At 37.3% G+C, this 272,112-nt stretch overlaps 3 protein-coding genes across 14 annotated transcripts in view; all 3 read left to right on the forward strand.

Annotated features, from left to right (window-relative positions):
- The window catches only part of DMXL1 (Dmx like 1), a 74,259-nt gene extending 1,412 nt beyond the window's left edge, over positions 1 to 72,847 (forward strand). The window contains exons 2-46 of one of the 6 annotated variants that reach the window (XM_041398414.1): positions 8,082 to 8,207; positions 11,738 to 11,815; positions 13,852 to 13,930; positions 14,440 to 14,572; positions 16,843 to 16,909; positions 19,537 to 19,712; positions 20,656 to 20,845; positions 22,337 to 22,505; positions 26,312 to 26,524; positions 27,265 to 27,518; positions 27,609 to 28,293; positions 28,817 to 28,938; positions 29,472 to 29,561; positions 29,870 to 29,972; positions 31,712 to 31,828; positions 33,067 to 33,291; positions 33,889 to 35,580; positions 36,119 to 36,229; positions 37,551 to 37,720; positions 38,877 to 38,974; positions 39,650 to 39,815; positions 40,600 to 40,852; positions 42,466 to 43,556; positions 43,823 to 44,014; positions 45,233 to 45,309; positions 45,485 to 45,612; positions 47,023 to 47,271; positions 47,643 to 47,756; positions 53,732 to 53,895; positions 54,922 to 55,061; positions 55,392 to 55,477; positions 57,311 to 57,512; positions 58,854 to 58,971; positions 60,231 to 60,293; positions 62,119 to 62,205; positions 62,804 to 62,925; positions 63,042 to 63,183; positions 66,843 to 66,893; positions 67,170 to 67,230; positions 67,726 to 67,853; positions 68,028 to 68,120; positions 68,584 to 68,675; positions 69,595 to 69,647; positions 70,747 to 70,964; positions 71,340 to 72,847. In XM_041398414.1, coding sequence (XP_041254348.1) covers positions 8,082 to 8,207; positions 11,738 to 11,815; positions 13,852 to 13,930; positions 14,440 to 14,572; positions 16,843 to 16,909; positions 19,537 to 19,712; positions 20,656 to 20,845; positions 22,337 to 22,505; positions 26,312 to 26,524; positions 27,265 to 27,518; positions 27,609 to 28,293; positions 28,817 to 28,938; positions 29,472 to 29,561; positions 29,870 to 29,972; positions 31,712 to 31,828; positions 33,067 to 33,291; positions 33,889 to 35,580; positions 36,119 to 36,229; positions 37,551 to 37,720; positions 38,877 to 38,974; positions 39,650 to 39,815; positions 40,600 to 40,852; positions 42,466 to 43,556; positions 43,823 to 44,014; positions 45,233 to 45,309; positions 45,485 to 45,612; positions 47,023 to 47,271; positions 47,643 to 47,756; positions 53,732 to 53,895; positions 54,922 to 55,061; positions 55,392 to 55,477; positions 57,311 to 57,512; positions 58,854 to 58,971; positions 60,231 to 60,293; positions 62,119 to 62,205; positions 62,804 to 62,925; positions 63,042 to 63,183; positions 66,843 to 66,893; positions 67,170 to 67,230; positions 67,726 to 67,853; positions 68,028 to 68,120; positions 68,584 to 68,675; positions 69,595 to 69,647; positions 70,747 to 70,964; positions 71,340 to 71,564 — 9,213 coding nt within the window. In that variant the 3' untranslated portion in view covers positions 71,565 to 72,847. Of the gene's footprint in view, positions 1 to 8,081; positions 8,208 to 11,737; positions 11,816 to 13,851; positions 13,931 to 14,439; positions 14,573 to 16,842; positions 16,910 to 19,536; positions 19,713 to 20,655; positions 20,846 to 22,336; positions 22,506 to 26,311; positions 26,525 to 27,264; positions 27,519 to 27,608; positions 28,294 to 28,816; positions 28,939 to 29,471; positions 29,562 to 29,869; positions 29,973 to 31,711; positions 31,829 to 33,066; positions 33,292 to 33,888; positions 35,581 to 36,118; positions 36,230 to 37,550; positions 37,721 to 38,876; positions 38,975 to 39,649; positions 39,816 to 40,599; positions 40,853 to 42,465; positions 43,557 to 43,822; positions 44,015 to 45,232; positions 45,310 to 45,484; positions 45,613 to 47,022; positions 47,272 to 47,642; positions 47,757 to 53,731; positions 53,896 to 54,921; positions 55,062 to 55,391; positions 55,478 to 56,282; positions 57,258 to 57,310; positions 57,513 to 58,853; positions 58,972 to 60,230; positions 60,294 to 62,118; positions 62,206 to 62,803; positions 62,926 to 63,041; positions 63,184 to 66,842; positions 66,894 to 67,169; positions 67,231 to 67,725; positions 67,854 to 68,027; positions 68,121 to 68,583; positions 68,676 to 69,594; positions 69,648 to 70,746; positions 70,965 to 71,339 lie in introns of those variants that run through there. The other 5 variants (XM_041398415.1, XM_041398416.1, XM_041398417.1 and 2 more) reach the window with 5 other exon arrangements.
- Positions 72,848 to 112,765: 39,918 nt separating this feature from the next.
- TNFAIP8 (TNF alpha induced protein 8) lies at positions 112,766 to 132,898 on the forward strand. Of its 5 annotated transcripts, none has more exons than XM_041398412.1 (2): positions 112,766 to 112,834; positions 131,006 to 132,898. In XM_041398412.1, exon 2 carries the CDS (start codon positions 131,071 to 131,073, stop codon positions 131,569 to 131,571), a length of 501 nt encoding a protein of 166 aa, XP_041254346.1. In that variant the 5' UTR covers positions 112,766 to 112,834; positions 131,006 to 131,070; the 3' UTR covers positions 131,572 to 132,898. The 5 variants fall into 5 exon arrangements, with proteins under 5 accessions (XP_041254346.1, XP_041254341.1, XP_041254344.1 ...); XM_041398407.1 differs by lacking the exon at positions 112,766 to 112,834 and adding an exon at positions 112,850 to 113,067; XM_041398410.1 differs by lacking the exon at positions 112,766 to 112,834 and adding an exon at positions 113,114 to 113,162.
- Positions 132,899 to 144,604: 11,706 nt separating this feature from the next.
- HSD17B4 (hydroxysteroid 17-beta dehydrogenase 4) lies at positions 144,605 to 239,451 on the forward strand. 3 transcript variants are annotated; one of them, XM_041398404.1, is made up of 24 exons: positions 144,606 to 144,769; positions 147,590 to 147,643; positions 151,748 to 151,855; positions 152,389 to 152,448; positions 153,507 to 153,528; positions 153,625 to 153,671; positions 154,566 to 154,650; positions 157,654 to 157,841; positions 160,256 to 160,347; positions 160,935 to 160,959; positions 162,575 to 162,703; positions 168,205 to 168,311; positions 169,004 to 169,237; positions 169,663 to 169,714; positions 171,046 to 171,117; positions 172,613 to 172,716; positions 175,337 to 175,402; positions 185,701 to 185,770; positions 189,671 to 189,777; positions 190,087 to 190,173; positions 192,532 to 192,621; positions 195,155 to 195,293; positions 205,061 to 205,188; positions 239,174 to 239,449. In XM_041398404.1, exons 1-24 carry the CDS (start codon positions 144,709 to 144,711, stop codon positions 239,330 to 239,332), a joined length of 2,286 nt encoding a protein of 761 aa, XP_041254338.1. In that variant the 5' UTR covers positions 144,606 to 144,708; the 3' UTR covers positions 239,333 to 239,449. The 3 variants fall into 3 exon arrangements, with proteins under 3 accessions (XP_041254340.1, XP_041254338.1, XP_041254339.1); XM_041398405.1 differs by lacking the exon at positions 239,174 to 239,449 and adding an exon at positions 207,158 to 207,575 and having other exon boundaries at positions 144,609 to 144,769; XM_041398406.1 differs by lacking the exon at positions 151,748 to 151,855 and having other exon boundaries at positions 144,605 to 144,769; positions 239,174 to 239,451.
- The last annotated feature ends 32,661 nt before the right edge of the window (positions 239,452 to 272,112 follow it).

Raw genomic sequence — 272,112 nt, forward strand, 5'->3', positions numbered from 1 at the left:
TCTCTTTTGTTTTCATAGATGTATATTGTAACAATGTTTCCTGGACATAAATGTAAAAACAATATTTCCTATAGCTGCATTCATCTTCCTTTCATTATCCTTTTCCCTGAAAGGTTATTAATGGATTTTTCCCCTCATATTTAAAATGGCTAACAGAAATATCCTTGACTGCTTCAGGGCTGTTTTTGTTGTTGTTACTGATTCTGTAATGCTGTGTTAAGTTAACGAGATTGCTTAGAAGGATTAAGAAGTTAAAGGTGCTGAAGCTAATTTCTGCTTTTTTTGAAAGGGATGATGGACTTAAGCTTTAGAAAATCCAATGGGAAAAAATTGAACATAGTTTTCACCTGTCTGAAATTATGATATAAGCATTAATTAGTATAAATACTATTGAATTGTATTTTAGAAAGGGAAAAAAAAAAAAACCCAAACATGTCAGACTTCTATGTTTCCAGTTATTGTGCCTGAGAATATAGGAGTTGATATTTCAAGGTTATGTACTGTACAGGAGGGACAAGTTGTCCTTGTCCAACAGGAGAACTTGGTCTGTAATTTTTTTTTCAGATACAGTATGCTTCAGGATATTTTCTCATAGACAGCACTGAATATTCAAAGTGAAGTATTTTAAAATATTAAAGTTCTAAGCTAAAATTATCAAGATTCTTCTCTTAAAAGCTGAAAATTTTGAAGGAAAATTAGTATAAAACTTCCTATATCCACCAAATCATATGCATCTTTTTGAGTGTGTGCTGTTATGTTTTAAGGAGGTATTTCAGATATCTAATGGGAGGCAGGTTTGTTGTTCTGACCTTTTTTTTTTAATTTTAGGATGTGAAGTGTAGAGTGGAGCATGAGCTTCCTTGGGGAGAACACTGATAAAGTTTTTAGCTCATCTTTTATTTATGTGTTGAAAAAGGGTCATAAGTATCAAGATACCATAAGAAGCATGCCTGTTGTTTCTCTGCTGAGGGCAGGTGATAGTAATGTGTGGCACACACACTAAATCAGTGAGAACCTGGCCCTCAGCTGTCAGAAGTTACTTGTTTATTCTTTATGTCCTTCTCCGGATACTGAATTATTTTATTTTCCATGTACATGTCCACTGTACTTTCTTTTGTTCATGTCAGGTCTGAAATATTTGAGTAAAAGTTTAAAGAGCTCCTGGAGTTTATCACATAGGATTCCTCTGAACTGGTTATTACTGAAGCTCTATTTAAGTTATATAAGTTAAGTGGGTAATCAGCAGTGATACAATGTTTTTGCTTATTCTGATTCTGTTTTTTTTTTTTTAGTCATTAAAAAGCAGGAAAAGTAGCAAAAATATTTTGGAGGGGGGAAGTCTCTGTGAGCAATAGCAACTTTACAAGTGTAAGTTCCAAGACTGACAATGAAAATCACAAAAGAGCGATTGTTTGTAGGGGTAAAAATATGTGAAAGAAAGATTAATTACACAGATTATTTCAATGGAACCAAAATATTTCCTTGACAGATTTCATCTGTGTGTGATTAAACTAATTTTGGACTTGAGACTTGCTATGTACAGTTGATAGATCCAGGAGCTAAATATCTGAAGTTGAAAGGCACTTGGAAAATTGGGGTGGGGGTGAGGTTCCATAGCTTGGTCAAGACCACACTGAGTTTTCTAAAGGTACTGGGTTGCAATAGAAAAAGGCTTCCCATTCTGCAAAGATTTTGGTAAATAAAAGGAATTTCTATGACTCAGTGGTATTGTTACTTACCTGTCTAGAAAATACTTAATATGTGCACTTAGAACTCCCTGGATATATGTATTTCAGAAATCTGAGATATTGTAAGAATCAGTCAAGAAATTACACTGTTTACACCTCACCTGCTTCCTGGTTGGTATTTACTAAAGGGAAGGGATTTAGTAGGGAACCTTTTAAAGAGTTCCCTTTTTTTAAAATAATACTTGAGTTAAGCTGTTCTAGACTTCAGAAATGAATTGTGTCTTAACTGAATTAATTAAAAAAAAATTTCTTTACACATCAATGAAAAGTGCAGTTTCATGATTTGAAGTGCAGTGAAACATGATTCAAAGGGCATGGCCAATCAATTCTATAACTATAGTACAGTTGGAGTATAGTAGTTCAAGTACTTTTGATAAATAAAAGCGTTGCATTTTTTTTTCTGAAACGTGATGAAATATAATAGCTTAAAATTTAATTTAGCATCCTAATAAAATAATTTAATTATTTTAAATAAATGTTTAAGTTAATTACTTAGACTAGTGTAAGTTTTGATGCAAAAGTGGGGATAGAGGGAGACCATAGTAAAATAAAATAAAATAATTCAGCAAGATACTATGTGGCTCCTGGTGACTCTTTTGATTTTGACCATTCTATGCAGAGGACAGAAAAATACAGCAATTATTGCAGTATCATCTGCTTCATAGATTTGTCTTTAGTTTTTATCTTGACTTCTACTGAGTTTTGTGTTGTCTTTCTAGTGTATGTTCATCCCGTGTATGCTTGAATGTGTTTATGTATATGTATCTTTATAAATATGCATGTGTCTGCTGCATGGTCTGCTGCGTTTAGCCACGGATAATAGCTGCCCTTCATGTAAGAGGGGTAGGTTATATAAAGTTTCTACAAGTTGTCCAAGGTTATGTGTCAGCCCTTACATAGCTGTAGCAGAAACTACAGCAAAAACTTTGTATGTCAGTATATAGAATAAATATGTCAAGAAGGTTGATTGTAAGGGAAATAAATGTTTTGAAGCTGCTGTACTACATGAGAGGTTGAGCCCCCAATTATTTACTTTCCTTCTGTTGAGAGAAATTTCCCAATAGCAATCTCAGATTGTGAGTTCTGTATGTCAGACTTTCGCTTTAAAAAGTAATCAGAATAGTTCATCTAATTGTCTATACCATTTCCCGTGCTTTTAAAGTACTGTTCTAGTCAAAATTTGTTAGTCTTCTTCAAAGAAGTATTAATTTAGAACTAAGAGCCAACATTGGATTAAAAGAATGGGCAGAATTTTTGTGAAAACCCACTTCTGCAATACAAAATCACATTTATTTTCACAGGTCTGGAACATCTTTCACTTCCTAATTTCAGGCTTGCTTGCTATGTCAGCAGCGAGATCCACGGTCCTGCAGCTTGAACTAGTTCTATCTTGTTTATTTCTGTAACAGAGGAACAAAGCATTGTTTAATAAACATTCCAAGTACGTGATAATATCACGTTATCTGCTTGTCTTATTGTGCAAAGACAGCTTTCTTGTAAATGTTCTAGGGCGTTCTTAAGGTGAAAGGCTTTTATGGCCTGCCAGCGTCAGACACAGAGGCTCTGCTTGCTTCAAAAACTTGTCTTAGGGTTTTAATATTATTATTTTTAAAAAAATTAATATATATTTAGGAATTCTTTCTCCATTCAACAGTATGACAGCATTTTGTTTCTTTCCCCTCCCTTCCCCTCCCCTTCCCACAAGAGAATATAGATAAGTGAATAGATATATGTATATGAAAATATGCATGTGTGTATATGTATACATACAATAAATTCTTATTTTAGAACCACTTGCACTTTGCTTAAGAGAAGACTGGAATTACCTTTTTTCTTGTTTACCATTGCTTACAAAGATGCACTCTTACTAGCTCCCGTTAAAATGAAGATGAGTGGCATGTGAACTATCATGGACAAGTCTCACAATAAAAGTTAGATAAAGTGACTGGTAGGCAGAATTCATTCTTGTTGAATCTGAGACCCTCTTAGGGTATGGAAGATCTTTCTTACTTCTGAGTACCGTCTTCTATTGTACTATACTAAAATACCTCTGCAGTGTATAAAAAAATCTTTAAGTGTAAAATTAGTCTGGCAGTTAATTTTATGCGCTTTGTTTAGAGAAACATCTTGGTAAGACACTGCTGCTTAGGAAACTCATTTTCAGCTGAAGTCTGAAAATGAGTGTGTAAGAGGATCTGACATGTCTGCACAGAATCATGGATGAGTTGCAGGGGGGACAACGAAGAACCAAAGGAAGGACACCTTAGGAGGAGTACACAAGCTTCCCTCCTAAGGTGTCTGTTCAGTGTGAGGAATAGTGAGAGCAGTAGAAAAGGGAGACAGTTGCCAGAAAACTTAGTCACCTTCTTCTTCAGACACTTTTTCCATTGCAATATAAAACTTCCCTACCCTCTGCATCCCTTGCCTTTTGTCTTTGAAACTGTGGTTCTCCTGCAGGCAAACTAAACATCAAAAATAACCTACAAGTCATCATCCTTCTGCTTGGCTCTATATTTGGAAGCTCTTTGAAAAGGCCTTTTTTCCCCTTTTTATCTCTTTGGGAACAGATCAGTTCTACAGGCTTAGGAGATAGTCAGTGGCTTTGCAGCTTATTGGGCATTGGGAAGCCAGTGTGATAAGGTATGATCTAATCTGTCTGAACAGACTGATGTCTGAAGTGGTTCCTTTTTTTCCCCCAAGTGTCAGTCTTTTCAAGTAGTGTGGAGAAATACCAGAACATAAGGAAACACCAAGTCTAGGGTGCTTTAATACTTTAAGCTACTGTTGTCCATCATATCCTGGGTTAGCAGGAGCTAGCCTGGGTTCTGACTTTTGAGCAGCACAACATTAGAAGGATATAAAGCTGTGAGAGAGCATCCAAAGGGGACAGTGAAGGGTCTGGAAGCGAAGGCATATCAGCAGTGACAGCCTGGCTAAGAGGAGACGGAGGGGAGACCTCGTGACAACCTACGTCTTCCTCATGAGGGAAGGTGTACAGGCAGGACTGATACCTTCTCTCTGGTGACCAGTGACAGGACTCTAGGGAATGGCCTGAAGTTGTGTCAGGGCTAGTATAGGCTGGGTATTAGGAAAAGGTTGCTCTTTCAGAGGCAACTGGAACAGGCTCCTCAGGGAAGTGGTCACACAGCATTGGCCTGAGAAAATTTAAGGAGTGTTTTGACATTGCACTTGGGCATGTGGTTTGATTCTTGTGTAGGGCCAGGAATTGGATGCTGATGATCTTTGTGGGTCCATTCCAGCTCAGGAGATTCTATAATAACTGTTTTAAATCTTATTTCCTGATGCGTTGGTGAATAATGTGTTTCCTCAGGTCTCCAATGTTTGATAGTTACTAACAGGGTTCTTTCAGTGCAAAATGTCAACTCTACTGAGGTCTTAAAACTGATGGAGTTATGATCTCATTGAAATAGTTATTTTATGGATAATGGTATGTGTTACTCACTATAATGGAAGTATGGCATTTTATATGAGGTTTAACAAGGCCAAGTGCAAAGTGCTGCACCTAGCTTGGGACAACCCCTGTTATCAGTCCAGGCTGGGAATGAAGGGCTCGAGAGCAGCCCTGTGAGAGGGACGTGGGGATGCTGGTGGGTGAGAGGCTGGACATGACCTGGTCATGGGCACTCAACAGCCCAGAAAGCCAAACGTGTCCTGGGCTGCATGCAAATCAAGGCAAAGGATGGGATTCTGTCCCTCTGCTCTGCTCTGGTGAGACCCCACCTAGAGGCCTGCATCCAGCTCTGGGATGCCAGCACAGGAAAGGCATTGAGCAAGTCTGCAGGAGGGCCATTAATATAATTAGAAGGATGGAGCACCTCTCCATGAGGAAGGGCTGAGAGAAATTCACTCTGGAAAAGAGGAGTAAGGATTACCACCTTATTGTGGTCTTCCTGTTCCTGAAGGGATCCTACAAGAAAGATTGAGAGAGAGTATTTACAAGAACATGCAGTGACAGCTCAACGGGGAATGGCTCCAGACTGAGAGCAGGTTTAGATTAGATGTCAGAAAGAAATTCCTTACTGTGAGATTAATGAGGCACTAGAATAGTTGTCCAGAGAAGCTGTGGGTGCCTCATCCCTGTAAGTGTTCAAGGCTGGGTTGAATGGGGTTCTGAGCGACCTGGTCTAGTGAAATATGCCCATTGCAATGGAGTTTGAACCAGATGATCTTTAAGGTCCCTTCCAATCCAAGCCATTCTTTGTGTTCTATCCTGTGATTGTGGTGATGGCACAAGGTGGTTTCAGGCTTGTCTCTGAAGCTAGAAACAGAGAGAACCAGATGGGAGAAGTCTTTGAAGTGCTGATGAAGCCTGGCGGGGGGCACATGCACACAGCAGGTGGACTTCATACAGCCTTTGACACTTCAATCTTAAATACATTTATAATAAAGATGTGTCTAGATTTCTATGTTATGTCTTTACATGGAAACACTTCTTTTAGTTTGTTTTTGTTTTCCTTAAAACTGCCTCTACAGAATGCTAAATTCTAAGAAATGGCTTTAGGAAAAATCATATATATGATATTTCTGAATAAGCTTTTTCTGGTGAACTGTGGACTTAACCAGGGAGGTACTATGTGAGATAATTTTTAACTGAAGAAAAAAGCATTCTGTGAACAGGTCTGAAGTTCATGCCATCACAACATCAAAAAAATTACTTTAGCATTTGAACAAAAATTACTACTCAGTCTCCTCTTTTGAATGACTTTTTGCTTAGATTGCTTTGGAACCTGTAGTTCAGTATGCTAATTAGTAATAAATGCTGCTCTTTTGACAAGAGGAATTACTCTGCCTGAATGTCTTGAAGCTGAAGGGGGAACTGGACAGGAAGGGGCTCAAAAACCTGTTAGAAATAAGTGATCATAAATAAGTATATGGTTATATTTAGTCTGCAGAATTACGGAGAGCATTTTCAATTATGAGGTGGTGCCTGGTGTTCTGCTGGTTGCAGTGTGATAACTGAATATTGGCTAGGAGTGGTGAGCACAGTCTTCTTGCTATGACTCTTCTTTGAAGTGTCACTTAATCCTTTGTGGGGAAAAAAAATCTTTGGATCAAAATCTAAATATTTTTCATTATTTTAAGGCATGTAATGGTATGACAGTCTCTAGGCCAGTCTTGGTAAAAGTACTCTTGCATGTAAAACACTTGAAAACATGATCATCAGATTTCAAATTTATATATATATCTTTCAGTTATTCTGCTTTTGTTTTCAAGTCCACAGTTTTTATTTACTATATTAGAAATTAGTAGAGGAGTTGGTTGTAAGGCATGGTAATTTCTGTCAGTGTAGAGAAGTCTTCCATCTTCAGTTTCTGTGATGCTATTCTGCTCTTGAAACTTTTAGTCAATTAAAATGGTATATTTTTGATCCTTTTATCATTCTCTTGCTAACAGAACACTTGTTTATGCTCTTAATTTTGTTGCTATAATTCTGACTAACTTTTTAATGAGTGTGCATTCCTTATTCTAAGAATTTCATCCTTGAATGAAAGGATACTTTGTTATGCTAATTGGATGATTTTCCTGACTGTTGTTTCCACAATTTTTTCCAGTGTTTAATCTTTTCCTATATCTGTACTCAGTATCTAATAAAACTTCCAAGAAGATAAGAAGAAATTTTGACTCAAGCATTGCAAGACTCAGTGAACTGGCTCTGTGAATGTGTTAGCTATATCAGCAAACTCAGTGGAAGTATAAACTTGAGAGAATAGAATTGCAAATAACAGAAGACTCAGCAAGTCTGAGAGGACAGGTTTACTTCTGTATAACTAAGCTTCAAGTTGTTACCCTTCTGATTTTTGCATGTACAAAGTCCTTACTAAGTGTTTTACTAAAATTTTAATTCCTCAATTCTATTCCATCTTTACAGAAATTTCAAAAATTAAAAGAAAAGCTAAAGTCCCTGTCTCCAATTTAAGAAATATATTACCTTTTCTTACTTGGCAAGAACTTTGGTTTTTGTACTTTTACTTTTCTTTTAGAAGTTTTTGTATCTCCACTTTTTTTTTTTTTTTGATTTTTCTATCACAAACCACTGTTTGCTTATTATGCTAGTCTTATGATGCACTTGTAAGCCTGGAGAAAGAGCAGTGTGCCACTTCTGTTGCGCGGTTTTAAGTTGCAGACATCTGTATTTTCTCTGCAAAGACCTCTTCTGACTGTATAGTGTTTTACATGGATAGGATACATGGACTATACTGTTTCATACTTCACTGATATGCTGTAAGTAGATAAAGCTTTACATTATTTTGGAGTGTTTTTTTTGTTTTGTTTGGGTGTTTTTAATTTTATTATTTTTTTTATATACTGTAGGCATATGCATCAGGATGTGATATTGTGGTACTGGGGACTGACTTCGAAAGATTACAGATAATCCCTGGAGCAAAACATGGAAACGTTCAAGTGGGATGTGTGGACTGTTCAATGCAACAGGGGAAGGTATGTAGAGCAGTGTTTCTAATAATGTGCCAGCAATATCATGTTAAGCACCTTCTTAGGAATGTGTATACTTGCAAGTTAAGGCAAATATACTACAATGAATAGTAAAATGACTGATTGCTTTCTGTCTTTACCTGTAAGCAGCACAGTAAATGTAAATAGTAGCCATAGATATGATAGATGGTTGTAGAAGATAGGTAGGACTGTGCGGAAGGCTGTGGATTCTGGGCTACATTCAGGGCAAGAATTTGACTAAGAGATTACTAAATTGGAGGCAAAAGTAATTTATTCACTATGGATTTGCACTAGTGGGCATGTCATTGACATACTTTGACATGTTAGTGGCGGGCAGGAGATGAGTGCTTCCACAAAAATCACTTTCAGATCATCCAGAAAAATTACATATGTTTCAAGCAATTCATAAAGCCTCTCTTGGATGGGGTTTGCTTTCTTGAATTCTTAGCTTTTGTTTTTTTGTAAGTAGGTCTGCATCAGAGTGTTGTGTTTTAGGCAACAGTGGGGTTTAATTCCTTTTAAGAGAGCTTTTTTTTAAATTTTCTTGTCAGAGTGAAAAATAAATAATCACGTAACTGTTCACTGGGATGTCACGTTCCATACCACCCCTTTGGGATGTCACAGGGATTAAACTGTTGACCATTTCAATGGGAACTCTGGATGACTATGTGTTCATGTAAGAGGGGTTTTCTGCCTCTTTGAGGCAGAAAGAAAGAAAGGTTGCTTCTTTAAGCTTGTCCATGTGAGTAGATAATGTCAGCTTTCTGCTCATTACTACAAGCCTTATGAACTGATGAGAGCTTTGTTTATACACCATGTCCATCTTGAGACAAGATGGGTTATATTCCATGTCCATCTTACGTCCATCTTGAGCAAGACCTCTGATGGAAACCAGTTTGTGTGTTTATGTGGGAGCACTGTGCTGATGAAACCCCAGCCACACCCTGTTCCTGCTTTTTAGCATTTGAGTGATAAACTCTTGCAGTGCTAATGAAGGAACAAAAATGAAAATGAGAAATGTTCTCTGTATTTCTGGCACCTCATAGCCATAGTCTATCTCAGTTTCTCCACTGGCTGCTGTTAACTAGAAGGGGTTTTTTTGAGTTCACTGAGCATTATTTCTCTAAATTTGTAAGGTCATATGGATTGCATTATACCAATTTTGTATGCATTTAAGTGAAAAATTGTCCTTGAATTGCAAATGAGCACACCTGAATCTATCACACTGTAAGGCTTACTGAGCTTCAGAGTTTTTTCATTTCTTAAGTAGACCTGTGAGGTCATTTTGAGTCTGCAGGTTGGTATTGTTTGCTGTGAGGAAACTGGATGTGTTTCTAAAATGCTGAAGTACTAAGCAGTGGATGGCTAGGAATTTGCTTATTGACCAGACTGATCAGTGCATTTTCAGGTCATTCTTAAAAGGGTGGAATTTCTCCTTAGGCATTCTTCATCAGTACTGACACACAAATTCCACTTTGGTTTGTCAAAATGTACAGTTCTAATGCTCTCAGTGTGTCTTTATAGAAGTACTCCAGCTCTCTGACCATTTTTCTGTCCCTTCTTTGGACCCAACATGTCCATGTCTGCCTGGTGCTGGGGACACTGGATGTGGTACTCCAGGTGATGTCTCACTAGGGTCGGGAAATCATCCCCCTCACCCTACTGGCCATCCTTTTTTTTTGGAGCAGTCCAGGACATAGTTGGCTTTCTGGGATACAGACACATGCTGCCAGCTCACATACAGTTTTTTTGTCCACCAGTACCCCCCAAAATCTATGTCCGTACGGTTGCTCTCAGTATGTTCGGTTCCGTAGTCTGTTCTGATGGTATTGATTCAGACTGACCCAGGTGCAGGACCTTGCCCTTGGACTTTTTGAAGTAGATGTTCACATGGGTGCACCTCTCTGCCTGCCAAGGTCCCTCTGGCTGGCATCCCTTCCCTCCAGCCTGTTGCCTGCCCCACATGATGTTGTCAGGGAACTTGCTGGAGGTGCTCTCAATCCCACCATTACTCTTTTTGACAGAGTGCAGCTCAGTGAAGATGCGGGGTGAGTGGCTGTAGAAACTAGTAGGAAGTTTTGGGAGTGGCAGTTGCTCTGGACACTACAAATTGAGCATTTTGGAATGCTAATCTTATCTTTTAAACACACTGAACAATAAAATAGGGAAAAATGTCTACATTTGAAGAAAAGGAACAAAGGAAAAATCCAATCAATATGAGTTTATGTAAATTCTTGCTGTTGGGTATGGAATGGAATTATTAGAGAATACAACAGTAAGTGAGGTATTTAAAGAGAATTAGAGAGGACAGATACTAGTCTGCAAAATGCCTGAAGAAACGTTTTCCTTGCAAATGTGACAAAATTATTCTTGGCATTTTTGGGTCAGGCTGATGTTACTAGGATGGAAATTTATTTAACTATCTGTTCTTCTAATGTAGAGGGTTTCTCTTAAAGCTGTGGATCTGTGGATTTTAGGATCTTTATGAATCTCTATGTTGGAATAGATCTCAGGTATGACAGTTTAGTTTCCTTTCAAACTTTAGTGGTTGATACTGGAATCAAAATATATTTTATAAAGTGAATCTAACTTTCTTATTGTTAAAGGAAAACTATGATTACTTTAAGTCAGAATTTTACAGAATTAGAAGATTGATTATTGCAGCCTATCATATCTGTAGATGTTCTCCTTTTAACTACCATCAGTTCAGAATGCAGGATGTCTGTTGTTCATGACCTATGCAGACTCCTTAATTTTTGTAAATCTGTAATTCAAAATACTTTTTGGCCACATTGTCATTTGACAGTTCTCTCACACTCTGTGTCTGAGGTCTTAACATACATTTGACTTGTTTTGATTCTTCTCAGCAAGTCTTCTAGGCTTGCTTTTATAGAGATACCTTGAGATCAAATACGATTAATTTTGTCCTCATGCAAGTTTGAGGTGGGTGATAATCTGTGAAGAATAAGACTTTCAAACACTGACTTAAAACTGACCATATTTCAACTTTTTTTGGACTGTTTTATGTTAGCCTTTGGTAGTAGTTTTATTTCCAGTTTTCTGCATTGGGTATTTTCTTTGCATAGTTTGGATCTTTTGAAATAACTTTTTTAAAAGATAGCCTGTTCTAATGCTCGGGAAGTTCACAAAAGTGCTCTAATTGTGTACTGGTTCCATGTCTGAGAATATGAAATCTGGAGATTGTTTTGAGTGTTTACATAGTTTAATATGGGAAGAATATTGCTAATAATCTCATTTTAAAAAATTGTCCAGCTATACTCTCAGTAGTTTACCATGATTAATGAGTAAATGGAGAATTGTATTTTTATTATTGACAACACTAGCTTAGTGATTTTTGGTAAATGTAATTTTCTCTTTTCAAAAGGAAGTACGAATGTGAGCTTCACATTTATCTACAAGCAGGGTTAAAAGTAAAATCAACCATTTTCGTCTTGTTTTTGTTTGTTTAACTTGTTTCTGTGTGTTTATAGACATATAAATGTGTATTAATTTAGATTGCAGCTTCTTATGGAAAGGTGATTTGTATCTTTGAGCCAGTTAGCATCTTGAAGCAGAACAGCAGTCATCATAATGTAAGTATTTCATCAGTCCTTAATTTGAGTAGTTACACAGCTTGACAGATTTTACTTCAAAGTTTGCTTTAAAGCTGAAGCTTTTTTGATGTCTTCTTTTAAAGCTAGAATAAAATTTAGATATAAAGGTGGTCCTTGGGAAGTGAAAAGAATGGGATAGGGACAGAGGCCTGTAATTTGAAATAGTTTTAAGGCAGATTAGCTTTACTATAATGCTTCACATTACTTGCTTGTGTAACCCTGCAGTTCATAACCAAAATACACCAGAACCCAGAAGGATATGCACAGCCCCATTCTGCTGTGAGTGTAGCTATTAAAACAGGAATTCCTTTTTGAACCATCTTCTGTAGCCTTTATGTTTTGATTTGTTTTACAGTTCTTACTTTAACTTTTGCTTATGAAATTACATGCCCTTGGCCAAATTGTAATAGTTTCAGAAATCTGTGACTTTTTTAGAGTATAATATACTTGAGTGTTATAGTAGTGAATAAGAAAAATTACTCTTTTGGGGCTTACTTTTGGTGACAGTGATTTAGTGATTAACATCCAGAATCTTAATTTCTGAATAATAAATATGATTTAGGGCAGGTTACTTAACCATGCTTCTTACATGGGGAGGCATATGGCTATAATTAGAAGCATTATATTCTAATTAAAGTCAGTTTGTTGATATAAGAACTTTGGCAGCAATTGCTCAAGGAGCTTCTTTCTCCCTCTCAGGGGTTTTGTCACTGTTTGTATTAACAAACTGTTTATATGATCATCAAGTGGTTTCTCCTCTTTGTACTAACCAACTCAGTCATAAGATTCTGGGGTGTGCATGTAAACTTGTGGTACATTTTCTATTAATTAAATAGCTGGAAATGAACACCTGTGTAATAATTTACGTCACTGGAAAGCAGTGGAAAAAATTACAGTAAGGTGTGAGTTCTCTCTTCTCCTGTGAACACTTCGGATATAATGCTCCTGGTTTTGGTCTATCCACCCCATTTTCCAGTCCATCCTGAATGATTTTCTATACTGGTAAAGAGTACACTTAATTTGAAACTTGAGTTGGAGTAGTAACTGTAAGCAATAGAGGGTGCACTCACCACCCACAATTTGGTTTCAAATGTTTTTAGTTGAAGAAATATTCTGATACTTCATTCTTTCAGTTGACTTTTATGGAGTGGTTTCCAGCATATTGTTTGATGTTATTGTAAGATTGTCCCTGTCTTCCATTTACTGAAATGTTCAGGGTCTAAAGAAACCCCAGAAAAACTGCTTTGCAAATACTCTGTGTAGGTCCTTATCTGCAGCTGCTTCTTATTGTCTTTTGACAAACTTCTGAAAGACTAAGTTGTCGTATTTTAACTTCACATCTAGTCATATTTTAACTTCACATCTATTCTGTGTGATATTTTTGGGGTAGAGCATGACTACTTCTAAGAAAGTCTATGAATTAAGAAAGAAACCTAATATTATTTCCAAAAATGGTTTCAGTTTCTTCTATAAATCAAAACATAAAACCTTTTTGGTCTATTACAGAAACAGACAAGATAAATATTTTCTACACTTAATCCTCAACTTGTTTTATAGAGTGAAGTAGTGATGCAAAAGAGAAAAATACTTGACTCTCCTGTTGTATTTAAAAAAAAAGAGTGGAGGGGAGGTACCACGTGTTATCTTGACCTTTCTGAACTCCTAATTCAGCAGTGGTACAGATATCAAACACCAGGTGCCTTTAACTTGTGTAATTTTTGATATCTTTTAAATCTTACTTCCTCCTAAAAAAATCTCAAATTCCAGTAATAATTTTATATACTAAGTTTTTCCAAGCTATACTTTTAAAATAAGAAGTTAAAAACCTCATGAATATGGCCATATTAATGAAAAGCTATTTTGTTTTAACATCAGAATGAATCAATTTTCATTAGATAAGCAGTAACTTACGTTAAACATCTTCATAAAATCTGGACAATGCAGTGAAGATGTACTGTTTACTGAGGAGAATGAAGAGTTTTCATGCTAATATTTGTAAATACTTAAAATTTCAGGTGTTACATTACCAGTGGCAGAAGAATGCTCAAATCTCACTGGAAGCCCTAGTGCATAATCTAACATGGGATCCCACAGGTACGAACAGATTAAGAGAAACACTTCTCTATTTGATACTGCACCTAATTTTTTACTTTATGTTTTGTCATTGCTTGTGGACAAGGAAAAGGTTTTTTTCTCTGTCCTAGCATGATAGAGAATACTGAAGTGGAGTGAAAGGTACCTTGTGTCACTTATTACAGGAGAGTTAACATCCTAAATGCATCTGTATGGTCTGGCTCAATTATTCTTGTCTGAGCAGATAAGAAAACCTGTCTTAAATGGTAAATATTTATTGAGAAAGAGTAATGTCTGCAGTAGACCTGGGCATTTCTTTTAAAGACTAACTAAAATTTGATTGTTTGCTTAGTTTGAACTGTAGATGCTCAAATCTACCAAAAAAAAATCTAAGAAAGGTGAATATGCCAGATTCTTTTCTGCAGTTTCAGCTTTGCAGAACTTCTTTTTCTCTCTCTCTCTCTCTCTCTCTATAAGAGTCTATGTTTGATACTTGTTTGTTGTTAGATTTCCATAAATATTTGTTCCAGGTACTCGCCTTCTGACTGGTTCCAATTGTCTTCAACTTTGGTCCAATGTTCCTTTGGATAACCCTGCTGACAATGACAGTACTGAAAGAGCCCATGTTGGACTTGGAGAGTGGAGATGTATCTGGCAATGCAAGTAAGGAACCCATTTAAAGACAAGTAATTCAGTTTTCTTTACTGATTCATACTTTTGAGATTAAATACTTCGTGTAGTTATGTGAATGCTATTGCATACTTTTACTTGATAAATATTACTGATGTGAGGTAAACTTTAATAGTATTTCCCTTGACTACCTGACATTCTTTCCTCTTATAAGATCAGTTGCAATTGGTTTTAGAGCAATTCTTCAGTTACAGAGAACACTAGTAAAATCTGAAGGGAAGGCTAATATTGAAGCTCTCCAATAGACACTCTTCCTTGTAGAAGAAATAAGGTGAAAGCTGTGTAATTGCTGGCAGGACTGATTAAAAAAAGCTTCTTTCTATGTTGTACTCCATTGTTGATTCCTTCTTACTTCTTTACATATCCACCCCCTGCTTTCACCTGTACTTTTTCTAGGTTTATTCTGGGAATTTGGAACAGTCAAGGTTGATACATTCTCTTTACTGTGTCTCTGAATTCTCTTCTTGTATTCATGTTGATTTTGATATTTGCATTTGTATACTGTGCATTCAGAAGAATTTTAGTTTAGTGCTTAAGTTTATAAGACAATTTAACTCGTTCTGCCATAGGTACACTTTTACTAGTACTGTGAGGTGGGTATGGTTCATGTAGGAGCAATGTACCATATAGCCGTCTCCTAAAGAAGTTTCCCAAAGTGGCTGACTGTGCAGAACCACCTGAGGTTACTCTTGTGAAACATCTAGAATTCTAGTGGGTAGTTCTATAGGTAGTTTTCTGGATGTACCAGGAAAACATCCATTTTATGATCCTTCAGTTATTCCTTTTTCTCTGTACTTGAACATTTATCATTGATGTGTTTAAAAACCCAAGATCATCCAAATGACCACTGAAAAACTTTTCTTCGCATGTGGTGAACTTTCTAGATATGAGGAGTTGAAGACTTGCTCTGTTTTTTGAAACATCTTTGGGTGCTCATCTCTCAGCCTAATAAGAGAAGTCAGACTGTAGACAGACTGCCATTGAGTGAGTGTAGCTTTAGAGTCTGGGGTTCTGGTAACAGTAGTCAAAATCATATAGAGAGTGCTTTTCTTCTGTCCCTTCTATTAACAGGTTTTGCATTTATCATGTATTGTATGTATCATGTATAAAGAATAACAGAAGTCTTCTCATCTCTCCACCTATTTTTCTCTTTTAAACTCTCTGTGTTGGAGATAGAATGGAGTGTTGCCTTCTTTCAATGAGTAGGTCCTGGAACGGGTCAACAGAACTTGCTTTTTTTGTATACCATTTATGCCTGTATGTCTCCTGGCATTTGTACTGCAATTAGATTTATAATAGGTTTTTCTTGTCGAGAAGTCTGTAAGAACGTTATTTTGCCCCTGCAAATATCCTATTTTAATGCATGAAGGAAATATTCCCAAATGTTTTCATGTTTGCCCCAGCAGGAAAATTTTGCTTAAACCTGGGTGGACTTCTTTGATACAGGGCTTTTGTAATTGCCTTGCTCTTGTTACTGGACGTAAACACACCCTGCTGTTAATTGACCTTAACTTAATCCCTTTTGAAAGTTAGGCCTCAACAACTTGTTACATGTGTATTAAATTCAAGATGAAGATGTACACTGTATCTGTGCTGTGCAATTAAATATTTCTGTGTTCTTGTTGCTATTAATGGGCTTTGTTACTTAGTCAATAACTGAGTGCTTCAAACCCTGTAAAAGAAGCTTAATTTTGTTAGGACATCCAGTTCAAGTAAAATGCTCCAAAAGTTAACCACATCATTAGGTTTGGGATATTTTGATATGGCATCTTATAGCAGTGTCACTGTTGGCATAAAAGCTACTTTCAGAAACTTTTTAGCTATGTTATTCCTTTTACACTGTATTGTTTTTTTGAGTTGTAATTGTAGGAAAAATGAGCAGTGAAGCAGTCTTTCAGAGAAGTTGGAAGATAATATGGTAGAACAGAGACCATTTTGAGATCCATATAATCGTGAATTGGAAGTAGAGCAGTTTAATCTGTTAGCAACTCCTTTTCTGCTATGATATTTTTGAATATTGCATATTCAGCTACAAGATTTTGGTTTTCTGGATCACTACAGCCTTGTGTTGTACATGAGTGTACATCTTAGTCTTTTGCACTTTGTTAAAACTTTCACACAATAGAATACACGCTTGTATTTAAGAATGGAAAAAATTTTACGCATTCAAGGAGGAAAAAAGTTTAGAATTCCATAAAAGCTGTTAAAGTTTTTTTCTCTTTTTAATTGTCTTTGTTCTATAGAACTGCTTCTCAAGTTTGTTTAATGAAATTCTCACCAGATGGGGAGTTTTTTGCTACTGCTGGGAAGGTAAGCATTTTTTTTTCCTTACAGCTTTGTACTAATTCAGATAAGCAATAAAGCAAACCAACAAAAACACATTATAAAAAAAAAAAAGGTTACTTAATGAAAAAAAAGCTTTTTCTTAATTTTTTGTAGTCTGTCTGTGTCTTTGGTAGAAGGGTAGTTCAAGGCAGGGAGGTGACACACAAAATATTCAGTGCTTACTGTTCTAAAGTACTCATTTTTACTTTGTGCCAAATTATAAGACATAAGACAAAGAAGAGTTTTGAGGAATGGGGGAAATCTGTGGAAGAGATCATTGCTAGCTTTCCTAGTAGTGAGGAAGTGTAATCAAAATACGAAAAAAATCTAAAAAATCAAAAATAGCTCTTTCATATGTTTTTGTGTAAACATATCTGTATGCCTTTTTGTGTCCATAGAAGAGGTTCACATTCCCCTCCGTAGGTGTGTGCATATGGTTCATGACAGTGTTTGTGGCCAATTTCACTAGTTTGTTCTGTGTGCTCAACATTGAGCAGTTTGTCAACAAAAGCAGAACCCCTTGGCAAAATAAACAAAAAAATTAAAGCAAAATGTCAGTCTTTTGTTTCCTAAGCAAACTAATCTTTTATTTATACTCCAAAACTTGTTGTTCAGGTTTTGTAGGAGAATAATGTCCTTAAAAGTCAAAGCAGAAGAAAAAAAGTCAAGATCATGTAGTGGATCCAGTGAACACATGTGACAAACCCATATGAGAATTTATATTACTTGCTAAGGAATATGAGTAGGAGAAGTAGTTGTTTTCTGCATGAAGTTTCTGGTACCAACTAAAGAACCTAAAGGCTGCAGAGTTACTAGATACAAAACAGCATGCTAGTATGTAAGGTTAATATCAGTTGCTGATATTAGTGAAAACCTGGTTTAAGTGTTTCAGAATCCTGAGCAGTAGTAACCTGACAGAACATGTTTCAGACTGAAGAATAAAAGACAGTTTTGCAACTCACACTAGTCTGTCTTGGATGCATGAGTGAAAAATTAGTGTGTACACATAATAAATGGTTAGAACAGTGTTTGATTTACTAATAATGTGGAACTTGGCTGTTTGGGTCAAAGTATCCCTTAATACATGCTTAAAGAACAAAGAGTTGATGGTGATTCAGCCTGCAAATAAATCTTGCTTTTGAAAGGCAGTTGTCATGCAGATTTTTGTGATTCAGTTATGTGCATTGGGAGCAGATGAGTAATGCACATCTTTATTAGTTGTATGTGGCTTTTTTCCTTTAAAGCTTGCCATTTCAAGTCAGCATGTTTGATCATGCTTAAAAGACTAACTTTTAAGACATTTGCTGTCTTTAAAGAAAAGATAAAGGTGTAACAAATCTGTAAAATTGCCTAGATTTCCTTTTCTAGTGAAACTATACTCCAGTTAACAAGCTTTCAGCATACAAAGTAAAATACTGGCTCTCTTCATGCTAGGTTATTATCTGTATAAAAACAAACCAATAAATTCTAATGCGCAATTCTTTTTGTGCTTATTTGAATGTTGTATTTCTTGCTATATGTTCTGTGATGCCTTAAACTGTCATACAAAGGAGAGCCATTCCAGCCATTTTTCAGAAAAATAAAATTCTTTGGGTGTATGGCAGTGTTTTGTTATTGTCAACAATATATATGTGTATTCCACCTTCTTTTGGTGGGGAGGAGTTAATGTTTATTTTACAAGTCAAATGTAAATGGTTTAATGGTTTCCAATGTTACAATTTGATGGAGTGGTGGAAAAATTAATTAATCTGCAAATAGCTTATATAAGGTTAATATTATTGCAGAGTTTTTGACTCCAATATCTTATGTCCTGATATTTTAGATTATAAATTCCTTCTAAGCTAATTACTGAATAAGTAATTAGTAAGAAAATTAGTAGGTAGGAAAATTGATAACATATTTTTTACCATAAATGCTTAAGTTAGTTACCTGCCTGGAGAACTTTTAAAGAACATCTTTGTTTCTATGTCTTACTCCTTTACTTAACTTTTCGTGAGGGACAATGCTGGTCAGCAGCACCAACCTATCCTCCCCCCCAGCAGGGTCATGTTATGCATACACAGGTTATTTCGGTATTTTAGTGTCATTCACATTTAATAGTTGATCAACAGCTTGTGAATCTGTTATCAGATTAATTTGTCTAGTCCTTGAAGACGTCAGTTCATGTGTGTATTTGAAAAAAAGCAGGCTGACCAGTATTGAGTTTGGTTTTTGACATATCATCTATGACCTTTGTTTGTTTTCCTAACATTTAATTTATGCAGGGGGTTTGGGTGGTTTTCTGACAAGGCAGAATTTGTTGTATTAACATTTGAATACCATCTCAGGCTAGTGCAAGTTGTGATTTTGTGATTAAAAATTGGAAGCTAATCAGAAGGACTTATATGAAATCCAAGTTAGTAATGGCAGGAGTTAGGTGGAAGCTCTGCTCCTGTGTTATCTTTAAGATCACATTTCGAAGTTCCATTTATGGAGCTGTTCCTCTCTGATAAGAAAAGCATTTTACTTTAAAGAAAAATGAAACCTCGAGAGATGTACCCAAAAGTACTTGAAGTGCATCATATTCCTACACAAGGTAATCTTATTTACTGTCCTTTTTTGTCTTCCCACAGGATGACTGTCTTGTGAAAGTATGGTACAACGCAGAGAGCTGGCGGTCAGTTGTATCACCACCTGGTGCCAGTTCAGAAAACCAGGCAAAAGACCTTGATTTTTCATTTGTTTATTTGGCTCATCCTCGATCAGTAAACGCATTTTCATGGAGAAAGACCAGTAAATTCATGCCACGGTCAGTAGTTCTAATAACTAGTTCATAAATTGACAAAAAATCCCCTAAACAGTACAGTCTGCCTCTCTCTACAATCAACAGTCACACAGTTATATGTGTCTGTTTACTTCAATTGTATGTGTGTAAAACCTTTTGTAATGTTTTTGCTCTTGAGAGGATGGCAAGTATCCTCTTACCCGGAAAAGAATTGAAAAGATAGAAGTCTCAGAGACTGACTTAGACATTGAACTAAATACAGAATCAGCTCTTGAAAAGTCGTGTCTCTTTGCATTTTTTTTTTGATTGCACTAAGTGACCATTCATGCATTTAATCACGGCTTGTTCTGTCCTGATGGAATCAGAGCAAAAAGTTCTGTGAATTGAAGTCCTCTTTCACAAGCACTCAAATATTTTCATGTCTTTTTATTTCTTTCACTGCCTCCTAAAAGCTAAATCTCTGTCAGAAATGGTATCTGGAAATTTAATTCAAATAATCATTTGGAACTGATACCTTTAGTTTGAGGTGTTAGGGTTGTGTTCTGCTGATTCCAAAATGACCTGTACCTGGTTTTCTCCAGTACTTTCAATCCTAAACTGAAGTAGTGGTAACAGTTTTGTGGCCTGCAACCATCTTTTTGCCATGTTATTCCAAACAGTAAAGAAATTTGCATTCCTTTGTGTTCAGCAAGTTTATGTTGTTTGTTATACCAAACAACATAAACTTCATACCAGCCTTTTAAGACTCTTCATTAATCCATAGTTCTTACTGTGTGTTTCACTTTTGAAAATCCACCTGATCCATGATTCCTAAGGGAGTTTGCTGCTGGACAGTGTGGTCGTAGCTTTCGAGCCTTATGTAGAGCTAAATAGTGAACTTACATGACCTGAAAACCTGATAATCTGCTTATTTTGATGCTATGTAATATTTAGCAGCTTCTTCACTCCTTAAATTTTCTTTCATTAGTGGTGCTGTCTGCAACGTACTCCTGACTTGCTGTAAGGATAATGTTTGTCGTCTATGGGCAGAGACTTTGTTACCCAATGACAGTCTGTTGTATGGTGGAGGATACAGCAATTGGAGTGAAGCAGCAAACTTCACAAATAACTTCAAGAGAAACACTTCAAGTAAAGAAAAAGTGCAGAGTGCATTGGAGGTAAGAATTGAAATTGAACAGTGAGAATAAACACACATAAAAACTTGTGATTTTAGACAAGTTTGTAATTTGTAACTCAGACATGTATCACAAGCTGAAATCCTTTATACCAGAGATATACATAAAATGCTATGAAAGAGTGAATTTCCTTGAAATCTTCCTTGGGCAGGCTAAGCTGATAGCTCTTTTGCTGAGCTTCTCACATTGAAGACACACTGCTCCAAAGTCACAACTGCCTATTTTTGTCTGGTGACTGAAGAAGAGTGCTTTGCAGTATTTAGTTCAAAGGGCTAGGAGCAGTATGGAGCACACATTATATATAGGTTATGTAAAACGCAGGGGTGATGCTGCCTTACGTATGGTAGGGGCTCAGTTGTAACCTCTGAAGTTGTGGGATATTCTCTCTGACTTCTGCAACTGGAAAACCAGTAATATGGAGGGAATAAGAATAGTCTTTCTGCTGTAGTCCTCAGAGCAGACTTCTCATAAGCATTAAGGCAATGTGATTCTTACCAGCTAGTGTTTTCTAACCAGTGTGAATCAGGAAGAAAGTGTAGCATTAATGGACTGCTTGAAAGGTATGTAGAGCATATGTGAGCATTGTGCTTTTATCTTTCTGGAGTGATGTATTTAGCATGCTCATAGTGCATTCTGTACCTGAAAAATAGTGCAGCATACATGAAAAATATGGCAGGCTGAAACACACACCTGAAAAAATTAAATAGTCAAAGAGAAGAGGAAAAAGGAAGCTGGAGAAATTTCCATGTTCCTGTGGGAAAAAAGAGGCAACATTAAAAATCAGGAACAACAATTATGTGATAATTGAGAGAAGACTGTTTGACATGAGCATGCTGTGTAAAGATGGAAAGCACAGCAAGTGAAAAGGAATGCCAAGAGTGTAACACCATCTTTAATACAAATTGTGAAACTCTGTGTACCTTTGGGTGCTTACATAGATGTCTACAGCACAAAAGGATTGAACTGTGTAAGTCAGTCTTAAAAACTGAATATTATTCTTTCCCTTGGAAACAAGTATTTGTATAAAAGAGGAAATCCTTAAAACTCATTGGGGCCTTTTGTGGGGTGTTGAAGTGCTGATCTAATTAGATCCAAAGTATGGATCCAGTTTTTCATGAAATGAGACTACTCAGTCTTACTGCTTTTTTCAGAATCTTGAATAAGCATGATGTGTGTTTATGAAACACGAGTATTTTCCGTGTAAGTATAAAAAGTGTGTGAACATCATCTGTGCACTGAAGTCTGAAGTAGTTACTACATGAAGGTATTTTATAGGCCTTCATAAATAAATCCAAAGGCACTGGTTTTTCTCTACTGCAGACTCAACACAAGTTTGCAAGAAACTCCACTGATTCTTTAAATTTGCTTTTAAGCTGAAAAATATCATTCATTAGTGCCTAGGAAACCTCTTACAGATTAAATCTGCTTTTTCTTTTTGAAAGGATTTTAAATGATGCCTTATTCTTCGTGCAGTTAAACCTGAGGCACTTCCGACGAGGAAAGAGGAGATCGGGTGCTGTTGTAGCACATACTGGATATGCTCTGCATCAACAAGATCCTCACGAAGCTCACAGGAACATTCCTCCTCATGCAAATGCCCTTTGCCACTACCATATTGCTGCCAGTATCAATCCAGCCACAGGTAAGAAATGTAATCCTTGCTATGAAGTGAACTCCAGTTGCTGTTAGATTTGTGTTCTGTCTGGAAACTTAGCAGATGTATTTGTTAAGTATTTATATGATCATACAAAATTGCTGGTATGTGGGTTTCATTTTTGCATGAAAGAACTTTCTACAGTAGTGAAATTATTTGATTAAATTTCCACTGCAGTAATCCTGTCTTATGTTGTTCATCTTTTAAGTGAGATTGATAGTGTCTAAAATGGAGAAAGCTAAGTATTTGTAAATGGAGTTAAAATTTACTGTGAATTGTGTATGGTACTGGGAACACAGTGATAAAATAAAAAATGTCTAAGCTTCTTAAACTAAGCACCTGACAGTTAAGTGTTGAAATAACCACACATTCATGTACTTCTGTCTCTGAACCAAACAAAACATGCCTTCACCTTGTATTCCATAAACTTTGATATTGCCTTGCACTGGAACATGTTGATAGAGGTTTAGGAAACTCCCTTATAGCTGCTGGTACTTCTGTCTTTATTGTATTTGTGTATGCTGAAAATGAAGCGTATGTCTGCTCATTGAAAAACTGACTAGAAATGCAATATGGAATGGCCTTTCATTAAGGTTCTGATGTGGTTTTCTGTGTCTAGACTTAATGAACAAACATAATATGTAATTCTTTTCTTAAACTAGTTAAGCTCTGTTTTATTGTATTGTTTTTCTGTTCCTACAGAACAGAAAAACAATACAATTGTTTGTTAACCTTGTTTGAAAGGCCAATTTTCAGCTAAGGACATTTATGATTAGTTCATGTTTCTAGCTATACAGTCTGGTATGATTGGAAGGAACAAGTGATTTCCATTAACACTGCTGTGCTAAGCAAAGCTCTAAACACTTTTTCCTTGATTATTCTTCAGCATTTTGAGTGGTAGTTCATTGGTTCATATTTTAACAGACAGGACTAGAATCACATCCAGCCTATCAGAAGGAAACTTCTTACAGTTTTGTGCTGTACCATCAGTGCTATCATATTTCTACAGGAAAAGTCTCCAGTCATTGCTTGTTATTACCCAATGTCACCCAGAAAAGTTGCTTGAAAGCTTCTTGGAGATTTGTTTATCTCCTCTTATCTTTTTTGCTCTTCAGATTGCACAGTGAGCTGCCTAATCTTTTCATGTAGGAAGCACATTTTTTTAAACTTACTTTTAAAGCATTTCTTATTTTTATAGAGAATAGCTAATGTTATTGTTAACCATGGTTAGCCATCAACCAAGCCCCAGGCAGTCACTTGCTCGCTCCCTGCAGGACTGGGGAGAGAATCAGAAGTGTAGAAACCTCCTGGGTAAAACAAAAGCTGCACACATGACTAAAGAGACACAAGCAATGACTTCAGTGCTTCCTGTGGGCCGCGGGGATCTTCAGCCATCTCCAGGAGAGCAGGGCCCTATCACACCTAATGGTCACTTGGGATAACAAACACCATCCCGTCAAACTTTCCCCCTTCTTCCTTCCTCCTGCCACTTTAAGCACTGACCATGATGTCATGTGGTCTGGAGTATCCCTTTGGTCCATATCAATCACCTTTCCTGGCTGTGTGTTCTCCCAGTGTCCAGTGCAGCCCCAAGTTCTGGCCAGTGCAGCAGTACAAAAACCAGAAAAGGCCTTGGCCCTGTCCTGCCCAGCAACAACAAAAACACAAATCCAAAATACAACCTCGTACCAGATGCTATGAAGAAAGTTAAGTCTACCCCAGCCAAAACCAGCACAACTATGTGCACTTGAACTTTGCTTTTGATAGACTTTGCAGTATAAATATGCCAAGCAGAAAAACTACAGAATGAGCGTAAAAACAATTTTGAAAAAGATGACAAAAATTAGGTACTTAAAACTTGCCTTTGGCTTTTCTAATCTTATATTCTTTTTATGTTATCTGTATCAATCAGTGTCTGTTTTAATATCATTTGGATCACTTGTAACTCAGTAGATTGGAAGTTAACAGTTTGTTCTTTATTGTAGAACCTCTGAAGTAACTTTAACATTTCAAATATTTTTAAATATTTGAAGAAATACGTGTTCTCCCTCACAGTCAAGTCTTTAAGTACCTCAGTCTAACCACATTCTTTAAATAGACCTTTTCGTTTACCCTTTTGAAATTAAATTTAATCCAAAAATCTAATTGTATTTCCTTTCATTTGATTTAAAGCAAATTGGTTTGTGATGTCTTGCTTTAAAATTTGTCGTAACTACAGCATTTTAAAATATCTGATAAAAACTAAAGCCAAAACAGCTTTGTCATTCATTCACTTCACATTTTGAAGAATAATGCTTTCATATATACTTATATATAAGAATATATGTAATAATAAATACAACATGTATGCAACAAAAATCCTTGCAACCTACTTTTGTGCTATAATTTTTCTTTTTCTAGTGTCCAGCCGGGATGGAATTCTGTGAAAGGAATAAGTAGTGGTTGCTAGGACAAAATTGTCTCTAGGCAATTGCAGAAAAAGTTACTGAATTCAAAGACTTAGAAGTTTTCTGGAAAGAGAGATTGTGATTGATGAAGCAGATAGAAATTCACTAAGAATAATGTTCAGAGCTGAACATCATTTAGAAGCTGGTAGTTTTAGATGGATATTGGAAAAAAGTGATTTCTTTAGTGACTTTGTTAAATATTCAAAAAACATGTAGGTTTATAATCTAATCTGAAAAGTAATCTTTCTAGTTCACCTTATTCATGTTTAGTGTAGCTTCATCTTTCAAAGGGTGTCAATAGAATTTTTTCCTTCAGTTTCTGTCACTTTCCAGATGTATAATGATACTTTTGAGGCTGGCATTGACCTGTGTAACAAGGTAGACTGTATTTCTTAAATGAACTGTGCTACTGCTGCGTCCCCTACTCACAACAAAGCTGCTAGTTGTCATGGTGCTGCTTTCTTTTACCTGTGGGCTGTCAATTACAATTTTCTTTGGCTAGATTGGACAATTAGTTATTCAAACCTATTGCTGATTTTTATAAAACAACAAATTTTGCGTGAAAAGTATTTTGTCTCCCAGGATGTGGAATTTAAGTAATTCTGCATAAATAGGGAGCAGAAGGAGATGAGACTATACATGGAGACTTCCAGGTGGGAATTACATGCATTTTGAGATTTTAACATGTTGCTGTATCATGCATTTGAGGACATTGCAGTAAATCACCTATTTGTTTTTTAGCTTTGATTAATTTAGATTATGTTACTATGCAGCAGTCTGATCCTTGCTTCTGTCACATACTTCATGATTACTGCTTTATTTTTCACAGCAACATGGAACACCAAATGCCATCAAACAGCCATATGAATTTACAGAATGTATCAGAACCAGAACTCCTGGGGTGTTGTGATGGTGTTACAGAGGGCATTGTCTGATCTCTGTACTAATTTCGCTAGCCCGTCGTCTATGGGCTAACAAAATTTGTACGCCTGTCATCTTTGGTTACAGTGTACATCTACTGCTGCATCCATTGTGGACTAAATGTTGGAAAATTATGCTTAAATTATTTGGTCCATACTGAGCTGTAGTAGCAAAAAAAAGTAAATTAATTGAGATGCACATTATTACATCAACATTGCAGGACCCTGCTGTTATCCTAATGTAACCATACCAAAGAACCTCTGTGTGGAAGAAGTCTCAAAGCAGATGGTGTTGGTGCAGGGAATGACAAGTGGCAGTATACTTGGATTTATTTTTTTCATTGTGGGATTTCTGCTTAAAAACCTAAAATTATTTTTTGACCTAACTTACTTCTCAAAAACGTCAATCAGTGTCTTTTTCTGGTAGATATTCCTCTCCTGCCTTCTATCACATCTCTGAGTCTTGGTGAAAATGAAGAAAAAAGTGGACCTTTTATTGTACACTGGCTAAACAACAAAGAACTTCATTTTACCTTATCTATGGAAGTGTTTTTGCAACAACTTAAAAGGAGTTTTGAACATCATTCTCCTGAGACTAATACTGAGGATTCTAATCAAATGGATGGCAGATCAGAAGAAGGTAAAAGTCATACAGACATATGTCATATAGAGAAATGGCTTTCAGTTTATAAAGTAATTTGTAATGTTCCCCCGGGGGGAAGTGAGAGATTGGCAACTTGATGTGCAAGGATACAGACAGATTACAGTGGCATTTCAATGCATTTTTTTCTCTTACACTGAAAGTATCTAAGTAACTTTAAAAAATGTATCTGGAAGTTCTGATTTCTCTTTTCGTAGTTCTAGAAATTTTGAGTTATATATGCTGAAAACTGTATTATTTAATTAGGCTTGACTGGAGGCCTTCACATGAAAATGTTACTTCAATATTAAGGAAGCAGGAGCAACTTTAGAATTAATTTTTTAAATTTAGATATTAATGTACAGCTGATTTAAATAGCTTTATTCTATAACATAGTACAGTCAATTAATTTGCATATATTCATCCTGGATATTATTGTCTTTTGTTCTGTCTATGCATGCAAAACGTTGTATAAAATAGGGGAAAAGAAAAATGCTTCAAATTAGGGTGCAGCATAACCTATTTTGATTTGTTAGACAGTGAGCTCTGTTAGAGGATTTATGGTTGTAATCTTCATCCTTTTAAATTAGTTCTCATATGGGTAGCTTATAAAAGGCCTGAAATCAGCTCCAGTGCCTGAATAGCACTGCTTGTTATACTTCTGGTTTTGAATATATATATATACACACATATATATACATATATATACCTATATATATATGTGTGTGTGTGTATTCTAGAAGCTGATGAAAATGGAGATGAACAAAAAGGAAACCAAGAGAAGAAGGAACTGGGTGATGAGAAAGCTGCTCCATATTCAACCCTTGTTCCTTTATCCTCTGCTATTTTTGATCATGAAATTGAAGTTCTGCTTTCTGAATGGAGTAAAAATGCTGACATGCTCTTCAGTATACATCCTATGGATGGCTCCCTGCTGGTGTGGCATGTGGACTGGCTGGATGAATACCAGCCTGGCATGTTTCGCCAGGTGCAGGTACTTTATTCCTCCTGCATTTTGTATTGGTGTTCAGTGAGAAGTATGATGGGAACTCTAATATTTAGTCTTTCTTTCTTAAAATTGCAGGTGTCATTTGTCTCAAGAATTCCTGTTGCATTTCCAACAGGTGACGCAAACTCTCTTTGCAGAAGTATAGTGATGTATGCTTGTACCAAAAATGTTGACTTAGCTATTCAACAAGGCAAACAAAAGCCTCCTGGCCTTACACGATCTTCATCTATGCTTATCTCTTCTGGACACAGTAAATCAACCAACAGCTTAAAACTAAGTATCTTCACACCTAATGTTATGATGATTTCCAAACATGCAGATGGGTCGCTGAACCAGTGGCTAGTGAGTTTTGCTGAAGAATCTGCTTTTTCAACTGTACTCAGTATTTCACACAAATCCCGATATTGTGGTCACCGTTTTCATCTTAACGACTTGGCTTGCCACTCAGTGTTACCACTGCTGCTTACAACCTCACATCACAATGCTCCAATTTCACCAGATGTTGAGAAAGCCATACAGGAAAATGAGTCTTTTAAGTCTCAGGAGTCACCAGTAAGGCCTCAGAGTAGAGGCAATGCAAATGTGACATCCCAGGATCCCAACGCTGTTTACAGTGAACTTATTCTATGGAGAGTAGATCCTGTTGGGCCTTTGTCCTTTTCTGGTGGAGTTTCTGAACTTGCTCGGATCAATTCTCTTCATGTTTCAGCTTTTTCTAATGTTGCGTGGCTGCCCACACTTATACCCAGCTATTGTCTTGGTGAGTTTCATTTTCTGATTTGTGAAGTATTCTAGAATAAAATTAATATAACCTAATAATGCACTTTAATAGATAATGCAGATATACTTGAATGTACTCAAAAAAATTTTAAGCATGGGTCCTTTATTTCGCAAATTTTCAAGCTGTTGATACTTGGGAATTCTTTATTCCTGTGTAAAAAGTTTCTATGTTCTGCTGTTTTATTTTATGTATTTGATATTTTAGGAGCTTATGCAGTAAAGTTCTTAGATACTAGTGCTACTTCAGCATGCTGAAAATTTAAAAGCTGAGGGAGATTTAGCTCTAGTTTGCAAATGGAATTCTTATTTCCTTTCATGTACTTTGATTTGGCTGCTAAGCACAGCTTTAAACTTGGTAATTGTTGCTTGTGAATAGAAGTTAAGAGGACTTTTTTTATGCTGTATAGTTTTTTGTCATAACTTCGAAAATGCCTATTGTCAAAAAACTAATAATGAAGCCATATGGTGTTTGAATATTTGAGCACTTTCTTCCTGCTTTTCAGGTGCATACTGTAATTCTCCAAGTGCCTGCTTTGTGGCTAGTGATGGACAGCATTTAAGATTATACCAAGCTGTAATAGATGCTAAGAAACTTCTCAGTGAGCTCTCCAGCCCAGAAATTTCTGTAAGTGAAAAGCCATCTCAAGTTTTTTGCATGGTACAACTTCATTCAGTTGCACTAGGCTCAGACCTCGTGACTGACTAAGCTGGTTATTGAGGATTTCACAGATTATTCTGTTTGTAAAAACAGATTAGGTAAAGCTTTTTAGCTGTACTGTATTTCATTTAATCTCAAACTCTGCATATTGAGGCAGGCCAAGGTTTGATTGGGAAATATCTGTGAAGTGCTTACACCACAAGGAATAGTAACTGTGTGGGTGCATTGCCATCCTGAGAAAAAGCTGAGACAACAGTACAGCTTTTGGGGAAAGAACAATAAATTGCTAGATGTGGGGCTTTCCAGATATTCTTGTCACCTTTCAGCCATCAAAACTAAATAAAGCAGGGATGTTACCTGTGTTCTTTACTGAATCACAACTAGTATATATTTTGTGCTTTAGTTAACATTTGCATAGTGGTGTTGCACCTGTCTAGCAGGTTTTGCCACAGAAATGCATAGGAGTTAACAAGACCACCCTCCTGGTTCTTTTCAAACAGAAATATGTTGGTGAAGTTTTTAACATCATAAGTCAACAATCTACAGCTCGCCCAGGATGTATCATTGAACTGGATGCCATCACAGAGCTTGTAAGATCTTCTGGTATACTCATTTGGTGTCATAATTAGCTTTCTAAAAAGCCTTAATAATAAAGGCAATACCTGCAGCTCTCCATTAGGTAAATTTGGGGTAAATTAGACTGTTTTTGACATGTTCTTGTACTTTTTTTCAACAGTACCTGTAAATGGAAAGAATGTGAGTAATGAAAGTGCATTTTCATGAGGAGTCTTCTGTTGATCTGTTTAATTTATCTGTTATATATAAAACCTGTGTTGGAGAGAAATCTTGAAAAGTATATACCAGGATGTTCACTTCTTGTGTATTTTTACTACCTTAGCATGGCCGGAAAACACAGTTATTCCATGTTTTTCAAGAAGAATTTATTTTAAATAACCAGGAGAAGGAAATGCCTTCAAAGAAGAACAGTTTGTCAGACTCTGGTAAAGAATTTTTTTTTGTCATAGACCATTGAAGACAGTGTTTTATTTTTCATTCCATAGAAAAAATAAAAAACTTGTTTAATGGCTTGTATCATTTTAATGTCAAATACCTTAATTTGAGATCTTCAGAAGAATGAAACTAATGAAACTGCTGCATGTTTCACTTCCTTTGAGTTGTGTGCAACCAAATTTTAGATCAAGTAAATCACAATTTTAGATGAAGTTTAAATCACAAGATACCCTTTGTGTCCTGTGTTTAGCAGTCCCTTAACATGAAGGGGGAAAGGGTATTAAATATGCCTGTACTTAGAGGGTATGACATAGACAAAACTGTATCCTGTCATGGTGGATGCTGTTCTTTTACGTCAGCAAAATATTGCTCCAGGCCGTGCATGGTACAACAATTGGCAAGCCAAACAGTTCCTCCTCACTATAATACTGTGAGTGGTGTGTGGCTTTCTAGGTCCTTGGACAGATCTGAACTGCTCTGGAAAAAATGATTTTTTCCTTGGTGGAGTGCCTTGGTTATTTGTATATATAGGCATCCCGTTGTTCTGTTCCAATGAAATGTTGTGCAGGGAAAAAGGGGTCAGAGTAAAGTTTGTGATACCAGGTCATCTGCAATACTAGATGGGAGTCCTGAATGAAAGGAAGCAGAATTGTGGAAAAGTGTCAAAGGAACCTAGGGAAATATTAAATGAACTGGATAAACATAGTGTTTATTTGGGCTTGGAACTGGCTGTTTTTACCTGAGGAAGAGATTTGGAGTAGTGGAGATAATCCTAGCCCTCATTGGAGTTAAAAAAATGTAATTGAGATGTTGAAAATAATAAATAAAATAGAGATCATAAAAAGTGGTACTCTACAGCATAATTGTACGTTTCCATCCTAAGTATGATACACAGAAATAATTTTAGAACAAGTAGGGAAATATTTGATCTTAGGCAACTGTATACATCTGTATGTGTTCTGAAAATCTGTAATAGATTGCTGCATGCTGTCCATGTATGGAATTGGGCTAAATGGACCCTTTGAAAAACTGTTAAATTAGAACTGTATCATTTGCATGCATTCTAATTTGAAGTTATTTTCTAGTACTTTCTTATTTCCTGTTTAATAATGCATGAAGGTAGTTACCTCATATTTTAAAAAGAACAAAATCACTTATGTTTTTCTGTGTTAAAAGCATGGGGCAAATACAGCTTATTCTTGGTAATGTTTTATGTATGCACACACACCTAAAGGGTCAGCAGAAAAGAGTCCCTAAATTAACTATTCCTTCTTGGTCCTAATGGGTTGACTTTTATATGAAGGGAAGCAAATACCTGGGTGAACTCTCCAGAAATGGGCACCTATTGATAGTAAAACTTGTATCTTCTTTCTGTGTAAAACTAGGGCAAGTAAATTCTAAGGAAGAAGCATTGTATCTCCTTCTCTCTTCTAGGCTATACTGTACTGATAATGCATTCTGGGATTTAACTTTAAACATAGCAAAGTCAGGCAAATGTGTTGTCATCTCTGAAAGAAAACACTGGCAGTTCTTACATGAGTGTACCTGTAATTGTAGTGTTTGTTGGTTGTGGTACTGAGGAGGCTAATGTAAGAGTTAGATTCAGTCAGACCATTGCATTTCAGTATTAGTTCATGTTTGCTTAATCTGATTATTTGCTAGCCAGCAAAATTTAGTTTTGCTTTCAGGTGAATAGTCCCTAAGATCTTCCTGTTCTCAATTTCACCAGGAAACCAGCAGAATGGATTCTCTGAAAAATTCTACTTAATAGTGATAGAATATACACAAAACCATTCATTACTGCATATGTGGCATTTACATTTGAAGGCAGTTCCTGTCTCAATAGGTAAGCCTTCTTTCCTGCAGTTTTCTTTTTTAAAAAGCCTCTGTCTAGTGAGTATCTGCTGTTTGGTGTAATCTAAAATGTTTCATCTTTTTGAAAAGATTCTGCATTTGATTACACGATTTATCACAACCATTCTTTCTTGATTACCTCATCTTCTGATTGCTGAAACTCTTCAGTTCAGCCTGAGTCTGGAATTTGGTATTTTTTGTGCATTTAAGGCCAGATATGCTTAACTGGCTTTAATACCGTCTAACAGTTAAGATGTTTTGCTTTTTGGAAGTTTTAGTTCACAATTTTGGAGTTGATGCATACATATTAAATAGGACCATAGTCTGAAGCACCTAAGCATCAGTGATGCCATTACAATCCTAAATAATTTTGATGTTCTGAAATCTGCTGGTTCTCTTTCAAACTACCAAACTATCTCTAAAACTCTTAGGTTTTAAAGAAGGGTAAGATACACTTTGGTAGTTTTTTGTTGACATTCAAAGATTTTAAGAAACATAAATCTGATACTATTTCCCAGAGGAATCAGTTATAATCCATGTTTCTGTCATTTAAACTAAATTAGCATTTCTTATTTTTGCTTTCTAATAAGAGAAAAGGTGTTATTGCAATTAGTTTATAAGTTAGTGAGAATAATAAAGATCTAAATTTTCTGATGTACTTATGCGATGAGGAAGTTACTGAGAAAGCTCTGCAGCAAATCTGTTGGAAATTTTCGTGTTCCATTTTCAGCAGTTTTATACTTCAGGTCTTGAGTTTTATTAAGAAAAGAAAGGTAAGCATTCATATCACATTCTCTGAGAGCCTATGTTTTAAGGAATAAAATACAGCTGTTATTAAAACTTTTCTCAAAAATAACTTTCACCAGTTTGTAAGGTAAGACATGAAGGTCTTAATTTAATTTTCCCTAGCTGCAGGTATTCTATGCTTACTGAAACCTTATTTTTACTGGATAGCGACATACATATTTCTTTGCGGTTTTTGGTCTATTTAGTCATGCTTTGATTCTTTTATAATCTCTCAAAAGTTCTAGAATCTCCATAGTATTTAATGTGAGATGTCCTAGTGTTTCTCTTTAAATCTGAATATAAGAACACATTTCATTGGAGTGAATGTAAAATTTTAAGTCAGGTTTTTCTGTCTGTGCTGTAACTATTAAAGTGAATAAAATAACTTCTTACATTAAAATAAATCATTGATCTTTTAAAGTTAACAATGCATACCTTTTTTAGATGAAAAGATAGGTTCAAATCCATCTGAAGAAACAACACAAGCGGAAGAATCATATTCTTCACCGGATCCAGAGAAGATCCAATCGCCTTTCACTCAAAAGTATCAGGCCTGTAGAACAAACCTTCAGAGCACCAGCTGGCTTACTCTGTCTTCCAAAATGGTGTATAGTCAAGAGCTGAGTATGCCAGAAGGAGTAGAAATAATAAGTGTAAAGCCATCAGCAGGTTTGTTGTCTTTTTAAAAAATACTTTAATAGGGAATCACTGCCTTTCTGACTTTGGTTTTAAAATAGAAATGAAGTAATAGTGAGTTTTGGATTTGTTAGAATTGAGTATGTGTAGTGAATCCAAAAGGTTTGCCAAAATATACTTCCTGTCACTTAATATCTCAATCCTGGAACTAACAGTAAAATAAAGCTCTTACTCAGTAGAATAATTGAAACACAAATTCTGTTATGCAGTCATTTATAAAATTTTTTGTATGATCTGTACTTAAATGTTAAGGTTTTCCTCAGCAGTCTTTCTAAAATACAGTTTTAGATTCTTCAGTGAAGAAATATTTGTTTGACAGAATATATATTAGTATTCATGTTTAAATAATATTATTTGACTCCTCTTTAGGGCACAATGCAATCAAAGGGTAAAGCAGTTGCATGGTATTTTTGACGTATTGTCTTTGTGAGGCCCTGTGCATGACCTCTTTGTGAGGAAGCAGTAATACTTTTTTTAACTTGGAGTAATAGAATGGTGGCTGAATAAAAATGTTGCTAATTTTGCTTTTTAGTATTTTCTCCAGTAAGAGTGTATTTTTTTTCATTTTAGGACATCTCAGTTCTTCTTCCATATATCCTGTTTGTCGTGCACCTTATCTGCTGGCTACTTCCTGCTCTGATGGAAAAGTTCGATTCTGGAGATGCAGGGTTGTCACTGAATCATCAGCTTCTTCCATGCCACAATATAGCACAGACAGTGACGTTAAATATGTATGGGAAAAATGGCCATTACTGATTGAGGATGGACTTCCTAGTAGTAGTGATATTAATGTTCCAGGGAGGCCAATTGATGTCAGCTGTGCACACACAAACAGATTAGCAGTAGCGTACAAGCAGGCAGCATCTAGAAATGGCCATCTTTCTCAAGACTTTGTGATGCACGTTAGTATTTTTGAGTGTGAATCTACAGGGGGTTCTTCTTGGATTTTAGAACAGACACTTAATTTAGATGAGCTAGGCACCATGTTGGACTCTGGTGTTAGTGTTGATAGCGATTTAGTGGCAGATAACCAACAAGATACTTCTCTGTCTCATGGTGGGAGTACTACACCCAGCACTAAGCACTTGGTACACTTGGATTGGATGTCTAGGGAAGATGGTTCACATATTCTGACAGTGGGAATTGGATCAAAACTTTATATGTTTGGTCAGATGTCTGGGAAGAGGCAAGAACAAAATGGTAATGAAATTGTAGCAATCTCCCTCAGTAGCAGTCCTAAGGCTGCAACCCTTTCTGGGTTTGTTTTGCTCCGTTGTGTTGACTTGGTTTCCTCTGTGGAGGGGTCACCTCCTTTTCCTGTATCCTTGTCTTGGGTGCGTGATGGCATTCTGGTAGTTGGAATGGATTGTGAAATGCATGTTTATTCCCAGTGGCAATCTCCTTCTAAGCAGGAGCTAGTTAGTACAGATTCCTACAGTGGAAGTATGCCATGCCTAACTAGCTTAATGAAACAAAGTCAGTCAGCTGCCTCAGGTCTGCACCCACCAAAGAGAACTTTGACCAGATCTATGACCAGCCTTGCACAGAAACTTAGTGGGAAAAGATCTGCCTCTGATCTGTCTATGGAAATGGAAGATTCTGGTCTGTTTGAAGCAGCTCATACATTATCTCCAACTTTACCTCAGTACCATCCGTATCAACTGTTGGAACTCATGGATCTTGGTAAAGTGCGCAGAGCAAAAGCTATTCTGTCCCACTTGGTGAAGTGCATTGCTGGAGAAGTTGTTGCTGTAAATGAGTCTGAGCCTAATCATGACAGGAGGCTCAGATCTCTGACAATCAGTGCTAGTGGAAGTACTGCAAGAGATCCCAAAATGTTCAGCAAAACAGAGACTACAGACTATATAGAAATAGACTCTGTTCCACCATTGCCTCTGTATGCTCTGCTTGCTGCGGATGATGATTCATCTTATTCCTGTTCAGAGAAGTCCAATAATCAGAATGGTCAGAATAAAAAGGATATGCCCAGTGACAGTTATGAAAATCTCTTCCAAAATACTGTTATAAGTACTGATGACCTTGTCACATTTGAGGCAGATGAAGACAGTTCAAAAGTCATTGATCTATCTCAATACAGCCCAACTTACTTTGGACCAGAACATGCTCAAGTTCTTTCTCGTCACTTGCTTCATTCAAGCTTGCCAGGTCTGACTAGGATGGAGCAAATGTCATTGATGGCCTTGGCAGATACAATTGCTACTACCAGTACTGACATTGGAGAAAGCAGGGACAGAAGTCAGGGTAAGCTGTCTCTTCCAAGTTGAATGTACTACTGAGCTTCACAGCCTTTTCAGGGATTTTTTTCCTATTTTGGAATATTCCTGTAGCTTGTGAGATGATGATGATGCACCTTCATTTCATAGTATAATCATTTTGAGACCTATTGCTTTGACAAAATTAAAATTTTCTTTTGCCACCTGGTAATGCCACTGTGAATCCAGGAGTGCACATACTATAATTATTTTTAATTCACTTTTGAAGAGAAGGAATGATAAATATTTGTTGTACTGTGTAGAGAAATTGAGAAAGAATTTGGTTTGGTTTTTTTAATATATAACACTTTTTCTGTCTCTTGCATTAAACAGAACAAATAACTTCAGAAGTTCTTATATTTGAAATTATCTTCTTTCTCTTTTCTTGAAGGGAAGAATTATGGACTAAGCTATCATTTACGAATTCAAAGTATTAGTAGTCACAAAATTATATTTCTTCTATTAAGACCCACAATACTTACTTGGATTAATTGCTGTAAAATGTGTGTAAAAATATTTATTTCCAGGTGGAGAAACTCTTGATGAGTGTGGTTTAAAATTTTTATTGGCTGTCCGGCGTCACACCTTTCTGACAACTGCGCTTCCTCCTGTGCATCGAGCCCAGCTGCTTCACCAAGGTAACTGATATGTTTTCTTAGATGAGTTGAGTTTTAGTGATGTAGCTGCACCTGTGAGTGGTGTGCTGTTGATGTGCCTCTGCAGAACAAGTAATTTAATTCATTGGGGTTTTTCAAGAAAATATTGTCCAGTATGAATGAGTGGTAGAGCAGAAAATGTCTTTTTTTGGTTGTGGTAAAGGTCTCGGAACTGATTTTTTTCAAACAAGTTTTTAGTTGGTGGAGGAGAATTTCTGTTTCCCCACATTAAATACCCCAAATTCTCCAAATTAAATTCTACTACCATTTTGTTCCAATAACCTTCTACAGGAATAATGTAGTAGACAATTGTACCTGTTTATGTAGGGGTCTGGTACATATTTGGAAAAAAAAATTGCTACTCAGACTTTAAATATTTCTATATACTTACTGTAATTATACAATCAACTATATAATGTAGAGAAATTTTTTTTGTATAATTGAACTAGCTCCATCCTGATATTGCATATGACAGAATAAGATGGATTTGATTAGTCATAATCAGATGTAAAGGACTGGCTATGATTACTCCTTTAGCCATCGTGACAGTTGTGATAGCATTTTCAATCACATGGCTTGTCACCCCTCAGCTGAATCAGAGGTTGGAATTTCCCAGGACTGCCATAGCAGAGTATTGCAGAGTTAACTTCCTGGTGGAGTAATTTTAGCTGAGATACTTCTGCTTCTCGTGAGCTCAGAAATTGGTGAGAGTGGGAAGTGCCTCCGGGGCACATGCAGAAATGCCTTTCTACAAAGAAGCACCTGACCCTCAATAGAGTTGCAATTATCCCTAGCCAGCTATGTTGTTGTTTAGTAATTGCTTTCTTCCTCGTGAGATTTTTATTTCAAGTTTTCTTTTGTATCTCTGTCTCCAAAGGCGTTTTTGTTCTGATTATCTGAAACTTGTGCATTTTCTAATCCAAGTCAAAATAGTGAACCTATCTTTCAAAATTTTGAAAAATTTAATCAGTGCGCTGCACTTTGTATCATGGCTAATCTTAGTGCCACTTACTATCCATGTGTTTTAGCTTCATAGCGAAACTCTGTTCGTTGCAAAGTTACCTAAGGCATTTGCAGATGAAAAATTGTTTCCAGTTGTATCATTTTTCTGTAATATTTGAAATGCAGTCCTTACAAATATTTTTAAATTTCTGTTGTGTCACCAGCAATGCTCTTAAAAATTCAAAACAAGCAGTTTGACCTTCTTCCCTTCTCCCTTTCCCATCCCTTTATCTTCAGATTCTGGATTATTTTATTAATGAATGTCTTCTGAATTTTCTTTTCTTGAATGTTCATTGTACAGGCTTATCTACTAGTCACTTTGCCTGGGCGTTCCATTCCGTAGCAGAGGAAGAGCTCCTGAGTATGCTCCCTGCAGTGCAGAAGGGAGATCCAACATGGTCTGAGCTCAGAGCTATGGGTGTAGGATGGTGGGTTCGAAACATCCACAGCCTGCGGAAATGCATAGAAAAGGTAAACACAGCATTCTACAAAAACCCAACAGGATCTTTCTAAACAGCTGTTCTCCAGTGTTTACCTTCTATTTATGTAGTTTTAAGTTCTTAGATACTAAAGTTTTTCTGAGTGTTTCATGCTGTGTTTTTTTGTATCTGTACTTCTCTGTATGAATATGAACTTCTGTATTTAACTAATTTTTTTTTAGTACTTTAGACTTCAAATTTTATTGTGGAGTACATTTTTTGTTCTTAGATACTTCATCTTAAAGGTACTGCTGTACAGTGCTTATTGTAGATGCTCAAGGTACGGATGGAATGTATAGCTGTTTTTTATAGCAAAATTGAGAAACAATTTGTGGGAAAAGGTTCTTCTTAGAAACCTGTCGTATGTGGGAACAACTTAGATATTATATGTACATCTGTCTTGCAAATTGATTATATACATGATAAAACAAACCTATTATTTTGTTTCGGCTTGGTGATTTTTTTCTTTGTTTGAGGGTTTTATTGAGTTTTTTATATTACATATTTTAATAATCACAGATGTGGCTATAAGCCTAACCTTATTGTCACTTGTTTTGAGCTCTTCGAGAAGCTAAGTGTGTTGAGCTAGAAAATTATATGCACAAGATACTTAGACTACAAAGCACAAAGCGATAAAATGCATGTCTCTACTTTTACTTTTAAATCTACAGTAATAATCATCACTTTATGGAACTTAACTGCCTTGCATTAAAAAAAAATTCCAGGTATTCTGGGCCTGAGTTTAAAATTATCTTGCATGGAACTTGCTGTCCCTTACAGTTTTTCCTTTCCACCTTCCAGAAGCAATCAGTGGTACCAGCCTGTTTTTCAAGACTCCATCTGTCCTATTATTAACAGAGCAACTAGTAAATTAATTTTACTATGATTTTAGAAACTGATTTCAGATATAGGAATTCCCATTTGATCTGCAAAAAAGCTTCTAGAACTGGAAGTGCAGCATGGGTTAAGTGATATCAAACAGGTTGTTGTATCTTCACGTTCCTACATCGGACTCATAATGACAGGAGGGGTCCTGTATTAAAGAGACTTCAGAGCACTCTGGGGTATGAGATGCCGGAAGCACCAAGAATCTCATTTAAGATTAATTTAAATTGTGGGGTTTTTTTGCTTTCGAATTGTCTTCTCAGGTTGCTAAAGCAGCTTTCCAGAGAAACAATGATCCACTTGATGCTGCCATTTTTTACCTTGCAATGAAGAAGAAGGCTGTTATCTGGGGATTATACAGGTATTCAAGCTCTTACATGGAATTTCACACTGTCTGGTATAATTATGGGGGGAAAAGTTGAATGTGATGGTAATCCAAAGGAAGCACAAATATTATCAGTGAAAGCTGAGGTTTGATTTCTAAACTAGTCATTACATTGAATGAGTAGTTTCTAAACTTCTTGTATTTACTGAAGGAATTCAGTTGCTGTTTCTGAAGGTAGGTGCTGCAAGTTTTAGTCTCAAATCTACTGTAATTTACATTACTACTTAGTTGTGGCTTACTTCTGGGGACTAGCAGTGTAGTGCGTGAAATGTCATGATTATCTTTCACGTAAGTGTTTGTTGTTAAAAATGTTACCTTCAGATCAGGGGACTGACTTATGTCTTCCTAACTGATGTTTCATAATACAGCATTTGGTGTTGCAAACCTTCTGAAAACTAATTTTCATTGTCACTTAAGAGCTCACCTTAAGAAAAAAAAGAGGTTTTCTGTATCAGGTTATTGAAAATACTATTAGGTTTTGTATTTATTGAAGTTTCTGCTATTTTTAAATAAGTAACCCAGTGTGGTGAGAGACTCTGCATTTCCTAATGTGAAGATCTGTGTAAAATTATACTGACATCTGTGGAAATTAAGAACCATAGTGCAACCAATAAAGGTAAAATGTTTTTATCCATTATGTTTGATATGCAGGTCCCAAAAAGATACTAAAATGACACAGTTTTTTGGAAACAACTTTACTGAGGACAGATGGCGTAAAGCAGCCTTAAAGAATGCTTTTTCTTTGCTTGGGAAACAGCGATTTGAACATTCTGCAGCATTTTTCTTGTTGGCAGGACACTTAAAAGATGCAGTGGAGGTAATAAAAATTTTAATGTTTAAGAATGTTACAGTGTTCCAAATGTACAAATACTTTGAATGCAGTTTGTATTTTGCATTAGTATGACCCCTGAAGCTTCTTATGCTTTCAATTTTTGCTCTTCTTTCCCACCCCAAATTAATGATAAATACAAAACCTTCATCTTTACATTCCGATTCCTTTTTAGCTGTCATATTACTGATACTGAAAAGTGATAGGGATAATTTCTCTGCTCTAATACTAAGGACCCTACCTACAATTAGCTTCATTTCAGATTTTCTGCCCAGTCCTATAGGAAGACAGCATAGTTTTTCATTAGGAAGTTCCAGATGTGGTGTTTTGGCAGAGATGTGTATTAGCTTCTAGAATTCCTTTACAAAAAACAAAGCAAATGCGAATTATTTCCTGGGTCTGTTTGAATTGCAAAATTGTGAGGAAGTTAATCTCTGTGGTAATGAAGGATTTTGTTCTGTAAAGCTTTGTAGCTAAAACAACCAGTATCCAGAGGTAAGAGGTGGCATGTGCACATTGGTAGTGATCTGTTGAAGCTAGTTGATTTCAAAGATCTGTTGTCATGCCGTACTTAAACTGAAGAAATGCAAATTCAGTCTTGCATATGATACTTAGCTACGCTTCTGCTTAATTCCTGCTCACTTTTTTATACAGTTGGTAGACCTACTTACTTTAATCTGAGCAAATTTATGTCACTTCCTGCCCTGTAATCATTTTAAACTGAGGAGAAATTACAGAGTTTGATCATTTGAATATACTTATTTTTAATTAGGTCTGCCTTGAAAAACTGCATGACATCCAGTTGGCTCTTGTAATATCAAGACTTTATGAATCTGAGTTTGAAGTGTCTAGTACTTACAAATCTGTGCTACAGAAGAGAGTTTTGGGAAGTGTGTCTACTGGAAAAGAGAGCTCAGGAAACATACACTGTGACCCTTTCCTGCGAAGTATGGCATACTGGATTTTGGAAGATTATAGCAAGGCTCTTGACACTTTGATTAAACATTCTGTTGAAGATGAAGGAGGTAAGACTATAGGTATTTGGCCTGTTGAGTTGATTTTAAATATTTGTTCCTTTAAGCCACAGTTTCTTGAAGTGTCATCTGAACAACACTGGGTACCACACAGTTTCTCACCATTGTTAGTAAATAGCTTGCTGTAGCAATGTATGTGGACTTTAATAACAAACATGATGACTGTATTGTTGTTACCCTGTATTCCGTGAATGCATACTTTGTCCTTTAACCATGTGAATGTCAAGGTAGTGGAATGACTCTACAGTCATGCAGCTGTTTTTCCAGAAGCAGTCTAAAGATGAAGACAAAAATTTACTTCTTAAATTAATTTGGCTCCATCACAGCCTAAGACAAAATTTCTGATTGCCCACTTACATAAGAGAGTCTGGAAGACATGGTCTTTTGTAGCTTTTAGGCCTTGGTAACAGCTGACTACAATAATAGACTACCAATAGAAAGATTTTGATACTTGAAATGGTACGAGGAGGCCTATGTGCTGCCTGATACAGCACATGAGTCTCCTAGGGCAATTCATTTCTATGCTCACTTGCTGGCTTTATAAGCCTTCTAAGAATTAATAGTATTATTTCCTAAAGGTAGTGTTTTCATTGAAGTTAAACGCTTGAAGTCCTAGGTATTTAGCTGTTTTCAGTCTTGGTTACTGAGAGAAATTGGAAGGGAATAAAAAGAGGCTAAAATACCAGAATTAGGTAACTAATTCATGAACCTGATTCTAGTAGAAGTAACATGCTTCAGCATGATTTTGATCAAATGAGGAATATAGTATTTGGTTTTTCTATCTTGACAATGGGATCTTGATCCCATCTTTCTGTGTAAAATAATTTTAAAGTGTTGCTAATTCTTCTGTGATCAGTTAATGGCTTGTTTGTGGTGTCTTGCCTTATTTTCTTACCTAGAATGTGCATTTTCATGTAGCTCTCTCTGTTAACTGTCACCAGTTGTGCTATAACTTCTGATAGAGGAGAGAGAAGAGGTTTATTTCAGCTGTTCTGAGACCTTCGAAAGCTGTCTGAATCATACTATGCTGATTCTCATATCTCTTCAGGATTTTTTTTCTTGTGGACATGAAATGAATAGGTGTTGTGTAATCCATTTATTTGTATGTAATACTGCTACCATTATGTATAAGCATTATAGGTTTCCTAGTTTTATTGTCAGTTCTTTTGAGATGAAGACAAAATATACTGTTCCAATTTTTAAAAAGAGACCTTAAGTAAAAGTAAGATATTGTCTTACTGTAATTTAGACATGGAACGTGGAGACTTCAGAAATCTAAAATTAACAGAAAAGTGGTCTTGTTTGACTTCAGTAAAACTGGCTTGATTACAAGAAAAAGAAATGGTAGCTGTTTAAATTTTAAAATACATGCCTGCTGCCCCACTCTGCTTGGTTTTAGTATGTTTGGCAATGTCCTTCCCACTGAGGTATTCATATGATGAAGGCGCAAAGGAGGGTGCAGTGAAGAAAACAGTAGAATGGATGTATGACGTAGACAATAGGATTGATACTAAGACCTAAAAGCCTTCTGATGAGCTTAGGACTTTGCAGATTGGTTATTTCATAGAGTGGTACATTTTCCTCATGCTGCCATATCTTTTCAGATGAAGGGGATGGCTCATCAAGTTACAACCCTGCAGTGTTTAACTTCTATAACTACCTAAGAACACATCCCCTCTTGCTGAGACGTCATTTTGGCTCTTCTGATACATCTTCAACACACATCTGTCTAACAGTAGAAAATGGATTCGCTGACAAAATCAACCTAGGTGAAAGACGGCTATTTTTCACCACTGCATATGCTCATCTGAAAGCTGGTTGTCCTATGTTGGCCTTAGAAGTGTTATCAAAGATGCCCAAAGTTGTCAGGAGGTCAAAGTTATTCTGTAAATCCTCTAGTTTAGTGGATAGTAGTAAAGATTTCTCACCATTATCTCCAGTTACAGAGTTTGAAACAAAAGATCAAGCTTCCAGTATTGATTGGTCACAGCCAGTATTCAATGGTCTAGGTTCATCTTCAGATTGTTCATCAGGAAAACATTCAAGTTCCACTCTGTCCTTTGACTGGAGCCAGCCAAGTGCTCTATTCCAAGATGAACAATTGCAACAAGAGTCAGACAGTGATGAAAATGAGGAAAGTGAAGATTCTTCCCTCGTAATGAAACAGCTAAAACCTCTGAAGAAAACTGAAAAATTACATGAAATATGTTCTAGCTACACAGAATCTTTTAGTGTAGTTGATGACAAAGATATTCTAAGTCCATCAGAAGATATAATTTCAGCACAGCTGAAGTTTAGGGCATGCCTGAAAATCCTTACTGTGGAGCTTCGTACACTGTCCACTGGCTATGAAGTTGATGGTGGAAAGTTGCGGTATCAGCTTTACCAGTGGCTTGAGAGAGAAGTGGTAGCTCTTCAGAAGACCTGTGATTATGGTGTTGAAGCAGAAGAGATACAGTCAGGAGTTAGAGGGATGCCAGAGGAAGCTACATTACGTGAAAACACTGAAGACTTAGCTGACCAAGAAAAAACTATGCTCCAGAAAGAAGACTTTCAGAAAAGACGCCAATGGCTTCTGAAATACCAGTCTCTCCTCAGAATGTTCCTTAGTTACTGTATACTTCATGGCTCACACGGTGGAGGCTTGGCATCTGTCAGAATGGAATTAATTTTGCTCTTGCAGGAATCTCAGCAGGTATGTGGGGGGACTTAGGTTTTGTTTTCTCTGCTTCAGGTTTGTAGATTTATTTGAAAGTGTTTTGCAATGTTTTTGAAATTTTCCTTGTGTAGCATACACGTGTTTTTAAATAAATCTAAATCTGTTTTTGACAGGGTTTTTTTGTACATTGCTTATTTTTTGTTGTTGTTTTATAGAATCCTTTTCACTCTTTCAAAGGTTATTATGATCCCTTTAAGAATGTGTACTATTGCTTTACATATGTGTTTCTTGCTTGATTTTAGGAGCAGCCAATACAGATACCTTCCAGCCCTCCACCAGAGCAAAACTCCATACCTCTCCTATTTGCTTGCACAGCTAGTGCCAAAACAGTGGTGGCTAATCCATTGCTACATCTTGGCAATTTAACTCATGATATATTACATGCTATAATAAACCTTGATTCACCACCTCATCCAGATACTCACAACAGCAAGGTATGTAATTTTTTACAGTTGTTTTGTTGTTGTTATCATCTAGTTTGCTGAAGTCACAAATTTTTCTTTCAGACAGCATGACAACTTTGTGCTGTGCCTATCTGTGGCAAAGTAAAGCCATGAAACACAATCATTTTCTGTAGTACGTACCTTGAGCTTAAAGAAATGTCCAGAGATCATCAGTCGTTGTTGAGGTGTTGAGCATCTGGTTCAACAAGCTGTTGTAGATTGGCCTCTCTCAGAACTGGATATTTGTCCCAGAGGACATTTTAATGGAAAACATGTTATACTAAAGCATCAGCATAATATTTGTCTTTATGACAGTATGTTCATTACTTCTTTAATGTTAATGGCAGATTCTGCATTTTATTCTTAGATATAAGTAAAATTAAATGTTTAAGTACAAAAACTGAGTGTCAGCACACTTCAATAAACTCATACTGTTTTTTGTAAAACCGTATGTGTTTGTACAGTAGTTTTTAAAAATTATTTCTGTAAGATTTCTCCTGTATTTAACCTGTGACTGGAAATAAAACTTAGTCTTTCCTGAAGTTTTCTATTGTTAGGTCCCAGATCATGTCTGCTTTTACTAAGGATTTCTAGAGAACACTGAAAAGATTGCTTAGTCCTAGTTAGCTTTGTTTTAGAGGGAACAAACAAATACAATAAACTGGTTTTGGTTTAATGGAACCTTTTTGATTAACAGCTTCTCTAGCTTTTTAACCTTAGTGTGTTTTGTGATACATTAAGAAAAAAGTGTCAGCTGTGTTAAAAGTACTGATCAGTACGATACTGTGTAAATTGAGTGTGTGTCCAAGAGCTGCACTAGAATTCGTCAAAAACTAAGCTGCATTAGAGTTTTCCTTGTGAAATCAATTCTTTGTGTTCTGAGCCAGCAAACTGCCACTGTTTTAGTGTGTAGTTACGTAGGACTGTTGAATACAGGCTTAATATGCTGCTGTTTAATAATTGAAAACATTTCAGATGGAGCTGATCTGTGATTATGTGTTGGTGGGGTGAGTGAGTTTTCAGTCATCCTTTTTATAGGATGTGAACTGATTTGTCTGATATGAATTCTGAAGCAAAAGGTGGCATTGTAAATGTATAAGGACTTAGACCTTTCATGACCAATGCTTGTTACACATCTGTATGCAGAGCTGTGATACTAACCACAGCTCACTTTGGGTGTAATGCATTCTGTAAAACTTTGTCTTTCAGATATATGTAATGCATACCTTAGCAGCATCGCTCTCTGCTTGCATCTACCAATGTCTCTGTGATGGCCACAGCTACAGGTAAAGTCTATGAAAAGTGATTTTTAGACAACTGTCTCCTTGCAGTCATGGTAATGGATAGGGCACCAGAAGGCAGTGATCGCACTTGCCTACATCTAGAAAGTGCTATCACTTGAATAGTTGTAAATGTAACTTTTAAAAAATAAGTGTTATTTCCCGCTTCTCTGTTTCACAGCTCATTTCAAGCAAATCAGTTCACTGGGACAGTATACCAGACGGTCCTGTTAACTCAACACCATTCTTTAAGAACAGCAAGCTTAGAAGAAACAGTGACTCCCAACACATCACCTGCTCAGTGGCCAGGTATCTAGACTTGTTTCTTTCCTCTTAAGGAAAACTGAGTTATCTGGATCCACTGTAAGAGTGTGTGGCTGTGACTTTCTAGTAGTGTTTCTAACAGCTGTGTTGAGTTCTTTGATTGAAATGTTGTGATTTTTTTTTCCTAAACATCTAAATTACTACTTCTGATTATTTACTAAGTAAAATTGGTTTATATTGCTTTCTTTAACTAAAAAATGTTAGTGCTGGATCTAGTAAAGAGAGAGCAGCAAAATAGGAGGTAGGAGGAAGTCATGTCCTGTGCTCTATTTATGCACCCTGGAGCACCAGGATTCTACTTCTTGAGTCCTAAGGACTGGGAATGCTGTCTTTGTGCTCCAACTAAGAATTATTTTACCTCATGGACAACTTCTGAACTACCTTGAAAGTATTAAAAATGAGACATTTGTAATAAATCATGGTTTTCTGTAGCTGTAAAATTAATGCCAGATTTCAGGTAGTACTTAGACTGTGCTGACATCTGTGCTGGTTAAACTATGCTAGGGAACTACATTAGAGGGAGTGTTACCAATGTAATACATCTAGGTATAGACTTCAGTTTACAGCACTAACTTTAATGTAAGCATAGCCAGGAAATGTGCTTACTTATTCTGAGAATTGTTTCTTAAATCAGACAATTTCTTTTTAAAAATCTTCATGGAGAACCTGAAGCAGCCTTTGTATTTGACGCCATGCCATTTTTTCTTTCCTGCCGAGCATAGCTGTTTTCTTGTTATTTAGTTAATCGCAGGGTTACATTTCTGATGAGTTGTGCAAGGAATTGTTAGCAATTGCTCTTATGAATAACATCACCTTGAACTGACTTGTTCTATTTTTTAGTAGATTTACATGCTATGTGTACAAATTGGAGAGAATGACAAAAAGCAGAATTAATTTGCCAGGGCTATGTGCATTTTCACTTGTGTGCACAAAGTGTCACTTTGGAGCCATATCTGAAACTACACCCTTTTGTGGGAGCATAAAAACATTACAAGATGTTTAATACTTGGGTGAAAGAACACTTGCCAGACAATGTGTATTGCAAGTTGATGCCCATAATTTTTGCCTGGTTTTACCACTGTAAAGTAAGAAGATAGAATTTCAGCTTTCAGGATTATAATGTAGTTATAATAATTGAAAAGGTGTTATACATTTCCTTAACCATTAGTCCAAAACAGGAAGCTAAAAAACTAACAAATTGTTAAAAATTAAGTGCTTGCCTCTTTCTCCTGAAGTTTTCAACTTAGGTTTCAATGTGTAGAACTTGGAATTTTTCTACACTAAACATTAGTAAGTAACCTGGGTTGCCAGACAAAATACCCATGATAATGTGGAGTATGTTCGCACACACATATGTGTTCTTTCTTAAAGAATATGTTTATTTTACATAAACAGGAATGACGGCTCTAATACGTCTCTTGAATTCTGCTGGCGAGGAAGCCCAGCCAGGTCTCACAGTTCTGCTTTGTGAAATTCTAACTGCGGTCTATCTGAGCCTGTTCATCCATGGCCTTGCAACACATTCTAGCAATGAGTTGTACAGAATTATGGCTCATCCACTTAACAACAAAATGTGGTCTGCTATCTTTGGAGGAGGAGCTCATACGCCCAGCAGAGGACAGCAGCAATTAAAGACAAAAACTGGTCAGTTCTCTTGTTTTATGTACATTTCTGGGAGTTTTAAGAAAATTATGTGACTAATAAAAGCTTAATTTCTTTAAGTAGCTTGTGTTCAATAAGAATTTATTATGGTTTTGGATTTGCCTAGAAAAACAATGATCTGAAATTATTTGTGTAGAGATTGTGTAGACGAGAAGAGTGAAGCAGAAGTGAATGTTACTGAAATAAGGTTTCCAAGTAGCACAGCTGCTCTAGCATGAGGGAGTTAAGTTGATCTTAGAGAGTTTCCAGTACTATTACAGCCTAGTTTGTGTTTATTTTAAAGCTTTCCAGTTCTCTTCTAACTGGAATATATTCCTATTTTACAAATACAGTATGTTTTCTCTTTTTGACAGGTAGGCACTTCCCAATGCCTAGCCCACATCAGGTAGTAGTGTTCTCCATGGAATGCGTGGGGTTTTCCAAATCCCTTACCTCCTTCAGTACTCATAGTCCTACCAAACCTTCAGGCAAGACACTAGATTTAGTACTAGGCCTCTACATGCAGTTTGCTCTGTGTGGTTTGTTTTTTTTTGCATATGCAGAAAGACAGAAAAACTTCTGTTTGCAAGCCATGATATCAAACTTTAAAGTAAAATTTAGTAATTAAAGAAGCACATAAATTGGCCTTTTAAATAAAAGAAAATTGTCAGCATTGTAGTATTATTATGGCTCTTCTTCTGAAATAAATATTAAATACAAAATTACTTTGACCATGGTTTGAAAATATCAGAAGTGTTTTGTATCTTTTTTGGAGAGCTGCTTGTTTCGCTTTTTGAATATAAGCATTATTGTGCATGTGGATTTCTAAGTGTTCATTCCAGACATTACAAGTGAAAGGTGTCTTGTTGATCTTCTAAGAACCCATTAGAAAAGTAAACAATCTTCAAGTTTTAAATTCAGGTAGTGATAAACTATCCTCAGGTCCAGAACAAATTCCAGTAATGCTTTTATTTTTCATATGGTTATGTGATTTTTGATTTCATTTGACTTCTGTAAAACCAACATCAAAAATGCTACAATTAACTAAGTTTTTGAGGGAAGGTTTTATAAAGACAAATTTACTTAAACTCTGATGACTTTCTAAATCACATCTGAATATATATGTAGAGAGACAAAATGTAACTTTTTTTTTTTTTAAATATTATTAATATTAGATGTATGCTACATATTGAAATGTCTTACCTTCCATTTATGGAAACCTGTAAATGTGGTCTGTTTAAATATCTTCATCAGACTTTTAGAAAAATGTTTTCAGAGTAGAGGTCTTTACCCAAAAGTGAGCTCTTATTCCGATTACATTTCTCTGTGGTACTGAGTAAACATACTCTCTATCACTTTAGTAAAGTAAACTTGTTTGCTGTCACAGAATTGTCAGAAGCCTTTACTGGCTTTTGTTGGCAGTTCTGCTAACTAGGTGTTGTTAACTGTATGCTAAGCTGTGTTAATACTACTGCTACCACTGGTTTAAAAAGCAAACTATTTTTACAAAGAAGTGTATTCTCAAATACATACTAAATATAGCCTATCGGCTGCATATTTTTCTGAAGGAGGAATGCTGGCAGCCTGATTGCAGGTTTAATAAAACTGTTGCTGGAAGAATCCCAAAGCTCTACCTAAAAATTGAAGGGAAGAAGGAACATTTTTTAACACTAGTTTTTAGCCATAATCACTGAGACAAGGGCCTAGAGTGTTGTGGGATCTCTATATTTGGAGTTACTCAAAAAGTTGAACAAGCTAGGCTATCAATTAAGTCAGCCCTGTTCTGAGCAACAATTTGGACTGAGTGTCTTTCAAATTATGTAATTCTAGGATTCATTGGTTATTACTTGTTTTTAATGTGTGTTTATGTAAAGCAAATTTGGGAGGAAGGTATTTCTCCAAAGTCCTTTCTCGGTCTTATTGAAAAAAATGGTGGGGGAAGAAAGGGAAAAAAACAGACCTCCAATGAAGCAGAGGGATTAGGATTAAAATAAGCTATATTTTTGTGCCTTTACTCTTTCTGACACCCAGAAGCAAATACTGAGAAGTGACTGGAATGCTTGTTCCAGTCAGCTATGCCATATTCTGTAATATTATTGAGATTTTTTTATATATCTTACCATTTTGTTATGCTTAACTAGACTATTTTCCCTTACATTTACTTTTAGATTTTTGTGAAATGCTTCCACTCTCAAATGGAGGTCAAAAGCTAAAAATTCTGAACACTGATAATTCTAATACAAGACTATGCATGTCTTCTCTTCTTTGCCTCCCCTCCAATCCTTTAGTACATATTTGAATATGGGTGTTGATCTCCAAGTTTGAAACTTCTTTTAAGAGCTCATAACTTCTTGTACAGCATTGGTCAGTAAAGTTATGTTATTTCCCTTTCTGCTCTTTGCCTTAGTTGATTTGAGCATGTAGTAGCTTCGATATAAAATTTCACTTAAGTAAATATGATCTTTCTCTTAGGCTCAAATGGTAAAAACAGGAATCAATACCCCGTATCTGGTAGTCTTATAAATCCCTAACCTCTATTAGGAATTATTTTTTATGAAAAACTTGTTTTAGTACCTCTGTCACATAACAATCAGAACAAAGGAGTTTGAAAGCTTTTCAGTTCACTATACTTTTCAGCCATGTTTCTTGTTTTTGCAGTTGCAGCAAATGATTTTGGCAAACAGAACTAGCACATGATGTTTTGTTTTCCAAGAGGCAGTTATCATCTGAAAAAGAACCTTGTTGTTGATTATTGTAGAATCTTTTCAGATTCACATTTACCATATTTTGCTTTAAAAGTACCTAAGCAAACTGTTTTATAATTTAAGTCTCTATAGAGATGGTAAGTTCTTTATCATCCAAAAGGTTCTTGAGGAAGAATTTGACCTTTGTTTTAACAATTAGAAATCCTTAATTTCATTTCATATATTCAGTTACTCCATGCTGCAAGAGCAAATGACGGGAAGTTGAAAGCAGTCTGCTTTTTAGTTCTTCCTGGGAAGGTGCAAAGTAATAGTTCTTTTCATTATCACTGCATGTCTTAGGACCCAACAGAAATTAAAGGATTTTTCTTGTCTGAAATAGTCCAATATTCTTGGGAAATAACATACATTTTACTTTTGTCTTATAAGTAAAATGGGATCAAAGATGAATGTTTCAAATAAAAAACAAAACACGTGTTTTGTTTTTAATTAGAAATAGATGAGAAATTTGAATGTGTGTGTAATCGGTAATTTGAAATCCCAAATGACAGTCAGAACTTTAATGACATTTTTAATGTAGTTAATTTATTTTACAATGTATAAAAAGAAATCTGCATTAGTAGTGTTTGTCAAACTTAGGTGGTTGTTCTTTCATATACCTTACATACTGAATTTTTTCCAATGGCCAACCTTGCAGTATTCTTAAAAAGACAAAGAGTGATCCAACAGAAAGGAATAACGTACATTTTTAATAAAAAAGTAAAAACTTAATAAAAAAGTTTTTTTAAAATAAAGCTTACCTTTTGAATTCTGCTTAGAAAAACAACCTGCAGGCCTATACTTGCTCATTTCTGTGTCATGCAACCCTTGCTCCTTATTTCATGCCTAGTGAATTTCTTTTAAGTAGTTGCTAAAAATTAGCTAAAAATTCATGGTGATGCATGTGCATGCGCCTTAACTGATAAGTTTTGAATAATGAAATGAAAATGCATTGTACTGCAGTTATTGTGGTTTTGACTTTTAGTACAGGTAAGTGGATTTCAAATACTATCCCTGACAAGAAAAAAAAATTATACAGTATAGAAGTGCAACACATAGTGTTATGATATTCCTGTTTCAAGATGAAAGATGGGATGTCTTTATCTTTTATTAGATTGTTTATATAAATTGTGTTGTGGTTTAATCCCAGCCATCAGCCAAGCTCCAGGCAGCCACTCACCTACTCATTCCCCCACTGGCAGGACCAGGTACGAAATGGGAAGGGTAAAAAAGAAAACTTGTGCATTCAGATCAAGACAATTCAATAGCATAAGCTGTGCACACAGCCAAAGAGAAACAAGGAATGAATTCACTGCTTCCCATAAGCTGGCAGGTGTTCAGCCAGCTCCAGGAGAGCAGTGGTCTATCATGTGCAGTGGTGACTTCGGGAGGAACAAACACCATGCCTCTAAATGTGCTCCCCCTTCTTCCTCCTTTCCTCCACTTTATGTACTGACCTTGGTGTCAGATGGTCTGAAAGATCCTTCTGGTCAGCTGGGTCACCTGTTCTGGCTGTGTGTCCTCCCAGCCTCTTAGGCACCCCCAGCTCCCTCGCCAGGGTGGGAGTGCAAAAGCAGAAAAGGCGTTGGCTCTGTGAAAGCTCTGTTCACCAATAAAAAAAAAACAACTCTGTGTTATCAACCCTGTTTTCAGCACAAATCCAAGACACAACCTCACAATAGCCATTTGTGAAGAAAACTAACTCTATCCCAGCCTCAGCCAGCACAGTAGTTCAGCTGCTTGTGATGATAATGTTTGTCTTCATATGTAGTCAAAAATCTTTCTGAATCCTGGAATAACATTATTCCTGGTCCACAAATGACCAGAAGTAATGAATAAATTCCATTAACTAGAGTGAGTACAGAGAATTTTTCCATTAGAAGAAAACAAATAAAAAATTGTGAGGTATGGAAATCCTGGAAGGCTTTTTTTTTAAAACCATGTATTTAAATCTTAATAGCCCAGAGTTACAATTGTACCCTTGGCTCAGTTTGTGTTATGAGCAAGTAAATCTTACATATGGAAATAAGTGTTTGTAAATTACCACTATTTTTCTTTTGTTCAGAGTGTTAGACCTTCTGTTTTCAAGTGACTGGAATACCCATAAGAGTTTTGAAGGACATAGTCTTTCAGGCACCTATCAAGACTCAGAAAGTCTCCTGTGGATAAAACACTAAAAAAAAATAAGGGTATAGGAAATACTTCGTGGTAGTTGACTCCAGGAACAGATAGGTGTGCTGGCTCTTCTTTTGCCATCCTCAGCATAATTAACAGGAGAAGGTAATTTTGGAAGCTTCAGTGGTTCTTAGTTTGTGATGTTCTTGTTAGTTCATTCTTGCAACTGGTCTGGCCCAACATGTTGGTGCTTGAACTCAGTGATAGAGATATCTGTCCCTCAGGTGAGCTCTTTAAGCCTATAGTATTGCTTTCTTGGCTCATGCTTACTACTGCTGTTAAGGCAGCCCATACTGCCCTCTGCTTAAGAAAATGGACTCAGCTAAATTTCCAAGTTTTGTGGGCTCCAAAATGATGTTCAAAAAATCATCTTGCTTTTTATCTTGATCTTTAAGCTTTCTTTGTTTTACCTAAGTCTTGAACCCACTCCTGGGTTTCACTGTAGAAACCGATCTGCGTACACTCCATGTATCTATTTGAAGACAGAATAAAAAAATCTTTAAAAAACCCCAACCGTACAACAACAACAACAAAACAGACACAAGCTCCATCTTCTACTATCAAGTAGGAAATTTATTCAAGTCCCATTTTCTTTGTTATGAAAGATGGTCAGCAAATCTCCAAATATAATTTCTCCCTTGTTGCTTTCACTTCTGATGTGTTCTGGAGAGTCAGAACACTGACAATTGGTGACAAGTGACAATTGGTATCATTCCTCCTCTACTAATAGAAAGGCTGTATTGAAGTTATGATTCCTAACAAGATCCAGAGGTATTTCAGGGTATAAGGGGATACAAATATGTTAAGATATTCCTGAAATCTTGAATGAGCTATTTCCTTCAGTACTGTAATAATCAAGAATGGAAGTAAAACTTTCCATTGACACTTCTTAGTTTGAAAAAAGTCAGTGTTGGGGCAAGAAAGGGGACCTCTCTGCTCCTAGGATTTAGGGTATTACTGCAATTCCCTGTTGAATAAGTTGTATATGAGATTGTGTTAGTTAAAATGTTATCTTTTATATTTGCTGAGGAAATGTATTGTCAGGGCATGTGGATTTAGCAGAATTGTACTACTTAGGGAAAAAATACAGATCTCCGCTAGAGGGACACATGGAGTTACAAGTTGGAGCAGGAATGGCAAGCTTACGTATTTGCAATATATATTCTGAAAAACAAGTCTCCTGGCATGTCTTAAAAGCTAACATAATCAGTATTCAGTAGTTTTTATTCAAGTAATTTAGTTTTGCAAGAATGTTGGCTTGAGTAATAATATTTGTCAGCTTTGTAAGAAGAGATCTTCTCATGCAGTTATGGGTGTATTATTTGTGCAGGGAGTTATTACATTCTGGAGTTCTAGTTATATATTAGTTTTATGTATTTGAGAATGAACATTCTCTATGTTTAGTTGTTACATAAATGCTAAGGTAAATTTCTGAAAACTTGTCATGATGAAAATTTTTACTTTTCATTACAAGTCTGTTTATTAAAAACAATAGGGAGGTAGAGCAGAAGCTTTAAAGCAACATACTCTATTTTCTTCTCACATAGATGATGGCGAGAAACAGCAAAAACATTACAGGCGTTCATCAAAAACTTCTCCAAAAGAGAGTTCTCAGTTGCCTGCATTGCCATTGGTAGACCAACAATCATCATCTTACAAAGAAAGATTTATCCCTCCTGAGCTTAGCATCTGGGATTATTTCATTGCAAAGGTAATTTTTTTGCTGTTTTGACAGTTAATTGTCTTCTGTCACTTCTGGATTGGTAGTTTTTCTCTTCTTAGTCACTATTCTAGTACTGATGTGATAGAATCTACTTGTTTTTATTGCTCATATTTAGCTTTTTCTAAAATGGAGCCTATACATATTTTTGAAACTGCTTTCTTGAAAACTGTTGTTATTCATTTAATTTATTTTCAGATAATGGTATGAAAAATCATGTTGATTTTTATAATTGCAGCATACAAATATGTAGATAATTACTGGTCAGGTATTTAGGGGAACAAGGAAATGTGAGAAGCATTTATCAGCTATTTCAACTGGGTGAAATGTATGTGGGTACCCACTGGAAATTATATTATGTTGCTTTGTTAAGTCCATTGTGGCTGATCTTTCTTTCTAGAAAGTTACGTACTTCTGTGGAGTTGTACACACGTTTCTATATCAAGGGTTATCTACATAAGCAAAATAAACTAGTAAGTTTATTTTGCTTATGTAGATAAGCATATAGTGAGTGTATAGTGGGCACAGTAAGTGTATTTTATGAGCAAGGACAAAAAAGAATGCAAATACTGAATAGCACAGTGAGGCAATGATAATGGGCTCATCATAAATATGATCAGGAAGAGGATAGGATTTCTCTGGGCTCTTGGAAGAACTGAAGAGAATACACCCTAGTGGTTTTGCCTTCTCTCTGGCAGGCTCCTGTGTCCCACATCTGGTTTGTATATCTGGCATGAAAATAAAATAAGAATTCGAAAACAGTTAGTGTTTTCATTTTTAGCATGAGAATTTTTCAGTAATGTAAAAAATAGTTTAGGTGTTAACTTATGTATGTAGTGCTTATGGACCATTATGCTTTTCATGAGGTACAAATTCCAAATGTTACTAAACTGAGTAAGATGATATGTCTGCTTTTTATAAAAAAGCTTTAAGCATTGTAATTATTCAATTTTAAAAGGTAATTTAGAATGAGATGTTGGCTAGAAGTTATTTACAGAATTTTGTCCAAATTTTTAGCCATTTCTTCCATCACAAAGTAGAGTGGAATATGATTCAGAAGAGAGTCAGGAGAGTGATGAAGATGATGAAGACAATGATGGAGATACGTTTGCATCAAATTCACATAACCAAGAGCATTCTAATTCAAATTCTTACAGGTAAATAACTCTTTAGAATGCAAGGTATGTTGCCATGTCTAGACTTGCATTTCTGCTTTTTTATTTTTGAGCTAATATACCAGCTACTTGATATTTTCATGTATTACCTAGACTTAGTAGTTAATTTTTCACAATAATAATGTATTTCATTTTTTGAGAATGTGGTGTAGGGATTTTTTAATTCAAAGTACCTATAATATTCTAAAGTATGGTTGTAGTTTTCAGTAGTTTATAATGAAGATTTGAAGCTCTAAATTTAAAACCTAGAATTGAATAAGTGAGAAAATTATTTTCCTGTTAGTAAATTACTTACTAGTGCTTTCTTGTTAGTTGGTCACTGATGAGATTGGCAATGGTTCAGCTGGTACTTCACAATTTGAAGATTTTCTACCCTTTGGCTGGACATGATCTTTCAGGTAATAAGCAGCAGAGTTGTCTCTTCATACCTAATCAGCACATTAAAATCAGCAATGTGTTGAATAATATGCATATGTTGTAGCTTTTAGTTCAAAAGTTCTTAGTTTTCTAGTGATATGGGAAAGATATTCTGATACTGTTTATCATACAGCAGGTATATTTATGAAGTGACATGGTGGGTGGCCAAGATGAATGGGTGAGAAAGAATGCTCAGGTCTCCGCATACTTATGTTTTCTTTGCTTCTTAGTCATGTAAGAATGTTTGCAATATTTATTTCCTGGTGGAAACACTATATTTTTTTTTTGTAATTGAAGTAACATCATTCCTGCTTCTTGTTTCATATACTCATAGAGTGGTTTGGTTTTGAAAAGCATCTTTAAAGGTCATCTAGGTCCAACCCTGCCCACCGATTGTAGACAGGGACATCTTTTACTAGATGGTGTTGCTCAAAGCCTCATCTGACATGAGTGCCCACATCTGGGGCATCCACAACCTCTCTGGGAACCAGTTCCAGTGTCTCACTGCCCTCATCATAATAATGTCTTTCTTTTGTCTGATCGAAGTCTACTTGCTTGGTGTGAAAACATTACTCCTTCCCCTGTCACTGCAGGCCTTGGTAAAGAGTCTCTTTGTTTCTTCCTGTAAGTCTACTTTAAATATTGAAAGGGTGCTGTATTATGTCCCTGGAGCTTCTCCAATCCAGGCTGAAGAACTGCAGCGATCTCAGCCTCACTCTCTTCACAGGAGAGGTGTTTCAGCCCTCTGATCTGTTTTAGTCACCCTTCTTTGGATGCCTTCTACAGGTCCCTGTCATTTCTGTAGAGGGGTCCTCGTACATGGATATGGCATCCCAGGTAAAGTATCACAAGAACAAATTAGAGGGGCCAAATTCCTTCCCTCACCCTACTGGCTGTTCTTTTGATGCAGCTCATTATGCAGTGGGCTTTCTGGTCTGAGCCAAGTCATGCCAAATTTCTCATCCACTGGTATCCCTAAGTTCTTCTCCACAGGGCTGCTCCCAGTCTGTTCATCACTCAGTTTTCCTACTGGTGCAGGTGCACTTATCCTTGCTGAAGCTTGTGAGGGTCACATGGCCCCACTCCTCAGGCCTGCCAAGGTCCCTGCAGGTGGCATCCCTTCCCTCCAAGAACTCAGCTGCACTGCTCACCCTGGTGTTCTCTGCCAGCTGCCCGCAGGTGCCTCTCACTACCCCTGCCTGGGTCATTATCGGAGAGATGGAACATTACCAATCTCAGCATTCATCTCTTGTTACTGATCTCCATTTGGATGTTGAACCATAGAATCACCTTTGGGGGATGTCATTCAGCCGGTTCCTTAGATGTCAAACAGTCCATCCTTTTTGCTCCAGTGGAGTGGCAGAGATGCTGTATGGGACATTATCAGAGGCCTTTACAGAAGTTAAAAGTAGATGACATCAGTTGCTCGTTCCCTGCCCTCCAGCACAGTCAGTTCACAATAAAACGCCACTAATAGATTCGTTTGGCACAATTTGCCCTTTAGGAAGGTACATCAGCTTTCTCTTATTACCTGCCTATCATCTGTATACCTTGATATCTTCTAGGAGGATCAGTTTCATAATGGTTCACTCCATGATATAATCTCTCCAATATTGGAGAAATCTGTTCCTTTTTTTAGCAATAATAACCCTAAGCAGTTCATCTTTTTATACTTGCAAATATCGACTTGAGGTTTGAACAAATCTTACTTGTGGAGGTATTCAAAATAAACTTCAGCCTTCACCTGCTGGAATTATCTTTATCAAAGTTAAGGAAGGGGGAGGGGTTTTATTATTATTTACTTGTCTTTCTAGAGCTTCCAGTTAGCTCCCCGATATGCCATGCAGTTTTGAAAACTTTACAGCGCTGGGAACAAGTTCTTCTCCGACGTCTTGAGCTGTATGGGGGGCCTCCTCAACATTATATTTCAGTTCATGCTTCTGAAGATGCTCTCTCTGCTGGTCCTGCGTTGCTTCGCCACAAAAGTTTACTCGAGCCTACAAACACTCCTTTCAAGTGAGTCTAATTTCTGTAAACACTGACTGTAGTATCTTTGATATAAATCAAGTATTAGGTTGTTAGTGCACATGATAGATTGCAACTTCAATAACTATGTGAAATTAAGGGTACATGTCAGATTTCATGCATTTCTGATTTGAAGCAAGAGCAGGAAAAATGTTTCTAATTTTTTAAAATTCTTTTACTTAATCTTAACATGGATTTTGAGTGTCCCTGGAAAAAGTATGCTTGACAAGAAAATAAAGAATAAAACATCCACCTTGAGATATATGGATTAGTGACAGTGAATTAAATAATTGCCTCACCTTTAGAGTAATTTTATTATATTCTTTATACTAGATACTTTATATTATATGATATTATACTTTTAGTGTAATTTTATTATATTATTAATTTTATTCTATTTATTATAGAGTAATAAAATTACTTCATAGTCTTATCAGTATTGTTACCTAAATTCAGAGGATACTTATTATTTATAATATTTGCATAGGTATGACTTAACGTAATTGCATGTTCAGACAAAAAAGTGTGCTCAGTCTCTCAAAGTGTAATTTTTATATAGATTTCTGCCTTTTTAATGTTGCTGTCACTTGTGGATTTCAGAATACACAAAGTCTGGCTTTTTATTGTAAAATATTTAATCATGGTCACACTTTCAGTAACTCAGGTTGATTAAAAGGGAACAGTTTTACATGTATCTGCTCTCTGATATTATTTTTAAATTATGATTTAAAGCAATTCAGAGTTTGATGGATTTTGTCATGTCATAAGCAGCTATATATAGCAGCTAAATTGGTATGTATAATTTTTGCTTGAGCGTGCCATTTCTAGGGATAAGCATAAACACTTGAATTTTGATCTGTTTCTACAATCCTTCCAATTTTGTTACTAAAAAAAATCATGGATGTTTCAGAGAAGTTACACAGCTGATGATGTGTTCCTAGCAGGAAGTGTTAGTCATTCATTGTCCATGTGAAAGATCACTCTTCAGGACTTAACAGAAATTACTCATATTGTAAAGAATGAGCTGGACTAGTAAATAATCTGTACGCTTCTCTTACCATTGTGTAATCTCTTAAAGAGATTTTCTCACTTGTCCCAAGATAGAAGGAGAAGATACTAGATACTCTGTTTCTTCTTCCTTTTGCACCTCCTCTCATGTGTGGGTTTTTCAGGAAGAGGGTATTAAAATGCTTTGAGATTGGTTTTAGTGTACTTCTATAGCTCTTTAGTTTTGCTTCAGCATTTCTTCTGACGATAGTTTGATTAGAACATAAAATACTGCACTGTTTTATAAGTATGAGCATGATGTACTTATTGAACTTTGTTCTGTAGATCTAGCAGTCATGTTGCACTGTCTGTTAAGAGGCTCTGGCAGTACTTGGTCAAACAGGAGGAAGTCCAGGAAACTTTCATCAGAAATATTTTTACCAAGAAGCGATGCCTAAATGAGGTTGGTATGGTATATAAAATGCAGAAAATTTTGCAGGTCAATCTGTCAACTTTTATTTAAGTTACTTGGTTGGCTTGTTTACTTCTGGTGCATGAAGGGTTAATGTACTTGTCAACGACTTCAAATCTACAGTATTTCATACAAAAATATTCTTGTCCATTGTTTCATAAAATACAAAAATAATCAGACTTTGACTGTAAAATGACAAGTAGCACAATGTTGCTACAGTCAGTCTCTTCTTTAACACCAATATAAAAGTTGCCTCAAAAGAAGGACAAAATGGACCGTTTCAAAGATTAAAACCAGTAATCTAATGAGCCAAAGTATTGAAGTTTTAGTTTGTCCCTGCCGTAGTCATCCTGACTTTTATCCACTGCTTATGATCTGCCATGTTATGATTCAATTTTAATAAGTCCTCATGCAGCAATTACTATTTCTGTCCCTGATTATTTGTCACAGTGTCCAGATGCAGTTAAATGTTTTTAAATTTTGGTTCTGTAATGACCTTTTGGATTTTTTCCTATCACTTTACTTCTTTTTCTTACTTACCACTGCTCCTAATTTTGAAAGAATTGCTGGTGTTACAGAAAAACTGTAGCATAGCAGAAATGGAGGAGAAAGAAGCAGATGTGAACAAACTAAATATGCAGGAGAAAGAATATTCATGACTAGTAAAGCCATGACAGCAGAGTTCTGCATGACCTAACCTTTGTCCTGTCACAACTAGAATATTAGCTTGTTTGGATAATGTTGGCCAATTGTGTTCACCACAGAGTGCAGTTAAAAGGAAAATTTTTCCTTTTTGCCATTAAAAGTGCACCACTTCTGATCGTATCTTATGTTAACACAGCAATGTTATGCTGTATGGACAGGTATTTTGGAAAATTTTAGATGTGCTTTATATGTTTCAAAGTAGGCTCACAGCCTTATGCAGCGTATTTGGCTTTATTTTCTATCTTGCTGCTGATAAAATGTCATTGTAGATTGCTTATTTTTCAAGAAGTTTAGCTTTTGGGATGGACAAGATGCTGTTACAGAACACAGTAAGTAAATCAGTGTATTCTGTACTGAAAACAGAGCTTAGAGTTTATTAATAATTCTTACTATATAAAATATGCACCATGTGTGTGCAGACATGCTGTTGTGTTTCAGTTGTCCTGTGTTGGGATAAACAACAAGGAATTGAGGATTTCCTTGATACCATGCATGTTATATCTTATCTTTTGCTTTGTTTTGTGGTGTTTCTTTCCTTGGCGAAGTCATTAGAGGAGCACAATGAAACCATGAAAAACTCTGTGGTGGAAGAGCCTGTCATCAATAAGGTACACAGTAATAATCCTCAAATTTATTAGACCTAACACAATTATGAATTTTTTTTTTTTTGATTGAAATGGTGCTGAGGTCACTTTAAAAAAGTCTTTGCTCACATAGCAAACAAACTTAAAAATTTTAAAAAATGCAAGGGATTATGTTAAACTGTTTCAGAGTTTATCTGAAACTTCATTATCGTAGCTACATCAACCAGGTACAAACAATATCTATTATCAACTCCTATAGCTTGGCCAAGTGAAGAGCTGAAGTTGAGATTTGCCCAAGTGACAAAAATTCAGTAGTAGTATGATAGACAGTACATACAGAACCTTTGATCAGTATGAGCTATAATAGTTGCTTTTAAGTGAAGGTGGTGAGCTGCACTTTGAGCAGTTTGTTGGCATGATACCAGTTTGCTACTGAAAACTTTCACTGCACCTTAAAAGACAGTGACAAATCAACACATATAGCAGTATTTTTGCAACTGTCTTGAAAGATTGGTGTGACATACTAAAAAGCTAGAGTGTCTATGCCTAGATACTCAAATAAATACCGTTTTCGTTTCTTTTACAAAACTAGTGTGAAGACAGAAATGTGAATACTCTGTGGCTTGGGCTACCTTATTAATATTAATTATATGGTAATGCAGTATTTGCAAGTAGGTAATTGCAACTGGCTGGAGAAAAAATAATTTCATGCAGGTTTGTTCATCATGAAACCCAAATCATGGTTTTCTATCTGTTTGCCACTGCAGTTTTGTCCAGTGTTATATACATAAAATCAATGAAGTATCAATTTTGTTTTGACTTCAAGAAGTAGAATATCTTTTTTAGTCTGTAACAACTGTTTTTTTAGACTTTTAAAAGACCTTTTTCAGTTCTTTGACAGAAAAATTGTACAGTTTTCCAAGTAAGATATTATTGTTTAAATCTTATAAAGCACAGAAAATTAAGAATTTGAAGATGTGAGGCTTGAGATAGTTCTGACATAATTCTTTGGGTTTTTTAAATTAAATATTACATTTGTAACTCAGGTTTGAATTCTTAGATCACCATTATTTTGGTGGTATTATTGTTTTTACTGTAAAACTATTTTGTAACAGTCTGTAACCTATCAATTTAATTCTTTCAGTGCTGAGTTCTTTTAATTTTGAAAAGGACTGCTACAGTGCTGGTAAAGTTTAGAGTTTTGTTGTGTGCTGGCATGTACCTGACTTCGTTTTTAAAATACAAAATTATAGACAATATTCAAATCCAGCATTAGATCACATGGGAAAAAAAAAAGTGATAGCAAAAGGTTTGTGGTTCTGACATGTACAGGATTCCAGATTTATATAATTGCAATAATTGTGATTAGTTGCACTGATGAAGTTCAAATTCATTTTCCTGTTCAGGAGCTTGCCTGCACCTTCTTTTGAACTAAATTCATCAATTTCAGTGGCGAAAGGTGTTTGCTAAGAGCAGTCATAGACTTAGCAAACTTTTTTGAGAGCAGAACATCAAAATTCAGAAGTTCAATCAACATGTGTGCTGCATGTAGCCTTGCTGGTTTTCAGCACCCCTGCAAAACATGAAAATGAACGCAGTACTGTGCCTTGTGTGACAAATTACATTTTCTCTGTGCTGTGGTAATCTTAACATGGCAATGGGAAGCTGTATTAGTACACAGAACAGGTTTAGCATAATTGTTACAGGCTACGTTTATTGACTTTTCTTTGAGTTAAAATTAAGGGGAAAAAAAATTTTACATGTAACATTGTTGGGTCTCTGTACTTTCAGTAAAAAGTGGTATTGCACAGAAGTTTGTCTTTAACTGTGCTGTGTTTTTTAAATACAGATAGAAACAGATTTGGGATACCCTGGTAGCAAGGCAAGAATAATCCATAAAGAGTCGGACATCATTACTGCTTTTGCAGTCAATAAGGTGGGTGTAAAGGAGGTAGAGTAACCTAATTGCTGTGTTTTCCATGTGATAGACAGGCACACTGTGACTGAGTGAAATAGGCTTTTCCAGCCATCCTGCTGTTTTTGCAGCTACGACTTTTACCAGCCCCTTCTCTAAAGCACTTCAAAATTACCTTTTCCTGAACAGTTCTACTACAAATTTTCTTTTTTTTTTTTCTGTTGTGCAGAGAATTGATCAAAGGGAGAGGTGGCTTCTAATTTTTTTTTAGGCTTGTGTGTAGGAGTATTTGTCCTCTCCTGTCAAACGGGAAGTTATATTTTCTCTGTACAGCCATGTAATGCTTCAGAACTGGAGGAGGGGAGCCTGGTTGCAAGCCTTATGATATAGTTACCTGTTGCTTATTGTCTGAGAAAAGCAAGGAGATACTTGAGCTGCTTTGGAGGTACAAGATGCAAATAGTGTGTGATACTATCCCAGATGCAAATAAGTTTTGAAAGGGAAATGTCAAGTATAAATGTACATAAATTTGTAGATGTAAATGTTTGGGGTTTGTAAATTAAGTGTATATTTTTGTGAGCAGCTGTGCCATAATCAGAAAAAATGTTATTTTTTTCAGGCAAATCGTAACTGCATTGCAATAGCATCAAGTCATGATATTCAAGAATTGGATGTTTCTGCCATTTTAGCTACGCAGATCTACACCTGGGTTGATGATGATATGGAAATAGAAAATAAAGGGTATATGTTCTTAGTTTTCAGTATCACACTTGACTGTGCTTAAATCAGAGTAACAAAACATAGTATTTACTGTTGCTGTTCAGAATCTTAATTTGAAATGTTTTCTTCATTTCTAGGGCTGATGATTTCCTAGTTATACATGCTCGTGATGATCTGGTAAATGTTCAGGGAAGCACTCCTTATACTCACAGTAATCCCGGCACACCTATCAATATGCCTTGGCTTGGCAGTACACAAACTGGCAGGGGTGCATCTGTGGTAAGTCTCTTGTCAAAGATTAGCTCTATGTATTCTATCTACTTCTGTCCTTTTATCTGTTCAGTCTTGCTTGTTCTATTTTGCAGTAGAACCTAAATATATAACCTAAATATATAGAACCTTTATATAACTAAATATAACCTTCCTGTGCAACCAAGGCAAGCTGGATTTTTTGATAACAATTCACTTAATAGGTTAAAATACTACACAGAATTTAAGGGACAACTAAACAAGCAAAGCTTTCAGTCAAGTCATGTATGCTTTCTGTAAAAGCATCATCTAAAAGCAAATCAGGATTTGGGTAAGAAGTTGGACTATAATTTCTTCTTTAATGAATTGAAGCTGAATGGTGTATTTAAAAAGCATATATTTAGCAGGTTTCAGAATATAAATTCATAAGAATTGGATAGAAATGTTTACAGAATTTTTTTTTGTGGTAGCTTTTATTTTAAGCATAGTCTTCAGCTTCATTCTGAGCTTCTGAAAGAGATCTTGTGTCTGGAATGAAGCTTGGCCGTGAGCAAAAGGCTATGAGGTTAAATTTAATTCAGATCAGATGATAGTTGTAGCCTGCCCATTGACATTCTTATCTTAGTTCCTGTGGAGCATAGATGCAGATCTGTTGATTAGCTGGCTGAGAGATGCTTATTTGGAGACACGTAAGGGAGCTGAAATGGTCATACAAGACACCAGTATCTCAGAGCTTCTGCACATGGAGTGCAGAAAGCGGAGTTTTCATAAATAACCAAATGTGTTATTACCAAATACCAAGTCTTGAGACTTCACTGTGTCATGTAACAATTCAAAGCAAGTTTATAACTGGTGGCAAAATTAAGTAACCATATGTTAATTGCTGTTGTTGTTGACTTGCAAATAGCTGATGAATAGGAGGAGTAAATAAGGAATAAGCATTATAAGATTGATAATGTTTTCCACATATAGGAATGGGTATTGTGCCAGTACCTACACCTCTGCCTTCACTTTAGGAACTACTGATCCTAGGTGGCAGTGTTGCAGCTCTGCTATTACAGTCAGGTCTCTTAAGTAATTGTGTAATATATTAATGCAAATGGTATTTACATGGCCTTTTATTTTGCATGCTGTAAAGCTTTCTTCCTAAATATATTTGTCTATGCTTGTGTTGAATGTTTTTGCTGTTAAACTTTGGACCTAAATTTTGTCTGGCATATTGTTTGACTGTGGCTGACAACCCACCACAGAACAGAGCAGCTCCTTCCCAATAGGGAGGGAAGACAGAGGTACCTAATGAAGGACAAAGTAGATCAAGGAAAAAATAGGGAATCTCGGGAGGAAATAATGTTGCTGTGGAAGAACTGAAACCTGGAAGAAAAGCATCTTCACTAAGACCTTTCTTTTGCTGCTATATCCTACTTTGTTCCTTCAGATACTGCTGATTCTTGATGTCATCCTTGCTTTTCCATGGTGTGCAGCCCATTTAGTAGTTGTAGCCCACTGTTTGGTACCATTACTGGCTTTTCAATCTCATTGTTTTTGCTTCACTTTCATCAACAAGGGACACTCAGGCAGTTAAAGCTGTATTAGCTGTAAGGTTTTTCTGTCACTCTTCACTGTTCCCTGTTACACAGCTCATACAAGGTAAGTAAGGAAGGTCAAATACTTCAGCACAGTTTGTTTACACAGGTCTTACAGGAGATGTTTGTAAGAGGGTACTGAAGGGAATAGTATGTACCTGAAACTCAGGCAGTGTTACCAACAGCTTGTCATACAAGTCAATGTGACTGACACCAATATTTAACAGTTTAACGGTGGGTGGGGTGGAGTTAAAGTTCATTTTTATTTTTCAGTCTTAATTGAAGCATAAAGCACCCAACTGTGTAGCAAAACAAGCAGTGTTCTAGCCATCAGCTGTTCTAAGGGCAAACTGAGGGCTAGCAGTGTCAAATGTCAGTTACATTCATAATGGAAGTATTTGCATTTCATAATTGTACTTCTCTTCTAAATTGGACAAACTGTACCAAAGACTTCCGTTAGTGTAGTCCTTCAAAGGCACATTTCTGTAAATTTACATTTTTCCAAAGCATAATCCAGCATGATGTGTGCTTTTCTGTTCAATGGAGGAAGATGACTTCCATTAACTTCTGGGTAAAAGTTAGTAGCTGTAAAACTCAATACAGCCCTTCATTTTAGTGAAGAAATAGACTGGACATGAATTATTGTTCTTCCATTTTCATTTTCAGAAGATAAGTTGTGAGTTTAGAAAGCAAAGTGTTGCAATTATAAGTGGACATACCATTCTGTAAATGTTTGAAGAATTTTAAAATGTATATATAATTTTACCAAAGCATTTGGCTATTTCGTTGATATTTAAAATACTTAGAGAAGAAGAAAAGGAAATACATATTTCACGATCATATATTTTGTGTTTAGAAAGTGTTTTGGAATGAACTGAGGGACACTTCAACAGTGGTAAAACTTTGAGAATTGAAAGATCTAAATCTGCTTCCAAAATGTAATTAAGAGGATTGTGGTTATTCCACAGACCCAAACCCAGGGAAATTTTTACAAGAAAGTAAATTATTTCCCTTTTTGAGTCTTTTTCCTCATTTTTGTTTGCAAACTGATAATTTAGAGCATATTTCTTTTAAACTATATTTGTCGTATTTAGGAATATAAAGCACAAGAAAATTTGTAATTCCTGCCTCCCTCCAGTTGACACCCTGATATGATTGCAGGCCAGGGGAGAATGGCATAATTGAAATACCTCATCACTGTCTACTACCCCATGACAAAGCAGTGTTAAAATACTATACAAAATTACAGCAGTTGAAAGTCACAGTTGGATTCGGTGATGTTAAAGGTCTTTTCTGACCTAAGTGTTTCTCTGAAAGTGGTTCAGTGCCAGCTTGCTGTTGGTGGATGGTAAGCAATAAGCTGCTGTGTTGAAGATGAGTGCCCTGGCAGCAAAATTTCATATGTGTTCTCATTTGAAATTAACACCTGCCATAAATATGTATTTTTCCCTTCTCAAATGTTGCGGTAAATAATAGGTGTATGATCAAACCAAATCCAACAATTCTCTGAGGAAAGAGGGTCCTCAAAAAAGTCAGATACTTTTGAGAGCTACTGGAGAGTAAAAGACTGAAAACCTGACTTTAACATACATTAATAGAAAGAAAAGAAGGGAAGAGACAAAACAGGCACAGATGTATTTCCTTGATAGAAAAATCCTTTTTTTTTCCTTTTGTGTGTTGAACATGTAATATAAATACATGGGGGTTAAATGTAATTGTCTGATGTCTCCAATCCTCTTTGCACATTGACTTCTTCCCAGTGGGAATTAATAAAATAAGAGAAAACAAAAATCTGGATGATATGTCTATCTCAAAGCAAATTTTGGAATTTAGGAACAAACATGCTACTGAAAATTCATTGGATTTGTATTTGCAAAATTATAAATACATTTGAAGAATTTTTTATTTATTTACTTAGTTTATACCAGTTACACAGTATATTGCTTATTCTGGATGGTCATAAAGAGCCACTTTTCAATCAATGGCAATAAGTTAACTAGACTTGAAAATAGATATATTCCTTCCTACTTTCTATTTATGTTAAAGTTTGTTTACCTCTTTCTTTACATGCTTCTGCCTTTCTCTTGCTTATCTTACAATATTCAGGAATATTCCAATAAATTTAATGGAATCAGAAAGGAATTGGCAAGAAAAGAGGTAAGACTGCAGTCTAAGGAGTGTTTATATTTGGATCCATACATTTCTGAAGCAAAAGTTTAATATTTATCTAGATGTATAAAGCTGCAAAAGTGCTAACATCTACACTAGTCTTGGAAGACACAAACTTCTATCTGAATCTCTAAACCCAGTACTTGTTTTTGTAGGAATTTTGGCAGGAAACAACTCTCTGCAATCACTAATTATTCTCTAGTTTGATAACTTTTGGTTCAGTAATACTGTTTAATTTTTTTCTATTTTTTGTGTGTTGAACAGATGCTCAAGAAAGCTATTAATAATGTCAGAAGAATGGCTTCTCATCCAACACTGCCATATTGTGAGTTCAGATTCTTATAAAAACCAGAAAGGTTATAGAAAGATTATATATTTATTACTCATCTGTTTCTTAGTGTGTTGCTATTTTATACTAGAACAACAATCTGTTATATGTTTTGAAAGTTCTTTATAAGCCATACTTACTGAACCTATTTTTCATTTTAAAAAACAATATTGGGGGATGTAGAATAACCTTTAGAAACAGCAAAAAGTACTGTATTCTCTCTTATTTTTTACTAAAATGAAAAATAGTAGGGAAAAATGTGTTATTATCTCCAAGTAAATAGCTTCATATTTCGTGAGCATCTAAATACAAATCTTCATCAAACACGATGAGTAACACGACTTTGAATTGCAGTAGTACATTCTGCTCCTACACCAAGACAGATACTATGGCTCAATTTTAGCACTGGTTATTTTGAGATAGCATGAGTTTTCCTGAAATTATAAAAGCTGCAACACTTGTGAAAGGTCATGTCAATACTTTCTGTTGCAGATCTGACGGGTGCTCAAGATGGAAGTGTAAGAATGTTTGAATGGGGTCATGCACAGCAGATCACGTGTTTTCGATCTGGTGGCAACTCAAGGGTAACTCGAATGCGATTCAATTACCAAGGAAATAAGGTAACTGAGAAAATGCTTCTGTATGCTTTCTCTTCTCTTCTCCCCTCCCCCAATATAATTGCAAATTAGCAGAAACATCACATGCTTCTAGTTTAATATGTTTTCTCAAAATTGTGGATGTTTTCTCTGCAATACTTACTTATATATTTACTATTACTGCATATTTTCTTTCAGTTTGGAATTGTTGATGCTGATGGATATATAAGTTTATATCAGACAAATTGGAAATGTTGTCCACTTACTGGAACTTCACCTAAGCCATATTTGGTAAGCTGAATAATAAACTAGTTTCCATAAATTTGCATTGTGTTCCCTAACTTCTTTCTCCCTTAAGAATAGCTAGAAGGGGGCAAGGATTGTGATGTTAACTTAATCTTGATTAATACTGGTTATGTATTGCTGCCATCCTGTGGTCTGCATGACAGCTTCTTACACTCTAATAATACTTGTTAAGTGGAGAGTTGAAAATGTAACATGAAATCTGAAATAGCTTTAATGTTCATTAAGACTTGTCAATAATTGTCACTTGTCAATTGATGAACAGTTGCATAGGGCTGCAGAGTATATTTCCATGAAAAATTAAGAGTCTTACAAGGCATACCAATACCTTTGTATCCTATGTTCTTTAAATTTCTTATGAAACACCTTTTCTTCTCAAGGAAGTTAATATTGCCTGCTTGCACAAAACAGATTCCTTTTAAATTAATAATTTCTAACTGCAATTTTTCAGACATGGCAATGTCATAACAAAACAGCCAATGACTTTGTTTTCATCAGTTCATCATCTTTGATAGCTACAGCAGGATTTTCTTCTGACAACAGGTAAGATCTATTGTGATAATTCATAAAAGTGAAGTGGTGCCATATTTTCTCTCCTTTTCTTCATTTTGATTTTTTTTATGATTCTTCTTAAGCAGTGTAAGAGTACTTCTGCTTGATTTCTTTCTTGGTAGGAGAGGGACAGAAGCAATGTTTGCAGATAAATTAATGTGCCTGTTAAGGGAGGTTTCATGGGGAAGCACAAATATCCTGCTCATGTTCCCTGTGAGGAGGAGAAGTAGAAAGGGAGGTCCTGAGTGATTTGGCCAGGAATCCAGTGAGGGCTGTGTGGGAATGATTTAAAGCTGTGCCAGGGGAGGTCTGACATGAGACTGAACATCAAGAAACATTTTATTACCAAGAGGTTCAGACATTGGAACAGCCTTCCTTGAGGTCAGTCCCCGAAGCCTGTCAGAGTCTGAGGCATTTGGACAGTGCCCTTAATGACATGCTTTAACTTCTGGTCAGCCCTGAAGGTGTCAGATGGGTGATTACATGATACTTCTAGGCCCCTTCCAGCTGAACTATTCTATTCTGTTCTACGCACGTGAACCTGTCATAAATTATTTTTATAGCTCTAGGGAATTTGCATAGCTCTTAATTTCTCATTTTTCTTCATAAGTAAGTATTGATCAAAAAACATCAAAACCTGGTAACATTCCTTTGAATTAAGCTACAAAAGATTGTTAACATAAATGCTTTATGGAAATAGCCAGTTGTAGAATAATTATGTAGAAGGCATCTTCTTGCAGTGTATGATAAACTTTGGAAGTAATTTGGGTTCTGCTCAGACATCAATCATTGAGAGTCCATTTACAGTGCTTTATGCCTGAAACAGCCTTTTTAAGGTACAGATGACTTTTCAAGAGTTAAAAATACCTTAGAACATCTGTTGCTGAATTAAACTTTTTTTTTCCTACAGAAATATTTGTCTTTGGGACACTCTGGTTTCTCCTACAAACAGCTTGGTGCATGGTAAGTAAAATACAACAGACAAAATGTTTGACCATAGTATAAAAAGTGTGTTTGTGAGTCTATGGAAGAGTTATTGTGGGAAGTAATTTAAACATGGGCAGTAAAACATCTTTCACTGTTCTGTGTGAGTGCACCAGTGGGAGTATAAAACCAGAGATAATATAATAAAAGCATTTCTTGAGAAATTGCTTGGTGTTCTATGTGCACAATTGGTGCACGGACATGAGCACCTTCCTTTGCATGCCTTCTGTCCTTGTACCACAAATGCAAACCATACATTTCTGTTCTTTTTCAAAAGGCTCTGGGCAGCTTCTGCTTCAGAACAGTTAGTCCTCTGAAGTAGGATTTGGGGGTGCAAAAAGTATTTAGCTCTGTTTCATTAGTTTTATTACTAATGCTTTGTTGCAAGTAATACAAGAAATGTATTTCAATATCTGAAATATGGAATTGAGATCAGAGAGTTGTGAACTCCTTGTACTTAAAGTATGGTGAATGCCTAAGTGTATGTAAGAGACATATGGAATGTCTAAATGCAAATTCATAGGCCCTTTGAACTGTAAGTACAGTATACCAAGCTGCGTTCTGATAATTGTAATTTTCATTCTGTTTTCCCACTCGTATAGGGGAGCAAATATTTCCAAATAAATGTAAGAAGTAGTAAATTAGCAGTAAAATGACCAGTGAAAACTTGCAAGATATTTGTGCACATAGTTTAGGAAGAATTTCTGATGGCCATATATGACTTACAAAACCAAATATTACTTAAAACAACAAATCTGTTACTTTAATAGCAGATTATTAAAATAATCTGTTTCTGGTCAAGGATTAATAGTTTATGATTACACAGGGATGGAAAAGAAGGATATAATTTTCTGTTAATACATATTTTAATTGCTTAATTTGAGAATACTGTAGCTTCAGAATGTCTGATGGAAACCTTGGTTTACATGTATATTGGTACTGCAGGAAGTGGGCTGGTTGTGGTCAACTGGATTACAGCATCAAAGTCGCTGTTGCTACTGTCTTGAACTATTAGAGGTTGATGGAAAATGCAAGTTAGTACAGTGTTTTATTTTAATTACTTTCCTTTGGCTTTCAGCTTTTATCTGTCATGATAGTGGAGCAACTGTGCTAGCATATGCTCCAAAACACCAGCTGTTGATATCTGGAGGCAGAAAAGGCTTTACCTGTGTAATTGATCTTCGCCTAAAGCAGCAGCAACAGTTACTCCAGAGTCATGATTCTCCAGTCAAGGCAATTGCTGTTGATCCTACAGAAGAGTATTTTGTCACAGGATCTGCTGAAGGCAATATAAAGGTATTAATGAGGGGGAGGGAGCACAGGTATTGTGTACATTGAGAAAAAATCTTGTACAGGTGTGGAACAATCTGATATCCTATATACTGCATTTGTTCTCAACTCTGACTTTAACATTTATGAATTTAATTGTGGAATGTCAGCCTTTACCTCTTTTTAATGCAGTCCTCCTTTTAATTACTGATACCTTAATGTCTCTCTATATTGCTTATTATAGTAAATGAGTACTAGTATTCTATAAATGTGTCATTACAGATTGCTACATATTCTACTTTTACAATTAGTATCAGAAAATAAATGCACAATTCACTGTTGATGATTTTAAGACCATGGTAATTTTCGTTATAAGAGACTGATGTTTTGATGCTTTTCCAGGTATGGAGCCTGTCTGCATTTAATCTTCTTCACACTTTCATCAATGAGCATGCTCGACAGTCTCTCTTCAGAAACATTGGGACAGGAGTCATGCAAATTGAAACAGGACCAGCAAATCACATATTCTCCTGTGGTGCTGATGGAACAGTAAAGATGAGAATCTTGCCTGATAGATTTAGCTCTTTAAAGGATGTGTTAAAAAATGATGTGAAGTTTATGATCTAATGTTTTTCTCAGAATAGTGAATAACATTCCCCTTCTGCCATCCTTGAAAATATTTTTCCTGGAACTAACCCACAAAGCAGATGCACAATGATAGCTTATGATACAAAGATGTTTTGGGTTTTTTCCTTTCTCTCCTTCTGCCCCCAACCCCCTAATTACCTGGAGCTTTTAGTCCCTGATGCACTAATGCCTTAAAGATTAAAAGGTCCTTCAGATTTTGATCATGGCCTAAAATAAAAGCTAAATATGACTCCAAATTACATAGTTATAAAGATGTTCCTGAAGTAGTTTACACTTCCTTTTGAGGTAATTACACTCTCACCTGGAGTGTACCATCTGGGCATGACCTCTGCTTATATTCAACACCTTGCCACCTTGTAAAAGCATGTCGGTCCTGATGGAAACCTTAGGTAATGTTTTCTCACTGTGGCAACCATAACTGTCTCTCTTCTCAATTTGTTTAGTCAGCCAACAATAAAAATGTGTACCTATGTGCAGAAGAGAAACAAAGTCTCTAGGAATGAATAGTCCTGGTCATGCAGATGTTCATATAATGAGCCACTTTTTCTCTCCATTCCTGAAATCCAGGCTGTTTACCTCTCTAACTTGCCTGATCTCCTTCCTCTCATCTAGAGTATAAGAAACTGAAGGATGTTCTTGTAACTTGTCTTCTGTTCTATAGCTTGAATCACTGCCATCAGGATGGCAGGCTGACCTTTTAAAAATAAATATATTTTTAACCCTGAACACTCCCTTTAAAAAAACAAAATATAAATATGAATGGATATCTTCCTAGTGATATAGTCAAGATTATGTGTGAAGCCTTAGACTTGATCGAAAAGATACAGGAAGATACTGCTTTGGGGTATGGCACTAGAATTTCTTCAAAGACTATTTATTTAGAAGTCTGTAGAGGAAATAAAAGAAAAACTCAACCTAATTTATTTTTACTTTTTTTTCCAGTAAGACTTTTATTTAGCCCAAAGATAGTCCATTCTTAGCACTTACATGCTTGTTTGTCTGTTTTTCATAAGTATTTTTAAAAAAGAAAAAGTAGTTCAACAGCAAAGTACTTCTACACTGTTGGTCTTTCTTTCTTGATGTTTATGTTTACATCTGGTGTCAGATGAAAGAAAACAAACTGAGAAGGATTGATGTAGAGGGTTTTTTCTTTTGCCAAAATATTAAACTGCATAACTTAGATGTTTGACCAAATTATTAATGCACAAGGCCTTTACTTTTTTTTTTTTTTTTTTTTTTTTTTTTTTTTTTTACCTAAAAATTTTTTTTTTTTTTTTTTGTTATTCAGCTAAACTATTTCTGTATGTATTTTGGTTTACTTTTCCTTACTTGAGAGTTTGACAAAGGTTTAATTTGTAAATTAGATGTGAGGCTGGATTACTTGAATGCCAATGGTGTACTTTTTGCTAAAAGATATTTTGTGAAATATAGCACCAAGACATTAACTGTAACATAAACCTGTCAATTTAGGAACTATGGGGATAAATAAAGCATAGCAGAAATGAAGGGCTTGCATAATGAGCTATGTAACATTCTCAGGATGCTTTTATCTTAAGAATATAAAGTTGTTTAAAAAGATTTTGTAAAATGTATTAAGGTCATTTTAAATGTATGTTTCGCAAGTTGCAGTGCAAACACTATGAAGGTTTTTATGCACATAACCTGAATTTTCAAATTGTGCAATAAAAAGAATGTGAATGTTTTGCCATGAAGAAACATGTGACAGCATTTCAAAGTGGTACAGCTGTTCAGTGAATCAGTTGTAATTGTTCTTCCTTAACACTTAGAGATTGAAATTGAACGTGATTTCAAAACAGTTTAAGTACAGTGATGGACCAGAAAAGTGACTAAAAGTGACACCACCTTACAAACTAGACTTGCCCAATGAGTATGAGTTGTCTGCTCAGTGGCTGAGTTTCTAATATTCTTTATTCTTGTGGAAGAAGGAAAACAGTGGGATAAACAGTAGCACGCTGCTTTAGAATCAGCTGAAACCGTGACTTTGTATCTGCTTTATATACATGCGTCAGTTTTATACACCCACTGAACTAACAAAGTTACATGTGCAAAAATCATGGCAGTATTATATAATTATGTCCTTGATGTTTTGTCCTTAAATATTTATATCTCATTAGCTTTAATACTTCAAGCTCAAATCTGTTGTACTGGCAATCACAAAAAGCTGTCTTACCATCTGCAAACTGAGCAGATTTTAAATGCAATTTGCCAAGACATACAATGTTGTAATTTTTCTGAGTAAAGCTGCACTTTGAAAAATCCTGGCAAACTTACGCTTATAGCAGAAAAGTACTGACCTTGACCAGGCATTTTCAATAATGTTTATAGTTACCATAAGCTATTCTTGAAACTAAATTATGTAAAATCACAATGTATTTGCCACACCTTTATAATCTTTCCAATAAATCCTGCAGAAACTCAACCTTCTAGAGTTCCATGTTGCTGCTATTTCATTTACAAATCAGTTGTTCACTTGCATATTATTAACTGATGTTTAACTATTGTAAGACAAATTATCAGTAGCTTTCTTGTAATGATGGACTAAAATGAATTAAATTCTGTGGTATGTGAGACTTTTAAAGGGACACTCTCAACTTTGAATCTAGTCGTTGGACAAGAACTGAACTCAGAACCCTCTGGCTGTTGCCTTTAACTTCCACTGACTTTTATCTTCCAGCATTTAATGCTTTTTCCCTATTGCTATGCAAGTTACTCAAACTTAAGGGTACTAGTGCCTACAGAAGTCCCAGTGCTTACAGTAGCCATGTGCACAAGTTGAACATAAAATTTCCTTTTGCCAGTGCTTAATAATACTTTTTGGTCCAGACAAAATAATTTAGCTTGTCGTTGATAATGTCCCTTTTAAATATCATAGAGTGGGAGCTGTGACTTGTGTTTGTCTTATGTAGCAGTACATAATACTGTCAGAGTGTGTCATTCTTGTGTTGCTAACTGATTCTGTTACTTTAGACACATGATCCAAGTTCTTCATGATTACTTCAGCAACTTGTGAAAGTTAAAACTCTGGCCATCTAGGTACTTAAACTGGCTTGCTGTGTGACTTTACACCAGAAAATTCTCAGCTGACAGCTGACGTTGCAGGATGTTATGGAGAAAGGTGGAAGAGATGCAGATTTTGTACTGCTCCAAGGTGGTGCATGGTGAGGTCATACATGTTCTGCTGCATTTTAGGAACCTCAGAACCAGTTGCAAGAAATAAACTATGGAGATATCCTACACTAGGTACCCCATTCCTGTTAAGAGCACCCAGTGTTAGATTAGATGCAATAGTTATGAAAAAAGCAACAGTGATTAAGGGGAAATAAGCTTGGAGATTATATATTCTCCAGGGTAATTATTTTCAAATGTTTATTTTTACTAAAAATAGCAAAACCATCGTTAGTGGCAGGTTCAGCACACTGATCAAACTACTTTCTATAAAATAAAGATATTGATTTACCAAGTTTTGTAGTGTTTCTTATTCCTTCCATTTCTAGCTCTAAAATATGCATGATTTAAAGTTTGGGGTTTTTTTTTTAATGTCTTATGGTCTCATGCTTTATCTTTCCGTGTTGTAACTTTTTGGTGTTTGGGAGGGGGACAAGTTGCTGGGGGTTTGTTTTTGTGCATCATTTTGTTTTTTCTGTATAAGTAACAGAACTGGGCAAAACAAAATTATTTTATAGTGTAATGAGACTGATGTAGTAATGGCACTTTTTGTTGTCTGCCACAACTTAACTTTTGAATCCCCTTTTCTGTTTAATTTAAGCCTGAAAACCTGTGAAGGTCATGGGGAGTTTCATCCACCTCTATGTTGCCACCTCTAGCAGAGGTACAAGTATGAATGCACCTGTTATGCTCTGATTAATGAGAGATGCCCAAATTAAGGAACAAATGAGACTAAATGCTAGTTCAACAATACTGAGTTTATTTGTAGCTTTTAGTGTGTAGGAGAAAGAGTGCCAGCAGAAGATAGTCACCACTTAGAGATCCAGCGGTGTCCTGTTGGTCCTTTTTCATCCTGGGCTTCTCAGTGGTGGGGTGGGGGGACCTAATTCATTCTTCTTTTGGTAAGTTCTGTGCCGGAACAGGTGCAGGGTACACAAGATGAAACTGACTATGAACATTTTTCACTATGCATTTTAGCAAAGGAATCCATGCTTATTAGCTGCAAGTTACATAGTTCTCTAGTTAGTGTCTATCTTCTATTGGTTAATGACTCCATTGCTTCCTATGCTAATTAGTTCTTTCTCTTCTTTTGAGACAGTGGATTTCTTGGGTCGGAGGGCTATCAGCTGGTGGTTGCAATCTCCCCACCGGAATTACCTTTTACCCGGTCAAGGTTATTGTAGCACCGTTGCTGAATTGGATTTATTGGTGTCTTCCTTATCTTGGGAGCTTTGCCTGATGTCCTTGTGGTCTGTGAATTTGGCATTTTTTGTATCACTCACTAAAGCTTCTTTCCAAGCTTTAACCTCCCTCTAGGTCATTAAGCAGTATTTACTTTATACAGCCCAGGTTCCTGGTATCCACAGCAGGAACTTTGGAGGCTCTTAGTGGTTGCAAAGGCCGTCTGTCCCGTAATTTGGGATGTTTTTTCTTCGTCGATAGGTGTGTGAGCCGCTGCTTTTTACAGTCTGTCCCAGCGGAGATGTACGGACCGAGTGCTGCTAACCAGATCTTGCCCCTGCCAAGCCTGAAATTAGCACCTTCCTGGCACGAATTCCTCTCCTCTCTGGCTGTAATAGTGTTCAAGACGAGTTCTTTAACTCCTAGCAGCCCCTACGCGAGTCCCACAGTGGGCACTGTAGAGTAGAGCATGCATCTCATCAGGCTCGCGGCAAACTGCTGCCAAATTTTTTACCGCCTCTGCACGCAGCTCGGTAGATGCAAACGATTGTATTCAGGGTTTGGTAGCTGCCGCTGGTGCGAGAGGCGGCGCGGGGCTCCAGCGGCCCCGCCCCGGCCCGGGACAGGGAGCGCGGGCAGGAGGCGGGAGCGGCTCCGCCCCGGTCCCGGCGGGAGCCCCGAGTCGCCGCCNCGGCGGGGCGGGCTGGGGCCCGGCGGCGACCCCGGCAAAACGCTGGGCTCAGCCCGGGGGGCGAAACGCGGCGCTGGCTCTGGGTCCGGGTCGCTGCCGCCTCGTGTCCCGGCGGGTCCCGGCGCCGCGTTCCGGGTGGGAGCTGCCCGGAACCACGCGGGGAGGGTTGCCTCGCCGGCGATGTGCTTGGGTGAAGGCTGCTCTGCTCTGCCCTGCTCTGCTCTGGGATACCGAAACTTCTCCTAGGCTAGCTTTTCGCTGCTCTCTGTTCTTTCGCTGCTTTCACCCGGAGTGAGCCGTGCCCCGCGTGTGCCGGGCGCGCATGACTGACCTGTAGCTTGGGGCAGAGGCAAGCGTGGTGATGGAGCTGAAGTCTTCTCGGTGGTGGTAAAAGAAACTTTTCTGAGACGTGCCAGTTAGGCTTTGAAATACTACTAGCAAAAACCCTGCCTTTCCGGCTGTAGAATTGTATCTTATTTACATACTGCTAATTAAATAAAAGAGATCACAGTTCAGTATGGATTTAACCTTTTTAGAAGCCTGAATGGTCAGACCTTCCACAGCTCTGTTGATCTCTACATTTTCGCAGTCTTACCTGACCACGGGCAAAGCGAAGCACGGTCCAGGTGAAGCTTTCCCCTCTCTGCACGTGTCTTGTATCATTTACCTTCCCCTGCAAGCTTTTTGCGTAACTGCTGAATGAAACCACTCACGTTACAAACAGCCTGGTAAAAACTTCTCCCAGCAGTCGTTTTCACGCTCACTGGCTGGGTTGGCTGCTGCCAACTCTGTTTGTCTTTTATAAGCTTTAAATAGGAAATTTGCATTGAAAGGGCATCGACAGTGGAGCGAAGCCAAAAAAAAAAAAAAAAAAAGTCTGGAGGGGAGGAGTGTTGCGGTGGAAAGAGGTCCGAGCCCTGTATTTGGAAGACAAAACTTTGTGGACTTGGCACATACTAGCAGGAACAAGGAACTGAAATGTTCTAGTACGTTTGCATTTAGTACTTGAACGAAAACGTTCTAGTACATTTAGTTTCTCTGCTTCACCTGAAAGCAAATTTCACCTGGAACACTATTGAAATAGAAGTTACGGTGCAGATCTTTGCAGGAGCACAAAATGCCGCAGCTTGAAATGGAAGTCTCTCGCTGTTTGCCCTGACAACAGGAAGCTGCTCATTTCCGTTAAATAGTAACTTGCCCCGTCTGACTAAACCTAGATTTCAGTGTGCTTCATGGCTTAACTTATCTGAGTTTTCTTTAAATAGTTGCTGCTAGGTAAAGAATAATACTTGCTGCTTGAAAAAGCTGAGTGGATAATCAAATCTCAACTTTGGTCAATTTTGTATTTTGGTACAACAAGGCAAGTCCTCCAAGTGATGGACAGTAAAATGCTCGGTTAGCATTAACGCAGATGATGCATCCTTACAGTTTAGTTTTATACAAAACTAATACTGAAATACTGAAATAGCAATTTATGGTATGTAAACAGTGGCTGGTTTGAGATAAATTACATATTAGGATGAATTTTCTTCCAAGTTGCAGATGTTTGTTCTTGAGTTTACCTCATAACAGAGGTTTTGGGCTAGAATTCACCTTTATGTTCTTTGTTAATCCTTTTACATGAACAGTATAAAAATGAGAAGGAAAAAAGTCACCAAATGGTATTTGTCATAATCTTACCATTGTATATATCCTTTAAACTTACCTACTTAATCTAAAAGGTTGGTAGTACCTTTTCATAGTATTTTTCTGTATTTCCTACATTCTAGCAGCTTTTATAATGTTCTAGATAAATTTTTGTTACAGCTTCTTACATCCTTAAGATAGATCGTAAGGCAAATAGATGGTACTGTGCTTCTTTTCTTTTTGTCTTTATTTTCCTACTGCCTTTGTAGGTTTTCTGGTAATTTTTTATATTTTCCCTGTATTGGACTGATCATTTAAACTACTTTCATCTTCTCTCACTGACAAATTTCTTACACTGCGTTTGTCACATTTTGTGAATCAGATTGAACTGATGAACAAAACAAAATTTTATTGAAAATTAAGCATCTAGGAAGAATTTTCTTGTAGGGAAAGTATTCTTTGTACACAATATACCTTGAAAAAGTGTCAAGACAAATTTCAGTAATGTGTATCTCAACTTGATAGATTCTAGTGCCCTTGTTTTTATTTGGAGTATCTATACACAAACTGGTGCTTCTGGAGATATGATTTAATGTCAAAGTAACTTGGGGAGTTTTTTGGGCTGGTCTGGGGGATTTTTTTGTGTCCATCTACTCACAGCCACAAGCAGCCATGTTGTCAATTCTGTTTGTGATAAAAATGTTTACAACATTTTTTAACTGTAATGTAGTGCAAATTCTAGGCCTCTTTATTTTATACTGGCTTTGCAATCACCAAAAGTGAGTATGGCTTGAAATTACATGGGTTTTTTTTTCCTCTTATGCCTCCAATGTCATCAGATCACAAGACCCAGAGTAAATGTTGGGTGTGTTCAAGTGAAAGTTAAGATGACATTTTTCTGTTAAGCATGTGAACAAGAGGTTTCGCACAGCAGTTTTACATTCTCTTTCTCAAGTAATGTTTTGCTCAAACCAGAATTTCCTTTTTTAACCTAGAGATTGACCTCACCCCCAGTGAGAAGCGAGCTCTGTGCTCTGAGGCTGAGGTGTGTAATTTGCAGAGCAGTAGCAGCACTTGGCTGTTTCCTAGCATCACTGACAAGTCTCAAAGAAGGGGAAGAGTGCAGAATACAGAATTTTTGTTAGAAGCTGTTAATGCTGTGTTTCAGGTGCTGTTGTCTGGACTGGTTGTTGACACAGTCACTTCCAGCCAAAACATCACTTCTTTCTTCATTTCACTGTGGTGGTTCCTGGAATCTGGAACCTGGAATCCTGGTAGTAAGGCAGGTGTGTGAGATGGTTTATTAAACAGAATGCATAGCTTTTAAATTACAAGTGTTAAAGCTGCTCCTTAATTTCAATAAATTTTTATTTGGAAATACAGAAAATGGATAGTAAATTTCTTGGCCCTTGAGCAAATCTTACAGGGATGTAAAAGGTGTTACATGACTTTTTGATGATAATACTCTTAGCTGGCATTGAGGAGTTGTATGCTGAGGATAGTGGGATCAGCAAAACTGGACACATTAAAACCCAGCATTTTCTCCCAGTTTATGGAATAATGCAATGAAGAATGTGGGAGTGCAGTAGAGCTGGCCTATGGAAATCAGGCTGGGTGCAGCTGTGGCTAATGGTAGTTATTTGGATGCACGTCTGATCCCGAGTGATGGTTGTTAAATCATCTGAAGGAGGTGTGTGTGCGTGAACAGTGGGCTGGGCTCTCTGCGTTTGCAGTTCAGTAATTGGTCTCAATTTCTGTTCTGTACCTGTGTCAGGACACCCCAGAATCAATTGGTGGAACTTCCATTTACCAGTTTGATATTTATTACCTGATCAATTGCAAAATTTTTGTTGTGTGGTGTGTTGAAGACTTTCTCAGTTAATGGATTAATTTTTGCTGTAGTACTGGAGCATGTCTGAATAGTCTGCCCATGCTAGGGAGGTCTGGAGAGGAATTCAGGAAATGGCAGAGCAAAGCCAATTGTTTTAAACAGAACTGGCTTCTATAGTTGAAGATCTTATATGCTTGCTTCTTTTAGTGTCTTTGGTACTTATAAACTAAATTTCCAGCTAACCAAGTATTTTTACGGACAGTATGTTTTTTTCTTGTTGGGTGTTTTGTCTGCAGAAGTTACTGGGGCTCAGTTATATTCAGGGTGAACTGTAAATAACTGAACTGAAGAAAAACATGTAACTGTAGTCCATGTTATTCCTCTATATACTAAATACTTGTAAAAGGAAAGAATACATTAAACTTCAAGATAATGAGAAGCAGAAAAACAAGCTGCAAACAGAGAAAGCATACACCTGCATGTCATTATCTGTTGAGGTATTTGTCTCTTGAACTTTGAAGTTGGAACACCTCTCTGGTGGTCAGAATAAAATCCATTAGTTACCTGTGACTGATTGTCCTTTCCAGCATATATAAGCCACACAGATAAGTGTTGTAATTTGGTTGTCTTGAAAGGCATTTTAAGTAATGATAAGTGATCCAGTGAGGCCAAAAAAAAGGTGCCTGTTAGGTAAAAAATTGTTTAGGAAGGGGATAACAATTTTATCTAAATACAGACTAAATTGAAATTTATCAAACAAAATGTTACCACATTTAAATTACTGATTGTGCAGTATTGGGTGTGTAACCACTGTGATTCCATGAGGAGGAATTTCTCTTTAACTGCTAGCTGAAGTAAGTTGTTTTCAACCCAATTCCCATACTCCAGTGCTGCTCACTTCCAATTTGATGCATAGTACTGGGCAATCTAAAGTATGTTGGCTTACTGCAGAGTATTATACTTACCTAAAGAACTTACTTTACCTGCAAGTACAGCTGAAGTTCTGGAAGTTAATTATACAATTCTGCAACAAAGAGTATTAAAAATTTGGTTTCAGGTAATGAGGAGCATTCTCTGTCTGAAGTCTGTTGGGTGTATGTGCTAACTAGCTCTTCCAGCCTGAATATATTGCTGCTCTCACTCAGTTCTGAAAGAAACAAAAGTGTAATTTCCTGCTTTTGCCAGTTCTACAGAAATTTGAGACATAGCTGGGTCATTACCATCACTGGAATATTGTTGATGGGATGGGGATAAAATAATCTCTGCTGGTTTCTTATGGATATGGGCACTGAAAATGTTAAGCTTTATATGGGAAAGTATAAAAGTAAAGGATATGTCTGGGCCCATGAATCTTCTGCTGTGTTCCAATTTTGAAAAGTGATGTTTGCAACAAATCCTTTTTATTCATAAATCGTACACTGTACAGCAGAAGGCTTATCCCCAGCAGCTATAAATAGTGAAATGATCTAAAATATGATGCAGCTTTTTTGTTGCAATGTCCGAAGTAACTGCCTCTTGACTTACTGAAAGCATTCCAGTGTGTGGTGGGCTGACCTTGGCTGGCTGCTAGGCACCTGTCAAAGCTGCTCTATCCCTCAGCCTGGTAACTGGAAAGGGGAGAGAAAATAGAACAAAATGTTCAAGGGTTGAGATGAGGACCAGCAGAGATCATCCACCAAACAGTATCCCAGGATAATGAGAAGTAAAATAAGTGTTAAAAACACCTTCCCCCAACCCATCCCTCCTTCCCAGCTCTACCTTCTCCCCAGCAGCGCAGGAAGATGGGGGATGGAGTTTATGGCCAGTTCATCGTGTGTTTCTGCCACTGTCCATGGAGAGGAGTCCTGCTCCAGCATGGGGTCCCTCCCACAGGAGACAGTTCTCCAGGAACATCTCCAGCTTGAGTCCATTCCACAGGCAACATTCTACATAAAATGCTGCAGTGTGGGTCACTCTTCCATGGGGTCAGTCCTGTTCCAGTGTGGGTCCCCCAGCGGGTCACAAGTCCTACCAGGAAACCGGCTCCAGCATGGGCTCCTCTCTCCATGGCCCTGCAGGTCCCTGCCAGGAGCCTGTTCCAGCACAGGCCTCCCACGGGTTCACAGCCTTCTTGCACACACCCACCTGCTCCAGCAGGGCTTCTCCATGACCTACAGGTGGATCTCTGTATCCCTGTGGACCTCCATGGCTACAGGAGCACAGCTGCCTCTCCATGGGCTGCACCACCAACTGCAGGGGAATCTCTGCTGGAGCACCTGGAGCACCTCCTCTGCACCTGGAGCACCTCCTGCCCTCCTTCACTGACCTTGGAGCCCGCAGAGATGTTTCTCTCACGTGTTCTCACTCCACTCTGAGCACGTTTTCATTGGCCCAATAACCTTTTTCTCCTTCTTAAAGAAGTTATCACAGGGGCGTCACCATCATTCCTGATTAGCCCAGCCTTGGCCAGCGGCGCTTCCATCCTGGAGCTGGCGACCATTGGCTCTGCCAAACATGGGGGAAGCTGCTGGCAGCTTCTCACAGATGCCACCCCTGTAGCCCCCAATACCAAAACCTGGCCATGCAAAGCCAACATGTAGTGCTATTTTAACACTTGTGAAGGGCATTTTGGGGCTCCTTTGCCTTGGGGAAAATAGAGGAATTTGCTGCTATGTTAATTGCTATTAATGGAGCATTACTATTTTGTATGAAATACAAAATGCGTTTTAGAGCCAACTAGAGTTAACTAGTATGAAATCAGTAGCAAAACCATACCTCCCATCTTTTGCAAAATATTTGGTAGATGGGTTTTTTTTTAGTGTTTACATACTGTGGGTTCAGAATGTAGAGAAATATTAGTTTAGTGTTAGAAGGTGCCTGTGCCTTTCTGACTCATCTGCTGCAGATGAGTGGTAAGTAAGTGCATACATAAAAAAGCTGGATAAGGTAAGCCTAGTTAAATGGCCTGTAATTAAGCCCTGATTACTGAGTTGGTTTGGAGTATCCATAATTAGATATGTGTTTGTTTATGATATCCTTCCACTTCTCAGCAGAGGGTTATTTGTTTTGTATATATGCTTAACCTATTTTCCTTACTGTATTAAAGTAATTTTCAGGCTCTGTGGAAGAACCTTTGCCCACCTTCAGCTTATTCCACATCCTTCTTCCTCCATTCAGAACACCAAATCTGTATTTCATCTGCTGCACTTCAAATGAATTTTTTACTTTATGCTTTATATGGTGAAACAAAAATGAGTAACTGCTTAGCAATTTTTTTTAATAGTAGCTCATCCTGATATTTTACTGTCAGTAACTGTTGATATTAAGATTTTGTTTAATCTTGATGTATATAGTACTGTCTTTGTGACTGCAGGACTGTTTTATTAAAAAAAAATCTTCTTTTGAGGAAATATTGTTTACCTTTATGTCTTCAATATGGAGAAAAACATTTTGCTGCTGTTGAGCTTGTCGCTTGTAGTGTTTGGGATTCCAGACATAAAATCTGTGTCTCAAGTAGTCTAGAGTTGATCTCATTTATAGTATTGCTAGAACTTTCAGCTCTGTTATCTTTTTGGCATGACTGGAATGATTTTGTAGGCAGCTAAGTGGGGTTTAGTGGCATGTGAAAATTAATTACGTTTTTTATTAGATTAAAAAGTAGAAACTTTTTGCAAAAGATTCAGGAAGGAGGAGAAGAGGATAGAGCAAGAGAGACAAATATGAGCAGCCTTGAAGTTTGCTTAGCTGTCCAATAGTTTGCAGGTCAAGTTAGAAGAAGATAGTTTATGAACTTTATGTTCAGAGGTATTATTATGGCTAGAATTACAGTGAAACAGGGAATAGGAAAGCTCATCCTGATCCTCAAGGTCCATTGCACCCCTTAACATTCTAAGATTCTATCTTCTGTGATTTCCAGTGGTTTCAGAATAATTTAAACACAGAGGGGAAGTCTTTCTCTGTTTGACTACAGTTTTATTTTCTTGTATACTGAGTTGTATTTGTAGTTACTGTGTATAAATTACAGGATGCTTTAGCCTTCTCTCTGATGAAATAATGAAACAATACAGATCTTTTACTATAAGCAGTGCTGTAGGAATCTTAGTAGTTTTGTATAGCTGCCAGACTGTTTTTTTTTTTTGGCAATATCTTGAGGGATGGAATTTCTTCTTGTTTGAAGATCTCATGCTAGAAATTGTTTGCATGATACTCTTGTATTGCCATTTATTTCATATCAAGGTCTTATCTGCTGCTTTTGTGAATTCAATTTATTATTTCCAGGCATTTTTACTTAATTTGTTTTCTATTAAGTTGTAGTACTTCAGTGTATTAGATCACTCTCATGTTAAAGAAAAAGAAATATTCAAATCTTGTTTTGTTTGGAGCCTTTGAAAATTTATTAGAACTTACAGGTAGACTGAATAATAGTAGAAATGGGATTAACATCTGAATTGTAGAAAAATCTGTGTAATCCAAACAATGAATTTGTGTTGTATTGGTCGGCAAAACACCACACTGGTCAGTGATGCAGAAAGTATGCTGATTGCGACCAAATGCTTTTGTGCAGGTTTGCCAGCAGTATTTGCTGTACAAGTGGTTTTGAATATGCAGGTGGATGGTTAAAGTCACTTGAAATGTCAATTTTGTTGTTAATACCAGGAGGATAACTGGGGAATAGATAAGGGGGAATAGTGAATGTGAGGTCAGTGATAGGTAATAAAATACTGTATGCATTTTTATTTATTCCTGTAAGGTGTTCAAATGTAATCTCAGGTGATTAGTAGTTTATACATTTCTTCTGCTTCAGATCTTACATTGGATAGTGTAGAGGGCCTGGGTTACTACAAAAAGATCCATCTGCTGAAAGCATATTCCAGGCAACATCAAAAGATTAAAAGCACAGGACATGGTCCTTGCTGTTGACCTCAGCTCATGGACACTGCTGTCCATCTCATCTGGGATCCCTAAACATTGGTTGTTTGCTGGTGTTTTCAAACTGGCTTTGTCCTCTCGTTGTTTATTCTTATCTGTAGTTTTTTAGAAATTTCTTGGCATTTCAGCGTACTCATTTTTCTAAATTACTTGATTTAAAATTTAAGGCCTTAAAAAAAAAAAAAAAGAAATCCAAACCCAACACCCAAACTGTATTGGTGTAAAGATCCTGCTTTACATGGGGTACCCAGTTCTACATATCAAGCCAGGTATTTAATTACAGGGTTCACAGAACAGGGTATTGAAAAAAAAAAATCTGAGTGTTTGGGTCCACCTGATGGGGATTCAGCATTTGAGACCTATAAAACCTCTGAGTGCCTAAAACCAGAGCATGTGCTGCTGTTCTGTACACAGGAAGCCATGTAACAAGACCAACCCTACTTTCTGCTCAAGCACAAGAATTTTTATGCATGTGACTGAGGTTGGGGAAGGAGAGTGTGGGGTTACAGTGGACTTTAAACTTTAGATTTAAATTTATAGGAAAGCAGACCTCTCTACTAACCAGGCTTAAATGCAGCATGCAGCATTTAATAATCCCTAAGTTTCACAACTGTATGTAGAGAAATAGTACAGAACTCCACAGCTAAAAAGGCAATTTTGACCTATTTCAACTTTGTCTTAAAACAGTGTTGCTTAAAAAGTGAAGAGCTACAGCACAAATCTGAAAGCTGGTGTTCTGAGTCTTGATGGCAGTAAATGCCTTAATGGAGAATATAAATTCAGAACTTGATCAAATCAAATACTAGAATAAGGATTAGAAGAACCTTGAGAAACTTCAATGAACTCCTTGAGGTGAAGCACAAAAGACTGAAAAGCAAAAAAAGTGTTTAAAGCTTTGTTTTTTTCTTAGTATGGACAACTGAGTAACACCATAATAAAATAAGCTGAAGTTAATAAAACTTTTAACAGTGCCATACAGAAGAGAGGTCTTCATCAAAACCTCTTCATAGAAGAGGAGTAGTTTAGATACCCAGCATGACCGTGTGAAACTGTGTGATCATGCAGCTTTTTTTCTGTGCTCAGTCAGCTAAGGGCTTGCTCTCTGACAGGGTAGAATCAGTGAACTGAAACTTTTTTTTTTTTTTTTAAGTTTTGTTTTGTTTTGTTCTCGTTTGTTTATTGGGGTTTTTTTTTGTTTTGGCTTTTTTTGTGGGTATGAGCTGAGAACACCGCAGTAGAAATGAAATGCATGGAAGGCTTGCTGGCTCTAGCGCACTTCGGAGTGTGCACTTGGGCTGAGAACAGCTGTCAGACCCATCTGTGCCATTACAAGGAGCTCACAGCTGGGGCACAGCTGGCTTGGTCTCTGGCCTGGCGCTGCAGAAGAGCCGCAGAAGAGCCTGAAGCCCCACGCTGGCCGTGGGCATCCTGCCTCGCCTGGGGCGGCCTGCAGGGCGGCAGGCACGCCGCACGGGTGCCTTGCAAAGCGTGTCCCCAGAGTGGTGCTTTCTCCCGAGAAACCCTCTGCCCTGGAAACCATCTGCCTTCAGCAGCGGTGTGGGACCCGACAGGAGCGTTGGTGTCCCCTATGGTGGGTGGGTGACCCTTGTGGGGTAAATCCGTCTGAAGTTCCCTCAAGGGCAACACTACTGGGCCTGACTAATTTGGAGGCAATTTGTTAAGGTGCTTAGTGTTGCTGCAGTGTAACCCTGAAAATAACATGCCTTAAGCTTGTTTGTACCTTAAGCAAGACCACATTGTAATTATGGTGTTCAGGAGTGAGTGCTGCTTGTGGAAAGCTACGCATCCTGCTAGCAGAGGCCCTTCCAAGGTCGGAGCTGGGAAATCCTGGTCTATGGATCCCCCATCCCACTCTCAACCCTCCTCATTGAAATAAAGTCCTATAGAAACATTTTTCCTATAGAAAAGTCCTATAGTAACTTGCTCCAAAATAAAACATGCAAAAAACTCTTGCATCCTGCTAGACTTCTTAGTTGAAAAGCACATTATAACATTATCTGCTCTGTTCTCCATCTATGGCCGCAGAGCAAGCTGTGGAAATCTGGAAGCCTGCAGCAGAGCACATCACTTAGGTGACTGTATCCCAAAGGTTGTGCTCCTGTGTCTGAAAATTTTGGCTGATACAGTAGGGTTTGAAATGGGAAATAGCTGTCTGTGCAAATGCTGTTATTGTGCAGCAGTTGTTCTGTAATACTCAGTGTGTGGCAATTTACAGCAAAACTAATTCCTATTTTGGATCTGAATCTTGAAACTTTCAATGTAAGATTACTTCAAGGGAATAAAAGGCAGTCAAGTGCTTCAAAACCATAACATCTTTTTCCCCCTTGCTTTAAATTATTTCAGCTTGTGTTTTTATGCATAATTTACTTTTTATCTATAAACAGATGTTGACAGTGGTTCTGTTACTTAAAATGGGAATCCTCACGAGATTCACAAATCCATGTAGTTTAGAAAAAATGTTACAGCAACAATATTTTTACAGTCTAGTCTAACTGCTGAGAGAAGATGGGACAATTAACTAATGACGTTACTCTAACATAAGCTAGTGAAATAAGAAGATGTAATTCAAAAACTGTGGAAAGACTGCAGTCAATAACTTGCCTGCTTCCTTAATACCCTCTTTTGAGTGCCCTAAAGGATGTAAATGGATTAGTTTTACACCCATTCTTCTTGTAGTACCTCTGGCACTACACACAGTACATATGAATGTTTAGTCTGACTAGGAAATTTTTCAGTTCCTCTTTTTTATGTGCTCCTTCTTTGCAGAGCTTGTACTTAATTCTTCTTTCCCAGGCTCTTCTCCTCTTGAAAACCCCCTGGAGATACTTGAGTAGTGTCAGGTAAAGGTAGTCCAAGGTGTCCCAGTAAAAAATAATCATCACTAAAGGAAAATAGGTTCCTCTTTGAGTACATGAGCTCTCTTATTGACAGTGGAGATGTGTAAGTCAATTAGTGCTGGTGACTGTAAAGCTGGTTGTGTGGTCCAGGGTAAATATGCTCCAGATATTGTTGCCTGTTTTGACACCAAGCTGAAAAGAATCTGTTGGAGGAAACTTTCCTCTGTGATATTTTAAATTCCTTTTGCTTTACATGATTGGAAGAGTTCATATTTCTGTATTGGAATAAAGCTTCCTTCGAAACTATCAAAGAGAAGAATGTAATTTGTTTTGTGTTTTGCCATTATTCAGGTGAGGAACTTTCAGTAACTGGTGGTATTATACGAGATAGTTTTGTTACATAACATCAGGGTTTTTTACACAGTTTAGGAGGTAATTCATACCAAGCTAAACTTTGTTAGACACTGGAATGTTTCTCAGACATCTACTTGTAATGCTTATTTATTGATGTGATTCATTAAGTGCTTTAAAAGTTGTTTTTCTGCCTACGATTCATATCTCTCTCTCTCTTTTTTTTTTTTTTTTTTTTTTTTTTCCCCAGGGTGACAAATCCAGACAGGTTTCTCTAAATTTTTCTGTAACAGCTGCATGTACTTACATGTGCATCAAGTAAGTGTACTAGGTCTGCACAGTGTTCTCCTCTGTATGAATAACATACAGAAACTACTATGATGAAAACTTTTTTGTGCTTGGGACCACAAGCTAAATTTCTTCTCAAAGCCTAATTTTTTTCCTTGTTCATTCAATGTGTTACTCTTGGACTGCAGAAAGTAGCTCAAAATATTCAGACCTACATTTTTATTCATAGATCTTTAAATATTTTTTAAGCAAACTTTAAGCTTGTATTAACTTGGAAAATGCCTGGTGTAATTTCATTATGCTGGTATTCTCCTTATTTCCTTGACTAGATGGTCCCATTTTCTCAGAATCAGAGAATGGCCTGAATTAGAAGGGACCTTCAAAGCTAGATTAGGCCAAACCCTGGCCCCCATAGTCATCAAGGACATGTTTCAGTAGGCTGTGTTGCTCAAAGCCCCTCCGGGCTGGATTTAAACACTTACAGGAATGAGGCATTCATGACTTCTCTGGGCAGTGTGTTCCAGAGCCTCACCCTCATGGTAAAATATTTCTTCTCTCCGCCTAGTATAAAACTACACCATTTCAGTTGAAAACCCCTTGTGTGGTCACTATGGACTCTCTTTCTTTTAATCCCCCTTTAAGTATTGAAACCTCAGAAAAGTTTTCTCCAGAGCCCTTTCTTCTCTGGGCAGAACACCCCCACCTCTCATCCTGTCTTCATAGGAGAGGTGCTCCAGTCCTTGGATTGTCTTTGTGGCCTCCTCTGGCCTCTTCATTAGGTTCACATCCTTCTTGTGCTGGAGGTCCTTGAGCTGGATGCGGCACTCCAGGTGGGAGTAGAAGGGCAGGGTCACCTCCCCGGACCTTCTAGCCACATTGCTTTTGGTACTTTTTGATGCCTTTCTGGGCTGCAAGGGCACATCTCAGCTTATATCCAATTTTCCTTGTTTTTGGTTTGGGTTCTGTTGCATGCACTTGGTCATATTTACAGCTCACAACTCTGTCAATAATCTGTGCAGCTAGAACATTACAGATAGGCAATGGCTGGTTCTAGAAAGGAAGAAGGGAAGGCCCTATAATGAAAATCACAAATTATTCTGATTTTAGTCTGTATTCTTTCCAGGGATAGTTTACCTAATGTTACGAAAAACAATGCATGGCCTTAATCCTCTAGGAAAGACTAGTAGGGTGAGAACAGTGGATGTAGTTGTGTATCCGTGCCAGGTAACAGCCTCAATGGTTTTGACTCCATCCCAGTGCATCCCAATAAGAAACTGCAAGGATTTTTTATCATATTTGTGATTTTTTTTCTGCTTAGAATGACGTGCAACTGAAAGAGTCTCATTTCCAAAAAGAGATGTTCTTAGCTAACGCGGTGCAAGATAGTGTTTGCATGAAGCTTAATTAATGTAACATTTTGCTATGAAGCTTTCAGATAATTCTGGTATCATTAAAGTGTTCAGTAATTTCTGGGGGGAAAAAATGAAATCTACATCATATTTCTAGATGTTTTACGTAGAAATGTGTCATCTACAGAGATAATTTAAAAAAAATAATTTAGTGCAGGGTACTGCATCTTTAGAGGAACTGGGCTTTTGTCTGCTTACATTCAGAAAATATATCATTGGATTATTTCTGTATTTTTAAGAGTATTACTTATTTTGGTGTTTTGTGGGGTTTTTTCCTTTAAAATTTCCGTTTAATTGTAAAGAACATGCACCTCTTCTGTCTTTGTGTGTCAGCCCTTCCCTGTTTTGTTTGTCAGCCATGGGAAGCGAGAACTTTCAGCCCTTACATGCTTGCTTGGGTAGCATATGTAGATTGGGAACCTGTTTTTCGGAGGTAAAATTATGGAAATTTGTTGCTCTGCTGGCAACTTATTTGTGTAGCTTAGAATGAAATTCTAGCACTATCCCAGAATAGCATTTAAGCACCTCCTTGTGTTAACTACAACCAGTATCTAGTACCAGATAGCTGTAAGGAAGTGTCCCTTGTCTGAAATTTTACAGAGTGTCCTTCGGATAATATCTTTTTTTGGTTTGTTTCAAAAGCATTGAATTTTGCTAGCATTACTTGTCAGTAAAGATGACGAGTTACACCCCATTCCAGGATGTGCAGCTGGGTTAGCCCTCTTGCAAAACAGTGAATGTATTTGTTTTAGAGACTGTGCAAGACTAGTCCCTCAGTGGCTGATAGTTCTTCCCTTATTGGGGAGCTTGAAGCCAAGAATCTGGAGCTGTTGAGAGACTGCTTCAGACGGTGCATGTTAAAACCAGCAGAAGCCTTTTCAGTCACAGACTGAAACCAACTCTCATGCTGCAGTCATCAGCTGCTTTCATTCAGATTCTTCCATTGTTTTTCAAATAAGTACTGTAGAAAACCCCCACACTTTTCGAGCCTCTTTCCTGAAAGAAATTAAATATGTAATATTTTATGCCTGTTAAAATAATTCTTAACATAGCAGAAGTTGAGATGTGTCTATGACTTTACTAAATGATTCTTTATTTTGAGTAGGAAAATGGATTTAAAGAAATTTAACTTAAAAATTATATTCATAATATCAAATTAATCAGAACCACACTCATTATGGGCAATTTTCCTGGTTTTGCTGACTATACAATTTTAATGTTTCTGGACCTAAATTTCACTGCTATTCTTCAATTAATACTGAATGCTATTCACTTTGACTCATAGAAAATATTTTCTGGTGTTTCATCTCTTATAACCTAGGGACAATCACTAAATATTTTTGCTAATGCTTATGCTGCTAGTGTGAAATCACTTGATGGAATTTTTACCTTTTAATTATTAAGACATCTCCTAATTACTTTTGATATGATAAGGTTTGTAAGAAAGAGCTTTATAGCTTTTGTCCTGGTCCTGTGTGCACTCATACCAATTTCATTAGGCGAAAGGTGGCAGATGTGCTTTGGGAATAATAGCTGGAAAAAGCCTGCCTTCTGAATCACATATGTCCATGTAGCAGCATTTGCATCTCATGTTGTGGTCAAACCTAATTTCATCCCTGCACAGGCATTTTTACTCTTTACAGAGATAGCTGGGGGATTTGCTCCGGTGTTGGAGGCTTCCAATACAGTTTTACTTGTCTTGTGGCTGGTCTATTCTCACATGCTTTCATATCATCTTGTGAGTTAAAATAACTCTTTCCATGACCTGCTATTCAGACCCTGGATATTTCTATAGGCTGAGGTCTTGTCTGATGAGCATGCTGGTTGAAAGAGGAAATATATCAAACTCTTCTGCCTGCTGTGCAGTCACTTCCCTTGACTGCTAGATTCCTCCTTTGCAATCCCCCTGGTTGAATCCTGCTCTCCTGAGCAGTGCGGCAAGTACATGATTTTCTTTGCATACACACACGTCTATCATAAATAACATCTCTAGGTGGAGTCTCTGCTGGAATCATTGCTCATGGCATTTCTTTTCTGTTCTTGCTGGAGAGAGACAGGTGGACTCCTCTGCCAAGTGTTTTCATGCTGCCACAGGCATAGATATACACTGGCATTAACTGTGTATTGTGGCAGCATTTCTGGTACAGCTTGGAAAGAAGGTTGGGCTCACTGATCTTTAAAACCTGAATGATTTAAAGGTTCTAAGAATAGTCATCAACAAGCAGGCTCACGTGGCTGCATTACTAGCAGATTCTTATGCACATTATTAGCAGACATGTGGCAAGACATGTTTTTCTTCATGCTTAGCGCTGACAGCTGCTTTGAGCAGTGTTCGTGATGGTGTAGCAGATGCTTTTGGGGCTGTAAGGTCCTGGGAGGACCTGGTGAAGTCCTGGTACACAATTAAAGCTGTTAAGTGGTAATAGAAGCACAAGCGTTTGGTTCCTTCACTTTCTGCATGTGAGAAACTGTACAATTCCTTAGCTAACATTGTCAGGATTCAGCCATTTGAGCTTTTAAGAGCCAGGGTGGAAAATCTCTGGTCACTTGAAGTTATCCCTGTTTCAGGTAAAGGTTAAGCACTGTTCTCAGCACACACTGCTGAGGTAGCTGCTCATCTAGAGTTTGCCTGAGGATGAAGAAAGCCCAGTTTAATAAGATAAATACCCAGAAGGAGAGAAGCTCAGTGATGTTTGTTTGTATTAGACATGCAGCGTTTCAAGCGCCAGTAGGTGTTAAGATTGTGGGTATGCAAGCCTCAAAGGAAGCTGTGGGGTGAATATTGTGCTGGCAGCATTTTGGGAGTGGTTTTAGAGTCATCTTCTCCACCATGAGAATTCTGTGTCATGCAATGAAAGAGGTGGTTGATGAAATGGCATCAGCCACCAATGCTGACAGACAAGTCTGATGAAATGACATCCATGCTGGGGACATGATCATGGTAACCTGAATTTGGGTCTTGAGATGGTCAAAATCTGTCAGGTTGGGTGAAAGGTGGGTAGAGAGAAACAAATGTGGTGCACCTAGGAGAAGGGTTTGAGAGCTAGTCCCTGTTTCCGAATGTGTGTAATGCCTGACTGAAGGCAATGGCAACTTGGGCTGAGAAACAGGGCACACAACAGAAGTATTTTTTTAAAAGTGTGTTGTGTGGATGTTGTTTCAAATGCTGGACCCTCTGTGTAATCAAGCAGCACAGGATTATGCATGGCAGATACACACCAGTGGAAAGGTAGCTGCAGTAAAGGGATGCATAACTGAAGGAAATACAGTGAACTAATACATTTTCAGTCTCAGAAAAGGAACAAGATGACTAGAACAATTTTTTTACCTACGTGGTCTGTAAATGGTTAAAGGATTATGATCCATGACTTTGGGTACAGGATAAAAAGCAAGGCATCCTTAAGCCCACACATTTTATGACTTCAGTGAGTTTCTGTAAAAGAGTTGAAACTGCTTTATTGTTTAGCCACATACCAAGTGTCTGTATCATCCTTTGTATGCAGATGATGTCTTGTGTGTCTCACTATTGTTGTCTTATCTTTTTTGGAGCAGTGACAGATTGGTTGATTTGTCATGATCTTGTGGAACAGGTCTTTTTCCTTTTGTTTCCAGTGGATGATATCCTCTCTGCTGAAGGATTCAAGTCAGTTGGCACTGATTTCACACCCCTTATGCTGCCAAAAATGTCATGCTGTCCTGTTCCCATGCTTGTATTGTTTCCTTCCTTGTGTCAGCAGAAACGTTCATGTTCATCAGAATGAGGAACTCAATCATGAGATCAGTTAACCTTTTTTATTTTCCCCCCAGCAGTCTTTTTTTGTGAATTAATTATTCAATCTGATGTGCAGCTAAACAGATGCTTTTGCTACCACAGGGAGCTCTCAGGCTGGGTGAAAGAAAGGGACAGGGAGGGTATAACATGTCTGAGGGTTGGGAATTGTGCAACCACAATTCCCATTTGGAGGCAATGCTTAAAAATTTGTGTTCATGAAAGTCTCTCAGTCTGAATTCGTGTTTAGGTACACTGGTTTGTATCCCATTTCACTGAAACCCTGCCCTGATTTGTTCCTTTTTTCCCATGTGTTTTGTCTTTCTCTGTTCAGGACACTTCTCAGCTTTGTGGGAGACACCTCACAAATGCTCACATTCTTTTGAGCCAAGTTTTATTTCTGAAGTTTTGTTTAGATACATTGAAAGACTCAGGCTTACCCAAATTGTAGGAAAAGGCTTTTAGTCTGACTTCTTTTAGTCTGACATTTCCCCTTCCACTACTCCATGCTATAATTTTTCCTTTAGCAACTCTGCTGTCTAATTAGGTATTAATAGTCACCTGTTGTTCACTATATATACATATGTTTTTTGTATATGTCTGAATTGGAAAAGATAACAGGGTGTTTTCATGTCACCTCCTTTTGAGGTAGCCATTTGTGAATAATGTGTCCATTTCTTTACCCTCTCTTTAAAATGCATTCCATTACCTGGAGTGCTGCTGTAAACAAACAGGCAGTAGTAGTTGATCAGATTACTTATTCACTTCTCCCATTCCCCTTATTGTTTGCTATTTTGAAGTTTTCCTAAATTACAGATGTGAATTATTCCATATTTCCATATAAATAAATCCATATTATCATCATCTGCGTATGAGAATTTTATGATAATTTTGTAGTGTGTTTGGATTCTGAGATATTTTTAGGAAGGGTGTTTGATCCCTCTATGCAAGTTTTTGAAGTATGGGGTTTTTTGATCATTCAGTACTTGATGGAGCTTAGCTTTGTTTCTCAAGCATTAGGTTGTGTACCTCAATAAACTGCCTTTCACGAAGGCTTATGATCCGTAACGTGTATGTTGGGCCACTGTAGTGTGTGGCATTCATTGTGCCACTTGTCACAGTGAAGGGAGAGATTTACCCTGCAGTGCAGGGGAATGTGACCCAGCAGTGCCTAAGTACAATGGATGTATGGAAAACAAAAGATGCAGTATCCTGAGGGATTTTCCATTAATCTTAGCCGTTTACATAGCTGTGTCTAATGATTAATTTTGTAGTTTACTCTTATGAACATGTGTCTCTCAGGGTCAGCAGTGGCAGGTTTGCATTGCAGGATGTATATGAGAAGGGCCAATGTAGCATCTGCAAGCCACATGTGTGTGCATTGGCTATTGTGTGTTAGGAAACCCTTTGCTCCATAAACATCTCACTGAGCACATGTGTAGCTCACATACATGTGCATGTCAAAGTATTTTTGCGTTTCTACTAGCAAACATACAGAGTTTTAAAAAATATTCTTCCTTAGCAGTTGTTTAATAGTTTCTGTTCAGCTTTTCAGTACAAGTTGGAAAGTCAGTCCATGTGAAGGAGGACTGAGATTGTTCAATATACTTGAAATATTAACTAAGGGAGGAAAGCTGGTAGTCTTAAATCCTGATCTTCAGTCTCCTTTTCAAAATCCTTGAGAAAGCTAAAATGATAGTATTTCTTAAGTTGATTAGACTAAATACTGAGTTTTTGCTCTCGTTCTTTGCTTCTGTAAAATCCACAATACAGAAGGTGATTTAAAATAGTTGTGGCAGAGATACTTCAACAGAACAGGACAATTCACAGAAGGCAAGATGCTGTGGTTTCCTTCCCTATAATGGTTGTATTTAATTGTCTGCTGAACCAGAGTGGTGAAGACGTAGATGTATGATTTTACTGTACAGGATTTTTCCCAACTTCTTCAAGAGATGCTTGAAGAGCAGATTGTTTAGGGATTTATTTTTTCTATTGGCATAAATGAACAAAAATAGATATTTTGATTGACTTGTAAATTAATATAACTTTTTTCTAATTTCACGTTTACTTGTACAATATAAGCAGATAACTCCTATTTTAATGTCCATTAACTACTGTAAATTAAAACAAATTATTAAGTGGTAGTCCATAAGTATTTCAAATAACTTTCGTCTAGTATTATAATATTTAAGATGACTCCAATACTCTTCCAGAAGGTCACCTTGCTTTGAATTTTCCCTACAAGAGGTGCTGGAGTCACAGTAGCAAGGATAGAGCTGTGCCCTTGAGGAGTTCCCCTTCATTTTCTGTACTGTCTGTGAAAGAAGCTAAGCCAGAATTTAGCAAATGCTGCATCCCTTATTTAATGTTATGGCCAGTTGCACTTGTCCATATATTTAGGAAAGGAAGCAGTGCTGTTGCTTATAGAGACTGTCTTCCTGTGTTTGCCTCCAACTGCATCTCAGCACCACATCTTTGGACTCCTGCCAAAAAGGATGTGGTTTTTTCTTCTTCTGCTCTGCATTTGGACACAGATTGAACAATGTCCATTTTGTTGCAGCTGTATCGTGATGAGCATCCCTTCTCATGTTTTTGATGTAGTGGAGTGTGTGATGTCATCAGCTGACATAGTATCTCATGCCATGTTCTACATAAAATGATGCAAGGCATCAGAAGTCCCTAACAAAAGCTGGGATTGATGTTCTGAGAATTCCAAATTCTTTCTGGGTGCTGCAAGGCAGGACAAAATTGACAAATCTGGATTTGGATTATGTGGAAGCTGCTCTCCTCAGCACACTTGTGTGGTTAAGGCACAGCATTTCTGTGTACCTCTGCACAGCAGCGCCATGCAGTATAGAGGGATGTCTAGCATTTTCCAAACTGAAAGAGCAGCTGGCATGCTTCCATGTTGACAGTTAGCCATCATAATGTATCACATAAACAGAACTGTGAGATTTTCATCCTTCGTAGGGAAGTCAATGACTTTTGGGAGGTTGTCTTACAAGATAACTCAGTTTGGTTAAACATCTGGGCTGCTAGTGAGATGCCCAGCACAAAAGCTGAAAAAAACAGAACTTATAATAAGTATTCCTAAGTTTTACCCTTCTTTTTTTTTTTTTTTTTTTTTTTTTAAATAAAAAGTAATGGCTTTTTGTGGATGGATAGATGGAATGTAGGAGAATAGTGATGAAGGTAATCTCACCCCTAAGGAGCTACAGCTGAATTAGGAACAGGCCTGCCCTTAATAGGCCACAGCTATATCCAGTTAGGATGGGTGTTGTAAAAGAGTAGGTTGGCTGGTCGAGAAGGTAAAGTTTCTTGGCTGTGCTGTGAGGAAGAAGGAGTCAAGTCTGTGAGGAGCTGCCCATGAGAAATCACCTAGGAGGTATGGAGCTTTTGCAATAAGATAACAACAGCTTTTTCAGTTTTTTGCTAAAAAGTAATGGCTTTTCAGTTTCTGAGCCTATGGATTCCTAGCACAACTGCGTGCCTTCCCCTCTTTTCAGTCTGAGGTATGAGTTTCTACTGAGCATTTCTGCCTCATCTTCAAAAATACTCAGAAGTCCTCAGAATGCTGGGACAACTTCCCTTCCCCAGTGCTTCCCCTTGTCAGCCAGATGGTTTCAGCCTCGTTAATTGGGGTTTCTCAGCCCCATGAGGTGTGCTTGCCAGTTTTAAACACAGGGGTAGCCAACACATGCCACCCCATGTCTTCCTGTCAGGCCTCAGCTGAGTTCCTTAGTATTTTCTTGTGTTCAGGGATAGTGTTTCATGGGGCACCTTAGACAGGCATTGATGTCTTTTGCTAAGGAGTCTTTCAAGGCTGCAGCCCTGAGCAACCTGTTTCCTCTGGAGCAGAAGAAAGATGTGAGCATGAAGGAGCACTCACCTGAAGGAGATGTGAAGGCTGTTTATTGATAGCTACTGATAATTCCAGATGCATTCCATATCTGTATTCACTGTCCTCTGTCGTTCTGCCTCAAGACCTGTCAACTGATTCTGATATTTAAAGGTTGTAAAGAAACCAAGGGTAGAGCAGCATGATCCAGCTACTTGTGTCCTCCTAGAGGGAGGAGATGCGAGCACGTCTGCCCCTGCAGTTCCAGTCATGCTTAGTCAAAATGTGAGTAGACAGTATCTCTGTCAACCAAGATACTGGTTACTGATAACATAAACATTTAGGAAAATAGCAGAGTGGCATTTGAAAGCACTTTGTTTTGTGGGTGAAGTGTGCATGTCTTGGGACTATTTCTGAACAGCTAACCAGGTAGGCAGTTGTTTAATACAGCTGTCTTATTAAATCAGGGTTTATGCAGACCAGAATGATAGCACAGGTTTGTGATGGGGTGCTTAATATATTCAAGCGTTTGGCCTAAAACTGAATTACTTAATTTTTGTAATGAAACTGGTCCCCAAAAACTTTGTAAACACTAAAGCATATATTAAAATAGAAATATGTATTTCATTTTAAGAGAGTATCAGATATCACAAATACAGTTAAACAGGAATCTTAACAGATGTTAACTGTTAATAGTTTTTGTCACTACCTGGACTTTATCTTTCATGATATTGCTCACCCTTTTTCCTTTCCTGGAGGTGTATCAGAAGCTTTGATCAACAGCTTCTCTCCAGTTTGGTGCAGAAACAGATACTGTTTATTTGTTGGGGTTGGTAGTTCTGCGGAGATGCAAAAGATACAGTTTCATTTGTCTTGTTTAGTCAAAATAACATTTATATCTAGTTTGAGCTTTAGTATAAACCACCTGTGAATAATTAACTCACCTGTGCAGCCAATTTTAGAGCAGACATTTGTAGTTACAGTGCTTTTACTCTATGAAACCAGTAGTAGGTGATATGAAAAATCCATAGCTTTATACGTGAGAGTTTTGCCATAAAAAAATTGGGGAGGAAAAAACTGCTGTCTTACTCACCAAGGGATTTCTGCACACAGCCCTGGATGTTTGCAGCTGTCAGCACCCTCAAAAAGAGCTGACCAGTTTACGTGGGGTTCAGATTACATGTGTTGGCAAGGGCTCCCTGGTGATCAGTAGAAGCTGACATGCATGAAGTCCTAGTTCCTGTCCGGAGAGAGGCATGTCCTTCACATGGAAAGATAGTACCTGTGTCCGCCAAAAAATTTGTATCTGGGACCTCTGAAACAAGACCTTTCTGTGAATGGAGACTGTTAATACATTAATTCGGAGTAAATATTATCTGTGAGATTTGTTTATTTCTTTATATAATAATGTTAGAAATAGCTTCAAGGTGATAAAAAATTTTTCTTGTTTCAAGTCTCCACCAATGTTATGCATTTCTAACCCTGTTCAGTTTTGATTTCATTTAGAAACCAATTGGTGAGAAGGCATAAGTAGACTTGAGTTGAAGATCAGATACGATGAGGATAAATCTCTGTGGTCATCAAATATGTTACTTTCTTTCAGATCTTTGTTGCACAAACATGATTAACTGAGTGGTTTCTGGTTGTTGTTGGTCCTGTGTACAGTTCCTAGTTCTGTGAAGAATTTTACAGCTGCATTTAAGAGAAAGAGTTGGCATTCATGTGCAACACTCTTCAAAGGATAAATGTTCACAGTTACATCCACATTTCAAAGGATTTGGAAGAAATAGATAGACAGTGCGAATTCCAAGGTGCTCCGTGTGTGTGGTCAGCTCTGCAGAATCCGTGTTGCCCAGAGTCTTACAGGGGCTGCTGACTTTTGTTACACCTTATGACTTTAAAATGCAACATTTCATTATGAGTGGGCTTGCATGCTTCTTAAAAACTAGACAAATAAAAAAATGTGTGAAGTTCACAAATCTAAGACAAAGCAACAGTGTTTGTCATCAGTCATCACAAAATACTAGTTTTGAGTAGTAATTTTTTTAATGACATTCTTTTTCTTGACTTTTCTTGACTTTCAATTTAGACAGATTTGTCTTAAATACTTGCATATCTTAGTGTAATAGTTAATTTTTTTCCCAGTATTTTCCCATTCATTCACTATTAGATGTTTGTATTTCACCTATTTCTGATAAATATTGGAATAATATCAGAAACCCACTATGACAAATTGGAATTTTTGTTTCTTTCTTGCAGTCATTAGGGCCAAAACTGCTCTTGTTTTTATTTTGTCATGCCTGTGATTTTTTTGCAGAGAAGTTTTCACTTCTTGATCCCTGATCCCCATTGTTTGATGGACTGATATACTGACTTCTAGATTTCCAGGTATCTACATATGGAGTCTGCTGTGTTTAAATTCCACAGAAATTTTGAGAATAAATTAGATTATTTGTGCAGCGACTGTTGAAGAGCTGTCAAGAGTTGGTCACAAGCTTGAAGGTCAGTCTGCATTTACCGTATAAACTGTGGAGTAAAAACCACAGAAGATTATGAAAGCAAACTGTCAGGAAATGGGGAAACATGATGGCCTTAGTATTATGTTGCCCAAACATACTCACTGTTTACTGTCAGGTAAGTTCCTGCTGGCTTTCTCCTGATGTTAAAAACAAGCTATATTATGTAGATGTTGAAATTATCTGTTTTGGGAAGGCATTGCATTAGCTTTGAGTCAAATATATTTGTAGCCTGGCCTCATAATGCCACATTTCAGCTCTGCTTTTCTATTCTTCATCTGGACTTGCTACTGTTTTCTACACAGAGACAACTGCACTGAGATCAAGTAAGAGTGCTTGGTTATAAAAATCAGTTCATATAAATTGAATGAAACAGCTGTATAGCCAAGTGAGCATATGAGCTTTGTGCTAAATAGATGCTATTTTAGTGCTTTTAGTTGATGTGTTCCTTAGTACTATTCTCTTAGTTTCACAGTTAAGACAAGTGTGTCGTGTCTGGTATTTGGTAATGGGGATTTGCTATTTCACTTACAGAGATGAAGAATTTGATAACTCTACATTGGCTTAAAATACAGGTCAAAATTTTGGGGAAAATCTTACTTGCTTAGATAGCATTGTTTTGAGTAAAGGGAATGTTTTAAGTGGTGGAAGTCCCTGCTTTGGCTTTTTTCATAAGGAATGTAAATGCATTTGCCATACATTTAGGATTAAATGCTCTAAGGCAGCCAGGAAATAGAAAAGATAGATTTAGTAATTTTTGTTTTCATACCCATCTAAAAACATGATAGGAAATTGTCTCTACCCAACACTGTTTAAACTAGAATATCCTAATTTTCTGATGCCATCTCTGTTACTATAAATTAGCTGCATAGGAAAAAATATTGAAGGGGGATGCCCCAGATAACTGCTGTTTTACAGTGGACACAGAAACAACTACTATATTACTTAATTTTAGGTATACCGTCCTTTTGCCACCATTTGAGTTGCTCTTACTTGTCAAAAGAAAAACATCTTTTGAATATATGAATTCTCACAAAATTAATGAGGCACTGTCTTTTCATGGAGGTAAGACAAAGACAAGCTTTATACTTGGGAATGTTTTTCAGACCTAGTTGAGGTTGCATGTGCAATCTTTATACATGGCATTCCTGGTTTATGATGGGCATTTTAATTCAACACTGTGCCCTCCCCCCCCAATAATCCACCACCTCTGCATGCAAAACAATCCTGCACGTCCCATAAGAGGAAATGCTGGCACTGACTTTGCAGCTGGGAAGTTGAGTTACAGGTAACTCAACACATCCCCTCCAAGGGAAAAAAAAAGAAGGTTACACTATCCCATTTCTGGAAAGGCAGGATAGGGAAGGGGAAAACAGAGGACAGAGCAGGTCTGAACTAAGTCATTGCAGGCGGAAGCTGGGAGCAGAGGGTGAGCCTCATGAGTAGCACAATTGTGTCCATACTCTGAAGTGATACTTCAAATTTTAGTGTGGTTGCAAATTCATAGAGCCAAGCTGTTACCACTGCATTACCTGCTATATTGCCATATAATGTAGCTATCTTCTTTTTTCAAATCTGTCTGGGTTTTGGATTGAGAAAAAATGATAGGTATTTTGTACTGCTACCTGGTGTTTTGAAAATGGATTTCAGGTGATGTCCACTGCTTCAGAAGCATTTGGTTCTCCAGATTTGCTGAACCAGCATGTACAAACACAACTGCAGCCTTTCTGTGTGTTACAGTATAAAATGCTATTGCAGGACTGTTTGGGAAGCCTCTTGCTTGACATTGTAGCCAGTGCTTTCCTGCTCGGTTCCCTAGATGAGCAAAACTCATTCAAGAAACCCTGCTCTTTTTTAATCAGGATGCTGTTGCCACCTCGTGGCATTGGCCAAAACCACCAGCAAATGCTCTGTGACCTACATCAGTTGCTGACATTTCCAAGTGAGATGGGTGTGGGATGCACAGAGGGGAGCAGGTGGATGTGTTCTAAGAGACCTGGCCTGACTTCAGCGCAACTCTCAGTTGTTTGTTACGTGGGATTTCTGATCCAAGTGCCACATTCTTTGTGTGCAGTCAGTGGTAGTCTTTGTTCTTTCTCTTGTCCCATTTATTTTTCAGTGGACAAAGATAGTAGCTATTGTCCATACTGAGTCTCAGATTCTGGAAACACTTTAAAGTCCTAAGCTTTTAGGAGGAATTGCAGAAGCACAGCTTGACAGACCATTCGCCTGAACAAGTAAATCATCTTAAGTATGTGCCGTAATTCAGCTTTCTGTAAACAAGATATTGAGCAACAAGAGTAAGACGTCTTGTTCAGATCTTCTTATCCACAATTTTTTTTTTTTTTTTTTTTTTTTTTGGAAACTGAATACTTGAAATAGTTTTTGAAAGTCTTGCAATAACCTTTTGAAGTGGTATTCAGTTTGGCTGAGCCCCAGAGTGAAAATTCTGTTGTTACTGTTGCTAAAGCATTCTAAGGGCCGAAGTATGAGTTTCCTGTAAAGTGGATAAAATTGTTGAAAAGTTAGACATACTTCTATGAAATAAACTCATTTGGAGTCCAGCAAAATTCTGATGTGGTTTGTTTTTTTTTTTTTTTTTTTGGTTGTTGTTTTTTTTTTTTTTTTAATTGGAACTGAGAGCAATCAATGGAAGTCTAATATTGAATTTTTAATACAATGTGGAAATGCTAACCAGAGTTTACACATGAAATTTGAGTGAACATTGCTCACCAATGTAAGCTTGCTTAAGAAAAGTAAAAATAAGCAAGGTATGGATTTTCAGTGGTTCTAACTAGATTAGAGATCACCCAAGACCTTCTTTTTGAGACAAATACTTAATTTTAGATACAATTAATTTATTTTATATTAAAAAAAAAAGGAGACCTACTTGTCGTTTAAATTCTTCCAGAAAAAAAAAAAAAAACAACAACCAAAAAAAAAAAAAAACAACAACCAAAAAAAAAAAAAAATTAAAGGTTAGCTATATATGTCCTGTAAATGCACACCGTATGCTTATGCTGGCATGGTAAATGGAGAGGAAGAAGAGGAAGATTGTGCTGCTCTGGTAGACAGACACTCTCACTTGGACCAGTCTGAAGTGATGTTTTCTCAAGTGTGATTTAGTTATGAAAATGTTACCATAAATCAGAGAAAGCAAGTGCTGAAAGTCTTCCATCAATTATGAGTTCCTGGGTTTCTTTGGATATTGAAATTCCAGCACTTGTTCAACAGAGTCTTAGTTAATACTTTGCAAAAAAAAAGAAAGAAAAAAGAAAAAAGCCAGTTCTTGCAAGTGTTCCTCCAGATTCTTTGTGCCTTCAGTCTAAGCTTTATGTAAATAATAAACTGATTTAAAGCCAATTTGGAACAAGCAGAAATCAATATGGTTATTTGAAGGAATACTATATAATTAGGTGCATCTGGCTTGTGAATGTAAACTGTAGCTAAACTCAGTTTTAAGAGCAAACCCTGCTTAGGTTTAATATCCATTTAAATCTCTCTTTTAATCTCTTAATTGAATTTGTACTAAAATGAGGTTATTCATATAGGTATTTTTTAAGGTTTTTTTTTAATTTGAATTTTTTTCTAGATAAGATCTCCATTTGATATGCAAGTGGTGTTTTGACTGTTTTCATGATTAATGTCTTTGTCTTGGAGAAAAAGAGCATAGTTTGATTGTTACTCATTAGCAAAACACTTGGATGGTGTGCTTGGGACTGGAACACAGCCCTTCCAAACTGAGACATATGTGTTTTTCCACATGTACACCACTTTTATATGAACAGAAACTTTCCTTTTTTAAAGATAATTTTCAGTTTTCTGTTCTTTCAGCATTAAAAAAAAAAAAAAAAAAGCCATTATTTGCCATACCCTCCAGTAGCACTGTTTAAAATGTACTGTATTTAACACCGGTTCAAGCACCTTGTTTTTGAGCTCTTTTTGAGTTTTGGCTATGTGATACTAGATTTTCTGTTTGTAATTAAAATATCCCTTTTCAATTAAAATTGTTCTAGCACTGTGTTCTGATGCACAGGCATCAGGCAATACAGCTTCTGTCTTGCTGAGAGTGGATCTGGTGTAGGATCTCTTCTCATGGCTTGTGGTGGTGCTGTCAGCAGCTTCTGTGTAGGACACTGACTCCCTCTACTTGTCTGGGGAAACTGACATTATGGTGTGATTTCTGTTTTCAGTGCAGGGTTTTTTTCAAATCTATGTTTTTGGTACTCTGCCGTTCAGATTTCATAGGCCTTGCTTTTATTTTTGCAAAGGCTGCAACTGCGTGTAGTAACACAAATATCTCATAAGAATTATATCATAAATTACTGCTGGGAAGCTTATTTTCCTGTGTGACCAAACTATACAACTAGCTCTGATCTGCTGTACTGTTCACCAGACCAGAGAATTGCATTTTCCTACCTCTGTTCATGCAGGTCACAGTCTCATTTTCTCCAATGCTGCTCTTTGCTTGGCATAGCACTGTTGGCAGGAGCAATTTGTGTGTAGTCCTGTTACAGAACCTTAAAAAAGTTCACTGAAAGTGAACTTTTAAGTGAACACTTAAAAAAGTGAAAATAGTCAGTGAAATGTTTGCTATTTGAAGAAACAGTGCTATAAGCCAGTGTTGGTACGTGTTGCATGATTTGGTGCAAGGTCCTCAAAAACAGTCTTTTTAACTTCCACCACAAGCTGTATGAATTCCCAAACCACCAGCAACTGTCACTGATTACCTCCTTGTGGCAGCAGCTCTCTGGCCACAGAGAGAAACACAACTTTCCCAAGCATGATTCTGGGAAAGGCTGTAAGGTGACCAGAGGAAAGAATAAGAAACAATTCTTTACATGCTACACCTGGTATTGTGAACAGGTAAAATGTGTTATAGAAATTTATTTACCAAAGGGCAGTTTCTTAATTAGCCAGTGGTGATAGTATTTTAAGTAAAAAACCAATTAAGTCCACCTGTAGCAAACCAGGATATCAAAAAACCCAGTAAGTTTCTTAATTAATTTAATCAACCTTCTATAAATACATAGAGTCTATACCAGTTATTACCCCAGTGGGGGACCAGTTACCGTGACACCTCCTCTGTGTGGATAGCTCTGCTGGTTTTGGCTGTAGTAAAGTTAATTTTCTTCACAGTACGTAGTATTGAGGCAGTGTTTAGGATTTCTGCTGGAAACAGCGTTAATACAGGGGTGTTTTCCCTACTGCTTGCACAGAGCCAAGGCCTCTTCAGATCATCACGCCACCCCACCAGCAAGTGGTTTGGGGCTGCACAAGAAGTTGGGAGGGGATACAGCCAGGACAACTGGCCCAGACTGACCAGAGGTCAATTCCAGACATATGGTGTCGTGCCCAGCATGTAAAGCTGGGGGAAGAGGAAGGAAGAGGGGGACATTCAGAGCAGTAACATTTGCCTTCCCAAGTCGCTGTTACCTGTGAGGGAGCCAGCTGTCTTGGAGATGGCTGAACCACTTCAGCCATTCCTATGGGCTCCCTGCCCATAGGAAGTGGTGAATTGTTCAGCTTTGCTTGTGTGTGCAGCTTTTGCTTTGCCTATTGAACTGTCTGTATTTCAGCCCATGAGTTTTCTCACTTTTGGCCTTGCAGTTTTCTCTTCTGCCCCTGGGTATGAGTGAGCAAGTAGCTCTGTGGGGATCAGTTGCCAGTTGGGGCTAAGCCATGACAATAAGAACCAAGCCATTAAATGTTATTTCATATGTTTGTTCTTGAGAAACTGTTTTATGCTTTCTTATGCACTGAAAACTTGTCTTCACTAACTCCTGACTTCTGGATAAGTTAACCACTCTCAGTGCATGATATCTATGTGACTACAATAAGACCTCTTATTATTAGTGGGTTTTGGCAACATGATATGTACAGACGAGAAATCAAAATTACATCAGAATTCACATCTCAGAAGACATGGTGTTGCTTTGTGTGTGAATTTTCAGACTGATTTTGAAAAGAAAGAAGATATGCCAGTGAAACTCTTTCTGAGCTGAGCACAGTCTTATACCCTGGCAATGTGCTGTTCTGTAACAAATAACAAACATTGTGATGTTGAATAGTAGGGATCAGTCTGAGCCACCAACCCATCAGGCCTGTGCTGAGACTGTGCTGTGACTAGTAATCCAGCAATTAATGGCTGATACAGCTAAAATTTATGAAGAAAACTTCATTTTGAGGGAAAGTGAAGGAGTTTCCTCACCTCTTAACCACAGGAGCTTTTGAGTGTATCTTCACAATAACTTAAAAACAACTCTTGTCACTGTTTGGAAACTTAAAATATCAGCATGTTTGTGTCAAGGACAGCAGTTTGGAAGATGCACACTGCATGCTGTCTTGACAGTTTGCAAGGTGGTTACTATCGCGTTGTCTTCCTTTCAGCTCTGAATATTTATAAATGGGGTCATGGGTATTACAGAGATGGGACTTCCAAATGTTGTAGCAAAGTTATATTCAATATAAAGCAGGTTCAACTTTATGGAGCCTTTTGTGCATGTATCTTCCTGCCCTCTGTCTGTATGTTTTCTGTCAGGGAGAGGAGCTGGAGTGAGGACTGTCTATTAGAGGAGTTTAATTCCATCCATATGCAATCCAGGATCTGTCCCCCACATGCTGCTTCTCCATGTCCTGCACTTGGTAGGCTGGTTGTGAATTCCTTTGTCATGCCATGCTGCTACTCGTTCGCCTGGTTCATTGTCAAAAGGAGGTCTTCAGACACACTTTTGTACATCTGTGGTGAGGCCTAGATTTTACTCACTCTGAAGGGCCACACCACCAGTGTTGTGTGTGTTCATTCAGCACCAGATTTGCCATATTTTGCTTTTACCATTTGGAAACGAAAGTATGGAGAGACCTCAGTACATCAGTAGAAGGTGGAAAATGGATGTTTTAATGGGAAGGTCTAGAAATAGGAAAGGAGGGCAGCATGGGGAGGGGAGAAGAATACAATCGAGCACTGGATGCCAAGCATGGCGCAAATGCCATTGAGCGATCCCCTAGTAAAATTATCAGGTGACAATGACATGTATTTATAATTCGTTAACTTATAGTTGTTAGCTTCTGTAACTTATTAACCACATGGCAGAAGCACACTCTAGAGTATCATTCCTGGGTTTCCCCAACAGGTGGGGGTATGTGCTTCAGCAAGTGCTGAAACCAGACCATCTGCCTCTGTGTGAAGTCTGCAGGGCAAAGGGGAAATAACGAGTTAAAGGAATAACAAGCAGCAATGATCAGACCAAACGCAGGAGTACACACATTTTTCAGATCTGAATTATAGCTCAACCTGCTAATCTTTTATTTATTTTGTTTCTCTGTCTTTCAGTGGGCTGAATTTTCCCAAGATAAAAACTACCTGATAGTTTTTGTGCATGTAGAAAAATTGGTTTAAAATTCTGCATCATATGTAACTGAGATGTTAGAGTTGTGCTGTTACATGGAAACACCAACTATTGCTGAAAAACGTTATTTTTGACATTATTCATAAGCTAAGCACTGTCTAGATTACCTTGATGTATGTCTTGTTTATGGTAGAAGATAAAATAGTGGTGAAGTATGGCTACAGCAAAAGATAGGCTATTATACCTAATAGTCTTATTTACAGAGCTATATAAACAGTGCTATTAAAATCATACAGCTAATCAAGATAATTTTTTTTTACTCAACTCCAAAATAATTAAATTGTGTAAGAGTTGGAATTTGGTTTTGCTGTGCTCACACCTCATGGACAGTGCATATTGCACCTTCTTTTGCAATAGCAGAAGTAATACAGCTACAGATGGTGTTGCTTTACCTCTGTGTTAGGAAATAACTTTAAAATAACTTCTTGATTTGCTTGGTCTGCTTGCAACTGTTTAAGTGCATAACTGAAAGCAGAACAACTTAGATAAAGTGGGCATAATACAATTCTTTGTTTCAGCAAGAAAGCTGAAACTTCACTTTTTTTTTTCTGTGCCTGTACCACTCTCTCTACACTCTGCCCTTGCCCCATCCTGAACACGCGATGTCTGCGTGCAGCTTTGTGCCTGTGTGTGGCACCAGCAGAAGGCACAGACTGCAGGTCAGCGCTGCACCCTTGGTCACCTGAGAGCTTGGCAGATGGATTTCTGCATCCTGGGAGAGGAGATGGACAGTGCTGGAAGAGGCAGCAGATCCTGCTTTTGTGCTGCAAGATCTCAGTGCTTTGAGAGCTCACCCACCAGTCTGAACTAATAGAGAAGTGCTAGAAAACAGAAATATTTCCTGTTTTATAAATCTGTGCCTCTTGAAACTCAGTGCAATTGTCATCTGCCTGCCTGAGGAAAAGGTTGTAGTGGTATGCAGGAAAGGAGCAAAGGAGCAAGTCAAGTGCACGCCTCTGTGCTGTCTTTGCCTGCTTACTCAATCAGTAACTTCTATAAAAAGGTCTTTCAGGGAAAATATGCAAGTTATTAAGGAATGACTTGCAGAAGCAGTTGTTATAGTTAATTTCCTAATGATATCTCAGCATGGCTTCCAGACTTGAATTTCCTCTTATTTCTATGAGGAAAATACCATTATTTGTATGTTTGGTTTTTTTTTCTTGAGGTATTGTGTTAGGATCTGGTTGCCCTTAAGAGAGGTCAGCGTGTTTGGAGATTCCATACATGTATGCAGGCCAGACCTGATACCCTTTTTTTCACTTGGAAGGTCTTAGACTTGCATATAACAATCTGGCATCTTGTTCCCTCTCAGAACATTTGTTTGAGAAAAAGTCAAAACTCTTGAGAATTGGTGAAATGCATTATAGTGTGGCACATAATATCCCAGTACATTTTGAAAATTGTATACATAAAAAAATTAACATGTGCGAGTGATTCAGGATAGTATCCAATGTTCTCCTTATCCTGTTTGAAAACTTCTGTCATATATCCATGATCCACACACATTGAAGAGCCTCAGAAGCTGAAATTCCATTAACCCAAACTTCTAGTGTCAGAAATAGGTACAACAGCTTATTGCAGCTAAAAGGAGAAATGGTAAAAGGTTTCCTTGTATTTTTCCTCCAGGAATTCTGGCCTGCCCTCTGTGACATTATCTGTCCAAATGTGTGGTGGGTTTTAAGCCCTTCATTGTAGGAAGCTACTTTTGTTTTCTGTAAGAGAATCTGCTGCACAAAATTTTGTTGTGTCTACTCATTCTATTTTTAGAGTTTTTGCCATTCTTTGTTTTGCCTCTCCTATTCCATATCACATGCAGTGCCTACTTGTGCACCTTTTCCTTTTTCTCACAATTGGGAGTGTGGTGGGAAATCCAGATCTCCTCAGGTGCTGTCTGTCATGTGACTTCAAATAATTCAGTTACAGTCAGTAAAAGAGACATAACTGACTTAGGGAAAAGGACTGGTGACTGTCATCTGTGTCAGGGAATTGTAGTTGGGCACAGATCTTATATTTTTATTGTTTAAAGGTTTGCAGACATTCTAGAAGAGCAGAAGATTGCAGAAGAGCAAACCAGACATCTTTAATTGTGTTAACAAAATATGGGGAAGTTTGGGGTTTTTTAAAATCCCATGAACGTGTGAAGTCTGAAGTGTGACATTACCACGTCCTTCTCTTTAGAACTGTTCCAGGGCTGTGCAGGGTTTTTCTTACAGCAGAGGATTTAGTCTTGCTTCCATGGCAGCTGCTTCCTTCTGGAAAGCTTCTTACTGATACTTTTCTGGTAGTGGTGCTGCTTCCTCTTTTTTTATGAAACAAAATATTGTAGTCTTTTTTGACATTTCAGAGTCTTCTTGACTGCAATTTTAGCCCTTTTTTTCCTGCTAAGATGCCTATTATTTCTGTTTTGTACTTACAAAATGAATCATCGTATTTGCAACTTCTGTATCTAATGGGCAAATTCTTGTGTAGAGAGAGCTGTCTCAGGGTGGATTGTGACACAAAACATAAGCAGGGCTTTGTGCTGGACAGGATATGTGCTGACCCATCCCTTCACAATCCCCCATGCACTACTGTAGTAAGCCAGGGCTTGGCTCTAGTCTGCTCTTGCTGTGGTGACTTTCCCTTAGGGTTTGGCAGAAGTCAGGACAATTTACAGATGATGAGTTAAAAGCCAAGCCAAACCAAAACTAGCTTTTTTCCTTTTTTTTTTTTTTTTTTTTTTTTTTTTTGTGTGTGTGTGTGTTGCACACAGATGATTTAATTTTCTTGTGGGAATTCTGGCCTTCCCTCCACAACAGTGTGTCCAAATGTGTGGTGAGTTTTAGGCCTTCATTGTAGGAAGGTACTTTTCTGTAAGGGAATCTGTCCTATGAAATTTAGCTGCACCTAGTAATTATGTTTTTGGAACATAATTCCAACACATTCTTTTTTGTTGTTGTTGTTCCTATTCCAAGTCACATGCACAGTTTACAATTAAAGAGGGGTTTTTTGGGGTTCCAGGCTTTTTACTCACCGTGGGATCCAGATCAATCTGGATGCTTTGATGAATGTCACTTCCCTGTAGATGTAGTGTCCTCTGTTACCCGGGCTCTAGTGTTTTTCACAGACTGCTTAATTTTAACCTGCCTCACCTCATTACTTTTGCTCTCTTTATAAGGACAGTAATTAAAGTTGATTGGGTGCAGACTCTGAAAAAGGTGATAATGTCCCATTATCATATAGCATTACAAGTTCCTGCTTAACCTGAGAGCCGAAAATTACATACCTAACATCTTTTGGCCAGGTTGGAGTCTTTTCAGCTAGTGCATGTATTTTTAAGAAGCCTAACAACCAAAATGAAAGAAAAACCAATTTCTCGAGTCTGAATTGAGACACTGTATGCAGGAGTAACAGGACTGCATGAGATGTGTTGATTTTGTATGGAAGTAACTAAATAAAATCACTGTATTTTTATCTGTCTAGTGAGGTATAAAGTTATTGGGAGATTTGAGAAATCCTAATTTGCAGAAATTGCTGACATTTAATCACAAGTCTTATTATCTCTCTATGTCTGTCTGTCATCTAAAATAACAAAAGGCATCCATCTAATATGTAAATCTGATCATGCAGTGATCTTGATGCTGGATTATATTCCTGTTTCTCTACAACACTTCCTTTGATTAGAGGATCCCAGAGGCTGTTGCAGTTCTTCTGGACTAACCTTTTCTTCCTGTTCTTTGTCTATTCTGTATGGAGTTTTTTGATTGACTTTTATCTCCTAATTACCCTTAACTAGTACTTTAATTTTTTTTCTTCCTTTTTTAATCTTGAAAATGTGGCTTCTTTAGCTACTCCAGTAATGTAGTTAGGGTAATATTCAATTTCATTCTCTGTGCTTTCAGGGATGCAGCGTTGTACCCTACAGGCGATAAGGCCTGCAGAAGACAGCCAGTTTCTTAAGGAATATCTTTAAGTAACCCGTGGAGTTATGTGCATTGCAAAACAAGAAATTGGCAGTGTCACTAAAAGCCTTTAAATAAAAGGAAATCTGCCTTTTTTAGGTTTGGGAGGAGTACATGGCTGAGGACAGTCCTTATAATAAAATAACTGCAAATAGGATAAAAGTGCTAACATTCGGAAGTATTATTTACCCCAGTCCACAGAGCAGCTTTGCTGTAGGTAAAGAATTCATGCTGTATGTGTTATTTACAAGGCCATCCTACCTACATCTGGTCTTCCCAGCTTTTGTGAGTGTTTAAGCCTTAACGAGTCCAAGGGAAAGTTACAATCTGGACAGTTTATTATTTTTTCCTCTGTGCCTCAGTGCAGAGCAGCTAACAGCTTTGGCTCTTTCTAACTTCACCATGAAATACAAATCCACTTACTTCTACTTGACTCCAGTAAGACATTTGCTAGCTGTTAATAGCTGTTAATGATGTTACCTGCGGGAGACCCTGACAGCCCTTCAGGCCCACACATTTAACCCCGTGAGACTGAGAGGTAGGTGGGAATCTGATTGCATGTTGGAGCTGGCAGTGCCATCAGGCCTCCACTTGAGGGACCACACCTCTCCTTTTGTCAGAGCAGTCATGCTTCCAGCGAGGTTTTGTCCTGTTCACTGTGCTAAAAATCCATTGAATGAGTAAGCAGGTTCCCCAGGATAACGATTTTACTGGAGTCTGTCCTAACTGAGAACAGGCTTCCAAGTGATTCCCCCTGATTTTGCACTGAAGGCATGTGTGAGGCATTGCAAACTGGGAGGTGGCTGCTCAAGACCCCGATGTCTTGCTGTAAAACTGTCTCGTGTAGTGGTTAAAAACATCAGCCTTTTCTGGGTTGTGTGTGGGGTAACTGTAGCACAAAGAATAGTTTTCCTAGTTTTCCTAGTTTTCCCTAGAATGTAAGGTGAATCGCTAGTCTCGGGGTAGACGGCACCATGCACTGAGCATGAGTGAAAGAAAAATATTTTGCTTAAACTTCCTGAAAGAACGTTGCTAGCTCTCATCTTTAAGCACCTATTAAGTCATCCAGTGTTAGTCAGTGTAATTACGGAGGCTGCAGAAGTAATTCCAGATAGCAAACAGTGTTGAAATTTACAATTTGTGCTTAAAAACAAAACTATTTAAAATAGATCTTCCTGCAAGTTAAGGGAGCCCCGGTGTGACTGTCAGTCACCGCAATCAGACACTGCTCTGCACTCAGGGCTTTTTTGGCCTCTCCTGCTTGCTTTCTCATACCACGTTGGCAAGCTGCAACAAGTGAAAACTCCACCCTTCCTACAGACTGGGGAGAATAAGATTCATAAACGGCAACAGCTGGCGAGTAAAATCGGGGTTTCTCTGAAGGTGCTGTTTTTTCAGACAATCACTGTGTGCAGCTGAGAAAGGGGCGGGATCCTTTTCAAGTAGGTTAGTTGTGATTTGCTGAATCCGTAGACTTTTCCCCTCAAAACCCCAACCCTCTCTCTCTCTCTCTCTCTCTCTCTCTTTTTTTTTTTTTTTTTCCTCCTTCTGAGAGAGAGAGAAAGGGAGAGGGAGAGAAGTTGGCTTGCGGCTGCATCTCAGCGCGCACGTCAGCGTTGATCTGGTCCCCAGAGCCTTGCCTGACACCATGAGTTCGGAAGCCGATGAACCCAAGGAAGGTACGGTTCCAAAACTATTTATCTTCGCAGGAGAGGAAATGCGCACGCTGCTTCTCCGGGCACGGAGGAGAGTTTCTGCTCCCTTCAGCTTTCGGGTATTCGGGGGGGAGGGGAAAAGGCCTTTGCAAAATTGTTGGAAGTCCTGCGGGATAGGAAGTGACCGAATTGTTGGCACCCAGGGGTATCTGTCTCGGCGATGGTAATTTACTCACACGTGGAGTACAGATAAGTGGGAGAAATAGTGTTTCAAAATGCTGGTAGCCAAATGTCGAAAGAGGAAGATTTCTTTAATTTGGGAGCGCTGTATTTTTCAGCAAAAGAGGAAGTTGCATGGGGAGAAGTGAAAGGTCATTATTTTGGGAATAAGGCTGATTCCCCTTACTTCCCTGCGGATAAGTGTTCGTGTGTGTGTTAAAACAGAGGAGAGTGCCAAAGCTACGGCGTACTGCTGCCTCTGGACTGGAAAGTGTGGAGGGGCTGGAAGTGCTCCAACAAAAATGCAATTATTCCCTGGTGTTGATCGTGGGGGAGGGGGTGTGAGAGGGATTCGGACAGTGGGGAGCAAGCGGGGGAGGAGGAGGGCAATTTCCTGAAAGTGCCTATATACAAAAGAGCATTTATATAGATGAGGGAACAGGGCAGTGGTGGGGTTGTATGCTGGATTTCTTAGAATAGAATTGATGTTTCATGGTTACACAAAGTCCTTAGGGGGATTCAAACATACAGAGATCCAGTATGGCTGAGAAAAACAACTTAAAAAGCCCCAACAGAAAAGCCCCAAGTAGTAGAGCAACTAAGCATTTTGTATTTGGTGAAAACAAGAACTTTTCACAATGTTTCAGGTGGTTTTCCCCTCACAGTCTGTACAACTTCCTTCACTTGAATATAAGATTACCATGGGTATCTGTTTACTTGCTTAAAAGAGGATTTTGTTGATTTGCAAAAAAGTCTCCTTGCACTGAATGAGAATTAATGCTAATAATGCTGATAGAACCTGGTAAGTAATGGAGCCCAATAGCCTCTCTTTTGATAAGAATAATCCTTATATTTTTCTTCTTGTCAAATGAACAGCAGAACCAGAAGGCAGCTTGTCTTTTCTTTTTTTTTTTTTTTTTTTCCAAGAAGATTCTGTAGGACAGATTTATTGAAAAGCAGAACTGTAAAAATTATTTCTCTATAGAAACTTTGAAAAAGAGAATATATATACATACTCCTTCAGTTTTACAGCAGGAGAGATCTGCTTGCATGCTGTAACAGGAAAGATCCTCTGGTTTCATACAGGAAGCTCCAGACAGTTTTAAGAAGCTGGCTATATTTGAAATGTAAATGTTATTGTTTGAAGAAATGTCTTACTTTGTTAGATGACTCTGATTCTTAAAATCAAATAGGTTTGCCTTTCTGTACATTTCTTCATAAACAATTTGAGGTGCCAGGATTTTCATGCTGAAAAAAAAACCCCAAACATTTGAAGCAGGTGTCTGAGACAGGGGAAGAAAAAAAAAGAGGTATCTTTTTGATTACTTATTTTTAACTTGGGGAATATTTGGGTTTTGCTGTTCTTTATTCTTAATGTGTTAGAATGGAAAATGAAACAGCAACCATTGTGGGAAGATGAAGTACAGATGTCACTGAGAAGGTTTTTCAGTCAGTCTGCAAACATATCCCTGGTAATGTATTCACATCTTTAAAAGAACAATTTAGAAAAAGCATGAGAAAAGTGTGTATGTGAATAAAAACTGGGATTAACAGGTAAAAATGTAGAATTGCAGCTGTCACACTGCTTTGGCTAGTCTGATTGTACATTTATTGAAGCATAAAATACTGAAAAGTGCAGTCGAATACCCGTATATTGGTAGTGATTCAGTCTATGTAGCAGAATCTTTCAACAAGCTGTGTTTCATGAAGAGACTTTGGTTTTTTTGCATAAAGAAAATGGATGTTTCACAAATCCAAACTGAATGTGTGTCTCAGTCTTTTGACATTGAGGATATATCATTTTCAAGTGGTTTACCAAAGGGGAGGTTGTTGATTTTTGTTTTAGGTGCAAGACTAAATGTCATTCTAAAAGAGGAATTCTGATTTACCCACAAACTATATGGTCCACCTAGGGAATCAGGAGGTAACTCCTGATTATGGAAGGAGTAGAGGGTACACTTGGACAGTTATAGAACAGGTATTTTACCAGATCCTGTGCATTTCAAGGCCAAAAGTAGTGATGAAGAGTATAGTGGCTCATCTGCTACAAGTTAAAAAGTGAAAGGAAGAGAAGGCTACATGAGAAATGTCGGTTTAATGGTGTTTGTAAGCATAGGCAGATTTTTTTGTTGTCCTTGAGGCAGAGGTTCTCAAATAGCCAGGAGCTAGTAAAGGGGTCTGTGAGGAGTTCTGAAGGTCACTTGCATCTTCCAGGCATGACTCTTGTGTGTTGGAAGATCACCCTCAGTGAAGAGGAGAGTTGAGGGTGCAGTAATAACATTGAACATTGTGTATGCTCTGCCAATGATCTGATGCTGAAGTGAGCAATACATCACTTTCAGCTACGTTATACGAGGGAATTGCAGTAATTGGAGAACACTGGGATGTCCATAAAAGTAGACATAGTGTGGATTATTTTAAAAAATCTACATAACACGATCGAAGATTGTAGGCTTTGCTAGTATAAAATTGAGCTATATCCACTGTTATAATGAAACACAAAATCAAGGTAAATTTTGAATGGCTTACGCCTGAAGATTTTCTTTTTGTAATTAATCAAATAAAGGTAGAGCATTTGACCTCAAGTAAAATCTAACTTTTTTAACAGTAACAGAGACTAAAAAGACATTGCTAGAAGACAGGCATTACCCCAGTACATATTACACTAATTGCTGGATATAGGGTATGCGGCAGTGTATGTGGGGTTTTCAGCTTCTGCCTTTGATGTCTTCATGGTCTGTATTAGAATGGTAACATGAAACAGGTTTTTTTTCCTCCTGCCACGCGGCTCAGTAACTTCAGAACAATCTTTGTATTCATCTGTATCCCACAATGCTGTGGTAAATATGTGCATGTGTCTTTATGGCATCAATCTGTATTGCATTTACAGATTCCAACAACTGTCATGATATAAATAACCCTGTCACATTTTCTTGTTTTCATTGCTTTCACCAGATGAAACAAATTGTGTGTTAAAGTCCATAAGAAGACTATAGCATCTAACTGCATGGCATAATTTCATTCTCGTGTTGATTGGTGGCATGTCACCTGCCATGTACCAAATGATTTCAGGCTTTGATTTGACTGAATTCCTTTTTGAGATCTGAAGGAAATGTTATTAGTCCTGCCGTGTTAAAACTATGTATCATGAGTGCACATTTTAAAATACAAGGCAACACCAATCAAGATTATTGTGATGCAAATGCATTTCTTCAGTAAAGGGAAACAGGAATTTATGTAAAGCTCCAGAGAACTTCAACCTCATGCTACAGGTTTTATGCAATATATTTTAAAAACAACAGGGGAGAAGTCTAAGGAAAAGTAAAATAGTAACAGATAATCAGAGTGAATGTAAGCCTGTAAAACAAACTCAGATACAAGTGAGAGCCTGCATTGCACCTTTTTCATACTTAGTTTTGAATACCACATTTCAGGAGAGAGAGAGATCAGAGCATTCCAACAAGTGCTTGGAGATTTTTTTAGACATGATTAGCATTTTTTTAATCCAAATGAGATTAGTGAGGAATGAGCTCACCTGTTTTGTTCCCTTTAGAGCTCAGAACAACACAGGGGTTATAAAATCACAGAGCAGTCACTGTTTCAAGAAGTTAGTACTCCCTCCTGTAAGTAGTACTGGATTTGCTTTGACATTTTGTAGTCAACCTGTCATGTGTGAATGTTTTCCAAGCTAGAATTTTGTTGTAGACAAGAAGTCAACTGCTCTTGTGCTCCTACAGTCCACTTACTCCATCTACTCCATCAGTGGGACTCAGTAATGTGTCATTCTCCATCCCACTAATTCCAAAACTAGCATTTGTTAGAACCTATTTTTATTGTATGGCCATGAATGGGGAAATCCAAACTGTAGAAGTGGAGCACAGAATTAGTACTTAACCCCACAGATTTGAATCACCTTCTGCTCTCACCCGAAAGACTAGAAAATGTGGACTTCCTTTGTTTTCCTTGCTCTTTGCTTAGCCTCCCTTGTCAAGATAATAATCTTCATAAAACATTAAGGCCAGTCAAACAGGGGCCTTTTGTTGTAGTCGTCTGGACAGTTCAGTTCAGAAGCAGGAAGAATCATCTGGCCCCAGTGCATGTGTTAGAGATCTTGATTACTCAATTTGAGAACTTTTTTTTTTTTTTTTTTTATATCTCACAGATAACTTTCTTACTGTTGATGAGAATGAAAAGATTGCTGGCTGTGCATATCATGTACACGGCTTTGTAAATCATAGCAATGCTTGACAATTCGGCCTTTTGTGCAAACCCTTCTATAGTTAATTGGAATTATTAATAGGACAGGGTGATAGGGAAAAAAGTATCCCTCTAGTACAGGAAAGAAGGAAAAAAGAAAATAAGCTTGTGAGAGTTTAGAAAGAATTACTAGCCAGGTGCTATAAAACCCGATCACATATGCATAAGGAAAGCATTGCCAGAGCTACAAATAGCAGGGCAAAAAGAAAATAAAGAAGATAAAACCTTAATGAAGAAGAAGCAATGGGAAATTTAGGGGGAGTAAGAGTACAGTACACAGGCAAGTTGGAAGTGGTAGATTTTTTTTTTTAGTGTAGTTTGGGTGACAGTACATTTAATGAAGCAAGATGCAGGAAATAAAAGGTCTATGAGGACAAAAACTGCCATGGTTTGTAGCACAGCTGCTGCAGCTTCATTGAGATGTGGGCCCTTGACTCTGTCACTAAGAGCACTGACTTCAGGCTGTTAAGCCATAGGACTCTGTAAGAAGCTCTGCACCTCTCCCCTTCAAAACTGAAAGAATGGTTGTTTTTATTTTCCTGGCCACATCGAGGTCGTCTTTGAGATAACCTGTTTGTGAGTGGATCAGATGGCCACTCTGATTGTTTTTCCTACAGGCTCAGAATTTAATTAGTTGAACTGCTGTTTTTTGATGTATAACACATTTGGAAGTCCATATGCAGTAGTTGTTTTCTGCAGGACACTTTGTACCTCATGTATTTATTAATCTGTGCAGCTGGATCAGATGAGGAAGCTAGGTGGTAATTTGAGCACAGGCCATGGGATAAACATTGGCTGTAGCTGATAGATTACTTCAGAGAATCACTGAAACTTAACAGGTTAATCATTTAGCTGTGATTGTAGGGTTGAATGCTAGATTGCTTTGAGAAAATTCCATTAATATAATTATACTTATGCAATCAAATCTTTTTATCCAAAATGAATTGCAAGGTTCACATGCTTAGTTTCAAATAAGATACAGTCCCTTGAGCTATCTGACTGATGGAGAGAATCATAGATTAACTGAGGCTCTAGGGAGTTTCTAGAGGTCACTGGGCACAACATTTCACTAAAGGCAGAGCCAGCTTTAAAGTTGGATCCAAATTCAAAGTTGGATGAGGTTGCTCAGGCTTTTTCCAGTTGCATTGATATTGTCTTCCAGAGTGGCGATGCCACCGCTTCTCTAGCGACCACTTTTCTAGTGCTTCGGTGTTTGGGCACAGTTGCTATGTCATTCCAAGTGAGACTTTCCCTTGATGCTGCCTGTGTCTCCTGCCCTCTTTTTCTGTGCACCCTCAAAAAGAGCCTGGCTCTGCCTGCTCTGTGACTATTCAGTAACAAATTGCACGTGATGGTAAGGACCACTGTTATTTTCATAAAACCTGGCACTCTCAACATGTCTTTGGTATCAGGTGCCCCACCTCCCTAGTAATGCTGGTGACAGCCTGTAGGATCTGCTTCTATTTGGCAGCTCCTTTTTTTGGAGAGATATTGGGGAGCCCAATATTATTCACAGTATTCCACATAATGGAAGAAAGTACTTCGGTTTCAAGTTATATGAGTATAACTTTTTCATTTTCTGAAATTGTTGTACTGGAGACGTAGTTTCCCAGTCTTCCTTTCATTTATCTGTGATTATAGCATTTGCTGTATTATGGTACTTGCACCTTTGGGTTGTTTCCTTCGGGGACTTGGCAAACAATGGACTGCCACAAATGAGACAGAGGTTAGAAGCCAGGAGCTAAAGTCAGCAAATCTCTGCAGAATCAAAAGAAATATCTGGGTAAGGGAAGGCCTTGCGCGCACATTTGGTAAAGCTGTATTCTTTACCAGTACTACTTCCAAATGTAGTAACAGGCTAAATGAATTGCTTATAAGAATCATGAGTGTTTTGTTATACATTAGCCAGGAATAGCTTAAGGAAAATGAAAGGCTGAAACAGTGATTGTAATTTGCAGTTTTTATCCAAAAACACACAACATTTTTTATCAGTATTGATTTTATTATTTGGTCAAATCTTCCATTAAATATTACAGTTTCAGAAGGGTTCTTAAATGCTGCTTTTTGAGAAGCAAAACGCAGCCCGTCTCCACTCAATTGTTTAGTTGCAGGTGTTATTTCAAACTTCTGAAATTATTTTTTGCTACAATTAGACTACAAAATGCAGTAAAAGGAGATAATTTCATAATCAGAAAGGTTTTTAGGCTATTTCATGAAACAATTTCTGGTTTTTAATTTCTCCATACTCAATAGAAGTAGTCAGCTAAAATAGTTTAATCTATTTCATAATGGCTTTAAAGCAAAAATTACTTTTTTTTCATATTTAAAAATTATTTTTTCATGTTTGCATATTGGCTAGATATTTCTAGATCCAGTAGCATCCAGCAGTATTACTGTTACTAGTAGCAACTGCTGTTTATGATTGTGTAAGAAATTTGAGTACTTAAACTGGCTGTTCTGCATTAATGAGTAGCACTAATCTGAACAATAGCCTTATGCATATTGACACTGAGGTGTTTTTTTTTATGGTGGGAAATCTGAAAGTTACAGATGTTCATGTTTTCTTGGTTTGCATAATTATATTTGATGAGTTGCTTGTGTTTTTTAATGGTAGGTGTACACTTCCTGTTTTGTGGATGCATCTCTGTCATGACTACAGAACAGGATACACAGTGGGATTAGCAATAAAATGCAACTGCCAAAATCTTGGTTGTTTTAACCATCATGTCAGCAAAAGCACGAGCCTTAAACCCGTTGTCATTTGGAGACAGTCTTACTTTGAGGGAGAAGGAGAGAAACTGAGAGGCCTGTTCTTAGAGATATTCATTCTACATTCAAAACGTTGGGATGTTTTCTCTCAAATTTTGTTCCTATTGCTGAGATTCTCTGACCAAATTGGGTGATGATTTGACTCAGTTTCATCAGTTAATTCCCTTTCCCAGTTCTAGTGTGTGCTTCATTTCTAGTGTTTAGCTGGCAGGCAGTGAGAAGTAGAGAGCTCACATCTCTGGGTGGCCTGTTGGATTCAGTCTGGGGAACTTGGCATTCAAAATCTTCCCCACAGAACTGTTTCAGCAGAAGCACTGTAGAGGATTGGATACACACTGTATAAACTAATTTAATTTTCCCTACCTTTCTCAGAATTTAGTATCAGCATTTGTAACTATGCAGATTAGTAGTGAAAGGTCCGATAGTCTGCTGTGCACAGCAATAGGGAAAACCTACGTTTTAGTTTGACAGATAATGTACAAATGTCAGAGTGTCTGCAGAGTCCTGTTCCTGCTGGCAGTTTGCAGTAATGAGAATAAATTGCAGTAAAGTGGGAATAAGCACCTAATTTATTTGAGACCATTTATCCTTGAAAGGTTTGAAACCTGAAATTCCAGGGACATATTCTGAGATGATTTTATGTATCTGTGAAGGCCAGTAATTGTAAGTTTCTCTAAGGCATTGCTAGATGCCCTGTGATTTTACTGGATCTCTAAGAATGTGATACCCTCAAGTCTCTATCCCAAAATATTTACATTCATACAGCAATTAATAAAAAACTGAGTGCATGCACAGACAAGCATCCATTTAATTAACTTCAAAGAGGTGTGGAGAAACCTTTGAAAAATGCAGAAATTCCATTATTTTCAAACCTGACTCTTTCATGAGGAATGGTTTGACTTTTGCTATGTCCACTTTGCAAAACTATTCTACAAAGGCAATTTTATTTCTATAAAGAATAAAATTTGGATTTGATATTAACAGAAACGAGCAGATGACTCCGGAGAATATTTTAGTTACTGATTCCAATGGATGTTTTTCCTATTTGTAAATGAGAAAATGAATGGATGTTTCTGTTCACTTAAAAACATTAGTTTCAAAAACATTCACTGAGGAATAGTGATGTCAACTTCTTTAGGAACTTGAAACAATTAATAATAAATTCAAGCATCTGCGCACAGAAATGGTGGATACTTCAGGAAGGGGTAGGAATAAAGTTTGACTCTCGTGTCTTGTGGCGATATGTCCTCATCAAGCTCACAGCCTTGTCCTCAGTGCTGGAAATTAGAGATTTAAATTCTGTGATGCAAGACGTTGGGTCCTGGATGTATGTTTAAACTCTTCTTTGCAACAAGCAGTTGGTATTAAAATCAGTAACTTGCAGATAAATGTTGATCCCTTTTTCGTAACTTGTTATTTGATGTCATGCAGTTGGGGAGGAGAGGACAACATTATGGTGAGAAAAAGAGAAAGTATTGACATTTTTATTTCAGTGCAAACATTTGAAATTTAGGTTGATGGTGTTTCTGTTCCCCACTTGAAGGCTTTCCTTCTTCTGGTTCAAATTTGCATTCCCTCCTTCTTACTATGGGTAATAATCTTGGAAAACTCAAGGTGCAACAGCCTTTCTTGCTATTTTATGCCCTTTCATAGCTGATCGGTGCTGTCCATTGCTTAGTTGAAAATGTCATTTGATGTCGCTGCAGAGTAAAGAAGCTGAATTGTCAAATTCTGCAGCAGTCAATCAACAGCTGTAAAAAACAGTGCAGCCAAGTCTCATATGCTTTACCCCAAGAAGAGAATTACAAAGAACATGCAGGTTTAACAAATCACAGAAGATTTGATGCTGAACAGGGACCTCTGGAGGCTGTCCAGTTTTCAGTCAGTAAATATACTTGCGACCTTTAAAAATAAATAGGATTATTATTGTTTTGCTAGATAACAGAGTTCTGTATCCAGATAATACTGCTTCCTGATGTAAAAGAGAATGACAAGGTCAGACATAATATTTAACCAAAGATTCAATTTTACAGAAGAAGATTAAATTACTAACAATATTGAAGACCTATTTTTTCTCTTATGTGGGGAAGTGGATTGGTGTTTTGACAGTCTTAAGTTATGTTTGCGAGTTTTGGTGTTGTTAAGTCAAATATTTTAAAGGTGGGTTTGGGTGGCACTAGTGGAAACAAAGATGAGACAAAGCAAAACCTCTGGAAGATAAACTATGTGCTTGGGTCTTGGAGAGCCTGTGAGGGAGAAGAGAAGAAGAAAAAAGACTCAACCTCTTGTTTCATGACTGCATGTTTGGATAAAGGTTGTAGTAGTATGGATGCAGAGGAAACAGGCTGTAGCTACTAAATAATGGGAAAAGAACTTAAAACTGAGGAGTTGGTTTATTTTGTTCCTTGTGGAATAGGAAAGTAAACATGTTAGGTGTGCAGAGAAAATTACCATTTCAGCCACCAGTTGTAGTCTTCCATAATCATGGAAGCTGCCATGAGTGAGTGGTATGGAAGGCAGACAGAGCGCATATTGTCATACAGCCATGCATTGGATGCCATAAAATTTATCCTTTCTAGTAAAAAAAAAGGGTAGTAAAAAATTAAAAACTGAAAAAGAGATGAAGGGTGCCACTGGTGTATTAGGCCTAAAGAACAGCAGATAACTGATAGGTAAAATTCTTAAATGGGATAATTTCGTATATGCTTTATAATCTACATTTCAGTGTTGATATTGCAAATGAATATGCCGAACAGACACCTGAGAACTGAAAGCCCTGACTAGACTACTAGATTTTATGCAGCTGGCCTGTAGCTGTGGCAGTCTTCAGTGCCTCAGAAGTTAGTTATATATATGTGTGTGTATATATATACAAACACACATATATACAGACACGCACATATATACATTTTTGTATGTGTTTACACACACATAAAGTTAATGGTAGCAATCCAGCCTGCTTTAAACATTAAAATGAAAGACAGATACCAAGGAAGTCCCATCTTCTCTGTAAGAAACAGACATTGTAGCTACAGATGGACAGGGAGAAGAACAGAGAGCCAGAACTAGAAATACAGGAAAAACATTATTAACTAGTTTCAAAGACATTGTAAGATCCCTCACAAACTTCTGTGTCATTTGAACTCTCTGAAGCCTCTGCTTTGACTCTTTACATGTGATTCAAATACATGCCCTTTGCATTTTAATGGCCAGGTTGTGACATTTGCCTTAGATTGAGTTCCCTGTTCCTCTCATGCCACATTGGCATCTCGTTTGGACCTTCCAGTTCATTGTATTTTTGAACATATCAAGTTTAATTTTCTCCAGTAGATTCCAAGTTCTCCAGGGCTGCTGGCCTCTGAGGTTTTCCTTCTGTGTTCAAGCCAGGAACTCTTTTTATATATATATATATATATATATATATATGTATGTATGTATGTATGTAGTTCCTGTGCCTACAGCTAAGTGTTTTGGGGTTAATTTTTTGTGAGAAAGCATTATTTTTGCCAAGATGGTTGTACAAGCAATTAGATACCGCTTTTTGAAATTTCAAATTTAGAGTGCCACTTGGCTTAGGGAGCTTGGCACTGTTGCCTTGATGCAGTTTGGTATGTATTTCTAAGGCTGGACAAAATATAGAGTACCTGCATTGCATTTGATTGATTGGAAGGAATGACATAAGATACATTGAATTTCCTGTAAGAAGGTTTGTCAGCATTATTATTCACTGTGCATGGACACTTGGTAGATACAGAGGAACCTGATACAGCCCTGCAAAGACCAACAGCTGAAATATACAGGCTGTGTACTTAACGTAAGCACTGCACCAGTTGTTACATTCCAACAAGGATAACAAATGGTGGCAGAGGACTGAAATACCAAATTAAGTTCATGACATTGTTCTGTGTGACTGTAATTTTCTTGGTTTAATATCCACTGTATTCTGAAATATTCTGAGAGCACTCATCTGAAGTTAATCTCATTTTTTTTTTCCTTGTTTTTAAAGCTATGCTGTTAATTAAAACACATGCAGAGGTTTTGGGGAAAATGGCTTTTAGGAGACTTTTTAAATTTTCTAAATCAGCTACAGTATATGTATCATGTGATGCATAGGCTGGCTGTGGGAAGCACAAGCATGTAAAACCAGAATAACTTGTTGGCACTGACTGCTCCCATGGGACTGCAAAACTCTGCAACATTCTTACTGGAAATAGCATAATTCCTTGCTAGTCTACCCAGACTTAACCTTCAGGTACATTTTTTGGCAATTCTTCTCACCTCTTGACAAAAAAAAGTATTTTATTTTCTGGGGTTTTTTAATGGTTTGGTTTTGTTTTTGCAGCTAGAATATGGATCATCTTTTGTGGTTTGTAAAATTTTGGACATTTTAATACACTAATGTTAGAATTAAATAGCAAAATCCAGAAGCATATAACAGTATCACATGTGTTTTGCAAACATATTGGCAGTGACTTACTGAGCATTTTATTGGAAGAAGCTGTTCTAAATGTTGTTTGCTGTCTTTTATTTTTCCCATGTTTCTGTAGATCAATATGTGCTCACTTTCAGTATGAGTATGCAGATCAGACATACTCTGTACTTTCAAAAATGCTTAATTAGCCATATTTTTTTCTGAAATTGCTTGATTAAATGTTTTTCCAGAGTGACTTGCAGCCTCATAGCTGACTTCCAGATCCAGTAAGACTGCTCATGCAATATTTGCCATGCATAAAGCTTGGCTTCAGATGGGGTTTTTTTCCTTTTGAAGGTCTTCCAGTGTGAATGCTAGAACTAGTGCATGTTGCTTGAATAATTAGCATTCTCGTCGTATGCTCGGTTGGTAACAATTATGGTAAGACAGAATTTAGTACAATTTTCCTGTTAGGAGAACTGTAGGCAAATGTTACTCATGAAAGAATGCTTTGTATGCATTGAAAATTTTAGTTAAAACTGTTTTCTAGTTAAAATCGGTATTCATATATAAATCCCTCTTTTTAAATGCAAGGTGCCAAGTAAAATATTTGATCTTCCAATAAGGACCTCGTGTACATGAATTAAAAAAGTAGTGGTGCATGTGAAAGAAGCAAGTACTGTACAGAGCCCTTGTTTGAGGGTTTTTTTTCATTCCCCCTTCTGCACTTGGCCACTTGCTGCCTGGTTTTTCCACTGCCTGGTGATGCTTGCCCATCCCGTGTGCCCTGCTGACATCCTTCTGTCGATGAACTATGTGGCTCTCCTGGTCTCTTCCCACTCCTGCCCTCAGCCAGCTGTGAAGTTGCAGTCCCAGTGTCTTGAGGCTGAAGAGTGAAAGCTCTCAGAGTGTTTCTGGTCTTGCATGTCTGATACAAGCCTCAGTTTTCACCGGCTTTAAAAAGCCAATAAGTGAACAAATGCTTTTGAATGTGGAGACTGGCTAATATGCTGAAGTGGCCGTTTGGGAGCTGCTGTATTTTTGGAAGGAATTCTAGAAGAATTTTGGGAAGGATTGTAAGGATTTTAGCATACCTTTTACCCAGGAAACTTTGAAGCACTGAGATAAGAATCAGAGCACTGACTCTTCTCTTAAAATAGAAAAAAGACAACAGCATTAAAAAAACTTTTTGAAACTGTGACTCACTCAAATGGTTATTAAGAAGAAGCTATATATATCATTTGGCAGCTAGAAAAATCAACTTACCTTGTTCGTATCTGAAGACTTCATAGTCTGTATCCTACCACTCAAGTTTTTTAATCATATTGACATATAATAACTACATTGTGAAAATTGTTACAGCCTTGGTAACAGGTTTGTAACTATTTCTGCCTATTTTGTACCTCAGGACTTGTTTGTTCAGTGGTGCTAACTCTTGTAGTTTATCACCATTGTAGCTTTACCTTACTGAAGTCATGTATTTATATGTGAATTCATATATTTATATACTTCTGTATTTATTTTTTTTATGTTTCTGGTCTGTGTCATTCCTGAAAACAAGAGTAGACCTGTGAAGACCCAGAAAGCAGAGGGCAAAAAAAAAAAAAAAAAGAAAACAAAAAAAAAAAAATAAAACAATTCAGTAATTCTTTTATTCCTTCATATCTAGGCAATCTCATGATTTTGGAGGTGCATGACTCATGGTCACATACACTCAGAGAGCATAACACTAATTCCACTTGATTTCAAGTTGCCTACCTCCAGGGAAATAGTGCTCTTTCACTACAGGAGTCTGACTGAACATGCAATTTGTATGGCATGTGCAGGCTTTTAGCTGTTCTCACACAGTCTGTAGAGAGGCAAACACACACATCCACACAGGATTCCCAGCAGGAAGTCCATGCCCACCTTTCTCAGTGCTATGTGATAGTCTTTTCTGCCTGAAGCCCTCAGTCAGTGCTGTCCCTTTCCTCTCAAGCCCATGCTGATGTTTTTTTCCCAAAAACCCTCATCATTTTTGGGTCTTGTGCAGCACGTGGTGTTCCAGTCACTAAAATGAGAACTGGGTCTCAGGCAGCAGTGTTTCACAGTCATATTTTCTCTTCTTTTGGGACTGTTCTGTCAACACAGTGAGTCTCAGAAAGCTCAACTCTTGACTATGGAATTTATGATGGTTCACTGTAATGTTTTTGGTGGATGCTTTTTTTCCCCCTGCTTCTTCACAATGTGAAGTTTAAAAATACTCTTTGACTCAAGTATTCATTGTCAGTGTACATGAGATTGCATGCACTCAGCTAGCTGTGAGTGATGTTGAATCTACCGTAGACTATTGTCTTGTGGAAGAAAATAAGCTGGTTTTTTCCCAAATACTACCTTTATTTTTTTTTTTTTTTATTTAAATAAAGCTGAGACATAGGGTATGTGGCAATAGTGTAATAGTCATTTGCCACAGTACAGAGGGAGGTTTGCTGGCTTCCATGTGAGGGAAAAGTCAGCATTGCAGCCATAAGTATGAGCCTTCTTGTACTTTTATAGCAGTCTCCTGAGAGTCTATTAACCACAATTTTAAATTTTCACTGAAAGTTTACACTTCCATCCCAGTTTAAGGAAAACCTCTGTATGGTAAAATATTTTGGGAAAAACACAGAATAAATACCACACATTCTATATGTCCAGAATTTATTAATTTTAATATGCAAAATACCGTGTTAAACACACACACTGTGTGCTTGGCTATGAAAATCAAAAAGTTTCATAATCACTAAGCTCATAGCTTTTGTAGGAGGTCTTTAGCACCTTGTTTGCTCGCTTAAATAATAAATTAGGAGATTTTGCAGATGTCTGTATTATTCCAAAGATTGATTCTGTGAGTTTCAAAGTAATGGAAGCAGGATTTCCTCCAAGAGCCTTTCCTCTTGGACTACTTTCCTCTGTGGAGGCAAGGCTTCACTGCACATAATCATGCTTACTTGAGTAGTTTGTGTAGAAAATGACATCCCATTGATGTCAAAGGGGTATTTTTTGATGATAACCTTTTAAAAAGTAAAGTATAAAACTGCAGAGGAAAGAAATTGGAGCTATAAAGAGCAGTCATGAGGTAAACCAAACTGTGAGATGCTTAAAATTAGTGGGATTACCTGCAGGTCACCAGAGAAATGACATTATTTCAGTATAAAGTGCAAGGATGTAACCTGTCAACACAGAAGGTGTGGTCAGACATCCAGGCCAGCTACTATAAGCACTTTAAAAAGGTGTCTACATAGAGTCATCCCTAAGTAGTTGTATAAAGGTGCATTTTCAGGTGCTGGTGTCTGAAATTGCAGTCAGAAGTTTGCAAGGGGGTGCCTGGCAGCCCTTGCATTGGGAGCACTGCCCTCCCCAGCACAACCTGTGAGACAGGCACCTCTGATACACTGATGAGCATCGCCACTTGCAGATACCAGGTCAATGTTTTAAAATCTCTTCTTGACACGTCACCTGTCCTCTGGAGTCACAGGACCTTTCTTCTCCCTCCCTGTCTGTGAATTGTTCCTGCTGTCAGTTGGCAGGAACAGCCCTCAGTGTTGCACTGCTTGCTCGGCGCTGCAATTTCCTTTCAGCGCTCTCTTCGAGGAAGTGAAACCACTGAGATGTATTTTTGCATTTTGAGGTGCCAAAGGAAAATAAAGCACTGCAGGCAGGAGAGAAAGGTAGCTGAGAAGAGCTGCCCTTACAGCGAGGAGGAAAACTCCACATTCTCTCTGTGATAGCTTCTGACAATGTTTCAAAGCACACGGTAAAGTGTGCGCTGCATTTACCAAAATAAATACGCCACAGGCCAGTCTTCACCTTGGGTGTTTTGCTTCTCTTTCTGCTGTCAGCAGTAAAAACTGCAATTACATGAGATGAACAAGTAAGTAATAGCTTTACTGTTATTTAAGGAAGTATGTGTGTTCATTCTGAAGAAGCTCTATGCTCTTACTGCTTAAACTGAGTTTTATTCAAGCCATGAAATAAATTTTAACTCTTTCTGTCATTGGTAAGGAGGAAAAATTCTGATTATAAACTACAAAGACTTAACAAATTCCTTTTTTGGATTGGCTGCAATATTGAAGTTTGAAATTTACATATTTAATAATTAAATTAGAACCCATGTAACAGCACAGGGAAAATGAAACTAACTTCTGGTGTACTTGTAGCAAAGTAGATAGAAAGTATCTACTTTGCTCTAAGTAGCAAAGTATGTAAGTATGCTGGGTAGCCCCAAAACTTGGACAGATATTAGAAAAATACCTTAAGAGTTCGGCAGCTTTTGAAATGGAGCAGTTCCTGTTTTGGTTAGCAAAGGTAACTATGTGTTGAGTTGTACTTTGTAAAATGTGAAATAATGTAATATAAGAGGGTTTTTTTGTTGAAAAACTGTAAAATACTTAGCATACTGCCAAACAGTAACTGCTCTTAGTAGGAACATCCATATCCATGTGGAGTGACAGAAAGAAGACATCATGACCATTACTAAGAAGACTTTAATTATTAAAAGTTATGAAATAATAATTGATATTCCTGTTTTCTCCTGGAAGAGAAAGAAAGTTATAATTTGTCCGTAGATCTTTGTAAAGAATTGGCTGTTGAGTTGTAGTATTTGACCACCCTTTGGAAAACATGGATTAGTTTTACTTTAATAGTAACTCTTGCAGTTTTAGCTTTAAAAAGACAGAAAGAAAATCAAATATTTTCAGTTCAAAATGACTGCTCAGCATCTTTAATGTGTTCCTGTGTCTTTGTGGTTGAGAAGTGTGTCTGTCTTGTGATCTTGAGAGCTTTGCCCGAGATAGTTAACAAGGGGTTCTTTGGTTTTTGAGTGTCCTCTGGTAGTAAAGATTTTCAAAAATGTGCTCAGACATTTCGTGTTTCAAAACAAAATACTGATATGCACTGAAAGTTGCAACAAACAAACCTGCTTGAAGGTTTATGGGATGATAAAAAAGGAGCTTGTTATTAAGTTTCTCAAAGATACTCTTGAATTAAAAATAGAGATTTGTGTTTCATGTCCTGAAGGACAAGTTTCTTCTATTTGCTGGAACCCCTGAGGCACCCTTAGTCTGAACACACCCAGCTGCCCACATACCAGCAGTTAGGAGGAAACCTTTTCCAAATTCAGGGACTTACTGTCTAACATCTGCAGAGTTGATGTTTTCATTAAAAGAAAAAAAAATAAAATATTTCCAGTCCCAGTGTTTGCTAAGCAAACCTTTCATATGTATAGTAAATGTAAACAGATGTAGTCTTCCTTCCCCCTGTCTGAGACTCCAGGAGAGCTGCAGCACAAAAGCAGCCTTTTCCCAGACAATTCTACCTGCAAATACCAACTCACATGTGTCTTAATGGAGAGGGTATCAAAAAATTGTTGCTGACAACAGAACAAGTGATAACATTTCAAGTCAAGTTTCTGAAAGATTGTTTGGGGTTTTCTAACAAGAACTTTTTGTTCTTTTGAACAAAAGTACAAACCAGTCAATGGGTGTATTAATGCAATCAAATATAATTTTAGAAGTGGAAATGTAGTCTAGGATCTACTTCATTGGTCACAAAAAGATACTTTTAAAAGGTATGCCCACAATTGTTATGACAATCCCTAGAAAGTAAATGTCTTGATTTTACTGCATGAAGTATAGGACATGGAAATGTGTGCTTGCTTTTCTTCTGAAAACCAGTGTCTTCAGTTTCCATCCAGACAATCTCAGTGTTGTTTGCTGATCGTGGTATATTGTATTTCTTTTGTGTTTCTGCATGGATATCTATAGAAATGTATAAAATAGATATCTTTAAAAAATTAATGTGTGGTGTCTGCATTCACTGATCATGTAAAATGCTAAGCAGGAAAAAGCTTTATAATGGTTGCTTCACTGAATTATTATCTGTTTGTGTAGCAGGGGTTATTTGTCACGACATTGAAATAATCCTGATTTCAGATTTCACTATGAATGTGAGAATCAGATCAGATTTGTGACTTATCTGAGCAAATATGGCAGTTTTATTGCCTCAATTTGAAATTCCATCAATCCGTATATATAGAGAGAGCTTCTAAACCATTTCTGAGCAAGTTCAGTTGGTATTTTCACAAAAGTAAAACTGTCTGAAAGAAGTAAACCTAAAGAAAGAGTTTTAGGGATTTAAATATGGGGTTTTTTCTGCAACTATGTTGCATTATTTTTGTGGCACTTAGTAAGACTATTGTGAATGTATAAATATAGAAATATTCCTCAACTTGCTGTCCAGAGACTGTCTCTTTGGAAGTACTGACTGCACTCTTTTTTCTTCTCCTAGTGGCCACAGATGTCTTCAATTCCAAAAGTCTGGCCATTCAGGCCCAGAAGAAGATCCTTGGAAAAATGGTGTCCAAATCAATAGCAACTACTTTGATCGATGATACAAGCAGTGATGTTTTAGATGAGCTTTACAGAGTAACAAAGGAATATACACAAAATAAAAAAGAAGCAGAGAAGATCATCAAAAACCTCATTAAAATAGTCCTCAAATTGGCAATTCTCTACAGGAACAACCAGTTCAATCAGGATGAAATAGCACTGATGGAGAAATTCAAGAAGAAGGTCCATCAGCTGGCTAAGACCGTGGTGAGTTTCCATCAGGTGGATTATACCTTTGACAGGAACTTTTTGTCCAAACTCTTGAATGAATGTAGAGAGCTGCTGCATGAAATCATTCAGCGTCACCTAACTGCGAAGTCACACGGACGCGTCAACAATGTGTTTGATCACTTCTCTGATTGTGAATTTTTGGCTGCCTTGTACAATCCCTTTGGACCTTATAAAATCCATTTGCAGAAACTTTGTGATGGGGTCAACAAAATGCTAGATGAGGGGAACATATAGTACTTGTATTAGAGGTGACTGCCTATGAGTTATTTGTAGATGGAACACTGTTGATTTATGAAGGAATAAGGGAGCATGCAAAGAGGTTTTTTTACATTATGACAAATCTTTCCTAAATATCTTTATTAATTGATTTCTTACTGTGTGCTATCTGTTGCTATTCACAGTCCATCTGGAAGAAAAACTGCACATGACTTTTCTTACTGTGCTTTGCCTATGGAAACAGCTTGATAAAGACAATCAAACAGAATGGTTCAAGTAGAGTAAGAATCTTGCGAGATAGATATACTAAACCAAAACAATATGCTGTCAGACAATCTGCAGCTTTCATAGATTTACAGAATTAATTCTAAACTATCAGAATCCACTAGTGTTGGTAACAGACTGTCATGGTGATGGTACACTCTGTAATTTCTTTCATTTACTTGTAAAATAGACATATTTGATTCAGTTGTAGTCTTTTATGCTCTCTGCACAGATAACAGCTTCCTAGTGTTGCCATTATGAAGCATTGAGTTTTAAATAAAATCAGTGATGCTGTCACATAGAGTCTTAACAGCAGGCTTGTGCATCTCCAGCTCAGAGGTGAAAACTTCCTGTCTGCAAGGCAGGATCTCCCCCAAGTAGAGATCCTTATAGACCTGCACAGGTGCTTGCTTCCTTTGACTACATGGGGATTATTTGAGGAATAAGCTACAGGAAAAGAGTTGAACTGGGAAAGAGCATTCCCAAGAAACTGCTTGTGGTACAGAATTTAAACTCTGCCTACGATAAGATAAAACACAGTGACTTCTCTGTGCAATTCCTTAAGATGTTTAGAATTCTGCTAGTAGAATCATAGAATCAATCATTTGGGTTGGAGGGGTCACAATTCTTTTAGAAAAGATGTGAGTCAGTATATCTGATATACTAGTCTGATGTGTATGATCATGTGAATTCACCAAAGTTGATAAATAAATTGCAAGCCAATTTGCTTTGTGTACAATGAGAGTAGAAACAGAAATTAATGTTATCATTGTGTTATATACTATTTAACTAATGGAAAAATGGAATTTTAAATAAATTTTTTTCTTCTTTTCTTACTTCCTACTTTTTATCCTTTTTCTTCCTCATCTTCTCTCTGCCTTGACATTGGGGATAAAAAATGTGACTTTCTAGACACTGTAATGTACTTAAAAGCATGAAGTTAATACATTTCAAACAGCCAAAGACTTTTTGTTAGGAAGCATATAAAGAATTTGCTGTTTATTTAATTGCCAGTGTTTTTGCTGTTTGCTGTGTTCTTTTGTTTTAATGAGTAAACCAAAGAATATTTGCACTCCAAACTTCTGTTGTCTTTTTTTTTCCCTTATCATATTTTAAATTCTAAACTGTGCCAGCAACAAAAGCATTGCAACATCTTACATACAATTTCAGCATTACTTGTAATTTTTAAGAGAGAAATTTATGTTAAATTGCTGTTAGGTTGGTCATTAGGCTCTCAATATTCCTGGAAACCTGCCGGATTAATGTGTTCAAAATGTGAATTCATTTTATGGAAGCCACTGGTGTTCATCAGGGAGAGAAGACTGATGTACTACTTTTGTGGAAACAGCTGGGAACTGGTGTAAGGACAGTACACCAGAATTTGCCAAGAAGTAACTTATTAGGTTGACATCTGAAGGAGCATCATGTAAGATCTCTTCTCATGTTTTGCCTAAACAGTAAAAACACTGTGTTATTTCCATCAGAAGTCATGTATAGAAATGTAACATCATGGGAAAATCGCACAAATTGTAAAGAGTTTAGTTTCTGGTGTATTTATTTTATCTTCCTGTCTAGAAATACCAATTCTTCCTCCTGGGGTGAGAGTAAAAAGGAACTTGACTTCTAGAAATTAAAACAGTTTTATCTACAAATCCTATTTTTAAATTAGGTCCTGATTCTCCCAAAATAGCCTAGCTCATAACAAATGGTAACAGTTACTGAAAGGAGGAGACAGTACGTTGTTTAGAACACAATATTACATGTGTATGCTTCACACAGCATACACACATAATACACAGTATTACGTCTATATGCTGTGTGAGGCACAGAAGATTATCTTTGGCCATGAACCAGAATATTTTGATTGCTGAAATTTGAATTTCTCTGGGAAAAAAAATGGTGAAATAGTTTTTGCACATTGATAATTAACACCTACTTACATGCATATGAGCCATGTACATTTTCAGTACCCAGGACCTTCTTACTGAGCTGCACTGTCTGGCCATTTACTTGTTAGAAAAAGTGAAAATTGCCCATGGAGATCTGATTATAAGCATGAAAACTTGACAGCTAAGAGAACATATATTTAGCTCACAACTGAGTTACATTCTTCTGAGATGCTGTGACAATGGTTCTTGTCTGGCATTCATTTTAAATTACAAAAAAGTGAGTTCCGTAATGATGAAAGAAACCAATTATGTTCGGTTTCCTAACACCTACCATGTTCTTCTGACAAAGCACTCAAGCTATATATTTTGCAGTTAATTTTTTTTTCCTGCAGCATACATAAATAGTAGCTTTAATGATGAAAATTCAAAAATAAACTGACAGCATTTTTGCCTGTAGTACACTTGTATGAAGGCATTGACCCTCTAGCAGAAACTTGACATAGATTTTTTCTTTTTTAAACAAGATTTTTTTGGTCTTACTGTTCAATTATGGGTAGCATAATCTCATAATTTAGTATTGCAAAATTGATAATACTGTGTTTTAATAGGGTAATAATTAATACATTAAAATCCAGTCACCATAGATTCATTTTACAATAGGCATTTAAATCTCAGTACCTCAGGTGATATGTATTGTTAATAACTTTTCAACACTTAGTTAATATGTAAAGCCTAATGCCATCAAAATACATGTTGAAGTTCTGTAACTTAAAACTAATGTTCTAGCCTTCTAGAGGCATTGAAAAAGTGCTAAGTCAGACCTTGGATACATTTTACAAGATGTAAACAAACATGATCTCATCCATACAATGAAAATAAAATATAGGGAGGTTATCAGGGCCATTGTGTGTGGGCTTTTGGCTTTTGGCCACTCCTTAATTATGTTTGTGTGCACAGATAAACAAAAAGACACAATTGGGTAAATTACAAGCCTTATTCTTGAGTTCTCTTGAGATTATCTCTGTTTAGGAGGTACAGAGATCATAAGGAATCTGGAAGATTTCAGCAACTGATGTGGGACAATTTGTGGTTTTGTTTTGGTTTTTTTCCCCCAAATCATGTCTCTCTAAAAAAAGATTCAACCCCACCCATAAATTCTTGTAAAACAATAGAGTGAGGAGAAGGCCAATTGCTTTCTCAAATTTCTCCCTAGTGAGATTACATTTTCCCAAGAAAACAGGGAACATTGTGATGGCAGTTGGCTTCAGTAACTTTCCAGCCCCTTCTAGTACTAATGGCTATAATGACTATTTAAAGGTAAAGTGGAATTCTGCATGTAGCTCTTCAAGGAACCAGAGTGTGCTCATTTTCAGGGTCTAGCAGAGAAGGATCTAGCCCACTTCATTGTACAGGGGAAGCGTTGAGAGTAGGATGGTAAGCTGTACATTGCGTGGTTCGGATGGTCTCTCCAGGATGAGCACTGGCTGTGTGGTGATCGCCTACCACAGCTTTCCTTTGCCTTTTGCTGCCATTCTGAGCAGCTGACACTTAAAACATAGGTCAACTCCTTTCCTACTGTTTTTACCCCAGGATTACATTACATGGTAATCTAAGGAGAAGAGTTGATACTGCTTTACTTAATGAAAAAAAACCCCACAAATAAACACCGTTTTCCTGATTTCTTGGTTTTTTTTTTTTTTTTTTTTTTTTTGCGGGGGAGAGCCCTGGCAATGTAATTTGATCTCTGAAAGAATAATCTGCATCTTGATTTAGCTGCTAATACTGTTCTGGCTATAATCTATACCCTCATCAGTGTGATTTTCAGTACATGTACTTGTGAGCCTTTTTTCTTTTTTTTTTTTCCCCAGAAGTGCTTTTGAACGTATTACAAAGGGTATACTTCATATACACGAGATGAAGATTCCTGTTTGCATAACCATTTGCAGAAAAACTTTGTTACAACTGCTTTTTATGGAGATGTGGGCAGGTCAGCCAACATTCATGATTAAGTGGCAAACATCTGTGCTCTGGATAAAACAACTGTCAAAAGAGATCATAACTGTCCAGAAAAGTTCTGTAATATGCACTTCACATAAACAAAATGTCTTTTGGGAGGGGAAAGTTTCCTATTTATCTTAAAACCAAATTGCTGTGCAAAACTGTGACTATTACTCAGAACGTTTAGACTTAGTAATGTAGTTATATACAGTTTGTGGGAAAAAAAAAGACACCAAAATGCAACAGAACAAGAAAGCTTGCATTGGAAAGAAGTTCTGAAATAATTATCCATTCTACTATTTTAATAATCTTTTCATGCTGAATTCTGCATACTGCAGTTGACATTATATTGCAGCTTTCTAATTCATATATAGTATTAAATATTATAGGTTAACATGTGATTTCTTTTTATGTCTATAAAAACAAAGGAATAATATCTCCATACACACTATGTCAAAAAGCTTTCTTTCACAATTACAATAGTGCTCAGTCTGTGTAACAAATCAAATTTTCTTAATGTTTAAACTACAAATTGCTGAAGTGACCTCTCTTTTCTCAGTACTCAGTTTTATTATTTAGAGTTCTGTTTTCCGATTTTAATGTTGAGATTTATGGGCAAGACACTCCTGAATCAATAACCACTTTTTGAGCTTGGGGAAATACAGGTGCTGATGTATATCTTGTAACCATCTGTAAATTTCTACTTGCTAGCACAACACCAGTTTCTGGACAAACATCCCTTACGGCATTTCTTTCTATTAGGGAGCAAATTGAAAAGAGGCGTCTTAAAACTTTGGGATGTGCCATAATTACACAGTATCAAAGAAGCAGACTTTAATGATTAAGAACAATGTAATTAAGAAGGTGCTTTGCTTGCCCAGCTTTCCCAAGCAATCAAAATTTATTTGCTATTTGTTGTTCTCCCCTGTGGGAAAGTCTTAGTATGGTAGGTGGAGGACAAAGGCAGAGCTTCCTACAGTTACTGTGATTTAGATTTAAATTACTTTTACAGGTAAGGCCTTCCACTGTCTACTCTAAAAATCTTAACACTGAATCTTTTCCTTGGCTTTATGACAAATGAATTCCTATTTCAGTTTGCATTACATATTTGGGTTTAAAATGTGCTTTTATTGTGCACATAAATATGAGCAGAAACAAAAGAGCAGCTGGCCTTGTGGATCATATCATGCTTTCTAGATACCTTGGAGTTTTTTCGTTAGGTGTTTTGGTTTCTTAGTGGATATAATTCTGAAGGTTTTCATCAATTCAGATCATTCTAAGAGAAAAATGGTTTGCTTTTCAGAGTTGTTCTCCAGTTTCTACTGGCACCTCATGGCATCCTAATGCTCTTCATTTGCAAGACATTTGTGGGACATTTTGAAGTACATTTTTTCAGAATTCATTTATTGTTGATTTTTCTGGCTAAGCTGCAGCTAATGGTGGATAAAAAATATTGTTATATTTAAGTTGTGTGAGGGTTTTCTAATACAGGGAGTATGGTGGTGTAGATGGAATAAATCAGCTCAAGAAGGGCCCCTATACCACCAACCCTTCTTCTCTTGTGTGGGAATACAAATGCACTAGTTATGCTCCACTTACAAATAGTGCTGAAAAACTACTTGGCTTTCTTGAGCAGGATATACTATTTTATTTGGGGAATCTATTTCAGTAGCTGGGCTTGGCTAGGGTTCTGAGAAGAAAGTCCCCTGGCTGTTGATAGCCTACAGTTAATTAAGGGTTTCTGTGACATGAAAGAAGAGCCTTTCCCCCTTCCAGAATCACTGAGCTGATGCTTTCAGCTTACTTCACTGACTGGAATGGAGATACTGTGGTTTTTTGCTTTGTTCGTTAGGGGGTCGGTTTTATTTTTGTGGAGAGTCACAACTGTGTATGATCTGCTAGGCCTAATAAGAGGTTGCAGAAATAGCAGAGACTGGCCAACTGGCTTATTACCCCATGAGGCTTTGAGCCAGAGGGGGAATAAGTGCATGGGTCCAGGGACATGACATGAGATCAGCTGCTTCTTTCGAGAGAGCTGGTTCTGTATCTCAAGGATCTTGATAATTCAGCAATAGAAAAATTATCTCATCCTTGGAACTAGAGTCTCTTTGCCCAACCAAAAAGCTGTCTCAGTTACAGTCTGCCTAACCTGATTTCAGTGGTATGGACACTCCCAAAGGTACATTTGCTGTGCCATCATATGAGAAACTATTAGGGAAATGTGGAAAGAAAAGCTCAGCACTTTTCTGGGAGGAAGGGCTGTGATCAGACAAAGATCTCATTAAGTTTGCTTTGCCATACACACTGTGATAAGGATGCTGCCTGCTGTAAGCACAGGCATTTGACTTTGTCTAAGACAATTTAATCTTAGAGTTCCAGTATCCTATGACACTGTAATCTATGGTTTACCCCAAAACTAGAACTGAGACGCTCATGCTACAAAATATGGAAAAATGGAATGAGGCCCTTTAGAAAACAGTATCAAAGAAAACTAGTCTTTGCTGCTCTTTGGACCTGGGAGAACCTTGGCTGGGGTATTTTGACTTCCCACTTAATTTCTGATTAGAAGTGCGAGTGCTAAAGAGGAATAGAAGTTTTTTATGCTGTTAGCTAGTTCACTGTTCTCCATCTTGCTTCTAGACAGAAGGCTATGCCATACTTCATGTATTCTTGACTAAAATTGTTCTTTACTTAAGCTGGGGAGGAATTCTCACCATGGAATACAGACAATATAAACCTGTGGTGTTTTGCTTTCATTTGCATTCTTGGGATGGCTGGGATGGAAGCTGGCAGAGTGGGTATTTCTGAGACACAACTGGAACTCTGCTGCTAATCTAGGGGAAATTAATGTATGTTGTGCACAGAGAAAATTTCTGTAAAATTTGGATTAAGAACTGTAAAATGTCCTCAGTGGCAGCTTGAAAGGCCATTTTAGAAGGCACAGTTTAAAAGTAATTTACCTTTTTTAAGTTACCTTTTGCAACACTGTGTTCATTGAAGAAGATGCCTGGGTTTATTCTATGAACAGAATCTCTTGGAATTTGTAGCTGTTCTAAATGTCAGTATGGCTGTTAATTCAGGAAGCAAGTGGACCCAATCCATTTTCTCAGGAAGCATTTCAAATCTTCCATCTATTCATTAAAGATTCAACTTATCTGCAGAATCTGTTTACTTGTAACTTGATAGTAGTGCAAATATGCACCTGATTTCCACAGAATGTGACATACGGTTATTTGCCAGAATTTCTACTTCTCATTTTAGTTCTCGTTTTTAGTCCTTGTGGGGTTTTACTGCCTTTTTTTCTTTTTTTTCTTTTCCTTTTTTTTTTTTTTTTTCCTCCTTCAAGGGAACCAATTTAATGGACTTTTCATGAAGAATCATTTAGCATGAAATAGTGTTATGGGAGTAACACCATAACCTTTTGCTAGCACCTCCCTAACTTGTCACCACAGGATGCATTTTCAAAGCTGTAGATATGCACAAGCAACTAGTTTCTGCTTCAGAAGTTTGTTCTACTACTGTGTCACTTCATACCTGCTCAGCAGTGCACCGAGCCCTGACTGACCTAGGGCTTCGGTCTCCCTTAAATCCTAAGTCTCTGATGGAATCAAATGGAGAGCTTCTCTAGTGCTCTGCTTGTACCCCCTGCTTGAATTTTCCACTTAACTGAGTGGTATGTGCAACAAATGCCAAAATTAATGTTTCTTGCCAAAACAGGGATATGAGACCTCCTGTGATGTGAGTTGTTGACAACAGCTATAAAAATGTTTGCATTTACATTTGCAGTTGGTGCATAAGAATGTGTGCACTGTTTACTACACAGTAGGCTGCTCCTCAACATCTCATCAGGAAAGCTGCTTTTCAGGTTCTGAAGGTGACAAACAGATTCAATAGCAAAAAATCCCCACTTACCTACTGCTGCAGGCTCACAGAAAAATAGAAGAAGACAAGAGAATGGCAGCTAGAATGGAAATACTACTATATGCTGACATACTGCAGATGAAAGGAATCAATAGAAATATTACATTCAAGCTATGAAGAATTTCTTGGTGGGGGTTTCTAAGCAGGGGGGTTTCTAAACACTTTTACTAAGGGAGTAATTACTCTGGTGAGCTGGGCCATGCAGTCATTTTCTGTGAGATAAACATGTGACCAGCTCAGGGCCTGAGACCCATCAATGACCTGTTTGCACTGGCAGCCAGAGAATGGCTGCAGAGAGGGAGAGGGGAGATGGGGAGGATGACCTGGCTGCAAGCAAGGTGTCTTTGGTCACAGTAAAAAAATCTGTGTTCACAAACACAGGGACTTTTAGAGCACTAAGGCTATTGGGAGGCACCATCTGTTGAAGGCTGTACTGTTGCACTATTCAGCGAAAAGCGCTACAGTTTTTAACATGGATTCAGTATCTAGTTCCCAATCATGGCAAGAAATATCTTCCCCTTCAATCATGTTCGTAGAGAAGTCTTTGTTCCCAGTGAATAGGCCTCTGAAAATCTCCATGAGCAAAACCATTTAGCAAGCAAATAAAGTACTTGAAAATTGTCTTTATAATCCAAAAAGATCTTTTAACAATGTTAAAAAATACAGAGTAAAAGCAAGTCAGTCAATTCTTTTATTCCCCCTGAATACAAGTTTCCAAGGTGCTCACCATCTCCAGCAGCAGACAGTAGAAGCCATTTCCAATGGGATTACAACTTCCACAGTACCCACAACTGTGGGAGGCCCTAGTTTACAAAAGACTTGCAAAAGAAAAAAAGCCAAACCAAATTATCTAACCTGTTAGCCAAAAGATGTTAGAACATACACCAAATTTGTTTCACAGCATGAAAATTTACTGTTAATGGAAAGAACTTACCTGCCCTGGGCATTGAAGCGTAAAAGGAAAGAAACATCATCACATTCAGTATTACAAGGTACTGTGTGGGGTTTTTGGCAAATTTTTCCTAGTGAAAAATGTCTGAAATGTCAGTATACATGTTAATGATAATATATGCTAGTTCATACTGCTGACTAAGACAAAATAAAGCAAATTTGATCCTCATTTTTGCACTGACTTATTTTGTTAAACCCTGTCTGGCTGTGTTTGGAATGTAGATGTCCTGCTATTATTCTCGCACTATGGCTCAATCACTGATGACTCACTATAATACCTGATCTTGATTTGTGGCTTGACACCTCCTCTGCTCATGTTTCCACCTACCATCACCTCACTTGGGTAAGCAGCAGCAGTTCCGTCACCTTTTTTCAGACTGATATTTTCTGATAGCTGTATGACTTCTGGAACAAAGCTCTTCTGACTGCTAAAGGAACCCACCAAACACCTTTCCATCCAGAGTAGTTTTTTGGATTTTGCATCTTTTTAATACAGACAAGTTTAACTTTAAAAACATAAAATACAGAAGCAATGTACTGTCTCTCCAGTGTGCTTTATTTTGTGTTCTACAGGAATCTACACCTGTGTTCTACACCAATCTGTTGAGGAAACTCTTAATTGCATCAAAGTGTGAGCTCTCCCTTGATTCTAATCCCATTCTATGCACAAAAATAAGCTGTAAAAGTTCCTGACTTGTTAACATGGCCTGTTTATTTGGTATCTAAACAACAAATTCTGCTACAGAAATACTTCAGGGACTGATTTTATTTGGGCTAACCACTAACTTCTAGACAAATTCAAAAGTCCCATTCTTGAGCAGCCCATCATCTATAAAAAACAGGAGATGGAAGACTATGGAATGTGAAAGACTAGAGCTGAAATGGCTTGTTCAACACCATGAAAGATCTGGTGGTGGACAGAATCAGTACTGAAAATGTACCTGGTTCTCTTAGGCCTTGTTTGTAGAAGCACCAACAGATCTGAGCTGTTCTAGATTAATATGGTTACATAGAGGATTATGCAAATAAAATTGGTACTGAAAGGATGACCACTCAGTCCTTGTGGGTATTTCCAGTGTTTACTAGATGCTGCTCTCACAGCATCCTGGAGACTTCCCTTTCTTTTCCCAGGTGGGAGCCCAATCCCACACTGTAGCAACAATAAACAAAACATTGAGTGTTGAGGCTGAACCAAAGCTCACAGATGTTAAGGGCTCAATCTGTTACTTCCTCAGGAAGGGCAATTGCAATCTGACTCACAGCTCTGCCCTCCTCCCCTCCAGGAAAGAGCCTCCTCCTCCTGCCATGCACAGCACAGCCAAACCACAATCAGCGATGTTCTCTCTGCAAAACACACCCAGTTGCACCGCGTCTCTCACTGCTGGGCAATTCGCTCTTCTATTGAGCTGCACTCAAACGACATAGACAAACTTCCGAAGTTTAATTAGTTCTGAGGGTATTTAGTGCTGTGACAGGGTAAAACACCTCCAGAGCAATGGGTTGTTTCTGCGCACAGTCAAGAATATTTCCCCACACTTGAAACTTGTGACTGATTGTAGATTATTTATCTGATGCAGTTTCCCTTGGCTGCCTTCAGAAATGTTTTTTTTTTTTTTTCCTGTAGTTTCCAGTAGTTTCCCTGCGGGTGGTATTATGAATGCGGGCACTTAGGGCAGCCTTACTGTAGCACGGGCTCGCTCTAGTGCCCACAGTGCAAGTTGCAGTTGAGTTGAAGCTTTCAAACCCCTGCAAGCTGAACTGTGTCATAAAATCATAGACCACTAGTCTCAGTTCCCACTGTTTCTAAAGGAGTGAATGAATGATACAGATGATTTGAGGTCAGAAATTGTAATTTATTCTATTTTGGAAGTCTCCAGATAGTTTCCTGAGGGACACTTATCACCTTTCTTTACTGTAGACAGCAAGGCATTTACAGCCAAGACTATAACCATTTTTTGTTTCTTTCTATTAGCTCTTAAAATAATCCAAAGTTTACAAGAAAGGTTAATCATTAATTAAACTTCATCTGTGCAGAGGGAATATGTAGACGATTTCCCAAATAAATAATTTGATGATTTCCCAGAAAAAATAATTCTGTATACTCCTTACACAATCCTCTGTTCCCTGAGCAGCCCCTAGATTTAAGCATTGGCCCTATGAAATGCCAGAACAATTACATTCTGAATAACGCTGCCTCACACAACACCTGCAATAATACAATGATTAAGTGTGTGTATTCGTACTTAAGCCACTGGCTGGTTCAACTAAACACAATGCACTCTGCTACTCTTTGTGCCTCACTCTGTTCTCCTTTGCTCCACCATGGGGTCACTCGCACAGGCCGCACCTCTTCATGACCTGCTCCAGCATGGCAACCTCCCACAGCTTGCATTCCTGTCCAGTCCCCCACGGCATCACAAGTCCTGCCAGCAAATCTATTCCAGTGTGAACCTCCATGGGCTGCCTCACCTTGATCTTCTCTATGGGCTCCAGGGAATCTGCTCCTGCAGCTGGACCACCTGCTCTCACTCCTTCCTCACTGGCCTGGATGTGCGCAGCGCTGTTTCTCCCTCAGCTTCCCCACTCTCCTACAATTGCTGCAAATCGCGATTTATATTTTGTTAGACACGTTCCCAGAGGCACCACCACCACCCTTTCTGGGGGTCTGAGCCATGCCTGATGGTGGGTCCTTTGGTTCCAGTGGGAATGCCATGCTGGGCCTGGGCATGCCTGCAGGCCCCGGGCGCCTGCAGCGCTGCCCTCAAAATCTGCAAGGCAAAGAAAGGGAGGTGTGTTGCACTTTCACTGCTCAATGCAGAGCTCCCAGAGCTCAAAGCAGTGTTTACAGTGGGAAATTGTAAATAGAGGAAAATTGCACACCACGAACAAGATTACTATAAAAAATAACTGTAGATTAACTTTAAATGGAGGTGTGATGTCTTACACAGGGTAGCCTGGTCTCGCAATCCAGCCCAGCAATGGCCTCACTGGGCATGCGGACAGGACAGGAGAGCCCGCTCCTTCCCATCTTTCACAGCAGCCAGCCTGGGAAAGCAGGGCCAGGCAGGGCTGATGCTGGGCCCTACTGCCTCCATCTCGGACCCCTCCTTGGCCTCTGCATCCCCTCCTTACCCTTTGCATCCCCTCCTTACCCTTCTCATCCTTCCTCTCTCCCCTTGTCTTCCCCATCTCCTTCCCTCCCCTCTGTTCCCCATCCCTTCCCCCCCCCCCATTCTTTTCTCATCCCTTCCTTTCCCTTTATTCTTCCTCATCCCTCCACCCCTCCCCTCCCCTCCCCTCTCTCCCCTCCCCTCTTTTTGCATGGAAAATCACACTATGAATAGCCAGTGTCCATAAGGGAGACAGAACGTTATTCGAATAAAGAGATAGAGTTCGTTGCGGCACACGCCCGCGGGGTTTTATGTCTCGAGGTTTTGGAGGGGGCAGCCTCCTTTTACCCTAAACTCCAGGTGGCATATTGCCCTCTTCCCTTCCCCATCGCCTGAGGTACTAGGAAGGTACAGCCTTCCTGCACCACACCCCCTTGAACCTGGCATTTTACCCCAAAGTTCAGAAGCATAAGCTTGCGCAGACCCTGTTCTATTTCAGGGGCCAAGCTGTCTGGCCTCTGCAACAAACCTGCAGCCTGAAGTTAACAGCGACATTAAGACAGAGTTCAAAGTCGTTAACACCCATACTTCCACGCACAGAATCGTTGGTAAAGACATTAGGACACATCTTCCCTATCACTTTCCCCTGCTCATCCTCTTCCTTTCCCCATCTCTTCCTCTCCTTCCCTCTCTTAATCCCATCTCATCATATCTCCTCCCTTCTTTTGCACAACCCTTCCTTCCCTCTCCTTCCCGGTTCCTTCCTATCCTCTCGTTCCCGCCCCTCCATTCCCCACCCCTTCCTTTCCCCTCCCCATCTCTTCCACTTCTCTTCCTTTTCCCTTCCTCTGCCCATCCCATCGCACACTACAGTTCCCAGCAGGCGGCGGTGCTGGCGCATGCGCGGTGCTGGCGCGCCGCCCCTCCCCGTGTTGTCCCTCCCGCGGTGGGGCCGGGGCCGGGCACTGCGGTCGGGGCAGCCGGGCCAGGCGGCGCGGAGCGGAGCGGAGCGGAGCAGAGCAATGGCAGCGCCGGGGCTGAGGTTCGACGGGCGGGTGGTGCTGGTGACAGGCGCCGGAGGAGGTGAGCGCCAGCCGGGCTCTGCGCACCCGCGGGAGACGGCGGAACTGCTCGTGGGCAGCCCGGGCGGTGCGGGCGCCGAGCCGCCGCTGCCCGCTGCCCCGGCAGGTGCCCCGGGGACAGCGGTCCGGCTTCGGGGGGGAAAAGCGGGTTGTTTCCGCAGAGGGGAGAAGCGGGGCCGCGGGGGAGGTACTGTCCGTGCCGTCCCTGGCCGTGCCAAGGCTGTGCAGGGGTCAGGGCCGTGCCTCCTGCTGCCGTCCGAGGCCGGCCCGGCGCTGCCCACGGTGGGGACCCCTCCGAACGTGGAGGATTTCTGCTGTTTAAACACACGCAGGGAGCAGCGCCGCTGCGTCCCGCTCAGCTGTGGATGTCCTCCTCCTCCAAGTGCTGTCCTGGTGTTCTGGCTCCTTCCACCTGAGCTTGGACGTAGCGTGTGAGGCGTGTGACCCGTGCGGCTTGGCACAGTGCTGCTGCAGCACGGCTTTCCCGGGTGCCGTCGGTGCTGCAGAAAGTAGCCGCCCACCTGCTGCTGCCTTCCCGGCCCGCACCCAGGTGGGAGCAGAGGGAGAGATAGATCTCTGCCAGCAGCAGGGCTGGCCTGCGCTGTTGGTGGTCTGCAGGCTTGATCTCTCCGGGGAGCGTGGTCTGTCGTGGAATGCTTGGTTTTGCCAGGAAATGTTTTTGTATTTGTTGTTATGGCGTGGGGTTAGTTGGTTGGTTGGTTTTTTTTGTTGTTTGTTTCTTCCCCCTTTGATTATTTTTTTTTCTTTCTCTGTGCCCATGCTTTGACCATTGCCTGCTGTGGTGGTTGAGCAAAAATACAGGCTATCAGTGTGGATGAGTGAGGGAAAGTTTGTGTTTGTGATGAGCTCTTTAGGAAACTTGTTTAGCCATACTCTGAAATGTTGTGCCCTCTCCACAGAGGAGTTTTGCTCTCATTTTGTGGTGCCGCACATAGGCAGAGGAGTAATTTTGGAGCCCTAGATTAAGTGATGTCTTATGAAGAAGTTGTTTTGGAAAGCACTGAACAGTCCATGTACATCACCTGAAAGTGACCAACCCAATAACAATCGAGACCAGGTTTTTTAATGGTGCTTTTCTGCTTTTACCAGATTCTATATTTGTGGCCTTTTCCCTACATAGTAAGTTTCACTGAAGAACAGGTTATGATCTTGCATAATAGCAAAACAAGGTCACTGTGGCAGTAACAAAGCTTCTGAGTAGAAGTTGTATGTCATAAGTGTGTGTACAGTGACCCTTGTACTCCTAGGGTTAGACTGCTTAAAAATGGTTTGTTAATAGAAAAAATTCCTCTTTATGTTTTATTTCACAACATATTTTTAGTAAGCGTTGATTAAATTTAAGCCAAGATTAAGGGAGGTCCTGTTGACTACAGATTAGTTATTGTTTTGCTTTTATTTAATTTACAAATAAAATGTTAGATTGCATTAACTAACAGCATTGTGGTTTTGGCATTGATTTTTTGGATGCTGGTGAACAGATCAGAGCTGGGAATTTATTCAGATATCTGAATCACTAATTTATGTCAAAGTGATACCTGTTTTCACATATGCACGTATGTGAAAAGTATTTCCTTTCACTTTGAGCAGATCCTCTGTGAAGTACAGTGTTGGACATTGCTTATGCAATCTATCTTTTTTTTTTATTAGGGTTACTTTTGATTCTTAAACATTCAGTCCTTGCTTAGCAGTTGAGAAGGCGAGCTCCTATAACACGGCCTGAGTTTTGTGCACTTCTCAGTGGCTTTCCAAAACAAAACAAAAAAAGGCTTTCTTGGACTTGGATTACATGAGCAGTGGGTGTATATACACCTCACATGTGAAACTCTCTGTTGCTGAGGCCTAAGAGAGTCTTAAGGAAATTTTCAACCTTTTTCTGTGAAATTAGTATGCTTCAAAACAATATATACAGTTGTTATTTTTTCCCCCTTTTTTTTCTTTTGAGAAGTGGCTTTGACTGTCTGAGTGAGGTGGAAAGAGATACTGTTTGTACTCTGAGAAACTTTCTTCTGGCTGATGACTTTTTCATCATTCCAACCTCCTTTTTTTTGGAAATGAATAAAAAAGGATCAGTGCCATTAATCCTAAAAACTTTTGATTGGTACTGTGGATAGTATATCTGTAAATCATTTATTGCAATGAATGCCAAACACAACTAGAATCTAAGCCAGAGTGAAGGTTCAAGACCCTTGCTTTTGTTTGTAATGTAGAAATGACAGTCTTTTCTTAGGATAGGCAAACTGTGTATCTGTTTGGTTAACTGAGATATTAGGCATTCCTTTGTATCCAAATGATTTTGTCAGTATATCTTCAGTCACAGTTAAATTTTGTTCAGTTTCTTTTTCAAATCTTAACTTTAACGAGGAAAGTATCTTATTCACTTAGTGTGTAATTAATTAACTTGAAACATTCCCTCCTTCTTTAGTGTTACTTTAGGACATTAAAGGTTCTTCCTTTCAAACACATTTTTCTATCACAAGCACAAACTCAGCAGCATACAGCTTTCCCAGATGCTTCGGTTGAATCCAATAAAAAAGAGTAAGCATGGTTTGTTTGGGTTTTTTTTTCTTGACTGGAAGTTTTACTTACTATTTATCTGTTTGTTTACTTTTATATGTTGTTCTTAAAAAAGATTTTGAGCTCCTGGGGGAAGTAATGTTTTACTTTGAACCTGCAAGGTGTTTGTTTTGATTTGGTGCATTTTCCTTAATGCCATTCATTTTTGTGTAGCTTTTGTCTGAATTGTGATCCAGGAAACAAATTCACTCTTGTTTTTAACTTCTTTTTTTTTTTTTTTAATTAGGTTTGGGCAGAGCGTATGCTCTGGCTTTTGCTGAAAGAGGAGCTTCAGTAGTTGGTAAGTTTTATCTTAACTAACTTGATCTAGACAGTAACCTTTGCCTTTTCACATAGCTTGCCTCTGACAGTCCATGCCCTTTTTGACAGTAACCTTTGTTATTTAATGGTTTTCTGTCTTATCTTTTGCTGTTTAATTTTGCCTCTAAGCTTTATTTTCTTATGAAACAAGTTGCCCAAGTTTCTCCAAGGGCTTACCTTTGCTGGAAAGCCAGTTTGAGTCAGATAGTTTCTTAGATTTAACTTTCATCTATGCATGCAAGTCTTTACTGCAGTCTGTGGCCAGAGGGTGTGTTGTCTTAGGTAAATTCTAAATTCTCAGAAGCTTCCAATATGAACATTTGAATATGTGAATATGTTGTCTTATAGTGCTTTCTCCCAAGAAATGTAACTCAATAGTGTTGTTTCTTTCTACAGCTCATGGGACAGAAGCGCTGTCTGGTATCAGTGTCAGTGCCAAATAGCTGTCAGTTGAGGATTTCTGGTGGTTTTGTAGTTCTTTGGTTGAGCCGTAGCAGGGCATATTTAGTTATGAAAAATGCTGTGTCACAAGGCAATTCTGAAGGTTGAGTTGTATTTTGGGTACTCACCTGCAGTCAGCATTGCCATTTTTAGACTGGCTCTTTGGAAAAATCTTTTCACTGAAAGGCTTGTCAGGCACTGGAACAGGCCAGGGAGGTGGTTGAATGACCACCCCGGGAGTATTTAAAAGATGGGTAGGTGTGGCACTGAGGGACATGGTTTACTCCTCGGCTTGGCGGTATTAGGTTAATGGTGGGACTTAACCTTACAAGATGTTTTCAACCTAAATCATTCTGTGATTTTATGATTTTGTTGCCTATGAATGAATTTGTACAGGTACTGTTCCTGAGTTCAAGATTAAATGCTTAAAGAGATTATGGACAAGACCTTGCTCACTGTTTTTGTTTCTCGTTTTCTAATGACAACACCAATCTCAGTTTACAAAATTTCATGAAGATTGTTTGGTTTTACTTCATTGATTAAAAATATGTATGTATGTATGTAGACAACTTCAAAAAAATCTGGGTTGTTTCTTCTTTTTTTCTGTTAATTGCCATCTTTGATACTTGCTGTATTTATCACGTGAATAATTCACATCAAGTTCTTATTTAGCAAAAATTATGTCACTGAAGCAGTCCAAATATTTTATATTGACTGTCTGCATATGGTGGTGGTCTTACTTTCCAGAATGATCTGAAGAAAATGTATTCTATTGCCTGACCACAGCTAATGCTCCTTTATCTCTTGGGTTTATTGTGCAATAACTAAACAGTACGTTAAGAATTGACTCTAAGGGCAACTTCTTGTTTACTTTTGGAAACTTCACCACACTTCAGCTTGTCTTGCAGTATTACCTCTACATGCTTATATTTTTTTCTCTTGTTCTCTTACAAATCTGACTTCAAGGATTGAGAAACTACTTGTATAAACCCTTAGTTTTTAAAACTCAAGCAGATATGAGGCTCATATCTGCCTTGTCTCTTTAAAACAAGTTCCCTTTTGTAAGCTGTGGAAATGAAGGTATGTTGTAACATCCATGATCAAATGATCAAACTCTGGAGGAATATTTTGAGTAGTTGGAAGAAAAACAGTCGACCCCAACATGACATCTTTGTCCAGTCCTGCATCTCTGTTGAGTGAGTTGCTGTTGGTGTGGTTAGATTGACAAGAGCAACCTAGGTGGAAAACTCCATTCTCATCACCCTAAGGCTGCCTGCTACAACTGTTTTTTGTTTTCTTTATCTCCTACATGCATCTCATGAGGAAAAGTTGAAAGCAGGAAGAAGGGATGATTTGCTTTTGTCTTGAATTCTATGTTTTCTGCAGACCTACTGTTTCTTCTGGTCTGTCTGAGGGCTCTTGTGTTGCTGTTTTAGAGTTATGCTTTTGAAGCATCTCTCCTGATATGTATCTTATTTGTATTTTTGCTTGTATAGTGAAATAGTATTGAATTGCATGAGTGCTTTAAGAAACAGACTGGAAGATGCAATCTATCAGCACACCAACATTGTTCATGTGTGTTTGGTTTGTGACACCAGAATACCACAAGAAATCAACTGGCTTAAAAAACTTGTACTGTAGATGTGAGATGCTCTGCCAGTTGTTTCACCCTTCAGATTTGCTTCTGCTGCTCTGCTATGACACACTCATAGCCTTAGAGGAATTCTTCTTCAAGGTTCAGACTATAGCTGCAGTCTTTGGCTCTTTTCGACTGCATGTTCTCAACTGAAAATTGCATGATGTAAAGCTTGGGCTTAAAATAATGTTATTTCTCTATTTTGTTGTTAGGTTTTTTTTCATTGTTCTATCACACTCATGGAGTTACTATTTTTAAAGCCTATTATAGCTCAGCTCTTGCTTACACACTGATTTAGTACCTGTGTACCTGTGCTCGGCCTAAGGTACTTTACCACCTCTGAAAATTTTACCAAATATTTAATTAAGTTTTTGTCAGCAAATTGCTATTGAAGTGTGGGATAAGCATATATAAACTTGTCTGTGGTAGAGAGTTGTAAGGTCTTACAGGACTGAATGCTTTGTATATGTTTATCATCCGAATTGTTCACTCTTCTTTCCCAGGTGTTGTTCCTGATTTGCTTTCCCGCTAATACCATGGATGTTGCAGACTGAGCAGTCTGCCTGCGTTGCCTATCCTAACACATCACTACACTTAGAAATCTTCCTTAATGCCTCATTTGAATTGTGTTGGCTGCATGTTTGGATTGTTAGATATTGGTCTATTAGCTTGTAGATTTTTGTCTCCTTTGTTTTTTGCATCACTGTTAAGGTACTTGTACTTCCTGCTTAAGGCTGGGCATTTTTTGCTTTTGGTTTGTTTATGCTTGGTTGTTTTTTCTGTTTTTTTTTATATGACCCTCCCCTTTTGATGCTCACTTCTTCTGGACTTTGGAATTTTTATTTTCTCACAAATATTTTGCCATGTTTCTATATTTCTCTTGAAGTGCTGCACACAAAGCTGAATATAGGATTCCAGATGAGGCTTCTTGATCTGGATAATACAGAGTGATTTTGTGGTGTGTCCTGCAAGCCATGTTCCTGTTTACATTGAGAGTTTTTTTAAAAAAGGCACAAAATGGGTCTGTTTCATTTTGTCATGATACAACAGACTTGGCATTGCTGTTTTCATCAAGACCAGCAAGAATATCTTGCATATTTTGTGGATTTCACTGTGTCTGGCTTCTTGAGGTCAGAAGGCAGAAAGCTGGAATTCACCATAGCAAAAGACTGTTCAGCAGAATACCAGTGTTGCATGTAAATTCAGTCACTTCTGGCTTTCTTACAATTCCATTTTGAACCCATTTAAACAACTTCTTAGAATTTTTTAAGATCCTTTGTCTAAATACAACGTTTTTATGGGATTTTTGGGAGTGTTTTTGTTCCCCTGGTAATTCTGTGAAGCTGTGGGATGTGCAGGAGTGCAGCAGAGTGTGGCAACGGTACATTCCAGCTGCCATTAGTGACGCGTGCCCCAGTGTGGAGAGCAGCCTGGAACAGCTGTGTGTCAGGTGGGCCTCTTACCCCACAGGGGCAGGATCTGGAGCTCCGGAGCAGGATCTGGAGCTCCAGAGCAGGCACCGGAGCCTGCTTTGTTCAGACCGCTTGATCTCTTCTGTGGTGGTGTTGACTAGTAGTGGTTTAGCTACTCTATTAAACAGGAACAAAGTCTTTCCAGTCTTGCTTACAGTTCATGCAATAGTTAGAGGCTGGAATAAATTGCCTATGATTGGGTATAGTCTAGATCCTTATCTCTGAACTACAGCACAATTACAGAGGTAGTCTGAGCAGGGCAAGCAAGTCTAATACATGGTGGAGGGTCGGTAAAAAAGGTTCTGTTTTCCATGTTATTTAAAGAAAAAGGGGTAATGCATGTTGCACTACTTTAAAAAAAATAGTCATATGTCCTACTATTTTTCTCTTGTCATCTGTGGTTCTCAGTAATGTGGTTCCAGATGCAGCAGGCTTTATTGATACTCCTTACAACTTCCAATGTGATAATGAAGTAAGGACAGACCGTGAAGTCTGAGTATTAACAACAAAAATTTAATTTCTTTGTCATGTGCAGTGAATGATCTTGGAGGTGATTTTAAGGGATATGGCAAAAGCTCCTCAGCTGCTGACAAAGTTGTCGATGAAATCAGAGCAAAAGGAGGGAAAGCAGTACCCAATTATGGTATGTTATTTTTCCAGATGAGTGTAATACTTTATCTGTAGGAATAATGGACATGTTAAATGAAAAGTTGATGCTGCTTAGTGAAAGATTACTGCCAGCTTACCATTAAATATACATTAAATAGGTGTGATAGCATGTGGAAAGGAGGAGACAGATGCTAAAAGCAGGTGCATTAATTGCCTCTTTTAATTAAGATTTGTCTACTATCTATTGCCCATCTCTTTTTTCTCATTTTTTAACATTGATGTATCAAGCAGCTGTTCATCCACAGTCTTCAGAAGCTAAATGGGAAAGGATAATTCTTGCTTGCTTTGCTTTGTGTTTTTCTTGCAGTCACAAATGTCGTGCCATTTAGATTTGCTGTGTGGGATTTTCTTTAGGCCACATGCAGATAATGACTGTATTTGAATTTAGTTTTCACTGGGGCTGTGCACAATTTATTTTCCTTAGCTCTGTGGAATTAGTTGTTAATATCCTGGAAGTGTAGTGTATCCAGTTAATTTTATTTGAGAATTTGTACTTTTTTCTTACAGATTCTGTGGAAGATGGTGAAAAGCTTGTGAAGACAGCCCTTGAGGCTTTTGGGAGGATAGGTACAGTTGCTTAATTCATGTTGAAACTTGTTTGCAAGTGCAAAGCCATTATAAGCAATGCAGTTAACAACATGTGTATGAAATACGTTTTGACCACAGTAGTACTCACCAGCCCTTCATGCCTGTAGTCAGTGAAATCTGAATACGGGGCTGTTAGCTTTTAATCTGAATTATCAACTTTCCTGTTTTTTGTTGTTGGTGTTTTTTTGTGGGTTTTTTTTTTTTTTTTTGTGGTTTTAGCAGAAGTTTAAAGCTTAGTATATGATTTCTTATTTTCCCACCCTCCAGAATTTTGGAAATTCAATAATGGTTAACAATTTCTATCCCAAAGCACAAAGTCTGTGAAGTGTTATAACTGGCTGCATAGAATTAGCATAAATAGTGTTGCTGAAAGCATCATTTCGTGTTTTGTAAACTCTTCTGCTTACATAAGGTAAACATGCATTAACAGAAATGAAAAAAAGAAAATCCTAAGGTATTTTACCTAACAGTTAACATTCTTTTTAACCATGTGATTTCCACTATTTGAAACCACTTGGTGAGTTTAACTCAGGGTTAAATGGCTTAAAGTACACATAAACAAAGTCAACAGGAACCCAGTTAAATATCTGACAAGAATATGTCCAGGTCACTTTATTAGCTTTGAGACTCTGTAGTTCCTCTAGTTATCATTTGGGCTACTGCAACAAAGCTGTTGGCATAAACTGAATAATCAGGGCATTCTGAAATTCAGAGCAGGCTTCAAAGCTGTACAGGATGGCTGCATCCTGCAGGTATTAGATTCCTAGGCAGCCAGCACTTCACAGCTATGCCTGCCTTTGAGACTTTGTCCCATTGAGGTCTCTGTTGGGTTGAGACTTGCCTGTCCTGAAGTATATTATGTTGTAATTTTTGTCCAAGGGTAGAATTCATTTATCAGGACAAGGAGCTATAGAATATATATAATATGATATATATGTTGAGTGTTGCTGTCTGTGTATATTTGAAAGTAGGAGAAAAATAGAAACAAACTTGTGTTTTATCAGTGCATTGAATTAGTTACCTTTTTTTTATTTCAGATATTGTTATAAACAATGCTGGGTAAGTATACCTGTCCTATTTGAGTGTGGGCTGTCCCTTTTGTGTAAACAAATGTTGATCTTGTGTTTGTTTTGTTTCCCTAATGTCGCATTTTAGGATCCTGAGAGACCGTTCCTTTGTTCGGATAAGTGATGAGGATTGGGGTGAGTTGATTTTAAAATGAATTCAAAATGTTCTTTCTGTGTGAAGGGTGACATGTACATCCCTCCCATGAGAACAACAAAGAACAGAAGACAGGGGAGGCTTACCTTTTGCCCTGCAAGCTTAGTGGAAAGCTGCTTGCGTTCAGTATGCAAACCAGGTCTGTGATGCAACGCATGGTAGGTGTATGTAGTTCCAAAGGGGAAGAAGGGCTTTTCTTCCCACTTCTGGTTGCCAAATGCAGTAAGAAAAAGAGCTGTGTGAATTACACAGTGTGAATTACACACAATAGTTTTTGTGAGTGCAACATTCCTAGTGCCAGCACTGAGTGGCTAAATGCTAAACAGGCTTAAAAGACCCAGAACTAAGCAGAGAGGAAAGCAAACTGATGTGACAAGGGACAGAAGAAAAAGCAAAACCTTCATTGAGATTGTAGATGATGGTAAGTCAGTGGAGGAGACTTTACAAAGATGGTCTGTCTTCTGTACTTCTTGTCTGAGTCTGTTTAAGTGCAGGAATTTTGAATGCTTTTGAATTCTGTACAGGAGAGGCCCATCCAAGAGGTGATATATATGGGCAGCCCCCTCATAACCTGTGCATGTTCAGGCAAGTGCTGAAAAATGATCTGTCAAGACAAAAAATACCCCAAAAACAAACAAACAAACAAAAAAAAAAAAACAAAAAGACCCCAAAAAAACCAACCCCCCCCCCCCCCCAAAACAACCAAAAAAATAAAACCAAAAAACCAAAACGCAAAAACCAAAACAAAACCCAACAAAAAACCAGTTTGAAGGGATGAATTTCTTCCTCATTTTTGTCATGAGGAAGAAATATGGTGCATTTCAATCTGGAAGACAAAGCCTGGAATTACTAAACTGATGTTAATTTGTTCTTAGATATAATTCACAGAATTCATTTGAGGGGATCGTTCCTGGTCACCCGAGCTGCATGGAATCATATGAAAAATCAGAAATTTGGCAGGTAAAAATGTTTGTTCTGTATTGCATTTTTCAGTAGGGTATAACAGACTGATGCATGCCCAAACAGTGAAGGAGGAGTCTTGCATTCTTTTCTTTTACTTCGTCAGGGTTGAAGCAAAATCAGTGAAAATGTTTTTACAGTTCTGATCCCTCCTCTCCACTTCCTCAGTCAAATGTTTAAAGGTTTTTTTCCAATATATTTAAATGTATTTTCCTGACTCTCCCAAACAGAAGTTGTAACTATGTAAAAATACCATTTCAGTTTATGAGGACTGGTTAGAAATGTTTGTTACTTGTATGTTACTGCAAGTTTGAGGGACTCTTGTTCTGCTCCTTCTTACTCAAATGACTGGTACATGCAATTCTGCTTGTAGGCCATGGACTTTTTTGTTTGGTGTAGGATTGTCATGAGTTTTCTTTGTTTGTCAGTTTTAACCCTTTTGACAATTTTATTTTTCTTAAAAGTTATGGGACTGTTCTTAGTCTGTTTTTGGTATGTATTATTGTTAACTTAAAAAGTTCAGTGAAATAATTTTTTTTTCCATTTTTGTGATTTTATCAAAGCACTGATTATATTAATCTTAACCATACCCATGTGTTGAAAACTGTGTGAGCTATGTTCTTGCAGCGGCGGCGGCTGACCTTAAGGTGTGTCCCGGCTAGCTGTGGCCAGCACCGCCGGCAGCACGGGGGCACTCTCCCGATCCGGGGCTCGGTCAGGGGAGCGCCTAAGGCTTTCGCCTTGAGGGACGAGGATCCGCGGCTAAGAGAGAGAGAGGGCTGCTAACTCACAGGAGGCGAAAGAAGAGACGGACTCCAGTGGTAGTCCAGTCTGGGTTTAACATCCAGGGGAGCTACCAGCTGGCTCATCCTGTGACCTAAATGACATTCATTCTCATCCAGGGAAGTGAACTGTGAGGATAGCGAAAGTCTTAAGTCTGGGAGATGAAAATTAAATTATTTCTTCAAAAACAGCTTAATTCTAGAGTTGCATCCATTTAGGATACTGTTTCCCTTGTAACCTTTTCTGTATTTGCTCAGATAACAGTGTAGTGAGCGCTTCTGCAGTTTGTAGATAGACATGTTCCATCTGCAAAATGCCTGCTCTACATAGAGTTTGTAGCTTTTCTTCATTATTGAACCACGACTTGCAACACTTCTCTTTACTTAATTAAAAACATTAGATTATTGGCAGTGAGGCGGATAAAAAAAGTGAAATATACATGGATCCCAGCTATGCTGTGTGTTTACAAGTAGATTTCAACAGAATCTGATAAGGCTTTGTGTTGGTTTTGCATGGCCTGGTTTTTGGTAGCGGGGGGATCACAGAGATGGCTTCTGTGAGAAGCTGCTGGAAGCTTCTGCTGTGTCCAGCAGAGCCAATCAGTGGTGGCTCTGAACAGGGACATGCTGCTGGCCAAGACTGGACCAGTTGGAGGTGATGGTAATGCCTCTGTGATACCAGATTTAAGAAGAAAATCAGAACAAAAGGACACACAGTTTTTTCTGCCCAGGGAAGAGAAGGAGGTGAGGGAAACAACATGGAGACACCAAAGTCAGTGGAGAAGGATGGGCAGGAGGTGCTCCAGGTACCAGAGCTGAGATTCCTCTGCAGGCTGTGGTGAGACCATGGTGAGGCAGCTGTGCGCATGGGATCCATGGGAGATGCAGAGATCCACTCACAGCCCGTGGCATCCATGGGGGCTGCAGAGATCCGCTTGCAGCCCATGAGGGAGGTGCCCATGCCAGAGCAGGTGGATGCCTGGGGGAGGCTATGATCCAGTGGAAGACCTGGTGGAGAGAGAGGGCCCTTGTTCCAGTCTGGAGCAGCCTGTCCATGGAGGACTGCACCCCATTGAAAGAGTGACCCATGTCACAGCAGTTTTGGGAGGACTGTCTGCCTGTGGGAGTGACTCACGTTTGCAGCAGGTGTGGTATGGCTGCTGCTTGTGACATGCTGAAGAATTTCAGGGAGAACTGTCTCCTGTGGGAGGGACCCCATGGTCTCACAGGCAATGGACTCCTCTCCTGGAGCAGCAGAAGAAGATCTTGGTGATAACTGACCAAACCATCATGCCCTGTCTCCATGATGTTGGTGGGAAGGAAGGAGGGGTTATTTTAGAAAGGGCTTATTTTACTTCTCATTATACTTCTCTGTCTTTCTTAGTGATAAATTCATTGGTACATTTAAGTTGCGCCTGTTTTGCCCTTGGATTGTTTTCTCCCAGTCCTTAACTCACGACCCCATTGTTAATTTTTTTCTGTCCTCTGCCCAGCTCTGGGAGGGGAGGGTGAGCAAGGAGCTTTCCTGGCATTTGGCCAGTGTCAAACCATGACAGGGTTCCTTTAAAAGTGAAGATGTAGACCCATTTCTATTGAATTGAGATGGTCTGCAGCACAATGTTTTCTTGCCTCAAACCAGCTGTGAACTGTAGTGGGTTTAGAGCTCTTGTCTGAGCAGTTCAGTTACCTCCAAAGCAATAATGGGAACAGCAAAGAGCAACTTTCCTTTCCTGTCTTCTGACATGCATTTAATGCATATTAGAGTTCTTTGAATGTGAATTCTGTAAGAACATCTTTTCAGATATTACCAGGTAGATAATATTAAGGGAAGTAATTTTCAGCAAAGTAATTTTCTTCTGAGTGATGAAACCTTTTATTAGTTGTGAGAATAAAACCATGTGAAATGAGGAGAGAAATGAAAAAAATTACTTTTCTCTATACAGGACCTAATGTCAGAGAATGTCTTTCCTAGTGTTGCAATATCACTCAGAAAGCCTCATGACTTTGTTCGTTTTCTGCTGCTTTGACAATGGTCAGGATTTGTGAGATGTTTGCTATCCATCAAACATTAGTTACATGATTGTTAGCAAAACTAACAAGTAATATTTTATTTGTTTTGTGGAATATGGAGACTATATTGCCAAAGGTGGCAAATGTTGTTGTGTAGAATCAAGTAACTTGAAGAAATAATTTATTTTTTTTTCCTCTCTTCTCCCCTAAGAATAATTATGACATCCTCAGCTGCTGGAATATACGGAAACTTTGGTCAGGCAAACTACAGTGCTGCAAAACTTGGCCTTTTGGGTCTTGCAAACACAATTGCAATTGAAGGTCGGAAGTATAACATCCACTGCAACACAATTGCTCCTACTGCTGGATCCAGGCTGACCCAGACTGTCATGCCACAAGGTGAATAATTTAAGGTCTACATGTACTGGTATTTTTCAATGAATTGAAGCACAACAAACTTTCTTACCTCTTAGAAAATGCAAGTCCTTCACACTTCATGTACTACCAGTTCATTTTTCCTACTGTCTTTTTGTCTTTGAACTGTCAACTTATTTGCTTTGTCTTTTGTGAGGAATTTTACTTTCTGCCACAAGATACGAGGCAAATTTTCTCATTTGCAAAAGCAATTTCATGTAGCAAGGCTCTTTAATTGTAATCTCTTCCACAATCCTCCTACACTAGTGGAAAGGCTTGTTTGTTTCATCACATGTGACATCAAGTATGTGCATATGGAGTTTGCACTTGTTACAGTATTGCCTAATTGCAGAATACTTGGTTTTTACACAACATGTCATGTGTGTACTTAGTGGTTCCATGATCAGCAAGAGATGATAGTGAACTGAGTTGCTTAATTTTTCTATACTGCACAGCTACTAATCTTTGAAAGGTTGAACAGGTTTAACAGAGTAAGTGTGTGTAAGTGTAAATTTACGATAAATAGACTGACTAATTACTTCAGCAAATGACCAGAAGAAAGAAAAATAATTTGGAAAAAAAAAAAGGTCTGTTAAAGGAAATTGCTCTCAGAAAATCTTCTAGAATCAGCGTATTTCATTTCACTCCTGACCTTCTTTTGCCTTATATTGGGCAGATTTCAAAGCCAAGGAAATCATCACATTTGTCAGACTGATAGACAGGGTATTGGAGAGTAATATATTTTGTATGTTATGCACAGATCGAATGCTTGATTTTGTTTGATTGAAGTAGCCTGGTTTAGGTTTAAATAATCCAAGTGGTCATGATTCGAGCAGTCTTGTAAGTTGTAAGTTCCAGGATTTAATGGAATTTTTATAGGAGATCTAAACACATGAAGCATGCAACGCAAAATGGATTACAGTAGCTGGCAAGTTCTGAAGATATTTAATCTACATAGGATGATAAAAAGTACTGCAGAATTTTCTTTCTTAGTCATTTTAAGGAGAGTGAGATCCTTTGGTCTCTCTGTAAGATACTTACAGCTCTGATGATTTATTTCTTATCTTGTTCATTCCATTCCTATCCAGTTTTTCAAGTACTCCTAGAAGATTTGAATACCGAAACCTAAAAATCATATTCAGAGGTGATCAAATTATCCTTGTTAATCTTAGTCAGGACTTTCCTATTTGTCTTCAGGTGTCTGCAGGCACCTGTGCTTTTTCATTGCCATACATTGCCATACATTGTTACTTATGTTCAACTTCACCCACATATTCTTGTTCTTGCTAAGAACTCTTAAATGTAGTTTGCATCTTTTTTGCATCTTTTGTATGGTTGTTTTTTGGTTTTTTTTTTAACTTCTAGTATCTATTTTTAAATTATTTTAAGAGTGGATTGCAAGTATTAATGATAATAGTATAGGGCTAGATTTTGAGACTAAATTATGTGTGGCATAAAGTAGAATACTTTGGAAAAGCCTAAGGGGTTTGCTGTGCACTTACAACATGCCATATTGAATGGAATTCAACTTTCTTCTACTTTTATGGAACTTTTGAAAATGAACTTCTGTTTACCTTAGTTTTGCTAATGAAGAAGTACTTGTAATGATAAGCTTTCCTAGCTCTCCATCTGGGAAAATCTGGCTACCATTGAAAATGCTTGATGACCTTTAGCTGAGGGACAGCTGCATATCTACTGCTGTTGAAAGAATAATATTCTAAAAACTGAAAGAGGAAATTAAGCAAAGTTAATATTCAGACAGTGGATAGAATATGTGACAAGAGCTGCCTGGACAACCACACTGTTCCATGACAATGTCTCAATTTTCAGATAGCTTTCTATTGTGCTGGATGTCAATGAAAATTCAAAAATAGCATTGATATGTAAATTAGCAGAGTGATAATTCTCTATATTGTTTGGAAAAATCAGCATTTCTAAGTGAGATAACTCTTAAACAATCAGCCACTGCAGTTATTTTCGTAATGTCTTGTCTATATAGTTGACTAGCATATTAAAAGGAAAATAGCTCAGGTACATCTTCGTCAGGATTATGTATAGCTGTCTTGTCCTTATTTCAGGCTGCCTGTCAGGTGGAAATTTAGGAAGGTTATCTGGCTTTGCAGTCTGCATGTAGCAGTGTTCCCAACAGTTAAACAGGCTTTCATCTCTCTGGCTGAGAAGCCATGTCGTGGGCTTAGGCAGCATATATGTATCTCACTAGACATTCATATTTATTGAATCTTCAAATGTTTCATTTACCTGGGCCTTTCTTTTAATTACAGAATACGATTGATAAAATTCTCCTGGTTCTGCTGTTCATAAGAGGGTGTTAGATTAAATAATTTGGTGAAACCATAGAGTATTTCTATTTCATGTTTCCCCCCTCCAATTTCCTCTAGATCTGGTCGATGCTTTCAAACCAGAATATGTTGCTCCTTTAGTAGTTTGGCTTTGCCACGAGAGCTGTGCTGAAAATGGCAGTCTGTTTGAGGTAATTTTTTTATTTTTCCTTTCTTCTCCCTCCTTCCCTCCCTTTGCTCTTTCCCCCAAAATCAGTTGTTGTCCAGCCTTAAACTTTTTGCTGAAATTAAATTACCATGTGTAAACTACATACTCAGCATAGACAGAAGACATATTGATCTGGTTGTACAGTATTTGACAAGTACTTCAAGCAGTCGCAGTTTAGTCAAGTTCTGTTCTGTGCTCAAAATGCTACCAATTTGATTGTTACAATTCTTATTGTACACTTTTAAGATTGAAAAGATACCAAAATTCAAAATACGTTTTTGTTCTCAAAGTCGTTCTAACCTAGCAAGTAGCTTGCAGGAAGGAGCAATTACGTAATTTTGATATTCATTATAGGTATTGGCATCAAACTGCTAACTCATATATTGGATGGAAACTGTTTTACGTTGGTCACATTCAGGTGCTTAACTAAACTGTTAAAGACAACCAGCAGTAGTTCAGAAATTCTTAATATATTGAGTTTGTTCTGAAATATAGTTTTGTTTCCCAGCATTACCAAAGCTTTGCTTTGTGACATGTCCTAAGCTGATTATATTCTTTTTTTCTTGGCAGGTGGGAGCTGGGTGGATTGGAAAATGTAAGTACTTTATGCTGGAGGATTGATCTTGTTTTTGGAATTGACATCTAGACTGTGCAAATTTTCTTTAGACTTAATGTGTACGCTCAAGACATTTTTTACTCAGGCAAGAAAATGAATAAAAGCCTGGGGTTCTGAGGAGACTGCTTGTATTTGGTAAAAGTTAAAACTTTTAACTTCATGTGAGAAAAGCTGGTAACTTCGGTATGTGCATTGTTACGCTTTTGAACTAACAAGAAAATCTGCCTGAGTAACTTCAACTCTTGGATCCTGGGCATAATTTGAAGTCGAATTTGTAGTGCTAAGTACACTTTGTTGCCTTTTCTTGGTAACTTTAATTTTTCATGATATAAAATACCACATGTTGATAAACAGGCATGTTTTTATTTTTTCATCTTTTTAATTGCTTTCCACTATTACTTACGCTTCTAATGAAATACTAGTATGTAGGCATGTTAAGGCAATTAGTCTTCTTAAATAACCAGTAGCTATGCTACCCATGTATTTTCCTTAGTGACTCCAGTAACTAACTTAAATACTAATTTAAGGAAAACTTGCAGGCAGTACTGAGGACTTAGGAGAAGACAAAATACTTAGTGTGTGAGATATCTTGACTTTTTTTTCCTAAATCCATTGAACCTAGTACAAGCACTGTTATCATGATCTGTACAACTTTTCAGCCTTCATAAGTATCCGAGGGTTGGAAGTAGCACTATTAATTCAGGAAGTCGTTCTGCTTACTTTTAATTATTTTTTTTTCCATCTTGATAACCATTTTGTACATTTCTAACTAACTGCAAGTGTTCTGTGTAGCTGGAATAGTGTTTCCAAGAGGTGTGGCAAACAGATTAAAAGAAGCAGTGCAGCACAAAATGTTTTGCTGCCCTTCAGAAGCAGTTAGGTTTTAATGCAGCTGAAAATGTACACTTTGATCAAGAGAAAATACCATTTTTCATCATTATAATGGCTATGGTTGAAGTCACTGAAATGAAACCAGATTGTTAATGAGGTACCAGTACGGCCATATTCATTGCCTTCTGCTAATTAATGGCAAACCCAACATGACTGATGAAGTATTTGAATTACAATCCAGGAAGTCAGTATCCTTTTGGAAATAATTTCACATTGGCCTTACCAGTTTCTCTCAGGTTACAGTATTGAAATGCAACTTCAGAAAACATTTAGAGATGCTGACTACTGGTATTAAGGTTCTTTTACAGCTAACAAGTAGTTTTCACTTTTTCCCCGTCGTTTCCTATGCTTTCAGAAGATTCCTAAGCAGTAGTAGTCAAAGTCATGTCAGAAGAGAAAGTCTGTAGATAAATATAGCTATAACTTTTCAGTAGACAGAATCCTAAAACCAGTGTTTCTGGAGAGTAAAAAGTCTGTTATAGTTTCAGTGGAACTTAAAATCAATGCTATTCCCTTTCTAAATGCTAGTTAAAGCAGTGAGCCCTTTTAGTCCAGCTGGAAGTTATACTGGTGAGTTACATTGGAGTACTTAAAATGTTTCCCTTATTGTACCATCTCGAAGGTGGTGGCCTAGAGGAAAGTTGTCTAAAGATATTAAAAGCTTTTTTGTTACTGGAACTTTCTGGCTGATGTTTCCCATTAGTGCGCTGGGAGCGATCCTTGGGTGCCATTGCCAGGGGAAAGAATCAGCCAATGACACCTGAAGCAGTGAGAGATAAATGGGACAAGGTGTGTGACTTTGATAATGCCAGCAAACCCAGAACCATCCAAGGTAAGGGAGTCTTTTAAGTTGGGGCTATTCAGCCTGGGGTTCAGAATCTTTTTGGGAGACCTTATTGTAACGTTTCAGTACTTTATAGAGGCCTCTGAGAAATATGGGAAAGATGGGACAAATGTATACTGTTGCCATAGGACAAGGGGTAATGATTTCTTTCAAACATTTGCTGAAATTTCAAAATCTACAGAACTAATTAATTTTCTTGTAAATGTGTTACATTAATAATTTACTGTTTCAATATGGTCAGATCTTTCTAAAGCAACTGCTGTGTTCTGACATATAGCATTAAGACATGATTTATCTTAACAGTTTCTAGAGAAGTGACATCATTGTCATTGTAAGCATTAGAGTCAGACTGATGACAGTGTTTTATTTGATTGCACCCACATGCAGACAGAATAGTAAGAGAGAAATTGTTTTTTTCTTTTCAGTCCTGGAATCTTGCTTTTTGGTGAACATTTCACTATCTAAAAGCTCTGGTTAAGTCGTGGGATATATTACACCAAAAATGTTCTTACTATGCCTTATGTTCTTGGGTCACATCACCCCCTTGGCTGGTGACTGAAATGATTTTCTCTTTCAGTGCTTTGTTTACTTTTCATGTTCCTTGCCAGCATTTAAGAGTGCAGAGCAGGAGGGAAAAAGGCATCTATGTATACAATGTCAGTTGAATTTCAAAGATACTTAAATGCACAGTAGATGTTTAAGCCGTTGGTTCCAAAATCCGTTAGGGTATTTTGTTATAAATCTTAAAGATATGTTTTTAAATGCCTGTACTAGAACCAGAATAGTACATACTTTGTTCTTTCCCTCACATCTTGGCACACTGGGGAATATAGCCATCCAAACGGTAGTTCTAGGTCACCTTACTGATCTTTGGCTTACAGGTATCCTGTTTCCAAATGTATGCAAGTTTATACATAGTTCTCTGTTGTGCTATGGAATGGTATTTATAAGAACATAATTCCAGCTGTATCACTTCTGATCTGTTCTAGGACCTGTCACATGCACTATGTTACTTTTATGGATTGCTAGCAGAAATGTGTTGTAGATGGGGATTTCTTTTCAAAGTTGCTTCAATATTATATATGGTATTTCATATCTGCCAGTTGATGCTATGGGAAGGAAAACTGAAGAAGATTTTGAACTTCAAGTAAAAGTGCTTACAATACGTTATGGCAGGTTTCTACAGTCAGGAAATCATAAATGTTACATTGACATGGATATTCCTTGCCTTCTGTTGTGAACTTAGTCAAGATACAGCTTTTTCCTTTCAGTGCCATCAAGCTGCAGATACTGAATAAAAACTTTTTCATTAGTTGTTGTATTGTGTATTTTTGAGAATCAGCACAAGGAAAATTGAGGAAAATTCTCGTTAGCTGAATAGAATTTTTAGTTCTATTAAAAGTTTCTATTGCTGTCAGATTCTCCTCTTTATTGCTTGAAGATATTTGACTATGAAATAAAGGAAACTAATTAGAGTACTTGCAGTAAAGATTAAGGGTACAACACCTAACATCTGCAAGTTAAAACTCCTCCTGCAGATTTCCTTAATTTGAGTAGAATGATGTTGTGAACAGCATTTGTGTACTAAGCATTAGGTACAGTAGGAAAAAAAAACCCAAAAAGGAATTAGATAAAGTATTTGCTTTTAATGTAGTAGAAAACTCTGTAATCTGAGATGCAAATCTTATTTCTTGTTTTAGTTATACTGATAGGAGAGACTTGACTTTATGACTTTGTATTCTGTACATAAAGCAGAAAGACCAAATTAAGTGTGATGCAGAAGCTTCTGAATGTGTGGTGCAGGGTGCAGTAGGTCACAGTTGCACCATGCACTGCATGTTGGTGCAACTTCCAACTGTTTTCTCCTTGCCTCCATAGTGTACTACTTGCTCTTGTGCCATTGTCCAGTTCTTCCTATTGTGGAAAGGGAATCAGACTGTGTTGTGGTAGAGGCAGAGGACAGCCATCCTTGTCTTTCAGGCTGTATACTCTACACAGCATTCTGTAGTTTCTCTTGCACAAATTAGTGTGCTGTGCTGTTATCTAGGGAAGCAGAATTTATTGTGTCTGTGACGTGGGTGAGGCACTCTGTCTCAAGCTTCTCTTTGATTGTGAAAATGTGAGCCAGTTTCAGCTAAAGGTCTGTAATTGGCTATTAGAAATTTTTGTGCCTTTTTAATTCTCTTAGAAGCTATCTATTGACAGAAAATAACTTAAGTGTTCTCATTGTTTGCCTTCTGGCACATCTTAAAAGCTTATGTCTGACATGGAGCAAATTAATGTAAAACACATTGAAGGTGTGGATATGTATGTATACTTTGTGTGTATGTGAAGAATTTGCATAAGAAAGTGTTCCAGCTTCAAGTGTCAGCTTTCATTATATGTATTTTAAAAATGTTTAAACACTTGTGGTGTTTCCTCTGTTGTTAAGGGATATGGTTCGTATGCAATGTCCCCTTATTGGAAAATTAATACTTTTGGAAAGAGATGCCCTTTGTTGTGACTATCTTCAATGTTTGTTCTCCAGCTTAGTCTTTTCCCTTTGTCTGCTAATGATTTTCTATCTAATAGCGGGCCATTCTGAGGTAGTGAACACTTAAGGTTTTAGAGTTCACTAATAGTCCAACAATTTAAAAAATATCCCTATACCAATAATAAGATAATTGTGTTAATTAAAGAGTTTCCTACTGGGTTTGTTTCTGACAAAATTATACCCCTTGGTATAATTGTATATTTGTTGGGTTTTAAAAAAAAGTTAGAAAGTTGGAATTACCAACCTGTGAGCCTCAGCTCTGTGTGTGGGAAGGTCACAGAGAACAGGGAGGTGATTTGAGACAGCCAGTACAGATTCACCAAGGGTGAGTCCTGTCTGACCAACCCAATGGCCTTCTGTGATGGAGTGACTCCATCACTGAGTAAGGGAATATCAACTGCCTGAACTTGTCTAAGGCCTTTGACACAGCCCCCCATAACATTGGTCTAAGTTGCTGAATCTGATATTGCAGATGAACTGTTCTGTGGCGGAGGTGTTGGTTGGATGGTCAATGTCTCAATGTTCACATGGTAATCACTAATGAATGGTGTCCCTCAGGGACCTGTATTGTGAACAGGACTGTGTAATAGCTTAATCAATGACATAGATAAGGGATGGAGTACACCCTCTGCAAACTTGCTGAGGGTGCGCCGAACTGAGGAGTGTGGTGACACACCTGAGGGATGTCATCCAGAGGGACCTGGACAAGCTTGAGGAGTGACCTCATGGGAGCTTCATGAGCTTCAACAATGCCAAGTGTAAGGTGTTGCACCTAGGTTGGTGCAAGCCCCAGTATCAATACAGGATGGAGGCATCAGAAACATCCCTGTGGAGAGCAACTTGGAGATGCTGGTGAATGAAAAGTTGGACAAAAGCTGGCAGTGCGCACGTGCAGCCTGAAAAGTCAGTTGTATCCCAGGGTGCATCAAAAGAAACATGCCCAGTAGGTTGTGGGAGTTGATTCTGCCCCCCAGAGGTCTCCTCTCCACTTGGACTGCAACATCCAGCTCTGCGGTCTTCGACACAAGAAACACTTAGACCAGCTCTGGAGCAAGGCTAGAGGAGGGCTACAAAAATGATAAAAATGATGGAACTCCTCTTCTAAAGGGAAAGGCAGAGAGAGTTGGGTTTGCTCAGTCTGGAGAAGACTTCAGTTGACACCTTTTGTAGTCTTTCAGTGCTTAACTCTTTGGCAAGGCCTGTTGCAATAGGATAAGAGGTAGTGGCTTAAAACTAAGGCTTGATTTAGGTGAGCAAGAAATTTTTTACAAAGGATGGTTAAACACTGGAAAGGGTTTTTCATAGACAGGTAGTAGATGCACCATCCTGTAAACATCTAAGGTCAGGTATGATGGGGCTCTGAGTTACATGATCTACTTGAAGATGATGTATCTGATCATTGCAGAGGAGTTGGACTAGATGACCTTTAAGAGTCCTTTCCAACCCAGACTATTCTATGACTCTGTGATCTCCTTAATGTTCAGCCAGACACTAGCCAAGTCACCAATTTTATAGTCCACTCACATCATACATTCTGGAAGAAAGACTCCTTGAAGAGGAGATTGTAGTATTCTGCACTATTATTAATTTACAAGTAACCTTTATACTGTTGATCTTAATAATGACAAATAATTTTGTCAAAAATGCATGTTGTTAATCCTTAGCTCTCACCATTAAAAGTGATCTTTATATTCCTGCATGTAAGTAGTTTATGGTCGTGCTAAGTTGAGGAAACATTCAGGTTTGCTTGGAAGTCAAACCTTTATTCTCCTGTGAAGATTTTAAGGCAATGTGAAACCTTCCTTTTGTTCATGCAGAAAAAGTAGAAACAGTCTGTTACTTCTCCCAATAGCTCTGTATTGCTTTTCTTTTATTCATTTAATGAATGAACAAAGGGATAAAAGAGATTACCTTTTAAAAGGTTCTTACAAATTAGAAATCTTGTTTTGAACATTTTCACATTATGTAAGTGTCATAACCTCATGTCATATTGTGACAGAGCTTGTATCCAAAGAGCAAGCTTGTCTTTGGCAGAAGAGGTGACAACATGAGTTTGTTTCTTAGATCTTCCTTTTCTTCACAAGATTCAGGCCACAAACAAATGTTATGATGATTCTGGCAGTGAGACTGGTAAGCAAGAGATAGCTTAGGAAAACAGGATTCTGCAAGAGGGCATGCAATTCACCTTGCAGGCTGTTTAGATAGTGCTGTGTGATAGAGCAATGTTGTCTTAATGCAAGCAGCAGTGCAAGTCAGTATGAGCACAGGGGTTTTGAAGTGGAGGGGAGTGACTCTGCGTTAAGGTAGTTAAGAAATGATTTTGCACTTTTCTGATTTAAACACATTTTTATTTTTCTGTGTGAGATTCTCATCACCTTTTGTTTGATTCCTTCTAATATTTAATGTTGATTTTAGCCCTATTAAGCTTCAAGGAACAAGTTGTTCTTGATGGCCTGCCGTGACTATAGCTGTATTCAGCCATGCATCTTCACATTTATAATTTTGTCATTGTTCAGTCTCAGACTTATTTGCTTTTCTATCTGTCTGATTAAGGAAAGAGGGTAGCAGTCAGGAAATGAGACCTGTGACTTGTGTTGCAAATAATTCTCATAAGAGTATCGGTAGTAATTTTCAGATATTTGCTTCTTAGACAGTTGAAACATACAGCACTCATTATCTTCTCCTTGACACGTTGAGATAAGTGTCATGGTTGAGTGGTGGGCGCAGAACTGATGGAACCTCTGTAGAAATCACTTTTCCTCTACTTTTGTGTGCACGCTTGTAAAATGCAGCACCTTGCTCAATTTGTAGATGTATATTTACTGTATTTAAAGGTGAACTGAGAAATACCAGGCTGTATCTCATGTGCTGATTGATATGTGTGTTTTGTGTCTGTAACTGGAGTATGTCATGTATGGTTATCTAAAAGTGAGTTTTTTCCAATTCCTTTCTCTAGAGTCCATAAGTGTATTGAGTGATGCTCTAAGCCAGATAGAATCTCAAGGGAATGTTTCTATGAATTCAACAAGCTCTGGATCAGTGGTCTCTTCTTCTGTTGACACAGTAAGTACATCTGTCTACCAGATACACTCAAAGCTGGGTGAAAACACAAAAAACACAAAAAACAGAGAGACCAGTGTTGCTGCCCAGCTTGTACTATGGTTTGCTGTCTGCAAAAAGAAAGGTGGGGTTTAAAATGTGAACCAAGGAAGCAGAATCAAAAACGTCTCCAGACTCCAGTCTCTATTATTCCTATTGGTAATAGGAAAACTTACAGCTGAATAGACTGGATAATGCAGAATCTAAACGCTTGTAAGTTCTGTTAAGTGTCTCTAATTAGCGTATTATTCAGAAAAGCGGCAGAGCTTGGGTGTTGTTGGGCAGTGTCATTTTGCTCTGGCTCCTTCTCTATAGATAATTTTTCCTCATTTCAGTCTTATTATGGTGTTAATTATTTCAATTGTGGTTTGTTTTTGAAAAAATCTTATGCACTGCTGGGAGTACAGCTGTATGAAGTTATGCCATTTATACTTCAGGTAGATTGCTTGAAGCAAGGTATAATGCCTTACATTTGGGTTGCTTGTATTGCAATGAATGCATTAATATTTTACGGTGTATTTATTCCTCATACTTTATGTGTACATATGACTGTAAAGAACATCAGGCATCAGGTTTGATAGAAGAATTACACAAAGAATGCAAGTTCAGTATTAACTGTTTTTGATTTTTACTTGATGCTGGCTTCTTATTTCCAGGCAAGCATTGTTGGCCGTAAATTGGGTACCAACGTGTATAAATACACTCACTTGGAGCCTATTCTATATGCACTTGGTGTGGGAATGTCAACTAAGGATCCAGACCACCTAAAATTTCTCTTTGAAGGAAGTGAAGAATTCTGCTGTTTACCCAGCTTTGGAGTAATTCCTGCTCAGACATCAATGTTTGATGGTGTGCCTTCTCTTCCAGGACTAAATATTGATCTTGCAAGGGTATGGAAGAGTAAAGTACCTAATTTTGCTTGTGAGTCATGTAACTGAAGGGTGACTTCAGTTAGTATTTCTGTAATATTGTTAAGTTCCTTTTGTTCTAGAAATTAAAAATTCAGTGGTTTGTATTCTTACATCCTAAGAAATTATTCATTTACTTCACTAGTGTAATGCATCTTCCTATGATGAGATGTATGGTGAATTTGATATTCAGTTTTACTTTGTGTTCACTATGCTTTTATTAAACCATAAAAGCTCAAAACTTTATTTGAAAACATTTTGGGGATGAAGTTAGAAAAACAAAAGAATAAAACGTGGGGTTTTTTAAAATTTGTTTGTTCTGGACACTTTCTAAAATATCTGTGTATTGACTTGGGGGAGAAAGATATCTGTTGATTGTTATTACAGCACTGTCTTTCTCTACATAGATGCTGCATGGTGAGCAATATCTGGAGCTTTATAAACCATTACCAACCTCAGGTCAGTCTGTCTGTGTTGTTCATGTGTTTTTCACTATAACAACAGTTCCTGTAGCCATTTTGGAAATGGAAGTAGCAAAGCTTTGTTTCAAACTGTAGTACTGCATATCCTTTTTACTAGGAGTGGGGGAAAAGAGAGGCAACCTGTTGTGTTCTTGAAGGAATTCTGAAACTGTGTTTTTGAGAGCAGGTGTTGCTTTTCTACAGTATACTTAGTAAAGTATGCATCATCTTTGATACAATAAGCAAATACACTCCATACCTGTGGATTATTAATGTAATTTGATACTACCAAAACTTCAAGATATTTCAATAAAGTTGTATCATAAAACTTTTGGGATGTTTACCTAAGAATTCTTCAACGTTGATTGTGTTTGTATGCCTGTAAGAGGATAAGATTTAAACTGTGTATGTAAAAAAAACAAATGGACATCCTGATGAGGAAACTAATAACAATTACTTCCTGTCAAAATTCTCAAGGCATTAGTTACTGCAGTAGCAATTTCTTTTCAGAGATGGCTGAGTTTTCCCAGATTACAGTATCTGAGAGATACTTGTTACATTAATTCAGGATATGAATGTGTCTCGATTTCCTCGTTGGTAGTATATAAAAATTAAGTTTTTGAGATTGTAGCAAAAAAAAAATTTGCAAGCTGCAAGTAAATGGCAGAATTTTTTGTTGAAACAAAAATTACCTGAAAACTATATTTAATACAAAGAAGTCTGATGATTAGTAATGGATTGCCAGGACTTTATAAAGGTTTTTGGTTTTGCATTCTAGAGGCTGATTTGTATACACACGTGTCTCTAAAGCAGTAACCTCTATGACAAATGTCAGGGACCCCTGTGCCCAGGCTCTGAACTGAACTTCTCTTCTGTAGGACTGTGGTTGCCTCAGTCCTCCTCAAATCTATGGACAACCCTTAAATGATTGGAGCTATCTTTGAAGATAGCAATATGTTTGAAAAGAAATAGTGATGTGTTTAGCTCTGAATACATGAACTGTAGCAAAATTCTATTTTAAAAAGACCCCAAAAGTTATAAAAATACCCCCAAGCAAAACAACACTCAGATCTTCAAACCAAGACTTGCAAAGATTCCCAGACACTGTTGTTATAGTCAGGACGATTGTAATGAATATGACTTTTACAATGCTTATGATGATGTTGATGATAATAATAATAATAATAATAATAACAATAGCAAGAATAATGATAGTAGTAGATAAGGAAGTGAGTAAGTAGGATAATTAGTAAGGAGGTGTAAAGAGTGATCTGTGGGCTTTGTTCCTGAAGCAAAACCTTACAATGTGTCCATGTTCTATTCTTACAGGAGAATTAAGGTCAGTTGCAACTGTTGCTGATATCCTGGACAAAGGATCAGGAGCAGTCTTGCTAATAGATGGTAAAATGTTTTATGGCTTTTGATGGGGGGTGCAGTTATATTTATTAGCCTTCATTTTTAACTAGCTATACCAATAACTGCCAGCCCTTCCACGGTGAAGACTTTTAGCTTATTAAATCTCTGTGAGATGTGGCTGTGTAATTGTTCTTGATCAGTTAGCCTACTGAATTAGAAACACTTTTTTCCTGTGTAGGTAGAACAATGCACCTTGCAAACAGATCAAAGTGTAATTGTTCTTGGGTAGTTAGCATACTGAAATAAGAACACTTTGTTCCTATGTAGGTAGAATAATGCAGTATGCAAACAGATCAAAGTTCTTAACAATAATAATGCTTTCTCCTGCATGAAGGTAGCCAGTTTATATTCCACCACCCCACAGGAAGGGGTGTGTGTCTGCATGTTTGCATGTGTTTTGTGGATGGTTTTGCAAAGGTTAATTATATCATCATATTACGTAGAGCCATCTGCAAAGCATTGATCTTTAAGAGCATGTCCTGCATTCCTTTTTCATGTCTGCATTATTTTATTCTAAATGAAACCCATTTGCTTCCTTTTAAATCCAAGTGAGAGGATGAGAATGTCTCCAGAAATTGATAACTTGCAGTTTTCAGAATCTTACTCTCATTAGGTGTGATTATGCCAAGGTCCTTTGGGAAATTAGACAAAAAGAGTAGATTTACAGACTCTGAATCTCTAAATGCTGTTGACCTTTTGTTCCTTCAGTGGTCAGATAAAATTGTAAAAGGTTTTTTACTGACCATTCCTCATAGCTGTATTTTTTTTCATACTGGGCTAATATGAAGCCTGTCTATTCCTGCAGTATGCAAAAGTTCTTTATTGTGAGCAGAGTCTCTGGTTTTTAAATTTCTTTTAGAACTGGAAATGAACAATATTAACAAAACAGTTCTGTAAATTCCAGTCTGACATGTAAAGGAATGAAATAGCTATGAACTGCACTAGGAAGCTGAGTCTCAGTTCAGTGTAGGAAGTCTAACTTTTTCAAAAGAAGAAACAAGTGACCTTAAACTCTGGAACTCTTCTCATACAAGGTGCTAGTACCACTTTTTGTATGAGTTCATAATCTATTTAACACACTGGGTATTCTCAGTAGCTTTTAATACATCATATTTTGTGGTACAATTCTATATTTAAATAAATGAATACAGTCTGAGATGCTGAGATAAATCTAATTTCAGTTCTGTGTTGTCAAATGTTTTTAGCACCTTGAATGTTGTCACAATTTTTTAATTTAATAGCTCATTTTTTAATTTTAATGTTTTCAAATAGATAATTATATTATTTGAAACATATCATTACTCTTCCCAACTAGGAAAGTGACTTGCGACAGTGCAGTGTGAAAGTGTGACCACTGTCAGTTGTTAAAATGAGCTTTGTAAAATTTCCATCTCAACTTGTCTCTTGTAACAACACATGCTAGTTGTATGAAAAAGGAGATTGAGGACAATATATGACCTTCCTCTTCTTTGTCTTTCAGTGGATACCTATTGTGGAGAGGACCTCGTGTGTTATAATCAGTTCTCTTTGTTTTTTGTTGGAGCTGGAGGATTTGGTGGAAAACGAACATCAGAAAAGGCCAAGGTAAATCCACACATAAACATATTAAAAAAAACCACGCCACCAAACACATAAAGAGTTCTGTCAGCACTGCAAGAAAAATATTAGCTGTAAGAACTAGGAAGTATAAACTAGCATTTAAGCAGTGCGGCTGAGCAAACTCAGATGGAATTTAAATACTTATGTTCACTGCAGAGCCCGAGTGAAAAGATACTGTTCAGGTCTTGGGAAACCAGTGGTTTTGTTTTGAGAGTTAGAGAGAAAAGTGAGTTGGTAAACATTACACAGACGATACTAATGGAAAGCAGTATTAGGGTTGAACTTGCAGTTTCTAGAAAAGATCTCTAGATGTAGCTCTTTCTGAATCTATGTGTTTGTATGGAAGAGGCTTGGAAAGCATAAAGAGGAAAAGAGAAGTGGCATTATAGTTTGGAGCTGAACTTTACTGTTTTCAGAGAGTTGGCAAGTAGCAAATATTGTCACATGGACACAGAGTATGTCAAAATGCTTGGAGGTAGCTATTTGGGTACCTGACATTATCCCCATCCATACTGTGTTTGAGGGCAGTGTCAGCTGTGACTTCATGTTGTTATTGTGAACTAGAGCACTGAGGCACTACAGCAATAAGCAGTTGAGTAAGAGTATGTTAAGCTCAGTAATTTTGAGCATTAGTAATGAAGTACCTAAGTTTCATGTATCTGATGTTCTTTGGGATTTTTACATGTAAACTTACAGGTTTTTTTAATTAAACCTATATCAACTGTATAGAATTTTTATGATATATAAACTTTACAAATCAGGTACTGAAATGCCTGCTGCTTTAAAGAGCCTCTCTATAGTATAAAAAATTCACAGGAAATTGTTGTAGCCAGTGTATCGAGGTCTTTGAAGGAGCCCTTAATTGTTCTGCAATCAGATTTTATAAGCAGTGCATGTAAAAAACCCTGTGGTTCAAGGCTAATCTATTGTGATGACATCAGAGAGTCCACTTTAGTGCTTTGGCACTTCTTAGTTAAACATTGCACTTCAGGCAACTTTTCTTCACTCTATTTAGTGAAGTGTGAGAATGTTGTATACATTATTTTACATTTTAACATTTGAAGAATACCCGTTTCAGGTAGCTTCTTCCCATGATTAAAAAAAATCCCCCAGATGTAGTCTCATTAAGACAAAAATACAGCAATTTCAACAGAGGCATCAGCATGCAAGAGGCCAGTTTTCCAATGGTGGATTTTCCTGCTTTTTCCTTGCAGACCTTCCCAATTAGAAGAGTTTCACGCCCCTCTGTGCAAAACGAAATCCCAAGCTGAACAGACATATGTTGTAGTGTGTCTTTTTGTCACTTAACACTTTTATTGTATATTAAAATTATATTGCAAGTCGGGAGGAACAGATTTCCAAGATAAGGTCTGTGGTGAGCAGTGTGTTGTGTAAGTCATGTGTCTCCTCTTAAGTTGAGGGTTTCTTGACCTGTGGGTAGAGGGGTTTTGTTGATTATTCACATGTTGGCTGGTTTTAATGACTCAGTAGGTTAAGCTGAGTTTCTTTATACGAGCTGGAATTAAACTGGCAAGTTATGCTTGTTTTGAGAGCATGTTTAGGTAATGTTCTTGTTATCAAGCTGATTGTGTAGATCTGCTGTGATTCTCTGAAGTGACAAGAGGAGTGCTGTTATCAAGTCTTCAGCCCAAGAAGTGGTCTTGCTCTGTGTTAATAAATAGGGAAGAACCTTTGCTTTTATTATACATGAAACTACAAAGCACTTGATTTCTTTTTATTTCTCTTTCCTTTGATAAAGACCTTACACAAATTAAGATAAGTGAAATTACTACAGGTGTGAATCAATTTGCTTCCTTTCATTTTAGAGCTTATGCTAGTTTCTTTCTGGTCTTTTTTGTTTGTTTTGAAAATACAAGGAGTAGAGGAGAAAAAAAATTATTTCTGCTACTTTAATAGCTTGAATTGATTATGGTGTACTTTATGTTTGTCATGATATAGATAGAGTGTTCTCTTTCAGTCTGTTGGTAAGATTTATGTCAAAATGGAACTATGAAGCTGTAGATTACACAAGGAACAGCTTTTTTGCAGTAAACTGGGGCTTAATATGAAGCATGTAATTGCAAAAAAAAAAAAAGGTAAAAGAAAAAAGTGTAAAACAAAAAGGTGCTGGAAGCTCATAAAGGTGAAAAATAATGAAACAGAGTCCACAGGTGAGGTAGTAAATAATTTTGTTCTTCATTGTGCCTTTAAAAGTATTATTTTAAAAGCTTCATTTTTGTCTGTGTGTTCCAAAGCATTTTACTGTTCTGTGAGACAACTGCTTTTTTCTAAGTGAAAATTCTTGTGTTGGTTTTTTTTTGATAATTTGGAAAAAATGTTATCGGACACATCAGGTGAATCATGTAACTGTAGGCAGGATCTGATGCCTCAGAATCACTGTCTTTGTAAGGCTAACCTTGATAAGTGATGTTTTGTGGACTAAGTATCTTTTTTTATTTGTCCATAAATGTAGAAAGGCTAGGAGAAAGCATACCAATTTGGTAAATATTGTTTCTTTTTATACATAACTGGTGTATTCTGGCATTAGGTATAGATAAAAGATTACTGCTGTGAAATATTAATAATACTATTACTTGTACTTTAGGTAACAGCAGTTCCACCAAAGAGACCGCCTGATGCTGTAATTTCTGATGTTACAACAGCTGATCAGGTAAAGTTTTGTGTTCTTTAGGTGTAGAAGTCTTTGTTTTGTTTGGAGAAAGGAGTGTTAAATGATCTTAACTAATAGTTTAGGTTTTTTGATATACCTTAGGATTTTATACTTGCTTATATATGTTTATGTGTGTATATATATGTGTGTGTTTGTATGTGTAAAGCTAAAATTTCTTCTAGCTTATGACACTGTGTTCAGTGTACTGTGTGAAACATTCTTTTCTTGAGACTGGTGAAATTTTATAATTGTTTATTACAAATTTTGTATAGAAGAAGGAGATGAATGTTTGTACAGGTTCAGGCTTCCTGAAATTTATACCACATGGTGCAAACAAACACATTGTGACCCCAAAAAAAAAAAAGAGAATTGCTTGTGACTCACAGTTTTGAAAAAGTTAAATTTGTAGTAGGGGGAGTCAAGGGAAACCTGAAATACTGGCAGAGACTGTCTGGATATGTTTCTGTTTGTCCACATTCTCACTGGTTCACAGGCATCTGCTTTCCCCAGGCAGAAATATAACCTCCTCTCAAGGTAAACCTGTAGGTGTCAGACAAAGAAGAAAGGAAAGTCTGGAGCTACCAACGTTAGGACACAGAGTGGTGTTTCCAAAATCAACTTAGTCATGGCAGATGGCTGTGGCTTTGGAAGATGGAATTAAAATGTTGAGCATTAGCTGAACTGTGGTAATTGCAATGTCTGCTTAGCCTCTCTCTGATTATATATGGAATAATTAAGTCTCATCCAGATGATTCTTGTGCTTGAAGTCCAAGTTAGCCCTACCCATTTCAGCTGGAAAAAAGAGCCAAGATCAGTGTTTTTGTTTATGTCACTGATGTACTGGCTGCATCCTAAAATTCACAGCATTGGTCTAGGAGGTACTGGTGTCTTATTCTTCTCAATAGGCTTCATTGAAAATTGGCAAGGAGCAGGGAATGGTGTGGGAGTACTTTTCTCCTGGCAGGTGGCTAAATGTGGTGGAAGGTGCTTTCTAGCAGCTGACCCTTTATTAGATGAGATACAGCATCTCTGAAGGATCAGTATTTAGAAGTGTTTATTTTGAATGTTGGAAAGATTCTCCACTGCATGATTATATTGGAATTGATTCCAGACTCATCAATTTTCAGATGGTATTTAGGATTGCCTTGTTCATATGGTAGTTTTAGTTTCTGAGCCTTAAACCCATATGTCTAGAATTGATGTCATGCACAAAATGCTTGAAGTTCATGAGATAAAAGATAGTAATGACACTATAACACACAAGTTGGGAAACTTGCTATTGCAAAACTGATTCTTGAAAATAAAAGAAGTAGCAGAGCCACTTCACTTGCTTTTTTAAAGATCTACTCTGACAGGTAGATATATAAATTATTAGATATATAATTATTCTCTGGTTAGAAGTTAGAGGAGCCACAGCCAGTGGACTTGGATAATCACTTGATAATCACAAGAAGGCTTCTGTGCCGAATTAGTTCAGTAGCATTTTTGTTTCAGTAATGATGACAGAATGGGTGTACAGGAGGGGAGAATGTGTAGCACTCGGGAACTTTATGTATGGATACAGACTTTCATGGGAAGGACAGCTTGGGAAAATATTTTACATTTACCAAGATTTTACATTTGTCTGTCTGTGGAATGACACATAGCTGCCCAATATCTTCTTTAAAAAATGGAAGCTGGCACACAAACTGCTTCAAAATTTCTGAATGTCTTAGTGTTTAAATGAAAAGTGTGTTGCTAAAAATTACTGTTGCCATTCAACTGTTGAATTGATACAGAGTATAAAACAGACTGGAAGAGTCTGTTTGCAGATGGTGTTTGATTTAACTTAAACTGTACTTATGTCCAGTGATGGTTGTGACTCTCAATTTTTATGTTACCACAATTACCTGGCTAAACTGCTCTTCATAATCAGCATTTTTTCCCCTTTTCATATCATAATCATGTAGTAAACCATCTGATAAATAGATTTACATGCATAATTTAGAGATATTTACACACCTGTCTTTCACTGAAGAGAATGACTTTGGTTACCTTGAAAGTTTACTCAGTTCTAACTCTACTGCAGTGGTATTTTTTCAAGAGGAAGAAAGTTGCAGACCAGGTGAAGCACTGCTTAGTGAGGAGGACACTGGGAATGGAGGGCTTAATAACTATTTCTGTCCACCATCGTGTGTTCAGCAGAAGAAAGAGTATAGCCACATATAGTTCCTTGACAGATTTTTGTGCCATGTGACCGTTGACAGAACAAAGTAATCCTTTTGGTTAGTGGTATCAAAGACTAATAGCAAGAGGTATAATATATATTTATCCCTCTCAGATATATACCCATTTCTGAGAAGTTCTTTAAATTCCAGCCAGTGCTTATGAATGAGTTGCAGTACCATGATGTAAGCTGCTTAAAGGTAGAAGTGGCTAAAAAAAAATTAGAAGGATCTGATCTTCTAAAAGCCTTTAAAACTTAAAATTGCATCTTGCTGAAGAAGGATGTGAAATATTTCTTCTGTATTCATGAATTTTTCTGCAAAGAACTAGATGACAATTTTTGCATCTTGCCCTGTAGAGATGTGTGGTGGTATTTTTCTAGCTTGTTCTCTCTCTGTAACCTGAACTTCACTTTACCAGACACACTGCCATAAGTCTTTTGAATTAAATAGACCTTCTGACAGAAGATCAAGTCGTCTAGAGGGTGTTTGACTGTTAGCCATTAGCAAGGAATGTATCATTCAATTTCAACCCTATAGGGAATATTTAATGTAGTTACACAGCTTTTGTCCTGGCAGTTTTCAAACTGGGTGTTTAAATTAATCAATCAAACTGATTTTGCTGAATGGTTGCTAATGCAATGAAAAATAACAGGCAGGCAATGACCTGTATCTCTGGAGAATTTTGTCTGCATATAGCTTTCACTCTCTTTCTAAATGTGTTGATTCCTTGGGAGCTCATTTTCTGACAATACACAAGGTAAGCTTCAGTGCTTATTTAAAGTGGATAATACCTTAACTAATACAAGTCACTTTTGAGGAAGGAAACAAGTAAGGTGTCGAATTTGTAGTGTGATTTGTTTGTTTGCTCATGGAAAAACGCAGTGTTCTGATATTCTACAAGTTTCCTTCCAAAAAACTGTTACCTGTCTTCCAATATCAGAAATAATATTCAGAATACACAGTGTAATGACAACAAATAAACAGCGTAACAGTAGTGCACAGGATGAAATTTTTGACCATGTCATTTCAGTTTTACTGTTCTCTGTTTTCTTTCACCTTTTTCTGAAAGCTACCTGTTTTGTTTGTGATATGGCAAAACTAAAGCTATAGTATTTGGAATTTGCAGGACTTCCAAGTTTTTGTTAATGTCAGCTCATCTCAATAAAACATCTAGTAATTTTACAAGATATTTGCCAGTAGAAAAATTCTCTTTGCTTGCAGCAGTATCATGTATTTCTCCAAAGCATTCTTCTACTCTGAATTCTGACTCTGTGTGCTTGTTACTTATATTAGTAGGGAGAAATAGACATGACAAAAAAGCAAAAAGGCACATTTAGGCAGGTTTTGAGAAACATAGTGTCTCAGCCTGCAATGCTTTTGAACCAGCTGTGTACATGCAACTGTGAACCCTTTAAGACTCTGCAATGCAGTGTCCTGTGAGCTATCACATGTAGATTTCAGCTACAGCTATTTTTCCATGCAGTTTGGAGATCTTGAACACATGGTACTTCTGCTCTGACGCTTCCATGGTCAGGCAGTTCGGCCATTCTTGCTTTCAAGAATTTTTAAATACTTTAGAGCTGATGAAGCTGAGCTTAATACTGGTCGGTCAAAGTAGCTTATTTATATCCTGTCATTTTAAAGTTGCTTTTATTTGGAAAACTATGATAGTGTTTTAAGTATTACAGATATCTAAAAAGATAAAAATTCCAAATAAAGGTTGTGAGTTTTGTAGTCTTAATCTGCTTGGTGTGCAATGTTTAATGATACAGTTTTCAGTGATGCTGGCATGAATGGTGTATTTGTTTCCCTCTTCTTCAGGAACACCTTCCACATGCGAGGAAAAAGCTGTAGACATCAATTGAGACAGTGTAGGAAGTTAGTTTTCCTGTTATTTATTGCAACAAGTTATATTCGGAGTAGTAATGAGAGGAAAATAATCTCATGGTTAGAGAGTGGTTGGAACTGCAGTTGTTTCGCAATGGATTTTCTGTACTTTGGTCTGTGCGCCACTGTCACCCACATATCCCAAGCACTCAGGCATGGGTGCTCCTTAATCGGTGACTGGTAGAAGAGGATTAGACAATAGAATTTGGAATTTGGGAATAGGACTAGCTGGAGGATGTCTGAGCATCACAGGCTGAAATTGAAATCCACAGAGGCTGTATTCTGAGCTTGTAAACTGTACATCAGAAATATGAGGTGCTTTAAAAAGCTAGGCCTTCAAATTTACCATTGGAGAGCTGGAATTTGTTTCTGCTGCTTGGCGGTTACAACCTTTTCTCCTTGTAGTTTCTAATCTATAAAGCAAGAATGTTTATAAATGTTTGAGGCAATGTAATTGTACAGAGAATGATTAAAGTAGTGGCATACAGCATCAGGTGGTAATTTTTCTGGATGTGGTACAGTTAGCAGCATAAAAAAGAGACGTATATATACACTATATAAGTGAATATTATTCTTTACTCATTCAGAGATTTTGAGAGAGATTCAGTAAATCATACCTAGACTAATCTAAAAACTATGTAAAACCTTCTGTTCCAGGTATAAATCTAGCATTGATTGACAGGTTATGAAGCAATTGCTGGTTTTTAGTGCATTGGGTTTTTTTCAAACATAGAATTATTTTTGTTTTCTCTGAAAGAGGAGGAAACAATTGGCCCCTGTCCTGTTTGAAGTAGTGTTATCAGCATCCTGTGATTAAGACTGCAGGAGTCACCTTCCCTTCCTGAGTCATTCTCAGTCCTGCAGTCCTGCTCATACTGCAGCTACCTGAGTTTAGTTTTTCACTGTGTCAAATTCAGTTTAAAATTACAGTTCCTAATGTAACTGGAGGCAGTTGTGAAAACAATTATGCAGAAATCTAATTTGTTGTCAGAGAGTGGACTTTACAATAAAAACTTACTAAGAAGAATTTTTGGAATGAAAGAGGATCGTGGGAAGCATTTAATGAATGCTTAATGAATTATTAAGCTGAAATCTACTGTGAAATGTTTTCTGCCTGTTTCCAGTAGGTCCATTATTACGAGGCTTTACTTTACGCCTGTGAATGGTGTGATAAGACCCTTCCAAGCTTCTGTGTAGCTCAAATGTGAATCCTTACCTGTGGAAAGCCATCTTTTATTCTGCAGTCTTCATATGTGTTTTAATCCTAAGCGTATGTAAATATTTGTGTTTTAGACAATTTAGCAAATTGTCGTGGGGTGACAGCCTTTATCCCAATATCGTGTGTTGTGTCTGGCAGCTGCGCCTTCTCCTCCCTCGGCCGTCTTGCCGCAGCGGCGGGGCGGGGAGGGAGGGGTGTGAGTGTGACCGGGCACCTTGGCTTTTGCTTTTGGCGGCTTGGCTGGCTTGCTTGCTTGCTTGCTCCTGCCTCGGCTGCTGGCTGCTTTTTTGCCGCTTTCTGCTTTCTACGCTGGTTTTTTTTCCTTTTTCTTTCTTACCCTCCCCCGAAGATATTGGACCGGCTCCGGACCTGACCTGGGACGTCCAGGACCCCCGGAGTCTGCGAGAGAAGCTCAGCGCCCTCCACAGCACTGCCTGGTTTTCTTTTCTTTTCTTGTGTTGGGGAGTGTTCTTTTGTTATTTGTTAATAAATAGGTTTTGTTTTCCACTGTGCTCCTCCGAGGAATTCCTTCCCGAACCCGGTATTGGGGGAGGGATGGTTGGAGGTTTTTTTTTTTTAGGGAGCTCCCTTTTGGAGATTTCCCCTAATTTGTCCTAAACCAGGACACAAATGATGAAGGAAGAAACAGGAAGACCCAGATCAATACCTGTCTGTCAGCCTGGTGTCAGTGGTGTAATTTTGTCTTTATCAATCATGGGTCAGTTTGCACAACAGCAGGCCTACTGTCAGCAAGTGGGGTACACCTAGTCTCGAAGGCATAGAAGATCTTTGCACAGGATTAAGCAGGGCTCATTAAATGAGTTTTAAACTAGATTTCAAGCAGGAAAGAGATAAAACCAGGCTCACTAGGGACAAGAATGAGGGCAGAATGACAGTATTTGAGGGAAGATGTCTCAGTGGAGATGGAATCCATGTGTCAGAAGAGACAGAAGAGTTATTGATGTGTTAGAAAACATGGAAGCACTTGAGAGCACATTGTAGGAATTATGTCTTCATACCCACAAAAAGGTGGTGGGATCGGTGGCCCAAGTGCATCTACACCAATGCACACAGCATGGGCAACAAAAAGGAGAAAACAGAAGCTGTTGTGCAACAGGAAAGGTATGACATAGTTCCCATCAAAATATGGTTGTAGAACAAATTCTGATTTATATCCTGTTCTGTAAAGACTGTAGTACAGCGTTGCCTAAAGGTGTGTAAATTTAAGTGAATTTCAGGCAATAGCACAAAAGAGCCTCCTGAGAGATTTGGTGATTTTTTTTTTTCCTATTTATAGCATAAATAATTTAATTCATGATAGAGAAAATGATGTTATGCAGGTTCACAAATATGACAGAAGAAAAAGTACTAAACAAGAAAGGATAATAAAACCAAACAAAGGGATGTGAAGTCTTTGCTGAGATTTGATAACCTGTCTGTTGTTTGTTTAAAAGTTTCAGTATACATAAATGGTACTCCCAGAACTATTATATAGTTAATTGTTTGTAATAGTAATTACTTTGAAAGTTTGTTATTAATGTCAAGTTTTATATAACCTTCAGTCCTTTGTGTTTATTCTTGTTGGGAAGATCAGAATATAATTGTTTAATCATGGCAATTTTGACAAATATTTGAGGGCTTATATTATGGTAAAATTTTGTGTATTAAGGTAATAAAAGACAAGGTATGAGTCTGGCATTCAGTTTGTTTTGACAAGTTAGTATTACTTACCAACTTTGTGTCCTCCCCTTGTCTATACATGTCTTAGTAAAGGCTGTAAAAATTGTTAATCCATTTGAAGTTCCCCACAATGAAGAAATTTGTTTATTTTAATTAAGAGAGGCACATGGTTAAGGGAAAGGCTTCTTGCATATTTGTCGTCGTACTGAAAAGTGACTAATGTTTTGTGAGGTCTGTGTCGGAATATGTAAGTTGATACTAAATTTGAAAAACATTTGATATGGACAAACAGAAAATGCATGAACAGTGCAGGTTGGGGAAGTTTTATGTACAGTGAATTACTTAAGTACTGTGCTAAATTTGAGCCCTTGAAGCATCAACACTGCCATTTTAACTGCAAATTTTCACTGTTCTTGATGTGAATGAGAGCCCATGGCACATGCAGATGAGATTGTTGATGTTTTCTTCACAAGATGGCTTGACTACTTTTTGTCTTAAATAATCTGTAAAAGCATACATACACACATGTCCGTGTCCATATATACATGTATTCACATATACACATCTTTCCTTGGTAAGATAAGCTTTTGGGTAGAGGTCTTTTTCTGCTCAGTTAGAAGGGAGAATACGTGGATAGTTGGTTTCCTTTTTCATCAGCTTTACCACTGACCTTAATTACAGTCTGCAGGAAGCAGTTCTGTTTTCATGTTGACTGTAGTTTATATAATGAAGATTTACCAAATATTGTGGTAAATGCAATTTATTGGCAGACCTGATTTGGCTGCACTGAATCTGAAAAAAGTTTCATTGTTGCCTGTATTTTTTTTTCAGTTCTGCCTCAGTTTTTTCCAGCTGTGACCAGGGTCACTGTTGTTACTGAAAATACAAAAATACAAGTATAATTTGCCAGATTAATATGTCAGAATTTTAGTTAAATACATTGTCCACATTTAATTCTCTGAACCCAGTTGTTTTCTAACTGCTACATTTATTTTGTTAGCAAAGCACAAGTATTTTTTCTCCCGTAAATTTGAAAACCATTTGGTACAAGTATTGTCTCCCAAGTAGAGCTTATTATCACTCTAAATAAATGGTTAGATCTTATTACAGTTTTAGTAAGCAACAGCTGCATAGCTAGATTTGAGTTTTGGGCTTAACACAGAAATTTGTCTTTTTTCTTATGATCCATAAATTGAATTTTCCAGTACTGGAACTAAATGTTATTTAGCTAGAATTAAAATTTATTGCAACAGCTCTTTTGTGAAAACAGCTTCCTGACAACTTTTGTAAAAATTCAAATTAATTGAAGAATGACAGTGAGACCCTAGAGTTTTAATTTAGCTGTGAAGTTGCTTAATTATTTAATAATTTAGTATCTGGAACTTTTTCTTGAGTAGCAATTTGCTGTTAGATTTCAAACTCTTTTGAAAAAAAACTTGAGTAATGAAGAGAGATAGCCTATTTCATAGAATTCTGATGAAGAATTCTCTTTAGATTGTCAGATTTAAATTTACTTGTGTGAAAAGACAGTATGGGTCTGTCTCTCACTAAAAATGTATTTCATAGTGTTCTAACTTTTACATATTCAGGAAATTATTTGCCCTCTCTTTGGTCTTTGTCAGGATCCCAAACACAGACCCAGCTGAACTTCAGTCTTACACTAGTATTAAATTTCCAGTCTTCATTATTTTCCCAAGAAATTATGCAATTAATTAGAAGATAATTAAAAAAAAAAAAAAAGAAAAGAATGAAAATATAATAAATGTGTGTTTTTGGCAAAGATAAAGCTACAGTTAGAAATTCCAGATCAACTGTTGTCTTTTTTTTTTCTCTGAAAGGAGAAGCGTTTTGAAAACAGTAAACAAATATGTAAAGAGCCACAGAGAGATATTAGCTTACTGTTTGCCTTTCTAAGAATTTGCATGCTAATGCTATAGTGCAGTTTATGATTCTCTTCTTGCTGTTTTTAGTGTCTGGTTCCAGCTCTCACAGAAACCAGAGACTAGGTCTTTACATTCCACCTTAACGCAGGCTCAAAACACTTGCTGTATTGATGAAAATTGCTATGAGAAATAACAGAGAGGTAGAGCATAGTCTTAAAGCTGTAGATAGGAGGAGAAATGACCCAAATATTAACAGATTAAAAATGAAAACAGGTGCATTATGGTTTAGAAAGATAACAAGGGTTCAGATCTTTCTAGTTACACTGTCTGCTTCAGACTTGGTAGAAAAACAGTGTTAGGCATATATTGGAAAATTCTTCCTTTTGGGAATCTTTTTTCTTTATCCTTCTCTTTGAAAAATCCGCTGTCTTCTTTCCTCCAAACAGAATTAGTACAGTTTACAATCATTCAAATAAATACATACCATTTTTTTATTGTCCTAGTTCAAAATGCTGGGAAAAATTTTTTACTGACTGTGTGTTCTAAAGGCCAGTAATGTGCTTGACTAAAATACAATTTGTTTTCAGTTTAGAAGCTTTTTTCAATTAAATCTGTGTTCAATTTGTATATGTCATCATAATTAAGCTGCTGAATTCTTGGAATCTTCATTAGTTAATGTAATATACTGGTTTTCACTGTACTTCTGAGAAATTTTTATTAGGGAGTACTCTGCTATCATTTAGTCACTGGATTTCACTGTAATCTGCTGACCAGAGAAGAAGGTTTTATTTCAGAAATAGCAGAGGTTGGCTTTTGATATCTCTCATAATATGGACTGCTGGCTGCTCTGCATGTACAGCAAATAAAGATTTGATAATGAAAATGCTGAAGCTACACAGGGAGAGAAACCTGAAGTACCATAGCCATATTCTTCATCGCTTCTCAGGTTTATTCACATTCATAGTATATAAAACACACTACATCTGAGTTTCTCTACTTTTTTTTAGTAACAAAAGAGACTATTTAACATGAGCAAAAGCCTTCTAGAAAGCTTAGAGTGTTACTTTGGGGTATTGTTTGTTTTTGATACTGGGATCAGCTACCCATGAATCTGCTATGAGAGAAGTATATCATAATTTAAAAGGAAAAAAAGGGTATTTCTGATCCCTGTAAGATGAATCTGTTGTTGGAAAAACCTGATACTGTGTTTGTATGTTGTTAAAAGAATTCATATATATACTTCTGTTTTACACTGTGGATAAATTTGTCAAAGACAACAATAATAATTAGTTTCTATTTTACATGCCTTGTTGTAGACTATATTGTGTAAGGACTAGTAAAATAGATTGTGATGTGTTTCTTAAGCTGTCATGAATTTCCGTGTGACTTCTGCTTGTTCTGACTCCTTCTCTGTTTCTACAGGCTGCCTTGTATCGGCTGAGTGGGGATTGGAATCCTTTACATGTGGATCCAAGTTTTGCTGCTCTTGGAGGTGAGCTGATGGGAATACCATTGTGTTAATATTTGAATGAAGGGTAATGTAAATGTATTTTTAATTTATTTTTCATGATGTACATCTTCAACCACCTGGAAAAAGTAGTGCTTGTTTCATAGCTGTTCTTAGAGTCAGCAATTAAATAACTTCAAAGTTCTGCATGACACTTTAGTTTGAAAAATGGGGAATGGTGCTTGAACTTTACTTACAATGGAAACATACTTTCTAACCTGTTTTCCTTTAGATCTTCTTTATTGCCACTGTCCTGTTTTTACAGTGTCTGTTTCATAAGCAGAAATAATTGACTGTCAAAGTTTCTGAAGGAATCCCATAAATTCTCTAATATGTAGTTCTTTCCATCTGAATAATTTTGAGATTATGTGGGTCTCAGTGGAATTTTTTGTTCTTCAGTGTAGCCTTCTCTATCCCAATAAATCCAGCAGGGCAGGAAAAGAGCGAGCTTGTAAGCACTTTTTTCCTCTAAGATTACTTAACTACACCTCTTGCTAGTGCATTAGCTTGTTAATTTACATAATTCTACATGCCAAAGCACCAGATCACAGACTGCACTAATTCTTGAAGAGATGCAGTTAATGAAAAAGGATGTTTTCTTGAAATCGTGTTCTAAAGTTATTTTTTTGGACATATTTTCAGGCCTTGTAAGTAGTATAGTTTGATTACTCTGCGCAGGCAGCAATTTGATTTACTTAAGAAATTTTCCTGAATATGCATGGTATCATCATAAACTTTACATGAGACTACTGATCTGTAATAATAAGTCTGCAGTTTCCTGATGAATTCCTTTTTAATATGCAAGTATCACTGTATGGGGTTTTTATCAAGATAAATAGAGCAGAGCTATGCTTCCTTGTTCAGATCACACTTAACGTACATTCACAAATTATCTTTCATAAATGCATACTAATTGGTTTGTTAACTCAGTTTTGTATAATTCTATGTAAATTTGTGTTCATAAGTAATGAATGTCAAATACTAGAGTCCAAGAAGAGATTTCCCTGGTTTGTTAAAGCATTCTATATGTTTATGATGTTGGTTTGTTAATGATCGTGATGGAGATGAAAAATACATGTTTATAACTGAAAACCCATTGCTTGGAATAATAATGATGATAATACTTTAAAAACCTAACAAAATAAGAGTAGTAGAAATCTTCTACCTGCTCACATAAAGAGCATTGGCACATAGACAGGGAAAATGAAATTAATACTGTAGATAAGATGTCCTTTTGTCTCAACGTAAAACTGCCACGCTGGATTTTGGAACTATGAAAGTACGCTACCTATACTAAATGCAAGTACTATCAAAGAAGAAATGACTGTAGAGATAGCCCACAAATTTTTTTTCTAGATGTGCAAATGTTTTTTTTTCTTCAGCTCTAATCACACACCTACTTGTCTTGTAACAATCTCTGTGGATACTCTTCTTTACTGGATCTCACCAGTGTGCATGGGAAGCAAGCATTCAGCATAATGCATTCAGGTCATTCCTGGATTATTGTTAAGACTTCCTGTGGATAATGTTTCAGAAGACATAAACTACATGAAAACAGCTGTTTATATTCTTGTGCCTTTATTCCTGTATCTTGTGTTTCCAGATACTAGAAAGCAATATTTACTTTGATTTGTTTCAGTCTAGATACAAAGTAACGGAATTTAGCTCACAGAATTTTTCTTTGAGTATGCATTAGTTTTATAAAGAAAATACTGGGAAAAATAAGATTGTGTATATTTGGCTGTTTCTGAGTTCTGAATAGAGTGGGTGGTTTCTGGTTCTTGCATACTGAATTGAATTGAGTTTTTAAAGAGCTAGATGTCACTATAACATTCTGAATTAGAGATACTGAAAACTGATGGTGTTACAATAGTGCAACTTTGTGCTTTCAGAACAGTGTCCATTGTTTTAATGTTTTAATATTAATTAAATTAATATTAAATATTACTTTTAATAATTAAAATTGATGTTAAATTAAAATTAATATTAATTGCAATAAATTATTTTGTGGGAAAGAAATGACAAAGTGGCCAGGCTGGAATACTTACAGTGAGAAAACAGACTCATATTCCTTTAAGCCCGTTCTGTCTTGTCTTCTGATGTAATGTGACAAAATTTCTTTTTCTCACCCATAATTCTGCTAGCCTTGTCTTTCTTTTGGTCTCATAATTCCCTTCCTTCCCAGCATTGAATCTTCCATGGCTTAACTTCAGCATGTTGCTAGTTGCCACACAGCCACTTGCTCATTCCTTACCTCTCTCCTCCCTGTTTTTCCCTTCCCTTTCCTCTCCCATCCCCACTCCTGGTGGGATGGAGAGTAGAGTTGCAGAGAAAAAAAGGTAAAACTTGTGGGTTTAATAACTAAAAGTAAAATATTATAGTAATAATCCTAATGCTGCTGCTACTACTACAAATAATAATGAAAAGGACAGAGAGGAAGTGAAGAGTAAAACCTGAGAGAAACAAATGCATGACACATTTGCTTATCACCTGCTAACCGATGCCAAACCCATCCCTGAGCCAGGATCAGTAGCTCCTGGCCAGCTTCCCCCAGCTTCTGTCCTGAGCATGAGGTTCTGCCACCTCTTTGGTGGCAGATCATAGGTCATGGAGGAGTGTTTGGCATATGTTAGACAGTGCTTAGCAGGAGCTGAAACATCAGTGTATTATCAGCATTACTGTCACACTAAATTCAGAGCACAGCACTGTACAAGTTACTAGAGAAGAAAATTCAATGTAGCCCAGCCAAAGCTAGGATGGTGTCCTTGTGGCTTCTTTGTTTTTGTCTTGATTGTGGTTTCTTTTCTTTTCTTTTACATCTTCCATGTAAACATCTTTCTTCCTCTGCTAGACTTTCTCCTGTCTCCTCTTTTTTTGTTTGCTTTGTTTGCTTTCCTTCCAGCTGTTGTCCCTTGGGAGAACATTTTGTGCTGTGTAGATGCAATGAGTAGTTGTTAAGAGCTCAAGAAAAACAGACTCTGGCAGACAAGAGTAGCATATAAGTTCTGGGCAAAGCAACTAGTTTCAGTGCCAAAGCTGGACAGCTCTGTCTAGATTCCATGGGCTGTTGCAAGTGTGATCAATTACTGTTTACCTGCCTTGTCAGGTCAGAACAACCTGTTAAAGGAATCAGAATAAACAAGCAGCATCTTTATAACTTAACAGTTGCACTTTAGCAAATCTCAGGCCAATTATCAAAGATTTTATTTTGTCAGATTTTGACAGTACTGGAAAAAGATGCAACACTAATATAAAGCTTATCCTCTGCCGAGGTTGAGCTCCTGCTTTAAAGCATAGGAGTTTGAGGAAACTTGACAAAAATGTCGGTATAAGAAAAACAGAAAAACACTGCAAGTTTTCTTTTTTTTTTTTTTTTTTTTTTCTTTCTTTCTAGATAAGGTAAATTAATCCTAAACCAGGCATTGTATTAGAAAACTTTGGCCAACCATGAATAGGAATTCAAAACAGGAAGTATCAAATTATATTAGTATTGCCACTTTTTAATGATTACAATACCTCTTACCCGTAATGTACATGCTTACATTTAACTGCGTGTCTGGTGTGCCTATGCATGCATACTAAAACAGACAATCTCCTTATTTTTCATTTTGTCATCTCTACAGACAGGGACTAATTCTGCTTCTGAGTCTCAAGGAGCACAGGCAGTGCTAAGAGTGCAGCTTGTCACTGAGCGCTTTCCTTTGCCCAAAAGTAGAGAAATTCATAAATAGTAACAGACACTTTTTCATTGAGATAAATTAGTTAAAAAGAAAAAAATATTAAGAACACTAATGGAGGAAAATGCTGAATAAGGTATAGCTATTTATAGAAGCTGTATTCAAGGTCCTAATATTAAAAATGCTAAAATGTTACCTCTTTAAATAGGATTTAAGAAGCCTATACTTCATGGACTATGCACCTTTGGGTTTGCTGCTAGGAACGTTTTGAAGCAGTTTGCAAATAATGATGTGAACAGATTCAAGGCAATCAAGGTCTGTGTGTTCATTCTTTGCAGTAAATTTCCTGGATTTTTCTGTTTTAGTGCCACAAGAAATCTTAAGTGTGGGGGAAATCTTTCATGATGTCTTAATGCCAGAATTGCTTTTACTTACAGCTGCATGCTTTTTAATGCATCTGTCTTGTATGTTTGCTTAAATATTTAGGCTTTCTGCATTGATAGTTGACTTAATTTTCCTCTTTTTTTCATTTCAGTAGAGCCAATGTGTTTAAGCTTTGCATTTACATATAGCAGACATATATTTTCGCAACCCCACTTTTTTTTCCTATTTTTTTGCTTTTAGGTTCGGTTTGCAAAGCCAGTCTATCCAGGGGAAACTTTGCAAACAGAAATGTGGAAGGAAGGAAATAGAATCCATTTTCAGACCAAGGTCAGAACAATCTCTTCACTGTGGGCTTCACAGAAAGATGTATTGGTTAAAACACTGGGGATATGAGGGGAGCAAGAAAAGATGACTCATTAAGCAGCACACTGTTAGCAAAGTCTTTGTAAAGAAATGAAGTAAAGAGATGAAAAGTCTTACTTGTTTTATGGTGTCACTAGGCTTCTAATAGAAGTACCATTATAATCGTAGGTTATCATTGTATTAAATGAGGACTCTTCATTATGTGTGCATTTTTTTGTGATTTTCCACTGGGGAAAGTGAAAAAATAATAACAAAGCAGTCATCATCAGGTCATCATAGTGTGTACTTGTTTTCTGGAGTTACTCATAACTTTTTGTGTATTTGTCTTTTTTTTTTTTAACCTTTATCTTAATTGGCTGTTAAGAGTTTATGCATATAAGTGTGCTGCAGATTTAGTTTAGTTTGGGTTAAACTTAAGCTGCAGGTACACAGAGCAACTTGTTAAAAATGGAAATTTCATAACAGTTGAACATAGTAACTACAACAAAACAGAGTTTACATCTTTATAAGATCTTGGTTTGCATTATTCTATTTTCTTTGGTCCTGCTAGTAGCATTTTATGTGGTTATCCTGTAATCGTTGTCTCCATGTCATAGGGTACTTAGTGGGAACTAAGGCTAAAATTCCAGGTAAAGGGCAAAAAGTAAAAGTGAATGTCATCACTTTTATAGCATCATATGACATTTTCACTTTCTTTACCTATGATTTGATACTGGTATTTGTCAATATGTGCTTTGGCTTATGCAGTGAGTGTTACGCTGCTTTGCTGGCCAAGGTTTTGCAGCCTCATCTCTGTAAAAAATGTATTCAGCTCTTGATTAGTGAGTAGGATAGCAGGTATCCTTGAGCTGCAGGGAGGATTGGGCAGGCAAATCAAACAAGGAGAATCATCATAGGAGCAGAGGAATGCTGTATTCATACAGCTTTCTGGGATGTACATTGACTGAAGGGGGCAAATTTTGTTTGCAGACCTGATGGGTGTTAGCAGCTACAGAATTTCAGAATTTTAGCAATGTAGAGACTACTGTGTACAAAATCTCCATTTCTAATTATTAGTAGCAAGTGAGGTAGTTTGGTGCCTCAAGTGAGCTTTGAAAATTACTGTAGCTATATTTAAAAGGTACCAGTCCTGACAGAATCTAGAATTCATATGCTTACTTTTGATGGTTTCCATATACCATGTTAGTTAATATCCTTCCAAATTTGTAAGCAGGGTGAGTTGTTGTGTTGTGTTTAAAGGCAAAATTTGTAATTATGCTTGGTTTAATAATTGCTAGTATGTAGAGTTTTGGTGAATTTTGCTAAGGATTTTTCTTCCACAACTTTGGAGTAACTGATTTTGGATAGAAATTAGAAGATTTAACAGGATTATAGTAAACCATCTTAAACAGTTATGAGGTATGCAGAATTTTGTTTCTTATTGCATGTTGGATTTGTGAACTAAATCCATCTTTGTGCTGAAATGAACTCAGGTTAAATCAAACTACAGGTGTACATAAAACTTTGAGAGGTTGATTTGAATCCATTTTCAGCATTGTCTGAAGTGCAGTGGCAGCAGGTGACAAGCTGTTAGGCACGATTTGAGTAACAGTTAATGTAGTACAATAAACTAGGCTGTGATACTTGATATTTCTCCAGTTTGACTGTTTGTCATAGACTTCTCTAAATGTATTATCAGTGAATCAATTTGCTGTCTTCTGTTAGCTGCCATAAGTCAGCAGGGTTTGTCATATCCCTCAAAGAGAAAATGCCAAATTGAAACCCGTTTTCTTATCTGAATTAACTATTTCAAAAAATTAAACTGGGGGGAATTTGGGTATTTTCCATCATTGTTTTTGTAATCTTTCTTGTTTGCAATCCTTAAAGAGCTGTTTCTAGTGTAAGTTGAAGTATAAGGCATGTGGAGATAGTGAAATTGTCTAAATGGACTCTTGACACCTGAATATCTACCTCAAGGAAAAACATTTTAGAGCAATGTCTTTCTAAGAGCTATTTATGAAGAAATATTGACAGCAACTTGTAACACTAGAGGTAAATAAGGCTTTTCAACTGTTTTGTGAGTAGAACACCAACAATATATTTTGGTACAATTTCTCCAGAGGAAAATAATTATTTTGCTTGAAGAGCTGTTTGGAAAACATATTATAACAATTTGCCTCAAGACTACAGTACATTTATGAGGTGTTTTTTTCACTCTGTAACTTCTATGTTTTCTCTTTACATCTCTGATTTTAAAGTATCAGGAATTCTCCTTAGATGCCCTTCTTTTGTGACTTTCTGCAAATAAATCACCTCTTTTAATGTATTTTTCTCCCATTACAGATCAAGGAGACTGGAGAAGTTGCCATTGCAGGGGGCTATGTGGATATAGTACCAGCCTTGGAAAAGCCTTCTGCTCGAGAGCATCTGATGGTAGGTGAAAGCAGTGGAATTCTTAATTTGCACAGATGGATAGTTAGGCTTTATTTTGGTGAAAAACACAGGAAAAATACTTAGGTCTCTTACCAAACTTATTTACAGTGTTCAGAGGAGTTATGGGTTCAGAGATGTTAACATGTATGTTTTTTAAGATACAGATGTTAATTGATCTGAGAGGAAAATTGTTTACACTGGATGGTGGTGTTTGATGTGCTTGATGCTAATTGAACTCTCAGGATAAGCGTTGTGCTGTATGTTACAAAACAAAGAAGGGCATGTACCGGTGAGGGCCATGTTTTGAGCACTTGCATAGCTCAAAATAGAAATTGTTTAATGTAATTTGGGTGTGTTACTGTAGAACAATGCTTTTCTTATTACTTTGTAGATGTTGAAGATCAGACTCTGTGTAGGATATAAAGTGTGTGACCTTTCTCAATTTTTTCAGAGACACAGGGAGAGAACTCATTAGCAGAAGTTAAAATGAGGTAACATACTCACAGAAAAGAAATTGCATCATTGAATGATTTTGAAATAAGGCTCTGAGAGCTGTTTGTACATGTGGTTAGGTCTAGCACACAATATGCTCTTTATACTGTGTATATTTAAAAAAATCCCCTGCATGCATGCAAGCCTTAAGCCTCGGGTACCGTACTTGCCACAAAACACAGAATTGTGTATGCAATAGTGAGGATGACCCTAATGTGGTCTAAAAGTCACTTAAGGCAATGCATATTTGTTAAGTTTATTATTAAGGCAATGCCTTAATAAACTGTTACCTTTTTTCCCCATTGATTCTTACATGCAAACAATGAAATTTTAATGCTCTGAAGTTCATGAAATACTGAGATAGTGACATTCATATAAAGCTTTTGATCACAGAATGAGGAATACTGAGTGATACTTGGGCTGCATCCAAAGGAGCGTGGCCAGCAGGGCGAGGGAGGGGGTTCTGCCCCTCTGCTCTGCTCTGGTGAAACCCCACACAGAACGCTGCATCCAGCTCTGGGGTCCCCAGCACAGGAAGGACATGGACCTGTTGGAGCAAGTCCAGAGGAAGGACATCAAGAAAATTAGGGGAATTGAGCACCCATCCCATGAGAAAAGGCTAAGAGCATTTGGATTGTTCAGCCTGGAAGAGAGAAAGCTTCAGGGTGACCTAGTTGTGGCCTTTTATTACCCAAAGGGAGACAAAGAGGAGTTTTTCACAAGAGCATATAGTGACAGGATTAGGGGGAATGAATTCAAAATAAAAGAGAATAGGTTTAGATTAGATCTTCAGAAGAAATTCTTTACTGTGAGGCTGGTGAGGACTGGAACAGGTTTCCCAGAGAAACCAGCAGGTTGTGGCTGCCTTATTCCTGGAAGTGTTGAAGGCCAGGCTGGAGGTTGGTGCTTGGAGAGCACCTTGTTCTAGTGAAAAATATCTCTGCCCCCCAATAGGGGGATTAGAACTAGATTATCTTTAGGGTTCATTCCAGTTCAGGCCATCCTATCATTCTATGATTTATCCAGGAGCCTGTTTCTTTTTGCTGCTTGTGTTTAATCTTCTGAGACATTCTGAATTGTTGAATGAAGTTCAAACTTTAGAACTTTTTTGAACTGCTCAGATTTTCCTTTTTTTTTTTTTTTAAACTTGGCAGAACAGGTGTTCTTCTTTAAGCTTACTCTGAGAAATTAAGGTGCTTTGGCAGAAATTTGCTGACAGGGTCAGACACCCACCAGGGGAAACCAGCCTGACTGAGTGAAGATTGTCAAATTTAAAGGCCATTGGGAACCCTTTAATATAATGGAAAATGTTAGGCTTGACCAAAGAGGTGACACAACAGCAGCCTGAAGAGTCTTGTGTTCTGTTGTACAAGTAGGTACAGCGAACAGCTAAACCTCTGAGACTTTCTTTGCTCCAGTTCAAGTTAGACAAAAAATGTCACTGAAGTAGCTTCCCTACAGTGTAGCCTTTTTTCCAGTAAAAATATTAGTTAGAAGAAAGACAGTGAAAGGTTGAAAAATAATGTGATTGGAAAAGCTGGAAATGTAAATGTAGCTAATCCCACTGTTAAATTTTGTCTGCACCGGAGTTTTGACTCTTTTCATAGTGCAGTATGTTTTGAACATCTTTCATGTCAAAGTAATGTACTGGTAAAACCATTTTTTTTTTTTGTTCTGAAAACGAACATAACATTCACTGTGGAAAAAGTGGCAGTGGTTGTCATCCATAGGAAAAAAAGGTCAGTTTAGGAACTCTTAGACCACTAATTAAAAAAACATGTCTCAAATTGTAATGATAAATGAGAAGAACTATAAAAACAAGATTTGAAAAAATTTTAAATGAAAATTTGAAATGAAGCATTTTTGCTTGAATGTACTCTTTAGTGCTGATGGGGGCTAGAGGTGATTATTTTGTGGTAGAAAAAAATCTCAACTGCATTTAATGATTTTGATGTAGATAGTTGTGTGCTGGAAAGTGACATATTCAGTACCTTTTAACCAAGTTTCAATTTTAAATTCTTCGTACTGTTTTTTTTTAAAGACTGACGGGCTGCAGAGTAACCTTGTGTTTGAAGAAATTGGTCGTCGTGTAAAAGAGATGGGAAATGAATTGGTAAAGAAAGTAAACGCCATATTCCAGTGGGACATCACTAAAGATGGAAAAACAGCAATGCAGTGGAGTAAGTTGTAGTGTTCATGTGATATCCCAATGCATTTTTGTTATGAAATGGGATTAATTGTAATAATTCTAATTAAACTGATAGCTTGGAACTAAGAATAGGATAGTAGATGAATTAGCAGTGGGACCTACAGGTCTGAATGCATTCTGGGTGCACAAATGACAAGGAGATCAGATAAACTTCGCAGGTACTAATCTTTCAAGGAGCATACTTCTGTAACTTGCCTATTTAGATGTAGGCATAGGTTACATCATCTTTTAGAACTTCAGTGCACTTCTATTTACATTTTCCAGATTGGATTGCTAAATTAGCCTAGTAGGAGTGTTACAGTAATTAGTCTGCTGGTGATGTACATGCTAACTGATCTAAAACAAATAATTAATTATTTCTACTGCATTGTGCTTGTCACTTCAGTGAAAATGTAGCCCAATTTGTTTCCATTTAAACTTTCTGAGATCAAGGTTTAATGGAGGCATAATCATGATTTCCCATTGTTTAAGCATGGGACTGTTGATGACGAGAAACTAAAGGCTGCAATAGCAATGACTCACAGCAGAACTTTTTCCTGATTAAATGAATAATAGAATTATATGAAGTGGTCTGATGGAGGAAAGCTACTTTCTCAAAAACCTTTTCTTCTTAAATTCTCCTTTGCTCTCGTTATAAAGGTATGTATTTTGAAAACAACCCGAAATCTTCTTCTATTAATTGGATAGATTTTTTTATTTTTTGAAATTTTTTTGGTTTTTTTTTAGTTGACGTGTCTCCTGCTTTATTGGTGGAGTGTAAAGACTTTCCAAAGGGAAAAAACTTAGTGAGGTTGTAACTTTCAGGCCTTTTTATGGGAAAATGAAAGTCTGGGTCAAGCCTGTTGTTTAGACTTCTTTTTCTTTGGTGGTTGAATGTAGTCAAAAGAGTTTTGAGGATGATGCAGGTGAAGGGGCTGCTCTTGACAGGCTGAGAGGGGAGACGCACAGGTCAGATCAGGTGTGCATTATGTTTTGTTCTGTACATGTGACTTTTTTTAAACTGTTGTTGAGCAATTCAGAAGCCTGTAATTTCACTTAATCTTTTCCTGATGTTGACCAGTAGAGATTCTGACTAGCAAGACTGCTGTTAAGTTTCAGAAAAAAATATTATACAGAGATTGGTCAGGATAGTTGTGTTCTACTTGCCTTGCTTTTTACGCAGTTTTTGAGGAATAAAGAGTGATTTCCATTTGGATAGAAGTTAATAAATATTATGAATATACCTGTGTGGATTATGCAAGCTGATTGCCTACACATCAAAATGAGACAAGGAAAATACTGAATAATACAACTCAGACTGTTCTGTCTTAAAATTCATTACTGCTCTTAATCATTACTATTGTCTGCAGTTGTCCATGTTTGCATGAAGTAATTTAAATTACAGACATGGTTAAAACTTTGCGAAAAGGCTTATGAAGTTTTACTTGCATTCTTGCTTATGTTTTTAGGTGATAATTAGATAATTCAGGAAGTTTTGTAACTGCAAATGCAGTTTTGCTGAATGCAGAACAAGCACACTTAGAGGTTTAGGTCTGAGCAGTGCCCTTACTTGCCTCATGAGATCACATTTTATTAGAGGGAAAACAGGTGAATGTTTTTGCTATTGTATTCAGATCAAGAGAGTGCTCCTGCTTCGAATAAATCAATAGTCAGCCTTTTGTCCTCTCATGCTTCTCCTACTGAAGCAGTAGGAAGAAGGTACTGCTTTCTTCCTGTTCTTATGTCTCTACCTAAAAGAGATTAAATAGACATAGCTTTTGTTTGTCTTGTTTCCTCTGCTTCTGTTGCACTGAAAATTTTCTGTACTATTATATGCATTTGGAAAAAAAACTTAAAGATCCCTGTGGTATGGAGGCTGGATAAACTAACCTAATATATTAAACATTTCCCGCTGCTGACTACTATTAAGAACTGAAATGAAACTTTTCCAGAAGCTTGGAAAAGTTACTGTGAAAAATTTTACAGTGTGGTCAGTTTCTTACGAATTACTGTAGTCTCTGTGCTGTAGTAAATATGTAAGGCTGAAGGTAAATATCTAGGTGACCCAGCAGGGTGTCTGTAGAAAATGTTGCTTACTTTTCCTTTTGGGAGTATTGGTATGCTAGTACTTCCTTTGTATATGACTTTTTTTTGAAAGAACTTTCTGTGTCATCCTATTTCCGTATTTGTTTGTGTTTTCTGAATATTTTTCTGTGCCTTTAGATTTCAAGTACTTTTTTTAAGTACTTTTTGGATGAAGAAAACAGGAATTGGTTAGTACTAAAATAGTTAGACTGCTACAAATAATCTAAACATTATAATTTCATATTGTCAGTATGAAAATAGTTATGAAAACTGACTAGCAGAATTTTAGGAGTTATGACAACTGTAGTATCAACCTTCACTGTTTGTGCCTTCATGGAAGAAGAGCCTACTATTATTGATGTCTGTTTAACTCCAATGGCATATTTTTAATGGCAAGCTATATATGAATCTGCATTATGAAATTTTTGTTTGGGGAATATTTGAAAACACTTTCCTGCCATTAAAAAGCATATACCCAAAAAAACCATAATGCAAAAGACCTTCCAGAGGCAAGTACTTGAGATTTATAAGCAGTTGCAAACTTAATTATTTTTGCATGTTTGCATATGTTACATTATTATCTAGTATTCAAGTGTCTCTTCTACCAGATGCTGGTATAATTCATTTTCCATGGTAAGTGCAGAAAAAGATGGTAGTTTGTAAGTCTGCATTCCAGGAAAGACAGCTTTCTTGCAGTTGGAATATTCTCAATAATGTAAAAGATTTCCGACTTTATGTGATCTTTATAAGATCTCTGTATGGTCATCAGCGACACTTTTGCAATGCAGATAAGCAATGACAATCAGTTCAGAATATGTAACATTAACAATGCCATTTGCTTACTTGAATGCTTGACTTCGTGAGTTGTTAATGTAAGGTAAGCTTCCATACACAATTGGAAATTTTAGTCTTTGTCAAACTGATTTTTTTACTTTAAAAATTGAAGATGACAGTACACTGTCACCTTTGCTGTAGCTTGAATTTAGACTGGTTTTCAAAGGTGCTTCAAATTTTTATGTTGCTCAACTCAATTAGTAGAACTCCACTTCTTTACTGTACATTTAAATTCGACCTGGTGGTTATTAGTTGATCTTCGATGTACAAGAATTGTAAATAATTTTTGTAAATGTTACGTTGCTATTTTAGATCAATTATGAATTATCTTTCTGTCTCTTCTAAGTAAAACTGCCATTTGGGAGGGTCAATCCCATTATATACATAGCTACAAGAAAGCAAAAATGACATTAAAATTAATTCACAATTTGGTTCACGTAGCTAAATGCTACATACTATTTCAATGGGTGGTCAAAATTCTTGACAAGTTATCACTGAAACAACTTGTGTATGAGGAGGAGTATTATTTTGGCTGAGTTTTTTGTTTTGTTTTAAGCTGTGACTTGATGTAAATGATCTATTTTTTTTTAGGCCTCTCTTTGTAAGGGCCTCCTAGGCCTTTACAAACTGTGTTTCTGGTTCTTTTGGGCTACCTGATAGGTCTCTTTTTCTTATTTAATTGGATGTATAGTTGTTCTGTCTTGTGTTTTAATTTTTTGACTTGTCACTTTTACACAGCTTTATGCTGTTTGATAAATGCAGCAGCTGACAGGGCTGGAAACAATCTGGGCCCTGCAGCCCTTTGCTCCCTTACTCCATGGTTGTAGCTCCTGCATTTTCTGCTAATGTCCTTCAGCCTCTTCAGATCTGGAAAGGAAGCAGATGAGAGAAGGCAGCAGCCACAGCATGAGTGCTGTGTTCATTTCTGGGCCCCTCATTTCAGGAATGACATTGAGGTGCTGGAGCGTGTTCAAAGAGGGGCAGTGGAGCTGGGAAAGGGTCTGGAGCTGCAAAGAGGTTGTAGCAAGTGAGGGTCAGTCTCTTCTCTCAGGTAAGAAATCACAGGACTAGCAAAAATGGACCTCAATGATGGGATGTTGATGTTGGACATCAGGGAAAGAATGGGCTGTCCAGGCAAGTGCTGGGGGCCCTATTCCTGAGGTGTTCAGGAAATAACTGAATGTGGCACTCAGTGCCATGGTCTAGTTGTCAGGGTATTAATCAGTTAAAACTTGGACACAGTGATCTCAGAGAGATCTTTTCCAACCTTAATGATTCTCTGATTCTGTGAAATTTGTTCTTGTGTGTGCAATCAATCTGATATTTTTCAAACTTTAAGGAAATAAAAAGTTATTTTATTTTATTTTACTATATTTACATTTATTTGTAGTGTTCTAACTGCAACTGTGACATTCTGATCTCTACTTTTTGCAGTAAACCAGGATTTTTAGAAGTGAAGTGAAATTTGTGAATGGAATGTGGCTTTTGTTGGTACAGAGAGACATCTTTATGGAGGCACTAGTATTATAACACTAGTCTGTTTAACCAGCAGTGGTCTTTCTTTCTATGTAGTTCCCTGTGGATGGTGTGAAGCCGTGAAGAGGTGTTGAGCAATTGACTGTGCACTCAGGTTGTGAAATTTTGGACAGCTCATCTGCTGTGTAAACTATGTTGACCTGTAATCCCTGACAACTGGCCTTAATTAGTGGTATTCCTGTAAAAAAAAAAAAAAAGCTGTTCTAATTCAAGAGGATGCTGAAAATTCTTTTAAAAAAGATAAAGCAAGTGTCAATACCTCAGAAATAAGTGTAGTGGTACTGAAACTACCCTCACTTTTTAACAAAAAACTTAATTGCTAACCTACCCCAGCTTTTTCCAGTTTGCTTCATTACCTAAAGCATGCTTTGCTCTCTCCTGTATATGTATCACTATACAACAGTACCCTTTTTTTTCAGGCATTATAAAAATATTAATTTTTTTTTTTTTTTTAGAGTTAAGGTTTCACTTAACTTTGCTTTCCATAGAGAAAAGGTAATGCTGTTGAGCTCTGTTGACTGATAGTTAATGGCACTCCAGAACAGTACTCAGAAGAGTTTAACCATCTGTTGCTTTTCTTCATGTTTCTGAAGTTAGTGCTGAAGGCAGGAGATGTTTCTGTTCCTTTCCAGTTCTCAGAAGAATAAAATTTTGTTAGGAGAACTGGGAAGAAATTGTTACATGTAGTTGGTTGTGAACAGCTGATAAATTAAGGTGAAATTGCTCAATAATTTATAATGCAGTATGACTTCAGGCAATGAAGAGTGGGTAATACTTGTTTTTATTCGGTTAGCAGTTGAGTCTTGTATTGTCCTTACTTATCCACTGTAAAGCAGAATAAAACTCAAACCAAAGTAAAAAAAAAAATCTGACTGTTAATATTTTTCTCCTAGAAAGAGTAAGGCATTCTTCAAAGTCAAAATAAAATTCTTACCCCAAATATTAGAGTTTTAGGTTTTTGGCAACATGCTATAAAATGTCAATGTCTACTGTTTTATCTAGTGTTTTGACTCCTATATATGTGAATTTTCTCCTATTTTTATTTTATCTCTGACAACAGCATTTTTTTGGGATGATAATAATTAATAGATTATTAATTATTGTAATATAACACCTATATATTGAAGTAAGAGCAAAAATTTGAAGGAAAACTAGCATTTCATTCACTTGAACTTCTTGATTCTATTTTTCTGCCAAATGTGTAATGGAATGTATTCCTGAGGACAAACAAAAGGACATGCTCTCTGGTCATTGGAAGGCTAGGATTTTTCTGTTCTGATGCTTGGAACCTGTTCTGGAATTCAGCTTATTTCTTTTATTGCTAGTTTATTTATCCACTAGCTAGTACTCTTATTTAGTCTCAATTGTCTTTTCAGTATTCTAGCCTAGGTGTAGGTCAGGAGGGAAGAAAGTGGATTGTGTATATTTCTAATCCTTCTGTTTGCTTTTTTTGCCCTGCAGAAAATTGAATGAGCAAGTTTTTGTGCTAGTTTTACATTCTTTATAAGTGGAGAGTTACTTTCCTTCTCTAAATACTAAAATCTGATATATTTTGGATCACTCTTTCGCCACAGTGGCACCTTTTTTTTTTAACGACTTGCATTAGAGAGGTCAGCTCATTTATGATGAAGCCTATGTAAAGGGATGGATCAAGTAACGGTAATTCTACTGTTCAATCTCCATGTTTTTGTAGAAAAGACAGTTTTGCTGTCAGAGTGCTTTGCTTTTGTGGCTGTTTAGGTTTTTTAAATTTTTTTCTTCCTTATCAAAAATCTTAATATTATTTTAAAAGAATCTAGAGGAAGTGGAAATAACCTTTTTGACATTCTTGGGAAAAGAATATACCACTAGATTGGGCCTTTTTTTAAAAAAAAATTATTTGTTTTCTTTTTTTTTTTTTTTTTTTACTTAGAATTTCTAGTAACTAGTAAGGATTAATTTGAGGTAGGATTAAGGATTTGAGGTGATCAGCTTGACCTTGGTACCCAGCAAGGTTATGGAGCAGGAGCAGACCATCTTGATTGTGATCACTCAGCACATCTGGGAACCAAGGGGCCAGGATCACAGCCAGCATGGGTGTAGAAATGGGAGGTCCTGCCCGATCAACCTGGTCTCCTTTTATGATCAGGCGATGCACCTCAGCAAAGCCTTTGTCACTGTGTCCCACAGAATTCTCCTCGGAAAGCTGGCAGTCCACAGCTTGGATAGTCACAATGTTTGCTGGGTAAAAACCTGGCTGGATGTGGGAGTGGTGGAGCCAGTCACAAGTGGTGCTCCCCAAGTCTCAGTATTATGGCCAGTCCTGTTTAATATCTTTAATTCATTGTTGTTGGTCTGGATGAGGGGATTGAGTGTCCCCTCAGTCCATTCACAAATGACACCAGTTTCATTGCAAGTATTGATCTGCTGGAAGGTAGGAAAGCTCTGCAGAGGGATCTGGGCAGGTTGGATCAATGAGTCAAGGCCCCACTGGATGAGGTTCAAGTCAAGCAAAGTCAAGTACCAGGTCCTGCCTTTGTGTCACAACAACCTCAGGCAGTGCCACAGGCTGGGCAGATTGGTGGAAAGCTGCAAGCTGCCCAGTGGAAATGTATCTGAGGGTTTTAGATGACAACTGGCTGAACATGAGCCAGTGTATGCCAGGTGGCCAAGAAGGCCAGTGGCATCCTGGCCTGTGTCAGCAATAGTGTGGCCAGCAGGATCAGGGCAGTGACTGTCCCCCTGTGCTGGGCGCTGGTGAGGTCACACCTCAAGTGCTGTTTTGGGCACCTCACAAGAAAGACTTTGAGGTGCTGGAGCGAGTCCATATAAGGGCAATGGAGATGGGGAAGGGTCTGGAGCACAAGTCCTGTGAGAAGCAGCTGAGGTGGGGGGTGCTTAGCCTGGGGGGTGCTTAGCCTGGAGAAAAGGAGGCTTAGCCTGGAGAAAAGGAGGCCTTGCTGCTCTGTATGGCTGCCTGAAAGGAGGCTGTGGTCAGGTGGGGGTTGGCTTCTCTTGCTGCTTCTAGGACAGGACAACCAGCGATAGGAGAAGAAGAAATATCCGCAAGCTGCGGCATGGGAGGTTCATGTTGAACATCAGGAGAAATTTCTTCACGGAGAGGGTGGAGTCACCATCCCTGGAAGTGTTCAAGAAACTGCTATATGTGGCATTTAGTGCTGTGGTCTAGTTATTAAGGTAGTGGGTCTTTTCCAACCTTAATCATTCAGTGATTCTGTAAACATGAAAGATTTACATTGATTGTGGGTGCCATCATTGTGCAATGTTAAAGGTGTGGTTGTGATTTGAGAGGTTAGTATTAATTGTAGCTATTGATGGTAAATTATGATCTTGGGATTTGGCTAGAAAATGGAGAAGGAGAACAAGGACTATAATAATGTTAAGTAATATCTTAATGTACGACCATGTAACAATTGTTAATTATGTACTATATTTAAAATAAAAAGGGTCGTGAGAACTTTTCTGAGTCATTACACCTATTTAATTGTTTTTGTCATCTAAACCTGATACTGGTGGGACTGATGTATCAGCATTATCAATAAAGTATGTCAAAATTTCTTTTCACCTAATACTTAGTGAAGAAGGAGAAGTTGTGTCTTGGGAGACAGTATGTCAAGCTTTCAGTATCTAGGTCACTTCCGGAGCAGTGTAGGAATGGTACGGACGGGAAAAAAAATTAATGTCAGCAGAATTAAGTACAAAGAGGGATTCCTAAGGCCCAGAAGTAGTTCAAAACAGTTGGTTAGGAACTGCAGATATCCTAGACACCATGTCTGTGTTTTTTGAATTAATCTGTTGTGCTTGCTGTCCTTGCTGGTTGTCTCAAAGGGAGCAGTTTGGCTGCACTGGAACGGTGCTTAACATTATCAGCATTTGGGTAGAGGTGTATTTTAGAAGCACATGGACAGTTAGGCCTGGTTAACTGAGTCTGAAAGCTGGTATCCACTCTCAGACTTTAGTTGGTGTGTGTGGCTTGCATTTCATGATTCAGTAGATGATTTTTTTTTTTATTTTTGTTTTCCTAATAATCGTCTGTGCCTGCATAACCTACAGGAGCAATGTTAAAGGCTCAGGTATGTTAGATCATATAGTAGCTGTTTTGGGTCACAAGGATGTTGTTATACAGCCCCTACCCACAAACACGAATGTACAGATAATTCATCTGGTGCTCAGTAACCTTTTTTAATTTCTTCCCATATTGCTTGAAGTTAGTGATATGATTAAATCTGTTCCAGGATTTATAATTTACCTTAAAATCAACTGGAAAATAATGATCCAATATGTCACTTCTCACTGAGCAATGTTATATACTTAAGTCCCCTTCTAATTCTGTTGTAACTGGATAAATATTGCTTAAAGCAGATTTCAGAAAATGAAATACTTAAATAGACTAAAGCTACTCCCAGTCTCTATAGTTCCCCTTACCCTGTCAAAAAATTACTTGGAAAAAAAGTTGCACATAAAATAGCTTATGCAGAAGTAAAGCTCCATTTTAAGGCAAGGGCCTTAAAATCTGTCCATGAAGAGCAACCATCATCCATGATTAGAGGTGCCATGTTGTTACAGAAATATCCACATGAATAATGTGTGGGGTGGGGGTGTGATGGATCAAGAGGCAAAGGTGTAAAGGAAAGACTGGAATTCGAAGAATCTGAGAATGACTCGGCCGAGCACATCCTGTCAAAATACTCTTCTAAACAAATGACGCAATACCTGATAGTGTTAGCTTTGTAGTAGATTATTTTGGCAGGTCATTTGGCGTGGGAAAAGAACACTTTGAAGCTACAGACACTTGGAGGAATTTTTGTCGTTCCAGGAGAGAAAGGCAGATAATTGGCAAGGCTTTAAACACTCCTTGCATGAAGCAGAATAGGCTATATTGTGTTGCCTGGGGGACAGACCAGGGAAAATGCAGCAGTGTGTTTGAACACCACTACATTTGCCTTGTCTGACTACAGGATGCTGGTTTTGAACTTTAGAGGTTTATTACTAACTTGGACATTTTTGCAGTAAGTGCACTAATTAGTACCTTGTGCATCTTCAGTGTGATTCAAAAATAGATTTTACCATCGCTCCAAGAATTTTGAAGTCCTTACTCTAAACACCCTCCCCTTCAGTACAGGAATAATTTTTTATTTTCTTTCACTGATGAAGAAGAATTATACTTCAATTATTTTCTGAGTACCTAATGGCTGATAGTTTAGACTCGATGCTTTATAGTAATAGGTAAGGAAAGTACTGTTCTGAAGCCTGAAAGTTTTATCTTTATTTTGAAATTAAACTGTCTTTGCTCTTGCTTCTCAGCAATTGACTTAAAGAATGGCTCTGGAGCAGTGTATCAAGGACCTGCCAGAAATTCTGCTGATACTACCTTCACTCTCTCGGATGAGGATTTTATGGATGTGGTACAACAAAAGATCAATCCCCAAAAGGTAAGGCTGGGGTGTCACAGACATACTCTCTTGTATGTGGACATATTATTTGCCTTACATCAGGCTGTTGTTCATGACTGCGTACTGAAATCCTAAACCCTGGGATGTTTTGACAGTGGAGACCAGAGTCAGATGAGGTATAAGCACATCAGTATCTTATACTGAATTAGCCAGAAAGTGTGAGGGGGCGTTTATGCCATCTTTATTATCTTAAGACAAAGATAACCACAAAGGGCTAAAGCAGGACCCTGATAACACCAAGGTTGTGGGTTCAATACCAGTATGGGCCATTCACTTTAAAGTTGGACTGGATTATCTTTCTGGGTCCCTCCAACTTAGACTATACTGTGATTCAGTGACATAAAGCCTGGCAGTGCAAAATTAGGAGTTTGTTTACTTCCTGGTACTTCACAGTATACAATTTGCCAGCTTAGATTTGTCAGTTTGATCATTCAGGCTGTTTTGATTGTCATTTTGCAGGAAGTTGATGTTTGTTGCAGTGGTTTGATTTATTGCTAGTAGTGCAGCTCAGAGAAATGTCAAGACAATGCATGCATGTAGATGGTCAAAATTCACCTAAACCAGGATATTTTTCAGGGAAATAAAGATTTAAGGAAGGTCTATAATCTGGGTCTGCACTTTTAGCTTCTTGGAGTAATCAACTGCTTAAAACGACTAATTGTACTGATAAAAATGCCTTGTGTAAAAGTAAATTAAACTGTCACAAATTTAATATGTCAGCTTACAGATTAAAGCTTGAGCAAATGAAAACTTTAATTAAGATCATCATATATCAAACAGTTGCTTTTCTTTGATCCCAAGCAGAAGTTGTTGGAGACTTTCATTGTAAATTGGAGACTAATGATTACAGTGAATGTTATTTATAAGTCTTACATACCACTTGAGTAAAATCCTTTGTGACCCTCTGTATACAGCAGGCATAAAGTATAAACAAACAAGATGTTGATGTGCAATCATCAGAATGCTAAAGAACAGTTATTGCAATTCAGGAACATCATCTATGTTTAGGCATTAGTGTTTCCTTCAAGTTTCTGTGAAGTTTTCCATCTAAAGAAGCTCAAAGCATCTATTCAAATTCTTTTCTTCTGGCTCTCTCTATTCTTTATTTGAATGTATTTCAAGCTAGTGGAACTATGCAAAAGAGCATTTAAGGAACTTTCAAAAGGCTTTCAAAACTACAAAGCCGTAGCGAAGCAAAACTAGTTTTAAAAAAATACAAACTAGATTGAAACAGTGTATACAGCTCTTTGAAGTAGGGAGAATAAAAATGTAATATACCAGCATTGAAGCGAAAATACTGATTGATTTATGACTTTGCAAATGCAACAAAATCTTGCCTATTTCCCGTTTGTTTGTTTGTAATATGCTATGTATAAAGCCATTTCATTTCTTTGGCATATATGTGTAGTACATTGTGCAAGTTTATGTTTGTATTTGTTATGAATTTGAGTGTGTAGCTTACATTTTCATTAGGTCTTTGATTTTCATTATATAGCCTTTTCATTCCATTTTCTCATTTCTTATAATGATATATGGATATTTGTAGTGTGAGGGGATGATGCTGGGAGCTTTATTTTTTGTGCCCTGCTGAAGTTTTGCCATCAGATTCTGTGGAGGCATTTGTCCTACAGTTGGAGAAATACTCTGTGCTATATGTGGAAAGGGAACAGATGCCACTGGAGTTGCTTTGTGTATATTTTGTTTGATTTTTTTCTGTTGAGTGACAGAGTTGACCTTGTCTGGACTATAGATGTAATCTGGTTTTGGATGGTATTAGAATTGAACAGGTTCTTTTAATAACTGATGACCATTAAGCATTGTGCACTGAAGGCTTTCTCCTGAGTGCTAAACAACCATTCTTTGGCTTCTTTTTTTGTTCTATGACTCTTTGGTTTGTGAGTAAGCAGCTGAATAGATGTTTTCCCCCCGCCCCTTCTGGTTTTTTTAGGCATTCTTTTCTGGTAAACTAAAAGTGAAGGGGAACATCATGCTGAGCCAGAAACTGGAAATGATCCTGAAAGACTATGCCAAACTCTGAACTGCTTGATCATCTACCACAGCAGTGAAGAACTGTAGAAGATAGAAACTCAATTAGTTCAGAACCAATGATTTGCAGACTAGTTAACATCAATGTACTGATTCATTATACTGCTAATACACAAGCTGATTTAATTGCTGTAGACAGAAGTTATGAAATGAAAATACTGTTACTATTGTCCTTTTTAGTTTCTCAGCAATGGTAGAGAATCATACTTTTCTGATTGTGCATTTTTATCTAAATAAAATGTATTTAGTTCTTACAAAGAAGCATATATTTCTATGTTAATTCTGAAGAAAATTAAACCAATAGACTTCATTAATATCTCCTTTTATGTGTCTGTCAGTCTTCATTCATCTTGCCTTAGATAGACTTAGCTTCTATGAGTCTATCTGGCTTATTATTCAAATGAATGGTTTTTGTCTCAAGCTCTCATGATTCTGTCAAAATAAGTGGAAGATGGAAATAAATTCCATTTATTTACATCATGTCAATGATGTGGGGGTTTTTATCTGCACCAGAAAAAACCTCTTGGAACTTTGGAATCCATATTGCCATTTTTCTATGTTACTTTTGTAAATCACAAAGTGGTTAACGTTTGTTCTCTAGGGGAAGCTTTTTCATGTGAGAGCCATTAACACCGCACCAAAGTCCATCACTAGAGCCAAACTGTTCTTCATGTAAATAAATTCATTCTCATGAGCACCGGCATCATGGCAGCAAGGAAAGGTGGAACTGAATTCCTCATTTTGAACCTGTGGCCAGAACTGAGTTAGCATCTCTAGCCATATGTATTCCTAAAGAAAGTATGCTCTTAATCACTGATTGTCACATGAACACCTGGAAATTTGATTTCATCAAAGTTACCAACATTTTGCATGCTCAGTTATCTTTCTTTTTCACCTTCAGACATGTACTGTGTTGTTACTTTTTGGAGATGGAAGAATCCAGGCTATCTGAGGCTTTTCTTCTTGATCAGAGGAACTTTCAGAAGATGAAATTTTTCATTGTTTGGATTGGTTTTTGTCCCAAAACTGGAGGGTACTTCCATTCCCTGACTTTGTGATCAGACTATAGCCATTAAAGAACCTTGTGGAGCTGCAGATGAGCTTGACAGTTTGAGAATAAGTTGTACTTGTTCTAATACTAAGTCATATTCTCAACGAATTTATTTTTTCACAGCTGTACTATCAGCCATACTTTGGTTCAGGCGAAGAAACATGAAGTATGTCAACAAGTATCTCATGTAATTCACATCATGAATAGATGGGAAACAGAACAAGTAAGAAGTTTGCCATCTTAAAGAGGCCATCAAGTAGAAATTATGGAAGAAGTGTCCTTTTACCATTTTCCATTTACTTTTTTCACAGCAGTCATTTTCGTATATAACATGACTTAATTGCATGTACCCCAGCTTCTATTTGTCAAGCTGGTTTCTGTCAAATAGGTAAAGGTATCTTCTTTTAGTTTCTCTGAAGAAATTGTATGAGAAAGAGAGATTGATTTCAGCTTTGTAATTTTATGCATGAACCTGGTACACCAAAACCCCCAGTTTTTTACATACATATTTCCTGCCTGTACATCTATATATACTGCCATAAGACTTAGATGTGTTAAAGAAAAAGGAACTGTGAGTAACTAACTGTGAGACTAGGAAAGCAATTACCAATACATCCATATGAGAATATGGAATTTGTTGTAAGTTACATGCTCTTGATAATTCTCAACAGGTGTTTTGGTTTGTTTTTTTTTTTCTCAACCCCATAAATAGTCTGAAATCTGAAAGTACTGCTTCACAATGAAAGAACAAAGTTCCAATAAGCTTTTTTTTCTTTCCTCTGTTTAAGTGCAAAGCAAAAATATTCAGACGGGGGAAGTTGGTAATACTGAAATCTGTTGTGATTTAACAGGTTGGAGATTATTAAAGAACATAATTTTACTAAATGTCTTGGTATGTGTTGATTGAGGATGAAAGATTTATAGCTACCCTTGTAATTTCTACACTGCATAGTTTCAGCTGGACAGAAATCTTTACTCTGGCTTCAGCTTTCTCCCGCACAGTGAATTGGTCATAGATGTTAACTTTGAGTGGAACAGAAAGCCGTGTTCTTCCTTTTGCTTCCCATACCCAGGCTACCTGAACACATCCCTCAGTATTGTGATAGACTCTTTTTTAGGAGTATAACTGAGGTGTTTAATTATTTAATCTGTCACTATTGATTATTTTCACATGTTGATTTTGTTTCTGGTCCAGTATGTTTCCCCTGAGAATGTTCTAGTGAGCTGATGCTAATTAGTAACTTGATCTGCTGCAGGTAAGGTCAGTTGGCTGTGTTGAATATATACATGATGTGGTTTGGAAGTTTTCTTTTGTTTTCTTTTTTTTTCTTTCTTTTTTGTTTTCTTCCTTGTACTTGGAAACCTGTTTATGGTTACTGGCTTTTAGAAGCAGTATTCTAAAGAACAAGTAGTAAACTCAGTATTTTTATGAGAATCCGTGGACAGAAATGTTGACCGGTGTGGAAGGTGGTTGTTCAAGCATGGGTGATTGTCAGCTGCTTTCATCTAGAACAGTCTTCCTGTTTCAGGGTATTGTGTATTCAAACCTTTCAATGTGTCTTTTGCCTGGAGTGGTTTTGGAGACCTTTCTTGTCATACCCCTGCAGAAATACCTCTGTAGTGGCAGGTCCTAAAGATGTGCAACAGCGAAACATCCTTTTCTTTCAGGATAGCTGCTTCCTTGATTATTCTTTCTTTGCAGCAATGAGTTCCTTGGATTGCAAAGCTGCACTTGTTTACCAAGCAGCTCATATAACTCTTCAGTGAGACTGCAAAATTTAGGAGAAAATGAAGAGGCTTTTGCAAGCATTTTAGCAGTAAAATTCTTAGCAGTGCATATATCTCTTTAATGTAGAGTAGAAGATTTTCAGTCCTTAATTACCGTATGTGCCTTACAGTGTTTTGATTAATAGTGTGAAAAAGGTGATGCCTGGATGTGAACATAAAGTCTGGACATCAGATTTCATGACACTGACGTAAGAATTCAGTTATTCATCTTTTTGGAATGTGTAACTGCTACATGTGGCATAATGTCATTTTATTTCTCTTTTCCCTTCTCCTTACACTCATTACAGTCTTCCTGCTGGCTTGCAATCCTCCAAAAAGTAAATTGTGATTCCACTGACATATGTCCTCTTCAGTCATTTATGGGTTTTCTAATTGAAGGACGAGAGCAGTAATAATGGATGGGGAAAGTTTATGCTTTCTAGTTGGTGGAATTGTTCTTAATTAGTTTGTTTCAGAGGAGTTCAATACACCTTCCAGCTACCATCAATAATTACAGTTAACAGCTCTTTAAAAGTTGACAAGTGCATTCATATTCAGAGAATATTAAAATGAGAAAAAGTGAGGCGGAGCAGAGGAGCTTGGGTGTTGTCTCCTCTAAGGCTGCCTCTGAGGAGCTCACTCCTAATGGTTATTTGTATTCTGTTTCACTGGGCAGTATCCCCTATAAAAGGTTCTTTATCAGTCAGGAGTTACTTTGTTAAATTAAAAAGCTTTATGAAACAGAAGGATTCAGTGATATAATAAAGTATTCTAAGTTGGATAAACAGGCATTTCAAAATAGTTCAGTATAATTTCTTTTAAAAGAAAAGACTCTCTAATATAATGCTATATACCCCAACAAAGGTTAATGTTCCTAAAGTTATGTCATCTATTTCCTTCCACAATGCTTGGGGGCAGAGTAGCATTCAGAAGGTGACTTTGTTTTCACATAACACAACCTCCTTCTAGCATGAGCAAAAATCTTACTTAAGCCAGGAGAAAAGGAAATATTAATATCTCCATATTCCTGCTATGTTTTTTAAATTCTACTTCAGTTGGTGCAGATATCTTCCTACTTGCGTGAGAATGAGTTCTCCACAATTCACCTGCAGTAGGAAATTTTGTCCTTTGGGCCGTTGGCTGTTTCTTCAGCAGACTGTCCTAAAGAGCACCAGACATCAGCAAATATGAAGTCAGTTAGGAAAAATAAAGTAGACTATGAATGTGGTTTCATTTATATGACTTCAGTACTACCCTCATGATACAACTCAAATGTCTCATCTGTCTAAAAATCAGTTCACTGAATGGGCATGATAGGATCTTAGATGAGTGGGCAGGCTGAGCTCTGAGAGGTGCATCTGTTTGTGTCTCTCAGTAAATACTATCAACGTTCCCATTGTCTGCTAACTTAAATCATATATTCAAAGGTTACTGTGTCTCAAAGATAGAATCAAGCAAGGTATAATAATATGTGAAATTCTCTGAATTATATGGTATGTGCATCTTTCTAAGAGCCGTTTTAGAATACTAACCCTATGCTACATTTACCCTGATGATGTCAAGTGCCTTTTTTCCACTGGAATCAAAAATCACATAAGCTGAAAGAACAATTGAGAATACCACATTTGAATAAATGTATCATTTAGGTTAAGATTAATTGTTTCTGAATTTCTAATTATAGAAGCATATAATCTCATACAATCTTAAAATAATTTTTAAAAATATCAGCAAATTGGTGTGTAGAATTCATAATTTCTTTTTAACCAGTTCTTCCTCTTTCCTTTTTCCTGCCTGTGCTCTTCTTGCATTTTGCCGGTTGCCTTGTGAAGGCATGTCAGAAGAAGTATGAACATAGGTTAATGTAGCAGCCAGTAGTTTGTGAAGATTTGGATTTGGAACGGAAAAGAAGAACTCAACCTAGATTTCATCTGGATCTCACTCAATGTCATGACAAATGAAGCTGCCATACAAGTCTTACAGTTATGATTCCAGCACTACCATGAACTAAGTAAAAAAAAGGGAATAAGTAGACGTGAGTTTGTGTTCCTATCTCAGTTTGCTTTTCTAACTGCAGCCCACACAAAAAAAGTGTGTTAGTGTAAATGCTAAAAAAAACAAGTGTAGTGAGTTGTTAAGGTTTCATTGCATTTATAACCAAATAGTTTCCTGCTCCTGCACCTTTACAAAGAAAAAGAAAGGAACTATACTCGTCTCATACTAGAATCGAAGAGTCTACAATCTGGTTAGTGTTTCCAAAATTATTAGGACAGCAAGTGCACATAGAAAATAGAAATTGAGTTGCTGTCTCTTTCAATCAATGTGCCTAGATTAGATTTCAAAGCAGTACACAAGTATTTTTCCTCTGACAGTGCTCTTTGTGTGCTGTTCTTCACTCATAGTCTGTCCATTGCGATGAAGACCATGAGGCTTGTGAAGCTGCCTGACCGCTCTTGGAGCTGCCTGACCTTTCTGTTCCCAGCTCCCCAGCATCTGCTTCTCTTCTGGCCAGAGCTGGTCTGTGCTCTGCGCAGTTCAGCCTTCTGCTGCGTGAGTCTCAGCCTGATTTTCATGAACAATGGGAAAGGCAATGGTTGTCTGCTGTACCCTTATCTGAGCTTGTAATAGCTCTGGTGCTGAGAGCCTTGTAATCCTGTTAGGAAATTATGATAAAAGGTAGCAGAGTTTCTGACTGAATGTAATACATGTGGGTTTTTAGGTGTTTCTTTTTTCATGAAGTCAAAATGAGTCCACCTGGAGACTGTATCAGGAAAAATACGAATTTCCTAGCTCAAAAGATACTTTAAATGAATTTCTGATTATTTTTTCAGTCTGTTTTTTACATATATGATGGAGGACAGCAAGCAAAACTGTAAATGTAGAAAAGAAGGAGGAAAAATGAACAAAACCACTCATCTTTTTTTTTTTCAGAATTAAAAAAGAAGGCTTTAAAATGTGGAGATATGTTCCCTTTATGTTCTGCTATTGCACAACACTGATTCAAGTGGCTTAATACCCAGAAATCATCTTATCTCTGAAGCTGCCAATGGTCAACTCTGACTAAGGTCCAATTTTGCTTTACAGAATTCTTCTGATGGCTGATCTTGCTCATATCTGGAGGAAAATAAAGCATTTGTAGTCATTCAAAGTTAGTGTGAGATTTTGGGTGTTTTTGTTCTGTTTTCAAAAAAGATATGTTTATCTGCATGCCTTTTGCAACTTCAACTGTGTTGATTAATTCCAGGCCACTTAATGAGCCTGCAATTTCAGTAGTTTTCATTGTCAGAATCTGAGACCAGTATTGTTTATTATCAAAATACCTTATTTTGTAAGGAGATAGCAATTTACAGTCAAAATGGCATGCTTTTGTTTAATTTTCCAGTATTCCAAAAAGAGCTGCTGAAACCACTCATCAGAGGAGAAGCACTCAGTTAATCAAATCCCTGCTTGATGGTGTGAGGTCATGTGAGGGCCTCTTGCTATTTCCTAGTAGGTCTGAGATTATTGAAGGAATTTTCATTCATTTATGGCAGTTTCTCTAACCGTAGCAGACAGTCCTACTAAGGTAGACTGAGAGTCTGCAGCACACAAGGAATCTTTTTAGTGAAGGTCTAGAAGACCTAAGGAAATTTTTTTTCATAGTCGTTAGACACCAGAGGCTGTAATGTATTTTCATAGCTCTTAATGTAACAGTTCTCCTATAACAGCTATAACATCACATGATTGTAATGCAGTTTTTGTGTACTTCAGCCCTAAGCTCCAGTAGTAAATGTATTGCTACACTCAGTTAAACAGTAATTTTTGTTAAGTGCCTTCTCAGAATTTCATAAGTCTGTCAGAAGCTTTCATGGTTTATGAGATTTTGCAGCTAGTATAAAAATTACATAAAATACTGGTTTTGGGGGCTGATAAAATACTATTTTAAGTAGATGGAAACAGAGACATTTAACCTATACCAAGCTAACAGTACTCCCACACAGTTTGCTCTATCCCCCTCAGAAGAGACCAAAAATGAAAACCACAGTGGGGTCCTGGGTTTTGAAAGATTTCTAGGTGGTAGGTGCAAAGTGTGCTTCACTTAGGAATTTAGCAATCGTGAAAAGAGTTTGTCTCTAAACATCTTTGCTATGCTCTCTACTCCAAGAGTTTAACCTATCTATTTTGTGGAGCGCTCTGTCACTCTGTTGCTAAGTGATTTACAGAGACAACCAAACTGCATGCTACATTATGTTATTTTCACTTACTTTTAATTCCTGAAAGAACCAGTCTGCACTTTGATGGTGTAGTCACTGATTTGATTGACTTAGAGTTGTTGTATGAAGGGCAACTAAAAGCAGACAACAAAATATTGTAAGTTCTAGTGAATTTGCATATGGCTGATAATGGACTGAAGAAAATTCTGTTTTCCAACCACTTCTGGGATTCCTGGCTCCTTGGAATCACAGAGAAGACCTTGGGCAGACAGTACTTCTCACATTTTCTTCTAATACTTCTTACCTGCAGTTTGAGCATTTAAGTGCATTTTGAGGACTATTTTGGAGCAAGGTAAATGTTGTGTCAAGTAACTGAAGTCATCATGGCACTACAAACCACTTTGAGAAATATCAGTTCTAAACTTCTCAGGTGACAGTTCTGCAATTATCATTTAGTGAAATTCGGCTGATAAAAAGATGTGCAAAGATATTATCAGTAATTAGTAAACTTGGTGCTGTATATAAGGCTTAGTTTGCTCATCCAAAACACTGTATTATCACTCTTTAACTCCAAGCAGCAATGCACCTTTAAACAATCTACTTTTATGCCTTTTTTGTGGTCATGAAGGAATATGCAAATGTATGCAGTTTGAAATTCTGATTTGATTAACAGGCTTTGTAGATTGGAATTAATTAATACATTAACTTTGTGTGCTTGTTGAAACTGCCAATTCCTTCTTTGATTCTTGGAGTGGTATTCAAATATATATAAAGAGTCCTGATAATCTCAGATGGCAATCTTGAGGCTGCCAGTTAAAACCCATTCTGATTCATCTGTTTGGCAATCTGGGAGCTCGTCTGGGCATGGGGAGGGAGCTGGGGAGAAGGAGGCAAATGAAGCCAAAGTTTTAGTTATTTCAGGCACAGATCTATTGTCTGCATGAAATTAAGTGCCTCTGCCATGTGCCTCTCACAGCTTCATGATGTATGGAAAGCATCAAATACATTGCTTGAACTTTTGAAATCCATGTGGTAAAATCCACCATAAATGTAGATACAGGTCTTTTATCTGAATACACATTTCAGTGCTGCCTTCTGTGCAGCCACTTCTTAACAATTAAGTGATTGAAAATGTGTTTCTTGTCCAGAAATGGTGTTTGTGTCTTGTGCAACTGGAATATCAATATTGCTTTCATGGTATTCTTTATGGCTAAAAAATGAAATAATGCTCTGATAAAAATACAGTGACAGGCACTGTATTTTTATCAGAACATTATGCTACCAATTGTTACCCACCAAAAACCTGTGAAGGCAATGTTCTGTTATCCAAAAATGGGTGAAAAGCCAGAAACTCTAGGTAACCTTGTCTAATTAGTGCAGCAAGTGGTTAAGCACAGTAGGACTGGTCAGCAGTATAAATCATTAATATAGATGGAGTGTTTTAGCAATATTATTTAGCTACTGGGATAATTGAAGTTTTAAAGGGTCATCAAATCTTATGTTTCTCTGTGTACTCTATTATAAGCATAATTGCTTTCATTGATTGCTAGTACTGTTACAAAGTAAGAGTGGAGGGATGCTAATCAATCATTGCACTGAACCAGAACAGGCTCTGATAAGAAGATCCTTGAAAATTTTTGTTTAATTAAAAATCCAGACAGATGGAAAGAACTCGTGAGCGCTGCTATAGAATGCTGTTTACAGATTTGTAGGTGAACATTAACTTCATTCTGACAATACAGTCAGATAAAAAGCTTTCCTTGGGGGGCTCAAACATTAATGCTTTCCTCCAGTACATCTCTCTGTGATAATGCTAAATTTCATTTTCATTCATACACAGCAAGATAAAAGTTTAAGACTGAAAAAGTTCCAGGTGGATACCTCCTAACTTGAAGTAATTACAGTATTATTCTTCTAGGTTGAAGCTACTTCTGGTTAAAACAGTTCTTTTGTATCCTTAATTTTCTGATTATCTGGTTTCCAGAGATCTTAAAAAAAGGAGTGATGTCTATGTTTGGGGTTTTTTTTAATTTTTTTTTTTTATTAGAGCTTTTTAAAAAGCACTTCCATGGGGATTCAGTTGTTGATTTGGCACTAATACTTTCCTTGGGCAGTGCTTGCCCCGTATTTATCTTCCTGGTGGTATTATTGGCATAGTCTCCATTTTCTCAACTTTTAAACTCATCAGAGTAAGGGTTAGTACATGGAAGCTACCTGACTTGCTCATGGCCATGTATCAGATGAGTGTCAAAGACTTTAAACTAAATTTTTGAAGTTCTGCTCTACTGTGCAAAGAACTGGGAGTTTGTTTTATCTTTCAGTTTCCCAATTCCGCAGGAGAGCCATGGTCTAAAGATGCTGAGACCAGAAGTGTGTATTAATTCCAGTCTTTTTAAAACTAAAGGTATGTGCTAAGTTCTGTAAAGCTGGGTCTAGAACATCTGAAAGTATCAGGAAGGCATGGACTGGAATTTCTTTCTAATAATGCAAAAACAGGCTTTGGATCCAATGCTGTATTTCTTCATTTATTACTCTGATGTTCTTTGTTGCATTAGTAATAATCTCTTAAATATTTAAAATATTTTCCCAATATGCTGACAGTGCCCTGCAAAAATGTCTCTTTAAAGTGACGCATAGATATCTGTCACAGAAGAACTAATTTAAAAAAGAATCTTCAGCGGCAGAAGGAGTAAAATATGAGGGAAAGTTTATGAATCATTAATAACGTGAATGCATTAAATCTCCTGCAAGTGGTAGAATGGAACTTCCCCTGTTAGATATAAATGTAGTGTTTATTTAGCAAAGGTGATACCTACATTGTTGGAAAGATTGATCTGTTAACAATTCGAGAGGAATTTCAGTGATAGATTGACATGCAAGAATGTACATGTATTAGTTGGGATGACTATTTTGTCTTGGTGCTGAAGTGCTGCAAGATTTCTTTCTGATTCATATATAATTCTTGGATTCTCTGGTATCACAGTTGCCATGTGTGGATGGTAATAACAATTTTGGTGGTTTCCCACCAAAGAAACTACTAATTATTATTTTCTTCTTCAATTTTTCAATTATTAAAATGGCTTACTAAGATGTGCACTTTGTGAAAATTTTACTGTTATTTCAGGAAGTTCTTCTCTGTATCAGCAGGAAATACAACCTGTGTCACTGTTAATTGAAATTCAGAGAACAGTAGCAGTGCACTAAGGCCCTATGCATTCACAAGAGGAGAATAAAATTCAGATAATCTGATCAAACTGGAGTTGGTACATTTCTGAGTTTAGAAAAATCCCCTGTTAGCTCTAGGTAAAATTTCAGTAGCCAAAACTTATATGTTTTATGATCACAGGGAAGATATTCACATATAAAATGTCTTTACAAAGCCTGTGGCATTTCTGACTTTTGTTCTTAGACATGTGGTTTCTTCTGCTTAAGATTCAGAGCGTGTGTGAGAGAAATCTGCTGATGACCATCTGTAATTTTATTGTACTAAACTAACCACAGTAGAAGCTGCACTAGGGAATGAGTGATCTTGCCCTGGAAACAAACAAACATGTAACCTTACACTTTTTCAAATACCCTTTGTTAATAATAGCAGTTCTTTCTACTGCAAAATTTTGAATGTCTTACTAAGCCTCTGCTGCATCAAATACCACAGTATCTAGATCTCCAGAAGGGACTGGGTTTTTTTCTTCCCTTTTATCTCCTGACTGAGAAAACTTGAGGTATGCTCCTTTAATTTCAAGGGTGAACATTGCATATCGTGTGATCTGGTCCTTCATCTGTCCCAAGGAAGCTATCCCAATAAGTTCTGAAGGTATTTTGCCAACATTTAATTCTGCCCTCTTGTAATGATATTTTTTCTGATAACAGGGAAAATTATGCACTTTTTTGTCCTCTTGAGATATCTCCAGAGTAAAATCCAGGTTGGTGATTCTCAGACTTATGAAGCTGCAAGTAATTTTTTGAATAATTGCTTTTCTCATTGATGTATTTTGATAGAAGACTTCTCTCATCATGATAAAAGTCAGAGATGTCAGAGATTAAGAAATACACTGATGACTTTGAATTCATTGAAAGGTCGTTGTTTCAGATGACTCTCTTGACACAGTATTTTGCTTTAAGAATGAGATAAAAATCAAAAATTGGATTAAATGATGAAACCCTAAGAACAAACTAGAAGAGGATATAACAATTTGAGCTGTTGTGAGATGGTGTTTAGTTGCTAGGTGCAGCCACATCACATTGGTGTTATCTGCACAGTGCTATTCTCTAACATGACAATCGTTAATATTCCCTGACTCCAATAAAATCAATTTAATTGACTTAAGCATTGAGCAAATGGAAACCATCAAGTAGAAACTGTTGTGTGGCTTTATAGTAACAGTATCTGTGCTATTACCATCCTCTGTTTTGCTATACTCACATTTCCTAAAGGCACTACTGTTCCCATTGCTGACCATATCAGAGGATGGAGAAACAGTTATATTTGCCATAACTTTGATTCAAAGAACATTACTTTTATGTTAACTGTTAAATTACTTGGATCATCATTACTTGAAAGAAAAGGTGCTTATCTGAAGGAGAAAGAAGCTGTGAAATTTATATGCTCTCTTACAATGCCTTTCTCCTTCGTATTTGAAATAGTTCCAGTAGGGATTTGAATTTTTCATCTGAAGTATTATTCAGCCTGAACGCTGGCTGGTTATGATGAACATTTCTGTACTGGACATGGTCAGATTTGTTCTGCTGTGTGTCACGGGCTGGGTGGTGTGATTAAATTACACCTGTCAGAGCTCTTAGCTGCAAAGGGAAATCTTCTGATTTTGGTTTTGGAGAATGTAAATGATTCACTGCTGTGAAAATCCAAGCAGCCATGAGAAACCCTTGAAGTCTTTAGATGACAGGCATATTTTTATTGCAGTATTATGCATGCTTTTCTACTCTGTCATTTCAAACATTTTGTATAATAGATTTTCAATATTCAATGCAGGATTTTTAACAAATCTTAGGCCATATAAAATAATGATATTTATTAATTAATCCTTTTCAAATACAGTGTGGTGTTTCCAATGTCTCTCCATTCATTTGGTGAAAAATCTGGAAGCCACTAGAAATGTTTTTTAACATATTGATCTGGATTATGAATCAATTTTTTGTGACTCTTTTTTAGCATTTATTAATGCTTTTGTGTTTTTTAATAAGAAAAAAATCATAGAATCATTTAGGTTGAAGAACCCCTTTCAGATCATCAAGTCCATCATCATACCTAACACTGTACCACTAAAACATGCCTCTAAGTGACACACAACACAAATTTTAAATACCTCCAGCTATGAGGACTCAGCCACTTCCCTGGGCAGCCTGTTCTGGAGCTTGACAACCATTTTGATGAAGAAATTTTCCATCCAGTCTAAACCTCTCCTAGAAGAACTTGAGGCTATTTCTTCTTGTACTGTCACTTTCTGCTTGGAAGAAGAACCTGATCCCCACCTCATTATAACCTCCATTGAGGTATTGGTGTAGAGAGTGTGGAGAGGTTTGTGCTGCAGACCCTTCCCCAGCTCCGTTGCCCTTCTCTGGACAGGTGCGGAGCACCTCGATGTTTTCCTTGTTGTGAGGCACCTGAAACTCAACACAGGGCTCAAGGTGTGACCTCACCAGTGCCAAGTGCAGGGGGACAGTCACTTCCCTGGCCCTGTTGGTTACACTATTGCTGATACAAGCCAGGATGCCACTGGCTTTCTTGGCCACCTGTGCATATGCTAGCTGATGTCCTGATGATTATTAACTAAAACGCTCAGATCCTTTTCCACTGGGCAGTTTCCCAGCCACTCTTGCCCCATCCTGTAGCCCCGAGTGAGATTGTCAAGTCCCAGTGTGGGACTCCGCTTTTCAGCTTGTTCAATCTCATCCAGTTGATCATTCCAGCCTGTCCAGGTCCTTTTGCAGGGCTTTACTACCTCCCAGCAGATAAACTCATTATTGTCTGTGAACTTGCTGAAGGTACACTCAATCTGCATGTCCAGGTCATCAGTAAAGATCATTAAAGAGACCTGAGCCCTGAGGAACACCACTAGTGGCCACCTGCCACACTGGATGTAGCTCCATTCACCACGACCCTCTGGGTCCGACCGTCCAGCCAGTTTTCAACCCAGCAAAGCATACACCTGTCCACACCAAGGGAAGCCAGTTTCTCCTGGAGAATGCTGTGAGAAATGGTGTAAAAGTCTTTACTAGGTCTAGGTATACACATCCACCACCTGCTAGGTGCATAGCCTTGTCATAAAAAGAGATCAGATTGGTTAATTTGCTAGAGAGAGGGAAACTGAAACTGAAGTTTGGGAACTTGTAGAAAATCTCTATGAAATTTTAATGCTATTTGATACTTGGAGGGAACCTTAATAAAAATCGTTGTTAGCTGCGCCCGTCTTCCTTATATCTCTTAATATCTTTCATTCAGAGCAATCTTTTCTTCTGCATTTCCTTTTTAACTACTAGGTATGTGGAAAGACCATATTCCCGCTTCAGCTTTGCAGGCATTCCCGCAGCCGCAGGGCTGCTTGGCAGAGGGATGTCCAGGGACTTCAGAGGGTGTGTGGGAGCTGAGTGCAGAGCTGTGCACTCAGAGCAGAGCTCGGAGTGGGCTGTGCAGGTTGTGCTGGCCTTTGTAGTCCTGCTGGCCCCTGCAGCAGCTCAGGCAAGGATAACCTGGTGTGTTTTTGCCAGTCTGTGGTCACTGTCCTGGCTTTGATGAAGGCTTGTTCTGAAGACTTGATGAAGCTTTTCTCTGTGGAGACATTTACGTGCCTTAGCTGAGAGATTTGGGTCTGCTCTCCTACTTGATGTGAAAACTGCAGTTTAATCCATTCAGCTGTGATGCATGTGAATCTGAGGTACTACCCATGTATCTGTGAACTGACACAAGGCTTCCACCTCATAACTGGGCTATGCTTCCTGCTTGGAGGACAGAACAGTGAGCAAGGCATCTGGCAGTTCGTGTTTTGTTAAGAGGTCTTAAAATGTGAAAAATGGATTGGTTTTCATTATGCTGTTTGTATTATTTGTCATAGCATTCTAATTATTCAAGTTTGTTCTTAATGGTTTCCTTGATGTTAACCATTAAGGAGGAAGCCTTTCGTAGGATCATTCTATTGCGGAAAATTCGCTGGCTTCCTTCTGCTGACTTGATGAATATAAAGGTCTCTTTTAGTCTTCTGATCTTTAAACAACGGAGAGGGAAATACTGCTTCTTTGGGAGCAGCAGGTATGAAACATTCCAGCAACACTGCTCCTGAGGTAATTTTTACAAACCTTGAACAATGTCTAAAGTGGTTAACAATGACTCTGGGAGCTGACATAATTATCAAAACATTTGAGCTAAACCAAACAGATGTAATGACTATATCAGCACTGGTCATGTTGTGAACGTTGCTGTTTGAATGTTTCTCAGGTTAACAAAGTTTGGGTACACAAATGTTGGCAATTTGTTTTCTCTAAATTAAAGACATCACAGTGAGTTCAAAGTAATTCTAGGTCAGAGTGGCTTAATAATGCGTTCAATGTATTAGTGTTGCTTTTTTGTAAACCTGGACAATATCTTTTGATTTAGAATCAATTAGAAATATTTCATGCAGCACTAGCAGTACTATACAGCATATTTTTCAGTTTTTAATTGATATGCACTATCAGCAAAGTGAGCTGCACTGTACTTGCTCAGGTAGCCAGAGAGCAAATAGACAGTCTAAGTCGCCTCTAAATTTATGGTCAGACTCCTGCTCTAAGAATAAACACTGTCCAAAACCAGTGGCCCCTTCCATCCCAGAGAAGCGCAGCAGGGTGCTGGCAGCTGTGGTTGATGACACACATGTTCTCCTCAGGACTGCCACTGTCTCTCTGCTTGCTTTTCCTATGTCTGTTTGCTTCCCATGTCTGTGTGATCCCACCTTGTTGCTTTCGACTTACTTCAGCTAAACCTTGTGATTAAATACGAGGTGTGGTTATAGCATTTGTTCTTTTCCATGTGTGTCCTGTTGCTTTTGATCTCAGGCTTGTGATACGGTGACATCTGAAGTTCCATGATTACAGCAGCGTCTCTGCATACCTGGGGATTGTGTGATTGTGTGAAACCCAGTATAACCAAAAAGAGTGAAATAATGGCATCCTCTGCTTCATGTTGGAATTTTTGATATGGTCATCTGCTTTCTCTTCTGTCCTTAAAACTAGTTCTATCCCAAAAATGTCTCTTTTTTGTTTATTTGAGAGCAGAAGGTGTGGATAATTGAGGGCATAGGCCTTTGCTCTTGAAGTTAAATTAACATAAAAATTATTTAGAATAATTCACGAAATTTCAAGTCTTGTGAATTAGCTGCACTTATTTTAGTAGTCCTGTGCAGCAGTTTATGAAAATTAAATATAAATGAAATTAAATATAACATGTAGCAGTTATGTCAATGGTATATGTAGAACAATGTGAACAGTTTCTGAGAAGAGAGAAGAGTTAAGTCATTTATCCCCTTTATTTACCTGATTTAAAATTAAATTAATGTATTGAGGGATTGTAATTTGATGTTTATCTCTGTTGTATCTGCTACAATGAGATCATGCTTTTTAACAGTGTAAGTTTTAAACAGCAGTTAAACACAGGTTCTTGTTTATAAAAGGCCTGTAAAAGCATGTAGATTGATGCAGGCATTTTGCTACTCTGTCTGTCAGAAATACTTAAGAATTACCTCCACTGTGGTAATTGTTTACAAAGCAGAAGAACATATTAAGCAGTTGAAGATTACAAAACACTTTAAAAATTAATTTGGAGTGATATAAACTAGTAATTAAATGTTGCTAGATAATGGGAATGGCTCAACAACTTAAATGCTTGGGGAAAAGAAGAGCTTTACATTTCTTAAAAATCCTTTCAATTTCTTAAAAATTTGCTTTTTATAATGGGATAGGTGGTTTTTACAGTTGTAGTTTTCTCTGTACTTTTTAAATGAGTAGCATTTCAGTAGTCAAAGATTTGCAGACGATGTAATAGATGATGCCTAGTAACAGGAAACATGTCGTTCCACCCTGAATGGACAGTATTTTAATGAAAAGCTTAGCAAAGTGATTATATATCAAACAATATTTGCAGCAGGTGCATAAATCATAAAATACTGCCTTGAGGAGAAAAAGGTAGGTTACTTTTGGTAAGTTACTTTTAATATCAATTTACATATTTGTTGATATTAAGGCCAATAGCAATGAGCACATTTGGGGGAAGGTATTTTTTCATGTCAGCATTGCTTATTTTAACCACTTTATTATTATTCTTCATATATTCTGCTTTTCTCTCTTGCCTGAACCGGTTTTCCCCCCATTTTCTGTTACTTGCTCCAGTCTTGACAGTGCTCTGATGTTCTGTGTATGCATTTGTTGAAATGCTAGAGGTTTATTTTTTCTGAACTGATCTCCAGTTCTGAGGGAATTAGCACTATTAATACTTACCTAAGTAATACACTCTTGAGGTCCATAGTAATATTTCAGATTTTTTTCCTTCCCCTGCAAGAGGTCCCTGCAAATATTTTATTAAGTGTTCTTAAGAAAGATGAGGACACAGAATAATTGCTGCACTTTCAATTAAAATATTCTGTTTTCACTAGTATATCTCTGACAGCAAAAAGTAGCAAAATGGAAAGCTTGCTTTCAGTATAGATCCAGCTTCAGACCTGTATTCTGTTTTCAAGGTTAACTTTGGGTTAACATTGCAGAAGTGTGTGGATGGCCATATGGATGGCCAAAACTCTTTCAGGTTTTTCTTCCCTTATGTTTTAGTTGTTTCTGAGAGATTACATAAAATGAGATTTTTCTCATCTACAGTAAAATGTAAATGTGATCAATTCTGATTGAATAGCCTTTTAAGCTGACTTTCCTCTGAATCCTCTAAGTCCAGTTCTCACAGCATAATGCTATTCTCCCTGCTGAACTGAAAAATGTGCTGGCCTGTTGCTGTGAATATTATTTATTTTGGAGAGAAGAGAGTAGTGAAAGAACGCAGATCATCTAGTCTTAAATCTTCTTGCCAGAAGCAAGAGCTAAGTCCCTCTGGATTTCTCTGGGTGCAAGTGTAAGAGGGAGACTGCTAACCTGAGATACAGTAATTTATAATGTGATTCACAAGCAAAGAGAGATTCAACTGTTCTAGGAAGTGGAGGGGCAAAATGCTAGGGGGACACAGGGTACTTTGAATGGGGCATGCAGTACAGGCAGTGCAAGGACACTAGTTGAAAAAGCAGTAAATTGTTCTCTATTCTTTGAGTCACTTTCCACCATCGTGAAGAAGGTGCTTTGCTTCTTAAAGGCAAAGAAAATTATTATTTTGATGAGTGAGGTGGGATGCTAGAGACTGTTTGACACTCTAGATGCCCTCAGGGAATCACTTACAGGTCACAACCACCTTGTGGTGAAGGTTGAGTGGCTGTGCATGTATCCCTGTGTCCAGGTGTGCACATCTGGATCTCATGTGATTTATACTGTCTTCCAGTATGCACACTCTGTGTTCTATTACACAAATAAATAATTCTGTTTCCTTGAAAAAGTGGTGAGCTTTTTTCCTCTCCTTAATTATCTCTGCATGAGGAAAGTACAAAGCCAGAACACCCCAATTCCATAATTTTTTACAGCATCTCAACATATCTGAGTTACTAGTCACTGTTTTATCCCCCTTGCAGGACTGTATACTGTATTCTGAACTTTCAGACTCACAGGCCTATAATGTCTGAGTCATTATTCACAGCTGCATCATTATTCTTACCCCAGTTAGGTGAAACTGTTTACTTGGATACAAGCCAGGTGAGCTAATTGTCACCAGCAATCTCTGCAGTGCTACCTGGAAAAAATTTTGAATTCTTTTAGCTTCCTTTGTTGTGGACAGTAATGGCAGTCAGAGGTCCTCAGGAACTTTTGACATTCCTAATCCCTTAATTAATAATTTATTTTCCTCCTTATTCCATACTCGTTATTTTTCCTAGGCACTATTGTTTTGTTTTACGATTAATGTGAAGGCTGTAGTTTAGCTGAAAACAATTGTGAGAGAGGAAAGCATGACTTCAAAAACTGCTTGTGTTGCCAAATGCAGTATTTAATTTGGCTTTGCTTCCTTAGTAATTATCTCTTCAAGGGGGGATCTCAGAACTTCTTGTCATGTTTCATTATTCCTTGTTATCATAGTTTACAGCCCGAAGTAGGTGACAGGATGCTTGCCTTCTCTTTAGTAAGTTTCATCTTTTTAAAAGGTGTTTAATTTGATTTAAAAAAAAATCAGTGTGTTCTGACTTGAAGTTGTACTTATAATTGATAATTTGGTAGAAACTATTAAGCTATCTAGCTGTTTACATGAAAAGTGTCTGTCATCTGGTTAAAGGTGAACCAAATATTTTTGAACAGTATTTTAAACATTATAAATAGCTGTGGTACAACTTCGTGAAAGCAGAACTGAGTAATCTTGTCTCCTCTGCAATTTTTGGAAATCTGCATTAGGACAAGATTTTTGGTCTTTAGAAGACAGGATATAATACTAACTAAAAATAATAGCAATAGGAGCAATACACTTCCTGGACTGAATGCTCTCTCTTCCATAAATGTCTGACTTTCTAGACTTCTGGCAGAACAGTCTGTGATGTCTTCCAGGTCAGTTAGTAGCAATCTCAATTGTCACTGCAAACTCATTTAGCATTTCAGACCCAAAATTGTTCTTCTTTAAACTGGTATCATGCAAGAGATCTTGTTCTGATGCAGTGAGGTAAATCCACTCACAGGAATTTAGTTCTCTGCTTGAAAATACTAGCATATTTGTTTTTCTCACATTCCAGAGGGCAACACAGACCTATGTCTAATGTTGCACTCAACATCTGTATCAAATATTTTTGGAGAGAGTTCTCTCTTTTTTTTATGGTAGCTTGTAATGATTAGCATCTCATGCATAGCTGCTTTTATGCCAGTAAGCTGAAGGATAATATGCCTATATAAGACTGTGTCAGCTGCTGTTAAAAGCTGCAGCTTGGGGTGTGAGGCGTTCTTCCAAAACTGGTGTCTGACCTTGATCTGTTGTCATAGCTGAAGTGTTTAATTTCCCTGAACCTCATGACCCCTCAGTCATGCAGCATTAGGCAATATTTTGTAGGACTTAAAAATTTTTCTGTAATCCTCAAAATTTACTTTTTCCCCCCTTTCATTTAAAAGAGTATTGATCAATGACATTTATTTAAGAACAGGATAGACTTATCCAGATACCTGAAAATTTACATATGCTGTAATCATTCCCGTTTCCAGTGCATTTAATATTGACATGGATCAGTAACAATAATACCTTTCTTAATGTGGCCATTTCTGCATGATAAACATCTCTGAAGCCTCTCAAGAGTGAAAAGCTATTTTTCATGTGGCTCTGGATCCCATTTGTATTGAAAATAGAGAATAATATTTCCAGCAGCAACTCCAAATGTTTTATGGAAGTGATAACTATCTTTCTGTTTAAGGTGAAGAAACTGAATGAAAGAAGTCCAGCATGGAGACTGACCACAGGAGAGAAGTCTTGACATACTGTGTCACTTCCAGCCATTACTTCTAATGTCTTTTTTAGGGACCACCACAGGAAGAAACATCTGTTCTGACTTTTCCTCATTGCAATTTGGATGCACCATTTAATTTCCCCACAACTGGAGAGTTTTTTTCAGTATTCCTTTGTAAGGGGACAATGATTTTGCTTGTATTTGTTTGGTTAAATTTCTTTTCTAGGTAGTTTGAACTCGTAGCAGCTGCTTGTGTTTACTGAAATTAGAACTGAGTATTTTTTGACAGTTTTTCTTTCAATAGGCATGCAATTTCAACAATACTGCTTTGGTCAGTAAAACCTCCAAACAATTCTTTAAAATAATAAACATTTTTATCAGTGAAGCATTTTGGAATTCTAATTTGAAAGTTTTTGTTTTAAAATTACTTTGAAAAGTTGTAGTATACTCAGCTTATTTAATGTATCAAAAGAGAATTTTCAGTATACAAGAGTGCATTGTTTTGCAAACATCTTGTTACCACAAGATGTCTCTGTCCTTGTATTCCCTATAAATGATCATGCTATGTTGTTAAGTCACACCTGAAAGAGAAGAAATCCAGTGGAACTTAAAAAATATTGTAAACCAGAAACAATCTTCAAGTTTTCATTTTCTGGTGATCAGTTCTGAACTATAAATTAGCAGGAGGTTTATATATTCAGAGTGTTACTCTCTGAAATTCTTATATAACTGTCTGGGAACATTAAATGTAATCTCTCCTTAGATTTAGAAGGTTGTAAATTGGTTTTATTTTAGTCTGCACTTTTAAAATGGGTATTTCTAGGTCTAGGCTGCAATGACAGTCTTTTGTTTGAATAAACTGAAATAAAGTAATTAGAGTAAGTAAACAGGAAGCAAGATTGAAGACATTAGAATCAAATGAGTGTTTAAAAAATAGAAAAACCCCATGGGGAAAAAAAAGAAAAATTGGTGAATTGCATGATCAAGCTCTGAGGAGTAGTTTGTGGAAAAATTATGATTGCTTTATTTATCTCATAACGTGAAATCTATCCCCCTCTGATAGCAAAGTCTAGAAATTCATGGACACAGAATACATCTGTTTTCTCTCTCTTTTCCCTATCAAACCTGTTTCTTCATGACATGCTGGTTTTCTGTCAGCTGTGACTGTAATTAACACTCACTGTGGGACTGTGCTTGGAGAAATATAACTGGGAGAAAGGAGATGGTTTGAGAACTCCCATCATCCACACTTAGGGAAGCCAGCTTTGCATCCCTGCCTGTCTCCCTCTGATAATTATTCTGGTCCTGGACAAAACAGATTTACAATTTAGACACTAGTCTCATGAGGCTTCATTTTACAATACTGCATAACCATTTGTGGAGTTTAAGAGATGTTTGTATTGAAAACACTTTTTAAATAGATTGAAAATTCTTCCTAAGCTGCATGGAATAGCTTTACAGCTACTGAAGAAAAATAAAGCTGTGTCTGACTATTCTTTTTTTGCATGCCAATGCTGTTGGGAAAAAAAAAAATCTGCCCTTTCTACTGCCTGCCTCTGTCAGGAGAGCTGTCCAAAGCCACATGAAGGAAAAGTGTCTTCCAACTTTACCTCTGGCACCATTCCAGGTCTTAGACGTGATAGCCAAGTACCAGGGTGAGAAATGCTTCTCAACATCTGCCCTTTAGACTGCTGTACAGAAGGGGAAAGATGCAGCTCTGAACTTAAATGCTACAGCAATCAGGTTTCCATTGCATAATATGTGAGGACTGAAATATGTTAGCTGTGTTCAAAAGTTTTCAGGATACGGCTTTTCCTCTCTATGCTAATCAGGCATTCAGCAAAAATCCAACTCTCAGAATTTGGGACTCATTACTGTTTAAAACCTTAGCAAATACCACAGTATGTGTATACTTTAAATGTCAGTGATATCTTTTCTGAGGAGATCAGGTTTTTGCAGGAGAGTGAAGAATATCAATCAGCTGTAACCTGTGGCCTGTTACTCATTGATTTTAATAGCAGATGTGTGTATAGCTTTAAATCAATGGCAGAGTTAACTGCTTTGGGAAGAGCCACCTTGAACAACAGAAAGTATTTTAAGCATGTAGGGCTTCCTGTAGTTTTGCCTTTTTTAATTTGGCTTCACTGACTAGTAAATGAAACTTGGTCTCTGTGCAGATATTTTTGTGGGGCTGTTTATTGGTTCATTGGGGGATCTTAAAAATTTACTGCAATGATTCTTGTAAAGGATTGAAGTTTTCACCTTTTGTTCCCCTTCTCTATCTGTAATGTGTACCATAGTCTGGCTTATCTTTAAAAACAGTATCCTTGACCAACTTGAGCAGCCTTTTATGTGTTGATTCGCTATCTCATCTTGTAGGTAGTGCTTCTGAATATTATCACTCATTTAAATATCTTCATCAAAGTTGAATTATTAGTTTTAGTGGTATTATAATTATCACGACCACATGATATCCCCATCAGCTAAGAAGTCAGGAAAAAAATCTGTTCAAGCTGTGCTGCCCATGAAAATATTGTCTTCTAAAGCCCTTGCAGAGCTTTGAAGATCCTCCATCTAAGAAACTGCAAGGGTCTAGAAGATGGTTTAAATTGAGCAGAAAAGATCTGACCTACAGCTGCTTTTTTTTTTTTTTTTTTTTTTTTTTTTTTTTTTTTTTTTTCTGTCAGATTTCTCTTTTCAGCTCCTGTGACCAAGCAGAGTCTGATTTATATTGTATGCTACCTTTCACTGTGGGAGAATTGTTGTAAGTTAGTTTTTTACTTAGCTGCTTGACCAACACCAGATTCCTGTAATAATTTTCTTGCGCTCCAAGCTTATGATGTAAATTTAAACACATTTAAAGCATATAAAAGAAAATATTATTTTGTCAAGCTTACTTTAAGAATCAATGAAGGTATTTGCTGGGCAGAGAAGACTTATTCATACTTCGGCAGAATCTCAAGATGCATATGGTTGAATTGCCATTTCTTTCATATGCGCTCCATGTGTTTTATCTGCTTCAGTGTTTTGGTCAGTTTGCTGGTGCCAGATTCTGTTCAGCCAGAGCAGCAACAAGAGGTGCCAAGCAGCAGCTTAGCAGCCTCAGGAGTTTTGGTCAGCCCTGCTCTTTCTCAGAGCAGCCCGAAACTGGCACATTTCCCCCTCATTTCAGGGTCTTTGCTCACTGTATATTGCTGGTCCAGAAACTCCCACCTTCAAGTGCTCACTCTAACAGTTCTTCTTTTCAGGGGGCAATAACCACAGAAGGGCAGGGAAAAAAAAAGGAAAACGAGTACAATATTCTACACTGGAATTTTAATAAACCTCTTTCTAGAGACAAAATCTTTGTGGAGTATTTTATGCTTTAAAATGAGAAAGAACTGTAAACAAAATGGAGCACAACTAGGACGTGAAAGTCTGTCTGTAAGAAAAACAAACTGGAAGATGTATTTTGTCAAACCTGCATGTAGCATCCTTGAGAAAATGTTATATGAAAATGTCTTGAAATAAATAGCTATTTTCTTAGCACATTATTCTACCTTTTGGGGAATCCTAAATATTAGCATATTGAAAACTCAAAGCTACTCATACTGACACATGGTTAATTTTGTAAATTTGCAGCCTCTAAGACCTTGGAAAATGTGATCATCTAGTTTGAATGGTAGTAGACTAAAGTAATTTTGTGAACCTGAATTCAGTTTTTAGGGGAAAAGACCTTATGTCAAATGGCCAGTCAGGGAAATTCTGTTATGACCTATAATGCAGTTTTGTACTGACTTTAAACAGCTTCAGCTTCCATCCACTTGATGATGTTATGTTTACGTTACTTATGATATGTGGAGACTTTTAAAGTTTTGTTAGGAATGTTTTACCCTTCTGTTTGAGAAATAAAGGAGGCTGAAATGCTGCAGTTTCTCTTAAAAGCATGCATTTCAAATTTATTATTTTTGGTGGATTTTTCAATTTTCCTTTGATTTACCAACTTTCATCTTCATTCTAAATTATTGCCACTAGTAGTTGTGGAGTGCTTATGGTGGGTGATTAAAGTCCTCAGAATTTCTCTGTTTATGCAATCAGGTAGAGGAACTACAGTCTTGACCCTCTTGATCTGGGAGCTGATGTTCTTCCTTTTACTAGCTGTGATTTTTATCTCCTGTTTGGATTTGCAACTGCCCAGTATGATTTCCCATTTTGTAAATATTTGCTTCACTTTCATACTGCTCCAGTTTGGGCTAACATAAAATACAGACCGTAGCTGTACTCTCTGTGACAGCAGAAAAACAATCTCTGATTCCCTGCCATCCAAGGTGAGGCATTCCTACAGGATGTTTTTTAGACAGATTATGAGCTGTAATTCTTTTTTCTCATCTATTTAATTTAATTTTTAAAGTTAGTTTTTGTTGTGTTTTGTAGCCTTCTAGTTAATAATTTGGATTTTTTTGTGGTGTTATGTTAAATGTTTTATGAAGGTCTGACTAATAGTGCATTGAATGCTTTGTGGTGGGTTGACCTTACTGGCTGATGATTCCCACCAAGCCACTTTGTCACTACCCCCTCATCAAGAGCAAAGGGCAGAAAAATATGACAGAAAGCTCATGGGCTGAGATAGGAACAGGGAGGTGGGACACCAAGATCACTGGGGGATGGAGCACCACTCTTATGAAGAAAGGCTGAGAGAATTTTGTTTTTTTATTCAGTGAGGACAAGAGAAAGTTTCGGAGTGAGCCAATTGTATCTGAAAGGAGCCTACAAGACAGGTACTATTTACATGGACATGTGGTGACAGCACGAGGGGGAATGGATTCAAACTAAAAGAGAGCACATTTAGATTAGTTCTTGGGAAGAAATTATGTGCCCTGAGGTTGGTGAGAAACTGGAACACTTTTCCCAGAGAAGTTGTGTCTGCTCAATCCCTGGAAGTGTTGAAGGCCAGGGTGGATGGGCTACAAGCAATCCCGTCTGTTGACAAGTATTCCTGGGGGCTGGAACTAGATAATATTTAGGGCCTCTTTCAACCCAACCCATTCTATGAGTCTGTGAGTTACATATTTGTTATTACAAGGCAAGATGTGTTTGTATTTGGACAGGATTGGTTTAAAACAATCCTGTGTCAGACTTACAGGTTTCTTTTTTCCTCCTGATTAAATAATACCTAGGTTAGTGAATTTGTTGTTTTGACTTCAGTGACATTTCTCATCTCCTTAGAGTACAGTGTGTTCTCAGACTTGTAGGAGTACAGCTGTATCCCGTGCATTTGAGTCCCTACAATGAGAAACAAAGAAAGACAATGTCATATTTTTAAAGTTTTTCCTCCTCTCTCTTTGCTTCAGAGTTACTTGGCAGCTGATGTTTCTTAAGCCATTTACTGTTGTTTATGCATCTTCAGTCACAGATGCTTTGAATTATCTCTCTATCATTTTTACAGCCCTTCATTTCCCACACTATTTTGTCTGAGCTCTGTGAAGGATGCTCAAACCACTATGATCAATTTGTATCAAGGTCATAGAGCTGTAGTATTATAATAGGGCTAGCCATTAATGGGATACTATTTGCATTTGTTTAAAAGAACAATTTGTTCCTCTGGCTCCCTCTTAGCAGTATATTGTGTATTCCTTTGATCGTTTCCTGCTTTCACTCTTGAATCCATTTCCTTTTCCTAGATATGGCTGCTACTATCAACCCATTTTCCTTTCAACCTTCTTTCAATAAATATTTAGTGCACAATATCAAAGTAGAATCTGAACTTTAGAGCTTGTGCTTTTCTCTCACTTTAGTTGGAACTTGTTTCTGGTAGACTTTAACTATTGCTTTGATGTTTATTGTAAGATATTTGTTATATGATGACATGGGAAAACATTAAAAATATTTGTTCTATACAGAGTACTAATAAAACCTACATACAGTTCCAAGAAATGTTTGTGGGTTTCTTCTTACTGGTGCTCCAACTTTGGCCTAGAAACAGCTGTAAATTAGAAAAGTAACAACATTGATTTATATTCTTGTAAAACTGTTCTGAGTTTAGTTCAATGGCACAAGCATTTCCTGCCACTAATTTAGTTTTGGGTTTGGCTGTATTACAATGTGCAATAGTGTGCAAAACTTTGTCACAACGTTTTGGTGTGATGAAGGCAAAGGCTGCTATTCCATGTTTATTCATGCCACGTCTGTGCACTAGTAGATCACCTGATTTCATTATGAGGATTATATCAGTTGTAAACCCATGCCAGTGTTCCTGTAAGTGATGCAAAAATGCAAGTAACACCATGATGCTTGTGGGAGAGCAGGCAACATGTGCTGGAAGAAAGCACTTGCCAAGCAATCGTTTTGTCAAAAAATCTTTCAAAATGTTCTGAGCAAGTTTGGATAAACTGAGATCATGCTGATTTAGTGCTTAATTTGGGTTGCTTAGGTCAGTGTCTTACGGTTTTTTGTGCAATAACAGCCTTAATAAAACATGTGAACATTGCAAGGGATCATCTGCTTTTAATCTTAGACATGGTCATAGCTTGCAGAAAATCAAACTGACATTTCTGTGACTATTTTTTCCATACAGTGAAGAACTATCAACTTAGGCTTCTTTGGACTTTTCAGCAAGACTACCCAGCAGGTTTCATTAAAGAGGAAATACTGACCAAATATTATAAATATAATAGGAGGAAATAGGAGGAGGCTATTTGTGTCATATCACTGTCATTTCCTGCAAAAGTATATGCTGTTTTGTGGGAGAAAGATGGTTGAAAAACAGCAGCAGGGTGTAGGAGTTCCTAGTGAGGGAAAGAAGCAGGCAAAAGGGAGAAAAAATAAAGGAGTAATTTTGGGGCTTACTGGAGTGATGGCTGCATGTTGAAAAGGCAGACTAACAAAAAAAAACCCAAACTGTGTTGAGAAGTTGGAGAGGATTTGAGCAAGGTGACTGGCAGGAGAGATTGGAAATAGACCACAAAGACCACATGCCACAGGGTAAACTGGCTGCAGTTTATGGAGTTCAGACCAAGCTATGCAGCCTGTTGATGTCCAGGCTCTTTTCTCTGTAAGAAATGCTGGGCTCAGAAAGTCATGGTAAGGAAGGAGACAGTACACAAAACAACTCTTCTGCCCAGGAGTAAGATCTATTGGATTTTGCAGGAGTGAAAAAATGGAGATCAAATAGGTGGATACCTTTGCTTACTTGGCAGTAATTTATTGTGCTGTGACAGAATGCACTTCACAGAAATTTTGTAAATTTCTAGTCACAAAATGCAATTCATTGGTGTAATACCTTGTACTGCATTGTGTCTATCTAAGGAAAACCTGACTTAAATATTGAATTGCTGTAAACAGTTGAAAATTTGCAATATATTTTCTAAATGGTATGTCAAGTTCCTAAAAGATTCTGCATGAGAGTTATAGTGTCATTACCTGTGATACCCAAGATGGATTTTTTTTTTTTTTTTACATTGCACTCTTTTCTGTAATGGGGTAATTTCATACTTTGGAATTTGTGAAAATGTGAAATCTCACACCCTGTTATTTCTGGTTTGTTAGTTCTGGAAATATCTTGCAGACTGGTGCTTTGCTCTCTGAAGAGATAGTCCTTTCTGCACTGGCACTTTATTCTGTATTCTTCACACCATTACTTCTGGTTTACGGACATCAGAGAGTTAGGAAAGTGCTTGTCACATTTGGTTTTCTGTGACTTGACCTTCACTTTGTTCCAGAGAGGGTCTTAAAGGTGACAAGGAGAGAAAACTTAAAAATCTGATCTCACACATAGCAGAGAAGATGTGATCAAATATTTTGGCTAAGAGGAATTGGTGATGTACTGAGGTTTTAAAAGAAACCCCATTCATTTGAAAAAAAATACAGCCGAGAGCCTCTAAACAAGTAGGAATCAAACACAAGGAAACAGTTAATTAATAGTTCAATTTTTCTTATGTCTCAAGTCAGCCCATATTCAGCACCAGAAGCCTTTCCTTGCTTTCCTCCGTTACTCCACCTGTTTATGCTGACATGTCCTGTGCCTTATTCTTTTCTTTTCTCATGTAGTTTCTCTACATATGCACAAAATATGAAAACTGAAACAAGTCAGTTCTCCTATTTTGGTATATAACATCAGCCCATATAATTAAAATTCCTGAAGAACTTCCAGTGACTTCTGGTTTGTCTGATGACTTTTATTTTTTCAGCCTCTCCAGTCAAAAAACATTTCACTGTTCCCTTGGGCTTGAGATGGAAGGTGATTTAGTTTACTTATTTCAGTCTGGTTTCTCTCAAGCCATAATTACATTACTATTTTCAATACATTATAAAACTGAAGATTGAGAATTGAACTGTTAGTGCTGGTTACACAGGTATTGAGGAAAGAAATAAGTAAGGAAATGTATGTGCAAGGGTTTTAAAAATTGAGAAGGAATTTGTAGGTAAAAGCACCTTTCTATTCCTTTAGGCTTTCCTGAACCTCAGAGCAATAAATCAAAGAGGAAAAGTTATTTTGTTTAGTGGAAAAACTATAAAAACTTAGCTAATAATCCAGGAGTAAAATTTGATGGGGAAGAAGTTATACTCTGAATAACTAAGAATGAAATTTAAACTGCAGAAAGAATTGTAGCTCTCAGATGAGCTCAACTGCCTTGTTCCTAGTAAAAACTTTCAGTTAATCTCCATGTGTGCACTTAAACTTTCTAGTGCTACATGATGGTTCTGCACAACTCACATTCTAATTATACTATATAATTCTCTTACATGTAATGTAGTAGGATGTATATATCCTAAATCAGGTTACTTAATGACACCTAGTATTTTATGTATTTACTGAACAATCAAACAGCGATCATAACAGTGTATGCGGGAAATAATTTGTGCTTCACCCTGGAGGAATTAATGTAAAGTGTATTGCTTCTCTGTTCTTTTCCCATGACAGAAGCTTATCTTAGTAATTAATTGTATGCTGAAAATAATTCTGAAAAGAACTGGGTAACTGCATGTTACTTTGCACTGCCCTTGGATAATGCACCAGTTCTGTACTGCTCTGCTTAAGCAGGATTAACAGAGGCGGCACAGTAGCCATAACGCTTTATCCTTATTAGTAAAAAAATACAACTGGGATACCCTTAAAACACTAATTCTGTGACTTTTTCAAGCCCAGGGGGCTTGTCATGAAGAATATAGTTTCTTGTTGAGCTGTCATAGTTTGTTGAAAACCTTGAAAGCAGTGTGAAATTTCATATTTTTTCTATTATCAACATTTCTTCTTTTACTCTAATAAGGATTCCATTAAGACCACCACTTTACTGTCCTTTAAAACCCTAATGAAATTATTTTAAAAAATAATCACTAAAATGTCAGGCTGACTTTAATTTTCTTTATTATTTTCTTTATTATTTTCTTTAATTTTCTTTAATTTTCAAGAACTTAAATTAGTCAACATAATGGGCTGCTTTAATCTGTTGCCTCATTCTCTTTCATATTTGCTTCAGTGCTCATTATTAACAACAACAACAAAACAAAAAACTTATTAATTATTATTATTATTTTTTTCTTATTGTTTCTTAGTAATAGAAAGTCTAACTTTATAATGGAAATTACAGCTCTTCTGGTATATGCACAAAATATATGAAATAACTCTCAACATTCAAAAAAATATATATTTAAAAATGAAATTGTGAAGGCAGAATGATTAGTGGAGGAATTTCTTCTGCTCTTACATGGTTGTCACCATTAATGAGCGGATGGGCTTGAGAAGAAGGATAGAAGTCCCTTCTAGCCTGCTGTGTCATGCTGGAATGGGAGGCTGGCTGTCCCTTAGAGTTTCTGGAACCAGGACCAGATTCATTCTCTCACACAGTGCTCTGAGGCCGTGGCACTGTACCCTGGAGAAAGTCTGAGCTTGTGAGCACCGTAAGGAAAAGGGCTGAGAGCTGTTTCCTGGGAATATGCAGGCTGAACAGTGGGGAAAGCTCTAATTACAAGAAGAAAAGACTGTTCAAGAGTATGAAGATTGATAAAGAGACTGATGAAAAGCATGGCAGTGGAGAGGGGCTGATGCAGCTGACGGGCTGTTATTGCTTCCCTTTCTTCCTACAGTCTCCTGAGCGCTTGGGACAGGTAATAATCTTGTCTCAGCCCTAATCTGCAGAGCATGGAAAAGTATGTCAGAATCCAGGTGAGGTGGAAGGCTCTGCTGGAGTGTGCTTGTGGCACTGCCTGGGGACACCTCAATAAATGCTGGCATCTCGTGGAACAGCTGTGCAGGGGCCTGAGCAGAAAATACTGAGCACTTTATTGATTCAGATGTTGTGCTGTGCTCAGGACCTGTTCTGCATGGCTGTATCCTGCTGTGCAATGGAGCTCTCTCAGGTTTCAGCCTGGTTGGCCTCTGCCATGTGGCTTGCTGCATTTGCTGTTTAGAATTCAAGCTCTGTAAATTGCTATAGCTGTCCAGCCTCTCACAGGACTGTTCCAGGTTGCTTATTATTTACACATCTGCCACTTTTAGGCTGTGGGGTTTCTATGATAGGTAAGTGTTTTGACCTCTTTTTTTTTCTGGTAACCCGAAATGGCTGAAATGTTTCAGTTACTGCTTGTACAAGATAACTGCTTGTTACCTTACATCAAATAAGAAATTCATGGTGCCTCTTCTGAAAGTGCTACTGCATCTCCAGGCTTTGTGCTGGGAACCTGAACTCTGTCAGTCTGACTTTGTCAGGTGTCTGACATTTGGTATAACTGTAAAAGTCTGTCCAGATTTGTCTTTTGAAGTGCCACAAGTGGGCATTTTAAAGAGAGAATTGACAATTACTGTGTTCACAGGAGGTTTTTCCTAATTCTGAGTATTTTCCAGAAAGTCAGTTTACTTTTATAAATGACTGCATATGACTAGGATGATTTTCTTTAAAATTATACTAGAGTGAAGAGAGGTTGGCAATTTAACCATGACCCCTTTCCTGCTGCACAGAGTGGTATTATGTTCAGCATCCAGGGTCAAGAAGAGCAAAGGAAAGGGAATAAAATTTAGGAATAGAATTAGAGAGGAGATTAGGGTAAAAGAATCAAGTGAGATGTCAGCTGGGGTGAGAAGGTAAGAAAACTCTTATTCTAAGTTAGAGGATATTTAGGGTAATTGGGAAGAAAACTGAGCTGCATATATTTGGGAAGAATGTCCTCATCTTTGATGGGAAAAGAGGCTTGGACTGTTTGTCTGAATTGTGGGTTTTCACATGGAGGGAAATCCAGCCCTTGTAAATTGCGTCTCACCAGCAATGTAGAGATATCCTGGCAACAGTATGGTGAAACGGAGGACTAGATACTGCTTGTGGTCACTGTGTTTATCCAAGGGATCTGAGAAACACAACAAATGTATGGTACTTGGACTTGCCTGCTGAAAGCTGAGGCTGGTAAATCACCAAATAGCCAGGACTCTGTCATAGCTGGCTGCATGTGCATGTGTTGTCTAGGGGCCGAGTTTAAGGAGAAAAAAAAACTCTGAAAATTTTGATGTTAAAGGAGGTGGGAACAGCTTCAGAGCATTTCAAGTGGAGGACTTTGCTGACCTGAACATGGCTCTGTACAAGGCATTGTATGTCCCTGTGTCTTTTGAAGAAATTACTTGGCACCAGGGAAGATGAAACCTTTTACCAAAAGAGGTTTTAGACCAGTGAAAGAATTTGTCAAAGCCAGCCTATCAATGCCCAGTTTTCTAGTCCTAATCTCTGCTCTTGAAAGGGTGAAGAAAACAGTAGGCTTAGGCTCCCTGGTCACTGTCACATCTTTCAATGAAAATTTTAATGATGGGTTTAAAAGCCTCTAGCTCATTTGCATTACAAAAAGCATTGTAATCTTATTATGCTGATAGATACAGCTACTTGTGCTTAAATGATAGAATTAAGCAATTATATTATGTCAGAACTTCCTAGGCTGAAAAACCAATGTGCTGCAGCATGCTAACTCGTATTTTTGATGCACTGAAGACCCTAGTCCAGTTAACAAGGCACTCGCTAGAAAATAACCCTTTTATTTCATGCACATGAATTAAAAAAAAAGCCCAGAAAAACAAAGAATTAACGTCCATGCACTGACATTTAATTCAGTTTATGTCAACTCAGCTGAGAATGGATTTGTATGAATTTAAAGAATTAATATCTGTAGCCTGTTACTTGGATCTGAAATCATTCATCGTTTTGTGAGCAAAGATCAAATATACAACCATCATACAATTAAAAGGTTAGTTATTATGGCAAAGGTACTTACTGTGTTATACAATCTGTACGTAATTGGATTTTGCTCTACTACTCCTAAGATGAGGATGTGATATATGTGCTCTGGCCTAGAATTTCTCACCTGTTATTATACTGCATTTCTCTACTGAAATTGGATTTTTTTTCTGGCAGAGAATGACTGGATTCAAGAAGGCAGCTTCAGTACCAACATTCTGGGCAGTTCAGATCATCTTCATCATGTCTGAGAACATCAATGAATCTTCACCCTGTCCTATTCAGCCTGAGATAATAATTGGCATGTCGTTACCTTTTCTTCATATCAAGAGCTGAGTGAAATGTACCCTTATGTACTGTATGAAAATGATGGGTGAATGGCCTTTTCTGGACCTTGTTGTGTCCTTGGACAAATGTTTAGTGTGCCCTTTTTTTGCAAATATTCTCTTGTAGCTGCTAAAAAAAATATTTCTGCTTTCCAAAGGGAAGTTTTTACTTGAGATTTGGCTGTTTTGAGTCATAAATGCCAGTGATACATAAAGAAACTGGCTCACAATTGGAATACAGTATGTGAACCAGTCTAAACAATTAATCTGTTAATCATATATAATATTTTTAAGCTACAATTTCTAACAATTGTTCATTGCCTTTCTTAAGACCTTATTGTTTCTTGCCCTGTGAAATTGCTTCCATATCCTCCACAATAGTTTTTATGTTACACTATCAAAGAATAATAAAGCCTGTAGTAGACAATTTCATAAACATTTAGGTTTCAGGAAAATGAAGATATGTCAAACTACTTTCCTTCATTATGGGTCATTCTCAGCAACACTGAATATAAGAATTTAAATAAATACTTTTGTATATATTAAGATTAAAAAATCAAACCAAACCAAATCTGTAAAAATAGTTATTGCATACTCTTAGTACAATATTCAGAGTATCTAAGTGTTTAGTAATAGAAATAAAAGGTGTTATTGAATCATAATAGTTAAACCTGGAACTTTTGATGCATCTCGTTCTAAATGAGAGATTTGGGAAAAGAGGCATAGTTTGAAAGATATGTAGTTTGAAAAAGTTTATGATGTCTAAAAATGAATGATGCATATACTTTGAATTTCTTAGGCAGAAATTATCTTTTTATGAGGTGATGATTGTTGGCTCTTCTTTAACCAGGCTGAGAATGTCACAGACAGGGGTGTATGGGTACACCCAAGAAGGACGGGAGAAATATATCCATCAAATCAGTCCTGATGGAAAACATGAAGAGTTAGTTTTTCAATAAAGTGTTGTGTCAGGAAGGTTTAAGTTGGATATTAGAATAATGTTGTTCACCCAGAGGGTGGTTGGGCACTGGAACAGGCTCCCCAGGGAAGTGGTCACAGCCTCAGCCTCACAGAGCTCAAGAGGCATTTGGACAGTGCTCTCAGGCACATGGTGCTTGCAGGGCCAGAACATGGACTCGATGATCCTTGTGGGTCCTTTCCAAGTCAGCTTATTCTGTGATGATTCTGTGAAAAGCAATCTTTTCCCTTAGTGGTGAAAGCAAAAAAGGCCGGAACAGAACTGATAAAAAATATTAGTGATATTGTTAGGCATAAGTGAAAAGAATTGTATTGTATTCCCAGTATTGTATGAAGCAAAGCACTTCACATTCATTTACAGCATTTCAACAAGTCAAGTATATGTAAATCTCTGTATGGTTGCTCTTAGAATAATGGACTTTGTTTTCTTCCTTAGAAACTTTGAGGACATGAAATTATCAAGTGATTCTGCCTTTTTGCTTAATGCTGATTTGAACGTGTGGACCATTGGACCACATAACATGCTCTCAAAATTTATTGAAAAAGAAAATTTGTTCACTTTTTCATTTATCACTTTATGCTGTAACTTTCCCCATTCTAATAATAGATTATGTTTTGAAAACATTTTATGAGGAAATAGGCAATTGAAACAGAAATAGTTCTTGCACTGTAATTTCTCTTTATATATAGATATTAGAAATCTGTGCTATGAGCAATAGGCACATTTACTGAGGAAATCCTCCTCACTATAACTATAGTAAAGAAATGATGTACAGTGAGCAAGAGAGAAAATCCTGGCTGTGATCAGTGTCTCCAAGCCATATGGCAGGCTCTGGTCCCAATCCCTCATGGATGCCCTCTTTGACTCCAGTAGGGCTGCAGGGTGATGCAGCCCACACTCTCTGCAGGTCATTTATTAGCTTAGCTTTGTGCCCTCAGAGTATCAGCCCTATCAGCCTTCATTCCTACTCTTGCTTTTGCATAAGAGGATGAACTGCATAATTTTGTTGCTGTCCTGAAGGCAACCCACATTAGCTTGTAGCCTGTGTACTGTTAATGTTCTGAAGTAAATGAATTCTCTACTGTTTTGTTTTTGATAACACAAGGATGATTACATTGAGAGAGAATTCACAACTGAATTGTGTAAGTTAGTCAGTACTGAACAGTAAATCTCTTTACAGCACGCTTGTCCTCTTCTTTCCCTTTTCTTTCAGTAGAAATTTAATTTGAAAACAGGTTACTTCTTTCTTTGCAAATAAAATAGTGAGGAATTAATAATTTTTAAAGTAATTTTTTAAAGTTATTTTCCTTTTGTGCATCCTGGTCTGACAATTTTGTAAAAGGCAGTTTCTTTTTTATCATTCCTGAAGAACAAATATGCCCAGAGAAAAACAAACAAACCCATTTTTTCCAGGTTAAAGGTATAAAAGTATCCAAGTTAACCTCTCATTGTAGCTCATTATTTTTACATTATCACATGTCCTTTAATTTCTCTCTTTCTCCTGACTTCAGAGAAATCCATGTCACGCTTTGGTATCTTTCCTCTGTTTCTGTAATTTTGAGATAGTTCAGGCTAAGCTGAGAACATACTGCTGTTGATGGGGCAGTCAGGAAGGCAGGCATTAGACGTTTGCCTCTGACACCTTTCCTTAATTTCAAACTGCCCTTGGAAAAGCTTCCCTCATTAGGTGCCGCTAAGAGAAAGACACCTAAATCTCTTCATCAGCCTGAAGATTACTCCTTGGTAACCTTTCCTTGTCTTTAGCAGGTGGGTTGGTTTGTCTGCTGAGACTTGTTTAAAGCAGTCATGTGCACTTCCTCCACTTTCACTAGCAAGGCAGTTTCAGCAGTTCTCCCCTGTGCAGACTTGACTGCAGCTAGACACATCTTTCTTGCTGTTAAAGTAGAAAATTGCTTTATCCTGGAAAACAGTCAGGCACAATTTTGCCAGTACAGGATCAAAGTGGAAGGATGCTGTCACCTGATGATTCCTAAAATCCAGCTGGCTCAGCTGGTGACCATAAAGAAGCACAAAAGCATAAAAGAAGCTCATATTATCCCAGGTGATATCCCTGAGACAGGCAGAGAGCAAAATGATTTTAGACCTCTACTGTTTCTGCAGGCACAACAAATACCATTTTCTGGCTTTGCAACGTCTATGTTGACTTGATTACCATGTCATGCAGAAGTCCCCTAATTCTTCAGATACAGGAAAATACCTATTTGCTTGCTCAAGTTTCTGAAAATACTTAACAATATTGTGGTGTATATAAGTAGATGTATTTTAAGCCTTCACCTGTTTGCCTAGCCATGCCTTCAGTGAAATTACTTCTGGACAAACTTCTTTGTTACAGCAATTACTCATTTCATCCTGGGTAGTGTTGGGATATTTTGGAGCTGAAAGGTTAAGAGGACTGATGAAGCAGCGGCAAATGGTATCTTCTTACTACTCCTTGGAGATTTCCCTACTAAAGATCTCCCACATCTACTGTGTAATGAAATATCTGCTAATGTCCATATAGCCTCTGTGGCATTTAGCACTCTTCATTTTATGTTGTCTGGTTTTGAAACCTTATGAAGTGTAATGTTCTGTAACCTTTCAAGAACATTCAGAGGTGTGATGTCAATGTTTCCCAAGTACTCAGCTGTCATTATGGTAAGCCTGACTTTTGTTTAGAAAAGCCCAGGCTGGTAATTCACTGCCTTGCAGGGAAAAAAGGTGTGGGGGGGGGAGGGAGGGGGGGTGTGGAAAAAGTAATATTTTGCATCTTAACACTTTGTCTATTTTCTCTTTAAAGTTCCATTCATCTTTGAAAAGTGAAATGACCTTTTTTATGTACGTTTATTTTAAATTATTCAATGCATCCCAAGCCTTTGCTGTTATTTATCTTCATGTTTTAACTTGTGCTAGCTTCTTTTTTTTCCCCATTGGCCATCATAGATACACAAAAAAAAAAAAAAAATCCCTTCTGCTCTTGATTTTTACTCAAACCAAATTTAAGGTTATCTATGTTATTAAAGACTAGCCTTCTAGTAGAACACTGTGATGTACCACAATTTATATGTTGTTAACTTGCCCATAGTGATACTTTAAAAACGTTTTTTCTATTCCTTTGTTGTAATATTATTTTCATAGGTGGATGTTTTTATTCTAGAGTGTTTTAGTTATTCTTTTTTGGTCCACTTGCCCATTTGGAGAATTAAAGAAAAGATTTTTTAAAAAAAATATTTTCTTTCTGTCTTTGGAAGCTGTTAATCTTGTTACTCTCTACTGCAGGTTTTGATGAAATCTATTTGCATACTGAACACTGCAGGCAGCTCAGGAACAGTCACAGTTGTGCCATCTCCTCCACTCTGGCATTTGGAAAAACAGAGGCTGTTGAGAACCAGCAGTAATGTGGTATACCTAAACAGGAAAGAAATTGCTCTTTCAGTGAAAATGTGAGTTTTTGTCTATTGTGTGAGCACTCTGAATCTGCACAAAGTGTCAGAAAGTTTGTGGGGGTAAAGAGCCTTATTAGTCATACGGATGACTGTTTTTGGTGGTATGAAATCATGGATGCGCTGTTATTTCATCTACATTCACAGCATGGTAAGGTCTTCCTTGGAAAAAAGTATGGACAGCAGCTGTTGATGTATAAAAGACTCCTAGCAACAATCATTGTGGGCTCATAAACTGATTCTTTTAAATGAAATAATGGTTAAAATTCTATAGATTCATTACCAAATTCTTTGATATAGACGAAATATTTAGCCAAGGCAGTTCCTTTTCACCACTAAATGTTACCTTTTGGTTACCTATTTTATCATATTTTGGTATGATAAAATACCTTTTTCCCTCTTTATTCTCTAGCTTTCTGATTTTTCTTTTCTTCTTTACATATAATCTTCTTGTTCCTTTCTTTCTCACATGAAGGGTAACTAGTTTTACCCAGGTGCACTGAGCAATATTCAGTAGAAATGCCTGACTTTATTTCATTTGTGGTATCTTGATGGACTATGTTTTAAAAGGTTGATAGCCTTACAAAGCAATAGAGAGATGGGCATTTTTTGTTATAGTAAGCATCACTGAATTCCATGTGATGCTCAAATCTGATAAGCATATGAAAGGCAAATATATTTCAGTTTTGTATATAACTAAACAAAAAGGAAAACCAAAGTCTGTAGGGGTGAATCTTAAATTTACAGGGTCAGTAAAATTTATTCTACTGGAAAAACACTTTTTAGTTTTTCTTTCCCTGCAGGTTAAAAAAATAAGCTTATTGGCATGAGTGGCTTTACTTCACTGTTTTGAGATCAACTGTTTTAGGGAAAGAGAATATTTACTTGAGTGAATGCCAGATTCCTCTGACAATTGACTTACATTCTCATAATCTCTGTTTAAATTAAAATAGGATGGATTTAATCCATAGCCTTTTGCACAGAAGAATGTATTTCTTATTTATTGAAATGCAGAAGTTAATGACAAAGTTGCCATCATGGAAAATGGGAAAATGCAGCAAAATAGAGGAAATGTTGATTTTTTTGGTTGGCTTTGCCTTTTTATTTTTTTGTTTGTTGAAATGAAAGTCTTGCAAGTAGAAAGTCTGAAGTGTCTGAATAAACACCGGATTAACATTTAAACAATGTTTTGCCAGTCAACTGTGTTAGTAGCAAAGCTTACTTCAGTTATTTTTAAATTTGACAGTTGGTACATAGGTGGTAAAATAGGGACATAAACGTTGCTGGAGGAATTGATTAGGATAAAGTCAAAAGCTTTGTAATTATTTGCATTTTTTATTTGGATAAATTTAACACCAAGTATGAAACTCCGTCTCCTGTTCCTTTCACCAGAACCTTTAAGAACAGGGGCATGCATAAAAAGATCTTGGTTTCCTGCTAGGATTTTAATATCAAAATTTGGCTGCAACGGAAGTCCATACTTTGCTGCATAAGCAAAGTCTTTAAAACTTCTGGCAAAAAAACCCTTCAGGCACTGCAGGAAATGAGTTCAAACAGCTTGCCTATTTTTTTCATCTGCTGAAAATAAGATGCAACATCAATTGTTTTGGCTATCTTCACAGTTAAGGAAAAATTTTTCTTTTGTAATAAAATTTCCTTTCTTACATAAAGAGCATGACAGCAGCATTCTAATGGATTATGAGCATTGCATTATGAATATTTGAGCTTTATGTTTTCTTTTACATTACGCACGTAAGAGGTATTTTTCAGTGTGGAGGCAGATATGTGTACATGCATATCCTTTGTCTCTATATACACATAGTATTGACAAAAGTGGGACTCAGAGAAAAAGATAGGGTTACGGAAGTAGTTTTCTTTGAAACTGCAAGAAGAATTGATCAGACCATATGGTCTAAGAGTATCTATTTAGGAAATAGAACTGCTATTTTAGAACAGTGAAAATGTCCTCGAAATATATAATTACATGAGGGAAACTGCATTGGCAAGGTATTTCTCCATTGATTTTTTTCTTGGTCGGTTTGCAGAGGAAGAAAGCCTATTTTTGTTTCTACAGCCCTTCAAGAATTTTGCTGAGTTTCTAATCCATTGTCCTCTGAATTAAGTACTATTTTTCTTTCCTAAATTCTGCTTTTCTATGTATCATTTAAGGGAACTTAGGTGTTCAGGGAATTAGTCTGTATATATTTAAAACTCTGTTGATCCTTGTGTTTTTTTGGTTGGTGTGAAAATCACAGAAGTTTAAAGAAAATGCATGTGTCTGTTTTGTGAGACAGTCAAATTATTTGAAAAATTATTGAGAATTTTGAAATTGTTTCCTTCTCCTTTGTATGACAACAAGGAAGGGGCTTTATCAGCAAGTCAGTAGCTGTACTTGTAACAGCTACAGCCATTTTGACATCTTCAAATGCTCAATTGATTCCCCATCCCAATATTTTAAAAAGAAAAAAAAGCTACAGGTAGTGTTACATGGAAACAGATGCTTTCCTTCTCTGTCTTGTAATTAGTAGAATATAATAATGAACTTTTCACATCTTATGCAGTAATTTATTTTTGTTTATTTGCTATACCCGGAATGCCTCCTTTGGGCTCAAGTCATACTTGGTTTTCCTGCTTGCAGACAAGAATCTTTGTTGCTCTTGAATGACAGTCTCAGAATGGGTAATGTTGGGAGGGACTACAAAGGGTCATCTGGTCTAAGCTGCCAAATTTGGCTATCTGGTTGTTGACATATTGCATAGAGGGCTGCACTTTTAATTCCAGTTGCAGCACCTGTTATTGATTTGTTGCTGGCCATTTCCCTGATATGGTCTCATTCTTTCAGCATAGCTGACTTTTTCTAGTTTTACTGCTTGTTCCTTTATGTATTAGTCCTTTTCTAGAAGGCAGTTTTTCATTTTCCACTGTTGCATTTTCCATAATGGGAACTTGCTGTGGAGAAACAATATTGTATTTTATGGCCTACCTGGAATATTTCCATGCTGAGAAACCCTCTCTTAGTGCACCCATTTATATGAGGAGCCACAAATGAGAAGCATAGATGAAAGAGAAATATCAAAAGCCAGGGTTTGCTTTGGGTTCAGATCTAAAAGTCCCAGACTATTCCTGAGTCCTGTACGTACTGCCTTTGAGTTTGCAAACACACCCTTGCAGTTCAGCGCCCTTCATGGCTGACTTTCACTAGAAACCCCTTTAAGTTCTGTTTCTGTGCTTAGCATGTGCCACTACTGTGAAAAGCGATTATAAGACAGAGACTTTTTTATTCAACATTGTGCCCTTTTTTGTATTCAGTGACATATGTGCTGACTTCAGTTATAAAAGTAAGATATGCTGCATTTACTCTACCTAGCAAGGCAGAGTGAGCACAGCTGGGAGAAAGCTAAGTTTGGTTCTAACCCATTTGTACTTCACCAACAATTTAGTCCTGTTTGTCGGTTTCTATCAATTATCTGCCTGGAAACTGGATACATTATGAGACACCATGAATAAGAACCATACTGATCACCTGAAAAGGTAAAAGTGTCCCATAAACAAAGCAGCAGCTGACATTGGCTGTTCCAAACTGCAAAACCAGGAAAACAGTCTGGAAATTCAAAAACTTGTCCAAGAGGTTTGAAAAAAATAATTCTCTGTTTGATGTCCCAGGTTAAATTAACAACATCCATTGGATACCTTTAAATAGTGGTGTCCTGAACCCTCTTATACTTCTATGGAAAAAAAATGACTAGTTTTTTATTCAGAATAGTGCTTATCTCTCTTAGAACTTCTCCTAGTACATGCAGTTTTCCTTCTCTCCATCAGGCTGAGCTCTCTGCATGACCTCTCTTCTGATATTCTGGTCACTTGCTATGGGTGCCTGTCTGACTCCAAACTCTGTGACTCAGATCACCTTGAAGTGAGATGATTTTATTTGTCCTCCTCCAGGTCCACTTCTGGGGTTAATTTGATTTGCTTTGGTCCCATCTGTATTCTATTTAGTGTGCCTAGTACCATATACATACATAAAAGTATTTTATTATGAGCGTATCTGCTCTCACACTATTGATAACATTTTTTTAATGGTGGTAATTTTGTAGTAGCCTGTACTGTTATAGGTGTGCTGCTTGATGCTATTATTAAGTGCTGCTGTTATTTATTGTTGCTGTGATATTGGGTACATATAATTTGTAATAGCTTGAGAGACAGAGAGACATGTACATATATATGTACATATATGTGTGTGTGTGTATATAGATATATATATATATTCATATATATATATATATATTCATGTATATATATACATACATACATACATATATATATATATAATATATATATATATATATATTCACTTTATTAATCATAGGTATACTGACTAATGGTGATTTTTCTTAGTATTTGTGGTAATTTCTAATAAAGTAGAGAAACACAGGAGCTAAAGCCTAGCCCTGAGGACCCTGGTCATGATCACTGCCATACTGGAGGCTGAGTGAGCCATTAGGTTGTGAGAGCAGGCAACCTGCTTCATGTGGGACAGTGGTGCCTGTGCTAGGAAGGACTCAGTTTATCAGGTTGATTTAACACAGCTGTTAGCAAATTAAAAATTTCTATTTGCTTGTGATATCACTTATCCATTGTTTTAGTCTTTAATATCTGACTCCCAGCTTTTCCGTACTAAGCTTAAGGTTTGTCCTTCCCTAAAAGATCAAGATTCTATAGACAATATAAATTTATAAACTTGTATTGCTCGGTGCATATATACTATTTTAGCTTATATACATTTATGAAAAATGCTCACAGCAAATTTTCCATTTATTAAAAAATAATATTCAATTTCTTTAATCTCAAATATAATATGAATTTAAAAATAAACCACAGATAGGAAAATAAATTGGGTGAAGTTTAGGAAAACAGGCTCTTTGGCCACTAGTATATGAAATCAAAGATAAGCATTTGGAAAAAACCATTGGGGCTTTTAAACTTGGCATTTATTGGAAAGGATAGAGAATCCATCCAGCACAAAATATAAGGAGGTTTTGTGTACACTTTACGTGATTCTCCATGCTGTTGTCAGAAATATAGTCCACCACAACTCTGGGAAAGATGCATCTCAGATTCATTTAGCACTCCTCTATGGCTAATCATGTTCTGAAATGAAAGGCATCTGTTCCTGTTCTGGCCTACATAGTCAATATTTCTGCATGTGAAGTTGATAATGCATGAAGACTTTTTTTGTCATTTATTATTTCTTGAAATGTTGTGGGAATTCAGGCAAATTTCCCAGGCAGTTTAAATGCAAGAAGATGGCCAAACACATTGAACTGTTAAGACAAGTTGAAGGAATTTCAAAAACATTTTAGGGGACATGGAATAAAATTCCTTGCGTGTTTCTGGGGAAAGATTTATGGTAGTATATCCACAGTAGGCTTAAAACTCTCATAATTTCTAACTGATTCAGCAAATAAAAAATGCTGCCAACACATTTGTAGATCTCCTTCATAAGGCCTTACTCTCACCCTTTCTGGTATACCAGAGCCCTACAGTCAGAAACTGAACTTTGGGGCAAAATCAGTGACAATTACATCCTGTAGACTTCAATGTCTGTCTTCCTTTGAAGATTCTGTCTCTTGTCTCTCACTGAATCTCAACACCCTGAGTTGGTGATGAAACATTTTCATGTCCAAATGGGTGTCTAAATATTGCTCTGAAAATGTTGATCTACTAAAGCAATTGCTTGTACCAGGCTGAGATGTAGTACAGATTATCAAAATGTGGTAAAGTTCAATTTTTGCATGCAGCCTAAAACATTGACATGAAGGCCAACAGAAAATAGGAGGCTGAGGTTCTCTGTGCAAGAGACATAATAAAAGAGACAGGGGTCTTGCAGGCATGACTTAGTGGTCATCTGAAATAATTCTGCTCTGTGAAATTATGGTTTAGTCAAATTGACCTAAGATATGGTGGACCAAAGGTAGAGTGAAGAGTTCTGTAAGATTTTTAAATGTCTTACTGTGTAAACCTTCATTATATGCAGGAAGTTTATATGCCATAAAGACAGAATAAATAGCTTTAAAGTTTTTTTAATATTTTCATGCTTCTTTGGATGAACACTGTCATAATTTTAAACTTTTTATATGCCCTTCTGTCATGTATTTGTAAATTACTGACACTCATTAAATCAGAACAGCTCTTCCATCCAATTGCTGATGTAGATTTAAGCTTTCAGTGTAACTGGTGCAAATAAAATGTTGCTCATGGTCTAAAGATAGTTCATAATCAGTAATCAAAAACCGCAATATTTTGTATTTTTTCAGACTTGTGTCAAAGGCAATGCAGAGCAATTTGCTCCAAGATTTATAGCCTGTGAAATTAAACATTTGTAAATCACTGGTATGTAGTTGCTCATATTTTGGAAAAGAAGAATTTAATTCTACAAAATTACTTTAACTTTCTATTGCATTTCTTGTAATGACCTCTAAAGGCCAGATATTGATGAAGTGTGTTAATGCAATAATTCTTTTGCTTTCTGGACATGCTTCATGTTTTTTCAGGACAATTTGATTTTCTCTGAGAAGATGAAATGTGCTATGAATATTTTTAGTTTATTTCCTCTTTAACATTTCACCCACTTACTCACATTTATGACTGTTTCTTACAGTATATAGCAGCAAAAGATGACTTTCAAGTGTGAAATTTTTTTCATGAAACATTTATAAAAATTTAGGGCACCATAATAGGTATATTAAAGTGAAAAGAAAATAAATATTTTGCTAATTTCACATCATTGTTGATCATATGTGCTAGCTTGACCATCTTGCTTCATGGAGATAATATGGACAGTAAACTCAGAAGGAGAAAAAATGTTGTTATAAATGGAAATGTATTTAAAAACTAGCAGGCTGCTATAGAACTTCAAAACCATGATAGTTTGATGTGTCTGACCTAGTAAGAGAAACAGGAGGAAGTGCCTATTCAGATTGTTTAAGACTTCCTATTCTCATTTAATAAGTTTTTTTACTTAAAAATTTAAACAGTTGATAAAAAAGTTTTCCCCTATTTAAAATTAAAAACTCTGTTGAAATGAAATAGAAAAATGAAGTTATGAAGAAAATTATGCAAAAAAATAGGTAGTAACTAAATTATATAAATTACGCATATAAATATGTGTATATACCTCTATATTTTATCTACCTGAAAAAGATAATTCAAATACTTTCAAAATGAAAATTTTCTGGGTGTTTTTTTCAAATACTTTTTTTCTCCTAGTCCTTTCTTTAGATTTCAGTTTGAGATTTATTTTACAACCTAAAATAGAATATAATTTATCTTAGTAAGAACATATGTATTTTGACATTTTTTCTGCTGACAAACTAGCAAAAACATTCAAAACAAAGGAAAAAAACCAGGCTACAGAGTGGTCCTTCATTGGATCAAATTGTAAAAGAATGTGATGCAAACTTAAAGAGTCTGAGAGATGGGAATATCTTGTACCTTAAGGGAGAGCAAAAACATCTGAATCAGAATGTGTAAAGGTACTTTTTGGTTTGTGTGAGACTGATGTGTTTATGGAACAACCTATGTAATTTAGAAAAGAAAACAACTAACAAGTGCAAGATGTATATTTTGGAGATCATGGTTTTAAAAGTAAATAATCTAATTTCTGACGTATTGTTCTAAATTGCTTAGGTTTGCTTTTCAACTCTGGGCTTGATTAGCTCTGTGGATTCAGGTGTTTTGTGGGCAGTTGCTTTGGTGGGCTTGCTGAGCAAAGCTTTGTTTGAAAACAGACAAAACATCATGAAAAGGGGCTCATGAAAATATCAGCTGGAATATTAGAACCTGGTTTGGGGCTTCAGATTAGGCACGTACTTAAGACTTCCTTGTAATGACTTGTTATTGGACAGGAGAAGAATAGCTTCTTCCCTTCAGAACAATCTTAATGAAAAATGTTGACCAAATGTGCTGGCTCACAAGGGTCTAGTATAGTCCCAGTTCTACAAGAGTAAAACAATCAATTTTATATTCTGAAAGTAACTAGGGCGTGCTATTGGCAAGATATATGTATCAAGATAGTCTTTGGGCCCATGCTAAATAAAAGATTGGAACAGCAAATATGGAGGATGGAGAGAAGATGCTGTCACGTTAGATTAGGTTCATAGAGATCGGGTTTTTGATAAATGTAAACACTGTAAGAATGATGTTTGTTCTAAAGATAGGCATGTTACTATGGTGACTACCACATGATTCAGAATTGTAGATGTCCTCTTTCTTGAATAATCTCTGCAGTGAGTAAGCAGGAAGCATGCCTTTGCCATCATTTCCAAAACCAGTCTCTGTAAGACATGACATTTGTATACTAATCGAGGTTAAGGAATTTTCTGATGATGAATAGGTAATTTTAAAATCATTCTTTTGCGTTGATTTGTATTTTTGATTCTTTAATTTGTTAGTTTTGTAGAATTTCAAATATGATACTTTTTTCCTGGTGAATAATTTGACCATTCTGCTATCTGGACATCTCTTAAGCCATAAATACATATTGGCTTGCTATGTCTGGTGCTGCTAGGATTTGTCAAATAATTTACTAGACCGGGAAAATTTTCTTCAGGAAAAGAGAAGACCATCTCCATATAAGTGTTCAAATGTCCATATATAATAAGTCTTATCAGTAATTTAAATATTGTGTTTTAATGTTTTTAAAGAAACTGGTGGAAAACTGTCTTTAACCTTTTTTTTCTGTCATACTTATTTTAATTTTCTTACAATTACATTATCTGTGTGTGCAGAATTTTGATACGCTGGTGGTGCTAAGATTAATACTTATTTATGAGATAGTAGTTATTTCATTTACAACAGGTAATACACTGCACTGCGCTCCTAGGAAGTTGAATGTGTCCTGTTGTTTTGTGTTAAAGCCTTCTTAATACTGTGATAATATAGTCAAATAGCCTTCAGCTTTGAGCTGTATAGGATAAGAAATTATTAGAATAATCCTAGGTAGTCCAGGGTACAAAAATGTCCCAGAATATGTGGCAGCAGTTGATAATATTTTGTACAGTTTTCTACTTTAAAACACACATATTCTTTGAGGTGAGGAGGCTCACAACTCTTGGTGTTCCCCTGAGGAGATGGTGTGTGGAAAAGCATGTAATGATAGTTATCTTCCAAAGTTCTATAGTGAGTCATGGAAATGCCATGATTATCCTGAGGAGTGAAGACGTCATGATAAAAACCAATACTGGACTGCAGTAATCTCTGAGTAACAACAATCCACTTTCTCCAAATGCAACCAAGAAGCTTGTCGGATTCTCGAACTTTTGTTGCATTTAAGAATGTTTAACTTTCAAAATATTGATTGCCCACTTCAGTCCACCAAATGGGCCTCCAGTAATTTTTTCTGTTTTCTGAAGCCTAGTCTGCCTATAATAGATCAGATATTAATATGTTGATGAGATATTAATATGATGCATCAGATACTGGTTAGTTGTGTATTTAGTAATCTGAATTGATGAAAATGAGTACTAGTATGATGAAATGGCCCCAGAGCAAGCCCACCATAGGACCCAGCTGAGCCCATGAGCCAAATGTGTGGTGCCTCTGTGAAAAAAGAGTTCAAAAATTGTGGTAAAGACCAAGAGACGGAAGAGCAAGACCAGAGAGTATGTCCATGGCTGAGCCTGAAGGCATACGCTGTGCCCTGACCCCAACCTGCGGCACTGCCTGTTGCCTTACTAGACTCACATAACCTGCAGGGGTAATGGGAGATGTGGAGACTGGGAATGGAGGAGGAAGATGTCTGGAGTGAAGCTGAGACTGGGAATGGAGGAGGAAAGATGTCTTCTTTAGGCGTTTAATTGTTTCTTTTTTTGTTTCACAATCCTCAGTTAGTAATTAATGTTTTATACTAAGTTAAATTCCCAGTGCTGTGTCTGTTTGCCTGCGATGGTATGAGATTTTTTTGCTCTTGTTATTCCTATTTTTGTTCTTTCCTACTTGTGGGGAGTGAGTAAGAAGCTGTGTAGGCAATGTGGGTGCCTGGCTGCTAGCTGGGAGCAACCTACCACAATGTGATCAGTTGGTAGTGAATTTGCAGCCTTTCTTTTTTTCCTTTTTTCATACATTGCTAGTGGCTCAGTTTTTATGCAGATGCAAAGTTAAACTGTTCAACAGAAATTATTAAAAAAAAACATAGACAAAAGACAATGAAATTTTGAGAAATCCTAGGATACTGTGCAAGAATAAATTTTCCAGGTAGTTTGCAAGATCAGTATGCTGTGTTATGTTGATTAGAATGGGAGAATCCCCTTGCTGATCAGTTCTTTGAGAGGTATAAAGGACAATGTTGTATGAGTATGGGGACAGGTAGTCCAAAATCTTCAAGGGACTGGAGTCTGGGAGAAATAAGCTTATGTTTTTCTAGTAGCTTTCTTAATCCATCCACTTTTTAAAAGCAGCTAGGTGTGTCTTTGCTCCAGTTCAGTTACTTTAACTTTCTCCTGCTGTTCAAGAAAACAGTGGAGGTAATTTTTCTTAACGTGAGGCTCATCTTTATATAGCAGTACTGGATAAGGAAAATAAATTAGAATGTGATAGATCACACAGAGCCAAAGATGGAAGGTATAAAGTTCCAGGCAGATGTCTTTATGCACCATTTTCTAATGCAATATTTTTCTAGAGATTTATTTTTTCTGTTCCAATGAAAGTTAGTCTTGGCACTAGAAAAATAATGTGCAGTGGTGTTCTTATTTCACAGCCACTCTCAAGATGAAGGAGGCTATTTACCTCTCTAGACTGCACTATTGGCAGCCCAGACATGTCTGTATTTAGGAATATTCCGCAGTTGCTGAGCCAACCCCTGTCAATGTTGTGGGAAAAAGGGGCTGAGATTTGACAGAACATGTGGATCTCTTTCCTGTCTCCCACCCCAGCCAATGGCAATGAAGCAGCTCTAAACTGCAGTGGAGGGAGTCTTATATTTGCTGGGTTCCCCGATGTTGGAACGAAAGGAAGGAATCTGACTCCATGGTCTTAGAAGGCTAATTTATTATTTTATGATATTATAATAAAGAATATGATTCTAAACTAAAGAATACTAAAGAATACAGAAAGGGTACAGACAGGAGACAGAAAGAATACTGATGAAAAACTCATGACTCTCCTCAGAGATTCTGACACAGCTGGCCGTAATTGGCCAACAAGTCAAAACAATTCACATGCAACCAATGAAACAACCACCTGTTGGTAAATAATGTCCAAACACATTCCACAGCAGCAAAACACAGGAGAAGCAAAGCCGATAATTATTGTTTTCATTTTTCTCTGAGGCTTCTCAGCTTCCCAGCAGAGAAATCCTGGGCAAGGAGATTTTTTCAGAAAATGTGACGGTGACAAGAGAGGGGTAGGGAGATGCTCTTGGAGCCACAATGGGCTCCTTTGGGTAGCAACAGATTATCAAGAAAAGATACTGAGGTGTGAATTGCACAGCATTTGCGGTTGAGTGACAACCACAAAATAACACCTTCCTACACATTGGAGTCCCTGTGTAAGTATTCCAGTGAAGTGAATACTTAAATTCACAGGCCACAATGAAAATTAAAATATGGTTCAGGTTCCATTAAACATGTAGAAAAAGTTCATTTTTTAATTCTGTCAGAATGTCATGATTCAGAAGAAGGCACTCTCTATTTTAAAATCTTACTGTTTTAAACATCCTTCTCTGTGCTTAATATTGATTCCACATAAATAAAGGTATCAAAATCAATGTAGTGTGATTAAAAAAGTATTTTATTAATTTCAAGTAGGCGCCAGGTTTTATTTTGTTCTTAGATGTTCTGTTTATGATTCACAGTAGTGAAAACCTCTTCTAACCATGAGTATGCATTCTACTATTTGAGAATTAAAAGAAGTTGGTGAAGTTTTGCTTAATTTGGTAGGCAAGTAAAACTTCTAGAAGTTTATTGCACTTGACATTGTCTTATGTCAAGTGCAATAAAGCATTATGTTAGCTTCCAAGTGCATTGTAGTTGTCTGCGTGGGGAAGTAGATTTGGTACAATGCACAATACATTTTTGGTGTGCTCTCAGGAATGTCACATGATATAAATAAGACTAGTAGATATTTGAGTCATTCATAGCTGACTGCTTTGTTGACATTTTTTGATGAACCTAACTGATTTACTGGTTTTGTAAATTGAGAAGTTATATTACTTTCTTGAAATAGACATTAGAAACAAAGACTCATCTAATGATTTGGGTTGGAAGAGACCTTAAAGACCATTTAGTTCCAAATCTCCTGGGAAGGGACACCTCCCACTAGACCAGGTTGCTCGACATGTCTTTGAACACTTCCAGAGTTGGACTGTCTACAGCTTTAATATTTTTCTAAATGGTATGAAAAATTAAGTGAATGGTGACTTCTATCTGCATCCATTGGTCTTAATGCATCAGATGCGAAATTAGGATGCTCTCTAGTTCTTTGCAGGACATTGTGAATTCTGCCTGCTGTTGTAGCTGTCACAGAAGAAACACTTTCTATTACTCTGATTTTTTGGCTCACCAATACAGAGACATTGAGGAAAGGAACTCTGCAGAGAGCCCTAGAACTTGCCAACCCACCAAAATCCTGGCAGAACCTATTTTTTATTGTTTTATTGTATGAAAGCTGCATCAGTTCCAAGTTACACATATGGAGAAATATGCCAGCTAAATATTTTACCAATTACATCAATGCACTTGTGTCAAGAAAATTGATTTCTCTGTACTACAGACATGAGACAGAGAAAGAAAATTCTTATTTTTTGTTTATGTAACATTGTTTTCATTTAGCATGGTCCAGATGTTCATGCATTTTAAAGGCGACTTTTACACTCATTATTCTTATTAGAAAACACCAGTGGATTATGTTCCAGAAACCCTTTTCTCCTTTTTGAAATTGAGATTAGATTAACTGGTTTTGCTCATGATATTGCATACTGAAAGACCTCTTTGTGCACAAGTATTTAGTTTAATATTATAAATTCTACTATTAGACACATGCAGAGTTCATCTTGCATAATGCATTTATTGACTTGTAATTAAAGCTGTTTTCTTATTTTTAAAGGATAAGGGTTATGGGTCTCATTCTTCTGTGATTGTCAAGAGTTCATCTCTTGGACTAAAGCCTTTAGATTTTGAACTGAAATGAATGATGAATCTGGATGGTCCTCATTATCATTTCAATAAAATCTCCATGTTTTTAGGGAATAATTGTCTCTGCTGACTAGATTTTCATTATAGACCTTTCACCAGAGCAGCAGAGTGCAAAATTAACCAAATTCTTTGTCTATTCATGCATTAGTTTAGTTTAGTTTTAGATTTTTTCATCCTAAGCGTAATTTTTCAGATGTGTATTATTGCAGCATATAGTAATTTCAGGGTAGCTACACTCTTGAAAGCACTGGTTTTCTGTCTATGTAAATTTTACTATCATAGGTGGGTTGGTTTTTTTTTTTTTTTCTTGTTTGTTTGGGGGGCTTTTTTTTTTTTGGTGTTTTGGTTTTTTTTGTTGTTGTTGTGTGCTTTTTTGGGGTTTTTTTGGTGATTTTTTTTTAAGAGAGAAGGAACTAATACTTTCTGTATATTTCTAGAAGAGAAAACAGGTAAAAATGAGATATGATTCAGTAAATGCCTTTCTGAAATTCTTTAGGGAAGACAAACTGATAGGATAAAATTTTTGGCATTTATGATAAGGTGGTCAGAGAGAATTTTCAAGGTAGGAATCAACTCGACATATTCAAGTGTCAAATCAAGGTCAAAGCCATTGAATTTACTGAGGTATTCTTAACCCAGTGAAGAATCACACAAGACATTTGTGTAATTGGCAGTAAGATAAGTTCTTCAACTTTCCCATCTTTGTTGTATATTGTGAGGGAAATCAAGTATTCCATTTGGTCTTTCAAGCTTTATTTAAGCACATTTATGTAATTGAGCACTAGGTTTACATCTAAACTAAGCAGCCAGCAGCTCTTAGTGTTTTTTATTAGTGTTGGCACCTTTATGGCAGTCTTATGCAGTTTGATATTGAAGCTAATGGTATCCGAGGTACTAGAATGTTTCTTTTGTCAAGGTGTCACACAATAATTTTTCATATACAATGACTCTGAAGTCAGACAGTTCTTTTGTTATGAATTTCATGCCAGTTATGCAGTGAAACCATGTTTTAACTGTCAGCTTGAGTGGAAGGAATTGTAGAGATGTTCTCTTATGAGATGATTGCCTTGAATTTTGTTATGTCACTAGAAGTCTCCAGTGAAATGTCAGCTTTTTCACCTGGAACATTGCTGATCAGTGCAAAGCTGCGCTAATTGCTCCGGCAGTATGAAAGATGCAAATGCAAAGCTACAACTTCCTTTACCAGATTTCTTTTGGAATGGAAAATATTAGTAGCCTCTGATAATTTTGTGATAAGAAAGAATTTATAGCCATGTATTGCACTAGAAAATGTCTGTGCTGAGAAAAAAACATGAGTTTTCTCTTAAAATCAGGTGTCAGTTGTGCATGTATTGTGTATGTAAGCATTTATTCAGAAAGACACAAAGAAAATGTGACCTCTGCATGCAAATAATTCTAGATACCAAATATAATAATTATTATTATTTAAGTAACGCTTTATCAGTTGGTGTCCCAGTTTGATGTTCTTGGCAATATGCCAAGTCAGAAATTGTGCTTGCCTCTAACGACCTGTGAGGATAGATATTGCTCCTCTATGAAGTTGATAAGTGGTCAGATTTTTTATTTTATTGATGAAGAAACCCCCTTTTTTTCTTTTTTTTAAGCAATAGCTTTAAAAATGAGCTGGAAAATATCCTCTGCCCCAAGGTTGAAAAGAAACAACCAATTACTGATTTTAGCCAAGGTGACACGCTGTTTGCCTTGTAATGATAATGTATGTAATGAGATACATATTCTTGTCATTTTGCATTATTTAAAGCTATTCTGATCAAATATCTGGTGTTGCATTATTTATGGTTTTATCTTTCCTGGAAAATTAATAAAAAACCTAGCTCTGGTTTTGCATTAAGTAGAACTATGCACACGTGTACGTGCAACCTTTAAATTTTAGAAGCAAGATTACTTTTAAGAAATGTAATCATTCTATCTTTGCAGACTTTAGTAGCTGAAAAAGGTAAAATCATTGCTAGAATAGAGAATAGAAAGTAAGTTTTTCTCTACATGCTGGTATGTCCTCAGAATTGAGAAGAATAACTAGAGCATTGCTTGCAAATCTGGTACACTGAAGTCTGGCATCTCAAACACGTCAATGGAATAAATGATGGGTATATCTGTAGTAGCACTAGGACTTTAATGTTTAAAAATTTAAATATTGGGGAAATCAACGTAATCTTCTCTTCTGTTTAGAGGAGATAAAGCATAATCTACTGATAACCAGATTTTGTCACTAGCTATATGGCAGAGATTAGTGATTCTTCACCTTAGGAACATGAAAATATTTTTTTAGCCTTTACATTTTGTGCTCAGTGATATCAAGACACAGGACTGTACCCTATATAGATAACACAGCATATATTTGTGCCAGGCCTGGCTGTAAGTTTCACAAGAGGACATGAGACAGTTAATTGTGGATTCAGTGGAGTTTCACCAGTTTAAATTAATTTAATTTCTGCCCATTATGTGCATCTTTGGGAAAATGTACATGGGTGCCAACAGTATTACTGTGGATGCAAAGTGGCAGATTGCCCCAATATTCTCAGAATTATTAGTCAATTTTCTGACCCATCTATTTATTTAACACTGAATTAAAAGAAGAATGAATGAACAAGACAGCAAAGTGCCATAAAAACCTGCATTTAAAAATAGTCGTCAGGTAGTAACAGAGAGACTGGACCATTAAAATCTGTCCTTGGGTTAACTCTTTTTGGCTTTGTCTACAACTTGAACTTTCAATTTCAGTGTCTGAATTTTTGCACTATTTCTTTCCTCTTCAGCTGGTGTGCCTGTATACCATTCTCCAAATCAGATTAGCAGAGAGCATGTGTTATTTCCTTCTTGATTCTAGCAGATTTCTTCTTGAATTTAATTTACTCATTGTAAAATGAACACCTTCCCAATTCATTACTGGCAGCTGAACCTGAGCCACTAACATAACTCAGATCAATTTCTTCATTCTTCCTCCGCAAGTAGAGGGTTCAGAGATTTACTGTTCTGTTTTGTTCTGGTCATGCAGTGACAGCATGAAGGATCAGATCTGCACTGGGAAAGGAGTCAACTGCGAAGCTGACAAAGTAAGAAAAAGGGAGATACTTCATCAAAGCTAATTCTTTAGTCCTTAAATTAAAGCAACAGTCTAAACTGATATTCATAATGCTTCTGTTGGCTAGGACTCCCACAAATATTTTTTGCTTCTCCCCAAATTCAGAAGCTATGAGACAAGGCAATCTCCAAATTCCTGTATTAGAACAAGGGTGTCATATTAATTGTGCATAATAAATTTGTAATATCAGCAGACTGAAAAATCAGAGTTGGATGACAAGAAGAAAAATAGGTTACCAACTCTCGTAGCTTTCCTGCATAAAATAGAATAGATTTTTCAAATTTGGGTACAGACCCAAAGAATCAGATGTCAATAGTGAAGTCACTCTAGTAAAGTGTCCATCATCTTCTCCTTGTTTTTTTTTTTTTTTTTCTTCCTGGTGTGGTCATAATCTCTGCTGCTGCCAGTGCTGTCTCTTTTATATGTCTATCAACAAGTTGATGATGCAGTGCTGGCGTTCATTAGCCATTATAAAGTCTTAGTAGCTACATCACACCAAAAATCTGTTACAATTCTTCAGACTGACATATTTAAGTATGCTGTACTTCAGAAGCTGCCACAACCACTGCTAGATTCCCCAGAAATGCCTTCTTTTTCACTGTCATATTTGTGAGCAGTCTTGTAGTCAGGTTGAGTGTTAGGAACAGTTTACCCTTATCCATCATACACATCTACATGTGATGCCAAGTGCAGTGACCAATCTGGCAGGATTGCACTGGTAGACGGTGTGTGTGGGCAGGAGCACTTCTTCCAACACGGTGACTGGGAGCTCAGTGAGGAGGAGTTGATGTGGTGCCAAACGTGTGCCCAAACAGCTCTGCGCTGTGCAGCGTTGGTGGCTCGGGTAGCTGACAGCGCACACTGTTTTTGTCTTGGTGAGCTGGTGCTTCACAGTTCCAGTCCTCTTTGGCAGAGCAGCGTGGCCCTGTGCACAGTGACCGTGCTGCCTGTGGCCCCTGCTGGCGTGCAGAGTCCTCCTGCACTCGCTGCACGAGTAACTGCAGCAGCCATGCCTCCAGCTGATTCATGTTTGAGTCATTCCCCTTACAGTAATCCAGTTTCAAGCACTGGCCTGCAGGTATTTACTATGTATTTCACAATGCTTGTTAATATTTACTTTTTTTTTGTTTTTGTGTATTATATTTGGTGATTCTCTTGCTTTCGGCATCTAACAACATCATGTGCTAAATGATGAGTAGCTGCTGTCAGTCAGCTTTTAGCATTGTGCTTCCAATTTTAACAACTGTGCTTCTTAGGTTACTGGTGCTAGAATGTGATGTAGCACTCCACAATGGTGGTGGGTTTTTTTTGCCTTTATAAAAAATATTATCTGCAAATTTCCAAGTTCTCACTTGGAAAATGCTCAGCTGTGGATGATGCAGGTGATGAAATGGTGATTTGAAAGATCAGACCCAAAATAACTGTGATTCTGCATTAATACCTGCAATTAAGTCTGACAACTCCAACCTACCGCAAATGCTACTAGGTACGTTAGATGAAGTAGACCTGGAAAATTGTAGTATTTTATGTATTTCAAAAGAAAGACAAAGCAGATTGTGAAGCAATTTGTTCAGTGTTTTCTTGTTCCCAAAGTTAGGAACAACCGGCTACAAACCCCAGATCTGGATGGAGTTCTGATCTCAGTGAATTTGTTCTGGGTAAATTCCTGGGCACAGTGCTTACATGATTTTAGTTCTCATGTTTATTATAATTTGTACCTGATATCAGCATCACAAGTGAGAGATATAACCCCATTTCAACCAATTTTAAAATGTAAGGTAGTTGCTGATCACATCTGACAAGTACAAACAGTACAACCATATGCACTTGCACAATACAACACAAGTATAGAGACCATTTAATTAAATGTCTTCTACATTGTTGTAGGAGACAGTGCTGTGAGATACAAATAATTATTTAATCTAAATACCTGCAAAGATGGAACTACTGTTTTACTTTCCATTTCATCTTATCATTACTTTCTGAGAGTTTATGCCATCTCTCTGATAATTCAACTCATGCTAATAATAGAGATGAAATGATCACCTGTGTAACTGTGTCTTTCTGGGAAAAATCCAGTTTTGGAAACCAATAATTAATGAGAAGCAAACCCATTTTTAGCTGCTTGGGAAAAGTTGGTAGCTAAGTAGCAAACAGTCCGCAATTTCAAAGCATGCAAACACAAAAAAATTGAAATTAGCATTCTCAATTCTTCTATGACTAATTATGTCACATAGCCACCATTAACCCTTATCACAAAGGAAGAGTATTACAGTTATTCTGTAGAATAATTTTGAAAGTCAACACATAGTTTAATGTATCTTTTTAATATTAAAGAATAATTGTTTAATATTTGCTAAGTAGAAAACTAGGTGACTGGGAAACTGATAATTATTTCTCTGTTTGTGGCTTTCTGATCCCAATTACTTTCGGTCATATAAATATGATATTTATAGTGTTTGTGTTTTTTATTTTGTCATACCCTATCACTACAGATCTGTCCATGAATTAATTTTGTAAAATATACCCTAATAGTTGTCCGCATTTAAATTTAGAATTTAGTGGCCCAGAATGTACAGTTTTGGTAATTATCTCTTATTTGGAGATCAAATGTCTAACAATGAGAAATAGCAGCAAGCGCTATTTCAAGCTAGGTTTTTCTGAACAAATTTCTCCACTGGCTGTTTTTCTAAAGAGAATTATGTTTTTATATATTTCATATTTGAGATTCATTAAATAATCTGGATAATTCTGAGACACTGTGAATGTAATAAGGGAATCATGAGGAACATGGTGTCAATTCAACTATTAATTTTATTCCATTAAACTTAAGTTGGAGTCAGCAGCTGCAAAAGAAATAATTTCAATGAGTTCTGGATTAAGAAAGGTTCTTTAGAGTCCTTTTTTTTTGTGAGCTGAAATACCTGAGGGTTCTGGTTTTAATGATTGTGCTTGATTTTTCTTCTCTGCCTCATTTCCCTGCAAAACCACCTCTAGGATGTGTGTGACCAGACTTGAAAAATGTATAACAGAATAGTTAAGCTATCAATCATCCTATATTTCTGAAGGTTTGCAATGCAACTTCTCCTGTAAAAAGGTGCATTGCTTAGTCCCAGTGTTTAAAAGTCCGTCCAGTGTTTTTGTGTGCTAAAGGTTTCCTCAGATCACTAGCTGACACAGATTAATGTCATCTCCAAACCTTTGCAACACATGCCCTATAATCACCTATGACTAATGTAGAAGAGAAGACAGAGAAGTGAGGGATGCACAGGCTCAAAAGGGATGTAGAGCTTCACACACATAGGGACAGGCAAAGTAAGCGTTGTCCTTGTGCACCTAAGGCTTCTACATTAGCTCTTCCAGATCACAACATTTATTGTAGTGACCTCAAGCAGTTTGGGAGAAAAAAATCCTTGATAACAGAAAAGAGCAGTTTATGCTACAAATAAAACTCCAAGAGCGTATGAAAATGCATGTTTAAAAATATGGTGACAGTACCTAAAGACTCTATATTTGCTGATAGCATAAAATTGTATCTACTTTCTTTTAGTTTTATGCTATTTGAAATAAGAAGTGTGTGCAGTAAATCACCTGCTACCATGTGGTATTTGTAAATAATAGCAGGGTCTTTTTATTTAAGATAAAATAAACCAGTTTTTTACAGCAGATACTGGAACTTTGTCAATGCATGTGCTGATTGGGATGATCTGAACAGGGTTTAGTTATCAAGTTTAATGGCACTGCTACTGTACTTCCCTGTTTTAAGTTCCAGCTCCTTCTCGCCTGTATTTCACAATCTTCTGCTAGTGCTTGCTCTCTCTGGTAGTTGCTGTAGACTTAAAACCACAGATGGATTAGAAGTAGAAATTTTCAAAATTAGTAACTCAGTGAAACTCAGAAATCCTACTATGACTTCATCCATAAGCTTCTGTATCTAAATTCTTTTTAGACCTTCACAGAAATCTAGATTTAGCAGCTAAAAGGTGAACTTTTAGTGGTGAACTGCAAATATTATTTGACATTTCAATGTACATAATGGCTTCCTTCCAAGGCTTTTAAATACTTCCTACGTCTTGAATCTCCGTTGCATTTTCTGCCCTTCTTTTCCTATCTTCTCACGACAGTGAAAAAGTATGGTGTTCAACTAAAACATACACACTTAGTTTGTCTTGCAATGACTCTGAATTTTGAAACACCTGGAAATACTAAGATGTGCATGCTGAATTTTCATTCAGTTTACTAATAAGTTTGACAAAGAAGTCTTGTTTTATTACATCTATCAGTTTTCTCTTCCCATGAGGGGTTTCACATTGCAAAGTAATAACAGTAAGAAATTATGCAAAGTAACATGTACTAACAGTTTTTTGATTCTATGAGTGGCTTTGCTTTCCACATTGAATTTAGTGAATGTAAAACTAATAATACTGAGTGAAATAATAAGATGATAATTATCATTTGATGCCTTCTGTGCAGCTAAACCCTATCTATCTTTTGTGTTAAAACATACTGTAATATGGTAAGTGCAAAATACTACTGGGAAAAGATGAATGTGTGAAAATGATGTGGATTATATTAGTAGAGTTTTTAACGTTTAGTGGAATCTTCATAAGATACTTAAAAAAATTTCTGTTTGGTCTACTCTGCTTCCTTTATGAAGTACATATTCTTACTGCTACTGTTTGGGAGTAGTTTTAACAGTTATTACATGGATTTGGAGTAATATTTGCATTTCTTAATGAGAGTCTTTAAAAGCCTCATTTGATGCAAATTGGGGTGTATTTTTTTAGTTAGGATTAAAAGGAAGTATATAATTTCAGCTTTGAGGTGTATTATTGGTCAACTATCTACTCTGTTGCTGGATTGTGACCAGGAGCAATCTTGAGGTAGAAGTGCCTGAGGCTGTTCATTAGCTGTTTCGAAACCAGAGTTGTTTCTCATCTGTTTTGTTACAGGTGTTCTCAAAGCATTCATTTATCTTTAAAAAATACTAAATAAAAATCTTCAGTGTTATTGGCAGCAGAAGGACACAGTCTCACTGTGGCAATTATGAATTTTCATGACTACGTCTTATCAGAATTAACATGTTTTTTGGTTTTTTTCAGCTTCAGATTTAACTACTTGAATTTTCAAAAAATCAGTAACGCTCCCAAACCTGTGGTCTTGACTATTGTACTCTGAATAGAAACTGGTATTTAAAAACAAATTGTCAAAAATATGGATAAAGACTGAAACTTCAAAACTATGAAGGGGTGTTGTTTTTGAAATTATTGCATTTAAGATGCTTACAGAAGATGATGGAGAACTAGATCAAATTTCCTCCTCAGTCTGGCACAGGTTCCACTCTTTTAGCTCTTAGGATCGGGAAGAAATAATGAATTCTGTTGTCGAAGCAGTTCCATTTCTTAGAATAAAAATTAGTGTATTGAAATAGTAACTGACTTATAGAGTTGGAGTCTGAAAATAATAAAAATGTTGATTAGGGTGCTTACCTTATATTTGAATTTCAATGCCTATTTTACCAACACAAAATGGAGCAATTTCTACATGAATATTGTGGGCCCTGATTTGAAGCAGTATAATCTTGTTGCCCTGGGAGACATATTGTCTAAAAGTATTGGTTTATCTGGAAAATAAAAAATAACCCACCCTCCCTACTCAATCTCCAGAATCTTAGGTATGGGAAATGCATTCCCAAATAAGGTGGACTTTAATTTTGAAAAAGAATTTTAGACTGTGAGCACTGGAATCTGAAGTCAAACATACATGGTCATGGATGTTTGGGAAAAAAATACGCAATGATGGTAGTGCAAAATCTGTTTATCGAGAACTTCCATTACTTCCACTTTTAACACCGAATGTTGATAGTCTCTGAAAAGTCTCTGAAAAATCTATTTTTTTAACCTCTCTGAGCTTCACACCATAACTTGTATTTATTAGTCATTCAATAGTTTAAATCTTTCTGCATCAGGGAAAGCCTTCTTTTATTTCTGCAGGTATCATTTGATGGTGGGACTTGATTTCAGTTTCCAGGTTGTACCATCAGGCATGTGCAAAGTAATTGAATTGGTGAAAGTGAACAAACAAAAAAGTAAGCATGTAGAATGCAAATAGTTACAAAACTGCATTAAGAACTGTCATATGGTCTTTATTTACTTTGCATCATTCCCAGACTTTTTATTCAGTTCTCCTTCAATAAAATGCTGATTTCTTGTTATGTAATTTTTAGCATTATATTTTATAAGGACCATGATATTATATTTATTATACTGATTTATTGTTGATGTTAATCAGACTATTATTCTTCCAACTGCAAAAGCTTAAAATTATGTCTTTCATTAAATGACTGATAATCTAACACTCAGTGAAGCCTGAATAGCATCTGTCAAATTATTTAATTTTTTTTTGACATACATAATCAATGCAAACAAATATGGTTTTCATTTCATTATTCATCAACAAAGAAAATCTGACAATATCTAAAGCATTAATTGCTTAGATTAAAACATTCTGGCACATGTTATGTTTTAATATTTAACAAGAATTTAATTTTAAAGCCGCCTTCCCCAGCTGGAGTTACATTTTATGAAGGATTTCCCTGACATTTTCTTGAGTCACTCTAACATGGCCTCACTGCCTGTCTGTGTGCTGAACACTCCCCACAAAATACATGAGATCAAGGCCTTGCCTTTTTCTGGGAAGGAGAAACGTTTGATCAAAGGATACGACTTGAAAATGCAAATGTGTCTCTTCTGTGCTGCTGAGGGAGCAGAGGGGAGACTGCTGGGTGGTCTGTGGCAGGACTCCTCGCACGGGGCAGCAGCTGAACACGAGCCTCTTGCCTGGTGTACGTGTGCACATGAATACAAGACACTGCTCCCCTCTCATCCCTGCAATCAGAAGGTCAGGATGACACAAAAGAATGGGGTAGCTAAAGATGCCTAGATTTTTGTAAGAACATATTTTAGTGGCGTTTCATCTGTGCCATTTCTGAAAAATCCTGAGTTTGTTTAACAAGCAGTGCCATTGTGAGTCTGATATCAGATGATCCCACAGGCCCATATATTGTTTATTTTTATAATGTTTTCCCTTCACATGTTATTTTCTGTCTCTCATTCTTGTTTTATCTTCCTTACTGAGCAAATACTATCAGTGAGTGTAAGACTCCATGACAATGCCTCTTTGCGTTCTTTTTGTGATTAAAACTTCTTATTCACAGCATATATTTTGCAAGCAGTAATGACTGAAAAATCACTTGGTATTTTTATGCATTTATTCAGAATAATTTTATCTGTGTTGTAGTAGTAATTATTATCTCCTACTTATACATATCTCAGCTTACTGTACTGCTCAGTTTATTGTTCTGTAATTTATACTTCTCTGTGTCTAGTTAGGAGCATTCATTCATAACAGGAGTTATTATGGTCTCTGAGGTTGGGCTGGCAATGTATTATAGCTGTTGCAATTATTCTCTGTTTTACCTGGAAACCACAGTGTCTCTAAATCTGGGGCAGAACGCTGACTTTTGTCACAAAGGTATTACCGCTGAGGCAAGAATGGCTGTATACAGATGAACAAAGAATCCACTGAATCAATTAACTGGTTTGTTGTCTACTGCTTTCTGTGCCTGACATTTTCTTAGGTTTAGTAGGCATAATGACAAAAAAGTTGGAAGAGAAGCTAAGTTTTCAGACTGTTGCTGTAGCTCTCATCAAGCCCGGGAGTCAGTTGCTGTTAGTTCATTAGTTTAGGCAGATTGATGGAAACAGTTACAGACCACCAGACAGGGTCAAACAGGGACAACAAGCACCAGATATTTAAAATCTTTTTTTTCTGCATATTCTTCCTAATTTTTCACTTAATCAACTGCACCTTGAAAAAAACGTATTTTGCCAGGATTTGAAATGGGCTCACTAAATTATAAAATATATAAAAAAAAAAGTTAATCAACTGCCATGTGATGAATGAGAAAAGACCTATCAGAAAAATAGATAAAGAAACACCTTTTTTTCTTTCAAAGGTAGTTGTAGATTTGTCTGGATTACAAAGCCTGGTATTTCACTTCTAACAGCAAACAGATATTTTCACATTCCTTACATTAAACATTCCTGTTTTACAGCTGGATGCAGTGCTCTGCAGAGTGACAATTTTTGATTTAACTCTTTGGCAGAAATGCTGATGATTATAGAGAGTGCATGGTGGCATAGTAACTCTTTTTTTGTTAAAAGTGGCAATGCCTTCCCGAAGGGACTACTTTTCTGATGTGATATATAGCAATAGTAATAGGTAATTGTAGATTTAATAATTACAATTGCATTGGCAAGCTTAGTCTAGCTAGGCAGAGAGCTCTAAGGAAGCCACATCTCCCTTGCTTTATAGCTGTTCTGTCAATTTCGGTGTGATATATTCTGTCTTTTATACAGATGCAACTTCTAGTGTTTAATAGACTAAAGAATTTATGTTTTGGCAGGATTATGAAAGACTCTGTCATTTTACATTAGCAGAAATATGAAAAACTTACAAACTAAATCTTCATGCCCGGCCAACTCTCAAACGAAAAAAAAAAAAAGATAGATGTTAAATTTCTCTAATGCCATTAGCTAGACTGTATTTATTAATGTTCTAAAATTTATATTCTTTCAGACTAAAATTATGTAAGAATTAAATTGATGAGATTAATTAATATGAAAGAGTGTTCAGCCTCCAAATATAATGAATAATACTAGAGAACCTTAACATCTTCAAGGAAAGGGGAAGCAGCTTGCTGTTAAAGGACTGTTCTGTGCTTACATTTTATGTAACCAAGTTCAGGTGATATTACTTGATATATTTCTGATATTTATATGTCAGAAATATATTACTTAGGAGAAGCCAAAGAATCAAAGCTCATATTTTTGTTTGTTTTTATTTGGATTGCTTTCATGGAATCACCTGGAATTCATGATTAGTCTTTAATTTCTAATGCTGTAAACAAGAGGGAATGAAACCCCCTACCCTAACCACTTTGGCTATTTGCCAGGGAAAAACTCAGAGTGAAGCCAGCAAGACTCTTACATCTTGTCCCATGTTACAGAGGGAAGGAAGCATGAGGGAAGAAGAAACTAGGAGGAACAAAAAATGAGGCGGCTGTAAACAAATAGGAAAGGGAGGCTGAAACTTCCAGCAGCTGATCAAGAAAGAGAGAATGACTATCAAAACCGGAAAGGACCAGAAACCAAGAAAGGAAGGAAGAAAAAGTAGAGAAATGGAGAAGGTCAAAAGAAATGCACAAACAGCAAGCATCTACAAATATTCTGGGCAACAGTGTGGAAAAACTGTTATGTAAGATTGTGATGTATTTGCCTTAATAGTGGGGTTGGATTTGATAAGCTCAGACAGCATGACCAGTTTTGTGCTCTCAGGGTGTTCAGCAAAAAAGGCAAAAGTTTTCAGTGAATGTATCTTTTTTAAGATGTTAGAAAAAGAATGTTGTCAGTGATATATATCTAGCCTTCTAGTAACCTGTAAGTCATTGCTAGTAACCTAAAAGTCTTTGACCAGTGTGCACTTTGAATCTACATCAACCAAATTTTATTTCATCGAGACTAATTTGCAAGATATTCCAAAAGAGCTACCCGGCCCATTTTCACTGAATTTTGAAATAGTTGGAACATGTCTCTTTCTAGAATGAGCATTAATAGCAAAAAAGCAAGGAGGATTATGCAGATGAAAATAGACTACTTCATATATTATTCCTGAACACAGTCACCAAAACATAAAGGTGGAATTCCATCCAGAGATAAATTTGAAGAATTTACATGTCTTTAATATAAGTAAATAAAACTTATGGGTAACTGTTCTTTGTAAACACATCAATAGCAGTGCGGCCAGCAGGTCAAAGGAGGTGACTCTCCTTCTCCACCTTCTCTGATGAGACCCCACTGCAGTGCTGTTTTCAGGTCTGGTGTCCCCAGCATAAGAGGACATGGAACTGTAGGAGCAAGTCCAGAGGAGGAGCATGAAGTTGATAAAGGGACTGGAGCACGTCCCCTACAACACCAGGCTGAGACAGCTCGGGCTGTTCAGTCTGGAGAAGGGAAGGTTGTGTGGAGACCTCATGGGAACCTCGCAGGATTTGAAGGGGCCAGCAGGGAAGCTGGAGAGGCTGCTCAGGAACTGCAGTGGCATGATGAGGAGTACTGGGTACAAACTGAAAGAGGGATAATTTACGTTAGATATTAGGAAGAAATTTTTTACTGTGAGGGTTGTGAGCCATTGGAACAAGTTGCCCAGAGAAGCTGTGGCTGCCCCATCCCTGGCAGTGTTCAAGGATAGGTTGGATAAGGCCTCAAACAACTTAGTCTAGTGGGAGGCATCCCTACCTGTGGCAGTAGGGGCTGGGAATAAATTATCATTAATGTCGTTTCCAACTCTTACCATTCTGTAATCCTCTCATCTCTGAATCTTTTCTGCAGAGGTATAACATGTTTAGGCTTTCCCTTAAAAATATGGGCAAGGACAGTAGTATTGTCTGCAAAGCAGAGGGACATAGCTGGAGAAATGAACACAGTACACATGCAGTGCCTGGCCTGAGCCTGGTGAGTGTTGATGCCGCATGGTTTTACCAGCTCCTGGGGGCTGTGGTAAAGACAAGGCATAGCGAAAGGTTTGTACCATCCTGCCAGGCTGGTTCTGGGGCAGAACACTTATACAGGTGCATATTTACAGACAAACAGTGCCTTTGATGCTAATAAATGCAGCAACTTATTTTGCAACAACAGCTGGAAAATTACATTCTCATTTAGTACACATCGAATACCCTAAGCTTTTCCATTGAGAAATTAGGCTTTATGGAGTTAATGAAGATAACTTCTATCTTATCTGCAAAACATAGCAAAACATACAGAGTTATGGACCAAAGATATAAATAGAACTTTACTGGAATTTGTGGTTTGTTTACTGCTCCCTTTTTTGTAAAAAACCCCAAAGTTCTTAAGAAGCAGTGAGCCTCACTAGGCTCACTGCTGAGTAGATGCTTCCTTCGTTATTTATATCTTGTTTATTAATTCCCCAAATCATTTCAGATTACTGTATGACTAAATAAATAAAAATACTATTTGAGGGAAAAAGTACCCCTTGAAGAGAAAATATGCTGAGAGGCAGGTAGATAACGGTGGTAAGTTTAGCCTGTCAAATGCACACATCTGAAAGATGAGAGAGAGCTTCCATGGTTCCTTAATGGAGGGGAAGGAGTCCTGTAGCCATGGAGTCCCTGAGACAGCCTCAAAGTGTTCCAGGGTGAAAATCTGGTGTGGACAGAAGATGCAGACTCGGAGAGCTTTGGGAAGGCCAGGGTGCAGAGCAGCCCGGGCTGAGGGGCCCTGCAGGGACACTGGGGGGCCCTGGGGAGGCAGGGGAGTGACGGGGCCACCGCCTGCACAGCGCTGCTCCCAGGCATTTGTCTTGGGTTTGGAAATATTGCTCTGACAGCTGCCTGACATGGAGAAAACTTGAAGAGATGTGCCAAATCTTCACTTACATCCAGACAGAAGACCTAAGGGAAGGAAAGGGTTGTTTCTTTTGTCCTTCTGGCCCCGCATGAATCAATGCTTTCATTAATCCTCAGATCCTGGGTCTTTCATAGAATAGGTGTGCTTCACAGTATATTGAAAACTTAAAATCAGGTGTTTTATCTCTATGGCTGTGTTAGCAAGAAAATCTAGTCTAAACAAGTGCTTAAACAGAAGAGCCCTAACATATTAAAGTATTATATTGAGATCCCATTTAAGAAACTTCAGCCTGATCCCTTTTGCAGTGCTTTGAAGTGTGTGTTGAAGCTTGAGTTCTATTAACTTGACTGCAATTTGACTCCTCTTGATGTTTCATATACCTACTTTTTTCCTTACCTGTCCTTACCACCAGCAGAGGAAGAAAAGACTTTTAGAAAGATGTAGAAGTCAAATTTTAATTAGCTTGCATGATAATAGGAAAGCAGCAGAAGTATGACCTTAATCTGCAAAAAAACCCCAAATATAACTAGAAACAAATTTTAGTTTATAGATGTCATGGGGTGACAGCCTTTATCCC

Source organism: Onychostruthus taczanowskii, unplaced genomic scaffold, assembly GCF_017590055.1.
Source record: "Onychostruthus taczanowskii isolate IOZ18803 unplaced genomic scaffold, ASM1759005v1 scaffold147, whole genome shotgun sequence".
NCBI classification, from domain to species: domain Eukaryota; kingdom Metazoa; phylum Chordata; class Aves; order Passeriformes; family Passeridae; genus Onychostruthus; species Onychostruthus taczanowskii.

Bases quoted from the DNA above. Each gene is read 5' to 3' on its own strand.
- TNFAIP8 (XM_041398407.1), top strand. From the start codon at position 113,037: ATGAGTTCGGAAGCCGATGAACCCAAGGAAG. The intron at 113,068-131,005 runs GTACGGTTCCAA...TTCTTCTCCTAG, and splicing joins AGCCGATGAACCCAAGGAAG to TGGCCACAGATGTCTTCAAT.
- HSD17B4 (XM_041398404.1), top strand. From the start codon at position 144,709: ATGGCAGCGCCGGGGCTGAGGTTCGACGGGCGGGTGGTGCTGGTGACA. The intron at 168,312-169,003 runs GTAAGTACATCT...TCTTATTTCCAG, and splicing joins TCTCTTCTTCTGTTGACACA to GCAAGCATTGTTGGCCGTAA. The intron at 205,189-239,173 runs GTAAGGCTGGGG...TTTTTCTGGCAG, and splicing joins AAAAGATCAATCCCCAAAAG to AGAATGACTGGATTCAAGAA.